At 43.6% G+C, this 288,358-nt stretch overlaps 2 protein-coding genes across 4 annotated transcripts in view; both read right to left on the bottom strand.

Moving 5' to 3' along the window:
- Positions 1–126,705: 126,705 nt before the first annotated feature.
- On the bottom strand, positions 126,706–252,062 carry INSC (INSC spindle orientation adaptor protein). Its single transcript, XM_065882261.1, has 13 exons — positions 251,967–252,062; positions 216,483–216,583; positions 190,428–190,773; positions 189,393–189,445; positions 188,135–188,258; positions 174,988–175,101; positions 169,011–169,136; positions 152,457–152,628; positions 148,290–148,468; positions 139,035–139,101; positions 134,844–134,999; positions 133,293–133,369; positions 126,706–126,834 (listed from the first exon to the last, which is right to left on the bottom strand). The coding sequence occupies exons 1-13, from the start codon at positions 252,060–252,062 to the stop codon at positions 126,706–126,708; spliced, it is 1,740 nt and encodes a 579-aa protein (XP_065738333.1).
- A 31,821-nt stretch (positions 252,063–283,883) lies between these two features.
- The window catches only part of CALCB (calcitonin related polypeptide beta), a 4,823-nt gene continuing 348 nt past the window's right edge, over positions 283,884–288,358 (bottom strand). Inside the window, exons 2-5 of one of the 3 annotated variants that reach the window (XM_065881794.1) lie at positions 287,482–287,574; positions 287,084–287,215; positions 284,945–285,129; positions 283,884–284,344 (exon numbers count right to left, since the gene is read on the bottom strand). In XM_065881794.1, the coding sequence (XP_065737866.1) occupies positions 284,970–285,129; positions 287,084–287,215; positions 287,482–287,567 (378 nt within the window). In that variant the 5' untranslated portion in view covers positions 287,568–287,574 and the 3' untranslated portion in view covers positions 283,884–284,344; positions 284,945–284,969. Of the gene's footprint in view, positions 284,345–284,944; positions 285,133–285,716; positions 286,206–287,083; positions 287,216–287,481; positions 287,575–288,358 lie in introns of those variants that run through there. The other 2 variants (XM_065881793.1, XM_065881792.1) reach the window with 2 other exon arrangements.

Genomic DNA, 288,358 nt, shown 5'->3' with positions numbered 1-288,358 from the left:
AACAAAGCTTTCCTTTGCTTCTGTACCAAACTTGGTCTCATTCTGTTGGCTCAGATGACACCAGTCAGGAGGACCCTGTCAAGGACCGACTCAGAAGGGTCAGTAACACCTCTGATGTGAATAGAAACGTGAACTGGGTGAATTTGATGGTCTGTGAATTTCAGGAAGCAGTGTACCTCAGGAGTCAGGCAGTTTCTGGGTTGCCTCCAGCCATCTCTCATTACCTTGCTGCTAGCAACCTGATGCCAGCCACCATTATATCTAGCCTCAATGTCTTACTGTGACACCACCCAACTGGTCCCCTGCTTCCACCCTGGCCCTCCTACAGCTGATTCTTTAATCAGAGTGGTCCTTTTCAAGATAAATCAGCTGTGTCACTCCTTCACTCAAAATCTTCTTGGAGAAAGCATTCTTTGGTCGTGTATATCCTGGTGGTGGACGTGCTCCCTTGCTAGGATATATCCCCTTTCATGTTGATAGTTTGTGTATAAAAGTCAGATGTTTTCTGAACCTGAGCTGGCAGTCCTCCCCTTTACCTTCCTTCCTGCTCATTACCTGATGTCTAACCAGCCCAAGCTGAGACTGTCCTCAGTGAGTTGAAGGGAGGGGAAAAAAACCTGGGCTCCAGCTTTTATGACTGTATTTAATAGTGTCACACTTGGAGCCTATGGCATCTACACAATTGAAGAGAATGTTTCCAATATCACTAAACCTAGAGATTGTCCTCTTCTGCCTAACAATCCAGGAAAACTTATAAAAGTTCCACTAGCACAGTGCAGAGCATCAAAAAGAGAGACCCAAGTTCAGACTTGGGCTTCAGTCCAGCAGATAAGAGTGAAAGGAAGAGAGAGAAGGACAGAGATGTTCCCACAGTAATAATAAGCAGACATTTTCCAGAAGGTGATCGCTAACAGAGAGCAAATACTTGAAGTTCTAACATTGCATGGATCTGTACAGCAGAAAAATCCAGAATAGGAATGGCCACAGCTACATCTAGAAAGTTTAAGCTGGACATAAGTTGAGGAGTTGGGGGCAGAAAAACTGAGAATTATCTACAGTCAACAGCCATTTCGATTACAATGAAGCCATAATTTCAGCCAATACGGTAGAAGACATAGAACAGGAAGGAGTGCCGAAGAGAATGGAATAAGAGGAAAGCAGGTTGATAAGGTCAGGGTGCACATGGTGACAAACCAGAGATATGTTGCTTTACCCACAATTGGCTAAGGGTTCCCCCAATACCGTAATGAGAAGGGATTGGTGGTAAAACCTCCACCACCTTGAACTTTAGTAGATCCTTCAGGAGTCATGATCCTTCAACTGAGTTGCTTCACTGGAGATGCTTGATGAAATGCAAACTCCTGGGCCTGCCCAGACCAACCAAGTCACATCTACTGGGATCTATTATTGTTCATAAGCAAACCAGGTGTTTCTGAGGCAGCTGGGCTTTGTGTTGGTTGTCGGCGGATCTCACCTTGGAAACCTTTGCTCCTTTGTGTCGGCAGTTTGTTATATAAATAATGTGGCGCCATGTACTCACATGTGCCCTTACACAAATAATTGCTTTGGGGAAAGAATCACTGAATAAACTGTTTACAGTGATTACCTTTGGGGAGATGGAATGAGAGCCAAAGGGGGAAATGGCAGCACTTTCCTTCAATCCTTTTTGTTTAGTTTTACTTTTTTTTTTTCACTTTATATATTACTCATATGGGGACAGTAGTAGTTATCTGGACATGGAGCTTAGGGCCATGGTTTTGTTTGTTTTCCTCTTTATACTTTAAAAATGGTAGCAAATTTTAGATCCACTGTTTCTTTATTCAAAATGTATTGAGTGTAGGGCTTCCCTGGTGGCGCAGTTGTTGAGAATCCACCTGCCAATGCAGGGGACACAGGCTCGATCCCTGGTCCGGGAGGATCCCACATGCTGCAGAGCAACTAAGCCCGTGAGCCACAACTACTGAAGCCTGCGCGCCTAGAGCCCGTGCTCTGCAACAAGAGAAACCACTGCAGTGAGAAGCCCGCTCACCACAACGAAGAGTAGCCCCCACTTACCGCAACTAGAGAAACCCCATGCACAGCAACGAAGACCCAACATAGCCAAAAATAAATAAATTTTATAAATTAAAAAAAATGTATTGAGTGCCCACTATATGCCAGGCACTATTCTAGGTATGTACTTGGGCTACAGTGTTTCCAAGATAAATACACAGTTGAGCCTAAACTATCTGCTTTGTAAAATATTTATAATTCAACATTTGCACATGATCAGCTGTCAGTGTTTTTATTATCTCAGGTTGAAAGGGTTCCTCCAGATTGGTGAGCTGAGCCCTTAGGAGACAGTGAGGCCAGCTGACAAATGTAACCATGACCTAGGAACCAAGGGTGCACATACCAGGTAAGAGACAGCTTTGCCCACCCTGTCTTAAAGAATGGTGTGTGGAAAGGACTCTGCTGCATGTTATTTTCATCCAGCAGAGCAGAGCCTGGAGAATTGGAATTGCAGACCTTTGGCACTGAAACTTATCGAGCAAGTTAAAAGTGGGTATAAAAATGAAACTGAGATGGGATATTGAGCAACTAGCTTGAGAGACAAGGGTCTAAATTTTCCTCTCCTTTTTTTCCTCCAGATTGGTCATTGTTCATTTTATTTTCTTTAGAGAGAAGAACCAGTAATAGGATATGACTGGGAAAGTTCCCATTTGCAAGAGACCCTCTCTTCCTATACCACACCCACCTTCAAAACCGTGTATCAACTTCCCCAAAGCAAGTAGATTTTGTGAAATGTGCATTGCATTAAAAGAAATAACTTATAAAATACTATATGCAGAGTTCTCAGAAATATACATGTTTTAAAACTGAAATATGTTATGAGTTCACTGACCTCCCAGAAATATCATCTTTATTCCATTATCAATGATACCAATAATTACAACTAGTTGCTGTAAAAAGTGTATATATTTCATCTTATTTGACCCTCACAGTCTTATGAGGTAAATATTGTTATCATCCCCACCTTTTAGAGGAGGAAACTGAAACACAGAGAAATCAAGCAACACTCAGGATACTATCAACCCAAGAGCTTGTCTCCACAATCTGCAGTCTTACCTACTCATTCTCTGTCCCTAAGTTTCTCTGCAGTATAATGAACCCAGACCATCCATTAATGTGTGTCCTAGAGCACAAAAGAGGGGTGGACAGGGCTTCCCTGGTGGCGCAGTGGTTGAGAGTTCGCCTGCCGATGCAGGGGACACGGATTCGTGCCCCGGTCCGGGAAGATCCCACATGCCACGGAGCGGCTGGACCCGTGAGCCATGGCTGCTGAGCCTGCGCTTCCGGAGCCTGTGCTCTGCAACGGGAGAGGCCACAGCAGTGACAGGCCCGTGTACCGCAAAAGAAAAACAAAGAGGGGTGGACGGATCCACATGAAAAAAAGGAAAGAACCAACTATCACTGATCCCTGTTCTGCCTGGCCAGAGGCAAACAAGCAGATAAACTTCAAGCAAGCCTTTACAAGATAAAGCCACTCCATGGACAGTTGCCATCATTGGGATGCGTAAGAAGCCTCCAGGTGTCAATTTATCTGTAAGTTCAGTTTTACTCTCACCTACTGATGCCCAGATGGAAAAGAACATCCATAGACACAAGAGATACCCTTGGTCCTGTATTTATGTGGAAGATTCATATGTGCTTATGGGGAAGTGCTATTTCACAGAATTCAAAGAGCTCACAAAAATAAAAGTAAAAATGAAAATGATTTCTTAAAAATAAAAGTTGCCAGATAAGAACTCATTGAAGAAAAGTCTTCAGGTTAAGAACAAAAATCACATTTGTAGCCTTTCTTCATATGTCTCTCCTTATAATGCCTCCACCAGATGTTATGGAGACATCTTATATAAGCCTTTTTCCTAAAAGTATCTCTTGGAGTAAGACATGACTTTCAGTTCTTGCACCATGATTCCTGCAGGCAACCTGGGGCCAATAACATTTCCTAAAAATCCTCAGTGTCTAGGCTGAATGATAGCCTCTCTGCTCTCTGCTACTCTATTCTGATTGGTGAGAATTGGTGAGTCTGGGACTTTGGGCCCGGAGAGATGGATGTATGCGTGAATTGTCTTTAGCAAGCAGGCATAAAGGAGGGTCAACAGCCACAAAGGGAATAGACACAAAGGACCAACAACTGCAGGGCACCAAACACCCTTTCATCCCATCTTATGGTAACTGACGTACAGTCCCCACAGCCCCAGGCTAGGATTCCCCCGCTTATCCAATGAGGGACAAGGGATTATCATAGTTGCATTTACTTTTAAGAAAGAGCCTTCAGCATCTCCTTCAGAAGAGGGACAAAGTGAACCTTAATTAGAGCAGTAGAATGGAAAAAATGTCAGAAGAGAGGCAGGAGGCATTTTAGAAATTTAATTAATGGGCTTGTCCACTAAAGGAAGCTTCCAGAGGCCCCTGCGTTCATGGCATCATTCATTCAGTTTGGAAAGCACACATGTATAACTCTTGACTGTCCAGCAAATATTTCTTTCAGTAAACTCCCTGACACCCAAGTCTCAAACTTGAGGATGAGAGATCTGCTTTTATATCATAGACCCCTGAGTCCTAAATACCTGTTCTAACCTGATTCATTCAGCCTTGGCCAGTTTCTGTGCCAGATTTCCATAACCCACATAGCACCCACTCTTACTTGATCAGCCAGCTGGTACTTTCTCCAAAGTTTAATTAGAATACAAAAAAGAAAAACTACACCAGGGAGAGCACAGCAGATGAAGATGGCAATTTTACGGAGTTTTATGTCCATTAATTCTGTCAGACATTCAAAAATACATACAGTTGACCCTTGAACAATGTGGGAGTTAGGAGCACCAACCCTCCACGCAGTAGAAAATTTGTATATAACTTATAGTTGGCCCTCAATATATGTGGTTCTTCCATATCCACTCAACCAATGTAGATAATGTAGAAAATGTAATAATATAGAAAAAAAATCTGTGTATAAGTGGACCAATGCAGTCAAACCCATGTTGTTCAAAGGTCAACTGTATGGGGCACCTGTCAGTGTCCAGATACTTTGCCAGGTGCTGGGCATGCAGTGGTGGATAAGAGAGATGAGAGTCCTCTCTCACAAAGCTTACATTGAGGGGAGGGCAGACATTAAACACATGAACAAACAAGACAATTTAAGAAAGTAATAAATGCACTGAAGACCACCAAACAAGGAGAAGTGAAGCAGAGTGACTAGATGGGAGTGTTCCTGCTTCAGAAAGGAGGGTGATGTGCAGGCAGCGGGACCAGCAGGTGCACGGACTCTGAGAGGAGCACAGACTCAGCTTGCTTAGAAGTCAGAAAGAAGGTCAGTGAGCCAGAGCACACATGAGGCCGGCTCAAGAGCAGGTTGGAGAGGTGCACAGAGGCCCAATCATGCAGGGCCTTGAAGGCCACGGTGAGGCGCAAGTTCAAATTTTATCCTAAGTGCCGTGGGATTTCATGGGAAGACTTTTAAGGTCTGACAGGATATGGTCTGTCTTATGTTTCAAAAGACCACTCTGACTGCCATGAGGAGGGGAGATAGTAGTACTGTAAGGATGAAGTGTAGGAGAAGTTACAAGTCCATGTTTTTTTATTCCCCCATGACTCTATAACAAGATGAAGGTTGCCCTTAAAGTGCAATTAATTCATTAGTATTAATACTGGTAAAATTTTTAAAACATATACATTCACATACACGTTCAAAAACATAACACAACTTTACCTGTAAAGAGAAATCTGTATTTTCTCCAAAGTGTATTTTCTTATGTATTGGTAGATCTGATAAAAGGCATCATTAGCTACCTTTTGCCCTTGGATCTTTCATGAATACTTCACTGGTAATTGGTTAGGTCCCTTCACAAGGGGAAGAGGATTACCCAGCATGACATCCATTGCTGTCAGGAACACACAGAAATTGCTGATATCGAAGAGATAAATGGGGTGAAAATTGTTCTCACCTCTGAGGGGTGGCTGGGCCTTCCCACGTGTGAGGGTGAAGACAGACTTGGAAAAACAATATGGCCATCATGAGACCCTCAAGAAGTCTAAGGCCACTGTGGGGAGACCAGAGACTCGCACCTTCCAGATATCATTAGTTGTCCTTAATATCAGGTATTGCCACTGTTTTTTACTTCAGGTAAATTGCAATTACAGAGGCCATTAGAATAAACATACTATTATTTCTTCCAAGAATTTAGAGGAACTCCAAACTAGGATAACTAAGGCTTGCCTGGTGTGGGTCCTTTCAAACCCTGCTTGAATGAATAAAGAGCACATTTAATAAGTTCTTTGATTTGATTTGATTATTTCCTCACTCTTTTTCAAACAAGAATTTGAAGTGGCTTCTAGTATTTTGTTTAAATGGAAAAAAATAGTGTTTTGCAAATCACAGGGTTGGATCATTGTAAGGGGGTTCAGCTGTTTCTCCTTGATTCCTTTCATTTTTTTCATATGCTCGGTCATTCTTCAGAAACAATCTAAAAGCAAAATTCATCATTATTGAGGTGTAAGTTGATTCTAATTCTGAACTTTTTGAGTCCAAATTAATGAAGCATGGCATCATTTACATTGGTATGTTTACTTACAGGTCCCATAGATTAGAGGTTTAGAATTGCTGGGAATGTTTACTAAGCATTAACTAAGTATAATGAGGCTGGCACATAATCCGGAAAGAACGACCTGCCCAAATAAGTAAAGGCCCAATCCCCCAGTGAGAAGGACAGCCATGCTCAGAAAGAGAAATGCTCTGAGACTCTACAGCATTCTTGGATACCTTTTTTCCTCTAGGAGGTGAGGGGAAACTTGGAGATAAAATCCAGCCTCCTCATCTCAGGAATGGAGAAACTGAAATCAAGGTAGCAGAAGGCCCTTGCCAAGGGTCACACAGGCTTAGGGATAAGATAGGCCCAGAATCTCCTGACTCCTGGGTGATTTCATTATGCTGCCTTTTCTTCATAATTTCTCAGATTTCACACCCCAGGTCCATTTAGAGCTGGCTCATCTTAGGGAAGGTTGGACCCTCTGAGGATCCTATGAACAGAGGTGACAAGAGACAATTATAGCCCTAGAGCATGCAGGAGACCCAACCAAAGAGCCAGAGATAATAGGAAGTTTCTTACTCTAGTACAGGGCTCCCCAAGCCCCACAGATCCACACAGAACCCTTGAGTTATCACAACTCACCATTACCATTCGTGAAGGTTCCCTGTGAGTGCAATACTGGCCTGAACGCTTTTCATATATGACCTAACTTCAAACTTCACAGAAATCCTACAAGGTCAGACAGGTTAAGAGGTGGGCTCCAGAGACAGGCAAGCTGCATTTGAATCCTATCTGCCCTGCTTAATAGTTCTTTCCTCCCCACATCTCAGTTTCCTCTCCGTAGAATGGGAATACTAATGTTACTATTTCCATAAAGCTGTCATGACAAGTAAATGAGTGAGTTCATGTCAAGTACTTAGCAAAGTGCCTGACACATGGTCATTGCTTGGTCAGCACTGCGATTATTATTATTGTCTGTTTTACAGATGAGGAAATTGGGGCTAACAGAGAGTAACAAGTTGAAAATTGCACGGTAAGTGGAAGAGATGGCATCTGAGCTCCAGGCTGTATAACTTCAAAGCCTGTGTTATTAATCACATTTCTAGACCACTTCCTTCTGGGGAGACTCAGATGTAATTTGTGCTATGGGTCCCATAGGTTGTAAATCCACAGCACACCGGTTCTCTGCAACCAGTGGGGAGTGGATCCCAAGACAACAGAGCTACCTCCTCACCTGACCCAGCCCACGTTTTCAGCCTCTTTCCAGCCCCTCTTTCCCTCACCATTTATGAGTCCTTGATCTAGCTTCATTGGGATCACCTACCTTGGATCAGCAGGTAGGGACACTCCATACAGGTTGACTCAATTGAATTAAACAATCAGCCAGTTCATTCCTTCATCCATAGAACAGCCATTGAGGCCTATAGGAAAGATCATGATTTCACTGGGACTCGTGTTCCTATAAATAATTAGAATAGGCATGCAGTTGTTATTAAAGAATCCCCTGAATCAGTGGTTTTCAAACTTTAGTGGGCATTGGAATCACCTGGAGGGGTTATTAAACCATTGCTGGGCCCCACCCCTAGAGCCTCTGCCGTGATAGGTCTGGAGTGGGGCTTGATAATTTGGATTTCCAACAAGCTCCCAGGTGATATTCATGCTGCTGATATAAAAGATCACCATTAGAACACCACCACCACCATGGTAATAATTGCTGCAGGCAAAGATCACTGAGAAATGCTAAAATTAGTGAGCAAAGCATTAAAGAAAAATAAGCTATTTGTACAGTCTCAAAGTGTCTCCTACAAGTATTTATTTATTACTGGGGTGGTGTTCACAAATTGTTTGATATTTCTCTCTCTGGGAGGTGGGGTTTAATTCCCCTCCCCCTGAGCATGGGCTGGATTTAGTGACTCACTTGTAACAAATAGAGTATAGAGCAGGGAATATAGTAACTTCATACTGTGGAAACCTGGCAGACACCACCCTCACCAAGTGGCCAAGACAAAACCAGAAATAAATCACATTGATAACATGTACCTCCTGATGTGATAAGGGTACTTCATCTTTGTGATATTCTTCCCCCAAATGCATAACCTCAGTCTAATCAAGAGAAAACATCAGGCCAACACAAATTGAGAAACATTCTACAAAATAACTGGCCAACTTTGCAAACGTTTTTACGTCAAAGACAAAGAAAGACCAAGTAAATGTCACAGATTAAACTAGGAGATGTAGTAACTAAATATAATATGGTATTCCAAATTGGATCTTGGAATGGAAAAAGGACATTAGTAAATTAAAAAAAAAAAACTGGTAAAATCCAAATAAAGCCTGTAGTTTAGTTAATACTACATCCATTTCTCAGTTTAGATAAATGTACCACAGTTATGTAAGATGTTGACATTAGGGCAGGACTGGCTACATAATTTGGTGGGCCCAGTGTAAAATGACAATGTGGGGCTACTTGTACAAAATTTAAAAGATTTCAAGACAGCAACAGAGGATAAAACCAAGCATGGGCCCTTCTGAGCATGGGGCCCAGTGAGACCACACAGGTTGTACACCATGCAGCCTGCCCTGCATTTGCGGGGGAAGCAAGGTGAAGCATATGGTCAGGACTTCAGCTGAGCTCGGAGAGAGCACTGAGCTGTCAGGTGTCTGAGTAGCTGATTAAAGCAACAAGCCAAAAATGAAAGAGTTAAACCTTTAATCACTTACTCTGATGATATAAGAGGAGAAAACGACGACTCCCCCTGGAACCATGCATAGGTTGAAGGTCAAGTGAATCAGCGCGGATGGTGGGGTTCATCTCACTGTTGAGGGAGCCCCAAGAACAAAAGGCCCCAGTAGTTTTGTAGACTCTGGAGCAGTAGGAGGTGAGGAAAGTTAGGAGTAAAAAAGAACTGGGGCAGGGTGGGTACAGAGTCAGAGTGGGGCAAATGTCTTCAAGTTTTCCTCTCCTCCCCCTAATAAAGAGCATTTAGCAGAAGTATCTGAAAAAAAAAAAAAACCTCAGCCAAAGCCTCAGATAAAAAGAAACAATGGTGCCTGGGCTAGGAATGTTAAGTATGAGAAAGATCGCGACCAGTGGGAGGGGGGCCTGAGACCCTGACTGCAGCTCCCTTCAGAGACTGCAGTGCATTGTTGGGCATGAAGTCTGCTGGGAGCAGCACTTCCTCATGAGGCCTGCCACGTAACACGTTTGTAATTAGCTATGGGTGGGCCTGAAACATGACACATAGTTTGGTTTTTTTTTTTTTGCCGTACGCGGGCCTCTCACTGCTGTGGCCTTTCCCGCCGCTGAGCACAGGCTCCGGATGCGCAGGCGCAGCGCCAGAGGCCATGGCTCACGGGCCCAGCCGCTCCGCAGCATGTGGGATCCTCCCGGACCGGGGCACGAACCCGCGTCCCCTGCATCAGCAAGCAGACTCCCAACCACTGCGCCACCAGGGAAGCCCAAAACAAAACTTTTTATTTTGAAGTGATTTATAGAAGGCTTGCAAAAATAGTGCAAAGAATGAGGAGTCCAGCACCTGGTTAAAACCTATGTGTTGGGCTTCCCTGGTGGCGCAGGGAATACCCTGCGCCCTCCCAGATTCACCACACCCCTTTCCCTTCTTCCCCTATAAAATCTTGCCCAGCCCTCGCCCAAGCACGACTTCTCTGGCCCCCTTTCTCTCAGACCAGTGAACCTCGCCCAGGAGCGCTCCCTAATAAAGCTCACTTGAAGCTTTCCTCTGTTTCATGGTGCCGTTTGTTAAGATCTGACCTTACACCCATCACTACCCAGGCCAAAAAAAAAAACTACTTTCCTCCTAACATCTGATTTTTAATGACAATTTCATGTTTCTAGTCACCCAGGGCTTAGAACCCCTTAGCTGTACTTTGACCTTGCCCTCTTTCCTACCACACTCAATCAGTTATTTAGTCATTTCCATTACATCAATATCTCTCATCTGCTGAAGGCCCACCTATGTCAAAGTTTTTGATATCTCTTTCCTGGCCTATTACAATAGCTTCATTACTCATTCTATTATCAAAGCTTTATGCTATACCTTTTGCAGACACGCCCTTTCTTGCCTCTGAGCCTTTGTACAGACTGTTCCTATACCTGTCACACTCTTCTCTTCCTCCAGCCGTTAAGCTAGGTAGTTCTCATTCATCATATATATACTTGTTGAACCATCACTTTCTTCCCTGCTCCTTCCAAGGCCTGGATTAGATGACACTCTCAGCCCCTGGGTTTGCCGTAACATGCTATACTGTAGCTACCTGGTTTGTTTGTCCCTTGCTTTAGGCTTGAAACTCTATGACCATGACCCGATTATAGCCTTAGCAACCAGCGTGAAGTGTGCTACATAGTCTTAGTTAAAACTTATTGACTGAAGGAATGAATGAAGACATGAATAATGGAATGAATGCTGGGCACCATCCCAGGATTTGGGGTTATAAAGAAGAATAAAACTTAGTTCTTGTTTTCAAAGATCTCACACTCAAGTGGGAGACAAAAATACAGCATGCAAGTTTAATAACAGCACTTATTGAGTGCTTGTTATATGCTGGGGACTAAACAATTTGCATGTATGAATTCATTTGATCATCATAATAACTTTATAAGCTAGGTACAGTATTATCCCCATTTTACATGGGGAAACAAATGAAAAGTTTAATTGCCTGAGGTTATATAGCTAAAAAGTGGCAGACTGGGAATTTATTATAGCCGAAAGTCAGAAATAACCCAAATGTCCAACAATAGAAACATATCTGAACAAACTGTGGTCATTCATACAACAGAATTCTACTCAGCAACTAAAAGCAATAAAGTACTGATACAACAACACGGGTAAATCTCAAAAACCTCATGCTGGGACTTCCCTGGTGGTCCAGTGGTCTGCCTTCCAATGCAGGGAACAGGGGTTCCATCCCTTGTCAGGGAACTAAGATTCCACATGCCGCGGGGCAATTAAGCCTGTGTGCCACAACTACTGAGCTCATGCACCTCAACTGGAGAGACTGTGTGCCGCAAACTGCAGAGCCCACGTGCTCTGAAGGCTGCACCACAACTAGAGAGAAGCCCACTCGCTGCAATGAAAGATCCCTCACACCTCAGTGAAGATCCCGCATGACACAACTAAGACATGATGCAGCCATATTAATTAATTAATTATTTTTTTTAAAAAAACCTCACGCTGAGCAAAAGGAGCCAGACACAAAAACGTACATGCAATACGATTCCATCTATATAAAACTTCAGAAAAAACACATAAATCTATGGTGGAAGAACACAGATCAGTATTTGCCTGGGGCTAGGGAAAAAGGTAGATACTGACTAGGAAGGGATTCAAGGGAATTTGAGGGTGTTGGTAATGTTCAGTATATAGATTGTGGTAGTAGTTACACAGGTGTATATATTTGTCAAAAATCACCACACTCTACCCTTAAAATTAGTGAATTTTACTGATGTAAATTATATCTACATAGAGTTTTTTTTAACATTTTTTAAAAAGTGAAATTAAAAACTCAGCCTAACTTCAGAGTCCTTGTTTTTAACCACTATGCCACCTAACAAATGTGACATACATACATTCGTAGAGATTGTATCAGGTATTATGAAATATAAAACTTTGGCTTCTGCCAAAATAGTTGACTATTTTCCCCTCCTTCCACCAAAATTAAAGCTGAAAAGAATGTAGAAGCAAGAGGAAAATATAGGTTCCAGGAATTAACAATAATAATAATGACAAAATGTGAGCCCTCTGGGAACAGGTTCTGGAACTGTTGTGTGTCAGGAGGTGAGTGGCTGCAGCTGGAAGCTGACAATACCCAAAGATGGTGCCCCCCAATGTGTGGGAGGAAAGCTCTGAAGTTTTGCTCTCACCTCCCTGCTGTACTGCCTTGGACAAACCATCACCTGTTCCTTCATTATCCAGCCAAGTCCAGACCCAACAGGACAGGAGGAAAGTCCTTGGTGGGGGTGGGGGGGAAGAGTTGATGAATTAAAACAACAATGAGATCCTATCACACATCTATTAGAATGGCCAAAATCCAGAACACTGACAAAACCAAATTCTGTTGAGGATGTGGAGCAACAGCAACTCTCATCCACTCCTTGTAGGAATGCAAAATGGTACAGCCAATCTGGAAGACAGTTTGGTAATTTCTTAACAAACTAAACATACTCTCACCGTGCGATCCAGCAGTCACGCTCCTTGGTATTTAACCAAAGGAGTTGAAAACATGTCCACACAAAAACCTGCACAAATGTTTGTAGCAGTTTTATTCATAACTGCCAAAACTTGGAAGCAAGCAAGATACCTTCGTTAGGTGAATGGATAAATATACTGCGGTACATCCAGATGATGCACTATCATTCAGCACTGAAATGCCATTCCGCACAGAACTTTAAATACATATTACTAAGTGAAAGAAGCCAATCCGAAAAGGCTACATACTGTGCAATTCCAACCATATGACATTCTGGAAAAGGCCAAAGTATGGAGACAATAAAAAGATCAATGGTTGCCAAGGGTGGACGGGAAGGCGAGAAGAATAAATAGGCAGAGCACAGAGTATTTTTAAGGCATTGAGGATATTCTGTATGGTATTATAATGATGGATGTATGTCATTATACATTTGCCTAAAACCCATAAAATGTACGACACCAAGAGTGAACCCTAAGGTGAACTATGGATCTGGGGTCATTATGATGTGTCAGTGTAGGTTCATCCTTGGTAACAAATGTACTACTCTGGTGAATGATGCTGACAATGAGGGAAGCTGTACAGGTGTTGGAGCAGGAGGTATATGGTAAATCTCTGTTTCTTCCTCTCAATTTTGTTGGGAACCTAAAACTGCTCTAAAGAAAAAAATAGTCTTTAAAAAAAAGTTCATGAAAATGGGTTGGGTCTGCTCTGCTGCCCTTAGGCTTTTATACCACAATCCCATCCTCTCCCAAACCCAGACCTGACACAATCTGAAGAAGCCACCTTCTCCCCATGCCAATTCACCTTGCAGGTTTAAAGTGGAACTCCAACTAGGGGACCTGGGGAACCTTGGACTTTCTGCCCTCGAACTCATCTGTTCCCCTCTCCTTAAACCCATGGAGACAGACACCTGAACTTGACCTCTTTCTGCAATATGCATTACCAAAGTGATTGATTGATAGCCTCGGGAAAACATAACTTCTTAAACCAAAAGAACTAGATTTGAGGATATAATTACTATGAAGAAAGGCAACATACAGAGTGATACCTGAAGCAGAATTACTGAAACAAATCTTCCAAAAATGTAAAATAAGTGTGAAGATATGAGGAGAAAATGTTATCCATAGGAAGCAAGAACAAGAAATCAAGAAGATCCCAAGTGGAAATGTTAAGTATAAATAGTATAACTAGCTAAAGTAAATAACACAGTCAATGGGATAAATGGCAAGATGAATTTGAAGAAAAATGAAGTAGTGAATTAGAAGATCAGACTGAGGAAACGATAGAAAATATAAAAGAAAATCTAAAAGATGCTTTTGGATGTGAAAAGATAGACTAGATATTAAAGATAGAATAAGGGGAGTATAGGAGTCCCAGAGAGATGGGCAGAAAAGTGCTGTGAAACCCACAGAAAGATTAAGACAGAGAAGTCTTGAGCTGAGACAGAAAGAAGAGTAGGAGCTTGCCAGGTGAGCATGCAAAGGAGAAACATTTCAGACAGAGGGAAACAGTACGTGCAAATGCATGGAGGTATGAATAAAAATGATCACCCTGACCAGGGACTAGCAGGTAGTCTGGTGTGTCTGGAGCAAAGACTATTTGAAGGAGGGTAATGAAAGCTAACGTTGAAAGGCAAGCAAGAGTCAGATCAGGAAGGGTCTTGGGAGATCTATAGTATAATTATACCCCATCTTAAATATGAAGAAACTAACCTGAGCTCAGACAGCTGAGTGAGTTGCCCCAGGTCAGGCTTCCAACTGCCGGGCTCAGCCACTTCACTGTCTCACACATCCTCCCACTTGATGGTGGCTCTGAGGTTGCTGAGTTTGGATTGTCTCAGTGTTTGGCAAAGTCAGTGAAAATTTTTTAAAAGTAAGTGAAGTTGGGAAGTAGGGGAGCTGTACATCCAGGATCAGGTGGGTTGTTCTGAAGTTTCAGAGTGTCCAGTCGACAATTAGAAGTTTAGGGTTAGAGGACCTTTAAGATGGTGGAGGAGTAAGACGTGGAGATCACTTTCCTTCCCACAAATACAACAGAAATACATCTACACGTGGAACAACTCCTACAGAACACCTACCGAACGCTGGCAGAAGACCTCAGACTTCCCCAAAGGCAAGAAACTCCCCATGTACCTGGGTAGGGCAAAAGAAAAAACAGAGACAAAAGAATAGGGATGGGACCTGCACCAGTGGGAGGGAGCTGTGGAGGAAAGGTTTCCACACACTAGAAGCCCCTTCGCGGGCAGAGACAGGAGGCCGGTGCGGGGGAAGCTTCGGAGCCACGGAGGAGAGCGCAGCAACGGGGTTGCAGAGGGCAAAGCGGAGAGATTCGTACACAGAGGAACGGTACCGACCAGCACGCACCAGCCAAAGAGGCTTGTCTGCTCACCCATCGGGGAGAGCGCAGCCTGGGACCTGAGGCTCGGGCTTTGGTCGGAGCGCAGGGCGAGGACTGGGGTTAGCAGCGTGAACACAGCCTGCAGGGGGTTAGTGCACCACGGCTAGCCGGGAGGGAGTCCAGGAAAAGGTCTGGACCTGCCGAAGAGGCAAGAGACCATTGTTTCGGGGTGCACGAAGAGAGGGGATTCAGAGCACCGCCTAAATGAGATCCAGAGACCGGCACGAGCCGCGGCTTTCAGTGCGGACCCCAGGGAAGCACATGAGAGGCTAAGGCTGCCGCCGCCACCAAGAAGCCTGTGTGCAAGCACAGGTCACTAGCCACACCTCCCCTCCCGGGAGCCTGTGCAGCCCGCCACGACCAGGGTCCCGGGATCCAGGCACAACTCCCCCGGGAGAACGCACGGCGCGCCTCAGGCTGGTGCAATGTCACGCTGGCCTCTGCTGCCGCAGGCTCGCCCCGCACTCCGTGCCCCTCCCTCCCCCCGGCCTGAGTGAGCCAGAGTCCCCGAATCAGCGGCTTCTTTAACCCCATCCTGTCTGAGCGAAGAACAGATGCCTTCAGGCGACCTACACGCAGAGGCAGGGCCAAATCCAAAGCTGAGCCCCTGGGAGCTGTGCGAACAAAGAAGAGAAAGGGAAATCTCTCCCAGCAGCCTCAGGAGCAGCGGATTAAATATTTACAACCAACTTGATGTACCCTGCATCTGTGGAATACCTGAATAGACAGCAAATCGTCTCAAAATTGAGGCAGTGGACTTGGGGAGCAACTGTGGACTGGGGTTTGCAGTACATTACTGACTAGTTTCTGATATATATGTTTATCTTAGTTTAGTCTTTAGTACTTGTGATCATTGGTGGGTTTGTTTATTGCTTTTGTTGCTCTCTTCTCTTTTTCATCGCTTTCTATTTATTTCTTTATTTTAATAATATATTAAAAAAATTTTTAATTTTAATAACTTTATTTTATTTTTTTCTTTCTTTGTTTTTTTTCTCCTTTTTCTTCTGAGCCGTGTGGCTGACAGGGTCTTGGTGCTCTGGCTGGGTATCAGGCCTGAGCCTCTGAGGTGGGAGAGCCGAGTTCTGGACATTGGACCACCAGATACCTCCCAGCCCAACGTAATATCAATTGGTGAGACCTCTCCAGATATCTCTGTCTCAGCGCTAAGACCCAGCTGCACTCAATGACCAGCAAGCTCCAGTGCTGGACAACCTATGCCAAACAACTAGCAAGATAGGAACACAAACCCACCCATCAGCAGAGAAGCTGCCTAAAATCATAATAAGGTCACAGACACCCCAAAACACACCACTGGATGCAGTCTTTCCCACCAGAAAGACAAGATCCAACTCATCCAACAGAACACAGGCACCAGGCCCCTCCACAAGAAAGCCTACACAACCCACTGAACCAAACTTACCCACGGGGGGCAGACACCAAGAACAACAGGAACTACAAACCTGCAGCCTGTGAAAAGGAGACCCCAAACACAGTAAGTTAAGCAAAATGAGAAGACAGAGAAATACACAGCAGATGAAGGAGCAAGGTAAAAACCCACCAGACCAAACAAATGAAGAGGAAATAGGCAGTCTACCTGAAAAAGAATTCAGAGTAATGAGAGTAAAGATGATCCAAAATCTTGGAAATAGAATGGAGAAAATAAAACAAATGCTTAACAAGAACGTAGAAGAGCTAAAGAACAAACAAACAATGATGAACAACACAATAAATGAAATTAAAAATTCTCTAGAAGGAATCAATAGCAGAATAACAGAAGGCACAAGAACAGAGGCAGAAGAACAGATAAGTGACCTGGAAGACAAAATAGTGGAACTAAATACCGCAGAGCAGAATAAAGAAAAATGAATGAAAAGAATTGAGGACAGTCTCAGAGACCTCTGGGACAACATTAAATGCACCAAAGTTCAAATTATAGGGGTCTCAGAAGAAGAAGAGAAAAAGAAAGGGTCTGAGAAAATATTTGAAGAGATTATAGTTGAAAACTCTCCTAATATGGGAAATAGTCAATCAAGTCCAGGAAGTGCAGAGAGTCCCATACAGGATAAATCCAAGGAGAAACACACCAAGACAGATATTAATCAAACTATCAAAAATTAAATTCAAAGAAAAAATATTAAAAGCTGCAAGGGAAAAACAAAAAATAATATACAAGGGAATCCCCATAAGGTTAACAGCTGATCTTTCAGCAGAAACTCTGCAAGCCAGAAGGGAGTGGCAGGACTTATTTAAAATGATGAAAGGGAAACACCTACAACCAAGATTACTGTACCCAAAAGGATCTCATTCAGATTTGACAGAGAAATTAAAACCTTTACAGACAAGCAAACTCTAAGAGAATTCAGCACCACGAAACCAGCTTAACAACAAATGCTAAAGGAACTTCTCTAGGCAGAACACACAAGAGGAGGAAAAGACCTACAATAAGAAACCCAAAACAATTAAGAAAATGGTAATAAGAACATACATATCGATAACTACCTTAAATGTAAATGGATTAATGATCCAAACAAAAGACATAGACTGGCTGAATGGATACAAAACCAAGATCCATATATATGCTGTCTACAAGAGACCCACTTCAGGCCTAGGGACACATACAGACTGAAAGTGAGGGGATGGAAAAAGATATTCCATGCAAATGGAAATCAAAAGAAAGCTGCAGTAACAATTCTCATATCAGACAAAATAGACTTTACAGTAAATACTATTACAAGAGACAAAGAAGGACACTACATAATGATCAAGGGATCAATCCAAGGAGATATAACAATTGTAAATATTTATGCACCCAACATAGGAGCACCTCAATACATAAGGCAAATGCTAACAGCCATAAAAGGGGAAATCAACAGTAACACAATCATAGTAGGGGACTTTAACACCCCCCTTCACCAGTGGACAGATCATACAAAATGAAAATAAATAAGGAAACACAAACTTTAAATGACACATTAAACAAGATGGACTTAATTGGTATTTATAGGACATTCCATCCAAAAACAACAGAATACACTTTCTTCTCAAGTGCTGAGGGAACATTCTCCAGGATAGTTCATATTTTGGGTCACAAATCAAGCCTTGGTAAATTTAAGAAAATTGAAATCGCATCAAGTATATTTTCCAACCACAATGCTATGAAACTAGATATCAATTACAGGGGAAAAAAACTGTAAAAAATACAAAAACTTGGAGGCTAAACAATACGCTATAAAATAACCAAGTGATCACTGAGAAATCAAAGAAGAAATCAAAAAATACCTAGAAACAAATGACAATGAAAACACGATGGCACAAAACCTATGCGATGCACCAAAAGCAGTTCTAAGAGGGAAGTTTATAGCAATAAAATCCTACCTCAAGAAACAAGAAAAATCTCAAATAAACAACCTAACCTTACACCTAAAGCAATTAGAGAAAGAACAACAACAACAACAAAAAAAAACGCAAAGTTGGCAGAAGGAAAGAAATCATAAAGATCAGATCATAAATAAATGAAAAAGAAATGAAGGAAAAATAGCAAAGATCAATAAAACTAAAAGCTGGTTCTTTGAGAAGATAAACCAAATTTATAAACCACTCCCCAGACTAATCAAGAAAAAAAGGAAGAAGACTCAAAACAACAGAATTAGAAATGAAATAGGAGAGGTAACAACTGACATTGCAGAAATACAAAAGATCATGAGAGATTACTACAAGCAACTTTATGCCAATAAAATGGACAACCTGGAAGAAATGGACAAACTCTTAGAAAAGCACAACCTTCCAAGACAGAACCAGGAAGAAATAGAAAATATAAATAGACCAATCACAGGCACTGAAATTGAAACCGTGTTTAAAAATCTTCCAACAAACAAAAGCCCAGGGCCATAGGGCTTCACAGGTGAATCCTACCAAACATTTAGAGAAGAGCTAACACCTATCCTTCTCAAATTCTTCCAAAATATAGCAGAGAGAGGAACACTCCCAAACTCATTCTATGAGACCACCATCACCCTAATACAAAAACCATGCAAAGATGTCACAGAAAAAGAAAAGTACAGGCCAATATCACTGATGAACATAGCTGTTCATCAGTGCAAAAATTCATCAGTTCATCTGATGCAAAAATTAGTTCATCAGATGCAAAAATCCTCAACAGAATACTAGCAAACAGAATACAGCAGCACATTAAAAGGATCATACACCATGATCCAGTGGGGTTTATCCCAGGAATGCAAGGATTCTTTAATATACACAAATCAACGTGATACACCATATTAACAAACTGAAGGATAAAAACCATATGATCATCTCAATAGATGCAGAAAAAGCTTTCAACAAAATTCAACACCCATTTATGATAAAAACCCTCCAGAAAGTAGGCAGAGAGAGAACTTACCTCAACATAATAAAGGCCATATATGACTAACCCACAGCCAACATCATTCTCAATGGTGAAAAACTGAAACCATTTCCTCTAAGATCAGGAACAAGAGAAGGTTTCCCACTCTCACTGCTATTACTCAACATAGTTTTGGAAGTTTTAGCCACAGCAATCAGAGACCAAAAAGAAATAAAAGGAATCCAAATCGGAAAAGAAGAAGTAAAACTGTCACTGTTTGCATTTGCAGATGATATGATACTATACATAGAGAATCCTAAAGATGCTACCAGAACACTACTAGAGCTAATCAATGAATGTGGTAAAGTAGCAGGATACAAAATTAATGCACAGAAATCTCTTGCATTCCTATACACTAATGATGAAAAATCTGAAAGATAAATTAAGGAAACACTCCCATTTACCACTGCAATGAAAAGAATAAAATACCTAGGAATAAACTTACCTAAGGAGGTAAAAGACCTGTATGCAGAGAACTATAAGACACTGATGAAAGAAATTAAGAGAGATATACCATGTTCTTGGGTTGGAAGAATCAACATTGTGAAAATGACTATACTACTCAAAGCAATCTACAGATTCAATGTAATCCCTATCAAAGTACCAATGGCATTTTTCACAGAGCTAGAACAAAAAATTTCACAATTTGTATGGAAACACAAGGGACCCAAAATAGCCAAAGCAATCTTGAGAAAGGAAAACGGAGCTGGAGAAATCAGGCTCCCTGACTTCAGACTATACTACAAAGCTACAGTAATCAAGACAGTATGGTACTTGCACAAAAACAGAAATATAGATCAATGGAACAGGATAGAAAGCCCAGTGATAAACCCACGCACCTATGGTCAACTAACCTATGACAAAGGAGGCAAGGATATACAATGGATAAAAGACAGTCTCTTCAATAAGTGGTGCTGGGAAAACTGGACAGCTACACGAAGGAGAATGAAATTAGAACACTCCCTAACACCATACACCAAAATAAACTCAAAAAGGGTTAAAAACCTAAATGTAAGGCCAGACACTGTAAAACTCTTAGAGGAAAACAGGAAGAACACTCTATGACATGAATCACAGCTAGATCCTTTTGACCCACCTCTTAGAGAAATGGAAATAAAAACAAAAATAAACAAATGGGACCTAATGAAACTTGAAAGATTTTGCACAGCAAAGGAAGCCATAAACAAGACAAAAAGACAACCCTCATAATGGGAGAAAATATTTGCAAACGAAGCAACTGACAAAGGATTAATCTCCAAATTATACAAGCAGCTCACGCAGCTCAATATCAAAAAAAAACCAAACAACCCAATCCAAAAATGGGCAGAACACCTGAATAGACATTTCTCCAAAGAAGATATACACATTGCCAAGAAACACAGGAAAGGATGCTCAACATCACTAATCATTAGCGAAAGGCAAATCAAAACTACAATGAGATATCACCTTACACCAGTCAGAATGGCCATCATCAAAAAATCTACAAACAATAAATTCCAGAGAGGGTGTGGAGAAAAGGGAACCCCCTTGCACTGCTGGTGGGAATGTGAATTGGTTCAGCCACTATGGAGAACAGTATGGAGGTTCCTTAAAAAACTAAAAATAGAACTACCATATGACCCAGCAATCCCACTCCTGGGCGTATACCCTGAGAAAACCATAATTCAAACAGAGTCATGTACCACAGTGTTCATTGCAGCACTACTTACATTAGCCAGGACATGGAAGCAACCTAAATGTCCATCAACAGATGAATGGTTAAAGAAGATGTGGCATGTACATACAATGGAATATTTCTCAGCCATAAAAAGAAACGAAATTAAGTTATTTGTAGTGAGGTGGATGGACATAGAGTCTGTCATACAGAGTGAAGTAAGTCAGAAAGAGAAAAACAAATACTGTGTGCTAACACATATGTATGGAATCTAAAAACAAAAAAAAGTGGTTCTGAAGAACCTAGTGGCAGGACATGAATAAAGACACAGACATACAGAACGGACTTGAGGACACAGGGAGAGGGAAGGGTAAGCTGGGACGACGTGAGAGAGTAGAATTGACATATATACACTACCAAATGTAAAAAGATAGCTAGTGGGAAGCAGCTGCATGGCACAGGGAGATCAGCTCAGTGCTTTGTGTCCACCTAGAGAGGTGGGATAGGGAGGGTGGGCAGGAGGGAGATGCAAGAGGGAGAGGATATGGGGATATATGTATATGTATAGCTGATTCACTTTGTTATACAGCAGAAACTAACACAGAAATGTAAAGCAATTATACTCCAATAAATATGTTTTTAAAAAATGTCTGGGGTTAAAAATAAGAAGATCAAGACTGATAATACAAATTAGGAAATTATCAACATATGGAGGTGGGTGCATTCATGGGAGTGGATGGAATTGCAGCAATAATGCCCCTTGTAAACTTGGCAAATATTTTCTCAGGACAGAAACATTTCACTGCAGAAGTAGGACATCATTGGCCCGGAGAGGAAAACTGAAAGGCCCACAGTCACACTGGCTTGGTGCTTTCACTGTTAGTCAGATCCCAGTTCAGTTGTAACATCTTCTTCCCACCAGACACTGCTAGCACATCAGATAACTCTGAATGGGATCTGAATATGATGTTAAATTGCTTCTGTCAACCACCTGGTGAAGATAACCATCATCAGAAACAAATTGTCAAAAGTCTGACTTCTAAGTAACACCCAGTTCTGGGATCCAGGAATACAGGAGCACTAGTGTTGCTTGAGAAACCCAAATTGGGGAGAGGTATCTCTGGATGCCACGTACCCAGAAAAGTGTCCTTTTATCCAGAAGGAAAGCATTATTACTTCTACCTTGTAGATAAAGAAACTAAATCTTAGAGAGGTTGACTTGCCCAAGGTCATTCAGCTAAGAGGCAAAGCTGGAATTCAAATGGAGAGGAGGTTGGCTCTGGGGCCAAGGAGACGGACACAAAAAAGACAGCGCTGAGTGTACCCATGATTCACTCTCATTCTTGTTTTCTCAAAGCCTAGTACTCAGAGAGGGTCAGGAGGGAAAGGTCTATGTTCTCACTCCTAAGAAGCTTAAGAATTGAGGTCACCATTTGATGGAGAAGAAAGAAAAGCTTTAGGCTGCAAGTCAGAGGAATTGGTCCCAGACTGAGCCATGGCACAACTTGCTGTGTGACCGTGACCAAGTAGCTTCCTCTCTGTGGTCCCCATTCTCTCTGCATAAGGAAGACTCTGGAATCCTAGATGTCTGTGACTGGCAGGGGGTTCCCCTTAGACCCTAAGCCCCACCCAAGCAGGGCTGGCAGTATCTAATTCTCTCCTCCCAATGCCTTTCCCCCTCTCCATTCATACCAGCCATTCCAGCTCGGGGTCCCCAGCTGAGGGCTCGGTGTGGATTGTTTGAGAAGCCATATGGCATCCCAGTGCAGCCGAGAGTCCAATCTCAGGGGGAAACCATTGTTCATTCATCTGGACCGAGTGACATTCTTTATGCAAGAATAACTCTTGATTAAAGGGTGAGTTTTAATGGAAACTAATTAGGCAAACTCTTTAGCCTGGGCATAATGATCAAATGAGCTGTCACACCGTACCTGATACAATGATCTCACTTGCTACAAGATTTTATTCCTTAGCAATTACGCTCCCACATGGCATTGCGTGCCGTTATTGCCTGGAGCACACATGTCAAATTAAAGAGCAACTTATGCACCTGATATTTAATTATTGCCTAGTACTACAGACACCCGGGGAATGTCAAAGTGAGCAGTCCTGCTTGGGAGACACGAAAACTGAAATCTACTTCTGCAAGGGAGTGAAAAAAATAGGGATAAAATATGTATAGTCTACCATAGTTCCTTATTCAGCTGTCTTACAATTCAGTTACAAAACCTGCTCTCCACAACCTTGAATAATTTACCACTTTTTTTCTTCATCCAGAAAGTCAGCAGAGGGAGAGTTGTAGGTAAAGGCACAGGGGTCCTATTGGTATTTGTTTACCTATGTGACTGATGTGGTCGGATCTAGTCAACATTGAGTTCTTCCTGTAAAAGTTATTCTTTGCCTAACAGGCTCTGACAGGGAAGAGGATGCCTCACGTGCCTCTCTAGCCCAAAGGGAAATGTTTGCCCTCAAGGCTGAGCACTCAGGAAGCCCCATCTCACACTTCAGTCACACTAGGCAACAAATTTGAAAAGTTGACCAAAGTTTCTCCTAAAGTTGGGACAGTGAGAGGCCATGAAGATGGAAGGCTCAGTCTCTACTTTGGGTGCATATTAGAATAATCTGGAGAACTTTTCAAACATATTGATGCTCAGAATCCCATCCCAGACTATTTACATTAGGATCTGGAAAGGAGGACTGGGTAATTTTAAGGCTCCTCAGATGATTCTAATATTCAAGTAGGGCTGAGAACCCCTGGTCTGGATTGGAACCAGCCAGACACTAACCAGCGCTTAGTGTTATAGGAGCTGCTTTCTGTCCTCAAAAAGACAGACTTCCAGGCCTCAGTGCCTTTGCACATGCTGTTCTCTCCTCTGGAATGCTCTTTCTCATCCCTTCTTTCTATCTGGAAAAGAAAATTATCCTTCAACATCAAGTGCATATGTTACTTTCCTGTGAAGTCTCCCCTGATTTCCCCAAGAAGAGTGGCTCAGCATCCACCAGGAGCCAGACACAACACTCAAAGGATCATTAAACTAACCTGCTCTTCTCAGCGGGGGTTCAAGAAGAGAATCCCCATGTCCTCAGCAACCGTCTGTGAGTCCCAGCTGAGCAAATTCTGAGAATGTCTTGGTCCCTTTTGCTCCAGATAAAGAAATTCAATTACTCGTTATCAGAATTGCACTGCCTAATACTAAAATGCCTTAAAATGAGAGCTTTTGTATTTAGTAACTGCACAGCTTGTGAAAACCCCCTCCAGACATCTGGCAGGAGGCCCAGCAGAGGTAGGGCTGAAACCTCTAATGATGCTGGCAACATGTAAACAAGTGTTTTGTTTCAACTGATAATCATTAACTTCCAGTGTCAGGCACCAGAGGTCTGGTGCCTCAGCCTTGCAAAGGCCTCTGGGAAACAGCAGCTGGGATGGGGCCTGTGCAGAGCTGATGGGGAGGGAGGGGGCGAGCAAGCCTGTCACTATCAGCCTGGAGAGGCAGGAAGTGACGGGAGCAAATGCCTCTGATGAAAGGGAGTGGAATCAGGAAGTCCTAACCTCCTTTCAGGGACTTTGATACTGGATAAGAGTTGCCTCTCAACTATGCCCTTGGCTAGCCATGCGACCTTGGGAAGGAAGCCTTAGTTTCTCAATCTGTCAAATGGAATTAACAAAAGTCTCTACTTTATAGGGTAGTTGTGAGACGTGTGTGAGAAAACATGTTCCAACCAGGCTTTTGGCACAGCCCTGACTTACAGAAAGCAGTTGATAAAAGAAATTTCTAATTTCTTTCTCCATTCTTCCCTTCAGACATTCCTAACTGGGACCTAGACTAGTCTGAAGACCCCTTTCCTAACTCTCTAAGTAAAGGTTATTTGACCCCAGGATCACTGGGCTGAAGTTTGTGGTGTTTGTATACATAAATATCTAAATAAAAACTCGTAAGAGAACAGCTGGACTTTTATTCTCGTTGACCGTTAACAAATACTCGTGCTGAGTAATCCTTCACACTGTAATTCAAATGCAAATATCAACTCATTCCATAAACATTAACTGAGTAACTACTATGTTCCAGACATTATGTGCACTAAGATGATTTAGAAGTGTGTCCACAGCTCGGGTTCTGGGAAGCAGACACTGAGACAGACAAAAGAGAGAGGAGGTTATTATGGAGTGTGTTTAGGATCCACATCTGTGAAAGGGAGATGTTTTAGGCTGAACTGTGTCCCTCCAAAACTCATATGTTAAAGCTCTAACCCCCAATGTGACTGTATTTGGAGATAGGGCCTTTAAGGAGGTAACTAAGGTTAAATAAAGTCATAAAAGGGTACCCTAATTTGATAGGACTGGTGTTCTTATGAGAAGAAGAAGAAACCAGAGCGTGCTCGCTTGCTCTCTATCTCTCTGCATAAGCACAGAGGAAAGACCATGGGAGGACACGGTGAGTAGGTGGCTATCTATAAGCCATGAAGAGAGGCCTCACCAGAAACCATCCCAGCCAGGAAGTTTATCTTGTACTTCCAGCCTCCAGGGCTGTGAGATAACAAATTTCTGTTGTTTAAGCCACCCATTCTGTGGTACGCTGTTATAGCAGCCTGAGCTGACAAACACAGGAGATGAAGGGAGAAGGAAAGGGCAGAGGTAGACACTGAGCTGTAATGCAGGCCCAATAAAGACCTCAGGTGACCCCATGGGGAGCTCTGGAGCAGGCATTGCACATCAGAGCCATCTCCAGATACAGTGAAGGGCTGGGCCTTTATGACCCCCAGGTCAAGAGTCCTTGGATGCAGGCAGCCCCTGAAAAGAGGCATGACCCTGGAAGAGGCAGTTTCCTTCAGCAGAGCCACTCCCAAAGAAGGCTGGCAGGACTCTGCATCACAGCATCCCATTGCAATGAGTTCCCTGTGGACCTAGCGACTAGTGCCCTTTGACCAGTAGCCACCGTGTACCAGAAGCTTCATAAATGTCATTTTATTTGATCTTCACAGTACTCCTGTGAGATAATACCCATTTCACAGAGAAGGTGAAATAACTTGGCCAAAGCCACAAAACTGATACATAATGAAGGCAGAATTGAAGAAACAGCTTCTCTTTCCCAGTAACCCTACTCTTGCCTTGACGTCATGCTACCTCCCCCTTGGAAACCTTCATCTTCTGCAAGCAGTACTCCCTGTCCTCCTGCAGCAGGTAACTGTTCCCATAACACCTTGTGCATCTCTCTTCAAAGCCTATAGCACTTTGCCTTATCAACAATCATATTAGTAGATACAAAATTAGCATTTACCACGTCCCAGGCACTGTTCTAGCGCTTTTCAAACATTAACTTATTTAATCTTTCCAACAGCCCTATGAGGTATTATTTTCATCATTCTCCTTTACTGATGAGAAAGCTAATAAGATGCAAAGCTATTAAGTAACTTTCCCAGAGACACCCAGCCAGGGTTTGAACCCACATGATCTGGTTCCAGATATCTTACTACTCTGTCTTGGAGTCATGTCTGCCTCCCTTCTGATCCACATATATTTGGAGAATGTGGTCAAGTCCTATTCATCTTTTCCACCCCAGTGCCTTACCTGGGACTGACATATACTAAGCTTTTTGTAAGATTTTCCTGAACAACTGAATGATGGCTTGCACATGAACATTTTGAAAATAATTGGATTTGATTTAGGTGGACAAAGTCTAGAAGAAAAGACAGACAAATAAAATTCATTTGCTCTGTTGAGACATTGAGATCATGGGTGAATTGTAATATCTGGATATTGAGAGAATATTGGTTTCTAAGAGCTCAAAATGGATGATGGCAAACTTTCTCTGCACTTCCTGTTGCTGTCATAAGAGCAGACATCTAGTACACTGCTGATGGCATTCCTGCTGGGATGCAGGCTTCCCCGGTCTATGAGGTTCGGACCCAGAAAACATCTCGGGTATCACAGTAAGGCAATGTCTTTCCAGTGATCCCATAATCAATTCTAAGATGAAAAGATCAAAACTCCCATCATCACAACTCAGAAGTTATTGATACCCAGAAACGATGTAAAGAATATCTCAGTGACCATTTAAGCCTGTTTCTAGGTGAACTCTAATGACTGGGCAGATTCCCCAAGTCTTCAGATCTTCTATCCATTAGGATATTTAGATGAGAGGACCCTCACACAGCTGATAAGAAATCAAAATGAGTCAGTGGCCAGAGAGGTTCTTGGACAGAAATTACATTGAGTTCTCTCATCTCACTCCCAAACTTGCTGTTTACTTTATATTCATTCATTCATTCATACATTCAACAGTTGTGACTGGGGTCCTACTGTATGCCAAGAAATTTTCTAGTCTTAAAGAATACGTAATGAACAGCCAGATGAGTCCCTTTCTTTCATGGAGCTTATAGACTGGTGGGAGGAGATGAACGATAAACAAATGATACAACTTCAACTCATGATGATTTCTATAAAGAAAATAAAACAGGGTGATACCATGGAAAGTGAATGAGGTACAGGGAGAAACTGATTTTGACAGGATGATTAGGGAAGGATTCTCAGAGGTGATATTTAAGTAGAGACTGAATAATAAGTGGCCAGCTTTCAGGAAATCTGGAAAAACAGCATCTCAGGCAGAGAAAAAAGTGAGTGCAAACTCCCTGAGGCTGGACTAGGCTTGCCAGTGTCCCGAGGACAGAAATCAGGCCAGTGAAGGTGGGGCAGATGAGCAGGAGGGAGAATGGTAAGACACAAAGCCTGAGAAACAGTCAAGAAGTTTGGATTTTATTTCTAGCATGATGGGGAACCATTGGAGAGCTTTAAAGAAGACAGAAATGCGATATAGTTTAAGTATTTAAAGGATCACTCTGGCTGCCAAGTGAAGAATGAACCATAGGTAAAAAAATGGAACCTTGGAGACTCAGTACACTGTCTCCTAGATGTCTGGTCTGCTGATTTGGTTCCTATTTCCAATTCTAAAGTTTCTGCAAGCAATTCAAATTGCCTATTTCCTTTCGCCTCCACCCCTGGCTTCCCAGTACTCAATGTTGCTGCTAACTACTTCAGCCACCATCCCATCTGCCCAGCTGGCTCTGCACAAGTGGGGATCAGATGGGTCTTCTAGATCACAAAAGGCAGTGGTTTAGCTCATTAATGTCACTTACAAACCTGAAAAGTGTCAACTGCAAGATCCATGAAAGCAGAGAAAAGAGTTGATACTGTTTATCAAAGTTTCCCCAGTGCTATGTATAGTGGGTGCTCCAAAGATATTGGTTAATAGATGAATCAATGGATATAGATGTGCTGGGTGCTTATTGTCCAGCTGGGATGAAGAGAGCCTCCACTTGGGATCCTGGAGAGAAGCTACAAGGAAGCTACAGCCCAGCAAACATCACCTTATCTTAAAGGCTCCACACTGGCTGGGGTGAAGCAGGTGGGACCTGCTAGGCTGTCAGACTGGTTCATTAGTGGCCTGACGTCACACATCTGCAATTGGGTAATTTCTATGTTAACTACTCCCTCCCGCCATAATGAGAGCTCATAACTATGTTTTATATAAAGCCTATTATGCGTTTGCACAGAGACCATAAAGGGTCAGTGATTATAAACTGTATTGGGAGTCTCTGGGGCACCCATCATACTACCCAGTCCAGACCCACCCTGTGGGATGCATTTGAACGACAAAGGATGGGTGTGTTGGGAGGGAAGGGAGCTGTGAGTGTAGAACTCCTGGCCGACCAGGAAGGGTTTCTGGAATATGGCCCTGTCCTAAAGCAGCCTGGTACCACCTATTAGAATTTAAGACAGACTTAGAGTTTGCTGAAAATATGAGGTCTAGGAGGGGGTCATTTTTTGAAGCTCTTTTTCATTTTAATTTCTCTCTTACTTTTTCATATTTATATATAAATATATAAACATATGCAATATTTGATTCTGCTGTTACTGAAACTTTTTTGGAAAGGAGGCCACTCTTCCGTCTGGACGATAAAGGATTTTTGAGGACTGGCATAAGGTCTGAATCTTCACCCTTAGGTTCTGTTATCATCTCCACACTTGCTAACTGTGTTACCTTGAACCATACACATTACCTTCGTGGGTCTCAGTTTCCTCATTCATAAAATGGGATCACCATACCTCACATTTTTGGCAGGATTGTTTTGAGAATTAAAGCATAACAACATATATATTGAGATTTATGAGTTTCAGGTACTTTCTATGTGTCAATTCATTTAAACCTCTCAGCAACCCTTTGTGGTGGGCCCTGGTGTCATCTCCAATTTTAAAACGTAGAAACTGAGAAGTTAGGAGGTTGGCTCAAGGTCACAGGGCCGATAAGTGACACAGCTAAGATTCAAGCCCAGGCAATCTGACTCTGGAACCAAAGAACCCAGCAACAGTGCCTAGAACAAAGTAAACACTCAAAAAATAAATGAAAGTTTCCATCATCATTCTTACCAGCTTCGAGCCAATTCCATGCACAAATCTTTATGACTATTATCAGACTTTGGGTATGACTCCAGGTCCTATTAAAGGGGATAGAGACATTCTGAGGGGCCATTGCAAAGTAGAGCCAGAGTTGCCTGGTACCCCCAGAGGGTTGAACCCTAGGCTACTGAGGGGATAGAACAGAGCCCTGAGAATGAGACAGAGACAAAGATGGCAGGAAAAGGACACAGGGTACAAGACCAGAAATTTAGCCTCTAGTCCCCACTGTCACCTGACAATCATGGGACCCTGAGCAAAGTCAGCGGCCCTCAAGGTCTGCCCAAGAGGTGGCAGGGGCTGTCTGGACTGGCTCCGGGACTAGATGTGAGGGGTGAAGAATAGGCCAGAGAAGACAGCATGCTCACACGGAAATATGGTTTACACTGAGCAAGGGGTCATGGGCCCCTTGCTGGGTTTCCTTCCTGGAGGTCACCCAGCTTGTTTGGATGGCCTAGCCTCATTGTCCTAAGGTTACCAGAAGCACAACCAACAGAAGACCTTGGTAGAGAGGATCAAGGAGCCAGAGCTCTGGCCTGGCCCACCAAGGATCTGTGGCATACTCGGGCCCAGTTACAGCCCCTTCTGACCTCAGTTTTTCCCATCTGAAAAATATGAGAGGGTGGATGAAACAAATTTTAATGGCTCTAACATTTTGAAAATTCCACATCCCCAAGCCTGACTTTATCCACAGCCTTATACTAATATCCTTGGGGCAGAGCGATTTCATTTAGGTCAAATGATTTCCCTGCACATAAACAGAAGTGAAACAAAGGCCCCCTTTCTCCAAGTCGTTAGCTCTCTCACACACAGGCACACACACACTCACACACATGCACGTAAACCCTCATAATGTTCATACAGGCCACTCCCCTCCCCAGTCGTGCACAAAGGCTCACACACACAGGCACGCAGAGGCACAAACACCTGGACTCTCTAAGCCGCTCCTTCCCCCACCCCACTACTGCTCACTCCCCACCCCCAGCCCTTCCAATTCCCCTGCTGGGAAGCAGAGCGACCCTACCAACCTCCTCAAGTTACCTAACCTGATGGGCTGGTGCCACCCAATGGTCAGGATCAGAAATGCACCCTTGGTTCCAAGAACCAAAAGGATTGGAAAGGGTCCAGGGTCATTGCATCCACCCCTCTCCCTCTAACAAGGCTGTATCCAGAGCTGCCTTAGACGGATGAGGCTTTCTATAATCTTCAAAACCTTTCAAACAAGAATTTCCTTGCATGACGCTCCTAAAAAGGATCTTCTTTTCCGAAGGTCAGGGTATTATCATCAACACTCTGGGCAGGCTTGCAGTAGAGCCTAAAATAATTGTGTGTGAACTCTGTTCAGCACCATTCTAGAAGCTTTAGATGTGAAATCTTTTTAATCCTCACAACAGCTGTCTTGGCAGGGCGTGTATAATGATCTTCATTTCAAAGAGCTACAACCAAGAAGGAGTGGAACTAAGACTGGACTCTAGCTCTAACTCAGCAGCCACTTGGCCATCCTGGACCTCAGTTTCATTATTTGTACCTGACTGTTTCCAGTCATTCATTCAGTCATTCTTTCCTTCACTGAGTATTGACTGAGCACCTATTATGGACCAGGATCTGTGTTGGGGCTGAGAATTCAGCAATCACTGATGGATGGCCTTTGCCCTTAAGGAAGTCTCAGTCCACTAGAATCAGTGACCACTACCATCCTCCTAGGTCCCTGACTCTATGATCTTAGTGTATCTTCTCTGCCAACTTGGACAAAAGCCCTGAGGAGAGCTCAAGGGGAGAAAAGTGAAAAACTGTAGCCCAGGGGGAAGAGGCAGCCAGCCTACAGAGCAGGAGGAAGGCCAGCGTCCTTGCCCAAGAGGCCCCAGATCCACACCCTGCTAGTCTGGGACTGGTCAGTCTGGAGCTGCCTCAAGCCCTTTCAGGGCCCAGATCCTCTCAGAAAGGAAGGGGAGTGAGCTGTGGTTATTTGGCTTCAGAACAGCTGCCGCTTGTGCCATACCAGAGAGTTCGGGGCATACCAGAGAGGTCAGAGCCAGAAGGGCGGAAGCACGTCCGGGAATAGAAGATGAAGTGGGAGAACAAAGCTTTAATGATAGTTGTGATTGTTGCTCTGACAGTCACAGCCCCTGTAACCAGATTCCACCCGGCCTTACTAGGTATCTCTCTCTCCATATATTTCCTCATAGAGTCACACTGCCCCAGATTCACTTCCTATACCCCAAACACCCTACGGTCTACCAGTGCTTAACCTTTGCTCTTTCTCTTACTAATTAATGGACAGAGTAATAAAACAATAGAATCCTATAATGTCAAGCCCTGCAAGAAATCATCCAGTCCAAACTTCGTGGATGAGAAAAATACAACCAGAGAGGGGTTAGGACTTGTCCAAGGTCACACAGACAATGAGTAGCATGGTTGGGCCTAGAATTCAGGCACCCTTTTCCAGTGTAAAGACATTTTTCTACTTTCCCTCTTATTTTCCATTCACATGCAGTTAGACACTGATGAGAGTCTACTTTAATTCTGAAACTTTTTTTTTTTTTTTGCGGTACGCGGGCCTCTCACTGTTGTGGCCTCTCCCATTGCAGAGCCCAGGCTCCAGACGCGCAGGCTCAGCGGCCATGGCTCACAGGCCCGGCCACTCTGCAGCATGTGGGATCTTCCCGGACTGGGGCACGAACCCGTGTCCCCTGTATCGGCAGGCGGACTCTCAACCACTGCGTCACCAGGGAAGCCCCTGAAACATCTTTTTATCTTTCCTCTTGTCTTCACTTCTCCCATTCAACCCTGTGAGATTATATGCCCCTGGAAGATAGAAAATCTCTTTCCTTCTTCCAAAGCCTTAATATTTAGCACAATGATAAACATGTAAATGCTTAAAATTGGATGGGTGGATGGATGGAAGGATGGAGAGAAGCATGGATGAGTAAAGTCTTCTACATGGAATTTTTGCTCTCACCTCTTACCTTGTCCCCCAGTTTCCAATTTCCCCACAACCTGTCCTCCACAGTGGTCTTAGAATGACCTCTTTAAAAATAAAACTGAATCTTTCTCTTCCCTTTGCAAAAGCATTGAAAACTTTCCTATCATCCAATGGATAAATCAAGACCAGCTTGTCTACAATATTCTAAACGGGTCTGTCATCTACCATGCCAGCCTCATGTGCTATTAACAATGTAAACACATCATACACATTCATACCCCAAACTCTAGAAGTACCTGACAACTTGCTATTCCCTGAATGAAGAAACGTGTGGCCTCATCTCCAGGAACTTCTTGTGTCAGATTCCTTTCCTGCCAATACCAGAATCTGTTAACATCCTAACCAACCTTCAAAGCCCAATTCAAATGCCTCCTCCATGAAGTCCTCCCTAACTCCCTTAATGAAATGTCTATGCTCAGAGCACATAGTCCTTCAGACTTTGGTAAGCATGGCGCACCTCATTCTGGCCCTCCTAAAATGACCTTTTGAAACCTTTATGCTGCCTTTCTCCTGGGCATTGTACTTAGTCGTTTTTAATGTCCGTATCTCCCAACAGACTCTTGGCCGCAGATCTGAAGATCTCACACAAAGTAAGTGCTTATTCAGCATTTGTTGAATGGAAGTTCTTCTTACTGCACCATATGCTCCAATTGTCCCTGAGGGTGCAGTTTTATTTTATTCTAAAACCACTTAAGTTACTTTCTAGGCCATTATAAGCAAGAGCCCTGCGGGAGTGGAACAGAGTCTCCAACGAGCCACAGCTCTAGGGTAGGGACAGGGCAGGATTGTAGAGATGAAAATTGCATACAAAAAAGCAGATCTCTTAGGGAGGAAGGAGGGCGAGGGAAAAGAACTAGATCCCATTGGGGGAAGACCCAAGAAGTCAAATTTTGATTCAACATAAAGATCTTGGTCATGATGAAATCTGTACAGCAATGAAACAGGCTGAGCAATACCTCAGGAAGTAGTGAGCCCTCTGGTCCTGCAAGTATGTAAGTAGTGGCTATAGATGACCACTGAGGACAAACCTGAGAATATAAGGTATTGTATAGCAATACCTTATATAGGTCAGACCATAGACTTGTAAGGTCCACTCCAGCACTGAGAATCTGGGATCTCATCAAACCTCACAGGAGTGGCCCAAGCAAAATTACTTAAAGTTAGTTTTTTAGGACTATTACTGCTCTTTCTCTTTCTCCATTTCAGCACTTCCTCTCACCCTGATCCTCCAAGAACTCTGCCATCACAGAGTTGCTGGGAGTAGGAGATGCTCTTAGTGTCCCTCCCATATCCAGCCCACCCTGGAGGTCACCTGTGCCTTGATGGACATTTCTCATATACACCGACCTCTCAGGAGGCCCCAGTGGGACTGAGGCCCAGGTGCCCACAGAAGTAACCAACCCACTAACATATCTTTCCTTGGCTTCTCTCCTTTCCTTGTACCCTCCCACTATCTCACTGCTTCCTGGAACCGCTTTCTAAATAATCTACGTGTACCCAAACCTTTGTCTTGGGGTCTGCACTGGGGGATACAACATGTTCTACATGTTGAGGGGTCAAAACACAAACTTTGTGGTTACTGAACACTGGATAGGAAACCCAGTTTAGTGACCTCGGGAAAGGTAATAAATCTCTCTGAACCACCTTCAATGTATAAAAAGAGTTTAGTAAGACCTACTTCCCAGACTTCATAGCACTGTGTGTGACACAGCTCTGTATAGTTATATTCACTGAGTGCTTACTATGTGCCAGGAACTGTGCTAAGATAAATGCCTTATATATAAATATATATATTTATATATTATCTCTAATCTTCACACCAAAGGAAAAGTAGGAAGAAAACGGTAGTGGACTCATGGTGGCCCCAAATAGATATGCCCACATAATAACCCCCAGAACTTGTGACCTCATTTAGAAAACAGGTCTTTGCAGATATAATTAAGTTAATGATCTCAAGATGAGAACTTCCTGGATCACCTAGGTGGACCCTAAATTCACTGAAGGATGTTCTTATAAGAGACAGAATAGAAGAAGACACTGAGGAGAAGGTCATGTGGAGGTAGATGCAGAGATTACAGTGATGAATCCACAAGTCAAGGGGCACCTGGAGTTACTAGAAGCTGGAAGAGGCAAGGAAGGATTCTCCCCTAGAGGCTTTAGAGGGAGCTCAACCCTGCTGACACCTTGGTTTTGGATTTCTGGCCTCCAGAACGGTAAGGAAATACATTTCTGCTGTTTTAACCACCAAGTTTGTTATAGTTTGTTATAGCAGCCCTGTAAAGCTGATACAAAGGTACTATTGTCCTTGTTATACACCTCAGGAAACCAAGGCTTACAGAAAAGTGCCTTACCCAGAGTCATCCAGCCAGAATATGGCAGAGCTGGGATTTGAACCCAAGTCTCTCTGACTGCATAGTTGCCACTCTTAGCCACTACATCAAGGGAAATAAGTTGTGTGATGTGCCTAGCACTGTACCTAGCATTATAGATGCTCAGAGAGTGTTGATTTGCTCACTCTATCTAAACTTTCTCTTCCCAATGCCCATTTTACCCACTGACCATTAATAGGTAGTCAAGAGTTAATCAGATAACCCTGTTCCTGCTAATCCATGAGATTTTCTACAATGGGTTTCTACCTGGGATACAGTTACATTACATATATCTAAGAGGTTCTTAAGAATCACCTTGTCTGGTAAGCATTTCAGATCCATGGCAGCTGGTGGAAAAGATAGATTGGGGCCCATGCCTTGAGTGAATGTCAGTCTGAATTGAAGATGTGCCAGCATCATCAGGATAGATTCTTTAATTAACCTGCTAATCCTGTCAGGGATCGGGTTCACTGTCTTTCTCCAGAAATGTGTTATGTGTCTCTTCTTTCACCACTTTGTCATTTGCTCTATTTTAGATTCAAGGTGTCCTTAAGCTGTGCTTTAAAAGACTCTCTGTCCTCTAAGTCAACAGCTGTTGGCAAAGTGGACCCTCAGACAGTATCTCATTGCTTAATCATCACAGCGCTTCTCACAATGTCTGCAAGAAGCAAACATTCAGTGATTTTGATGCAATAAATACATTTTGAGCAACTACTGTGTGCTTGGCCCTGATCTATACATTGCAGAAGACAAATAAGACCCAGGTCCTGCCTCTCAGAGGTAAAATAAAGCAGGTAACTGTAGCATTTCCCAGTCTTCTTACTTCACGATGGGCACAGAAAATTATAATAATTTTAAGGGACAATTTACAAGGCTGCTAGAGGTCTGAGGCAATCAGCCCAGGGGTTCCAGCTCCCCAGGCCCCACCAATCACCCCACGGGACTGGGCAACCAGGATTCCCACACACTAGTGAGCCATTCACCCTCTACCTTTTGGGAAGATATGCTGGTAGAAAACCATAGTTCTCATCTTTGCTCTTTGCAGGCATTTGTGTCCCACCAGTTGAATGTGGATTCTCCAGTTAAAATCCAACACTGCTGTACTTTTCCAGTTTGTAATGAGGATCACTTATTTAGCTATGACCTTTTTTTCCCATAATTTTTTTAAACTTCAGTCTACCTCTAAACTGCTAGACTGGGCTCCCAGGAAATGAAATGAATAGGCAAGGAATAAGATATTAACAGGAAAACTCAGAGACAATTGAATTGTTTTGCTTCTTGTTTAGTGTGAGGATACGGGGGTGGTTTTACAGTTTGTTTTCTGGTATATGCATTTACAAAGAGTTTCTTTCAAAGATCTGTAAAGGGGGCCCGGATCTCCAGGCATTTCACAACCTGAACAGGTTTCCAAATCCATCGAAACAAAACAAGAACTAATAAATTTGTCCTCAAAAAAGTACAAATAAGGTGCTCAGAGATTATAAAATTCCTGTGTGTGGTGAATGAATGGATGAAAGAATGAATTTTCCTCTCCAAAGTTATGTTTAGTTATACTCACTGTTACCCTGTTGTCTTTATTTTTCATCGACACAGTAGAGGGTGTTGGGGGAGAGGAAGTCAATGAGAAAAGCCAGCATTGTGGGTGAACATACCAGAACCTCAGTGGTTTCCTACCAGAGATGTACACTTAAATCTAATCAGGAGCAAACATCAGGCAAACCCAGAGTGAGGGACACAGTACAAAACAGATGACTTACACTCTTAAAAATACGTCCATATTTCAGACGAGGGAATTTTTCCAGATAAAAGGAGACTAAAGAATCACAAAATTTAAATACAATGTGTTATCCTGAATTGGATCCTGAGCCAGAAAAAAAAAGTGCTATATAAAAGACGTTATTAAGATAATTGGTGAAATTTGAATAATGTCTGTAGATTAATATCGATCTTAAATTTGATAATTATACCGCAGTTACATAAGGAAATAGCCTCATTCTTGGGAAAAACACACTGAAATACTTAGGAAAAAAGGAATATATATATATATATATATATAATTACATATTTATAATTATATATGGTATATATTAACTATAAAGGACTGTGGCAAAATGAGGCAAATGTTGACAATTGGTGAACCAGATATAAGGTATATAGGAGCTCTTTCACTATTATTGAAACTTTCCTGTAAGATTAAAATTATTAAAAGTTAAAAATTAAAAAGCTAGTACATAACTCATTAAAAATTATAGCTTGAAGTTCTTTGCATTTCTTCCCACTTCCTGTATACTTTGCTCCCTTCTGCACTTGCTTTTAAAACTTTCACAAAAAAAAAAAAAAAAAATCGCTGGAAAAACTAGGGAAAATAAATCTAACATTTCCTACTACTTGGTGATAGGAACAATTCACTGATGTTCTGCAAATATGCTGGTTGAGTAAAAAACAGAACCACAGTAGAAAGAGCTTAGCTCTTTGAAGAAAGGATCACATATGGAGGAGACCAAACAACGTCTTGAAAATAGCCTCTAGTGCTGAGATTCATATTTAATCAAGCCTGGCCAAAAGCATTGACTGTCCTGCCTAACTACAACTGGCCTGGGTACTTGTAGTACCCAAGTTTGGGCCTCAGTTTATCCACTGTATTAGTTTGCCAGGGCTGCCATAACAAAATACCACAGATGGAGTGGCTTAAACCACAGAAATTTCAGAATCCTGGAGGCTACAGGTCCAAAGTAAAGGTGTCAGCAGAGTTGGTTCTTTCTGAAGGCTGTGGGGGAAGGATCTGTCCCAATTCTCTCTCCTTGGCTTGTAGAAAGCCATCTTTTATCTGTGTCTTTTCACATCTTCTACCCTCTGTAAGTGTCACAGGGTCCAAGTTTTTCCTTTTTGTAAGGACATCAATCATATTGGATTAGAGCCTACCCTAATGACCTTATTTTAACTTGATTACCTCTATAAACACTCTATCTCCAAATAAGGTTGCATTCAGAGGTATAAGGGGTTAGGACTTCAATATATGAATTTTAGGGGGGGACACAACTCAACCCATAACACCCATCTGTGAATGGAGTCCTGGACTCTATTATCTCTAAGAGTCCTTGTAGCATTTTACATTTCTAGAAGTCCAAAACCCTCAATATCCAATCAATACATATTAATTGGCCAAAACAGAGCTCCAATCCATTCCAAAGATATGGAATTTCACATTTCCAAGCCTGCAATAAGGAAATAAATCTAACTTTGGAGAAAACACATCGGCAGCCCATCTCTACCATCTTTTGAATTATCAAAGCTGTAAGATGGAGATGTTGAACATGACCACTGGGGCTTGTTCCCCAATGGACTATCCACCATAGTCTTCTAGTATATTTCCTGTGGCTACAGGTTGAAGCATTAGCAAATCGTTTTAATCATTCTTTGCATAAATACTGAATGAGTGCCTACTATGTGTCAAGAAGAGTGATAGTGCTGAAATGACCAACATTCCAGTGGAGCTTACATTCTGGTGGGAGTGAATGAGGGTCACGCTTACTGCCAACTAAATCCTTTTGTTTAGATGGAATAGGGAAGAAAAGAGATGGGGAGATAGGGGTACTGAGCTGTGCGTACTTCAACACGAGGCTATTCCAGTAATGGTTAGGGTGTGTCCTGGAGGGACCCTGAAATGAGAAATTGCTTTGAATCTACTATCCCCTCATTTTCGCTCATTTTCCGTTGGCCTCTCATAATGGAGCTTCTCAAATTTCTTGAGTGTGATTCTATGGGATTTTCAAGGGTAATTTTGACTGAGATTCTTGCCTTAAACTTTGGAGCCATACGCCCACGATCCCTGAGGTAAAACCAGCTGATAAAATCAACTAGTATGCCAGTTTATGGACCTATGATTAATGACCAAGTTTGGTGGATATAAGAGAGAGAAAGAGAGAAACAGAGAGAGAGAGGGAGGGTGGGAGAAAGTGGACAATTTACAAGAAAGAGACAGCAAACTAATAATAAACTATCCTTTCTGTTCCTCAATCCCCCAAACTAGTGTTTCCTTGTTTGCTTATTTTTGTTTAAGGAAGTAAAGACTTGTGCTTAGATTAGAGACTCCAGATACCATGGTTCTGAAGGACTTGGCATCCTCAGGTATAAATTATAAGGTGTATAAAATATAAGGCTAACTGCAAAACTAGACAAAGTTTGGACGAAAATAAACTCTAGACTTTTCTCTCAAAGGCATAAGCGTTCTGTCCCAATTCTGAGTTCACAGTAGGCCTGATTAAAAATCTGTTGGTTAAAAAAATTACCTTTCGTTATAATGCATTTTCTCATTTTTCTTCCATGTTGAGAGTGACTATTTCCATTTGTGATGATCAGCCACAACATAGATGCAAATGTACTAAGTAAAATCAGGTGTATCAGAGCGCCTGTCTTACAAAAGACCTTTTTACAGCCTAACCCAGCAAGCGGAGAATTATTCCTGCTCTATGTACTATATGCAAATATTCAGATTATAGCTAATTATATTGTTGCAAAGCAGAGCCAAGAAACTGCTACAATACTCCTAGTCTCCTCGGGGAACACACCATGAAAAGAACTCTTTTTTTCCTCCTTTGTAAATTACACCATGATATAATTGGGTCTCACTGTTCATGTAACACCCCACTCAGGGACAGAGCAAGAGAAACGAACAATGTCTTACTAAGTCCCTGTTAAGATCATTAAATGTAGATCACAACACACTAGCGGGCGCCCAAATCTTAATGTGTCACAGTAACAAAACCGGGAAAAGAAAAAAGTGACTAGTTGCGTCATATTATTTTTCTCTTACAATGGAGTTTAAGGTAATAAAGTGTTAATGAATTTGGCCCTGTGTAGTTGGCATTGTGAGAGAACTTTTAAAAAATTTTTTACTACATTGTAGGAAAATTGTCGTATTCTTTTAAGCAGCTGTTTAGAGAAAAGATTTGACAGTGTATAATTGACTCTATTTTTACTGCATTTTCATACGGCATTATTAGGCTTATATACTGTACTGAGTTCTGCTTTTCAGTTTTATGCACTAAGAAATTTTCCCCTTAGACAACTTTTCACTAGGGATAAACCAGAGCCCAGCTAGATAGTCAAAAATGCCCATCCCCAGCTTCTCCCACTGGACATCCTGAGAGGAGCTGTTGAATTATTGTCGCAATGCTTTCCGAGGGAAGAGACCTCTAAGATCAAGTCCCTTGGCCTACAGCTGAAGTAATATATAAATATATTTCTAGAATTACACACGCACACCCAGACACACACAGAGCACACCAAAATGGTAACCATAGTTCTCCAGGTTTTCTCCAGGAGCTAAGAATTTGAGAGCGGTGCGTGATTTTTCCTTTATTTATTTATATATTTATTGCATTTCTCATTCTTTTTCAAAAGCAACCTTCTCCTGGGAAAGGGAGGAGTGTTTTTAATAAGCCAGCTCCCCGACTCCTACCACAGTGCCCTTTCCTTCTGCCAGGCTGATTATGTGTTGCAGACACACTTGTTGACCACTTCATTCCTAAGACCTTGTGCATTTTAAGTTTACCTTTATTTCTCTTTGGATTCAAATCAATGTGTCATAGATTCTAAGAAGATATTCCAAATTTGTCTTTTTTTTCCCCCTCCCACTTTTTTTTTTTTTTTTTTTTGCGGTACGCGGGCCTCTCACTGTTGTGTCCTCTCCCGCTGCGGAGCACAGGCTCCGGACGCGCAGGCTCAGCGGCCATGTCTCACGGGCCCAGCCGCTCCGCAGCATGTGGGATCTTCCCAGACTGGGGCACGAACCCGTGTCCCCTGCATCCGCAGACGGACTCTCAACCACTGCGCCACCAGGGAAGCCCCCCCTCCCACTTTTGATTATAACAATGTAATATTGCCTGCTGGTTGAGTAGAGAAGTGATAGAAATATTTGACAGCCAGTAAAACTGGGGGCCAAGGCATCAGAAAGGACAGTGGTTACAAACCTCCTGTGCCATCCTGGCATGTCCTGGCTGGACATCAGCCCTAGTTAAGACCATGACCTTTGGAGTCAGAGAAGCTTGTGTTTTTAACTTGGCTCCATCATATACTGGCCATGTGACCTCAAGACAGCTACTCTCCTAAAGCCCTTTTAATGAGACCGACCATTGAAAACCCAGTAGGGTATTATGACGATTAAATAAGATAATGCATTTATAAAGCACTTAGCAACATGCCCGACACAGAGTGAGTATTCAATAAGCGATGGCTATAGCTGTTACGATCCATGACAGACAAGGATCCAGAGCATTGTTATTTTTTATAAAAGGGAGGCATTAAAACCCTTGTCTTGACAAACTGTTAATTGATTCTCTGACTCCCCCACACCCACCCCTCTTTGTGCACCTTCCCCTTGTCTATTCATATATTTCCGTGAACTTGTGGTTGCTGCCAAATGAATAGAGCGAAATGAGAACTCAGTTTAATTGAAAATGCATGTGTCAGGCTTCCCTGGTGGCGCAGTGGTTGAGAGTCCGCCTGCCGATGCAGGGGACACAGGTTCATGCCCCAGTCCAGGAAGATCCCACATGCCGCGGAGCGGCTGGGCCCGTGAGACATGGCCGCTGAGCCTGCGCGTCCGGAGCCTGTGCTCCGCAGCGGGAGAGGACACAACAGTGAGAGGCTCGCATACCACAAAAAAAAAAAAAAAAAAAAAGAAAATGCATGTGTCATTGTAACAATGTGAGAAAGGTGCCATCGTTCAGGCCATCACTTCCCATCACACACACATATGGGTGCTCGCACGTACACACACACACATTCACACACAGAATAAGGTGCACTGCATGTGTCTGAAATTATTCTGCAGTTCTCCAAGGAAGGAAAGGCCTCTATTTTTCAGTGTAGGGGTGATCATCTGTGGAGGTGAAATGACATTTTTGTAATAGTGATAACAACAGCACAACTTACATAGTACTGTTATGTGCTCTTTATACATATTAATGGATATACCACTCACTGCAATGCTACAAGATAGGCAGTAACATGATACCTGTTTCACAGATGAAGAAACTGAGTCACAGAGAGGTTAACTGATTGGCCCCAAGATCACACAGAAAGTAAGGGGCTGAGGTGGGATTCACACCCAAGAAGTCTGCCTTCAGGCAATATACATTTACTGTTCTCTTACAATCTAACATCTCCCACATGTTGAGAATTTTCTCTGTGCCAGGTACCCTGTGTTTATGATATCTCATTTACTCACCCTACTAGATATTGTAAAGTTGGCAAGGGATAGAACCCAGGTCCAAACTTAGTCCTATCTGACCCTAAAATCACACTGTTAGCCCCCAGAATATACAAGAGAGGGGTGTCTTTTGAGGAAACTCTAGGAGAACCAACTCAAGTGCCACCTACCTCAGAATTGTTTCCATCAACAGCTGCCTATACTTATCTCACCTTGCCAGCAATCCACATAACCCTTAGCACCTGCACCTCAAGAGTTTGTTGTCTTTGGTTTCCACAATTGTGTCACATGAATTCCTGGAAGCTCCCTGAAGAAAAACATGTCATTTGAGAGCCAGGCTCATATCTTTCCCTCTTCTATCCCCACAGCATCTCGCACAGAATTAGGCACATAATGGGAAGTCGCTCATTTTGGTGAAGACTTTATGTGAAATCTAAAAATCTAAAAAAATAGAAGTACCACAGAAAAAGAGGTAACCTATGTGCCCCAAATTCTCATCCTTTGTGCATGCTCCAATTATCACTTCAGTAAGACAGAACCTTGTCACTTTATATCAATAACAGAACTCACAGAGCAGCAGGGACAATGCCCTCCTCAGAATAACTTCTAATGATGAAGTAAGAGTCAAGTCAGGAGACATCCCTGGTGCAAGTTTCATGGTAATTTTACTAAAGGACTCATCAAATCAGTGCATTGTTATGTGACTTTGACTTTTGACTTTCATAATAGTCTTAAACAATTCTCTTCCAACGCCTAGGGCCACTGCTATTACCTTAGTACCAGTTCTCATGAATTCTCCTAAGTGGTCTCCTTGTTTTAGTCCATGACCTCTCCCTTCCATCCTATCTATGGCAAAAACAAAAAGCTGTGCGGTCACCAGATTCACTTCCTTTTCTTTCTGGGCACATAGATGGATAACATTCATCCCCCTTTGCAGTTAGATGGGGCCTACGACTGGGTCCAGACCAATGAAGTGTAGAGCAATGTCATGCATGCCACTTCCAGTGTGGCCCATAAAAATCCCCTACTTGCCATCTTTCACTCCCCTCCCATTTCACAGTGACCACATATTGATGTCAAAAATGGGACAACAAAATGGAAGACTCCAGGTTCCCGAGTCAACATTTGGCAAACAACTGCCTGTTCTTCACTGAACTGTGTGTGAAGACAGAAAAACAGAATTTTTATTGGATTATGTCACTGATCTTTGGGGTTGTTTGTTATAGCAGTCAGTGGTTACTTACTCTAGTACTTGCTCCATGATGGCAGATGAGTCAATCTCTAGTGGAGCGCCAATCGTTTCACTTCCAAAAATTACCAGGAACTTCTATCCCATATAGGAGAGTCTTCTGACCAGGGACCATGTCTCACTCATCTCTGAATCCCCAGTACTTACCACACCACCTGACCCAGAGAAGAGAAGGAAACAAATAAACCTCCTTATTTAGTAAATATGTGAATGTGCCTACTATTGTATACTTGACATCCTCCCAGGTACTGGGAAGACCAGGTGAACCAAAAAAATTCCCTGATTTCCCAGAGCTTATTTTCTAGTAAGGGACACAGACCACAACATACCAACAAAAATATATATATTTTAACATAATTTCAGATATTTGTATTATGTAGGAAATGAAATGTAGCAATGGTATAGTGATTGACTTGAAATGGAAGACTATTGTCCATAACTTGGTTAAGAAAGAGTCTTCTCAAGAGATAACATTTAAGCTAAGACTTCAATTCATTTATCCATATATTCATTTAACAAATAATTCTTGACCCATTTAATCTGTTTTACTCACTGTGCTAGGAACTAGCGGGTGATAGATATTTACTGAGTGTACCAATGAATAAATTTAGCATGAAATTCAGTTCTTTAACTTGGTATCCATGATCTGGCTTCAACTCACTTTCAACAAAGAAAGAGGATCAAGGCAGTAGGAAGGAAGAAAAAGACAATGACAAAAGGTCGGAGTCAGAGAGAGAAAAGGGAAACAGGAGAGGGGACACAGACTGGGAGGTAGTCTGATCCTGTGTCAATCTATTCTCTTTGATCAGCTGCCTCTGCAACCCCAGATAACAAGTGCCTCCTGATAGACTTGGAGGCTTCCATTCTGGACTGTCCCATCTAACTCAGTGGGGGCACCTGGGATCCCCTTCCTAATGACCCCCTTCGTGCTTGACCAGCATCCTCAGAAAAGTGCTCTCTAGGCCCATCCACCTCTTGGACTCCAGATGGGCCCCCTTTATCTGACCACCTTCCTGCACTCCGGGTTTCTTCTAAACACCGGCCACTTCCAGATCCATCTTTAAGCATTCCCTGAAGGCTAAGGCCCATGGCAACTAAACAAGGACAGAAGTTTCCAGCAACCCTTGCTGAGGAGGTGAAATTCAACATTACCCTAGAGAAATTCTCAATATACGATAGCCAGGCTACAGTCTTGGAAAAAGGTATGCCTAGTGCCAAGATGTTCACACCAAAGCTTCCTCTATGCCCTGTAGGGCCCCACTGGCAGTTATGGGTTATAACTCTTGAGGACATGACTTTCAAATATCCCAGTGACAGGATCCTTTCCACAAGCAACAGAAATATCCTTAAAATGCTATTGTGTGAAGAGCCTAAACCACACACTGCAGCCTAATTTTTTACTCTGAGAGCAAAATATTCCTCTCAAACCATATATTACTATTCCTCTGGTCTCCCGTCTTATCCTTCCCTATCTGATGCCACCCCAGTAGTGACAACCAAATATGTCTCCAGACATTGCCAAATGCCCCCTGGCGTGGAGGAGACAAAATCACTCCCAGTTGAGAATCACTGCTCTGGTTGGAGAAGGATGGTCCTTCCCTATATCCCCATAGCATAGGGAGGGGGAAGAGAGGAGTGGAGAGGGGAAGAGGGGAAAGGGAGGAGAGGGGAAGGGGACACGAGCTATCTTGGTTGGGTCTCTCTATGCCCTGCAACCAACGGAGCCTGAGTAGGACAGCTTCCTCTGAGGCTGGTAGGAGCTCAACGTAGTAGCTATTATTATAGTCACTGTCATTACAATTACTATTTATAGAGGGGAGTTGAGCATGGGGGTGGGGTTGGACCAGCTGATCTTTAAAGTTCCTTCAAGCCCCAGGAGCCTCTGGTTTCTCACCCAGAAAGCCCGCAAGTGTGATGTTTCCTTCTTGGTAGCAATCTTACCATCTCGCCTCCCATACCCTTCACTGGTGTCTCTTCAATCTTTCCACCTCACCAACTCAAAATACTTTCCTAACACATGACTATACAGTGCAAATAGCAAAAATCAAGTCCCAAGTTTCTGTCAAATCACCTAATCGTGAAACTAGCAAAGTCAAATGCAGAAAGTCTATAAATTAAAATTCCCTGTTTCAACAATGAACACCTGACCCAGAGCTCCAGCAGATGGCTGGGAGTGACATCAGCCATGCTGACTCTGGACCTAAGTGGTCCTTCCAGGAATGCCTCCTGAAATCCTGGCCTTTCCTGGGCCTCCATGGTGACTGTCCCAGCACCACCAGAGACTGGCAAGTTGGGCCCAGGCTGTTTTTCTTCCTGTCTAGAGATCAAGGAAGGATGAAGCTCAGCCAGGTAGAAGCCCAGGGGGCAACCTGACATGCCAATGTGTAAACCCTTTGGGAGGAATGGAAGTATGAGAGTAGTCCTCACACAGAGTCCAAGTGCAGCTGGGAGATGTCCCAGTAGAACACTGCCATGCATAACCAACCCCTCCTGACATCATTCTTTCTAAGTCACTGTTTGTGCCACATCTGTTGAAATACAGATAAATTATTCTGAAAATATTTATTGAACACTTACTATGTGCCAGGAAAATTCACCCACCTACCATAAATATACCTATATAACTGCACATGATTACCAGGACACAGAGAGACACACGAGGATACACAGACACACATATTCCATAAATGGTAGCACATACATGAATATATACAAATATACACGCAAACACATAGCATTGTAATGTATATGTGTGTAGTCACACAGAATCACACATATTACATTACACAGTTGGTGCAAGTGACAGAAACAACTCACGTTGGCATTAATTAGAAGGTGAATTCATTGTTTACAGAATCAAGATGAGGTGGTACAATGAAGCTGGGTGCAGAGCAAGGATACAGCTGAGCCTCAGGAACAATTGAACTCAGAACTATGGACTTTATCAATTTCATGTCCTGCTTTGGTCTCTATCTGTCTGGTCTCTTTCTATCTGGGCTGACTTTGCGTGAAAGGCATATGTGTAGCCAAACGAGGGAAGTATGACCTTTATTCATGTACGGGAAACGTAACCAGACATTTCCTGATCTCTAGCCACAGATCACAGTAAATAGAAATTACTAAAGTGCTTTCTGGCTCCAAAACCAAAAGTCCAAGGGATGGGAAAATTGATCCCAGTGCCCATTTGTTTAGTCAGCTTAGGATAGGTTATGCTGCAACGTATAGGTAACAACAACAATGAAAACCCCTAAAATCTCCATGGTCTATTCCCACAAGGTTTACTTTACTTGTATCACACGTTTCTCATGGGCTGGCTACGGCTCTGGTCTACAGCATCTCCTGTCTGGGACCCAGGATGACAGAAGAGCCTTTACCTGAATATCACAAGTCTCATGGCAGAGGAAAAGGAGAAGAAGTGGCAAGACAGGCAAGGGCTCTTAGAACTTCTACTCAAGTGTGGCATGTGTCACCTGGGTTCTCATTTCCATTGGCCAAAGGAGGTCATTCAGTCATTCCTAACATCAGTGGGGAAAGGGGAAAAAGAAAGGTTTGAACAGTAATCCAACCTACCACTCCATCTCCTGACCATTGTAACCAGGTGAGTGGGTACTAGAATTGACTCATCCTTAGACAAATTAAATTGGGCCAGGAGGCAGGACCAGGTTGTGCTACTATGGTGACTTCAGTGGTAATACCGTGAATAAGGAGTAACACTGTTATAAGTCGCCCCAAATGGTGATTGCTGGGTAGATAATACCATTGTGTTATAGAGATATCTCAGATGAACTGACGTGCAGATATGTGCTCAGCCCAACAAACCACATGGCGTACACGTGTACACACACTTGATAACTCCCAGGTATGAATACAGGCACACGTACACAGATAGGCACACACACATGCATGTGCACACATGTGAACCTGTAGCGGTGCCTGTTTGTGCACACATACATGCACCATGCACATGTTGGGGTCCAGTCTGCCTTCATTTACATGTGAACCCACACGCACATGCCACCCTCAAGCACACATGCACTCTCCAGCTCAGCGGGGAGTGGCTGCTTCTTCGCTGGAGAGATCAAAGGCAGCTGCTCCCTCTGCATATTTAAGGAGCCCCTGCTGCGAGCCTGTAGCTCTTAGCTGAGCCCCCTGCCTAGGCAAAGCCCCACTCTGGGAAATGCTGCCCACCCCCAACTCCATCCCAGGGGAAAGTCTTTGGAATCTGATCACTTACTTCCCCACGCCTTTTAGGAAGGATCCAGAGAGAAGCCCAGGGTGGGGCCCTGGAGGAGCAGTGCAGCCTGGCCCCCGGGTCCAGGGCCCGGGGCTGCAGTCAGGCCTATCAGGCAGAGGGGATAGTGCCCTTGGGGCAGCCAAGCTCAGTTCAGGGGATGAAGGACTGGCATTGCCCATTTGCCGAGAGCCTGTATTTCCTCCTGAGGGGCACGCCTGCTGCCCAGGAACATCAGATTTGAGGCTTTGTAGAAGGAGGCCCAGACACAGAGCCGAGCCCCCGGACACAGGCCTGACTTTGCCAGAAACTCATTTGGACCAGTCACTTTCCTTTTTGGGCCTCAGTTTCCTAGAAAAGTACACATTCAGAGCTACCTGAAACCGCCCAATCTAGGAATAGCAAACACCTGGCACACCTACCTCTGCTGAAACTCATTCCAGGCACGGGGACACCGCAAACCCAACACAGCGCCCCTTCTGGACAAAACAGAATGAGGCCTCAATCATTTTACACCAAATACTCTAGAGATACTGATTCATCAGAGTAGACTCATGAAAGGAAACCTATCACCAGTCCTGATCTATTCCTAGGACTTCATTGAATCGATGAAGAAAATGAGGCCCAGAAAAGGAAGAACTCTTCTTCTAATCTCTCAGAAGTAAGTTAGGAGGTTGAAATAGATGAACTCTCAACCTTCCCTTCCCCTTCCACCCTCCCCAACCCTGCTCTCATCCAAAAGAGGCAAGTGGGTTTCCTCTTGTTTGCAACCTCTGATCAATTTGCAAGAACTGTAGGAAACTTGGTGTTGAGCAGATTCCCTAAGACTGTGCCTGGGCTCCATAGGAAAGGGCATAGTGATCAATTACCAACAGCTGCTATCAGCACAGGTAGGCAGAGCGGGGCACCAGGCCCCATTCTAGGCTAAGCCATGTTTATTATAGGGGCAAATGACACACTTTCCTACATATGCAAGATAATAATCCCGATCTGCCTGTAAAATAAAATATATTCTTTCCCAGGAGTGGAGATGTTTTGTGTTGAGCCCTGGGAAGGGTGTAGGAGCCTATTTAAAATGATAGGGAGAGTGGGAGGGAGGGAGACACACAAGGGAAGAGATATGGGAACATACGTATATGTATAACTGATTCACTTTGTTATAAAGCAGAAACTAACACACCATTGTAAAGCAATTATACTCCAATAAAGATGTATAAAAAATAAAATAAAATATAATGATACTGCTGGACTTCCCTGGCAGTCCAGTGGTTAAGAATCCGCACTTCCACGTCAAGGGGGCACTGGCTCGATCCCTGGTGGGGAAAATAAGATCCCACATGCCACGTGATGCGGCCAGAAAAACAAACACAAACAAACAGAAATGACACTGCCAAGGAGGAGATAAATCCTGGGCTCAACAGCCAACTGGCATTCCCTTAAAATCTGTTTCTATGCTGATTGAATCTGCCTACCAGAAAAAGTATCCACATAGTATCCACACTCTCTGGTTCCTTTTGCAATAATAACAATACCAAAGCAACAACAATATAATAACAATTATTGAGTACCTACTGTATGTCAGGTACTATGCTTGACTCTATACACACAGTGTGTCTAATTCTCTCAACAGTGCCGCAAGGTAGGTTGTATATTCATACTTTACAGATAAAGAAATGGATGCTCAGAGAAGTTATGTGACTTGCCCAATAACACTCAGGTAGGAAGAGGGTAGGATTTGAGCCCATATCTATGTGCCAAAACCTCTTCTCTTTTCACTAAACAATGGTCAGATCTGTTCTGAATCAAAATTAGAGACAACATGAGCTCTGTAAGAAGCCAGATAGCTTTGGCGTGGGGGTAGACAGAATGGAATGTTGGCACCCAAATCTTAACAGCATTTCTCCCATCCCTCGCTTCTTAAATTCTGCATTCAGTCAAATTTAAAACTAGGGCGTATGAAAATTTTATTTAAACTGCTGAATGCTGTTTATTAGGCTTTTATTCTTTTATCTTTTTACCACAAAAGCATAACACCACCAGTGAAGAAAATGGAAAAAATACAAATACACATGCAGAAGAAAATACAAAATACTCCTAACCTCTTCCTAACCTCTCCACCAGAAATGACCATTGTTCATACTTTAGTACACAACCTTCCAGAATTTTTCTATACACACTTTGTTTACATGAATTCATTCTGCAATACCATTTTTATAATTTGCCTTTTCTTTTCATGATCTCATGTTATTCATCTACTGCATCATTTTAATCCACTGGTTAACAGTACATTGTGTGAATGTATCATATTTTATTTAGCCAACACCTATTATTGGACATTTAGGTTGTTTTCAATGAAATGTCATCAACATAAAAATTATTATAAATAAATCTTTGCACATCTTCACGGTAGGTGATTTCCTTAGAATAAATTTCTAGAATTTGAGGGTCAAATATACGAATATTTTAAGGGCTTGTTACCTAATCCAAATCGCCCTCCAAAAAATTTTGTATCAACTTACAAATTCTGTCAGCTTCTCCTGATCTTTGCCAATACTGGACATTTCAGTTTTAAATCTTTGACTGCTTCTTCACACTTGTGAACATGAAAACAGAGTGAGGCACTTTGGAGAGGTCCCATGGGACACCCTGTGGGTCACAGGCGTTGACGGTGAAAATGGACATGTTGATTGATTTAAGTGGACAGGCGTTAGCATCATTTGAAAAGAAGAGCTGATACATCAGATCATGTGACGACACGCTACCCCACAAGCACACTGCATAGATCCAAGTGTAACATACTGTGGAGCATGACCTCCCCAGAGAGCGAGCTCTCTGACGGTGGGGACTAAGCCATACTTGTCCCTACAACCTGCCAGGGTCTACTGCAGGGTCCTGCACACAGGTAGTGCCTCTGGATCTACTGTCTTCATCTTGGTCAATGATGAAATCATTGGGGGTTACGGCATCCAGCCTGAGGCCCCACAGTAAAAACTGGAAAGTGAGATGGCCTGGCTCAGAGGAACAGTCATGGGGTTTGGATTCAGGAGTTCTGAGTTCAAGTTCTGGCTCCCTTACTTACTTTGGGAAAATTTTTTAACCTCTTTGAATCTATTTGCCTCAACTAGAAAAAGACATCAGTACTGACTCATAAGCCTGGGTTAAATGAATTGATGGATGATGCAATTGTTAAGCACTGTTACCAATACCCTTGTACTAATGATCGTATCAAACACTTGGAGCTGTTGTCTGGATGTTCTCCACCTGGGCAAAAATGCAAACTCAGAATTAATCACTTTGAACTTTTCTTCTCCTTAAAAAAAAAAATCCCAATAAATGATCAGGGTTAGGGTGTCCAGGACGATAGACCGGAGTTTGAATCTTGGCTTTACCGCTTAGTAGCTTTGTGATCTTGGGCAAGTAACCTAAACATTCAAAATCTCAAGTCTCCTTTACTGTAAAATAGGGATAATAATAGCGTTAACTTCAGAAAGGAAAGAGTATATCCATTGTGAGGACCAAAGGAGATAATATACGTTCAAGTGCCTGGCCCAGCCTGGAGGTATAGCAGGAACTCAAGAAATATCCTCTTCTCCCTAACTATAAATAGGACTCCCCTATCAATCAACCTCAGCCTTCTATCTGTCATTTTTTGTTGTGTAAGAAATCACCCCGAACTTATTGGCTTAAAATACCAGCCACGCATTTAGCTCAGAATTCTGTGGATCGGCAATGGCTGGGAACTGCTGGGTGGTTCTTCTGCTGCCTCTGCTGGGCTCATGCACGTGGCTGCAGTCAGCTAGCATGGAATGGCTTCAATCACATGTCTGGCAAATGGCAGAGTATCACTGGGGCAAAGGAGATAACTAGGCCATGGGTCTCATCAGCCCATGCCTTACCAGGCGCTTGTTCACATGACGCTAAGCGCAAATTTCCAAAAGCAGCAAGAGGGCAAGTCACTGTGCACAAGTCCTCCAATGGCTCTCTGGCAAAAGCCAGACACATAGCCAATCCCATATTCAAAAGGTGGAGAGCTAGACTCTACCTCTGGGTGGGAGAAGCTCCAAAATCACATTAAATAGGAATGTAAATACTGGGATGGGAAGAATCCATGGCCATTTTTGCAATTTATCTTAGAGGTGAGTGCTTCTTCCAGGGCTGTCTGCACCCTGTGACCCAGTTATTCACACAGAAAGTATATCTCCTTTATGCACGTCAGAAAAGTCTTCCATAACTTTCCCAGTGTTCCTGCAAACCAGTGCCAACATGGTGCATGATCTCCAGCCTAGAAGCCTGTGAGCAGGAGACAGAGACAAAAGAACAAATGCTTAAATTATCTGATGAATGTCAGATACATTAAACTAATTTATGTAATAATGTAAGCACAGTGATGGGAACGTAATATGAGAGACATAAATTATACATTATTATTGTCAGCTCTAGCACTTATCTTAGTAGTGTGTCAAAATACATCCTGATATGTTAACATTTATAGAAACGAACAAGTGCTTGTGCTCAGGGATCTGGCAGTGAGAAGCTGGATGTCATTTGCATGTGTACACCAAGCCATCATTGTCTTGCCCTGGAATGACCAAGGACACGAGAAGAAGGTGCCTATGTGCTTCACTTCCCTAACGAGCTCTCAGCTCAAATGCCCCTGGCGTGAGTTCCAGAGTGTGGTCAATATGGGAAGCCATGAAATATGGGAAACATGGTCTTGGGGTCAGACTGACAACTTATCAGCTCTCTAATCCAAGTCATCACACCTCTTCAAACCTCAGTTTCCACATCTATGAAATGGGAATAATAAATCTATCCTCAAAAGATTGCCATAAGCATAAAATGAAATTATTTTGTTTGTCTTCTCATGGAGGCATCTCTGGGGTAGTGGTAGGGGATGTATCTGAAGCAATCTTAAACATTGGGAACCTGCAGGAAGGCTTTCCTACTCATCTCAAGCACAGTTAGTGACTGCATGACTATGGTTATGTTTATTTATCTCCATTCCATCCACAAGATACTGTCTGATATTCCCCTTTCTCTGTCGTGTTATGGCCAGACTATAATTTTTATGTCCAGAGTTTAACACTAATAGCAAACTCCTAGGGCTAATCTGCAAGGAACTGTGGGCTGACCTTGAACACATCCAAGGCCTGGCCTCTGAGGCAAGCAAGACACAGAAGTCTCTAGACATTAGAGGAACCTGCAAGTAGGACAGCTCCCATGGAGAAACATGGCCCTGGGGAGGGGAATCTGGCATACAAGGGCAGGTAGATGGGCAACCATCCTCAGGAGGAATGACCCAAGGATGACAGCCCATCCTAAGGAAGGCAAGGGTGGGTCTCTAGCTAAACCAAAGCCAAGTTCTGAGCGCAGGAAACCCCAGGGCAGAAGAATGAAAAGGAGGGGCAGGCAGAAGCTTGGTAGAGAACCCCATGAGAGACTCCGTGTATAGCCCCAGAAGCTCAGTGTCCAGCAAGGGCAGAGGTGAACCAGAGCTGATTCAAACCTGCCTGCCCAGTATACCCACTGGCCTGGACACATGAGCAGGCTGAATCTATAGGGATGGGGGGCAGGGGGAGGGACACAGAAGGTACTGAGTCCAGAAGTGGGAAGTTGGAGAAATAGAATCCAGACCTGGGAGAACAGCAATGGCTCTGAGGCTAGAACATGCACCCCTGGAATCTGTCTCCGCTCCCCTCTCCTTAAGACCCCCACCTTCGGGACTTCCCTGGTGGCACAGTGGTTAAGAATCTGCCTGCCAGTGCTGGGGACACAGGTTCAAGCCCTGGTCCAGGAAGATCCCACATGCCACGGAGCAACTAAGCCCGTGCACCACAATTACTGGGCTTGCACTCTAGAGCCCGCGTTCCACAACTACTGAGTCCACATGCCTAGAGCCTGTGCTCTGCAACAGGGGAAACCACCGCAATGAGAAGCCCGCGCACTGCAACGAGGAATGGCCCCCGCTCGCCGCAACTAGAGAGAGTCCCTGCACGGCAACGAAGACCCAACACAGCCAGAAAAGAAAAAAAAAAAAAAAAAGACACCCCCCACCCCCACCTTCCAGGCCTATTATCCCTTCTGCAGCTGGAACTCAGGAGGATCCAGATCTACTTTTTAGAGCTCAGTTTCTTCATTCTGAATGGGAGCCAAAAGGCCTCGCCACTTAATCCATGCCCCTTCTAGACCAGCCATCTCCCCAGGGCTGGGTCTAGGGAGGGGTAGGCAAGGAGCTTAGAGTGTACATTTAAGGAGGAGCTCCCTCTCGGGTTCATGCAGGTGCAAGCCCAGCACCTAAGAGGGAGTGCCTCCTTCAGTATGACACCTGCTTGCCTCCCTTGCCACACCCTAGTCCTGGCCCTGAGCCCCTAGCCCTCTAGGGCCTGTGTGAGGAGGTCTAGGTTTGAAGCAATGAACGTCCTTGGAGATCCCAGGGAAATCCTCAAGGCCACAGCGTCCTCTGCTCTCACAGGTCACTCTGACATGAGGAGAACGATTCAGCTCTCTGCCGGGAGCAGGACACCTTCTCTTGGCCCCTGACAGTCCCTGGGGAAATAAGCAGAGATCTGAATACTTAAATCCAGTCCTGCCCTCCCCGGCCCAGGAGGCCTACATGGCAACCCCATTACCCGTGGGATAACATCAAACCTTCTTAACTTGGCATTCAAGGCCATTATCTGTTCTGGCTTTTAGCACACTCTGTTGTGACCACTTGCTATGTGACTAACGGGACTGGATGTTGAGCCTCTCCAGGGAAAGCCCCACCCCCCTTCCCGTTCCTGGTGCGTAGATATCTGATGAGTTCCTAAGCACCTATTTTATGCAAATGCTGTGCCAGGTGCTGGCTATACTACAGAACTTATACTCTAGTTGGGAGACACAAACAAAATACAAATTAAATACATCATATACTACATGATACATGTGGTAATAAGAAAATAAACCCCAGCAAAGTGACAGTGAGACAGAATGGGCTTTGCTATTTTAAATATAGTGCTCAGGGAAGGTCTCTGAGGAGTTGCTGTTTGAGGAGAGAGCTATAGGAGTCAAGGGAGCAAGCCATGTGGATATTTGTGAGGAGATCATCTCCCATGTGAGGACAGCAAGGAAGGCCCACACAGGTGTGTGTCAAAGGAGAAATGCATGCCTCCTCTCACACCCCCTGACATGTGCCTTGGTCACATCACAGCAATCTTTCATGACTAGACTGTTGCACATGCTATTCCCTCTGTTTGACGTGCCTTCTACCCCGTCTTCTCTGCTTGGAAAACTCCTACTCATTCTTCAAAACCCATCCTTATCTGTAGGTTTCCCTGACAGGTAGGTACAATGGGCTTCTTCATCCTCTGTGCTCTCACAGCAGTTTGCACATCCTCAATGATAGCAGTTGAATAGGTCTGTCTCCTCTATAGATCATGAGCTCTCCAAGGGCAGAAACCTCCTTATTCCAATACAGAACTCTGTTTATAGGTATTCCTACTAACAGTGATCAAGCTTACTTTCATGACTGTTCCCTTGTTTCTAAGTAAAATATGTCTCTCCCTTTTTCATGATCTGCTTTGTAGGGTGATTACAAAAGCCAGCAAAGATAGTAATAAGAAATGACTTTCTTCCACAGATGCATTTACAGGTTAATCCTAGGCTCAACTTTATTTTTTTTTTAATCTCTGTCATCTAATTCAACAAGTCAAAATAAATTGTTGGGGAGGGGAAAACTCACCCCATCCCCTCTTAGTTCTTTGAGCTGTCGGAACTTAAATGGCATAAAACAAATTAACAGGGGAAAAAGCAAATTTAATTACATACACACAGGGAATCCACATACACATGGGAGATTCCAAAGACAGTCAGGCAAAAGGAGGTATATGTGTCTTTCTGGACTAAGGGGAAGGGGGCAGGGTCTGGGGCTTCAAAGGGAAAGAAGGCAGTCACAGGAAGATGAAAAAAGAGCATATGTTTGGGAAACAAATGTTTGCTGGGCCATGTAGAAACAATGGGACCCCAGAGAGGAATTTTAACAAACAGAGTTTGCTAGGTTCCTTCCTGCCTACCATACCTAGTTCATATTATAGTATAGATATCTCTGGTGATACTTCCCTTCTCAGAACAGCTCCTCTGTCTAAATTCTTTTAGGTAGTTAGGGGAAAGGTCAAAGTTTCTTCCTGAGGTTTTGTTTCTTAAAAACAATCAGCCCAAAATAATCTTCATGCCAAAGAGACACATTTGGGGTGACTCTTTGTAAAAAGCAAATTTTGCTTTCCTACAAAATAAATCCTGGCACTGTAATAGCAGATTCCAAAGAAAGATCTTCACCATTAGAATGGGATATCCTGAAGTCAGGACACTTTTTAAAAAAAAAACTATCCATGCATCATCATTTGCCCAGCAATGCCTAGTACCTTAGATGAAAGTCAGAAAATGTTTGATGAATGAAAAGTTATGGGTCTTCCTTGGGAGAACATGAGTAGAGAAGAGATGCCCTTTTGTTAAATGTATTTTGTCGGCGCAGCCAGCCCAACACAAGACTTTCAACTAGAGCACAGGTCAGCAAACCAGAGCCCCAGGCCAAAGATGGCCCCCAACTCTTGTTTTTGTAAGTAAAGTTTTATCAGAACACAGCCACTCCCATTTGTTTACCTATTATTGTCTGTGGCTGCTTTCACAGGACAATGGCAGAGTTGAGTGGTTATGACATAGATTGTATGGTCTTTTACTGAAAAAGTTTGCTGGCCTCTGAATTAGAGAATCATGGAAGATAATGCATAGTCAAGTATAGATTGCCCTGTGAACAGCCCCTAAATGCTATCTATGGTAAAGACTCTCTCCGTGTCATTTCCTTCCTCTACAGTACAGATAGCCTTCCTCAGCTCAGTTTTCCTAGGCACTGTGTTGGTATAATGACCACAGACCCCTCCCCACCTGAAGGGGCTAGAAGATGGAGGTGCCCCAAAAGCAGGCTTCAGCTGGGAGGGATGCCAACTCTCTTTTCATCTGATCTACAACCCCCCGACACCCAACCGGCAATATCATTTTCCCCATCTTCTTGCAAAGCCAAGCAACTTTGCCCACCCATTTTGCCATTCGACAAAGTCTTTTAAACAGATGACTTTTAATAAGTTAATCCATTCATTGTCTGGAGCTCTGAAAACTGACATAAAAGCACAATGACGCCTAATTAAACTTGTTCTGTGAAAACTAATTTGTCAAACCCAGAAGCACAGTTCATAGATAAATGCTAATATTTGAAAGTCAAATTAAAGTTGAAAAGCTTTGTAATAACAGTTAATTAACTCTTGTTTTGTTTTCCTTCACTGCAAACTGGAACCAACTGCATTGCGGGCGCCTCTTTAACATTTTGGACCACAAAGATAAAATTCAAAGCTTTGAGATACGCCTTTGATGTTGGTATTCTCTGCAGATTTGATATTATTTTAAGTCTCTTTGTTTAAAAATTCATTTTTATTATCCCTGCATGAAATGCATGGCAATTCCCCAAATAACGAGCCATCAGTGCAATTAACATCGTCGATCGACACCAGCGTCCTGATAATTAATACAGACGCGCTGCCTCCCCAGCGAGAACTGTGAGGGCTTGGTTTTTCAGAGCAACTGTTCATTTACAGACTCAGCTTCAACCTAATGAAAATGGATTGTGAAACTTTAATGAACAAGACTTTGCTGTCATAATAATAAAGACTTTGAAACAACGTGGAGACCTCCATAGCAAGCGTCTGGCGCTGTGCTTGTTGCTACAGTACATCAAACCAATTAAGCCATATGATGAATATTTACACCGAGGTTTTTTTCAACTCTATGACATAAGATAAACTCGTAAAAGTGAGCATTAATTCTGCATCAACAGCTTCTGACATTACATCGCAGCAAAGATGCATCTGCCCAGCCAAAAGGCTATGTCTGCCTACCTCTGTTTTGTCTTAATAAATGTCAACGAAGGATTAGAACGTTCTGAAAATCCAATTTGCATGCACAGGTTGTGAGTACAAGTGCAAGGAAAATATCTTCCTTGAGGTGCATGTATATTTGTGAATGTGTGTGTGTTTTGTTTGTGGGTATGTGTATGATAGTACCCAGGGGGCCTGTTTTGTACGTGTGCCTGGGGGAGTGTGTGTCTGCCTTGTGTACACAAATCTGTGGGGATAGGGTGTATAACAGTGCATAAACTCATTTCTCTGTGCATATATCACTTGTGTGTATACATTTCTATCTCTGAGAAGGTGTATATGGGAATGATTTTCTGGGTTTGTTTGGGTTCATATGACTAGTCCTTGTATCTGTTCAACAATATTTACTGAGCACCTATTATGTACTAGATAACGTGAAGTGACAATGGTTATAAAATCTTTGAAAGCATCTCTACTCAGGGCACTATGATCTGGAGGGAGACTCTGTACATCAATTAGTATCTAATCAGAGTACAGTGTGCCAAGTGCTAAAATGGGAAAAGGAAACAGTATTTTGGGTGTGCATAACAGGGACATATAACATAAAGTAAGAGAAATTAGGAAAGACTTCTCAGAAGAACTGGGATGTAAGCTGAGGCCCAAAGATAAGGAGGAGTTAGCCAGGCAAAGAGGGGGAGACAGGTGAAGAAGATGCATCCAGATGCCTTTGTGTACATACATGTGCTGTGAGCATGGCAGGTGGATTACGTCTAGGGTCTGTGTGGTGTTGGTGTGTGTGCTTTGAACAAAACATGCATGCATGCACCTCTGTATATCCAGGCCTTAGTGTCTCAAGAATCATAACACTCCCTGGCTGGAAATATCTCAAGACCAGACACCACTCATCTAGACTATAAATGATGCAAATGGAGAGCAAAGGACCATGACTTTGGAAGGCTCCTGGCAGCAACTCTGGATTAAAAGATCTGTCACCCCATTTCTAATCTAACCCAAGTTTGTAAGTCAAGCTTTCATGTATCTATGATTGCCTGAGGTTCTTATTTACAGAAACATAGAGCTTCCCAGAAGCTAACGGAAGATGAATTTACCCTGTGATTTTGAGCACAAGCTCAGTAGCTTAAGAATTTTCAAGTCAGGGGCTTCCAAACAATCTTCTTCTAGATGTAAGAGTGTCAGATACAGACAAGTCAACCAAACTACCGTAACTTCTGGACATAGCTGTATCTCAGTCATAGACAATTGTGCACACATGCATGGACACAAAAGAACAATTCCTGATCCTATTGTGGCTTAAAAAAATGTCAAGGCATTAGCATTGCTCACAGGCAAGCTATATCAGAGCAGTGTAAGATTGCACAAGGTGGAGGAAGGGTCATAACTGATACTACGTGTGTTCAGAGCACATATAGGTACAAGGGAGGAAACAATTGGGCCAAAAGAGCTGTCACAAACCGTGTACTTTATCCATGGGGAGCTTTTCAGGCATTTGCAAATTCATTTTACTCACAAAATTCTTGGATGTTCTTTTCCTAGCCTATGGAAGAGGAGAGGCACTCACTCAAATTTGTAGAGAAAGCTACTATTTGCAGATGCATCAGCAGAAGTGATGAGGCAGAAGTGTATTCTGGGGCCATTTATCGTGGAGGCACACAGTCCAACCTACTTTCCCAAACGGCCTCTCTGAGCAGCGGTTGGTGTTCATCATGATGACCCTGAGTCACCAAGAGAAGGTTAAATCACTCCGTTTCCTCTGGTAAAGAAAGGTATAAAGATCTGCAGCAAAATCATTATTAAAGTTTAAAGAGTTAGCCCTTGGCTATCCAGAAAGTTCGACTACCTCGGTTCAGATTCACTAGCATAAACTGAGTGCCAACTAAGCATTGGACAAGATATTTCCACCAGTCAACTCATAGAATCCTTATCAAAATTCTGAGAAGTAGAATTTATTACCCTTATTTTAGAGAAGAGGAAATAGAAGCAGAAAGAGGTTGGGTAGTAAAGGGCAGGCACACTTCTTTTGGTTCTCACTCTTTCTACTTTTCGATACTTATTGCAGAACGATGGATTGCCCCAGGGTTCCAGAGACATGAGGTCTTACAACAGATGCTTAAAATTTCCCCACATATCTGTTGGCAGGCAATGCCATCACTATTTGAGAGGTGTCTTCCCCTTGCATTTATCCACATCCTCAGTCAGCATCGTAGTTCTGACTTGGCCTCCCTTCTCAGAATCAGCAGAAATAGGGACTTCTAAAGGCAAAACCTGAAGAAAGACTAGAGTACTCAGAGTGATGCATCAGAGGACACAGACTCTTTGACACACCAAAAAGGGCTGGGGAAAGGAAAGTGACATTTATGCTTTTCTGTGAGTTTTCTTATGTAGTCCGCACAACGGTCTTGTAAATATATATATCTATAATGTGCGTATGTACATAAGTGCACATCATAGAATTCCCCAATGCTGTGCCAGGCACCATGCAAGCATTATCTCTACTCTTAAAGATGTAGCAAGTGGGTAACACAACCCCAAGAAATCTGTGGGGCAGAGAGGTTTAGCAAGTTACCCAAAGTCACAAAACTATGAGTGGTAGTGCTGGGATTTGAACACAGAGTGTGTGACTCTAAGTCTTTAGGTTATATTATTCTGCCTTCTGAGAATAAGCCCTTAGGCAAAAAGCGGCTAAGCCTATCACATCTGCAAAGATCTTTCCAGTCTGGGGTTCATGATACAAAAAGAGGGTTGATTGTCTTTTATCATGGGCTACTGGCACAGCCCAGCTCCCTGGCTGGGGTCTCCCCAGTCTTACAGGGCTTGGAGAGAAGACCTAGTTCTATGTCTTCTGAAAGTAGGAGAGCCTCATCATCCATCCTGGAGATTTAGAACAGAGACTCCAGGGACCTACAGACCTCAAGCATCATCTTATCTAACCTCTTTACAATATCCCAGGGTGCCCTCTTGAAAACCTCTCAGTGCCTACAAATTCATCCCAAATGTGGACCATTCTATCTTTAAAGAGAGTTCTTGTTCTACAGAATTAAACTAGAGTTAAAATCTGTCTCTCTACAGCTTCCACCCACTGGTCCAAACCTGAGCCCTTCCTCCATGGACTCCCTTTCCATTCCAAGTGTAGAAGCAATGAGGGCATGTGCTACTCCTCAGAATGCACACCTGGGGTCTGTTGGTGTCTCCATTTTCCTGATTGAGCTTCCGTGGGTCTCAGACTTGAGGATTGTCTGGCAGTCGGACCAGCACTGAGTCCTGGGAGGATCTGGCCAGCCCCCTCTGCAGTAGGGCTGAGGGAGGGGTGTGTGCTCGGCTCAGGCTTCAGCCTCTACATCCCCTGCTAGTCAGACCTTCCAAGAAAGTCCCATCCCATCAGACAGGGCCTCCTCTCCAGCCTCAACACTGGAGTCTAGGATCCGTGTGAATCATCACCCCCAGGTGTCTAAAGATCTGTTAAGTCCTTAGCAAATTACATGAGTGCCCAATGAATGTATGTTATTATATTATGTTATTATTGTTGTTACCTGACAATAGTATCCAAGGGTAATTAGAAGGGGGTTGGGGGGTCACTAAGACTCACCAAAGACCCTACACTGCCTCTGATTTGATAAGAGAATCTGAGTCCTAATTATAGTTCCACCATTAAAAAATACTGATGAGGAGGAAAAGGACGAGGAATTCGAAGCTAAGGGCTACAAGAGCAATCACCATTTCTACCAGGCACGTGGAATTGAATGCTTACAACAACTTTGTAAAGTGGATACTATTCTTCGCCTCGTTTTACAGATGAGGAAACTGAGGCTTAGAGAAGTAACTTGCCAAGGTCACATAACTGGTAAGTAATGGGATGAGAATTTTGCTGGTCCAAGAATCCCTGGGTCTATACTATTAACCACCATGTGATACTTCCTGTCACTAACCTGCTGTGTGAGTTTGGGCAAGACACTTCCCTCCCTGGGCCTTAATTCTGCATCACCTGGGGTTTTCACAGCTCCAACAGACCAAAGAATTGACTTGAGAAAGGCAGTGGAGGCCCCGGAGAAGCCGAATCTCCCCCACTGGGCAGCCACCCTCCACCTTCCTGCATCTGAATTCCCTCCTGGCTGCCAGGGCAGCTCTCAGGCTCATCTGAACATGCAAATCAGAATTAATTATTCAAGACTGGGCCTACTTTGCATACCAATTCCATTTTCTTCTGTGTGGGAAGGTTCTCACCCCTTTTAACAGTTTCGAATAATGTGCATCAGACCTTCAAAATGAAAACAAAAGTTTAAGAAAAGAAAACTGGAGGAAGAAGGGATAAGCTGGTTTCTTTCTCTGGGTGTTCTTTCTGGCTAGGGCTGGGCCTTGCTGGCTGGAAACCAGGACGGCAGAGGCCTCTGCAGTCTGGATGGTCTCTGCCATTGATGGTGGACAAGGCGTTCTTGAATTTCTGAATCGTGGATATCTCTGAGAATCTGATGAAAGCTGTGGAGTCTCATCTCCAGAAAAGATAAAAACCTACAAAATGTGGCATACAATTATGGAGTGATTCCCTGAGAACCTGAAACTCAGCTCTGGACCCCTGGTTAGAAAGCCAGGAATTGCTCAAATCAGAAATATTATGGGGATGAAGGCCCAGCAGGATTCCTGGGCATGCAGGTGTGTCAATGAGTTAAGAAAAATGCCCAACCTAGTCAAACACAGTTTACCTGAGATGCCTAAAGACCCCTGGTCCTTCACTGAGACAAAGGTGGACCAGGGCCCATCCCAAGGCATGAGAGCCTTGATTGGCTCACTTGAGAGTATGTGCTTCAAGGAAGATATCTTCAACCACATTTCCGCAGAAGATGAAAAATTTGTTATTTATAAATTATACTATTTTATATGATCACAACTGTAAAAATAATCACACGGAAAGAAAGATGAGCAGAAAATAAGTAAAATTTTTGTGGAAGTTATCACTGAGTATGACAATAGGTACTGATTTTCTTTTTGCTGATTTTCTAGATTTTTTTCTAATTTTCTATAATGGAAAGTTTTGCCTCATGATTTAAAACACATGAAGTTTACCTTAGATGTTAAAATGGAAGACCCATGGGTAGCCCTTGATTAGTCTCTAAGAACAGAGACACATGGTGATATTAATATCTATCATGATATTAAAAATAATAATAATAATAAAAGTTGAATTAACATGTAGGTACAGCTATGATGACCTGAATGAGGTAGAGAAAAGAAAACTGGCCTGAGGAGAAACAGAAGAATGAACCACACGCTCAGAGAGAGGCAGAACCTATGTGCCCCTCCCCTCCGCCCCCAGAACAGGAGAGAAAAGTCACACCCTGGACCCCGACTCCCTCAAGAGACCTGGCTGAGTTCTGCGACATAGCTTTAATCTTTCCAATAAATCCTCTTTTTGCCTAAACTGGTTTGAGTGGGCTTGGTCTCATGTAACCAAATAATACCTAAGACAGTGGGGAAGCCGAACAGGACAGTCTATGATTGTATGGCTAGTCTATGATTGGATGTCTGGCTAGTCTATGATTGGATGTCTGTGACATCTGAGTGAGTGTGGGTGACATCTGAGAAATTATGTGTGACATCTGCATGGGTGTGTTTGTGTAACAGGCTGAGTGTGTGTAACATCCAAGCATTTGTGACATCTTGAGAGAGAGTGTGTATGAGATCAAAGTCAATGTATGTAGCACTGGAATAAGTATGCGTAGTTAGCTGGAGTCAATAAATGTTTAAATCTGTGACCTGTCAGTTGTAATTTCTATCAATTTCCCCTCCACAATCTAGTCTTACACTCAGCCCAAGGGTCCCATCTTTGCAAATCTCACCTGGTGCCAGGGAAGACTTTCTCGGGACACTTTTCTGCCCAGCTCCACAGGCCTGGGGAGAGAAGAGCAGCCGTCAAGTTCACCCCCTCCCTGCCCTTCAGGCAATGTCAGCTGATTCTCTGCAACTCCTTTGGAAAACTCAAGCCCAGAGCCAAGAGGCATCTCCCCCTTGATCTTAGCATCAGGCTAGGATCTCATCTGATGCTCAAAGCAACTCTTAAGCATTATCAGTGCAGAGATAACCATTCCCTTGTCACAGATGAGTAAAATTGAGGTCCATAGTGATGAAAAGACTTGTCCAACTCACACGGGATTTGTGACAAGCAGTCAGGGTTTGAACTCAGGTCTCCTGACTCCAGAGCCTGTGTCCTTCCCAGTATGTCACACTCCACCCAACCAGACTCTGCAAATGTCATGAATAGTTTTTCTCAGCCCTACTCAGGTCTCAGTTCTCTTCCAATTTCCCATCAAGAGCTCCCAGATGGGCATCCATGGCAATACTGAGCCCATGGCAGCAGAAGTAACTACAGCCGCTTGCTGGCGTCTCTGAGCCCACTGGCACAGGAGTTGACACAGGGACAAAGGACACTGAGCCTGCAAAATATACAGGCCTACACCTGAGCAGTGTTGAGAAGGCTAATTCATTCTGTGGATTTCTTGGGGTTGTTTTTATTTGGAGAACTGATGACACAGAGATTGCTGCATAAAACCCTGCTAAAAGTGTTTCATCAAGGCTGATGCAGAATCAGAAAGCCCAGGAGATATGACCTGGTTGAGCACTGTAGCAGAAGTACATTTCTAAATCTCTTTTGGGAAAATGGGGAGACTCTAGCCATATCCAATGAGTGTTGGGAAGGCATCATACTTGGCGGAGGTCTAGAAGAATGTATCATTTCATTAAATGCTTAGGTCACTGGTGTGTGTGACCTTGTTTCATCCTGTTTCCTTCCCTGTTGGTTCAATGAGACCTGCCCAGCCCACCTGCTCATTGCCCTGTTGGTTCAACGAGGACCAGCTGCAGTGACCAGTGAAACTATGTGAGTTAACTCCTATTCCATTATCCCAAACTATGTGACTTTCCCAGGCGAATTCCTACAACTACAATAGGCTTGAAACTCCAATGGGATTTTCTCTCTAAAGGGAACCTAATGGTTCCAACCCCATTCCTAGTGCAGGATCATGCAGAACAATATCCTTCCTGGACTCCTCGCTGTGAATAAATCCACCAGAGCCTTTCCTTAGAGTGGGATTTTATGGGAAGGATGTGGGGAGCATATAGGGAAACTGGCTAAAGTGGAGGAAGAGGTGGAAAGTATGGGAACATAAAGATGGCAAGCTGAAAACCCGGAAGACAAACTGTACCAACACCTCAGTTTGCAGGCTTGTCCACTCACTTTCAAAGTGGAGATCCTTGTGGCTGAGCACTGATGAAATTTCTGCATGTTGGGCACAGTTGCAAGCATTTCATGTCCATTAACTCTCTTAATCTCTTTTTCCTCCAGCTCTTGGGCTCACTACCTTGCACAAATAAAGTAACTCATGGGCTAAAAAATTACCAAAATGGCTAAGATGGATAACTGGGATAGTGAGATAGTAGAAGAAGGAAAGAAAATGGCCTCAGGGTAAGTCCTTTGTGTCACTGACATGAGTTTTGAAAACACTTTCCTGCCCAGATTTTTCATAAACTCTTTTCAGTGGATCAATTTTTATCCTAGCTGTCCTTTTCCCACTTGGCTAAGAAACCATCAAATGAAAAATGGTAGATTTCTATTAGAAACAGAAGGTGAAATCACAAGTACCACTATTAATGAGGTGATTTAAAAATATATATATTCAATCAAGAGTAATTGGGGCTGAGCATAGTAAGTCATGGAAAATTATAAGCTCTGCTCACTCTAGGGCATGACTGACTATTAAAATCTTTTTCACACCATTGCCTACAGAAAGCAGCTGGGCACCATGCCACCAGGGAGGTGGAAGCAGAATGGCCCCATTCCCTAAACAAGTTTGCAAAAAAGAGGACAATCAGTTGAATTGCTGAATCAAACTTGACCCTTTTTACGTCACATCCAGTGGATTTTTGACAAAGAATAGTCAAGAGTTAACTCCTCAAGAGCAAGCCATGGGATAACATATTCAGTGGAAAAACATTTATTGAATACATTTATGGAATACCCACTGTGAGTCTTTACATTGGTTATCCCATTTTCTTAAATTCTCAGAACAAATCTATATATATAGCCCATTACATTCACCCTTGTTCATAAAGCCTGAAACTGGAGTTCAGAGAAGCCAAGGTGAACATGGTCTATCCGTGGCAGAGCTGCAGTGGTATATGCTGACTCCACTCCCACAGTTCTTCTCATAAGCCCACAGACAGCTTTTTGCTTGCTCTGCCTTCACCCAGCCATGGTTTGACCTTAGTTAACCAGAACTTGAACCTGGGGATTTTCTTGAATGTTCTTCTTCATTTTACTCAGAGTTAAAGAGAAAGCCCTCCCATTTCAACCTTGGTAGTTGATAAATTTGGAACAATGTCTGGATCTCTTTTCTGTATTGGCCTGTGAAAAGAATGTGGTGAATTAGAGTCTTTCTAGGAAGGAACCACTTGCAAAAATGACCTCTTTGAACACACTTCTCACTGTCCAGGACTACAAGCGGTGGGAATCCCAGAATCTCTGAATGTCTAGGTTCTCTTATCTGGGCCCTTGTCTTCTTGCCACTCCTTCCTTTCCCCCTGCTCCCACCACGTTACAGATTAGGACCCAGAAAAGGGCAGGGACTTGGTTGACTTAGATATGGCCCAATCCTAGTTTGTATCTTTCCTTTCTTACTAATAAATCCTTTATATGAGGCTGCTTCGTTGTGTTTTACATCATATCCCCCCACAAAAAGCAGAGGAAAAATTAAAATTATAGTTTGGTGAAGTGTTCGATTAGCTAGGATCTGTTTTGTCAAGGTTAGAGGCCACGCTGTATGATGGAAAGAAGTCTAAACCAAGAACTAGTTACAAGGGTTCCAGTCTCAAATTTGCCACCTGTTACAGGTGTGACCAGGTGTCAGTTTCTTCAACTTCACGTGGAACTAATGATACTTACCTACTTCACAAGATGGCTGTGAAGATCAGCAAGATAATGAGTATTAAAGTATTTGGAACATATAAAAGGGCCTCCAAAATGGTATGTGACTTGTGCTTGTGACTTAGACCAGCAGCATCCCCATCTCTGATACCTGTAATTTAAGCATTACCAGGACCATAAGTGGAGTAGCATGAAAAGAGCTACTTTAAGGGATCAGATTGGCACTGGTTCAAATGCTGAATCTACTTGTTATTTGAATGCCCTTGAATAAATTAATTATGCTCACTCAGTCTCCATTTTCCACCTATGAGGTGAAAATAGCAAGACTTTTCTCATTGAGTTGTGTAGAAGACTAAACTGGTGTGCCAGTAAATGTTTAACAGTCAGATTTCTGAACTAAAAAAAGCCCTGGTTTGTGGTGTTTGCTGGTTTCTGTGGTGTAAATACTCTCATCACAGCTGACTTCAAGCTACCAACATGGCATCATTGGATGCTGAGTTGGGAAGCTGTGCCCACTTGGCTCTTGCAAGCCAGCCTGAGCCAGCACAAGCCCACCTCACAGGTTAGATGAGTTAGTGAATGTGAAGACCCAGGACAGGTTTCCTGTTTACCAGGAAACTGATAAATGTACATTGACTTTATTTTGCTTGGGCTCTGTCCTCCAGGGCTCAGAATCTGAGGCAAACTGGGAGGCAGGGATTGGGGCTGGGGGTAGGACCTACAGGCAGATTCATTCATGGGGGTAAAGGAAGTAAGAGTGATAACTGGAAGGAAGGGGCATTCTGGCACTGCAGTGAGGACCAGATAACTAGAGGAAGATAATCAGCGGAAGAAGGAGGAATCCTTCCCCCAAGTCCTGGATGCGGCGAAGGACTGGAATTCATACCCAGTCCTGGGGCCATCTGGATCCTCTTCATTCCACCATCACCTAGGTAACTGGGGCAGTGTGGGATTAGTTGCCTGGCAACAATGCCCACTTCTCTACTCCTGTACACACCCACATGCCCTGACCTCTGGTGACATTCCCTTCCATAGGCCACCGCCTGTCCCAGCAACACATCTCCTGCTGCTCCCAGCCCCTGACTAAGCCAGGCCCAGGGCCCGTTTAATCAGAGCACATCAGCCCAGAAATCCACAAGTCAGCCTGCTCACATGGAAGAAAAGCACCAAAGAAAAAGAGCCCAAACCAAGAGAGAGGAACCTTGGAGTCTAGCCTCAGCTTCACACAGGACCTGTTGCTGTGGGACCTTGGACAGGTAGGTTGCTTGACTTCTCTGAGCGTTTGTTTCTTCATCCTCAAACTGGAGGTTTCCCTCTCATCTGTATAATGGGGATTCTCTTTCATCTGCAAAATGGGAATTATAATGCCTGCTGGGCCAACACACAGAATTGTCCTTGGGTCCATCCATGTGTGTGAAGAGTCCCCTGATGTACATCAAGTGCAAGGCGTGTCAAGGTAATTATTACAATTGCCAGCAATCCTGGCATCAAATGGACTTCCAGCCTCTCCAGAGTTCCCTGAAGCTAGGCAGACACCTTGGCACCAGGAAACCAAGGGATGAGTGAAGCCGAATCCCTTCCAGGACAAAGCAGATGACATGCTCTAACGGATTCTGAAGAGGGTTTGTGCTCCTGCCCTTAACCATTGTAGAACCATTCACGTAGACAGCACGGAATCCTGCCCAGCAGCTCTTTCTCCCCGAGAAGAAAATTGGCAGCCCTGGGAAGTGAGCAGCTCTCAGGTTAGACTTGATTAGGGACCAATTTGGGCCTGTTAGCCGAGCCTCCAGTATCATCTCGGCCAATTACTGGCCCAGCCTGGCCTGCAGCTGGCTGCTCCCTTCCAAGCTGGACATTTTTATTTCCAGCAAAGCTCTCCCTGAGCCTGAGGCAAGAGACCAGGGTGACTGTGGCCCATTAAAAAGATGGAGAGAGAAATAACTCACTCAGTAAGGTAATGGTGTGGGTGGGGCTTGAGCTGGAGCTTTAATTAAAAAAAAAAAAAAAAAACCTCAATAAACAGTCTTGTGCCTTAAGTATGGGAATTTATAAACTCTCCCCAGCTATGGGGCTCTGATGACTATTAAACTTCACGTCTGGCAGAGGAATTTTGGCCTTATGGACTAACCGTGCTGCTTTACCTCTGCCAAGCCAAACAGGCTGGCAACCCAGGAGGGAGGCCAGCGAAGCTGTGCTCAGACTGCTCCCACCTTCCCAGAGTTCCTGGGGCCGGGCTATCCCCCAAACAGTGCTGGTCCCTAGGAACCAGGAATTCTGCCAGAAGACTCTCCTTCCGGCTGCTTTCCCTGCCTCTGCAGGAACCTGGCACTCACTCCGGCTCCCTCCAGGCAAAGCATTGCTCCCAGGAACGAACGCGAGAAGGGTCACATCTCAGAATAATGTACTACCTCCTCCCCCGTGGCGGGTGCTGCCTTGTGTATTTAACAGCATGGCACTTCACGTCTCAGCATGGCGGTCAAAGCCCCCCACAATCTGCCCCTTCTTACCTCATTTCTCGCCCTTCTCCGCCTCCCACGTACCCCTCCATGCACTCTTCATACAGTCTCCTGCCTTTGGGTCTCTGCTTATGCTGCCGCCTCTGCCTAGACGCCCACACCCTTATATTGTAATGGTTAAGTATATGGACCCCAGGGCCAACCTGGAGTTTGAATCCCTACTTGCCAGCTATTTCACTTTCGCAAATTTAACCCGTTAATACCTCAGACTCCTCAACTCTAAAATAGAGATTATGATACCTCCATCCTAGGGTTAGTGTGAGGATTAAATGGGCACATGTGTGTGCCTACGTATGCATATGTGTATGCATTGTGTTTGGCACGTAGGACGCATTATATAGCTATTTGTCGTCATTATTATCCTTTAAGATAAATGTCAGCAAACTACAGCCTGCAGACCAAACCCATCTACCTGTTTTCATAAAATAAAGTTTTATTGGAGCATAGCCACAGCCACACGCATTTGCTGACATATTGTTTATGACTGTTTTCCTGCTATAATGGCAGAGTTGTGCAATTGTGACAGAGACACTGTGGTCCCAATTCCTAAACTATTTACTATCTGCCAATTGTGTTGACCCCTACTTTAAGATCTAGTTAAAGAGGATGCTGATGCTAACACCCCCCACCCCATCCCAGGCTGCATTAGGCATCCTTTCTGTCCCCACCCCGCACCTCCATCCTTTCCCTTTCGCACACTGACACGCTGCAGTGATCTGCTGGGGATCTGCTTCCACCATTGGACTGTGAGCCCTTCAAGGGAAGGAACCGTATTTTCTTCATTTGCTTTTCTCCCAGAGGTCACAGCAAATAAGTTATGACTAATGGATGAACTAGGAACGGATCATACCTGGAGCCACAAAGAGACTCAAGCACAAACTTCGTAGGCTGAACAATGCTGCCCAATTTGGAATGGGGCGCCTAGCTCACTGAGTGGAGGCACCTGAGACATTGACAGGAGAAGCCTCAGCTGTGTCTCATTCTTTTCTGTGCCTCCCAAGATAGAGCCATTTCAGATTGAAATAGCTTCACAAACATGAGCTGGTGAGGCAGAAGGAAGAGCAACCTTGATATCCACAAACAAGTTTTTGTTATTATTAGTTTCCAGTGTCTCAAAGGCTCATTTCCTCTTCTCCATCTTTCAGTAACCGAGTGTAGTGCTCAGAGGTGACTCACCTAGTGTAGTGTTCAGATGTGGCTCAGCAAGTTACACACATGAGGTTTGAGGGGATGGATGGTGATGAGTCAGGAACAGGGCTAAGGAGCCAAGAAACACAACAGAAATAACATTCCCAAGTAATAAGGAGGCTGAGAAAATGGAAAGATGGCCAAGTTTGAGGTTTTCTAGAACTTTCTTCCACCTAGCCTTCAGTTAAGAAAAGAAGGACATTTAAGTTGAAGATAAAATTGGTAGGAGAAAGGATGTTATGACCTTGATGAACACCTTATTGTCACAATCATGCAAGCGGGAGCTACTAACTCACAGCCTTGAAAGAAATGATTGCCTTGACATCAGATATGGAACGTACTCTATGAGTCGCAGAGGGAAGGAGGGAATATAGTGATGGTCAGGCAAACAACACACAGATAGAAAAGGAACCTCAGTCCCTGCCTTCAGAGAGTCCATCATCTAATGAGAGGTTAAAACCAGTCGGACTGTAATTGTCCTTGTAAACCTGAGTGAAAACCCAATTGACAATGTGCACAATGAACCCCAGAGACTAAATCAGTTCCTATTACCATGAAATCTCAGTTTAACTAAAGATTCCCAGCCAGTGACGCACTGACTGTAAGAAATATTTAAAACAATAAAACCACCCCCTACCAGGGAAGGAATTCAAAGAAGCCCTTGGGGTCGCTGTAAAAATGTTTGGCCTATATAAACACTTGCTACGTAATAGAGGACCCAAGAATGCTGGGCAAAAGATTAGGTGAGATGTACCTTTGACAGAGTTACCAGTAGAAGTTACCCTTCTGACCAAGGACAGCAGAAATTCCAGAAAGGGAAGGTGCCACAAGCTTAGCATTTTCTGAAGTGTATTCCTTGGGTTGTTTCTAGATATTTTACCTAGAAGTTGTTAAGTGGGCATCTTTATAGTAGAACCTTGACTCTTAGAAAGGGATAAAATATATGGCCTTTCTTAAATTTCTCACATGTATTTGATCAGGAAACATCTTTTATATAGAGTATCACCCAGCTCTCATGCTCGGCAGAGACAATTAGGAAAATGATAAAAGTGTTGGTAAAATTGTGAGCTCTTTGAGGAAAGAGTGATTTATTTCTTTTGGTCTTGCCAGTGCCCAGGACTGCACCTGGCACAAAGTGTTCAGAAAATGGTTAGTGGAGTGGAACCTCCTAAAGTGAGAAGCTGAGGTCCTGAGCTTAAGTCACAGATAAATCATAGCCTCAGGCCTCATGGACTTTCCACAGCACAGAGAAGGTATAGAGAAGTTCCATGAGGATGCTTCTCCAGTCTCCAGAGTCCAACAGAGCTCAATTTAGAATAATTTTTGCCAGAAGAAACTTGGATAGCTTGTCCCATCAGCTCAGGATAAAGGTTACTCTTCCTTGAGAGATGATTGAGTCAGATTCTTCTGAAACAGGGAGGGCCTATGAACCCTCTTTCAGAAACTGAAGTAGCCAACCAGCTCATGACTCCCCCAAAGTAGCCATCACACAGGGAACATGCCATCTGTCACTTTCATCTGAAATTAGCAGGATTTCCTGAAAGATAACATTTTACAGAATGTTTAGCAGAAATACTCGGGCCAGATATAAATAGGTCTCTAATAATCTCATGAACAAAACTGTATTCTATAACATTCTTGCTGTAACCTTATATACACTATTAAAGTACCTAAAAATTATAGAAATTATTTTATCGGCTACATTAATTTCCTCTTGAAACATCTCAACATATCAACTCGAAATTAAGCATCAGAATTCTGCAGTTGCATTTAAATATGTTAATACTCAGGTAAACAAACCCAAGGCTGAAATTGTCTACAAAGAATGGAAGGCAGCTTGTTGGAGGTTCACAAACACAATGTAGGATAATAATACGCTAAAACACTTAACCTTGGGAACACACAGGAAATTTACAAAGATCAATTGCTCATAAAAAGAAAAAAATTTTAATCAAATGAGAGAGTTATCTAGTAAATGGTTAGAAAACTTGATGGGAATTCCTTTGATAATACCATTTTGATTTGATTAGTTGTACTATTTTTATACCTTTAGTAAACAGAGTTTGATTATACTGCTGAGTTTCTTTTCTGCAGAAATATTACAAACCCACTAGTGGCTATGAAGAAAATGTAGAAGGAAGATCCAAAATACATTTTTAAATTACAACCCACCCTTTTCTCCCTCTCCTTGTTTTCTAGTGATGTTAGTTTGTGAGGGCCACGGTAACATAGTATAGTAGCCCCCCCCGTATCCTCAGGGCATCTGATCCAAGACCCCCAGTGAATGCCTAAAACCACAGATAGTACCAAACCCTAAATATACAGTTGGCTCTCCGCATCCATGGGTTGTGCATCCATTGATCCAACCTATCATGGATTGAAAATATTACAGAAAAAAATTCCAGAAAGTTTCAAAAAGCAAAACTTGAATTTGCCATGTGTTGGCAACTATTTACATAGTATTTACATTGTATTAGGTATTGTAAGTAATCTAGAGATGATTTAACGTATAAGGGAGGATGTGTATAGGTTATATGCAAATACTATGACATTTCACATACGGGACTTGAGCATCTGTGGATTTTGGTATCCACAGGGGACCAGTGCCCTGTGGGTACTGAGGGACAGCCGTACTATGTTTTTTCCTATACCTACATATCTATAAAGTTTAGTTTATAAATTAGGACAGTAAGAGATTAATAACAATAACTAATAGGAAATAGAATAATTGTAATAATACACTGTAATAAAAGTTACATGAATGTGGTCTCTCTCTCGCTCTCAAAACACCGTATTGTACAAAATTAATGCCTTTTCCATCTTAAGCACCTATCATGCAATGTGGCCATAACTTTTGCAGTTTGGGGAAGGAGAGTAAAACTAGCACAGATTTCTTTTTCTTTCTTCATAATTTCACGGATAGGTGATTCGTTCTTACCAGAGATCTTAGTAACTTCGGCATATGATTTTTATTTTCTTTCCTTATTAAGAACTTTCACCTTTTCACTTATAGAAAGCACTTTACGGCTTCTCTTTGGCAGATCTGAATTGCCAGCATCACTATTCTTGCACTTTGGAACCTTTATTAAATAAAATAAGGAGGACTTGAACACAAGCACTGCCATACCAGGACAGTCGGATCTGATAAACTAGATGGCTACTAAGTGACCAATGGGCAGGCTGTGCTGGACACAGGGACGGTTCACATCTGAAAGGCATGAAACAGGATGGCATGGGGTGGTGAAAGGTTTCATCATGCTACTCAGAATGGTGAGCAATATAAAACGTATGGATTGTTTATTTCTGGAAGTTTCCATTTAATATTTTCTGACCACAGTTGACTGCAGATAACTGAAACCCGGCAAGCGAAACCATGGATAAGGGGAGACTAGTGTACCACAGACTGGGTGACTTAAACAATAGAAATTTATTTTCTCACAATTTTGGAGGCCAGAAATCAGAAATCAAAGTGCTGGCAGGGCTGGTTCCTTCTGAGACCTCTCTGCTTGGCTTGTGGATGACTGTCTTCTCCCCTTGTCTTCACATGGTCTTCCCTCTGTGTCTACCCTTGTCCAAGTTTCCTCTTTTTATATAGACACCAGTTATATTTGGTTAGGACCCACCCTAGCGACCTCATTTGAACTTCATTACTTCTTTAAAGACCTCATTCCAAATAGTCACATTCTAAAGTATTAGGGATTAGGACTGCAGCATATGAATTTGGAGGGGGGACACAATTAGCCCATAAGACTTCTCTTCCTCCATTTCTTAAAGGAGAGAATATCACTGCCTTAAATTTTTCCACTTGATATTTACATTATGCTCTCTAACTTTGTCATTTATTACAATTATTTCTATCGATTTTTACCTCGATTTTTATCTCCTAAATTTCTCTCTCATTTCCCTTCCTCAAGTCTTCATCATCCCTCACTTAGCTCCTGCAGCAGTTTTTTCCCTGACTTCTCCCGGCATCCAGCAGCCAGAGTGATCTTTCTACATAAAAAATCTTATAGCTGCTTCTCTGTTTAAAACCTTTCCTGAATATTTAAACATCCAAAATTCTAAGGAGCTATAAATTACACTCCCGTGGATTTATCCAAAGGAAAGAATCAGAAAATTATACGGGTATTTACTTGCAAAGAGTTTTGTTACAGAATTGTTTACAATAGAGAAAATTGAAAGTCATCCAAGTCCCTAAGAATAGAAGACTGATTAAATACAAATTATATATGCATCCATGCAATAAAATACCACGCAGCCATAAAAGGGATGAGACCAGGGGACATGTTTGTTGACAATTTTAAAATGTCTGTCCTCTATTAAATAAATTTTAAAAAGCTAAACTGTATATATGGTATGTTCTTATTTAAGATACAGATGGATAAAAGATAGATAGACTGAGAGATAGATCAATAGATAAATAGAATTCTGGAGAGACAAAGATCAAATTTTTGCCAGTAGTTATCTTTGGTAGTATTACAAGTGATTTTATGTTTATCTGCATTATCCAATTCTTCGAAAACAAATATATATTGCTCATATAATAAAGAAATTAAAGTTTAAAAAGAAAAACTCAGCTAATTCCCCTTTCCCCACAGATATAAGTTCAAGCTTCTTAGCATGACATCCAAAGATCTTCACCCTGGATCTAGACTACCTTTCCAGGTGTACCTCCTGTTATCCCTCCTCACCATCCCCCACCCTATCCTCCACCACTCCCTGTTCCCCTATCCTGCTATCTCCTCTCTTGCTGTCTCTTATCTCTGTGTTCTTTCATATGTTTTCCTTGATACTAGTGAATTACCTTTCTCCACAACTTTTGACTGACAAACTCCTATTCATCCTTTAAAACCCATATCAAACATCACCTCCCCTGTAAAGTTTTCACTGTCCTTCAAGATATAGTTGTTCCCTCTTCTGGATTCTTCTTTGGTTATGCTTCAAGCTCAGCATGTAGCTTCTTTTATCTTGATTAATGGTCCTTTCACTACTCTGTGGGCTAAATTAGACTCTTAAGGAGTTAAAGAGCCCATGAAAAATTGGCTCCCACTTCTGATGGGGTGTCTTTGCTGTAGGGCAAAGTGGGAGGATTAAAGGGAGTCTTTAGAATTTGGACCCAGTCCCCCTTCCTTTGGGCAATCTTTTCCTGACCACTCCCACCCCTGCCTCAGGCTAGACTAGATCCCTCCCAGTTATCTTCTTGGCTATTTCCTCCACTGTTTACTGCCAGCCTCCCTCTGAAGACTGTTTTCCCCGTTGGGGCAGGATCCATGCAGGCCCAATGAGCATCTCCAGTGCTCATCACTGTAGGTACTCAGGTCTTTCTTGAATAAGTAAACAAGTGAGTACAATGCCAGCCCCGTGCCTAGCCCACAGCAGCCTCTAGGCAATATGTCCTCTTCCCCACGCCTTTCTCTGGTACTATGAAGTTTGAATGGCCCACACCCTGTTCTGTGCCCAAGAAATCCTTACCCTCTACAGGAGATCCTAGAAGAAATCACATCACTACTCTCTTTCAGAATGATGTGGAAATATTTCCACCAGAGATGTTCTTCTGAGGCTGGAGGAAGCTCTGCCTCGTGCTGCATAATGAACTGTGACATTTCTCTCAGATTTCTTTATGGCTCTTCCAGGAAGGACCCCTTTCAGGACCATTAAGAAGAGTGTGGACAAAGATATATGCATTAAAAAAAAAAACAGAAGGAAATAAAATAAAGTGTTAACCCTGGCTTTCTCAGGGTGGTGGGTCAATGTGAGAGATCCTTCTCCATACTTTTCTATAATTTCTAAGTTTCCTGTATTAAACATGCTTTGTGTTTATAATAATAAAACAGCACCTTTTTTAAGAGAAAGGCTGTCCTGGTATGCCTGCAATGACACATGAGTAAATCTCAGATTGCATTTCATCATTGGCATACACACCCTTATCGGACAGCAGAGCGGAACACAAAATGACCTCAGATCAATCTTCTTCACAGATCATGGGATACCTGCCTGTCTGGGGACAAATCAGAATCAGAAAGCTTGGACCAAACAAGCAGGAGATGGTTCTCCTGCCCTGGAAAGCTCCATGGGCCTCAGGATGAAAGTCACTGAGTCTCTGGGCAAGAAGAGAGGTCTCAAAGTCTCTGCAAATATTAGAGAACTAAACTCCCTCACTTGATTCAATTAGTCTCATATTACCCTATTTTCATCAGTCTGGTTGCCCTTCATCTGCAGCAGCTCCCAATATAACAACCTCTCTTAAAATATGCTTTCAGATCTGTTGTGACCGTGGCAGACTGTTTTAGGGCCACCATGCCCCTTGTTGGGAACACTATACACTCATTAATCATAAGATCCAGCTACAATGGAGAGGTTAAGAGAGCAGAGAGCCTGGAACCAAACTGCCCAGTTCAAATCTCAGCTCTGACACTAAAACTGTATGATGTTGCCCAAACTCTTTGACATCTCTGTGCCTCAACTGAAATGATGATAATGATAGTACCTACCTCAGGGGGTAGCTAGGAGGATTAACGGGGTTCATCCACGTGAAGCATTGAGAGCAGATTCTGGCACAAGGAATTCGAGACAAGTATTAGCTGTTATCATTACTGTGACCAAAACTGCGCTGCTGTTCATTTAGGTTTTTCTGTTTGGCTGTTGTGAGGAGAGAGGAGTTTAGCTGCTAAAACTCCCCATCGACTGATATGAAGATTAAAGTCAAACCCCCTCAGATCTTGGGCTTTCCCCATGTCGGAATTGTGCGATTGATTTTTAAACCTAGAGGCAGCAAAATGGATTTACATATTTTCCAAAGAAATTCCAGAGAGAAAGTGAGAGGCCGAGTAGAGAGGGGCAGAGAAAGAACAGTGACAGAGAGAGACAGAGACAGAGAAACAGTACAGACTGAAACTGCTAGCCTGGCAGCAGGAATGAGGGCCTCGAAAAGCTGTTCATTTCCCAGCTGGGGTGGTTTTTTTTTTTTTCCCCCCCTGGGCCTTTCCTTTTTTCATTTGTGTTCACACTTCCCCCTCTTGTGGCTCTTCAGAAAATCACACGTGTTTCTTGCTTTTCAGCGGATTTCCAAACTGGTGAACACTCAAGGCTGGCGGCCCTGGCGGAGGCAGCTGAGTCAAGCCCGGGGCAGGGAGGCTGGTCCACACAGACCACCTGCTCCTTTTCCAAGTGTCCTGCAAGCAGAAAGAGTCTGCTTCTCTCTCTCATCACTGAAGAAAGAAGAGTTCTAGGAATGAGTGCCACATCCTCATGGGGAGGCTCCCAAAGGGGTTTTTTGGGGGTGTCGGGGGAGGGCGTGGACTCATTTGGGGACAGGCCAGTAGGAGAGAAAATGATCCAAGTTCAAGGAGATCTGTGTCCCTCATGGCTCATATGCACCCCTTCCAAGCCATCTCTGTATCTCTGCTCACACTGTAACCTACACCAAGTGCCCATCCTTCAAGAACTAGGGTAAATGTCACCCCTTTCATGATCTTTTTTACCCCCTCCCCAGACCCTTATTCCCAGTGGAAGTGTTTTTTTCCTCCCCACAGCACCTTATCTAGGACACTAACGTGGCACTAATGTGGCACTGGTCAGGTCTGCTTTCTGTTGCCATTATATGTGCCTTTGTCTTATCATCCCATGAGACAGTGAAGAGTACAGGGAAGGGGCTGGGTTTCATTCATCTCCAAAGACTCAGCCTCCAGCATAAGGCTTGCTATATAAGAAGTGCTTAGAATACACTAGATGAATGTTCTTTGGTTGTGTGCTGGGATGTGTGACTTCATGCAGTGAATGTCTCCATTCTATGACAGAGGGGCCAAGTCAGCCTGGATCTGAGGGTCCAGGAGTCCCCAAGTGCATCCATTCTTTCCTATGAGGACTTCCCAGACAAAGGCAATTATAGTTACCTATGTCTCCATTTCAAATTTAGAGCCCACCTGCATTTGAAAAGTATTTAAATGATCTCTGCAACTTATTTTCAGATGATTCAGAAGAAAATGAAGTTAGTGAAGGAGGCAGAAGAGGAGAGGAGGAAAAGGAGGAGGAGATGTAGACAGTGACAAAGAAGAAGGGGTTGGGGAAGAAGGAGGAGGGGGGAAAAGAAAGAACAGATGTCACATTTGGCGAACCTAGCTGCAGGGTATATGGATGGCCATTGTACTTTTCTTTCCATCTTTCTGTAGTTCTGAAGTTTTTCAGAACAAAAAGTTGGGGGGAAATGCAAAAAAAAAATGGTTTGCAGTTTAAAATTAAGGTAAATGGCAGAGTAAGAAATAAAATCAGGACACAATTAAAATTACTGTCTCTCAATCTAGGGACTATGCATGGGCTTTAGGGGTTACAAACCTCAGGAAATTTCAAGTACAAATGTTATGTTAGTGCATTTTTCTAAGGAGGAAGTTTATATTTTTCATCAGATCCTCAAGGGGTTTGTAACATCCCATTCACCTCAAACATGTTACAACAGTAACCTAAAGGGAACGGAGAGAATGGCTGTTACCAGACACAGGAGAATCAGTAGCCATAAAATGACAGACTAAAGTAATCAAATTTCAGAGACAAGGAATACCTCGGAGATCAAGTAGCCCAGACCTCTACATCCAGATGGGGAAACTTAAGTCCAAAGGAAGGTCAGTGAGTTTGACGCCAACAAATTTAACATGTTTCACTGGCTCATAAATGACAACTGGGTCCACAATGGTCTCCTTATGTCAGGGGGAATATTTCCCCCCAGAAAAGCCATCCTGAAAAACATTACCAGACAATGGCCATTTGTCAGCCCCCCTAGACAAGGACATGCATCTTTGTTCTGAACCAGATGACCACATTCTTACAGGGCTGATTGCAAAGGAAACTTTGTCGAGGGGTTACGGGTGTCTCAGTGGGACCGGGGACACTCTGAGCTGTAGGGTAGAAGAAGCGGGCCACTAACTAAGATTGATGGATGGTGAGAGCCCTGGCAGGACGAACAATGCAGGGACGGCCAAGTGGGGGAGCAAAATTAGTTTGCAAGATTAGAACGTATTAAGACAAGTCAGACAACTGTCATGTCACAGCTCCTCACAGTAATGCTGATTGGCAGGCAAGCATTTCTGATTCTGATGGCCACGGCTGCGAGGCATCTGCAATCTGTCTCGCATGACATCCACCGGCTGGCAAATCCCCCCTGCAGGAGAAGTCAGCTTTTCTTAGAAAACTGTGTCCCCGGGGTCTCGTTGGGCAGGCCTCCCGGGCCAAATGTGCGTGGCAAACTATGACAAGGTAGGGAGGATGTGGCGGCGGTCAAGAATTTCAGCTGAAGTGGAAAGGAAGACTTCCTGAGCTCAATGCAACAAGTACTTCTGGGTCACTCACAGACCGGGAGCCAGATGCGTACAGCAGGGAGATGCAAAAGGCACCATGATCCCTGCCTTAAGGAATGTTCAGCTTCACTGGGGAACCCAGATGTACACAAGTGGCCAAGTTCAACAGGATGCAAAGCAGGCCAGAGGCAGTAAAGGCCATCCCGGGCCAAGCCCCATCCAGCTGATTCTAATGAATGACCACTTATCTCTGCCCCACTCTTCTCTAGACTAGTAGGTCAGCAGTTCAGCCTATCAGTTTTCATTATCATTCAAACTGGAAGAATTTGGAAATCGTTATGACTGATTTATACCCAAGTCTTGGGTAGCACATTTTCTTTACTTGTTTGCATTGTTTGAAATGTTGAATGTGGACCTTCTAAACTGACTATTAAATATTGAGTAAACACAAGAGAACATTTGTAAAAGCATGTGTATTCATCTATGTAGGCCAGGTTATACTGCAGTGACAAGCCTGAAATGCCAGTGGCTTAACATAACAAACATGGATTTCTTACTCTGCAAAAATCCACTGCTGATCCAGATACCACCTTGTGATAACTCTTCAAAATAATGAAATTCAGCGATGTGGGCTGCTTTGCTATTGTGGCCCCTTCATCTCAACATGAAGCCATGGAAGGGAAAGAGTCAGCTGGAAATCACACACCAACTTTTCCATTCTTTGGCCCAGAAATCTCATGTATACACACACACACACACACACACACACACACACACACACACACACACACACACCAGTTCTGCCTACAGGTCATTGGCTTGGAAGAGTCACATGGCCTTGCCTAAGTTCAAGGGGGTAGAGATCTGGGAGGGAACAGATGAAATATCTCTGCTACAACTTGAAGGCATGGAGCACACACTTTTTTACTCATCAACAAATTTTAAAAAAAGAACATTAATAGTGTATGTGCCTGTGTCCCCTTCTCAGATGCCAGCCCCTTTCCATCCCCCTCAGAAGTAACTGTCATCTTGAATTTTGTATTTCCTTATTCTTCTTTAGATTTTCCCACATATTATTGTATCCTTAAACAACATAGTATTCAGTTATGCATTTTTGAACTTCATATAAATGGATGCATGAACTTTGTGACATTCCATTTTTGCTCAACAAGATTTATTCATTTTTCTCCACAGCTGGAGTTCAATCATTTTTCACTATTTTATAGATTTCCAGGGAAAGAAACAAATTGCCCATAATACTGCTGAATGGACATTTGGATTTCCTCCAGTCTGGGATATTGCAGAGGATGCTACTGTACACATCCTTGTGAATGTCTCCAGATAGACTTGGGCAAAAATTTCTCTAAAAAATTTTACTTAAGATGGAATGTCTGAGATATAAGTAGGAATGATGAGCATACAAGTTGGTAATTATATAAATCTAAAAAAACTTAATTATATAAAACAATATAATTATGGGTTAGGAAAAAACAAGGGTAAATAGGCCAAAACCATAACAATTGTCTGGCAAGGATTTGTTGAAGGTAAAATATTCTAAGGTCCTTGTAATGCTTGGGATGGTAGTAAATATATTGTTCAATTTTTTTACTTTGACAAGTTAACCATGCATGATGCTTTTCCAGGATAACCAGTAAAAGAAGAGAAATTAAATGAACATGAAAAATATGAGGGAAAAAATACTCAATTCAAAAAAGGCAAGAAGAAAGAAAAGGTAAGACACATAGAAAACACAAAATAAGGTGGTAAAAACAAAGAGTTATAATAAATATAGATAGATTTGATCTATTTAAAGACAAATATTGAACAGTCAGCTCTACCCACCACTAGTCCCTCCCATCAGAAAACTTACACAGGCCTCTTAGATAGCATCATCCACCAGAGGGCAGAGAGCAGAAGCAAGAAGAAATACAATCCTGCAGCCTGTGGAACAAAAACCACATTCACAGAAAGATAGACAAGATGAAAAGGCAGAGGGCTATGTACCAGATGAAGGAACAAGATAAAACCCCAGAAAAACAACTAAATGAAGTGGAGATAGGCAACTTTCCAGAAAAAGAATTCAGAATAATGATAGTAAAGATGATTCAGGACCTCAGAGAAAGAATGGAGACAAAGATGGAGAAGATGCGAGAAATGTTTAACAAAGACCTAGAAGAATTAAAGAGCAAACAAACAGAGATGAACAATACAATAACTGAAATGAAAACTACACTAGAAGGAATCAATAGTAGAATTACTGAGGCAGAAGAACGGATAAGTGACCTGGAATACAGAATGGTGGAATTCACTGCTGTGGAACGGAATAAAAAAAAAGAATGAAAATAAATGAAGACAGCCTAAGAGACCTCTGGGATAACATTAAATGCAACAACATTTACATTATAGGGGTCCCAGAAGGAGAAGAGGGAAAGAACCAGAGAAAATATTTGAAGAGATTATAGTCAAAAATTTCCCTAACATGGGAAAGGAAATAGCCACCCAAGTCCAGGAAGCACAGCAAGTCCCATACAGGATAAACCCAAGGAGAAACACGCCAAGACACATAGTAATCAAATTGGCAAAAATTAAAGACAAAGAAAAATTATTGAAAGCAGCAAGGGAAAAATGACAAATAACATGCAAGGGAACTCCCATAAGGTTAACAGCTGATTTCTCAGCAGAAACTCTACAAGCCAGAAGGGAGTGGCATGATATACTTAAAGTGGTAAAAGGGAAGAACCTACAACCAAGATTACTCTACCTGGCGAGGATTTCATTCAGATTCGATGGAGAAATCAAAAGCTTTACAGACAAGCAAAAGCTAAGAGAATTCAGAACCACCAAACCAGCTTTACAACAAATGCTAAAGGAACTTCCCTAGGCACGAAACACAAGAGAAGGAAAAGACTACAAGAATAAACCCAAAACAATTAAGAAAATGGTAATAGGAACATACATATCAATAATTGCCTTAAATGTAAATGGTTTAAATGCTCCAACCGAAAGACATAGATTGACTGAATGGATACAAAAACAAGACCCGTATATATGTTGTCTACAAGAGACCCACTTCAGACCTAGGGACGCATACAGACTGAAAGTGAGGGGATGGAAAAAGATATTCCATGCAAATGGAAATCAATAGAAAGCTAGAGTAGCAATACTCAGATAAAATAGACTTTAAAATAAAGAAAGTTACAAGAGACAAGGAAGGACACTACATAATGATCAAGGGATCAATCCAAGAAGAAGATATAACAATTATAAATATATATGCACCCAACATAGGAGCACCTCAATACATAAGGCAACTGCTAACAGCTCTAAAGAGGAAAGCAACAGTAACACAATAATAGTGGGGGACTTTAACACCTCACTTACACCAATGGACAGATCATCCAAAATGAAAATAAATAAGGAAAGAGAAGCTTTAAATGACACAGTCGACCAGAGAGATTTAATTGATATTTATAGGACATTCCATTCAAAAACAGCAGATTACACTTTCTTCTCAAGTGCGCACAGAACATTCCCCAGGATAGATCACATATTGGGTCACAAATAAAGCCTCAGTAAAGTTAAGAAAATTGAACTCATATCAAGCATCTTTTCTGACCACGACGCTATGAGATTAGAAATGAATTACAGGGAAAAAAAACGTACAAAACACAAACACGTGGAGGCTAAACAATATGTTACTAAATAACCAAGAGATCACTGAAGAAATCAAAGAGGAAATAAAAAAATACCTAGAGACAAATGACAATGAAAACACAACGATCCAATACCTATGGGATGCAGCAAAAGCAGTTCTAAGAGGGAAGTTTATAACTATAGAAGCCTACCTCAAGAAACAAGAAAAATCTCAAATAAACAATCTAACCCTACACCTAAAGGAACTAGAGAAAGAAGAACAAACAAAACCCAAACCTAGCAGAAGGAAAGAAATCATAAAGATCAAAGCAGAAATAAATGAAATAGAAACAAAGAAAACAATAGCAAAGATCAATAAAATTAAAGGCTGGTTCTTTGAGAAGATAAATAAAATTGATAAACCATTAGCCAGACTCATCAAGAAAAAGAGAGAGAGGATGCAATTCAATAAAATTAGAAATGAAAAAGGAGAAGTTACAACAGACACCACAGAAATACAAAACATCCTAAGAGACTACTACAAGCAACTCTATGCCAAAAAAATGGACAACCTGGAAGAAATGGACAAATTCTTAGAAAAGTATAACCTTCCAGACTGAACCAGGAAGAAATAGAAAATATGAACAGACCAATCCCAAGTAATGATATTGAAACTGTGATTAAAAACCTTCCAACAAACAAAAGTTCAGGACCAGATGGCTTCACAGGTGAATTCCATCAAACATTTAGAGAAGAGCTAACACCCATCTTTCTCAAACACTTCCAAAAAATTGCAGAGGAAGGAACACTCCCAAACTCATTCTATGAGGCCACCATCACCCTGACACCAAAACCAGACAAAGATACTACAAAAAAAGAAAATTACAGACCAATATCACTGATGAATATAGATGTAAAAATCCTCAACAAAATACTAGCAAACAGAATCCAACAGCACATTAAAAGGTTGTATGAACATATGATGTTCATATGGTGTATGAACACCATGATGAAGTGGGATTTATCCCAGGGATGCCAGGATTCTTCAGTATACGTAAATCAATGTGATACACCATATTAACAAATTGAAGAATAAAAACCATATTATCATCTCAATAGATGCAGAAAAAGCTTTTGACAAAATTCAACATCCATTTATGATTAAAACTCTCCAAAAAGTGGGCGTACAAGGAACCTACCTCAACATAATAAAGGGCATATATGACAAACCCAGAGCAAACATCATTCTCAATGGTGAAAAACTGAAAGCATTTCCTCTAAGATCAGGAACAAGACAAGGAGGTCCACTCTCACCACTATTATTCAACATAGTTTTGGAAGTCCAAGCCATGGCAATCAGAGAAGAAAAAGAAATAAAAGGAATACAAATTGGAAAAGAAGAAGTAAAACTGTCACTGTCTGCAGATGACATGATACTATACATAGAGAATCCTAAAAATGCCACCAGAAAACTACTAGAGCTAATCAATGAATTTGGTAAAGTTGCAGAATACAAAATTAATGCACAGAAATCTCTTGTATTCCTATACACTAATGATGAAAAATCTGAAAGAGAAATTAAGGAAACACTCCCATTTACCATTGCAACAAAAAGAATAAAATACCTAGGAAGAAACATACCTAGGGAGACAAAAGACCTGTATGCAGAAAACTATAAGACACTGATGAAAGAAATTAAAGATGATACCAACAGATGGAGTGATATACCATGTTCTTGGATTGGAAGAATGAATATTGTGAAAATGACTATACTACCCAAAGCAATCTAAAGATTCAATGCAATCCCGATCAAATTACCAATGGCATTTTTTACTGAACTAGAACAAAATATATTAAAATTTGTATGGAGTCACAAAAGACCCCCAATAGCCAAAGCAGTCTTGAGGGAAAAAAATGGAGCTGGAGGAATCAGACTCCATGACTTCAGACTATACTACAAAGCTACAGTAATTAAGACAGTGTGGTACTGGCACAAAAACATAAACATAGATCAATGGAACAGGATGGAAAACCCAGAGATAAACTGACACACCTATGGTCAACTAATCTATGACAAAGGAGGCAAGGATATACAATGGAGAAAAGACAGTCTCTTCAATAAGTGGTGCTAGGAAAACTGGACAGCTACATGTAAAAGAATGAAATTAGAACACTCCCTAACACCATACACAAAAATAAACTCAAAGTGGATTAGAGACCTAAATGTAAGACTGGACACTATAAAACTCTTAGAGGAAAACATAGGAAGAACACTCTTTGACATAAATCACAGCAAGATCTTTTTTGATCCACCTCCTAGAGTAATGGAAATAAAAACAAAAATAAACAGATGGGACCTAATGAAACTTAAAGGCTTTTGCACAGCAAAGCAAACCATAAACAAGACGAAAAGACAGCCCTCAGAATGGGAGAAAATATTTGAAAATAAATCAACAGACAAACGATTAATCTCCAAAGTATATAAACAGCTCATACTGTTCAATATTAAAGAAACAAACAACCCAATCCACAAATGGGCAGAAGACCTAAATAGACATTTCTCTGAAGAAGACATACAGATGGCCAAGAAGCACATGAAAAGCTGCTCAATATCACTAATATTAGAGAAATGCAAATCAAAACTACAATGAGGTATCACCTCACACTAGTTAGAATGGGTATCATCAGAAAATCTAAAAGCAACAAATGCTGGAGAGGGTGTGGAGAAAAGGGAACCCTCTTGCACTGTTGGTGGGAATGTAAACTGATACAGCCACTATGGAGAACAGTATGGAGGTTCCTTAAAAAACTAAAAATAGAATTACCATATTATCCAGCAATCCCACTACTGGGCATATACCCAGAGAAAGCCATAATTCCAAAAGACACATGCACCCCAATGTTCATTGCAGCACTATTTACAATAGCCAGGTCATGGAAGCAACCTAAATGCCCATTGACAGACAAATGGATAAGGAAGTTGTGGTACATATATAGAATGGAGTATTACTCAGCCATAAAAAGGAACGAAATTAAGTCAGTTATTGAGATGTGGATGGATCTAGAGACTGTCATACAGAGAGAAGTAAGTGAGAAAGAGAAAAACAAATATCGTATATTAATGCATGTATGTGGAATCTAGAAAAATGGTACAGATGAACCGGTTTGCAGGGCAGAATTTGAGACACAGATGTAGAGAACAAACGTATGGACACCAAGGGGGGAAAGTTGCGGGGGAGGGTGGGGATGGTTGTCTGCTGAATTTGGTGATTGGGATTGACATGTATACACTGATGTGTATAAAATGGATGACTAATAAGAACCTCGTGTATAAAAAAGTAAATAAAATAAAATTAATAACAAAAGACAAATATTGTCAGACTGATTTAAAAAACAAAAAAGAAAACAGTCATCTCTGACCAGGAGGTACCTCCAACAGTAGAACAGATCTCCACACAACTCCCTTTGGACCTGAGGTATGACCCCACCACATGGGATATCTACCCTCAGGCTGTGGGTTCAAGGCTTCCAGGATAGAATTTGCATTAATGCTACACTAATTTCTTGAAATAAATTGCAAGCCTTCCATGTTTGTCCCTGGACTGGAATAGTTTCAGTACCATTGTCCTTTCTTTTTCTTTAAATGTTAGTTCCAACTCAGCTCTCAATTTTAGATACAATTTATAAAGTTTTCTCATGGGATGTAGTAAAGAAAAAACATGTCCAAAAGAAGTAATACAGATGTTTAAATGGAAGTTGGAGATAAGCTGATGTGCTATTGAACTCAATATGAGTTCTGAGAGAAAGGCAGGATCAAGTACCCGTCAAAGAAGTCTTTCAGCCAGAGCATCTGAAAGGATGACTTGTCACCATCTGAGATGAAGGCGGCTGCAGGAGCACAGGCCACCTGATATAAAGATTTTCATCTCATGAAGTGTATTTATATACAAATATTTAGTGAATAATGAAGAATAATGAAGAAGTTAGCATTATGAAAATCCAAAAGATCATCCCTCTTGAAGAAGACTCAGTTTGATTAACTATACCAAAGAACCGTGGTGATTTGCAAAATTTCATACAAACAGATAGTCAACAATTTGGCCCTGGGGAATTTGAGGAGAACCTGGCTCAAGGATGCAGTGTTGGATAATCTCCCAGGGCACCATTTAACTCTGTTACAATATGAACAGTACACCTTGGGAATTGTGCAATCCAGTGGCCATGGCTTGACCCATCTAATTCTACTAGGAAGAGCTGTGGAGAGAGAAAGGATAGGGAACCTATAATGCCTACAGGAGGCACATATAATGAAAAGCTTCCTTGGTGAAAAGTGAACTGTCATGGATTGAAACTTGCCATGGAATGAAGTCTGGGGTCAGCTTAAAAGCTAACCTGATCATCAATGTAGACAAGTTGCTTTCTTATTTCTAGAAAACCACCAATCTTAGCTATATGGGCAAAACTTTGACTCCCGTGGAGCTAAACAATGAAGACTTTTGGGGGGTCATTTTGAGGACTCTCTGAATGCAGGGGAGAACTGTGGCTGTGCTTTGCAGACCCTGTGAATCTCAGTTCTCAGATTGACAGGTCTTGTAAGACCATGCTGTACACAGCAGCATGATGTGACTGGGCTCAGCTCGTGTCATATCCACACTGATCAAATTATTGTCATTAGTATCATTAACATGTATGCTGTCTCCTTGTTGGTCTCTGGATCTGTTTGGAGTTTTTAAAGGAGCAGAACTACTGGTGAGGCCTCAAACTGATGACCATATCCATTTTTCTTTTTAAAACAAGACTTTTATTAGCAACCGTGCTTGTGACCAAAATGAAGGGGGGAAAAGACATAATAAAGTGATGTGGTTCCAGGCAAAATGAATTTGAGTTTTTGTGTGCAGTTTGGGTTTGTGATATTCTTTATCTCATTTGTTGCAATCTCTTGTTTTAGTATTGCGATAAAGCTGATTATAATGACATGTCTAAACAATGAAGACTTAAACAATAGAAACAGACAAGAGGATGTCATGTGGGATGCTGTTCAAAAGACGACCTATTTTAACTATTGCAAACCATCTTCTTTTCACAGTAGGGTCTTCATTCACCAACTACTATTAAAGAAATTTCCATGAAAGATTTTGAAGAAAAAGAAACAAAATCCAAAAGACACCAAGAATTCCAATTGGCTATGGGTGGAGAAAAGAAGGACTATAACACAGCTGAGGAAGAAAAAAAGGCCTCCAGAGAATGGAGAAGGTGAAAACATTACACTGTAAGTGCCTAAAGATTGTCAAGAGACCTTGGCCATTTGATTACAGATTAGAAAAATAGGCATCAGTGCCTCAAATGAAGGCTCAGAACATGTAGAAAAACCCATGAAGTCTTATAATTGTGGCTAATTGAATATTTAATAGGTTACTTTAATATGTAATAGGCAAAGATTTAATCAAAGTACCCATTCCAAAAGAATAACTGAGTATTCTGAATGAGCACCTGGAAGGGAAAAAGTATTACAGTACTGATAGAATAATAACTGCTAATGAAATATCTATACCTTTGAAGGCAAAATTGTTGACATACTGAGTAGAGTATCATTGTTTCACAAGCAGTGACTACTAGTTAATTAGGATATTTTATCACAAGGAATTCAGATTCAAATGAATGCAGAAATGTAAAAATTACAGATTACCCTGTAGTTCTCGATGAATAACAGATGTTATATTTTTCTGTATCAATTTGAATTTAGTAATGTAGGTATTTAGAGTAATTTTTAATTTCAAACATCATTTTTCTCCCAAGAAACTAAAGCTATAAGAAAAACTACAACAGTGTATATGCTGTCTGTAAAATCATATACATTTTGCCTTCCATGACCACTGTTCAGAAGAGTTAGGCTGAGGTTATAGGACTGTTCTAAAAATGCTGTGACAGAGTGACTGAAATATCACATAGATAGAGCCTGAACAATCAGGTAACTAGTCAATCATGAAATCTTTCTATTCTAACCTTACTTGAAAAATTATATGAAGTAGTTGGAAGAGTAGATCGGATGTTACAAATGGGACTTCTAGAATATATGGAGAAAAACATACCTCTCTTCTGAGACTCTTCCACTCCATGATGAACAGTATTCAGACTGGCCATTCGCTGTGTGTGCTGGAGCATCCCATTGCTCACTAATCTCGGATACAACTGTAAAAGTGCATTCATACCAACAGGATGTGCATATTGAGATAACCTGTAATCAAACATGGGATTTTATAGAGTCTGCAATAGCAACCCAGGTATATGGGGGAAATATTGGCCTTTTTCCTAGCCCCTGGTTCTACCCATTTAAGAGAAGTTCTACTTGTCCTTAACTCATTCCCTGTAAAACTTGGTATTTCATTCCTCGCAGATGAGGGACATCACCAGGAAGTCTCTGTTTATTAAATATATGTAACAATAGGGGAGAGTTTCAAGATGGTGGAAGAGTAAGAAGTGGAGATCACCTTCCTCCCCAAAACTACATCAGAAATACATCTACATGTGGAACAACTCCTACAGAGCACCTACTGAACACTGGCAGAAGACCTCAGACCTCCCAAAAGGCAAAAAACTCCCCACGTACCTAGGTAGGGCAAAAGAAAAAACAGAGACAAAAGAATAGGGATAGGACCTGCACCAGTGGGAGGGAGCTGTGAAGGAGGAAAGGTTTCTACACACTAGAAGCCCCTTCGCGGGCGGAGACTGTGGGTGGCGGAGGCGGGGAGCTTCGGAGCCACAGAGGAGAGCACAGCAACAGGGGCGCGGAGGGCAAAGCGGGGAGATTCCCGCACAGAGGATCACTGCCAACCAGCACTCACGAGCCTGAGAGGCTTGTCTGCTCACCCGCCGGGGCGGGCGGGGCTGGGAGCTGAGGCTTGGGCTTCGCTCGGATCCCAGGGAGAGGACTGGGGTTGGCGGTGTGAACACAGCCTGAAGGGGGCTAGTGCACCACAGCTAGCCGGGAGGGAGTCCGGGAAAAGGTCTGGACCTGCCTAAGAGGCAAGAGACCATTGTTTCAGGGTGCATGAGGAGAGGGGATTCAGAGCACTGCCTAAACGAGATCCAGAGATCGGCGTGAGCTGCGGCTTTCAGTGCAGACCCCAGAGACGAGCATGAGACGCTAAGGCTGCTTTATTTTATTTTATCTTCTTCTTTCTTTCTTTCTTCCCCCCCCCCCTTTTATTCTGAGCTGTGTGGAGGACAGGATTTTGGTGCTGCAGCCAGGCATCAGGGCTGTGCCTCTGAGGTGGGAGAGCCAAGTTCAGGACACTGGTCCACAAGAGACCTCCCAGCTCTGTGTAATATCAAAAGGTGAAAATCTCCCAGAGATCTCCTTCTCAACGCCAAGACCCAGCTCCACTCAACGACCAGCAAGCTCCAGTGCTGGACACCCTATGCCAAACATCTAGCAAGACAGGAACACAGCCCTATCCATTAGCAGAGAGGCTGTGTAAAATCATAATAAGGCCACAGACACCCCAAAACACACCACCAGACACGGTCCTGCCCACCAGAAAGATAAGATCCAGCCTCATCCACCAGAACACAGGCACTAGTCCCCTCCACCAAGAAGTCTACACAACCCACTGAACCAACCTTAGCCACTAGAGGCAGACACCAAAAACAATGGGGACGACAATCCTGCAGCCTGCGAAAAGGAGACCCCAGACACGGTAAGTTAAGCAAAATGAGAAGACAGAGAAACACACAGCAGATGAAAGAGCAAGGTAAAAACCCACCAGACCAAACAAATGAGGAGGAAATAGGCAGTCTACCTGAAAAAGAATTCAGAGTAATGATAGTAAAGATGATCCAAAATCTTGGAATTAATATGGAGAAAATACAAGAAACGTTTAACAAGGACCTAGAAGAACTAAAGAGCAAACAAACAGTGATGAGCAACACAATAAATGAAATTAAAAATTCTCTAGAAGGGATCAACAGCAGAATAACTGAGGCAGAAGAATGGATAAGTGACCTGGAAAACAAAATAGTGGAAATAACTATTGCAGAGCAGAATAAAGAAAAAAGAATGAAAAGAATTGAGGACAGTCTCAGAGGCCTCTGGGACAACATTAAATGCACCAACATTTGAATTATAGGGGTCCCAGAAGAAGAAGAGAAAAAGAAAGGGACTGAGAAAATATTTGAAGAGATTATAGTTGAAAACTTCCCTAATATGGGAAGGGAAATAGTTAATCAAGTCCAGAAAGCACAGAGAATCCCATACAGGATAAATCCAAGGAGAAATATGCCAAGACACATATTAATCAAACTATCAAAACTTAAATACAAAGAACAAATATTAAAAGAAGCAAGGGAAAAACAACAAATAATACATAAGGGAATCCCCATAAGGTAAACAGCTGACCTTTCAGCAGAAACTCTGCAAGCCAGAAGGGACTGGCAAGACACATTTAAAGTGACGAAGGAGAAAAACCTACAACCAAGATTACTCTACCCGGCAAGGATCTCATTCAGATTTGATGGAGAAATTAAAACCTTTACAGACAAGCAAAAGCTAAGAGAATTCAGCACCACCAAACCAGCTTTACAGCAAATGCTAAAGGAACTTCCCTAGGCAGGAAACACAAGAGAAGGAAAAGACTACAAGAATAAACCCAAAACAATTAAGAAAGTGGTAATAGGAACATACATATCGATAATTGCCTTAAATGTAAATGGTTTAAATGCTCCAACAAAAAGACATAGATTGGCTGAATGGATACAAAAACAAGACCTGTATATATGCTGTCTACAATAGACCCATTTCAGGCCTAGGGACACATACAGACTGAAAGTGAGGGGATGGAAAAAGATATCCCATGCAAATGGAAATCACAAGCTGGAGTAGCATTCTCATATCAGATAAAGTAGACTTTAAAACAAAGACTATTCCAAGAGACAAAGAAGAACACTGCATAATGATCAAGGGATCAATCCAAGAAGAAGATATAACAATTGTAAATATTTATGCACCCAACATAGGAGCACCTCAATATATAAGGCAAATACTAACAGCCATAAAATGGGAAATCAACAGTAACACAATCATAGTAGGGGACTTTAACACCCCACTTTCACCAATGGACAGGTCACCCCAAAGGAAAATAAATAAGGAAACACAAGCTTTAAATAACATATTAAACAAGATGGACTTTCTTGATATTTATAGGACATTCCATCCAAAAACAACAGAATACACATTCTTCTCAAGTGCTCATGCAACATACTCCAGTATAGATCATATCGTGGGTCACAAATCAAGCCTTGGTAAATTTAAGAAAATTGAAATAATATCAAGTATCTTTTCTGACCACAAAGCTATGAGACTAGATATCAATTACAGGAAAAAATGTGTAAGAAATGCAAACACATGGAGGCTAAACAACACACTACTTAATAACTGAGGGATCACTGAAGAAATCAAAGAGGAAATCAAAAAATACCTAGAAACAAATGACAATGAAAACACGATGACCCAAAACCTATGGGATGCAGCAAAAGCAGTTCTAAGAGGGAAGTTTATAGCAATACAATCCTACCTTAAGAAACAAGAAACATCTCAAATAAACAACCTAACATTACACCTAAAGCAATTAGAGAAAGAAGAACAAAAAAAAACCCAATGTTAGCAGAAGGAAAGATCAGATCAGAAATAAACGAAAAAGAAGTGAAGGAAATGATAGCAAAGATCAATAAAACTAAAAGCTGGTTCTTTGAGAAGATAAACAAAATTGATAAACTATTAACCAGACATATCAAGAAAAAAAGGGAGAAGACTCAAATCAATAGAATTAGAAATAAAAAAGGAGAAATAACAACTGACACTGCAGAAATACAAAAGATCATGAGAGATTACTACAAGCAACTGTATGCCAATAAAATGGACATCCTGGAAGAAATGGACAAATTCTTAGAAATGCACAACTTCCGAGCCTGAACCAGGAAGAAATAGAACATATAAACAGACCCATCACAAGCACTGAAATTGAAACTGTGATTAAAACTCTTCCAACAAACAAAAGCTCAGGACCAGATGGCTTCACAGGCGAATTCTATAAACATTTAGAGAAAAGCTAACACCTATCCTTCTCAAACTCTTCCAAAATACAACAGAGGGAGAAACACTCCCAAACTCATTTTACGAGGCCACCATCACCCTGATACCAAAAGCAGACAAAGATGTCACAAAGAAAGAAAACTATAGGCCAATATAACTGATGAACATAGATGCAAAAATCCTCAACAAAATACTAGTAAACAGAATCCAACAGCACATTAAAAGGATCATATACTATGATCAAGTGGGGTTTATCCCAGGAATGCAAGGATTCTTCAATATATGCAAATCAATCAACGTGATACACCATATTAACAAATTGAAGGAGAAAAACCATATGATCATCTCAATAGATGCAGAGAAAGCTTTCAACAAAATTCAACACCCATTTATGATAAAAACCCTGCAGAAAGTAGGCATAGAGGGAAATTTCCTCAACATAATAAAGGCCATATATGACAAACCCACAGCCAACATCATCCTCAATGGTGAAAAACTGAAACCATTTCCACTAAGATCAGGAACAAGACAAAGTTGCCCACTCTCACCACTATTATTCAGCATAGTTTTGGAAGTTTTAGCCACAGCAATCAGAGAAGAAAAAGAAATAAAAGGAATCCAAATTGCAAAACAAGAAGTAAAGCTGTCACTGTTTGCAGATGACATGATACTATGCATAGAGATTCCTAAAGATGCTACCAGAAAACTACTAGAGCTAATCAATGAATTTGGTAAAGGAGCAGGATACAAAATTAATGCACAGAAATCTCTTGCATTTCTATACACTAATGATGAAAAATCTGAAAGTGAAATTAAGAAAACACTCCCATTTACCATTGCAACAAAAAGAATAAAATATCTAGGAATAAACCTACCTAAGGAGACAAAAGACCTGTATGCAGAAAATTATAAGACACTGATGAAAGAAATTAAAGATAATACAAATAGATGGAGAGATATACCATGTTCTTGGATCGGAAGAATCAACATTGTGAAAGTGACTCTACTACCCAAAGCAATCTACAGATTTAATGCAATCCCTATCAAATTACCACTGGCATTTTTCACAGAACTAGAACAAACAATTTCACAATTTTTATGGAAACACAAAAGACCCCGAATAGCCAAAGCAACCTTGCAAAAGAAAAACAGAGCTGGAGGAATCAGGCTCCCTGACTTCACACTATACTACAAAGCTACAGTAATCAGGAAAGTATGGTACTGGCACAAAAACAGAAATATAGATCAATGGAACAGGATAGAAAGCCCAGAGATAAACCCACGCACACACGGTCACCTTATCTTTGATGAAGGAGGCAAAAATATACAGTGGATAAAAGACAGCCTCTTCAAAAACTGGTTCTGGGAAAACTGGACAGCTAGATGTAAAAGAATGAAATTAGAACACTCCCTAACTCCATACACAAAAATAAACTGAAAATGGATTAAAGACCTAAATGTAAGGCCAGACACCATCAAACTCTTAGAGGAAAACATAGGCAGAACACTCTAGGACATAAATCACAGCAAGATCCTTTATGACCCACCTAGAGAACTGGAAATAAAAACAAAAATAAACAAATGGGACCTAATGAAACTTAAAAGCTTTTGCACAGCAAAAGAAACCATAAACAAGATGAAAAGACAGCCCTCAGAATGGGAGAAAATATTTGCAAATGAAGCAATTGACAAAAGATTAATCTCCAAAATTTACAAGCAGCTCATGCAGCTCAACATTAAAAAAACAAACAACCCAATCCAAAAATGGGCAGAAGACCTAAATAGACATTTCTCCAAAGAAGATATACAGATTGCCAACAGACACATGAAAGAATGCTCAACATCATTAGTCATTAGAGAAATGCAAATCCAAACTTCAATGAGATATCATCTCACACTGGTCAGAATGGCCATCATCAAAAACTCTACAAACAATAAATGCTGGAGAAGGTGTGGAGAAAAGGGAACCCTCTGACACTGTTGGTGGGAGTGTAAATTTATACAGCCACTATAGAGAACAGTACGGACGTTCCTTAAAAAACTAAAAATAAAACTACCATATGACCCAGCAATCCCACTACTGGGCATATACCCTGAGAAAACCATAATTCAGAAAGAGTCATGTACCAAAATGTTCATTGCAGCTCTATTTACAATAGCCAGGACATGGAAGCAACCTAAGTTTCCATCAACAGATGATTGGATAAAGATGTGGCACATATATACAAGGGAATATTACTCAGCCATAAAAAGTAACGAAATTGAGTTACTTGTAGTGAGGTGGATGGACCTAGAGTCTGTCATACAGAGTGAAGTAAGTCAGAAAGAGAAAGACAAATACCGTATGCTAACACATATAATGGAATCTAAGAAAAAAAAAGGTCATGAAGAACCTAGGGGTAAGACGGGAATAAGGACGCAGACCTGCTCGAGAATGGACTTGAAGATATGGGGAAGGGGTAGGGGAAGCTTTGACAAAGTGAGAGAGTGGCATGTACATATATACACTACCAAATGTAAAATAGGTAGCTAGTGGGAAGCAGCCACATAGCACAGGGAGATCAGCTCGGTGCTTTGTGACCATCTAGAGGGGTGGGATAGGGAGGGTGGGAGGGAGGGAGATACAAGAGGGAAGAGATATGGGGACATATGTACATGTAAAACTAATTCACTTTGTTATAAAGCAGAAACTAACACACCATTGTGAAGCAATTATACTCCAATAAAGATGTTTTAAATAAATAAATAAATAAATAAAATAACCTTGAATTCCACAAAAGAAACCAATAAATGACCTGCAACTTTCTAACAGACTCCTATGAAGTCCACTGCAGTTCCCAAGGCATCTGGAAAAGTGTCTGTTCTGATGTGTCCCTGACATTCAAGTCTTGAATAATGTGCAAAGTGGCTCTTTGAGATCACATTATGTCATCCATCCATTGAATTCCATCTCTGACCAAATATGAACACAATAGTGACATGTTCCTTCAACCTGTAACTTAAAATGTGGGTCAAGAACTGATCTGGAGAATGTGGGATGCCTCTACTACTTCCTAAGGAACATCTGGAGTATATGAATCTACAGCTGCCTTTGTCTATCTCAGTGCTTCCTGGATGACTGTTATCCACCTTTCTTCTTTAGCATACTCCCTATGAATGAATGTGGTATCTTTCACTGAAGGTGATCCAACTCTGTAAGTTATCCTAAAATATGTGTGCCCAAGATTAAATGCTGGACAAAGGCTTTTGTTTATTCCAATGGGGCCTTAGAAAAACAATCTGTCTCTTATCTAGGTCCTATCTAGTCTTATCTGGGTGTAGTCTCATTAATGAGAAATGGTCAATATTCCTTTTTATGGCACTTACCCTAGTGTATTCCAAAATTCCATATCATTGATAAAAAAAAAAGTGACGTCTCACTCTTCTACTCTTAATTGGAAAAGAAAACATTTCCAAGAAATGATCTAGACTCATTATGTGGATCTTCTGCTGGCCCTATGGAGATATCCAAACTACCTCATAAAACATCTTACTTTCATGTGAGCACTGATGATACTTCTTTGATGAACAGTTGGTAAGATGCTGGTTTTGGCCTTAGTTCAGTGTGATATTATACATGATAAAAGTGTGAGGCTTCTCTTTTCTACTCTTAATAGTATAAATGTGCCCAGAAATGCTTGTATATAGCCTTTAAAGTATCAGAGTGGGCCTTGAAGAACATCCAATTATGTTCCATCAAAGAACATTAGTCCTGATACCTCTTTTATCGCTCCTTCTGTTGGTATTGGAGCATTCATCCCTTCACTCATGATGTAGAGATGTGTGACATTTCTCCTTTCCTGTGACTCAAAGGGGCATACCTTATATTCACCATGAGACTATGAATTGGACTCCACCTTTTTATAGACAGATAGCTTTTGAACCTACACAACAAATTGCTCTGCTCTTGGTGTCATTCTAGAAAGATCTTTATTTTAACCTATTTTATTCACTTCTCCAAAAATACAAATAATCTGCCTCTAAGGATAAAATTAACTCTTGGGTGGATTCTCACTTTTTCTCCATATCTAAGAAAAATTTTGAGACCTTACCCTTATATTCTGGTAAACACCTCCGTTTCCTGGAAATCATGTTAGAACTTGAACAAGTACATGTCTGTGGTCTCAGGCCTGATGGACTTTGTTTGTGAGTCCCTTCACATAATTCTAGACTGAGAGAATCACAAGTCTCTTGGAAAATTTCATTTAGACAAAAGATATTATGCACTTCTAAATTTTAGATAAATTTTACTATGGTGACTGAAAGAAAAAAATGTATTGCTATAATATAGGAATACAGATAGATTAAAAGTTGAAGAAAAAAGGAAAAACATATATCTTACAAATACCATACTAAAGGAGTAATAAGATTTTTTCAATGAAATATAAAATAAACATGAAATTAAGAGAATACACAAAACCAAAAATTAGTTCTTTGAACATGCTAATAAAATTTACAAACTTCTGGCAAACTTGCTTGATATAAAAAATAAAAGCTCAAAAATATTAGAAATGAAGCATAGGACATAATTTGAATTTGGTAGAATTTAAAAGATAGTAAGGATATATTCTGAAATTTTTATGCCAATAAATAATTGAAATATGAATTATAAAACCCTTCAAAAATACAGTGTACCAAAAATTGACTCTAACAAAAAGGTGAATAGTCCAATAATCCTTAAATAAAGTGAATTGGTGCTTTAAAAAAAAATCTTCCCACTAAGACCTTACTGATTAGCTTTCCTGATTAGTCAAAATATTTTTTATTTTTTTAATTTTTTTTATTTTTTAAACATCTTTATTGGGGTATAATTGCTTTACAATGGTGTGTTAGTTTCTGCTTTATAACAAAGTGAATCAGCTATACATATACATATGTTCCCATATGTCTTCCCTCTTGCGTCTCCCTCCCTCCCACTCTCCCCATCCCACCCCTCCAGGCTGTCACCAAGCACCGAGCTAATATCCCTGTGCCTTGCGGGCTGCTATGGGGAGGGGGAAGGGTGAGTTTTGACAGGGCGAGAGAGAGTCATGGACATATACACACTAACAAACGTAGTAAGGTAGATAGCTAGGGGAAAGCAGCCGCAAGGCATAGTCAAAATATTCTTACCTTAAAAATTATTCCAGAAAGAAATTTATATAACTTTCATTGAATATACCATGACCTTGATTTCAAAACCTTATATGGATAAAACAAGAAAGAAATTTGGTGACAAAAGACACTACAGAAAGTCTATTTGCATTCAAAGAACACATATAAAGATTTTATAATACACTCATTCCACCCAACTTATACATTATTGTTGACAGATATTTTTAATTTAATTTTAGTTTTCTTAATCCACAAAAAAATCTTACTATTGCTTTATAAAATACTCAGTAAGATGTACCCACACATTTGCCACTTTCTTTGCTGTTCATCCTTCATTCCTCAGACCTTCCTTCTAGAATCACATTTATTGTGCTTAAAACAGTCTTTAGAATTCCCTTTAGTGAGGGCTGTTTGATGACAAATTCTCATAGATATTGTTTATCTCCTTGTATTCTTAAAAAATATTTCCAGGTAGCTATTTTCTCTCAGTGCACAGTAGGAAGAATAACGCTCCCTCCCCAAGGAGACCCACACCCTAATGCCTAGAACCTGTGACTATGTTACATCACACAGCAAAAGGGAGTTTGCAGATGCAATTAAGCTTATTCATCCTAGAAAAGGGAGGGGGAGAGGTTGGTAGCCTGAGATATCCAGGTGAGTCCAATCTAACCACATGCGCCTTTAAAAGCAGAGAACTTACGGGGCTGAAATCAGAGATGTGCAGCAGAAGAGGAAGAGGAGATATGGAAGAGAAGACAGATTGCAAGCATGAGGAGGATTTGAGACTCTGCTGCTGACTCTGAGATAGAGGGACCCATCCACAAGGACCAGAGAGAGCCTCTAGGATCTGAGGGGCCAGCAAGGAAACGCGAACTTCAGTCCTACAGGTAAGGAACTAGCTTATATCAGCAACCTCAATGAGCTTGAAAATGGATTCTTCTCAGGGCTTCCCAATAAGAGGCCAGCTTGCTGACAGCGTGATTTCAGCCTTATAAAACTCAGAGCAGAGACTGGAGGAGTCAACCTGGAATAGGGACCACAGAACCGTGAGGTGATACATTGTGTTATTTTAAACTGCTAAATTAGTGGTCATTTGTTATGACAGCAATAGAAAACTAATATTCAGTCCATTGACAATCTCATTTCACCTATGGCTTTCATTTTTGCTGTTGAAAAACCAGCTGTTCTAACTATCTTTTTTTTTTTTTTTGGTGCGCGGGCCTCTCACTGCTGTGGCCTCTCCCGTTGCGGAGCACAGGCTCAGCGGCCATGGCTCACGGACCCAGCCACTCCGCAGCATGTGGGATCCTCCCGGACCGGGGCACAAACCTGTGTCCCTTGCTTCGGCAGGTGGACTCTCAACCACTGCGCCACCAGGGAAGCCCCAGAGCCCCAACTTCTTGTTGGCAGGCTTCTCTTTAGACTCTGCACTTCAAGCAGGCTCTGGACTTGGTTTTAACTCAGCAATACCACACAAGTCTCTGAAAGCCATAGCTCCTTTTCATCTGGTTTAGCAAATGCCCTCCTGGTAAAATACCCTGCCCCTGGGTTTCTACTTTCACTTGGTTCATAGCTTCTTATTCCCTTGCCAGCGTATTAGAACCTTTAATAAGGTGTCGTCTGTAATGTATTTATTGTTTTCAGTGAGACCCATCAGGGTACCCTGTATCTGGCACATTGCTAGAAATGGAAGTTCCGTGTGCTCTTACTCTTCAAGATGAATTCTCCAAGGGGAGGGCAAGCTACCACCTGCCTCTTGTCTCTCTCTCTTCGGTACCTTCTGAGGCACTAGGACCCAGCAAGATGGGAACCCAAACCTACACTCCAATAATTAGGATAGGATTACTTGTCTGATTCACTCTGCTGTCCCCTCCACTGAAACCCAGTCCCACTGTTCCCACTATGTCTGATGCTCATGCCATCTGGAGTTCTGAACCTTCCTCACCAACCCCAAATCAGTCCAGCCTGATTCCCATACCTGGCACAGAAGTGGGTTACACCTGCGTGCACTTGATCTTTAATTGCCTGTTTCTTTACTGGGAGGTCTGCCCTTTTCCTGCTAACGTTCCCATCTCTCACAATATTCCTTAGAGCAAACACTGCAGAGCCCTAACCTTGCTAGAACCAAGTGCTGACAACAGCAGGCTCCAGAATGTGGCATGCAGTAAGAAAGGAAGAATCACAAACTTTGGAACCAAAAATATCAAAGTTTACAGTTTACCTGTGGTTGAATTACCACTTAAATTCTCTAAGCCTCCTTTTTCTCATTTGTAAATAATCTTTGTCAGATTATTGAAAGTACCAGAGATGAGGTATAAAGTATTAAATGCAAAACAGGTATTTAATTAGGTACCAAATGGCAGAAGAATACAAAGCTGATGGGGTTTCTGTGGTTGAGACTGTGTTACCCTGTACTGTGAAAACTGGATTTGGGGAAGTACAGAAAGAACAAGAAGTCTGCTGTTAGGTATCACTCTGATGTAGGAAAGTAGAATCAACTATCTGAGACCAAAATGGAATGTGTACTAGTGTGGAGGTGTAGAAAGACTGACAACCAAAAAAACTAAAACCAAAACTGAGAATGTAGAAGAAAAGAACTTAGATCAGAGGCAGCAAGCAATGCCCTAGGAGCAAACGGTAAATCCTTGATATTTCTTATACTACTCTTCCCTCCCTCACCACTGGCAGGCATTACTAATTAATGATGATGAAGATAATAATAATAATAGCTATATATGTTACTGTTCTAAGCTCTTTACCAAATTCATTAATTTATTCCTAAGAACAATTCCATGATGCAGGTGTAGTTAGTATTTTATAGCTAAAGACACTAAAGCATGAAGAAGAAGCTTGTCCAAGATTAAGCAAGCACCAGAGCAGCCGGAATGCAAGCCCTTAGCCACTTCGATATGTCGCCTCTCCAAGAGTATACAGTCATGCTCTTATCAGAAGTCCCACTGAAATAGCCATGCAGGAAGCCACTGTCAATTATCTGAGTTGTCTCCTAAACAGAAAAAAAAAAAAATCTGAGAACTGACTTTTATCCAACAATAGAAAAAATTGAGTGAAATTTGCCTAAAAATCTAATTTGAACTCATCATACAACTCTTTCTTATATTGGGAGAGTATGGGATAGAAGAGAGAAAAAATTAGTTATTTATGTCATGATCAATAGTTCCTTTCCAAGAGAAAATAATTTCATGAGTATCTACAGAAGCAGCTTTCAACATTTTTACCACAACGGAATTCTTTTCATTCGCTTGTAAAGATAATCCCACTTTTAAATAAAAATTCCCCTATCAAACAAAGTGCGGTTATTAAGGAATAAGAGACTTTCTTGTCTTTATTAAGCAACAACAAAATCTAATGACTATTAGAGCTTTCAATCAGCATGTATACAGCAAGCCCCAAGTAAAGGAACCTGGTGTCTTAGTGCTCTGAACTACCTCTCCTCAGTTCATGATCTCCATTTACATCTTTACTGACTCACCAAGGGGTCCATAGAACCTAGTCAGATTGGATTTTGATTCTGGAGAGATATTCGGGAAGTGATGTAGAGCCCAGTGAACCAGAACCTGACAGGATTTCCTTTCCTGTTACACAAGGACAGAGCAATTGCTGAGTTGGGCCCAGAAAACAAGGACTTCGTAGTGTATGGTTACCACATGGCCCCTTCATCTCTCTTTGGATTTTGACAAGCAACTTGGCATTTTTGTTGCTGAGACTGTCACAGAATAGTGATTGTTAATTATACCCTAGATGTCCTGCCTAATTCTGCCATGGATGTATTATGCTAAATGTGGGCAGTGAGCAAAAGATCTTAAATTTGATTTCAAGTTGCATATCTCAGCCTGCTGCCAGACCCGCCCAGGGCAGAAAGCATCGAAAGCAAACTGTTGAGAGTTCTGCTCCAGAATTCCTAGTTCCTAGGCTGGGAAGTATTCAAAGTGTTCAGCAAATGTCAGTATTAATTTTTTTTTTAATTTTTATTTTTTGGATTTTATTTTATACAGCAGGTTCTTATTAGTTATCCATTTTATACACATCAGTGTATACATGTCAATCCCAATCTCCCAATTCATCCCACCCCACCCCCCCACCAGTTTACCTCCTTGGTGTCCATACATTTTGAGTTTATTTTTGTATATGGTATTAGAGAGTGTCCTAATTTCATTCTTTTACATGTAGCTGTCCAGTTTTCCCAGCACCACTTATTGAAGAGACTGTCTTTTCTCCATTGTATATCCTTGCCTCCTTTCTCATAGATTAGTTGACCATAGGTGCGTGGGTTTATCTCTGGGCTTTCTATCCTGTTCCATTGATCTATGTTGCTGTTTTTGTGCCAGTACCATAATATCTTGATTACTGTAGTTTTGTAGTATAGTCTGAAGTGAGGGAGTCTGATTCCTCCAGCTCCATTTTTTCCCCTCAAGACTGCTTTGGCTATTGGGGGTCTTTTGTGACTCCATACAAATTTTAATATATTTTGTTCTAGTTCAGTAAAAAATGCCACTGGTAATTTCATAGAGATTGCATTGAATCTGTAGATTGCTTTGTGTAGTATAGTCATTTTCACAATATTCATTCTTCCAATCCAAGAACATGGTATATCTTTCCATCTGTTTGTGTCATCTTTGATTTCTTCCATCATTGTCTTTTAGTTTTCTGAGTACAGGTCTTTTACCTCTGTAGGTAGGTTTATTCCTAGGTATTTTATTCTTTTCGTTGCAATGGTGAATGGGACTGTTTGTTAATTTCTCTTTCTGATCTTTCATTCTTAGTGTATAGGGATGCAAGAGATTTCTGTGCATTAATTTTGTATCCTGCAACTTAACCAAATTCATTGATTAGCTCTAGTAGTTTTCTGGTAGCATCTTTAGGATTCTCTATGTATAGTATCATGTCATCTGTGAACAATGACAGTTTTACCTTTTCTTTTCCAATTTGTATTCATTTTATTTCTTTTTCTTCTCTGATTGCCGTGGCTAGGACTTCCAAAACCATGTTGAATAATAGTGGTGACAGTGGACATCCTTGTCTTCTTCCTGATCTTAGAGGAAATGCTTTCAGATTTTCACCATTGAGAATGATGTTTGCTGTGGGTTTGTCATATATGCCTTTTATTATGTTAAGGTAGGTTCCCTCTATGCCCACTTTCTGGAGAGTTGTTATTATAAATGGGTGTTGGATTTTGTCAAAAGCTTTTTCTGCATCTACTAAGATGATCATATGGTTTTTCTTCTTCAATTTGTTAATATGGTGTATCACATTGATTGATTTGCATATATTGAAGAATCCTTGGGATAAATCCCACTTGATTGTGGTGTATGATCCTTTAATGTGTTGTTGGATTCTGTTTGCTAGTATTTTGTTGAGGATTTTTGAATCTATATTCATCAGTGATATTGGTCTGTAATTTTCTTTTTTTGTAGTATCTTTGTCTGGTTTTGGTATCAGGGTGATGGTGGCCTCATAGAATGAGTTTGGGAAGTATGAATTCTTAAGTCTGTCCAGGTTGAGTATTAACACATCAAATTACATCAGCCACTTCTCTGGTGAGCTGTCTCTAGGCAAGGTATTGTATGAGCGTTAGCTCCAGAGATGATATTTTCCATAAGGATCTACTCCTCTAATTGGTAAAATTCTGGCCTTATATCTCAACCCCAAAGCAGGATGAATGATGCATTCTCAATTATAAAGAACCTTCAAGAGATGAACAGGTAAATAAAATGGCTGTTTCTAAAAATACATAGTCTGTGCCAGCTCTCTGCTTTCCTCTGCACAGCCCATCTGGATGGATCCTCAACATCTTCAGTCTCTTACCCAGCCGCCTCACCCTTTATCACCAAAGATTGTGCAGGGCTTTGGGTTCATCAGAGCTTCAAAATTAGCAACTAGACAACATGCCATGCTTGTCCTAGGTGTGCTGATACATTCCTCTTAATATCTTTTTTTTTTTTTTTTTTTTTTTTGCCGTATGTGGGCCTCTCACTTCTGTGGCCTCTCCCGCCGCGGACCACAGGCTCCGGACGCGCAGGCCCAGTGGCCATGGCTCACGGGCCCAGCCGCTCCGCGGCATGTGTGATCCTCCTGGACCAGGGCACGAACCCATGACCCCTGCATCGGCAGGCAGACTCTCAACCACTGCGCCACCAGTGAAGCCCTCTTAATATCTTATTGATTCATTTTGGGCTACTCTACATATTAAGAAAAGTACAGAGAATAATATACAAGCACCCATATGTTTACTATCCAGATTTAGCAACTAGTAACATTTTACCATATATTCTACAGATCTTTTATTTTATTATTAATGAAATAAACATCTCATATATTAAGTCTTCAATCTCATTTCCTTTCCTCCCTCCCCAGAGATAAGCATTATTCTGAGGTTCATGTGTATCCTTCCCACCTGTATTAGTTTCCCAGGGAAGCCATAATAAAGTACCACAAATTATAGCTTAAACAACAGAAATTTATTGTCTCACAGTTCTGGAGGCTACACATTGGAGATCAAAGTGCGAACAGGGCCTTGCTCCCTCTGAAGGCACTAGGGAAGGATCTATTCCAGGACTCTCTCCTAACTTCTGGTAGTTCCTTGCCTTGTGGCAGCATAACTCCTTCCTTATATTGTTATTTTTCCTGTGTGCATGTCTCTGTGTCCAAATTTCCCCTTTGATAAGGATATCAGTCATATTGGTTTATGGGCCCACATGACTCCACTGTGACCTCATCTTAGCTATTTATATCTGCAATTACTATTTCCAAATATCATTCTGAGAACCTGCGTGCAGGGGGTGGAGGGGTTGTTAGGACTTCAACATATGAATTTGGGGAGGACAAAATTCAATCCATAACACCACCCATGTATTAATACTTTTACTATATATGATTTTTCCACACACATACATAGTATTATGTGTAGATAAACTTTTTAAAATTTTTACTTTATATTGGAGTATAGTTGATTTACAATATTGTGTTAGCTTCAGGTGTACAGCAAAGTGATTCAGTTATACATATATCCTTTTTCAGATTCTTTTCCCATTTAGGTTGTTACAGAATATTGAGTAAAGTTCCCTGTGTTATACAGTAGGTCCTTGTTGATTATCTATTTTATATATAGTAGTGTGTATATATTAATTACAAACTCCTAAATTATCCCTCCCCCCTCACCTTTCCCCTTAGGTAACCATAAGTTTGTTTTCTAAGTCTGTGACTCTCTTTCTCTTTTATAAATAAGTTCATTTGTACCATTTTTTTGATTCCACATATAAGTGATATATATTTTTCTTTCTCTGACTTACTTCACATAGTATGATAATCTCTAGGTCCATCCATGTTGCTGCAAATGACGTTATTTCATTCTTTTTTATGGCTGAGTAATATTCCATTATATATATGTACCACATCTTCTTTATCAATTCATCTGTCAATGAACATTTAGGTGCTTCCATGTCTTGACTATTGTAAATAGTGCTGCTATGAATATTAGGGTACATGTATCTTTTCAACTTATGGTTTTATCCAAATATATGCCCAGGAGTGGGATTGCTGTATCATATGGTAGCTCTTTTTTTAGTTTTTTAAGGAACCTCTGTACTGTTCTCCATAAAGTGGCTATACAAATTACATTCCCACCAACAGTGTAGTAAGGTTCCCTTTTCTCCACACCCTCTCCAACATTTATTGTTTGTAGACATTTCGATGATGGCCATTCTGACCAGTGTGAGGAAATATCACATTGTAGCTTTGATTTGCACTTCTATAATAATTAGCAATGTTCAGCATCTTTTCATGTGCTTCTTGGCCAGCTGTATGTCTTCTTTGGAAAAATGTCTATTTAGATCTTCTGCCCATTTTTGATTGGGTTGTTTGTTTTTCTGATATCAAACTGCATGAGCTGTTTGTATATTTTGGAGATTAATCCCTTGTTGGTCACTTCATTTACAAATATTTTCTCCCATTCTGTGGGCTATCTTTTCATTTTGTGTATGGTTTCCTTTGCGTGCAAAAGCTTTTAGGTTTAATTAGGTCCCATTTTTAAATTTTTGTTTTTATTTTCCTTACTCTAGGAGGTGGATCCAAAAAGATATTGCTGTGATTTATGTCAAAGAGTGTTCTGCCTATGTTTTCCTCTAAAAGTTTTATAGTATCCAGTCTTACATTTAAGTCTTTAATCCACCTTGAATTTATTTTTGGGTATGGTAATACACAATGTTCTTATTTCATTCTTTTACATGTGGCTATCCAGTTTCCCAGCACAACTTATTGAAGTGACTGTCTTTTCTCCATTGAATATTCTTGTCTCCTTTGTTTAATTAATTAATCTACAACAATTAATTAATTGCCCATAAGTGTGTGGGTTTATTTCTGGGCTTTCTATTCTGTTCCATTGATCTATATGTCTGTTTTTGTGCCAGTGTCATACTGTTTTGATTACTGTAAGTTTATAGTATAGTCTGATGTCAGGGATCCTGATTCCTCCAGCTCTGCTTTTCTTTCTCAAAATTGCTTTGCCTATTTGGGATCATCTGTGTTTCAATATAAATTAAAAAATTTTTTGTTCTCCTTCTGTGAAAAGTGCCATTGGTAATTTGGTAGGGATTGCATTGAATCTGTAGATTGCTTTGGGTAGTATAGTCATTTTGACAATATTGATTCTTCCAATCCAAGAACATGGTATATCTTTCCATCTGTTTGTGTCATCTTCAATTTCTTTCATGAGCATCTTAGAGTTTTCAGAGTACAGGTCTTTTGCCTCTTTAGGTAGGTTTATTCCTAGGAAATTTATTCTTTTTGATGCAATGGTAAATGCATCTTTTGTTGTTAGTGTATAAAAATGAAACAGATTTCTGTGTATTAATTTTGTATGCTGCAACTTTATCAAATAATTGATGAGCTCTAGTAGTTTTCTGGTAGCATCTTTAGGATTTTTTATGTATAGTATCATGTCATCTGCAAACAGTGACAGTGTTACTCTTTTTCCAATTTGGATTCCTTTTGTTTCTTTTTTTTTTAATCTCTGAATGACATGGCTAGACTTCCAAAACTATGTTGAATAAAAGTGGCAAGAGTGCACATCCTTGTCTTGTTCCTGATCTTAGAGGAAATGCTTTCAGCTTTTCACTGTTGAGTATGATGTTAGTTATGGTTTTGTCATGTATGGCCTTTATTATGTTGAGGTAGGTTCCCTCTATGCCCACTTTCTGGAGAGTTTGTATCATAAAAGGGCATTGAATTTTGTCAAAAGGTTTTTCTGCATCTTTTGAGATTAATCATATGGTTTTTATTCTTCAATTTGTTAATGTGGTGTATCATACTGATTGATTTGCAAATATTGACAAATTCTTGCATCCCTGGGATAAATTCCACTTGATCATGGTATATGAACTTCTTAATGTATTGCTAGATTCAGTTTGCTAGTATTTTGTTGAGGATTTTTGCGTCTAGGTTCAGCAGTGATATTGGCTTGTTATTGTTTTTGTGAGTGTGGTGTCTTTGTCTGGTTTTGGTAACGGGGGTGATGGTGACCTTATAGAATGAGTGTGGGAGTGCTCCTTCCTCTGAAATTTTTTGGAATAATTTCAGAAGGGTAGGTGTTAAGTCTTCTCAATATTTGATAGAATTTGCCTGTGATGCCATCTGGTCCTGGACTTTTGTCTGTTGAGAGAATTTTAATCAAGTTTCAATTTCAGTTCTTGAGATTGGTCTCTTCATATTTTTCTATTTCTTCCTGGTTCATTCTTGGGAGATTGAACCTTTCTAAGAATTTGTCCATTTCTTCTAGGTTGTCCATTTTATTGACATATAATTGTTTGTAGTAGTGTCTTATGATCTTTTGTATTTCTGTGATGTCAATTGTAACTTCTTTTTCATTTCTAATTTTATTGATTTGAGTCCTCTCCCTCTTTTTCTTGATGAGTCTGGCTAAAGGTTTATCAGTTTTGATTATCTTTTCAAGCAACCAGTTTCACTGATTTTTGCTATTGTTTTCCATCTCTATTTCATTTATTTCTGCTCTGATCTTTATGATGTATTTCCTTCTACTAACTTTGGGTTTTGTTTGTTCTTCTTTCTCTAGTTACTTTAGGTATAAGGTTAGTTTGTTTATTTGAGATTTTTCTTGTTTCCTGAGATACGATTGTATTGCTATAAACTTCCCTCTTAGAACTGCTTTTACTGCATCCCATAGGTTTTGAATCATTGTGTTTTCTTATTCATGTCTCTAGGTATATTTTGATGTCCTCTTAGATTTCTTCAGTGATCAATTAGTGTGCTGTTTGTTTTGTTTTGTTTTGTAGCATACTATTTACCCTCTACGTGGTTGTGTTTTTTGCAGTTTTTTTTTCTTGTAGTTGATTTCTAATCTCATAGCACCTTGGTCAGAAAAGATGCTTGATACAATTTCAATTTTCTTAAATTTACTGAGGCTTGCTTTGTGGCTCAGCATGTGATCTATCTTGGAGAATGTTCCATGTGCACTTGAGAAGAATGTGTGTTCTGCTGCTTTCAAATGGAATGTTCTATAAATATCAATTAAGTCCCTCTGATCTAATGTGTCATTTAAGGTCTGTGCTTCATTATTGATTTTCTGTCTGCATGATCTGTCCATTGATGTAAGTGTGGTGTTAAAGTCCCCCGCTATTATTGTGTTACTGTCAATTTCTCATTTTATGGCTGTTAGCATTTGCCTCATACAATAAGGTGTGCCTATGTTGGGTGCATATATATTTACAATTGCTATATCTCCTTCTTGGATTGATCCCTTGATCATTATGTAGTGTCCTTCTTTGTTGCTTGTAACGATCTTTATTTTAAAGTCTATTTTGTCTGATATGCATATTGCTACTCCAGCTTTCTTTTGATTTCCATTTGTATGGAATACCTTTTCCATCTTTTCACTTTCAGTCTGTATGTGTCCCAAGATCTGAAGTGGGTCTCTGGTGGACAGCATATATAGGGGTGTTGTTTTTCCATCCATTCAGCCAGTGAATGTCTTTCGGTTGGAACATTTAATCCATTTACATTTAAGGTAATTATCGATATGTATGTTCTTAATGACATTTTGTTAACTGTTTTGGATTTGCTTTTGTAGGTCTTTTTTCCCCCTTCTTCCTTTGTTCTTTTCTCTTGTGATTTGATGACTAACTTTAGTGGCGTGTTTGGATTCCTTTTCTTTTTTGTGTGTGTATGTATTACAGAGTTTTGGTTTGTGGTTATCATGAGGTTTTGATATAGCAGTCTGTATATATGCAAGATTCTTTTATGTTGCTGGTCTTTTAATTTCAAATGCATTCCAATATCCTGAATTTGTACTCTCCTCACAATTGCTGCTTTTGATATCATATTTTTGTGTTGATAATTTGCTATTTTACTGTATGTTTGCCTTTACTAGTAAGATTTCTCATTCATAATTTTCTTGTTTCTAGTTGTGGTCTTTTCCACCTACAGAAGTTCCTTTAGCATTTGTTGTAAAGCTGATTTGGTGGCACTGAATTCTCTTAGCTTTTGATTGTCTGTAAAGCTTTTGATTTCTCCATCAAATATGAATTAGAGGCTTACTGGGTAGAGCATTATTTGTTGTAGATTTTCCCCTTTCATCACTTTAAATATTTCATGACATTTCGTTCTGACCTGCAGAGTTTCTACTGAAAAATCAGCTGATAACCTTATGGGGATTCCCTTATGTTATTTGTTGTTTTCCCTTGTTGCTTTTAATATTTTCCCTTTGTCTTTAATTTTTGTCAGTTTGATTACTATGTGTCTCGGCACATTCCTCCTTGGGTCACTCCTGCCTCGGACTCTTTGTGCTTCGTGGACGTGGGTGACTATTTCCTTTTCCATGTTAGGGAAGTTTTCAGCTATTATATCTTCAAATATTTTCTCAGGTCCTCTCTCTCTCTCTCTCTCTCTCTCTCTCTCTCTCTCTCTTCTCCTTCTGGGACCCCTATAATGTGAATGTTGGTGTGCTTAATGTTGTCCCAGAGATCCTTTATACTGTCCTCATTTTTTTTTCATTCCTTCTTCTTTATTCTGTTCTGCAGCAGTGATTTCCACCATTTTGTCTTCCAGCTCACTTATCTATTCTTCTGTCTCATTTTTTCTGCTATTGATTTCTTGTAGTGTATTTTTCATTTCAGTTATTGTATTGTTCATCTGTTTGTTCTTTATATCTTCTAGCTCTTTGTTAAACATTTCTTGTATCTTCTCGGTCAGTGTCTCCATTCTTTTTCCAAAATCTTGGATCATCTTTACTATCATTACATTTAATTATTTTTTGGTAGATTGCCTATCTCCACTTCACTTAGTTGTTCTTATGGAGTTTTATCTTGTTCCTTTATCTAGAACATATTCCTTTGCCATCTCATTTTGTCTAACTTTCTGTGATTGTGGTTTCCATTCCATAGGCTGCAGGGTTGTAGTTTCTCTTGCTTCTCATGTCTTCCCCCTGGTAAATGAGGCTGGTCTAAGAAGTTTGTGCAGGCTTCCTGGTGGGAGGGACTTCTGCCAGCCCACTGGTGAGTGGAGCTGGGTCTTGTCCCTCTGGTGGGCAGGGCCATGTCAAGTGTTGTATTTAGAGATGGCTGTGGGCTCAGGAAAATTTTGGGCAGCCTGTCTGCTGCTGGGTGGTGCTGTGTTCTCACCCTGTTGGTTGGCCTGAGGCATCCCAGCACTGGAGCCTACAGGCTGTTGGCTGGGGCCAGGTCTTGTGACAAAATGGTGGCCTCCAGGAGAGCTCACACCAGTGAGTGAGACCTTGTGTGCACACTCCAAGAGTGCCATTTCTGTTTCCCTCAGTCCTGTGGAGTTCCTGTGATCAAGTCCCACTGACTTTCAAAGCCAAATGTTTTGGGGTCTCCTCCTCCCAATGCCAGACCCCCAGGCTGGGGAACTTGATGTGGGGCTCAGAATTCTCACTCCTGTGGGAAAACCTCTGGAATATAATTATTTTCCGGTCTGTGGGTAGCCCACCAGTCAGGTATGGGATTTGATTTTATCACAAATGTGCCCCTCCTACCACCATATTGTGGCTTCTTCTTTGTCTTTGGATGTAGAATATCTTTTTTGGTATGTTCCAGACTTTTTTGTTGATCTTTGTTCAGCAGTTAGTTGTGATTTTGGTATTTTCATAAGAGGAGTTAAGCTCAAGTCCTTCTACTCTGCCATCTTGTCTCCTAGTCTGTATAAACTTCTATATAAATGTTATTGAACTGTATGTATCTTTCATAACTCTTTTTTCTAGTCCAAAATATGGATTGTTGTTTTGAAATGTATGACAAATTTCCAGTACTTCATTTATAGTACTTCACTGTACAAATGTAACACTATCCTCTCTATACAAAAATTCAAAATATCTACAAGGTTCAAGATGTCATATGATCAGTAAATAATAACACGTACATGAGTCTTGGGCTTGGACTACATGAGCTCTCTGGTTCCAGTCTTTGAAAAGATTATGTGGATTTTTAATTATATTTTGTGATCCTGCAATTTTATGATTTCAGGGCTTAGCTAGTTCCATTGTTAAGGAAGTTTCAGGCAGTAAAATGAGAGCCGCTTAACTGTTAGGGAATATCACTAAACAACAAAGATGAGAGGAAAGATATTTTAATTGATGAATAAGTATTAAAAGTTCAAGTTTGGTTTGAGAGAATTCTAGGGAGTTCCATCCCACTCCATGGGATGTGCCTGTAGAAGGAAGGCAGAGGTTGGAGATGAGGTATATGCCCTGCTCCCTGACTCTCCTGGACTGGTCTTTGGGGCAGGAAGTTGATCCCACTGTCCTTTGATCAGAAGTCACAGTGAGCAGCCAACCCTACAAAAACGAGTTAAATAGTAACTTGAAAACTACAGAAAGGCTCCCAGATATTCTTGCAATTGAACAGCCTGGAACCTCATCTGCTCTGTGGTCTCCCCTGTCCAGGGTTTGAGCCATGGCTCACACAAGATTCAGCAAAGTGAAGGATGTCTTGATCTTAAAGGCAGAATATACAGTACAGCTGAGGTGGGCTCACATGGTTAGCTGCAGGGAGGAGAAAGCCCACCAGCACATGCAATTACTCCACAAGGCCATCGAACACAGGTGCCAAGAGATAGACAAGGAGATGGACACCTTGGGCAAGTTCTTAGAGAAAGTGAAAACGTCTACTGGTCATTTGACTCAGAGCTGCCAGCATGAATGGAGTGATAGGAGCCTTCCCAAGGAGCAATCTCAGAGAAAGAGACATTGACTGCCTTTGCCAAGGGCCACTTTCTTCCTGTTTGATGGTGTGACATCTGGCATCCATGAGCACCTTCTACTTTTGTGGTTCTCCATGTTTATTACCTTCTGAAGAACCCCATGGGAAAGCTCCAAATACCAGGCCCTTGAGGAAAATGCTGGAAAACCAGATGGGATTTGTTTTCTGGGGCTGGGAAATGAGATTAGATGTGAATTTTAAGGAAAGACCTCCACTTTCCTTGCCCGCTACACGGGTCTTTGAAATGTCTTGTTCAAAATTTGGAAATTGTGTGCATGGACCTCCACAGGGAAAGTGCCAACTTGGTATGAGGCAGTGAATTCCTCAGATGGTCATATGGTACTTTTCTCAAGACAAACCATCTAAACAGAACTTCCTAAATGAACTTTTAACTTGAGAGGCACTGTAGAAGTATAAGTAAGCTTACTATTAAATTTTAACATGTTTGAGATGTGAAGAATAAATTTTTCAAAGACCTCAAAAATTAGCATACCCCTCTCCCCACCTTGCACTTCAAGGTATGCATGGGTCGAAGTGAAAGCATAGCACAGCTGGAGCAGTGGAAGAAGTGGCCTGAAAAACAAAGCTGAAAAATACTCTGAAAGCTTCTCTTTCTCTTTCCTGGCCTTCCCTGAGGGCAGAAATCCAAGGAGCCTCACTCACATGCAGTGTCACCCCCATATCCTGGCTGTCATCCATGGTCACCATGGCCTGCACCAAAGTGAGATATGTCTCGGTATGAAAGGTTGATATGCCTGAAGTGAGACCAATTTAGTCTCAGGGTGGAGGAGAGAGACCATGGACTTTAAAGAAAATGCCATGTAAATGATGTAAGTAAAATGATAAGGATCTCATTTTTATGTGCTGCCAAAATGTGAAAAATATGCAAATAGCCCGTTACGGATTTCCATTTGGACTACACGGTTTCCTTGGAGGGCCTCAAGTCTGAGACTCACAAACACACACATATAAATATTCCCTAATTTTTGCTTTTATCAGTATGGATAGCCCCAAACTGTATAAAGAATCACAGATAAAAATCACAGGGGAGGAGACAGAAGATAGTGGACATAAATAGAATCTCTACAAAGGGACTATCAGAGATCTCTAACAAAAAAGGAATTTTAAAACAATTGTTCCCAAAAGCTGGCATGGCTTTAAAATTGGAACTGATAACATACAGCATCACTTTGATTTGTCTTTGATGCTTTACTCTGAAACTAGGCTAAGGAGAAGCTATTTTAGAGATTTTCCTGGTATTGATCAGAAACTGCACAGGATTTTTACTTTGGTTATTTAAGTTATATTTCATTGTCTCATTCCCATTCACTTTCTCTCTGAAATAATCTTCATATCTATTACTGTAATTTTAACAAATGAATAACTAAAGTTTATCAGTGCTTAAAAATTATTTAAATAAAAATGCAAACTAACAATAAGGTACTACTGTAAAGCACAAAGAACTATATTCAATATCATGTGATAAACCATAATGGAAAAGAATATGAAAAATAATATATATATGTATAACTGAGTTACTTTGCTGTACAGCAGAAATTAAACACAACATTGTAAATCAACTATACTTCAATAATTTTTTTTTTAAATTGCAAACTATATTTTTTCAAATAAAGAGAAAGCTCAGAATTTGACAAAGTGCTATACTTCTCTTTTTAAGATCGACCATGGTGTTTGGGTTTATGTGTAAAACATTTGTGCACCAAAGTAGAATGATGATGGGTTTAGTATCAGACAGCCTTTGCTCAAATCCTGTCTACCAGTTATGTGATGTTAGGCACAACATAGAGTCTCTCTGAATCTCAGTTTACTTATTTGTAAGGCACTAATAATAACTACTTAGCACAATCATTTAAAAAATTTAGTAAAGTCGTGGACGTTACAGTGCCTGGCACAGAGCAGGTGCTCAAAAAATGGCAGCTGTGGTGATAGTAGTTGTAATTTTCTGGGACCCAAGTTCCAGCTCTTTCATTAATTTGCTGTGTAATTTTAGGCTAGCCTCTCTACTCCTAAGTATGGGATGTAGAGATGGGACTAGATAGTCCGTACATCCTTTTCAGGATAAAGTCTCTGTTTCTAACAAGCTATGGGTCTAATATTTGAGGCACTGTAAGAAGGGTCAGGGAACCTGCATAGATGCAAATGTAGGATTTGGTTAACTTTAACTGTAGCCACATTTACTGTGCACTTGTCATTAGGCACTAGTCTAAGCCTTTTCCATGTATGAACACATTTAATTCTCACAACTCCATGATTAAAGCACTATCATTACCCTGTCTTACAGATGAGAACACAGAAGCACAGAGAGGTTATGTATCTTGCCCAAGGTCTCACAGGTAGTAAGGAGCAGAGCCAGGATTCAAACTGAGGTGGCCTACAGAGCTCATATTTGTTTTAACCAGTGTGCTTTACAGGCTTTCTAAGGAGATTGGTTTACTGACAACTAACCCACCACCCTCCAGTCTAAATTCACAGGTAATACCAACATTTATTCCTATTTATTTTTCTTTCATGGGCCCAGAGCAGACCTTCATAATGTTTGGTAGAGGATGATTGTTCTACATGGATCCAGGGCCATGTTTACCTTCTTGTAAGTATCTGGTGCTAACGTCCTGCTACCTTCTAATTAGCCTCTGAAGTCAGAGAAATGTGGTTTCAATCCCCACATTAGTAATAACTATTTGAATTTAGCAACATACTTAACCTCATCAAGTCTCAGTTTCCCTATCTGTAATGGAGGGTATATATGCGAATCTTTTATTTTTATTTATTTTTTATTGGAGTATAGTTGATTTACAATGTTGTGCTAGTTTCAGGTGTACAGCAAAGTGATTCAGTTATAGATATACATATATATTCTTTTTCATATTATTTTCCCTTATAGGTTATTACAAGATATTGAGTATAGTTCCCTGTGCTATATAGTAGATCCTATTTTATACACAGTACTCTGTATATGTTAGTCACAACCTCCTAATTTATCCCTCCCCCCCTTTCCCCTTTGGTAACCATAAATTTGTTTTCTATGTCTGTGAGTCTCTTTCTGTTTTGTGAATGAGTTCATTTGTATCATTTTTTTGATTCCACATACAAGCAATATCACATGATATTTTTCTTTCTCTGTCTGACTTATTTCACATAGTATGATAATTCCTAGGTCCATCCATGCTGCTGCAGATGGCAATATTTCCATCTTTTTTATGGCTGAGTAATATTCCTTTGTGTATATATACCACATCTTCTTTATCCATTCATTTGTTGTTGGACATTTAGGTTGCTTCTATGTCTTGCCTATTGTGAATAGTGCTGCTATGAACATAGGGGTACATGTATCTTTTCAAATTATAGTTTTGTCCAGATGTATGCCCAGGAGTGGGATTGCTGGATCATAATATAACTCTATATTTAACTTTTTAGGGAAACTCCATACTGCTCTCCAAAGTCACTGCACCAATTTAAATTCCCACCAATAGCATAGCAGGGTTCCCTTTTCTCACACCCTCTCCAGCATTTCTTATTTGTAGACTTTTTGTTGATGGCCATTCTGACTGGTGTGAGGTGATAACTCATTATAGTTTTGATTTGCATTTCTCTAATAATTAGCAATGTTGAGCATTTTTATGTGCCTATTAGCCATCTGTATGCATTCTTTGGATAAATGTCTATTTATGTCTTCTGCCCATTTTTTGATTAGGTTGTTTGGTTTTTGGTTATTGAGTTGTATGTGTTGTTTGAGTATTTTGGAAATTAAGCCCCTGTTGGTTACATCGTTTGCAAATACTTTCTTCCAGTCCGTGGGTTGTCTTTTCATTTTGTTTATGGTTTCCTTTGCTGTGCAAATCTTGTAAGTTTGATTAGATCCCATTTGTTTATTTTTCTTTTATTTCTATTGCCTTGGGAGACTGACCTAAGAAAGCATTGGTACAAATCGAAATTGGTTCAAGATGGCAGAGTAGAAGGACGTGTGTTCACTCCCTCTTGCGAGAGCACCAGAATCACAACTAACTGCTGAACAATCATCGACAGGAAGACACTGGAACTCACCAAAAACTATACCCCACATCCAAAGATAAAGGAGAAGTCACAATGAGATGGTCAGGGGGCAAAATCACAATAAAATCAAATCCCATAATCACTGGGTGACTCACAAACTGGAGAACAATTATACCACAGAAGTCCACACACTGGAGTGAAGGCTCTGAACCCCGTGTCAGGTTTCCGAACCTGGGGGTCTGGCAATGGGAGAGGAGTTCCCAGAGAATCAGACTTTGAAGGCCAGTGGGATTTGATTGCAGGACTTTGACAGGACTTGGGGAAACAGAGACTCCACTCTTGGAGGGCACACACAAAGTAGTGTGCACATCAGAACACAGGGGAAGCAGCAGTGACCCCACAGGAGACTGAACCAGAGCTACCTGCTAGTGTTAGAGGGTCTAATGCAGAGGCGGGGGGTGGGGGGGTTGGCTGTGCCTCACCATGGGGACAAGGACAGTGGCAGAAGAAGTTCTGGGAAGTACTCCTTGGCATGAGCCCTCCCAGAGTCTGCCATTAGCCCCAACAAAGAGCCTGTAGCCACCAGTGCTGGATTGCCTCAGGCCAAACAATCAACAGGGAGGGAACTCAGCCCCACCCATCAGCAGACAAGTGTATTAAAGTTTTACTGAGTTCTGCCCACCAGAGAAACACCTAGCTCTACCCACCACCAGTCCCTCCCATAAGAAAGCTTGTAACAAGCCTCTTAGATAGCCTCATCCATCAGAGGGCAGACAGCAGAAGCAAGAAGAATTACAGTCCTGCAGCCTGTAGAATGAAAAGCACATTCACAGATAGACAAAATGAAAAGGCAGAGGGTTATGTACCACATAAAGGAACAAGATAAAATGCCAGAAAAAGAATTAAATGAAGTGGAGATAGGCAAACTTCCAGAAAAAGCATTCAGACTAATGATAGTAGAGATGATCCAGGACCTTGGAAAAAGAATGGAAGCAAAGATCGAGAAGATGCAAGAAATGTTTAACAAAGATTAGAAGAATTAAAGAACAAACAGAGATGAACAATACAATAACTGAAATGAAAACTACACTAGAAGGAATCAATAGCAGAATAACTGAGGCAGAAGAATGGATAAGTGACCTGGAAGACAGAATGGTAGAAATCACTGCTGCAGGACAGAATAAAGAAAAAAGAATGAAAAGAAATGAAGACAGACTAAGAGACCTCTGGGACAACATTAAACTACCAACATTCACATTGTAGGGGTCCCAGAAGGAGAAGAGAGAGAAAAGGACCTGGGAAAATATTTGAAGAGATTATAGTCGAAAATTTCCCTAACACAGGAAATGAAATAGCCACCCAAGTCCAGGAAGCACAGCAAGTCCCATACAGGATAAACCCAAGGAGAAACATGCTGAGACACACAGTAATCGAACTGACAAAAATTAAAGACAAAGAAAAATTATTGAAAGCAGCAAGGGAAAAATGACAAATAACATACAAGGGAACTCCCATAAGGTTAACAGCTGATTTCTCAGCAGAAATTCTACAAGCCAGAAGGGAGTGGCACGATATAGTTAAAGTGATGAAAGGGAAGAAGCTACAGCCAAGATTACTCTACCGGGCAAGGATCTCATTCAGATTCAATGGAGAAATCAAAAGCTTTACAGTCAAGCAAAAGGTAAGAGAATTCAGCACCACCAAACCAGCTCTACAGCAAGTGCTAAAGGAACTTCTCTAAGTTGGAAAAACAAGAGAAGAAAAGGACCTACGAAAACAAACCCAAAACAATTAAGAAAATGGTAATAGGAACATACATATCGATAATCACCTTAAATGTGAATGGATTAAGTGCTCCAAGCAAAAGACACAGGCTCACTGGATGGATACAAAAACAAGACCCATATATATGATGTCTACAAGAGACCCACTTCAGACCTAGGGACACATACAGACCGAAAATGAGGTGATGGAAAAAGGTATTCAATGCAAATGGGAATCAAAATAAAGCTGGAGTAGCAATACTCATATCAGATAAAATAGACTTTAAAATAAAGAATGTTACAAGAGACAAGCAAAGCCACTACATAATGATCAAGGGATCAATCCAAGAAGAAGATATAACAATTATAAATATATATGCATCCAACATAGGATCACCTCAATGCATAAAGCAAATGCTAACAGCTATAAAAGAGGAAATTGACAGGAACACAATAATAGTGGGGGATTTTAACACCTCACTTACACCAATGGACAGATCATCAGACAGAAAATTAATAAGGAAACACAAGCTTTAAATGACACAATAGACCAGATACACTTAATTGATATTTATAGGACATTCCATCCAAAAACAGCACATTACACTTTCTTCAAGTGCACATGGAACACTTTCCAGGATAAATCACATCTTGGGTCACAAATCAAGCCTTGGTAAATTTAAGAAAATTGAAATCATGTCAAGCATCTTTTCCAACCACAACACTATGAGGTTAGAATTCAATTACAGGGAAAAAAAGGTAAAAAACACAAACACATGGAGGCTAAACAATACATTGCTAAGTAACCAAGATATCACTGAAGAAATCAAAGAGGAAATCAAAAAATACCTAGAGATAAATGACAATGAAACATGATGATCCAAAACCTATGGATTGCAGCAAAAGCAGTTCTAAGGGGGAAGTTTATAGCAATACGATCCTACCACAAGAAACAAGAAAAACCTCAAATAAATAATCTAACATTACACTTAAAGGAACTAGAGAAAGAAGAACAAACAAACCCCAAAGTTAGTTGAAGGAAAGGAATCATAAAGATCATAGTAGAAATAAATGAAATAGACACAATGAAAACAATAGCAAATATCAATAAAACTAAAAACTGATTCATTGGGAAGATAAACAAAATTGATAAAACTTTAGCAGGACTCATCAAGAAAAAGAGGGAGAGGACACAAATCAATAAAATTAGAAATGAAAAAGAACTAACAATGGACACCACAGAAGTACAAAGCATCATAAGAGATTACTACAAGCAACTCTATGCCAATAAAATGGACAACATGGAAGAAATGGACAAGTTCTTAGAAAGTTATAACCTTCCAAGACTGAACCAGGAAGAAATAGAAAACATGAACAGATAAGTTACAAGTAATGAAATTGAAACTGTGATTTAAAATCTTCCAACAAACAAAAGTCCAGGACCAGATGGCTTCACGGGTGAATTCTAACAAATATTGACAGAAGAGCTAACACCCATCCTTCTCAAACTCTTCCAAAAAATTGCAGAGGAAGGAACACTCCCCAACTCATTCTATGAGGCCACCATCACCCTGATACCAAAACTAAAGATACTACAAAAAAAGAAAATTACAGACCAATATCACTGATGAATATAGATGCAAAAATCCTCAACAAAATACTAGCAAACAGAATCCAACAGCACATTAAAAGGATCATACACCATGATCAAGTGCGATTTATCCCAGGGATGCAAGGATTCTTCACTATATGCAAGTCAATCAATGTGATACACCATATTAACAAATTGAAGAATAAAAACCATATGATCATCTCAATAGATGCAGAAAAATCTTCTGACAAAATTCAACACCCATTTATGATAACTCTTCAGAAAGTGGGCATAAAAGGGACCTACCTCAACATAATAAAGGGCATATATGACAAACCCACAGCAAACATCATTCTCAATGGTGAAAAACTGAAAGCATTTCCTCTAAGATCAGGAACAAGACAAGGAGGTCGACTCTCACCACTATTATTCAACATAGTTTTGGAAGTCCTAGCCATGGCAATCAGAGAAGAAAAAGAAATAAAAGGAATACAAATTGGAAAAGAAGTAAAACTGTCACTGTTTGCAGATGACATGATACTATACATAGAGAATCCTAAAAATGCCACCAGAAAACTACTAGAGCTAATCAATGAATTTGGTTAAGCTGCAGGATACAAAATTAATGCACAGAAATCTCTTGCATTCCTATACACTAATGATGGAAAATCTGAAATAGAAATTAAGGAAACACTCCCATTTACCATTGCAAAAAAAAAAGAATAAAATACCTAGGAAGAAACCTACCTAGGGAGACAAAAGAACTGTATGCAGAAAACTATAAGACACCGATGAAAGAAATCAAAGATGATACAAACACATGGAGAGATATACCATGTTCTTGGATTGGAAGAATCAATATTGTGAAAATGATTATACTACCCAAAGCAATCTATGGATTGAATGCAATCCCTACCAAATTACCAGTGGCATTTTTTACTGAACTAGAACAAAAAGTTTTAAAATTTGTATAGAGACACAAAAGACCCCGAATAGCCAAAGCAGTCTTGAGGGGAAAAAACGGAGCTTGAAGAATCAGACTCCCTGACTTCAGACTATACTACAAAGCTACATTGATCAAGAAAATATGGTACTGGCATGAAAACAGAAATATAGATCAATGGAACAGGATAGATGGCCCAGAGATAAACCTACGCACCTATGGTCAACTAATCAATGACAAAGGAGGCAAGGATATACAATGGAGAAAAGACAGTCTCTTCAGTAAGTGGTGCTGGGAAAGCTGGACAGCCACATGTAAAAGAATGAAATTAGAACACCCCCTAACACCATACAGAAAAATAAACTCAAAATGGATTAGAGACCTAAATGTAAGACTCTTAGAGGAAAAAAGAGGAAGAACACTCTTTGACATAAATCACAGCAAGATCTTTTTTGACCTACCTCATAGAGTAATGGAAATAAAAACAAAAATAAACAAATGGGACCTAATGAAACTTAGGAGCTTTTGCACAGCAAAGGAAACTATAAAAAAGATGAAAAGACTACCCTCAGAATGGGAGAAAATATTTGCAAATGAATCAATGGACAAAGGATTAATCTCCAAAATATATATACAGCTCATGCAGCTCAATATTAAAAAAACAAACAACCCAATAAAAAAATGGACAGAAGACCTAAATAGAAATTTCTTCGAAGAAGACATACAGATGGCCAAGAGGCACATGAAAAGCTGCTCAACATCACTCATTATTAAAGAAATGCAAATCAAAACTACAATGAGGTATCACCTCACACTGGTTAGAATTGGCATCATCAGAAAATCTACAAACAGCAAATGCCAGAGAGTGTGTGCAGAAAAAGGAACCCTCTTGCACTGTTGGTGGGAATGTAAACTGATACAACCACTGTGGAGAACTGTATGGAGGTTCCTTAAAAAACTAACAACAGAACTATCATATGACCCAGCAATATCACTACTGGGCATATACCCAGAGAAAACCATAATTCAAAAAGACCCATGCACCCCAGTGTTCATTGTAGCACTATTTACAATAGCCAGGTCATGGAAGGAACCTAAATGCCCATGAACAGATGAATGGATAAAGAAGATGTGGTACATATATACAATGAAATGAATGAAATTGGGTCATTTGTAGAGATGTGGATGGATCTAGAGACTGTCATGCAGAGTGAAGTAAGTCAAAAAGAGAAAATCAAATATCATATATTAATACATATATGTGGAATCTAGAAAAATGGTATAGGTGAACCAGTTTGCAAGGCAGAAATAGAGACAGATGTAGAGAACAAACGTATGGACACCAAGGGGGGAAAGCGGGGTTGGGGGGGATGAATTGGGAAGTTTGGATTGACATATATACACTAATATGTATAAAATAGATAACTAATAAGAACCTGCTGTATAAAAGAATAAAATTCAAAAAAATAATAGAATAGAAAAAGAAAGCATTGGTACAATTTATGTCGGAGAATATTTTGCCTATGGCCCCTTCTAGGAGTTTTGTGGTGTCATATCTTATATTGTATTTAAGCCATTTTGAGTTTATTTTTGTGTATGGTCTGAGGGTGTATTCTAACTTCACTGATTTTCATGCAGCAGTCCAACTTGCCCAGCACTACTTGCTGAAGTGACTCTTTCCTCCATTGTATATTCTTGCCACCTTTGTCAAACATTAACTGATTGCAGGTGTGTGGGTTTATTTCTGGGCTCTCTTTTCTGCTCCAGTGACCTGTATGCCTGTTTTCGTGCGAGTACAACACTCTTTTGATTACCATGGCTTTGTAGTATTGTCTGAAGTCTGGGAGGGTTATGCCTCCAGCTTTATTCTTTTTACTTTGGATTGCTTTGGCAATTCTGGGTCATTTATGGTTCCATATAAATTTTAGGATTTTTTGTTCTAGTTCTGTGAAAAAATGTCATGGGTAATTTGATAGGGATCACATTAAATCTGTAGATTGCTTTAGGTAGTATGGCCATTTTAACAATATTAATTTTTCCAATCCAAGAGCATGGGATATCTTTCCATTTCTTTGAATTATCCTCAGTTTCTTTTATCAGTGTTTTATAGTTCTCAGCATATAAGTCTTTCTCCTCCTTGGTCAGGTTTATTCCTAAATATTTTATTATATTAAAAAAATTTGTTTTTGCAGTACGCGGTCCTTTCACCACTGTGGCCTCTCCTGTTGTGGAGCACAGGCTCTGGATGCGGAGGCTCAGTGGCCATGGCTCACGGGCCCAGCCACTCCATGGCATGTGCGATCTTCCTGGACCGGGGCACAAACCCGTGTCCTCTGCATCGGCAGGTGGACTCTCAACCACTGAGCCACCAGTGAAGCCCTATTTTATTTTTTGTTATGATTTTAAAAGGGATTGTGTTTTTACTTTCCCTTTTTGATATTTTATTGTTAGTGTAAAGAAATGCAAATATTTTCTGTATGTCAATCTTGTGTCCTGCTACCTTGCTGAATTCATTTATCAATTCTAATAGGTTTTATGTGGCATCTTTAGGGTTTGCTATATATAGTATCATGTCATCTGCATATAATGACAATTTTACCTCTTCCTTTCCAATTTAGATACATTTTATTTCTTTTTCTTGTCTGATTGCTGTGACTAGGACTTCCAATACTATGTTAAACAGAAGTGGTGAGAGTGAACATCCTTGTCTTGTTCCTGATTTTAGTGGGAAGGTTTTCAGCTTTTCACTGTTGAGTGTTATGTTGACTGTAGGTTTGTCATAAATAGCCTTTATTATGTTGAGATATGTTCCCTCTATACCCACTTTGGTAAGCATTTTTATCATGAAAGGATGTTGAATTTTATCAAATGCTTTCTTCTGCAGCTATTGAGATGATCATGGGTTTTTTTGGGGTTTTTTAAAATAAATTTATTTATTTATTTTTGGCTGTGTTGGGTCTTTGTTTCTGTGCGAGGGCTTTCTCTAGTTGTGGAGAGCGGGGGCCACTCTTCATCGCGGTGTGTGGGCCACTCACTGTTGCGGCCTCTCGTTGCGGAGCACAGGCTCCAGACGTGCAGGCTCAGTAGTTGTGGCTCATGGGCCTAGTTGCTCCATGGCACGTGGGATCTTCCCAGACCAGGGCTCGAACCTGTGTCCCATACATTGGCAGGCAGATTCTCAACCACTGTGCCACCAGGGAAGCCCAATCATGTGTTTTTGTCTTTTCTTTTGTTGATGTGATGTATCACATTGATTGATTTGCATATGTTCAACCATCCTTGTGACCCTAGGATGAATCTAACTTCATCATGGTGTATGATCTTTTTTTATGTGTTGTTGGATTCAGTTTGCTGATAGTTTGTTGAGAAACTTTGCATCTATGTTCATCAAAGATATTGTCCTGTAATTTTCTTTTTTGATAGGTTTAGTCTCCATGTAATCCTTTTTTCCTGTTTCTTTTCCTGTGGTTGTTTTCTAGGTTCATGCCTTTGTGGTCAGAAAAGATGCTTGAAATAATTTCTATACTCTTAAATTTGTTGAGGTCTGTTCTGTGCCCTAGTTTGTGGTCCTAGAGCATGTTCCATGTGTACTTGAAAGGAATGTATATTCTGGTTTTCTGGGTACTATGTCCTGAACGTATCAGTTAAGTCTTACTGTGCTATTATATCACTTAGGATCTCTGTTGACTTATTTATTTTCTATCTCTAAAATCGTTCCATTGATATGAGTGGTCTGTTAAAGTCTCCTACTATTATTGTATTCCCATCAATTTCTCCTTTTATGTCTGTTAATATTTCTTTTATGTATTTAAGTGCTCCTATATTGGGTGTATATATGTTAGCAAGTGTAATATCCTCTTCTTGTATTGATCCTTTTATCATTATATACTGTCCTTCTTTATCTTTCTTTATGTTCTTTGTTTTAAAATCTATTTTATCTGAATGTTTCTACCCCCACTTTCTTGTCATTTCTGTTTGCATGAAGTGTTTTCCATCCCCTCACTTTTGATCCATATGTGTCCTTTGCCCTCAAATGGGTCTCTTGTAGGCAGTATATCGTAGGCTCTTGGTTTATGTTTTTTTTTAATCAAATCTACCACTCTGCCTTTTGATTGGCGCATTTAGTCCATTGAGATTTCAGACAGCTATTGTATATATTTATTGCCACTTTAAACCTTGTTTTCCAGTTGATTTTGTATTTCTTCTTTGTTCCTTTTTTTTTCTTTTTGGTTTTTCTTTTGTGGTTGATGGTTTTCTTTTGTATTATGCTTTGTGTTTTCTTCTTTTTGTTTTCTTGTGAGTCTCTTATATGTTTTTGATTTGTGGTTATCCTGTTTTTCAAGTATGCTAACCCATCACCATACCTACTTGGTTTTTTTCCTTATCTTATAGCATTAGCTAGAATGTCCAGTATGATGTTGAAAAGGAGTGATGAGAGACAATATCCTTGCCTTGTACCTGATCTTTTGTGAAATCTTTGAGTTTCTTAGCTTCATAGATGATGTTAGCTGTAGGTTTTTTGTAGATAATCTTGATCAAGTTGAGAAAATTTCCCTGTATTCCTAGTTTATTGAAAGTTTTTTTTAAATCATGAAAGGATATTGTATTTTATCAAGTGCTTTTTCTGCATATATTGATGTGATCATGTAATTCTTTTAGCCTCTTATGTAATGGATTTCAAAACTTTCTTGAATTGCATAAAATCATATCACAATAGTAATAAATCTTTCAGAAATAGTCATAGATTTTTGTAATACTTTCAAACAACGATATTGGTAAACCAGCTCTGTGGGAAAAAAAACAAAACACCAAGCCTCTGATTTGTAGCATCTTCCAATTTATGTGGTATAAATACTCTCAGTATTTCCAGTTACAAGGTACCAAATGAGCTCACTGAATGTGGAGTTGGGAGGAATTCCTTACAACTGTCCCTTGTGAGCTGGTATAAGCCAACTCCAGCACACCACTAGTTTCAAGTATACTTTTGAAGAGGTATTTTTCAGTAAAACCTCATCTGAAGATACTGTTTACCATGAGGTTAAAGAAAAGCAAGCCAAGGGAAACTGAGTTCCTGGGACTTTGGAAACCTTTTGATTTCTCACTAAATCACTTAGAAATTAACCCATTTATGCAGCTATGAAAACAATATACTTTCTATGCAGTTTTAATAGTTGAGAAAGTTTTTGTGGCATGAAAACTTGGGAAGCAAGAAGTTAGCCTAAGACATAATTTAATCAGAAAATTCAAGACACATTTCATGTGATTTCATTTATTAAAGAATAAAACTAGAACTTCCAGTATATTCTGTCCAACTATGAAATGCATTTAAAATATTTTAGAAAGAGCAATTCCAACTTTAAAAAAAAGAAAAACTGCTGGACAGCTAAAATACTCTTGTTATCAGATTTTGTTTTAAAAAAAAAATGAAGCAAGGTTATATAGTGAGAGTAGAGAAAGCAAAAGGATGTGAAATCACCCATGACAATCTGTCATATTAGCCATTATGCATTTCAACATCTGCAACTGAAAAGTCACAGAAGTCAAAAAATAAAAACAAAAAAGACTCCCAAAGACCACAAACTGCCTGATGATGTTGCTATAATGTTTAGCCCTCTGTTAATTTCACATAAAAAATAAATTAAGTATAAATAAAGAGGTGAGGGGGCTGGTGTGTGGTCAGGTGCGTTAACAGGTATGTACTCAGAGGGGGCTTGAGAATGAGGCCAAATGCCTTTTGTCTCCCATACTTGCTACACAAAACTCTCCTCCATGTTGCTGCAGAGTAAGAAAGAGTCCACAAGCCGGGGCTGGACCAGCTGCTGGAAGTCAGAGTCCTGGAGGCCTTCAGGACAGACCCCAGCCAATCTACGCAGAGCAGCCTGAGGAGAAAACAGAAGAGATCAGACTGGGCCTTCAAATTCCTGGAGAGATGCATTTCAGTAAGTGGCTCATTTACCAGCCAATTTGAGCTGATCATCACCTTGACACCTTAGTGATATGGTCTTTTATGTCACTTGGTCACCATAGCAACTTTATTACATAGTCACCTGATTTCAATGATACCTTGATCACTAAAGGGGATGTCATCTGAAAGTTTTCATGATCTTAATTAGTCTTGCCATCTTGGTTTTTCAGTCATCTTAGGAAACTGATTGTTTTGAAGACCTGTCATTTTAAGGATTTGGTCAATTTAGTGACATATTTAAGTTCAAGATTTATCTTAGAGACTGGAACTACCAGAAGCATCAGTGGAATTATATTCTCACTTCCAGGTCTCTATAGGAACCTTAGAACAGCAAGGGCTATTCATTTATCTATAAATTCAGCAAGGTTCTGAGCAAAGCATTTTGGGATGGGAAGGAGGGGAGAGGGAGAGAAGAAGGAGGGTCATAAAGTTGAAGGAAATGGAATTTCTGCCACCAAGATGGGGATGAACAGGAAAGAGAAGTGCAGGCAGAATGAAACTACTGCCCAGGTCCCCACACACTGAGTGTTGCACTCTTCCCTGAGTACACCATCTTGTTTTACATCCATGTGCCCTTGCTCAGATCTTTCCCATGATGTGAAACCCCTCCCCAACTATTTTTTAGGTGTTTATTCCCACACCAGACTCTAAGCTCCTTAAGGATAGAGACTGTTTTATTTTTCTCTGTATCTACAAAGGTATGCTGAAAAAAAACCCGAACAAATGTTGAGTTCTACTGCTAGAGTAACCTGAAACTATAAACGTGAGCTGTGTACCTACCTAGACCTCTTTGCCAGTTAGCTGAGGCCATGCATACTAAGTGCCCAATGAATATTAATTCCTTCCATCTTTCTCAAGCCTGAACAGAGTAAGGAACAAGGTGGGAGCTTAAGGATGCCCTTCCCTTGGGAAACAAAGAGAGAGGGGACTATCTTGAGTGGCAGAAGAAGCAAAGAAGAAGGAATGCCCACTTTTACTGAGTGTCTACATAGTATCTCATTTAATCCCCACAGGATACAGCAAGGTAAGTATCATGATATCCAATTTAGAAATAAGGAGACAGACTCAGAGAGCAAAAGTGGCCTTCCCAAGATCACACAGCAGCCCAATTCCAGGGCCTTCATACCTACACACACAGAGACAGGATGCTGCAAGCCCAGGACACTAGGTTATAATGAGTACAAGGCAAACATATAGCTCATTACCTAGACATGAGAAGTAATCTATTGCTGAGAAATCGCCAAGTTGGTGAAAAGAGAGGATGGCTTAAGTTGACTGTTGGACTAACAGACACTGCCATGTCCAAGCTGGTTCAAGGAGAAGGGATATGCATCTCTGTTCACATGAACAGGGTCTTAGACGCTGGTGGCAGGAAGGAGAATCCAGGAGACTGTCTCTAACTAGTGTGTCCTGCCTCTCCTGGAGTATGACTTCCCCAGGGGCTAAAAGGCTGAACTCCATTGCACTTTCTGATTCCTCTGGGCTCCAACTGGGAGAAATAACCTTACTGCCTTTGAGTTGTTACAGTAAAAATGGAACCAGGGATCTTCCACAGATATGAGAATATAAAACCATCAATGTATTTTACATCATCAAGCATAAAAATAATGCAAAAGAGGGAAGAAAAAAAGAGAGACAAAGAAATAGATAGAAAATAAACCCATGAAAAGAGAAAATGTAGAAGAAGAAAATAATAGAGAGACAGAAAAAAAGAGACAGCATCAGAAAAACAGAACAAGAAGGAACTATTAAAAGGGGGGGGGGCTTCCCTGGTGGTGCAGTGGTTGAGAGTCTGCCTGCCGATGCAGGGGACACGGGTTCATGCCCCGGTCCGGGAAGATCCCACGTGCCGCGGAGCGCCGGACCCGTGAGCCATGGCCGCTGAGCCTGCGCGTCCTGAGCCTGTGCTCCGCAACGGGAGAGGCCACAACAGTGAGAGGCCCGCGTACCGCAAAAAAAAAAGAAAAAAAGAGGGCTTCCCTGGTGGTGCAGTGCTTAAGACTCTGCCTGCCAATGCAGGGGACATGGGTTCGAGCCCTGGTCCGGGAAGATCCCACATGCCACGGAGCAACTAAGTCCATGTGCCACAACTACTGAGCCTGCACTCTAGAGCCCGCAAGCCACAACTACTGAGCCTGTGAGCCACAACTATTGAAGCCCATGTGCCTAGAGCCCATGCTCTGCAACAAGAGAAGCCACCACTCTGAGAAGCCCATTCACCAAAATGAAAAGTAGCTCCCGCTCGCTGCAACTAGAGAAAGCCCATGCACAGCAATGAAGACCCAATGCAGCCAAAAATTAATTAATTAATTAATTTTTAAAAAAAGAGAGAGAGAGATGAACTTGTGAAAGAGAAGAGACCAAGCATAACAGGGAGATCAAGAGAGAAAGAGATGGTATCAGAGAAAAAGAGAGCACACCCTGGGGGTGGGAGGATAATAGGAGAGAGATAGGAGGAGGTGAAGAGATAGTAGAGATGGGGGAGAGGACTAAAGGGATAAAAAGAATGGGGGAGGAGAAAGAAGGAGAGAGAAACATCCCTAAGGGAGGAGGCAACCTCTAGACAGAGAGAAAAGCAAAAGCAAAACACAAGAGAGAGAGAACTAGAAACAGACCCAAAAAACCACGAAGGCAAATAGATACCCTCCTCTCCCCAGGGTCCTCAGAAAGTGTGCAGGGTTCATCATGAACCCAAATGGTCTCAGAGCACCCCCTCCTCAGCATCCAGGAGCTTAAAGGATCCTTCACCCTTCTGAAGCCTTTTACTTGGCTTCTGCTTTCCTCAGAAGGTTAACAACCTTCCCAGCATCTCATTCCCAGACAGTCTGAAAACACACAAGAATTAAACAAGCCCCGTACCCCACTGACAGCTGCTTCATTAAGGAAAAATCAATTCTGTTTGCAAGAGGCAATCCATGCTGCCACTTTTCCAGATGTGGGAGATGATAACTGAAATGTCCTCCCTTCACCTGAATAGAGTCTTTGAAACTGGGAAGAAGGCTTGGGGAGGGGCAGGAGAAGTAGCCTCCAGCTCCATCCGCCAGGCCAGGCTCCAAGCAGCCCCCATCTCACCAGCCAGGGGGCTGCACTCAAGTATGGAGCCCCTTCTGGGAGACAAATCACGAACACCCACCAACATTGGGGGCTGGGGGATGAGCAGACAAGTCCATCAGTCCCTCAGCCAGGCAAGAAACAGTCACCAAACCCAAGGTCCCATGGAGATACAAGAGCTGGAAAAGGGACCCAGCCAGGAGAAGGTTCCAGGGTAGAGGGGGATAAATACAGATCCCCTCCCATGAGCCAAGGTAGCATGACTAGGGCCACAAGCCATAAGGGGAGAAAGCATGGCTGGAAACAAGATGGTCAGGGCAAAAAGTCAAGACATTCAGCATCAGGCAGGCCTGTGTTTGAATTCCAAGAGCCTCCCCTTATAACACCTAAAACACAGGATAACACAACATGCTTCCTTCTGGGGAAAACAAAATCTGAGCAGGCAGGTCCAAGCCGCAGAGAACTCCCAGGAAGCCTCAAGGAGGAGGATTGTGATATGAGCCTTGAAGGCGGTGTTGGCAGAGCTATAGAGAGGACATCTGCTTGGGACAAGGGCTAAAGCACAGTGTCAGGGTGGTTCAGGGCATTCTGACGCTGGACAGGGCCTGGAGGCAGTGGAAGGCCTTCAGACCTGAGGTGGGTCAGAGCCAGGCTGTGAAGGGCTAAGTATGTGGACAGTAGGCCATAGGTAACAGGGAACCAGGGAAGGGGTGCTCATGGAAAGGTCATGATTGTAAACTGTCATGAGGAAGATGAGGCCAGCAGCCACATGAAGGATGGATTCAGAAGGAAGGGGCTCTATTCAGCATCCAACAACCTGTCCACAAGGAGAAATGTGATCCCTTTACCACCAGAAAGTCCTTCAAGTGATTGAAAATAGAGGCCAAGCCCTTCTGTGTGCTCTCCTTCAAACTAATGATAAAAATGGAAAAGGAATCAGAGCGAGCCCACGTGTCTGAAAGGAGCTTTATAGTTTCTCAACATTTTCTCAGGCCTATTCAGAGTCAGGCAGTTGCTGGCTGCCCAAGTTGTGAAGATAAGGTAGTTGGGGCCAATGATTATGTGTTTGCCAGGTATTAACTGTCTCCGTTTACTCACTAGACCAGACAAAATTAAGGTCTGTGAACTTGCATGAAAAAAATTACACCTTTACATTCACTGGCCTCTCACTGAAACAGCCTTTCCTTCAGCTGTGTGTGAATGTAGCAACAGATGGAGATGTCTCAGCGGTGCCTGTTACTTGTTCACCAATAGAAATCACAGACACTTTTGTAACTGAGCAGGACCCTATGGGGCCTTCCTGGAACAGCATTCCCCTCCATATCCTCTACCTGTCTCTTGTCTGTATAAAAACTTTAGTCTCCTAGGCTTCCCCGAGTTCCAAAGAGTACATTTAATCAGAGAAGTGAGAAAATGCAGAAAGAAAGGAAAACAGTCAAGCAAGACAAACTAATAAGAGTTTAGCCTTTAAACAAAGTCAAGGAGCTTTAGTTCCTCCTCAGGGGATATAGATAATATTCTGAGCCACGTCCTTTGAGCTCTTTTACAGATACTGAAACCTCCACCAGGTGGAAGAAGTTAACTGCATGCTGCCCACATAGACCCCAGACCTGTTGGAACCAGAAGGTTGATGATGCTGACTCCTGATTTACCTCATCACCAACCAATCAGAAGGATGTCCATGAGCTGATCACACACCACACAACCCCCCTCCCTCACCCTGTCTTTAAAAAAACTTTCCCTGAAAGCCTTCAGAGAGTTTGGGCCTTTGAAGCCCTATCTACCTGGACTCCTCACTTGGCAACCTGCAGTACCCACTGCACTTTCCTTCACCACAAGCCGGTGTCAGTCGATTGGCTTTACTGTGCATGGGCAAGCAGACCCAAGTTTGGTTCAGTAAATTACAGTTTTTGGAGGTACCTTCAATATTATTTATGCTCATTGCTAGTGAAGACTTGAGGCTAGCTTTTATTTAAGGAGCTAATTTAAAAGTATATATATATATATATATATATATATATATATTAACATATCACCTGCTTTGATAGTCTAATAATTATTTTAATATGATGGTTTTCCTTTTAATTCTATATATTTTACTTTATGCATTTAAAACCTAATACTGAGAAGGGGTCCATAAGCTTCTCCAGATCACCCAAGGCACAAAAAGGGTGAAGGTTGTTCTGCATGTACCAGAATAAAAGGCCCAACAGAGCTGAAATTTTTGTCCTTTTTTCCCCCCACATCTGTATCCCCAAAGCCCAGAAGAGTGCATGGCTCATAGAATCACTTAGCAAATATTTACCGAATAAAATTTACAGCACTTAGTGACCTACCCAATGTCACGCAGCTCATTAATGGTAAAACCAAGACAGGTGTGTCTGACTGTAATGCCTGCTGCTCCTACCACCATACAATGCCTGTCAGGAGCTCCCAGAAATGGGATGAGCTCAGTTTAAAAAAAAAAAAAAAAAGGACGGGGTGAGAAGGGGCTTTATTGTGAAACAACTTGAAAGACCTCTAGATCCATCCCTTCTGCACGGTCAAAGATCTGCACAAAGAGGACAAATCAAAGATCTGGCACCCCCTTCTGGAAGTTAAAGGGCTTTTACAGTGGGCTTCCCTGCTCCTGGATGCTTCCAGCTGCTCTGCTCTAGGATTTAATACAGCCCAGCAGGGAGGATATAGAGACAGGTTGGGTGTTCCCCATCTGGTGCTGCTGGTACTTTCATGGTGGACCCAAGCATCAAGAAGTTGGGTGGAGACCTCCCAGGATGTGCTAGCTTGGTTGGGGGTGAAGATCCTGGGGACTGGCTGAATAATCCTCTGTCCTGTCCTGTCCTGTCCTACTCCACAAAGGAGGAGGGAGTTACGAAGCTGGAAGAGAACCAATAGAGCGGCTCTATCTGAGGAGGACAGGAGGCTTTCTCACAGTGTCCACTTTGGAACAGGCAGAAGACATCTTACCCTAGCTACCACATGCTACAAGCACCATAGCATCACCACCATCACCCAGCATCCTGCCAGCTGGGCCCCGCTGGTCTAGACCTGCTGTCAGATCCCCCAGGACCTCAAAGGTACTAAACGTGTGGTAATGGGGGTTCCCCAGGCCTCTGCCTTTCACGTATATGACCTCATATAATTTTCATCACAATCTTATGAATTAAGTGAAACAAGTATTACTCTTTTAAAGAGAAAAATGGAAATCCAGAACGAATTGTCTGGCTTACCCAAGCCTGGCATGGCACAGCCTGTTCCCCTGGTCCCTGGTCTGCAACCCCAAAGCCCAGGAAGAAAGCTGGGGGAGGATTGGGAACTCACCAGGCAGGCCACCAGCACGGCGTCACTGCTGTTCCTCTTGGAGGGTGAGCGACAGAGTTCAATGAGGCGGGACATACCTGCGTGAGACACGGGGAGACCCTCACACCCAGGTTGGGGTGGCCTGGCCAGGCCTGACCCAGAGGTGCTCCCATCTCTCACACACAGTCCTCTGCACGGGGTCCTGTGGAGGGAGGCGGCTGCCAATCGGCAGGGAAGACTTTCTGCTCCCTCAGGTGTAAATGGACCCTGGTCAGGGCCAGGATGAGCTGGAGCATCAAAACCAAACCCCTGAGCGCCAGAACACTGGCCAGGATGGAGTTCACCCACAGTGTGGAGGACTGAGCCACAGAAGACTGCAGGTCTTCCTGAGAAGGAACTTCCCATGCAGGTTCTTCTGATCTTCCCAGCTATAGTTAACATTTACATCTTTCTCAGAGGAACTTCCTAGTACCTCTCCACCCCCAGCTGCCCATTTGAGTCAGAAAATATATTGTGGCTAAGATTATAGAAGACTACACTTGAGTACACTAATATTTCCTAAGCCTTTACGGAGGAAAGTCAAATAAATGACTTTGCTTTTCAACGCAAATTGACTTTTTCAAACTCTAACAATGGAAAAAAAAAAACTCATTATAAGATAGTAATGAAAGGTATGCAGACAGATTCTGTATGTATGTATTTATCCTCCATAAAGTCATTTTGGAGCCAGAACTCCCTGCTGCCCCAAGGCCACCTCTTGCTGTCCTCCAAGTGCCCGGATGGTCGGCAACACTGCCATCTCCTGCCTCTACCTGGGTGCCCTTTCCTAGCCCTCACAGCCGAATAACTCCCGGAGCCACAGCTGAAGAGTCACCTTCTTGTTACATTATTTGAACCACCTGGATAAGTGTGGGCTACTTCCTCTGTGTGCCAATTGTGCCACTGACATCCTTTGAGCATCGCTCTGTGATACTCAAGTGTAAATTTTTCTTTCCATATCCTCCACCTCCATTAGGCTATAGGCCGCTGTGGTTAGGACGCGGTTATAATCAGTGTTATATGCCCAGCACTCAGAACAGAGCCTACCATAGAGTGAGTGCTCTGGAAACATTTGTTGGGTAAATAAGTGACTGACTGAATGAACGAATGAGTGATTTAATGAAAGAGTTAATGGTGGATAAATGAAGTAATGAATGAGTTAATGAATGAATGAACAAAAGGATGAATTCATGAGTGAATGAATGTGTGGATAAGTAAACAAATGAGTAAGCAAATAACTGAGTAAATGAATGAATGAGAAAATGAATGAGTGAATGGGGTCCTTGTTAACAGGAAGCCTACAAGTGAGTCATTCTTCTGGCCAACTTAAACCTCTGTAGACTCCTCCTCTCTCTTGCTTCAGCCCCAGGGGAAAGGAGGCTAAGTTGGGGCTGCACCCTGGGCCCCCATGCCAGCATCTCCCAGCACAGTCGGCCTTACTCTGAGTCCTCTGTCACCACTGCCACCATGAAATCAGGACCGCTCCCAGCCCCGGCGCCCCTCTCCGCCCCTGACACAGCCAGCACCACTTACAACTCAGCCGCACGGCCTCCCGTGCCACATCTGGGTCTCGGCTGAGACGGGCCAGGGTCACTGCAGCCTTCTGCTGGACTCGCTCGCAGGCCGCCACCTCGGCGGGGGTCCCAGACCTTGGCTTCTCAGACAGCAGGCCCATGATAAGCTGGACCCCTGGGTGGAAAGCGATGAACAGTTGGTAGCTGCCCAAGCAGGGAGACTTCCTCTAGCTGCAGGCTCAAGCAAAGGCTGTCGGGATGACTCGGGGCTCTCAACCACAGGAGGCACTTGGACAAGGCCTCCTCTTCTTCTCCTTCTGCCCTGGGGGAGTCTCTGATTCCACATACTAAGTCACTACACCCCTGGAAGGGACATCTGGAGGATATCCTTTTAATTTCCTTTAAATGCTATAACTGAGCTTTTACTACATCCCTGATGCTGTGCTAAATACACAGTAAATGCACGAACCCTAAAACCTCCCAATAGCCTCATAAACTAAGCACTATATGATAATTCACTTTGAGGCACAGAGAGAGGTGGAGTATCTTGCCCAGGGTCACACAGTAAGTAGCTGTAGAGCTGGCATCAGAACTCAGATAATCTGGTTACCCTCCATCACCTCTTCACCTCTGATGCTGGTTGCATCTGAGACAGGTCCAGAGGTAATGGGTCCCTCTGGTGGGAGGTGACCCAAACCTAGACTGGATAATCACTAGATCAAATGTTTTAGAGGGGTATCATGTACTGGAAGGGAGTGGAGTAGTTGGACGGAGACATTTAGGCTTGAATTTGGTCAGCTGAGAACCTCTCCACCCTTCCCTGAAGCCAGATCTGTCCTCCGATTGGCCTACAAAACCACACCCACATCCACTCCCACGTCATGCCTTTGCCCATCTAATTCTTTCTGCAGGGGATGTCCTTTTGCCTCTCACTCTCCATCTAAATCATTCCCATCCTGCAGGTTGTAGTAAAAGTCCATCTTCTGTGGGAGGTACTCCTCAGCTGCCCCAGCCCACACCTTCTTTCCTGCACAGAGTGGCACTTGCCAGCTTAGAAATTCAACCAAATATGGCCCACAGGTGTATTTTTTGCTTTTTCTCTTGCTTCACACAGTGTCTAATTTTTTAAGAAGTTTTTGCTAATATGCAAATTGGGAGATTTCCATAAAACTCCAGATTTCTGGCATCTGAAAAATTACTTCCTGATCTGAGAACACTGGGCCCACATTTCTGCATAACAGCAATTTGCTGAAGCTTATTATAAGCTTTGACTCTTTGAAATGAGATTGATCCAGTCCATGCTGAGCACACGCCATCCATTTATATCACCTGTGTGGGTCCTGCAGGCATCTAAGTTTGCAACCTGTAACTTAGACCATAGAATCCGAAGGGTCCTTAGGGTTCTTCTAGCCCAGCCCCTGCCTCTCTCCCCCATTTCACAGACGAGTACCTGAGGTGTGGAGAGATGAAGTGACTTCTCAAGTTCACATAGGAGTCACTTCCAGGCCAGTACCTCAGTCATGTGCCTCTCCAAATCTTACTTGAACCAGATGCAACTTCTAAGCCTCCTAGATCCCAGTTCAGGGGGCAGTGAGTAACTTAGTTGTGGACCCTGAGGTTATTCAGTCCTGAGGAGGGGCCATTTCTCTCTCTGGTGAGCTGTGTAAGTGCCCCATTTCTCCCTCCTACAGCCTCAGGGAATGCTGCAGGCCCTGCCTTTCTTAGCCCCTATTGGCTCTGCCACCACAAACTCTGATCCTGGGGCAAGGGGCTTCTCTCCAAACCCCCTCCCTGGCCACTGAATGGAACACGGTCTTCTGGCTTCTTATGCCCACAATGTCCCTAAGACAAAGTCATAGTTATTAATGTCCTGAGTATATATGGCATGGCCTATGGGGACATAAACAGGGGGCACCAACATGACAACTTCAGGAAGTGCCACAAGATTAAGAAATTTTACTAGTTCCTCCAGGTCAAGGTTCCCATAAAGAAGCCATTTTCCAAATCCCAGCTTCGTACCTAGAGTCTGACAAAAAATAGTTTCTCATATACGACCAGGTGAGCACCATGGGGGCAAGGATTTTTGTTCACTTCCTGAATGGGTATAAAAAACAAAGTTTCCTTTAAATGTATACCTTGTAAGTCTTATCTAGAAAAAGATAAGATGCAATGAAACTGGGGCTGCCTACAAAATCCAGAATGTGTTTCCTAAGTTCTGGCCAGGCTCAGTGCCACAAAAGTTGCCTGAGAGTTGTGGGCAGTTACAGCTTACAGACCACATCCCAAGGCCATCTTCCCTCCTCAACATTCTATCCAGCTCAGCCCCAGCCCCTGAGGGAGAAGCAAAACTAGCTGAAAGGGCAATACTGATGCCACTGGATTGACAAATAAGGGTTTGGACTGCCCTGGCCTGCCTCCCAGTGTAAGGGTGACCAGTGGTCAGAGTTTCTGACCTTCCAGTGTGGCCCATTCATCCAGCTCCCCACCACCAACACTCACACACAGTTTAGGGCAGGACAGAGACAAAATCACCAGGCTTCAGGACAAAGCATGTCAGAGTCTCAAGCATCCTGGTGGGAGGACTTCCTTTCAAAGCATAATGAGGCTTGCCCTGTCCAGACCAAGGAGTCCTACTGTCTTCCAGTGATCCCTGGCTGAATCACCTCCACTGCTGGTCCCTCAAATCCTGACCCACTTTGCTAAATAGTTTCTTCATCAAACTCTCTTCATTTAAACCCTACAAGACGGCCACTGTTTCCTGAAAGAGCAGATACACATAGCACAGAGCTCATTCTGTGCCTGACACTCTTCTAACATGCTTTATATTAATCCCCACATCATCCCTGTGAGGTAGATATTACTATTGTTCCCATTTTGCAGATGGAAAAATGGAGGTCACAAAACTAGTAAATAACAGAGCCAGGATTCAAGCCCAGGCAATCGTTTCCAGTCTTCACAGTCTCAACCACTATGCCCTCCTTCCTCTGCTGCATTACTTTACTGCAGATGTCACGCTTTTGTCATGTTATCACTTTTGTCCAGGTGGGGTCTCCTTCTAGACTGTGTGAGATACTCTAGAACAAAGGCAAGGACTTAACTTATCTCTGTGTCCTCACTGTCCAGCACAATGCCAAGAACCTAGTAGGTCTCAATAACTTTACTGAATGAGCCCGTCAATAGCACTTTGTAAACCATAAAATCCTCCACAGACGCCAGATACTCCAATCCCAAATCCATTGGCCTATGGAGACCCACTCCCACTGACCACTTGAACTACAGGCTCTGGGTGCTGAAGGAACAGGCCACAAAAGACACCCCTTCAGCCTCTCAGCCTCAGCCAGCTCAACAAAGTTTCTCATTATTAGCCCAATCACATAAAATTAACACAAAATGATGCCCTTCCATTAGTAATAGAGCAATGGGGGATGGGGAATGTGTACATGTGTTAAAACAGCGGGGCAACCAGGGAGAAGGGGCTTAACAGGCGCAGAGGCAGCTGCCCAGGCTCCCAGCACACTCCTCGTTAGCATCTCTTGGTTTCCAACTGGTTGCTAATTGCTCTCCTATTTCTCAGTCACAGGAAGCCCTCACCACTTTGTTCCCGGCTGCAAGGCAGCCAGCTGACCTGCCTTCCAGCGGAGACCTCTTAGATCAGCTTCCGGGCACCTCACCCGAACCTTGGTGACACCCTCCGCATGAGGTGGGAGGAGGGGAGCAAGAGGAAAAAGATGCTCTCAGGTGAGGCATCAAGGGATGCAGCTGCCCTGACCTGATCCCCGACCCTTCGGCTTTCCACTGTGGCCAAACCCAATATGAAGAGAATGATTTAAAGTTGGAATGCATCCTTTGTAGGAATAGATTTTTACTTCTGGATCATAGTGAAATCTGTCTTCCCTTCACCACCCTGACTGAAATAGCCAACTGCCACCCTCCTACATGGGGTTTACCTTATCTTCTTCCCTGCTTTACTTTCTGCATCTGATGTTCTCTTCTTTTGTTCCGTGTCTGCCTCCCACTAGATTGAAGCCCCGTGGAAGCAAGAAAACACTTACATATTGGCCCACTTGCCCACATAAGCACGCATTCATGTGCTCCTGCAAGTGTGGAGACCCACATGCACAAATACATAGGCCTTCACACAAACACAAAGGCACAGGGTCCCACAGAGCCACATAACCTGTACGGCATGCACACCACTGAAAAGACATACCGTTCTCCTGAATGATGTCAGAGGCACACTGCTCTAGGACAGACATGTTTGCCAAGATGGTCACAATCTGGAAAAGAGGATTGAGAAGCTAAGAAAATGGGAACACCCGTACTGACAGGTGAGTCAGGAGCTACAAAGCTTTCCCTTAGCCCGTGACTTCTTATGGTCCACCTGGCCCATCCTTCCGTGGTACTTTCTTCCATCCTCATGGGCTTCTGTCACTCAGATGTGTTTCCCCAGTGACTGATGCCCATTCTTCAGCATGTGGCTCTGGGATGGCCCCCAGGGGCCCCAGGACACTGCAGGTGAGAACAGGGTCACCTGCGTGAAGATGGAGCCTCATCATCTTTCTGCAGGTCCCTTGGCACCAGGCCCTGAAATGCATACAGAACTGGCAGATTTTTGACTAACCCCTGCCCTGGATTGGGTTCCCTCCAATCCCAGCTTTTTGCCCTGATACGGAACCCCACCTACTTTCAACCCGAAATGAATGGAGACTAAGGTTAAGACAGAGATCATGACTAGGAAACTGAAGGCAGCATTACACCATAAGCTTCAGGTATTGTATGGAATCTGGTGAGAGTTCATGCTCAGCTACACTTTATAAGCCTGTGGGCTGCAAGCCTTGCTTGTCAGGCATGGCTGAAGGGCTCTGCCTGTAGGAAAGGGATGCTGACACCAGGTAAACACAGACCCTTGGTTACAACCTCGTGGGCTGAGCAGCCAACAGCCCACCCGAACCCCGTCCCCTGGCACAGTCAAGTTTGCACAGAGAACTCACAGCACAAAACTGGATTAAGGATGGGCCAGCAAGGGACCTCCTACAGACCCCAAACTGTAGAGGGTACCAAACACCACTGGAATATGTTGGAAACGTGGCACCTGTTAACTCAGATGCCACCCATGACACTGCTCCTGACATTAAATTTAGCAAAATGAAAATCCACCCACTTCCATGGAAGTGAACAGCACTCTCAAGTGCTAATTAAAATCAATAATAAAATAAAATCATGTTTTTTCCTTGGTGCAGGCCTATCTCTCTTGAAAGGTTTCTTCAAAGCCTGTCACATGGTATAACTGGAGGCTGTGCCAGTTAACAGTCTCCTGACACAGTTCAGGCAGCTTAGTTCTGAAACTGAATAATGAGTAGTAATGTGATGTTGACCAACAAAGCGTACTATCTAGATTTTAATTGGTTCAACATTGGCATATTACTCTGGGTAATAACGCAGGTAACAAATCTCTATAGGAAGGGAAAAGTTTGCCACATTTATAGAATATCTATCTCCTCCGTTCCCCACTAAATACGTGCTGGAAAGGGATACGCCTCCTTAGGCTGCTGTGGCATCCATATGTGTCAGCCCTTCCAGCTCGGACCTGGTAAGGGGCCTGGGTGGGCAAGTATGATGGGGTGGGTGGCCAGGGGAGGGACAGGACTTAACACCAAAAGCTTCATCCTGAAGGCCACTCTGCACCACCAGATATTTTATGAGGGGAGCGACAAACTCCTATTTGCATTTTAGAAAGCTAATAGGACTGAAGGAGGGTTAGTCCTTGGAAGCTCTTTTTTCCTACCCTTTCAGGATTGTGAGTGTCTGTGGGCTGAGTGAAAGGAGTTAGAAGAAAAATACAGGTAGCAGATGCAGTCAAAAAATAGAAGCTTCCCAAGGGATTTCCCTGGTGGCCCACTGGTTAAGAATCCACCTGCCAATGCAGGCGACGCAAGCGACACGGGTTCGAGCCCTGATCCGGGAAGATCCCACGTGCCGCGGAGCAACTAAGCCCGTGCGCCGCAACTACTGAGCCTGCGCTGTAGAGCCGGCGAGCCACAACTACTGAGCCCGTGTGCCACAGCTATTGAAGCCTGCACGCCTATGGAGCCCGTGCTCCACAACGAGAGGCTACCTCATTGAGAAGCCCGAGCACCACAACGAAGAGTAGCCCCTGCTCGACACAACTAGAGAAAGCCCGCGCACAGCAGCAAAGACCCAATGCAGGCAAAAATAAATAAATAAATTTATTTTAAAAAAGAAAAAGCATCAAATATTCAATAGCATTTTGTTTAAAAAATAAAAAATAGAAGTTTCCCAAGAGGCATAAAGTGTGCAGTCTTATGAGGAAGGAGACACAAGGCCAAGCCTGTACCAAACTGAGGTTCACTTGGCCTTCTCTGGGCTGTGAGCAGTAGCAGGGGGCACAGGCTCTGTTCTCACCACTAAGGGACAGCTCCACTCCAACCATCATCAGCCTGGCCACTGAATAAAGATGGTTGCTTGACATACAGAACCAAAAGAGAAGGAAGGTAGGGAGGGAGGGAGGAAGGAAAGAAGGAAAAAAAGGGCGACATAAAAAAGGAAAAGGAGGGCTTTTCTGGTGGCTCAGTGGTTGAGAGTCCGCCTGCCAATGCAGGGGACACAGATTCGTGCCCCTGTCTGGGAAGATCCCACATGCCGCGGAGCGGCTGGGCCCGTGAGCCATGGCCGCTGAGCCTGCGCGTCCGGAGCCTGTGCACCGCAACGAGACAGGCCACAACAGTGAGAGGCCCGCGTACCGGAAAAAAAAAAAAAAAGGAAACGGAAACCTTTGTCTGCAGCATCAGGTTCATTACACTGCAATTATTAGCTGTGTCACAGGCACAGGTAGGTCTTTGTGTCAGACTAATTTAGATCCTGTTAATGAAAATTACTTCCTCTTTACAGAACCTGTACCCCATGTGGTTTTCTGAGGTGCAGATGAAGTATTCAATTAAGCACAATTTGAATAACTGTCAATTATGCCCTGCTTTGAGTCCCCCCTTTGAAACATCCTTGTATGTGCCCTGGTATAGACAGGAAGGCAGATCAACAATGTTTCTCTTCACAGTCAAGTCCAGGGATGAGATTTTAGGGACAACTGGTTTACCTTGTTGGCTACAAGATAGCAATGCTGTCAGTGGAGAGAGTACAGGAGCCAGACAAACAGTTTTCCCCTGGCCCAGGCTAAGTCATTCCTGTCTGATGGTTTTTAATTAAGTCCTATTCCTCCAGAGTGAGAGGCTACTGATCCCTCTGTAGTTATTTGGGGAAATCAGAGGGTATCAGCCTCAAGAGAGGTTCTAGGTAAGAGGCAGTATAGCATAGTGGCTACGTGCATGGACCAACCTGTTCCAAATCTTGGCTCTGTCATTATTATCCATCTGATCTTGACCATGTTACTTAACCTTTCTGTGCCTTGGTTAATGAGGTATGTTCGTTTTCTATTGCTGCTAAAATAAATTACCACAAACTTAGTGGCTTAAAACAACACAATTTTATCTTGCAGTTCTGGGGGTCAGAAGTCCTAATTGGGTCTTATGGAGCTAAAATCAAGGTGTTGACGGAGCTGCATTCCTCCTGGTGGGTTTAGGGGAGAATCTATGTTCTTACCTTTCCCAGTTTCTAGAAGCTACTCACACTGCTTGGCTCCCGGCACCCCATTGCTCTGACCTCTGCTTCCTCAGTCACATCTTATTCTCTCTGACTCTGACCCTTCTGCCTTCTTCTTATAAGAATCCCAGTGGCTACACTGGGCCCACATGGATAATCCAGGATAATGTTCCTACACTAAGACCCTTAATCATATCTGAAAATATCCCTTTCACCATGTAAGGTAGCCTACTCACAGGTTTGGGGAGGGGGCATTATTTGGCCTACTACAAAAGATAAAAATAAGATAATAAGACTGTGATAAGTATTAAGGGACAATGTTTTGTCAAGCACCCAGATCATTTGTTAAATAAAATGAATACTATTTGGCCCCGGGGAACAGAGTCTGAAAGGACCCAGGCCTTGAAAGATTGTATCAAGTACCACCCAGTACAACACCCAGTGTTGCCAAGATGTGAGGCTGATGTGAGATCCCTCCCAAAGGGAGGCAAGGTGCCAGAACAGGAGAAGCCCTTCCCAGCAGAGAACCCAACAAACTTTGTGCTCATTACTTTCTGTGGCATTTTAAAATCGTTTTTCCTCTGGCCTCCCAGAGACCTTAGGAACATTGAGGCAAATAGCAAATTGAGCCAGAGTAACAGGGGCAATCCCATGTCACTGATTCAAGAAGAAATGCCCCCATGTGGTAAGAAGGAGGATGGCAAAGCCTTTGACGATAGCAGACGTGCGGAGGAAAAGGTTTACTCTGTGCTTGTTCCGGGAACACCTGTCCACATACCAATCTCAGGCTCATCTCACATCCTTAACAATGGCTCAGCAGTCAGCCCTGATCACACCTGGACTCTACCTCTGTGCCTTTCCTTTGCTCTGTCATAAACTAATACTGAGGACCATACCACTTAAAAGACAAGTGAGGAATACCCAGGATACCCAAATAGAGACAGGTGCTCTGATCTGCTAGAGCTTATAATGCAGGAAATCTGACATATATTTAATGAAAAGTTATGATTGCTTTTATGCTGTGCAGTAATTAGGACAAAAAGGCCAAGAGTTCATAGAACTGAAATTAGAATTACTCTTTAACTACTGATGGAATATTGAGATTTCTACTCTCACTGTGTTAACCCTCTAAAGCTCTGGCAACCATGTCAACTGCAGCTCTGAGACCAGCCAGCAGAGGAAGTCCCACTGCTTCTCTGTCCTGCCCTCTTTCCTCCACACCACTTCCTCCATCAAAGAGCAGGAAGAATCAAGACAAGAGCAGTGGTCTGAAGGATGAAGGGCTCAGAGAGAGGGAGGGTGTGGTCTCCTTGAACACACTTTCTCCCTCAAGGCCAGCGAGGCAAGGGGGTCTGGGAGAAGGCCCAGCCCACTCCCTCCCTCTGATAGGTGTGATCGGGGCCCCAGGAGCTGAGAGGGCTGGACAAGTGTGGAAACCAGGAGGGCACCTGCCTAGGCCCCGAGACAGACACTGCTCCCACCCTCTCTGGTCCCTGGTCTTCTCACAGGCCTGGCTTTCCCTCCTCATTACCAAAGGCGCGAGACTGGAGGGCTGAGCTCTGGGTTTAGGAGAGAGAACCACAAAGGCCATAAAAATGCCTTAGATGTAGGTCCCAGGCCGTTGGTAAACTAAACCAAAACTCTCTCCCTGGGAATTGCATCGAGTTTGAGGTGTCAGTCTCACAGTATTAGAGAGTATGTAAACACCAGACCATGTTCTCTGGGCTTAGTTTTCCCTTGGCTTTATAGGGAGAGGTTCCTGGGGCAAATCAGGACGGGGTGTTGTGATCCTGGGTTCCTCCAAGCCTCTCTGGATCGGTAGATATGCATATATAGTCATATGCAAACGAACTCCACTGCTTTAAGTGGCTTATAGTCTCTCTCTCTCTCTCTCTCTCACACACACACACACACACACACACGCACACACGCACACACACGCATGCACACATACACAGTACAACCTGCAGAAACTGACACACGGATTGAAACAACACACACCATGCATTGACTCATGCCACATTACACTCACCACCACATTAACCACATTTCCTGACCCTACCTTCCTGTCCCAGTCAGATTCCTGACAGTCTCTGTCTGGACCCATCCCAATCTCTGGTTCTATCAGAGACCCCTGGTCTGTTCATTACTGAGTATCTCTTTGGTTCTAACTACTTTACGAGCATTATGCCATCTAATCATCATAATGACACAAGGAGGGAGAAAATATTAGTATCCCTATTTCACAGATGAGGGAATTGTGGCTCAGAGAGGTTAAGCAATTTGTCTAAGGTCACACAGCTAGGAAATGGCGTCAGGATTTGAACTTAGGTCTGCCTGAACCCAAAGCCTGTACTGTTTCTACCATGTCATATATGTATGTGATAGGGCTGTATAAACTATAGAGGGCTTTTGCAATGTAAGTCAAAATTGCAATCCCTGGTAACTGACATTTCTGATAAATGGACTCCTGATAATGGTATTCACAGCGAGGGCCCAGAAATGCTACAAAATCTGGACATTCTAAAATGCCAAGCAGACCATGTGTCTTCATGGGAAGTGAATATACCAGCGCCGTTCACCTCTGTGAAAGCAATTAATTTCTAAAGGCCATAAAGTCATGTTCAGTGAAAGTCTCTGCTGTGGCTTAGACAGGATAACCGCATCCCTTTCACCCTAGGTTGTCACAGCTCGACAGACAGGGCAGAGATGAGCCAGCCCTTTCCCCCCATCCTATTATCACACCTGTAGCTGGATGCCCTGGGCAGCATGACCCCTAGAAAATACCTCCTGGGGATGAAAACACAGGCCACAAAGGGCTTGTTAGGCAGGAAGTGCTTCTGGATGCCTGACCACATCCAGCTCCCCTAGATTAGCAGAGGGGCGTGGAAGAGCCCCTCTGCTTAATTTGTTGGACAGATTAAGTAGACTCAGTTTGCTGGGTTGATAGAGGGGTTCTCGCTGAGATGTTCAAAGGGAGGCGGACAAATATAGATCCAAGACCCAGAGGCTCTGCACAGCACTGGCGTCATTGGCAGATGCATTACCGGAAGCCTCAGGGGCATTTAATCTCCTAAGTGTTTCAGGAGGCGGTAAGCACTTCAGAGTCTAATTCATCTTCTTTGTCTTCATTACTGGGAGCCCTCTGATCACCTTAATCCTCCCTCTGCCAAAGGAAAGAGCCATTTGTTTCTTTAATGGGTCTTCTCTCACTAGCTAAGTGGTTGCTCTGAGCCAGGGCTGAAGGTGAGGCCATCCTGAGGACAGAGGAGAAGAGCCTGGCTCAGCCGTGGGGTGGTGGGAAGGGGGGTGGGCGGAGATGGGGGGATGACGGAGACAGGGCAGTGGGAGAGTGTGGCAGGAAAACGCCTGACTCCATTTGCATAGAGCTTGACTACATTCTCCATTCTCTCCCCACCCTGAGCCCCTCCTTCCTAGGAATCGGTGAGGTTCCAAGAGGGGGCCAGTCACTCCTCAGGGTGAGAAAGGGTCTGTACATATAGAGCCATGAGATGTCTAAGCTGGAGGAGACCATCCCACTTTACAGATAAGGACACTCCCCTCTGAAGGTTCCCCATTCAGGGCTGAGTACCGCCAAAGGTCAATAATAATAACAGACAGTGGCTTCCATTTGTTTCTGTGTTCCAGGAACTGTACCAGAAGTTTGTATTAGTTTATTCAATTCTTATTTTATCTCTGTGAAGTATGTATTCAATTATTTCTCACAGATGAGAAAAGTGAGGCTTGGAGTGAATTGCCCAGAGTTACATGATTATATGGAAGAGAAGCTTTAACCACATGTCATCTGATCCCCTAACCCCTGTTCTTACTGCCTCACTACTGGATTTTGTATGAAATGACCAGAGTTGGCTACAGGAGAGGTACTTGAAAGGAAAGGGACCTAAAATCGTGTCAGGTAGGTGAGAGACCCAGCAACTGGAGGCGTCTAGCTGAAGAAGAGAAGAGGGGGAACAAGGTAGATGATGCAGAGTGAGCCCTCCAGTCCCATGCCCCACAGCCAAGGACAGTGACTGCAAAGGGCCAGCCCCCCGCCCCAGGCGCCAAGCAGCCAACAGCCAGCCCAGTGAGCCACCACTCCTGATCTGTTTGTACTGCCATACCTTGTCTTTATGGGGCTTGTCCAACTAAGAAGTGAGAGATTGAACAGGAAAGGAAGTCTGGAACTCCATCAAGCAAGGCTTGGGAGACCAAACTGAAGATTTTGGATAATTCGCTGTCTGTGCTCTTTCTTGCAGCATCAAGTTTGAAAAATAATGATAGTCGTCACTTACTGAGGACTTAGCGGGGACAAAGCATTGTATCAGGTCCTTTACGTGTATTATCTCACTCGCCCTCACAAGGACCCTGCAAGGTAGATGATAAAACCAACACCCAGGAGGCTGTGACTTCCCAAAGTCACCCAATTAATAAATGGCTCCAGACAAGGTTGACATTCAGTCTCTCTGACTCCATAGCTCCACCACCCCCTCTTCATTTTCAGAGATGGCAGCAGATAAGAGTCAAAGACCAAGGTCTATGTCAGGCCAGGATTCAGTGCTGACTAGCTACTTGTCAACCATATGATTTGGGGGATACTCTCTTGAGCCTCAATACTCTTATCTGTAAAATGCAGCAGATATTATCAGCCTCACAATATTAGTAGAACCCTCATATGCAAATGCTTATATACTAGAAATTCTCTCTGAATGGGAGTTTCTATGGTTGGCTGCCTTTCCGCAGGTGATTCTAAAGACAAGAAAGAACAGATGAAGTGCCACCCTACTCCTTCCCTTTCACGTCCTAAACAAGCATTTATAGAATTTCGCCAAGGGTGCCAGCTCTGGGCTAGAGGCCTGAAGAAATCCTGGGGAAGTATAAAACACAGACCATGCCCTCAGGGGGATAAACATGAAATAACTGGGAAGGAATAAATATCATTGGAAAAGTCAACACTGCATTGTGAGGTGTGGCCTCCAAGAAAAGGATGATCCCGCGGAGCTGGGGCCGTCTGGGAAGGCTTTCCCGGAGTTGCTGGGGTAGGAGCTGGCACGTGAAGCTGGGGCAGCTTTGACTGGATGATGAGGCTGGAAGAAAGGTGGAGCTGGGGAGCTGGGTTACAGACAGGGATGAGCTGGGTTGGAGGCTGGAGGATCATCTAACACAGAGTTCAGGCACCTGGTTGAATTTACAGAGAACTAAAACCCACCAATCCACTGCCCCCACCTCTGGAAGAGAAATGGGAGGCTGAGTACAGCAGAGGTGGGACAGGATGGAAATCCATAACCTCAGAGCTCAAAGGCCATTGAAAACACCCTCATTCAATGTTTTCAAACACATTTAGTAGTAAAATCCTTTTTCCCCAAACAAGACTTTACATGGAGCTCAAATATACAGAAAAAAAAAAAAATTGAGACTGATATAGGGGTTGAGGCCCAGAAGCAAGGCTCTGCTCCAAGACCCTGTTTCACAGAGGCAGAGAAAGGAAGAAACTCGCTGCAGGTATAATGTCAGACAGGCAGGTGCCCACACGGCTGGATACAGACCTTTGGAGGAGGTCCAGGGATCTTCCCATGGCACCTCTCTGCGTCTTAGGATGGACAGGTCTGCATGGAGATGGAGGAAGTCTCTCTAGTGGTTGGGATGGGAGAAGAGGGTGGGAATGGGCTTGTGGAGGTGCTCCAAGGGCAACAAGGCATGTTGAAAACATATTCCTTTACCTTCCCCCAGATTGCTACTAACAGGACCGACAGTGAGCTGCAGCCATGGTGCCCCCCAGAACCTAAGCCCTGGCCTCCTGCCCTCTGACTTCACGCTTACAGGTTCTGGGCCTGGTTCCCCATGAGCTGCTCACCTGGTCCCGGGTGTAAGGCGTGTCTACTCTCTGCTTGTCGCTGCAGGCCTCCAGGAGGACGCGGATGGCCTTCAGTTGCAGGAGCATCTCACAGGCCATCGTGTCAAAGAAGGTGATGTTGGCAAGGGCCGCAGAGGCCAGCAGGAAGACTTCCCCAGACGAGGCCTCTTGGCACAGTTCTGGATGGTGAAGAGAAAGAAAACAGCTTCACTGCCGAGCGCTTTCATATCAGTTACCTCATTTGGTTTCCACTATAGCTCTGGGAGAAAATGTGGGCAGGTGTCATAATTCCCATTTTACAGATGAAGAAAGTAGTTACTGGAGAGGGAGATGTATCTTCCTACATAAGTAGCAGGGGTGGCATTGGAAACCTTATGCGTGCTTCCTAATCACTCCATCCAACAGGTATTTACTGAGTGAACACTATGTACCCGGCACCCTGGTGTTTTGGGATGGGCTGGCGAACAAAACAAAAGGTCAGGTCTTTGCTCCTGTTAAGCTTACATCCTACTAGTGGGCAAGACAAAATGAATTTTTAAAACGCTAATATAAAGAACTGCAAACTAATAAATGTGAAGGAGGAAATAAACAAGTGCTAAGACGGAGAATAACTAGAGGCCCGTTGGGTGCGTAAGGAAGGTCTCCCTAAGAAAGTGACTTTACTGCTGAGACCTGAGGGGAAAAAAATGAAGCAGTCATGAGAATATTGTGAGGAACAGCATGCTCCAAGCCAAAGGAACAGAACGTACAAAGGCCCTGAGGCAGGAAAGAGCTCCTAGTCTATGTGTGTGTCTCCAGTAGCATACACTAGACCTGCTGAATTTGCCTTGAAGAGGCTGAAGTTAAAACATAAAAACACTACCTCTCCAGCTGCCATCAGCAAGGTTTCAGGATTTCCTTTTGGTCCCAGGAACAGGGTCACCTGGCTGCAGAAAAGTCCTACACCAAGCCTCTGAATGTCAGGCTCTTTCTCTCTGATCCTAGTAGCCATAACCCAATCCTAACCATATCCCCCCACTTACCATCTGTAATTGTACTGAGGGTCTTTAAGGAGGAGAGGACCACCCCCAAACCCTGCATCCCTTCCCCACCTAACACATTCCCCCATGGGCTCCACATGACCTAGAATGGACTCCTGCCTTGGAGAAGGCATAAAAGGATCCATGGTGCTGCCCACCCAACACAATGGACCTGACTTCTGACCCTCAGCTCCAACTTGACCGCTAATCAAGGTGCTTCCTGGGTCCAGGCCCCTCCTACTGACAGCACCTCTATGAAAATATAGGAAGAGAAGCCATACTTCAAGAAAACAGCCACAAGAGAGAAAGAAAGCTTTAGGGGCAGAGTTGAGCTGTGTTCTATCCTGATCTCTAGTTCTTGCTTCCAAAGAGTCTACTTCTAGGTTCTGGCATTAATCCTGGCACCTCTTGGCACCTTCAAGTACATGCAGTTTCTGATTCCTGCCTTTAAAGGGACAGAAAATAGCATTAGTTGAACCCCTGTAGTGTGTCTTTGGCACACAGTGCCATTAATTTCTAAGCACCCTTAGAGCAGAAAGTGGTCGCCTTCATTTAGATGTAGAAGCTGAGACTCAGAGAAGCTGGTAGTAGCAGAAGCAGAAGCTATACATTCTTTACCTCACTAACTCATTCCATCCTCACAACAACTCAATTTTTTATCACAATTTTATTGATGAATAAACAGAGGATTCAAATGATAAATGATTTTCCCAAAATTGTGGAACTGAGGAATGATGGTAATTTGGGAGGGAGGGGGCTGGAATCAAACTGCTTGACCCCAAAGTCCCCACTCTTCCTACATTCCAGGCTGCCCCCTATCTCTAGGCCTCTTTGCCTCATTCCCAGGGATGCTTCTGTAGATCTAGTTTCATTTCTATCAGGAGGTCAATGCCTGCTTCTGGGCAATGCTGCTCCCCACAGCCCAGGTATGACTATTAAAATATTCAGTATCTTGATCTAGCCACCCTGGGCTGGGGCAGCACATTAGCCAAGGAATGAAGAACTCTGATTTCCCCTTTCCAATGACTGCTTTATCCTCTGATTTGGGGGGAACCACTAGGGTCAGCCCTTCCACACCATCTCCCTACGTCCAGGGTTTGGGGTAAGACCATACAACTCACTCACTCAGCCCACTTTGTTGCAAGATTTCTTCTAGGTCCGAACACCCACCCTCATTCTTATGAGTCACCATTGCTGCCAACACAGCAATTATTAACACAACCACCTAAGTGCCTTTTAATTTTAATGCACATTTATTTGAACTACAGGCTGAATCACCTGGGATGTGTTAGGAAGATTAAATTGAGGATTCCAGTGACTCATTTATAAATGTTTCCAGGGAATGGCAAGAAATTGGAGGACTATTTCCCACCAAAGAACAGAGCCCTGGCTACCTGCCCAGAAGATAAATCCCATCTGCTGAGTCTCAGAGCAGACTCCACCACGCATCTTCATCAGGGTGAAATAAATAGGGAGACTCCTCTTCTCCGGGGAGAAATCCAGCCCGGGCAAAGTAGAAATGGACATATGGCAATAATGAAAGGTTGTTTGGAATATATATGTTTTGATTTAGTATTTGCTATCATTTATAAACTGGAAGGTTTTCCATAAAACTTAGGATTTTTGTCTTTTTTTTTAATTGGCCTTTCCCACATGGCAACAATGAACTGGAATTTATCAGTGATTGCCCCTCTTTAGTCACTGCACGTGCTTTTAAATTCAATACAGGACTCAAATCTCCTTATTTTCGTCTTCCATCTGGCCTCTTCACCTCATTTATGTTTCCTGCCTGGCTCTGGCACATGACTGAGTACAACACCGCTGGCGTAAGTGAATCCTAACACTGCTACGTGGCCTTGAGAAAGTTCCTCAACCCCTCTGGGCCTAGGTTTCTTCTCTTATAGGGCGGGCATTAAACTTGATGGCCTCTTGCGTTCCTTCCAGCCAAGACTTTGAAAAATTGGCTTCTGTGTTTTCTCAAATTTGAATCAATGTAGATGTTGACAAGTTGATTTCTCCCAGCCTGGCCTGTGGATGCCACGACCACGGTAACTAGAGTCAGCCATGAAAAATCAATTTAACTGATGCTTCCTGCGTGCCAAGTACTTCCAGATCTGAAAATTCTAGAGCTAGAAGGAACCTTGAGAGAAACAGGTCCTGACCCCTTGTTTCATATAATAGGAAAATTGTAAAGTGAGCTCTGCAATGTGACATGGCAAAATCTCACACAGCCTGCACAGGGCTGCCAGTCGAGAGCTTTTTGTTGGCTAGATTTATCAAAGACAAAAATCCAAGTCCCAGTGTTCTGACTCCAAGTCCACTGCTCTGTGCTGCTCCTAAATTTGTGCTATTCCAGATACTCCCAACCCTGCTTTGGTAACTCTAAGCACCAACCCTAAATTTTCTGATGAGATCAATTTTCATTCAGTTTCAATGAGATAAAGATAGAGAGACAAGTGACAGAGAAAGGGATCGAAGTAGAAACCCAGAGCATTACCAGAACTTATCAAAGAAAGGACGTAGTTTGCAAAACAAGTTTCCTGAAGATTGTGATCCAGGGGAGTCCTCCTAGCTCCTGCGTGTTTGCAGGAAGATTGCATTCTAGATACGGCGCTCTGATTCTCCCGCCAGGAGCACACACGTCTGAACAGGGGACCCTAAAAGAGTCAAAGTTCTCAGGGCCCCAGGAAAGGAGGCCAGTGGGAACAGCTGCTCTCTGAGAAGCCGCTCGCCCCCAGTCATTGCTGCCACATTCGCTGGGTACCGGGTACCATAGACTGAGATTTCAGGAGCAAAGCCCATCAGAATCTCTCTGGATAAGGATCTGAACCTCAACATTTGAGGCCCCACTCTTCCCTGGGGCTTGTCCTGTTCTCCTATTTGAAAGGCCAATTAATCTCAATCTGAACTCAATTCAAGGAGCTTCTTGGGGGGCTGCAAACATTTTACTAGAAGACTTGACAACAGAGCTCTTTAAGGCCTGACTCTGATACTTCAATGGTGGGATTTCAGCTAGTGGGATCTCTGTGCAGGAGATGTGTGGGTGCGGTGAGGCGGGGTGGACAGGGAGACCTTCCTGTCCTTCCTAAAGACAACTGTGACAAGGCCCTCCTCACCCGACAGTACCCTCCAGCCCCGGATGACTCACTAACGAGAGCTGTCACGATCTCCTCCATGCTCTCCAGGAAGCTGCTGAGGTGCTGGGTGAAGGGCAGGTGTGGGGAGGTGACTTGGGCGACCACAGCCGCAGCCTCAGCCCGCGTGGCTTCTGAGTGGCTGTCGTCAGTCAGGATGTCGGCCAAGCACAGAACGCCATCCACCTGCCGATGGAGAGAGGGCACAGCCCTGTGCATCCTGGGAGAGCACATGCTCAAGATAATAATGAGACAGACTCACAGTCCAGCCTGGACCCCAGCGACTCTGGGGGCTTATCCTTTGGCTCCAAAGAGATCATTGACTTCCCACGGCATCTTAGATAGTGGACATCAGCAGGCGTCTGGGGGCTAGGCCAGGGCATCCACCACAGCGAATTGTAGTAGAAAGAACGATCTCTTAGAAATCTCACATCCCTGAGTTCACATCCTAGCTCCCTCTCGCTTGGCCACTCAGCCTCTCTGAGATTGTTTTCTCATCCACCAACAAGGTGTGAAGCGTTAAAGAGCTGAAGCAGGTGATGCTGGATCCAGAAGCGATGCTTAACAATGTTGGCCCCCTCCTCCCCTCCTTGGGTCGGCAGCATCTTTCCTCTGGCATCTTGTCCTCCACCACCTTCCCCCCACAGAGAGGGGGCTGCTCCCCTGGAGGCCTTGTTCTCTCTGCCCCACCAGAGAGAAACAGACCTGGGCAGAGTGGAACCTGAATGCCAGATAAGGACTTCAGCTTCCACTTCTGCCCCAGTCGGACCTGCTCTTGGCATAGTAACTTCTGCTAACTGAGTGCTTGATATAGGCCAGCTATACTGGGCATGTGTTACTACACCATTAGTCCTCATAACAGCCTTCTGAGGGCAGTGCTGTTACAGACAGCGTATGTGTTATTATACCATTCATCCTTTTAATAACCTGCTGAGGTCAGTGTTACTATTATCTTCAATTTACAGATGAAGAAACTGAGACACAGAAAGGTTCATTGACTTACACACGATGGCAGACTTTAAAAGCAGTTGGTTTGGAATTTGAACCACAATGGTCTAGCCTCAAAGCCCATGGTTTTGAAGAGGCATCACACTGCCTTCTAAGACGTGACACCTGAAATCAGACCCCAGCCTCCAGCAAAGGTCAGCAGGTGAGATTTGTTTAGAGAAAAGGCAATAACTTGCCAAGGTTAGCTCAGCAGTGTCCCTGCAGCCCTCTGACGCCCCAGGACACCTGCCTGGGGGACCCTGCCACCAAGGGCCAAGGAGACCTTCCCTTGTGAGGGGTCGGAGGGGGGAGGGGCGAGGCAGGGAAAGAGCCGGGCTGAGGTGAGGTGGGGAGGGGCCTGCGCTGCTGCCCTACACCTGCCGAGGGCCCAGGCTCCTGTCCCTGCTCCTGTCCCTGCTCCCTTACTTCCTGCCACTCAGCTTCGGCTGCTCTCCAGAGGCTGCATTTTGTTTGACTAATTACCCCCACCATGTTCTGGGCCTCCCTTAAATGCTCTTGGGAGTCTTAGGTCCATTAATTGTGAAAGCGTTTGGCAATCTCAGACTCAAAAGAGACAAATGTGGAAACAGGAGGCCGGGGGACTGTCTGCAATGAAACTCACCTGGATGCGCTTAATAAAAGAGCAAACAGGAGCCAGCAGCCCCCGCAGGACTGGGCTCGCGCCAGGTGTTTGACTAACAGGCCTCACCTGGGCCCAGGGAAGGACATGGGGGCTACTCTGGGCCTAGAAACAGGGAGCACCCCTCTTACTGCCAACCTAAGATGCCTCTTAGGCTTATCTGGTTCGTCCCCTTCCTCCTTCCAGCACCATCCAAGGCAGTAGCTAGGGAGCAACAGGGTCTCTAGTGGGGGAATGTCTCAGCCAATCCTATTCCCTAATCTCATCTTGGATGCAGACGGAGTTGCATCTCAGACCCAGTCTGGAACGGTGGTCAGACCCAAACCTAATCCCCAACGTCTGCTGGGAGATGGGCCAATCTGAACACACCAGAGAGGCCAAGAGGTTGATGGTCCCGGAAGGTCTGTGCCCCCCAGGCCCTGCACACTAGGCATGCTTCCCAGCCCAGACTGCCACTCAGCAAACTCACTGAGCACCATCTTCCTGAGCACATGCCGAGCGCCAGGCTTTGCACTGGAGCAGTGGGGCAGGGACAAGTGGCCCGTCCTCAAATGACTATTGCACCATGTGACTTCTGGTGAGGATGCTCCGTGGGAGACCTCCTGGGAGCCACTCTGACTTACTGCCCACACCCCAGCTCGGGGAGGGTGGCCCTCCTCGGAGCTCACGTCCAGGCACATCTACTGTCATAACAGAATTTATCACACTGGATGGCCATGTTTCTCCAAGGGGCATCTGTGGATGACACCAAATTCACTAAGAGTTTCTTCAAAACACATTCCTGGGCCTCACCCAGACCTATTCAACCAGGCTTTCTGGCGAGGCCTGGAATCTGCTTTTTAACAAGGTCTGAAGCCGACTTTATACACCAGCAATTTGGAGAAGCACCCTGGGATGTGATTCTCCACTTCCTTTTCTGTCTGGCTGTCTCTGACATCTTCCTGGAAGCTCTGCAAGCCTGGGGACCACAACTTGTGTACCCGTGACTTCTCCAGGGCTTGCACATAGTAGGCTTTCAATAAAGGGGAAAAAAGGCAAGAGAGAAAATGGGACCTAGGTGTGTCCTAAGTGAGGACACACTTTAGACAAGTGAAGGTAAAGAAATGGCATTGCAGGTAGAGGGGATATCGTAAGCAAAGCCCACTATAGGAGGGGGCAGCTTTGGAGAACAGCTGGCTTGGGAACATGGATTCCACAGATTCCTGACCCCAGAAAAGTGACCCTGGATTGTCATGTGGACCAACTGTCCAGGCCTCTGGCTCTGATGCCACTGACTGGCCACTTGGCCTCCTGCTAGCAAGCTGCCACCAGCCCAGATTGATCTCCGTATCCATCACCATCTCAGCAACTCCAACCCAGTCCAGATAATCAAGCAGAAGCCCCTGAGGGGCCCTCCACCACAGGGCTCTGGGTCTCCCAGTGCCTGAACCAATTCCTGTAGTGTCAGAATATGCACAGGCTCTGGAGTCACACCTACCTGGGTCTGAATCCTGCTGCCATATCTTACTAGCCAGACAATTTTTGGTACCTACTTTGAGCCTTTATATATAACGGGAATAAAAATACCAACCCCAGAGAATGCTGAAATCTGGAATTAACTAAGAGAATGCATGTACAGTGCTTGCCACATGGTGGTGCCATCACTCCACCTTATCCCCACCTGGCGGTTGCAGTCATCTCTCCCAGACTTGGGGCCCTGAATCCTAGCTCGCCTCACTTTGCCTGCCCCAGCTCAGGTCTCCCAACTGGGCTTCTCTCCAGGGCTCCTTTCTGCAGGCTCCTCTGGGCCTGAGACCCCATGGAGAACCTCAGCCCTGTAGGTTGGGGCCCACAAGTTTACCCGCTTGCTTGGACAACTTTGGGTCATGCAGCCCAGAACTAGAACTTCTAAAAGGTCAGTGACTCCTCTTTTAATACCTGACCAGGAACAATAAGATTACTAATTACAATTCCTGAGAAGGGAACAGAGAGAAAAAGTACCACCCGTGCATCTCTAATGTTCAACAAACAGTAACTGAGCCCCTTATGGTAAGAGATGCTAAACTAGGCAGACTGATACAGAGATGAATCAGGAATAAAATAAGAGACAGAGAAAGACAGACACATAGAGAAACCAAAGGTGGGGGGTGGAGGGAGAGATCATATGCTTAAAAGGATTGGGGAACTTGACTGGTACAAAACCCAGCCTGTCCATTCCTCTCTTATTTGGCCTTTCTGAATCATCTCCCCCTGCTGAGAACTCTATCTAGGCCTCTCTCCTTCCTGGGCCTCCGCAATACCCACTTTTGGGCTCACCTCTCCTAGCTAACTGCTTCTTTTTTTTTTTTTTTTTTTTTTTGTGGTACGTGGCCCTCTCACTGTGTGGCCTCTGCCGTTGTGAAGCACAGGCTCCGGATTCGCAGGCTCAGTGGCCATGGCTCACGGGCTCAGCCGCTCTGTGGCATGCGGGATCTTCCCGGACCGGGGCACGAACCCGTGTCCCCTGCATCGGCAGGCGGACTCTCAACCACTGCGCCACCAGGGAAGCCCCGCTGTTTCTTAGCCACAGGTTTTGCCATCAGCCCACTTTGTACCACCTCAGTCAATAGCACCCAAACCCAAGTGGCCTCAATGACTCACTATGATGACCCCCTAGCCCTCCAGCCCTGACCTCCTTTCCCAAGATCCACATCTACATTTCCAGCCTGCTACTGGGTCTCTTGATGTTCAGTTCTAAAACGAATTTTCTGGGACATTTCATAGGCATCTCAAGCCCAGTTCACTTTCGGCTGAACTGCTCATCTTCCCTGCCTTCCCTCCTCGCTCCCTCTCAGACCCAGGTGAGGAGTCACCTCCTCTGTGAACATGCACCTTCCTCCCCCAGACAGAGGGTCTCTGTTCTCCCAGCTGCCACACCACTCCGGTGTGCCCACAACTAGAGCACTTATCGTGCTGGATCATCCTCCCCAGCTTACATGCCCATCCCTGCACTAGATCTGAGCTGCTCAGAGCAGCTCCTGTACTGAATCGTCTCTGGTCTCTAGTATCCAGCTGAGGCCTGACACACAGTGGTTAACTTGTGAAGTGTGGGCTGAATGATGAGGAAACAGAGGCACGGGGTGGGGAAGAGACTGCCCAGGCCACAAAACAAGGTAACGCCAGGGCCGGGACTCCCATCCTGGTCTCCCCGCTCCTGGCCCTGTGGCCCCTCTGTGGGGCCTTTGGTGGGGCAACGTAGGTGAGAAGCTGGTGAGAGGGCCAGGTCAGTGAGGGCCGCTCAGCTCAGCTCCAGGGAGGGCCTGGGAGCAGCCCAGCCTGGGCCAGCTTCCTCCAACCCTGATCCCGCTTCCTCCAACCCTGATCCCATTTCTGGAAAGTCTCCATCCCCAAACGCCCACTTCCCATCCTCAGTCATAAACTTGATGATGCCAAGAGAACAATCTAATCAAAGCACTTTCACATCCCTAAAGAAATTGCTGCTGGAAGCACTTAGAGGTAATTCGCTTTTACCTAGCGTGGAATGGGCCTGGGCAGAGGACAAGCTTTCCTCATGGGAGGGTGCTCACGTGTTGGTGAGGATGGTCTGGCCTGGTCACTACCTGGGCCGTAGGATTGATGCAACAGGAATCTGCTACAGAGGGAATGGGTGGGCTCGGAGAGTCTTACTGGGCAGTGGGAGAAGGAGTGTGGAAACCACGCAGTTGAGGAATCCAAGTGTACTGTAAATATCACGTCCAATTTATGAGCAATGTCCTCCTGCTGGTTTTTGGAAAAGCATCAGTGGTGGCTTTAATCTGAATATCAAAGGGACACTGGCTAGTATACAAAGGCCCATCATATATCAGTGGTGCTGGTCGGCTCCTTCCTAATTCCTTTTTGCATGTTTACTTTTTAGGGAAAGGCAGAGGAGTTGATTGTTGTAACAGATAAACAGATTCATGCAAATGCAGTGATAACTCAGCCTCAGTGGGGGAGCATGAGCTAAAGACCCCCTACATTTCCTCCTTCACCTTTCTGTCCACTTGGACACCAAAAGCCTGCAGAAAAAAAAAATAGAAGACAAGTGGGAACCACAAAGCAGTTGCAATCCTGCTCATGGATGGATCTGTCTGCCCAAAGTACAGCCAAAGGGAAAATTCAGGCACAGTCAGAGAGTGAAACAGGGTCATGCCCAGGGAAGCAAAGACAAATGCGGGCCAAGCGACAGGGCAAAACATTCGGTGGAATAAAGGAACCTACGAACCAGAAACAGGATCTGATGAGGGCAAGGTTCAGGACAAATTCTGTGAACAATGTAAGGGGTTAAAGGCTCACTTTATACAATGACGTATTTGTTCTAAGGAGTGGTGGTAGAGCTGGGAGCCCAGCAGAAAGCCACAGAAAGTGAAACGGGCCTTCAGGAGGATAACACTATCTTCCTCCCAAATGAACACATCCAGACCCCACTCAACTTCTTTTGCTTTTTCAAACAAGAATCTTTGATTAAAAGCCAAATGTCAAAATAGACAAAAACAAATATGAATATGTAATAGGGAATGGAACAATGGATGGAAAGGATTATATAACCAGCTTGGCAGCAAAGTCAGTGAGGTGAGTTATTGAGGTGGAAAGAAATCAAGAATTAAATCACTTAAGAATATAAATGGAAAATAATTTCCCTGTCAAGCAAGTGATTCTCCTTAAAGCAGATTGTCGAAAAGATGCTCTGGAGGCATTGGGTAGTGGAAGGAGTGGAGTTTGTGAGAAGGTATCAAAAGGTCACTATGAAAAAGTTCATTTCCCTTTGGGCGAGGGTCACTAGGCATCTGCTGATGTGAAAGTACCAAGTTTTCAGCAAAGCGCTACTGGCACAGCTGGGGATCTGAACTGTGCCAATGGGCTTCTAGACCAGTGGTTATTTGCCTGGTTCTCAGATGATTAGAATCATATGGGGAAGTTTGAAAATACTAATGCCTGGGCTTCACCACCAGAAATTCTGATGTAATTGGTCTTGGGTGGAGTCTTGGCATCAGTATTTTTAAAGACTCCTCAAGTGACTCTAATGGAGATCCTGGGTTAAGCGCCTCTCTTCTAGAGGTAGCTGTGGTACAGTGGGAGTTGCACAAGCCTAGGAGTAAGAAAAAGCCGGGTTCATAACTTAACTGTGCTACTTGCTGACTTGGTGAAACGAGCAAGTTACTCATCTTCTCTAAGCCTCAGTATTCTAATCCTTAAAATGATAATATCCACTTAACGTAACAGTGAATAAAATATCAAAAGCATTCCCCCTGAAATCAGTAACAAGACAGAGGTAGCCATTATGGCCACTCCTACTTAACATTTTACAGTGGCCCTAGCCAATGCAACAAGACAACAGAAAGAAATAAAAAGGTATAATGATTGCAAAAGAGAAAGTGAAACTGTCATAATTTATAGATCACATGATTGTGTACATGTGTACATAATCCAAACCTGTATAAAATCCAAAAGAATCTACACACCATTAAAATTAATAAGTGGGGCTTCCCTGGTGGCGCAGTGGTTGAGAGTCCACCTGCCGATCCAGGGGACACGGGTTCGTGCCCCGGTCTGGGAAGATCCCACATGCCGCGGAGCAGCTGGGCCCATGAGCCATGGCGGCTGAGCCTGCGCGTCCGGAGCCTGTGCTCCGCAACGGGAGAGGCCACAACAGTGAGAGGCCCGCGAACCACACACACAAAAAAATTAATAAGTGAATTTAGCAAGATAATTAGACACAATATTCAAAATTGTATTTTCTATGTATTAAAAACAATTCGAAAATTAAAAATTTTAAATAACACTTACATTAGCATAAAAACATACCTAGAAATAAGTCTTAAAAAAGACATGCAAGATGTCGACACTAAAAACTTAAAACATCGCTGAAATTAAATACAGTCTATATAACTAGACAGGTACGCTGCATTTATTGACTGGAATACCCTATACTGTTTAAGAAGTCAATTATCCCAAAATTTATTTACAAATTTAAAGAAATGCCAGTCAAAATCTTAAATTATATATAGAAATGTAAAGAACTTAGAATTACCAGGATAATCTTAAACAAGAACAAAATTGGAGGATCTATACAACCAAATATTAAAATTTATTATAGACTGCAGGGACTCAGCCAGTGCCATGTTGGTACAAGGATGGGAAGAAAGATTAACTGAACAGGAAAATAGGCCAGAAACAGACTCATACCTGTGTCATCACTTTACCTACAACAAAGGCACCACTTTAATTCAGTGGTGAAAAGATGGTCTTTTTGATAAATGGTGCTGGCTCAATGGGATATCATATGGAAAAACACTGAATCTTGAACACCAAAAAAATTTAATTTGAAATAGACCATTGACCTAAATGTGAAAAGTAAAATAATAAAGCTCCTAGAAGAAAATATAGGAGACTCTCTTCATGATTTGGGGGAACACAAACCTTTCTTAAACGGAGACAAGAAGCACTAACTACAAAAGAAAAGATGAATAAATTGGACTTTATCAAAGTTAATTTCTATCCATCAGAAGACACCATTAAGAGAATGAAAAAGCAAACCACGGACTGAGAATATGTACTCTCAATACATGTATCTGACAAAGGGTTTGTATGTAGAATATGTATTTTTGAAGCTTATAGATTGATAAGAAAAACAACTCATTTTTTTTTTAATGGGCAAAAGTGTCAAACAGACATTTCACAGAAGATAACCGAATGGTCAATAAGGACATAGAAAAATTGCTCAAAATTATTACTTGTCAGGGAGATGAAAATTAAAACCATCATGAGAGATCACTATATGTCCAAGCAGGCCACGAGCAGGGCACTGCATGTCCAGCTATCACAAGGCTTCAAACTAATTATCTGTACTTTCTCTTTTTTTGGCCGTGCTGGGCGCGGTACATGGGATCCCCTGCACCCCTGCAGTGGAAGCACAGAGTCTTAAACACTGGACTGCCAGGGAAGACCCAAACTAATTATTTGTACTTTTATTTATTTACTTATTTATTTTGCGATACATGGGCCTCTCACTGCTGTGGCCTCTCCCGTTTCGGAGCACAGGCTCCGGACGCGCAGGCTCAGTGGCCATGGCTCACGGGCCCAGCCGCTCCGCGGCATGCGGGATCTTCCCAGACCGGGGCACGAACCCGTGTCCCCTGCGTTGGCAAGCGGACTCTCAACCACTGCGCCACCAGGGAAGCCCATATTTGTACTTTTAAAGTAGCCCAAGGGAGAATGAAACACTTCTTTGGAAACTGTGTGTTCATTATCGGTGTGGGTCTTTTCATTGCCCTTCTTTCTCTTGTCCTATAAGTCTCTTCCTCTTTCTCATCATTCTTTGCTCTCCTCGTCTCTGTCTCTGTGTGTGTGACCAAAGGACCCACCACCTGCTGTCAAGGGATGGCGGATGCCGGGTCCTGCTGCCTCTGTGCTCTGAGCGCTGGCCTGCTCTGTGCTGTTGGTGCCAGGCTGTTCCCAGGAAATGGGCCCTCCCTCATTAAATTCTGCCCCGAAACCTGCACATTCTATCTTCCCTCAATCTCCTCACTGTCTCCCCTCCCTGCTATAGCAACTTCCTTTCCCCTGCTGGCCTCCGAGCTGGCACTGGCCCTACTCCAGAAGCCACGGGGAAGCCAGTGCTGATGGTGCAGGCCCCACCTCTGCACCCCGTCCAGTGCCCTGAGCAGCCCTGGCTTCCTTCCCTGCGGCACAGCGTCCCTTCTCCCCAACACAAGAGGCGTGGCCGGGCTGCAGCTGTTGCTCTTTTCCACCAGGTGGCGCTGTTGCACAGCGCATGGGGACCGGAGGCCCGGCTGAGCTGAGCCTTCGCCCGCTGCTGCATTTAGGACTGAGGCTGCCCTCTCCAAACTCAGGTTTGGAGTGCAACACAGCCCCGGAGCCAGCAGGGCCTTCCTTCAGTCTGGACGATACTGGCCCCTAATCTCTAAGTGAATCTCACAGGGAGAGGCGGGGGGAGGGGGGCAGAGTGCCTAATTCTGTTCTCTCCTCTTCACATCCTGGCCTCCCTCAAGTCCCCCCACCCATACCCTCAAGGCAGATGGAAGGCATTGGGAGACTTGGCAGGTGGGGAAGGGAATGAGCCACACCCCCTCTAGAAAGCCCCTTTGCAGGTCTGAGGAAGGTGACAGTGTCAGTCCCCACTTCTGTCTGCCTGTCCACAGTCACAGCACAGACAGCTGACCTGGCACCCTCGGGTTCTCTGCACAGTCCGCCATCCAGGGCAGTTGAAGGCCCACACCTGGGGGCATGAGAGCTGGCGGAAGCTGATAAGGGTAGGTGGGTTGAGCCCCAAAGAAGGGTGAGGAGACATCTGGATCTCATTCTGAGGCATTTTCTCTCTCCCTCTCTCTAGGAGCTACTACAAGGTAAAGAAGGCGCTTCAAGTCAAATTAGGCAGAGTTCTTGCCTGGCATCCATAGGTCCTCTCTCCCCACCCAGCCTCACTTACTTATTTAGAACTGACTCCATGAAGATAAAGTAGCTGCCTCGCTCTGGAGTCTGCACAAGATGGTCCTTTTCGGCTAATGGGGTGGGGGGCATAGCAAACTGAACCTAGAAGCAAAAATGGGGTTCTCAGCCCCAGGCTCTGCCTCCGCCAGTGTCTCTATGCCTTCCAGCCTCAACTTCCCCTTCTGTAAAATGGGCATGACCATCTCTCCCTACCTTCCTTGCAAAATGATCGTTTGAACCAAATGAGCAAAAGGATGAGAAAAACCGGTTTACTTTTTTTGCAGATTTGACTTATTTCTGACCATCTGCAGCCCTACAAGGAGCAAGCAGTGGAGAGAAAGTCCTGTAAAGCAGCAGCTAGAGAGACAGAGCCTCCCCACCATCCCCCAGAACCCGCTCCCTCCCGCCCAGGGTCTCTGGGTCCAGGCCTCCCTGTCTGCAGCCTGGCCCTTCAGATGTCAGGGCATCTCAGTCCCAAGAAGCTGCCCCAGGAAACGGGGATGAGGTGAGAGAGCTGCCTGGAGACACGCAGCAATTTCTCCATCCCTCGCCACTGACGCTTTTCTTCTCAGACTTGAAGTTGAGCCCTCCTCCCCTCCCCGCTGCTCATCATTAATTTCTCCATCGATTTTCATTAAACTCTCCTCTTGGCTCCAACACAGCATGAACTCCTTATTTGAAAAAATGAAATAAGAGGGAGGGGGTGAGGATAAAAAAAATCTCTTTTGAAAGCAAGATTGTCTCTGGTCTCAAGTCTGGAAGAGGCAATTACTAGAACCATCTTGGAGGTTGTCTGAGGCTGTCTGAGCATTGGGTTTGGAATGCCCTCCACCCCTTACGGCCCTAGATTCTAGGTTCCTGCCCAGCCCCTCCCTGGACCCCAGTCCCCAGTCCAGCTCTAGTCCCCAGCCCCCGCCCCCCATCCTGGCCCCTGGCTCTGTCCAACCCTGACTGCTGCACCAACAGTGCCCTGATGGTCCCGTTACCCACTCAGAACAACCTGGAACTCTGCCAGGGCCATGGCAAAATCCCAGGACTCAGGCTTTCTGGGAGCATTGCAGGATTTTCCCCAGACCAACCCGAAAAGGCGAAGACAAACAGGCCAGGAAAGAGGGAAGGGAAACAGACACAGGCGATTTCTTCCTCCAAGCAGGCCCCACCCGCATTGCTGCATCACATCATCATGGCAGCCCCACGGAGGAGGTGTCGTCCCGTTTTATAAAGAGGAAACCGAGGTTCAGAGAGGACTCACTTTCTAGCCCCTTCTCAGCCTCCCCCAAAACCAGCAGTTCTCACCCTTGGTAATGCCAGTCCACATTCACAGCTCTACACCGCCCCAAGGCTGCCGTGACCAGTCCAGGTGGGCTAGGTCACCTGGCCACCAGACAGAGTTGGGTCCATCTGCTCTCACTGGGCTGTGTGGCTCTGAAGCCCTCACTCCCTCTTTGGTCCTGATTTTCTTCATCCCATCTTCTCCAAAGTGGGTCTCAGAGAACACTGCCTCCCATTCTGGGCTCCCCCAACTCACTGAGCACGGAGTTCCTAAAAGACTTAGAGCCCCACTGGCCTACCAGCCAGCTGTGGAGTCCCTCTGCCGAGGCCACTTTCCCCTGGCCCGCCTGGGAGCTCCACCTTGGTCCTCGGGGCCCAGCTCCACTGCTTCCTTGCTGCTGCCTTCACCAGCACCCCAGGCACAGGAGGTACCACCAGCCTGTGGCTTCTGATAGCCATGGGGCTACCACTTGGCCAGCCCATGTGGGAGACAGGGAACACAGCTGCCTGTCTCTCCTCCCAGAGCCCAGCACAGGGGCTGGGGAATGAGGGGTGACTGTCTGCTGAGGACACAGGTTAGACTTCCTGAAACTCGCTGCCCCGGCAGGAGCACGATGGTGAGAGGCTGTGGGCAGGATGAACCAGACCTCTGAAAAGAAAGCGTGGAGACTTGAAAGACCCTTCAGGCACCTCTGCAGAGGCCTTTGCTATGTCTTGACATCTCGCTGCTCCAAACCTGCTCGGGGAATATCCACGTCTGCCCTCTTCCCGGACCAATACCCAGAGCCTGGTTCCCTGGGAGCCATTGCCCTGCAGTCCCCACCTCAGAAGGGCCAGCTCTTCCCAGGGTTGCAGAGTATAAAGAACATGGGCTTTAGAAACCAGCCAGACGTGGGTTTGAATCCAAACTTCACATTCATGAGCTGAGGGAACACAATCTCTGAGTCTCAGTTTCCTCACCTGTAAAATGGAAAGGTTGTAGGGACTTGTGCTCCAGCCCCACTGACTTCTCCACACTGTGCCCTGGGCAGCATCTTTGGCCACGCTATCCCCTCCTGCTGGCATGCCAGAGCTCTCTTCTCCACCAGACCATCATCTTCTTCAGGCCACTCATATTCAAAACCCCGGCAACTGGCATCACACCCGCCAAAATCAGAATAGCTACCATTTATTCAGTGCCTAGTGGGCGCCAGGCGCCAGGTTACTGCAATCTATTTATCTCTGACAGCACTGGGAGGTAGATTTCATCATGCGCATTTGATTGATGAAGAAACCACACCTCTGAGAAGTTAAGTAACTTGCCCAGGGAAACGTGTCCAAGTTCGTAGGTGGGAAAGTCTGGATTCCCATCCAGAAGAGCCTGACTCTCAAAGGCCACAGTTTTCCCGGAGCTGGGCTGCTTCACAACAAATGTGTGATGACGGAATGAATTAGTAGCGTGATGAGATGGGGAGGGACTGAGTGAGCAGGCAAGGAAACGAGTGAGTTGAAAGTAAGTGAACGACTGGATGACAGAGAAAGAAGAAACAGGTGACTGGGTGAATCTATGGCCACTCGAATGCTCCAAGCCCAACAGAGCTCGGGCATCACACAGCAGGGCCAAGGACAGATGGGCTGTCTGGTGACCTGACTAGACTCATACTCCGCAGGGGTCTGTGGGTGATTTAATGAACCACTTTAAGGTTGGAGGGAAGCGGTGGTGGGTAGCCGCATGACAGAAATGGATTTTAACCAAATCCAGCACATTTCTTTCTGCCAATTAATTACGGGAGCCTCAGGGAGGAGGCTAGGCCAGTAAATCAGGGGGAGGCTGGGACTTTGACATTATCTAAAGAGGGCATGAACTGTGCCGGGGGAGTGGGCAACAGGCGAAAGCCCCAGGGCACCTGCTTCCCACCTCGCCTCTGCCTTGCCTGTCGTGCTGTGGCTTCTGTAAAATCAGCCTGTCCCCGGATTTCTTCACCTTCCGTCCGAAACGTGGACAACGGCTGACCTCACCAGAGCATCCGAGGCCAGCGCTCAGCAGCCGGATCACAGAGCCCATGTGGGCAGGACCTGGGGGAGGGACAGGTGATCCAGGCCCTCCTGGGTGTCTCTAGAACATCTCACAGCTTTGGAAGCAACATGATGTGGAGGAAAAGAGCATGGACCTTAGCCTCACGTATTGGAGTTGAGTCCTGGGTTGGCATAATGGTTCACAGCCCAGGCTGACTCTGGCTCAGCAGAGCTGGGATTAAATGATCGCCAGGCCGTCTATTAGCTGTGTGTGCTTGAGCAAGTTGCTTCACTTCTCTGAGTCTCCCTTCCTTCTACAAACCACATGGATGATAACAGCACCAATGGATTAATGATTAAGTGACACCATGAAAGATGGGGTTTAACAAAGTGCTTGTCCAAAGCAAGTATTCGATAAATGTTATTATCCTTTTAGTCATTGTCATGATGTCCTTATTACCTGATAGAATAGGGGTCGATAAACATTCTCTGTAGAAGACCAGACAGTAAATGTTTTTGACTTTGTGGACCTCATGGTCTCTTGCAATTATCTAATCATGCTGTCGTAGAGAAAAAGCAGACATAGAGAACACCTAAACAAAGGAGCCTGGCAGTGATCCATTAAAACTTTATGGATCAAAACTTTGAATTTCACATAATTTTCATGTGACACAAAATGTTCTTCTGATATTTTTACAGCCATTTAAAAATGAAAAAAAATTTCTTAACTCGTGGGCTGTACGTGCCAAAAACAAGACAGCAGGATGACTTCGGCCCACAGGCTGTAACTTGCCACCCCCTGAGCTAAAACGTAAGCTCTAAGAGGACCAGGGATTTTGTCTGTTACGTCACTTCACATCTCTGGGCCTCGGTTTCTTCGTCTGTATAATGGGGATGCTTGTACACTCAAGGCAGATATCAAATGGAATCAGGCTGCCTGTGAAGACACTTGGCAAGCTCTGTGACTGCAGAGCTGTAGTAGCTGTTTCCGACCACACGGGGGCTCCTTTCTGACAAGACTCCCTCCTGCTCTCTGCCGGGCACAGAGTTATTTCAGAAGTATCTGTGTATGGAAAGTAATCTGACCTGGAGGAGGGGAAAGCCCAGAGACGGTGACCTTCTCCTTTGCGAGTTGGGGGCGGGAGAATTAGGACTTTGGCCAGAAACAGCAAGGTGGTCCGGGTTTAGCGGCAGGGATTTTTTTTGGCAGTCTGAGAGTATCCATTAAACCAGTGAGTCAGTGAGGTCGACTGGGCATTAGACAAGCAGACGGGGTCCAAATCCTGGCTCCAAAACTTACTCTGTGATTTTAGGTGAGTCACTTACACTGGCTGAGACTCAATTCCCCGTCTTCAAGGTGAAGATATGAATCGTGCTCACCTCACGAGGCTCTGGTGGGTTAATGGAGGGAATGCGTGTAAGGGGCTAGCTCAGCACGGGGCGCTTAGTAAGCCCTCAGGCGCTGAGTGTCCCCCCCACCCCGTCCTCTTGCTCGGTGGGTAGGGGCTGGCTCCCAGGCCGGTGGCCCATCTGGCCTGGGAAAGACGCATTGGCGCCCTCTGGCGTTGGAGCCCCGCGGAAGAAATTGCCTCCACAGCCTTCCCAGCTGCACAGGTTTTCACTCTGAGCAAAAAAAGTCCTGCTGTCTTTCTTCCCTGGATTGAGGTTTTCCTGCTGCTCTGCAAACTCTCTAAAGCCAAGAAATGTACTGCTTTTGGAGAACTGGTGATTCTAGTCCCTTCTGCCTTTTCCTCCCCTTCTTCCTGCCAACCAGCATGAAAGAAGATGAGAAACGAACGCATATGGCCATTTCCCACTGTCTAAGGAAGAAGATTTTATGGGAGAAGAGAGGATTATTCAGCACATGAAGCTGGAAATGCTCGATGCATTTATTCATGGAGTCTGTCTGTCTCGCCACTGCCTCTCTCCTCCCTTTTACCACCTAAGCAAGCACACACATACAAAGGCTTCTGACCCCATGGGAAGGGGGCACTCTGTCCAGAGGGCTGGCAGTAGCTCCTTCACCACTTTGCTGTGTGACCTCAGACAAATTACTTCCCCATTCTGAGCCATAGCCTTCTCATCTGTAAACTGAGCAGATTTCCCATGCACCCTCCATCCTCAGCTAAAAGCACCTCAGAGCCTGTGATCCTGGGACTCTGTCCCATAACCTGAGCAGATTTAGAAAGAGGCAGGGTAGAACGTAAGATGACCATCTGTCTAGGAGTCCAGACCAAGGTAAAGAAACTGAGGGGAGGGTGGAGGTTTTCTGGGCAGCCAGGACCAGACTGTGGGAAATGGATGCAGAGGAAGGGGAGAAGTTTGCTGTCCCATCCCCATTTAGACCAGTCACGAGAACAGACTCAAGGTACCTACCCCTCACCCTGCAGGCGCCACAATTGTCACCAGGCCTTTCTATCTCTCTTCCATTAAAAAAATTCAGCATCTTTCCTTGAAATGTGGTTGAGAAATCCTCAAGTGTCAGCACTAGCCTCCCAACCCTCCTGCTAACATCCCTGAGGACCCAGCTGCAGGCTCAGACCCACTCAGGCAGAAGTGTTGAAGCAGCCGCAGCCCTACAACCTGGGGTAATTGGGAGGTGGTAGCTGGAATCGGTCACGTTGCCCTAGGTTGGCCTGGAGCTAGGCACCTGAGACTGTCAAGTCACCACCTTTCCTCCAATCCTGGCCACCCCCAGTGGTGTTGACCCATCATGTGCTTGGACTCCAGTTTCCCTTTCCCTTACCCAAGCCCTCTTTGGGTGGAGCCCACCTGCTTGCCCAGGCACCCATGCCCACCCTGCTCATGCCTATCCTGTCCCCGGAGGAGCTGGAGCCTCTTCCTTCTGCTGGGGTCCTGCCACGAGAGAAGGACCAACCGCCCTTAACCTCAACACCCCTCCCCACCTGACTTGCCTGTCTCCTGCTGTGTTCCCCCCCACCTCCCACCCTGCCCCGCCACCCAGGCTCTGTTGGCCACTCCACCCAGGAAGTCCTGAGTGTCTCTCTGGACCCTGCCTTTCCCGCTGAGCTCCTCAGTCTCGGCCCCCTTCATGTCTTCATCAACCACAGTCAAGATCCCAGCAGCCCCACATGAATGATGCCTGGGAATAGGAGGGACTCAGGGAACTTGCTCTTGCCAGACGTCCACCAGGAGGTTGCTCTCCCCATTCACCCACCCGCTTAGGGACCTCAGGCCCCGCCCAGCCAGCCAGCTGCACCCTTACCTTCTCCAGCTGGTGGACACCCTCCTCCACGCAGCAGATGGAGGCCAGCGTGCGGAGCGCCTGGGGGTACAAGCACCGGAAACTGTCCTGCCGGCAGACCTTGAAGAGCGCCACGACCCCACCCTCCTGCCAAGAAAAAGAAAATGTCACATGAACTCACCGTGTGACCTCTCCAGGGGCTGACTCAAGAATTACTGATACCCCTCACTCAGCAGGTGTGTTTTGGGGTCTGTAGGGAGGCAGAATAGCCACCCCAAAATATGCTGCTTTAGTGTAAAGATTATTTTGAGCTGAAGGCAATTAAGAAGAAGCAGATACAAAACAAGATCTCTGTCCTCTCCCTATTTGACTAAGCGCAGGACATAAATTTCAAAAGATTATACCCCCTCCCCTCTCTACTAGGAAGAACAAGAGTTAATCGCTGGAGACAATATTAGACCCTTATCGGCCTGGATTTGGTACCAGAGGAATCCACATAGCACACTTCAGTCTTTATCTACTATTAGTTTCCCATCTATGTGTCTTCCCACAATTTGCCACCCCTAGAGAGTCAAGGTTCTCTTCCTTTGTCTTACCACTTCTCTAAAAATGTGCTGTCCCTTTGCTAAGATGCTGCGTTAGCCCAAGTTCTCACCAACCCTTTGAGTTACTCATCTCTGACCGTTCCCATGCGTCAGTACAATGCAAGTGCTAATAAACCTGTTTTTTATTTTTCTTTTGTTAATCTGGCTTTTGTCAGCCCCATTTACAGGCCCCAGCCAGAGAACCCAGGAAGGCAGTAGTAAAAGAGAATGTCTCCTCCCCTCTGGTTTCTACACACACACACACACACACACACACACACACACACACTCCCAAGCTCCCACATGTGTTACAGTGAAATGCCACCTTCAGAAATAATGTCACTCTTGGTAATCTAAACTGGAGGCGAGGGGCCAGGGCAGGCACACGTGCTGGGGCCAGGCTCAACCCCAGGTAACACCGCTCCCAGACTCCTGGCAACACCCCTCAGCAGCCGCCATGGGATAAGCCTAGAGTTGTCAGAAACAGGTTCTAGAAACAAGTCTGAGGCAGATGGAGGGAACTGAAAGCTAGATGCCCCGTGCTGGTTCTCACTATGCCGGTGACCACCTGTTCCTTCTCGGATGCTCCCACCACCGTGGCAGGCACAGAAAAGGGAGCTTTATTTACCTCAATACTATAATTTATTTCCATTTGGGGGGTGGGAAAAACTCAAGTCCAGATGGGTGAAATAATCACCCCAAATCCACACTGGTCTTCTTTTCACTCCTTCACTCCAATTTGTAAAAGGAAAAAAGAAAAAAACCTTTAGGATTGATCAGCTGAGCTCTTGAACGTGAACCTGTACTCTTCCTTTATGAGACCTCGTGGTGACCTCCCAGGAGAAGTCTGAGAGGATTTCTGAGAAGAGTCTGGGAGTGAGGCGCTCATCCTAACTGGACATATTTATTCTGTAGAAAAATCACTGAAGCCACCTTGGCTCCCGGAACAAAGTGAGAGAGACCAACAGATCACAAAGGCGACTCACCACACGTCCACCAAACTGGTGGCAACCCCACCGTGGACATCCACGTCCAAAGCAGGGGAAGCTGGCTATCCCACATCTGGCTTTGCCCTGTTTCCTCCCTCTCCCCTTCCCTGAGGGCTGGAGGGGTGCCTAGGAGTGGCAGCATGAATAAGTGGTCTGAACTTGGTCCTGAGGGGCACTTGCCTTTAACCGCGCCACTCCTGGCTCTATCTATGCCCACTGCCCTCGGTTCCCCAAACTGAGAAAGACGTTACAGGAAGAAGGAGGTCGGTTCAGCAAAATTACCATCCCCAGTCAGACTTTTCAGAACTCTCACAACAAAAAATGTACTATGCACGAAACAGGCACTGTTCCGTGTCCCCAGGGACGCAGCAGTGAATGACTGAAAGGATCACGTATGAGTAACCAGAAGCAGCAGCAATGACCACTACGGCCCAGCACAGCCTCACTGAAATGTCACCCCAGATCTCCCCTTCCCCGCACCCCACAATGATAAGCCCCGGGGCCCTTTGCAGTCTAAGGGTTTGGCTGCTCACCACTGCAGGGACCAAGATGAAAGTATCCGATTCTGGGGGAGTTCAGAATTTCTGACATTTTATTATATTCCTCCTTCCTTTTAGGGTAGTTTATTTGGTGGGAAAGGACTGGTAAATTTGTTCAAGCAGCACAGAAATATTAACGGTTTATAATATGCCAGACCCTCTGCTGGGCACTGCCTCAGCCCCTGCCCGTGCCGAGCCCCTTGTCTGGCAGAAAACGTTAAGAGCAGGAAGAAATCTGGGTAGCTGTGCCTTGAAATGGGGAGGGGTTGCAGGGTTAAAAGAGCACAGAGTAGGAACTCCTGACATAATCTGAAGGGGGACGGTTATAGAAGGGTCAAAGGGTCACTTAAAATGATGTGATTTTAAATGCACATCATTATTCTGATAAAAAAATATGCTCTGGTATGGGGACAAGACACTTACCCCTCTGAATTCTTGCTCCACAGTCTTTTATCCCTGCCTGCCTACTTTCCCACGGTTCCTGGGACATAAGGGTTGCACATAAAGACCTTACCCAGAGAGTCACTGACATAAGATCAAATTACTCTTTAAAGTAAGAAGAAAGAACAGGAGTCCTAAAGTCTCCCTGGCCAGCCTTGTTGGCTATTAATGACCTCCCACCAGATGTAAATATATATATATGTTTATATATGTATGCATGGTTATATGTGTGTGTATTTAATCATATATAGTACAAATCTTATTTATATATGTACAATGATAGATAGATAGATATTTACGTCTGGAGCAGACAATGAAGAAATGACGCAAAAGAATGGGAGGCAGAGAGCCAGGATCAGTGTGGCAGCCTTCCTTTGGCTCAGGAGACGCCAAGTCTAGCATAACTATATTTAAGCCTCTGCATCCATTTGCACTGCATTCTCATTACATCCTTTCCCAAGCCTGTGAAAAATGGTCTTCTTAGCATTTTTAGCTACTAGGAGAAGAAGGGGGAATCCTGAACCCGGACTGAGGGGATTCTGGTTCAAATCCTGGCTCTGCCACTGGCAACCTTTGGTTAACAATGGGGTCGTGACAGCTACGTGACTCAGCTGTTGAAGGAGCAGTGAGTTAATGTTGTGAAAGGGCCGAGCACCCAGTGAGGGTGGACCTGGACAGCCAGGTTGGGATCAGGTCACAGAAGGCATCCTGGTTAGAAGGGTGTCTCATACCCTCATGAAAGGTGTCCCAAGGGCTGGAATATGTGGGAGGGAGAGGAGATAGAAAGTAAGATGGAATGTGAAGCCCCCATCGAGGACCGAAAAGAAGCACTCAGCTTAGAGTGGGATCAGGGGCTGCCTGAGCTTGTGGAATCGCACTGCCGGCTGGAGCTTGTTTAATTTTATAGAAAGCTCTGGGCTCAGAGCCCAGCTGTATAATGGTATGCATTATTCAGACAGGCTCAGGGTAAGCTGTCATAAAGCTGGAGGAGGCCACTTGAGGGGTGTGTAGGCTAGTGGTGGGGGGAGGATAATAGAGGAGCTGGACTGGCGAGGAGGGGGTAATTTCAACAACGCACAGGGGAGTTTTCAGTGCTCTGCACTCAGGAAGGAATGGGATTATTTGCCACCACTGTCATAGGGAGGACTGGGTTTATTTCTTGGCCATCAGAGGAACCCAAGTGGATGAGAGGATAGACCTCGGACAGGTTGCCCAAATCATCTCATGGGGGTAGCTCAGATGGATGAAGGACCCAAGGACAGACCACACCGGGCTCCAAGGAGGTGAATGAGGAAGGCCACTGGGGGAAGCTGCCCCACATCTGTCACCATATTGGGCATATTTCCTGAACATCGGAGGTGAGGATGCTGTGCAGGGCATACCAGGAACTCCCAGCCCCTTTGTCACTGTCAGGACTGGAAACCCAAACATCGATTTTGCTGGAGGACCTAGTCTCTCCATCTTCCAGGCTGGGAAGATGGGAGTCATCATGGAATCATCTCTCTGCATCAACCCTCCGTCTACTCTCCCCCAAGGACTGGAGACAGAAGAAGGTTGATGTTCAAATTCTGGAGTCAGCAGATCTAGTTAAAATCCCATCTGCATTTAATGTGCATGAACTTCTCTCTGAGCCTCTGTTCCCTATTCTTAAAAATGGGAATTATAATTATAACACATCATTAGATTATCGGGAGGATCAGATGAGATGATGAAGGGAAAGCTTAGTGCAGTGTTTGACATATAGAGAGGATGCAGTAGATAATAAAGGTTGTGGAGAGGGGAAGAGGGCAAGGGAGGATGGGGATGAGGAGAAGGCAGACAGGAGGAAGAGGAGGGAGCCGGGCTGCTGAGAGGCAGTTCAGGACAGCAAACAAGAGCATAGCCTTTGCTGTCAAACAGCCAGGTTCAAATTCACCTTGGCCACTTACTAGTGGAGATTTTTTTTTTTTTTTTTTTTTTTGCGGTACACAGGCCTCTCACTGTTGTGGCCTCTCCCATTGCGGAGCACAGGCCCCGGACACGCAGGCTCAGTGGCCATGGCTCACGGACCCAGCCGCTCCGCGGCATGTGACATCTTCCCTGACCAGGGCACGAACCCGTGTCCCCTGCATCGGCAGGCGGACTCTCAACCACTGCATCACCAGGGAAGCCCACTAGTGGATATTTTTAAAGCTCCCTAGTGATGCTGATATGCCTACAGGGTTGAGAACTTTTGAGTCACACTTTGGCCCAAGAAGCTGAAAGGCCAAGGATCGAACCAGAAATCACCACTGTGGGCTTTAGGATCATGAACTCTGAATTAAAGAGACTTGGGTTCTAATTCTGACTCCACTCTTTATCAGTTGTGTGACCTTGAGTCAGCCTCTCAAACCACTTCCTCAACTATAGATGGGAAAAACACGATATCTACTTGTTTGGATGGTTTTATGATTTAGAAGAAATACCGTTTGCAAGGCATTAAGCACAGTGGAGAGCACCCTTAAACGTTAGCTATTGCTGTTGCATACAATTTACTTCTCCCTTGACCAGAGTTGACAAGCATTTACCCTCCTGTTCCAGATTTCCTTAAAGGCTTAGATCAGTGATTCTGAGAGTGGCCATGCCTCAGAATCCCCTGTAGAGCTTATTAAAATGTGGATTCCCAGGTCTTACCCCAGGACCTCGGTAAATCTTGGAGGGCGACAAACCATTTATGTTGTGTTTTCCAAAAACTCCCTGAGGGATTGTGATGCAGGGTTAGGCCTGGGAACCACAGAGCTGGAGCATCTTCTTGTGACTGACATCTTAAGTCTATTGAAGGATATAACTTTGATTCCAGTTAGATCATTATTCTATCCCCAATGGTAATGTCATTTCTCAAGTTTAAAAAAAAAAAAAAAAGAGGCAAAAATAAAACAGAAGGCCTTAGCAGGCCCCCTAGGGAGCTACCAATTGCCTATATTTGTTCTAAGTGTCTGGATCCAACACTTAGAATGAGTGCAGGGGCAAATTGACCATGAAGTTAATGAATTACAACTCCCATGTAATTAATGAAAACCACCGCCCTCAATATTGTCTTTCCTTCATGTCGTAGTGCAGTGACAGCAGGCATTTTTAAGATTCAGCCAAGAACCTAAGTTGGAAGGTACGTTTGGTTTGGGTTTGGTGGGATATGTGAAGATGAGGGAGAAGTGTTGATATTTATAACAGACACCTCGTGAAGAAAGATGATAGAGGCTCCAGGGGCACCATCTTCTTGTCTCAAGTGGGAAATGAAATCAGAGGAGTTAGCCACTATTAAAGATGGAGACACCAAGGCCCAGAGAGGGGAGGTAACTCTTCCAAGGTTACATAACAAGCAAATGCTAGAGCCAGGACAGGCTTCCTAAGCCAGCTGTCCCCACCAAACTAGCTTCCTCACACTCTCCCCAGGCCCATCACCTTGGCCCCCATCCATGAAGCTCACCTTCGCTATGATGCGGCACAAGGGAGCCCCCTCTTGGGTCAGGCTGAACAGGTTCCCTGTGGTGGATTCTGTGGTGTAGATGTTGTCCGAGGCATCGATTTTTCTCACCAGTGCCTAAGAAAAGAGAGCAAAGTCTGATGGTTACTCACTCATCTACCTTCTGCTCACCTTCCTTAATGGAATACCCAAGAGTGCCCTGAAATCTGTAATCCTGCCCCATCTCCACTACCCCATGGTGGGGGTGATGAGGTTCTAACTTAGGGCAAGACATGAGTCAGGATGAGGTCTGGGCTACATTTCAGAAATATGGGATAATTTCATACCCCTGGGGCATGGACAACCAATGCGCCCCACTCTAGTCAATCAGAAAATCAACTCTCATCACTGATGGGCTCAGCAAGCACCTTTTTGCTATTCTACTGGCTCCTGATGAGAACAGAAACCATCGGTGAAATAAACAAACCATCAAGTTGAAAACCCAGTGAGTTGCTACAGATATGACCAAAGAATTTGCTCATTTTGGATGGCCGTTAGCTAATGGCAAAGTCCAGCTGGGTGAGGGGTTCAGGAGATGAGTCGAGAGAAACATTCTACTCTGTAGTAGCTTCCTGTTCAGAGGACATTTGCCTTAGGTGGACAGCCAGGCCAACACAGCAACCTGGAATCCTGTCAAAGACTGGGTAGCTCAGTGAGGAATGCCACTAACTACAGCTGAAGGCTCTCAGGCTGGTGGTAAGAGGGCCAGGAATGGCCAAGCACAGCACCCCGGGAGGCTCAGGAAGAAGAGCAAGTGGAAAATTCATCAACAAATGGGATATGAAGATCATCCCTAGAAGAGTTTAGCTGATTGCACGGAACTTGAAACCACTTCATAATCAGCCATTTGTTTTGAAGGTTGTGATTCATCAATTATAGATGGCTCCTACCTGCTAATTAATGTTCATTGCTTGAGTTTCTCCTGGGAGGTTGTGGAGATGGAGACTGGGGAGACTTGCCTTTGGGGGCCTCGTGCGAGACAGTAGGACCTCTGGGAAGCCACTTGTGCAATTTCAGTTGCCGTGTTTATTTTAAAATATGAAAATGGATTTGTTTCAGATTCATACTGGTGTTATGGAAAAGACACAAGGAAACTAGGAGATCTCAGTTCCAGTGCCAGCCTGCCTTTTTTAGCACACTATATTGATGAGCAAGTATGTATATGGTTAAAAGTATGGACTCCAGAGCTAAACTGCCTGGGTTCAAATTCTGGCTCTGCCACTTCTAAGCTCCCTAGAGCAAGTAACTCAGCCCTTCTGCACCTTAGTTTCCTCATCTGTAAGACGGCAGAAATAACAGTGTCTATCTCTTATGGTTGTTGTACCCATCTTTTAAAGTTGCTAATATGTATAAAGAACTTCTAAAGGTATCTGGCACATGGAAGCAAAATAAAATTCTTAACAGTTTTTATCTTGAGATCTTGGGCAATTGAGATAAACTCCCTCGGCCTCAGTTTCCCCATTTGTAAAATGATTTAAATTAAAGGGGTTTGAGTCTCCAGGTAAATAGCTCTTCCATTTTTCTTTTTCATTCAAACTCAGAATTCTTCTCACATAGCAATATGCCAGTCTTCTACATATAGCAGTCTAAGATTGTGTGTAATTAATCAAACTACATTAAATATAAAAATTATTTCCTAAGATTGGATAGATGCCGCTTGTAAGATATTTAACAAAAGGTAAAATTAATAACCAAGATTTTTCACTGCAAATCTGTATAATGAATGTACTTAGAATCATTCCCTATCTTTGCTGTAAGCAGTTATATAAGTGATATCAGTGCTAACATGAAAATGCAGATTTCATATCCTGGGGTCCTGTACCTAAATGATAATTACCTAATGTTCCTGATTAGTGTTTGTACTTGAAGCAAATTAGCATTATGTTAAACTATTCAAACCCACTGTCTTTTGCAATCATTTTCTGCTATTAGACCATTTATGTCTGAGGATAATTTCTTGTTAACGTCTATACTCACATATACCATAATTACACTTCAGATTTGTCTCAGTGAGTCAGCTCTCTGACAATGAAAAGTTGTAAACATCCTTTTCACAAGGATAAATTTGGAAAGAGAAGAGATCAAAGGCTCCACGGAAATCATCAAGGCTCTAAGTATCACAATGCGTCAGAGCTGGAAGGCGTCAGAGCTAGAAGGGCTCTCAAAAGTTTGTTCAAGATTTCCTTCCGAGTTGAGAAAACAGACACAGAAATCTGCCCAAGGTTACACATATGGTACGTGGTGGAGTTAGACCTTAACCCCTGTGAATCTGACTCCCTATTTACCAAAGTCAGTGAATCCATGTCCCTCAGTGCCGGCAGGACCTCCCAGGGGCTAGTGGAGATGGAAGTCTCAAAACAAGGAGGAAATCCAGCCTCATGAGCAGCTCTCACCAAACTGGAGCACAGTTCGCCACCCGGGCTTCCATGACTGCAGGCAGGGGCCTCCTCTCACAGGTGACTTTGGCCTGAAAATTCCATCTCTTCCTACTCAAGTCTTCCTCCCCCTTTTCTCTCTCAGTTATCAGCCCTGCAACATGGTTTTCCACTGCCTTCTCCTGCTTCCTTCCCTCTATCCTTCATAGATGTTTCTTATCAAATCCTATCTTGGTATTAGTTTCAAATGAACACAGTCTCTAAAATCAAGTTTTTTCAGGTAATCGAGGAGGAATTGGTGAATTTTCAAAAATATGCTTCACCCTCTATCATGAGAAGACTGGTGAAAGAATGGAAACAAAATGAAGGAAGATAGACCGATTAAACTGAATGACAGAATTTTTTTATGACAGACCAGGCAGATACGCAACAAAAAAATATAGGATCTTGAAGAAGTGGAGAAAGGGATTTAAAAAGAAAAGGGGGGTGGGGTGGTGGTTAAGGAGATGCACACAATCTAACTACTCTAAATAAAGAATTTGAAAAGGGGGATATATTTTTGTTTCTCCATCAGAAAGAGTGACTGCAGCCCAGTGAAATTTATCAGCAGGGGTAAACTCTCAAACATCAGCCTGGAATAAGTTCCTCAGAAGGAGGCAAGAAAATACTGTGAAGCCTCTTTCTAAAGCTTCAGATAGAGACTCCATAGTTAGATATAGTTAGGGCAGCCCAGCCATGCAAAGGGATTACATATACATGGGTTGATTAAAGATGGCCACAGATTCTTCGCTACTCCTCCCACAGAGTGGTGGGTTCTAATTCCCCCCCTTTTGAATCTGGGCTGGCCTCAGTGACTTCCTTGATGAACAGAAGCCAGCACTCGGTAGAAGTAACGTTTCAGGACTTCCAAGGCTAGGTCATAAGAAACCTTGAAGCTGCCACTCAGGCTTCTTGGAACATTCTTTTCAGAGTCCTAAGCTACCAGATAAGAAGTTTGATAACTCTGAGACTGTCATGCTGGAGATGCCGTGTGCCGTGTGTAGGACCCCTGATCAATTACTCTCAACTGAGACCAGCTTTCCAGCCATCCCGTCCAAAGCACCGTACATGTGATGAAGCTTTCTAAGACTCTCTAAACCATCTGCCAGATGAATACCTCCAAGTGACCTCTGCTGATACCATAGGGAGCAGAAGAATTACTCAGCCAAGCCCTACTGAAATTCTCTACCCTTAACATTGTGAGATATAATATTAAAAATTGTTGTTAGAGTTGTCTGTTGTGTTAATAGAGTTCTAGATACAGGACAAAATTATAGAGATCAGCATGAAATAGTCAAAGGATTACTAGATAAATTTCAAGTGAAAAGGTTTTAACATAAGGATATAGTATCGCCTGTGTCCCAGGAGAACGTTTTGGAGAAATGCATGAATTAGGACTTGGAGAAAGGCTCAGAAAGACTAGACATAATAAAGAGGAGACAGACAAAATAATAACTGAATCCAGGCTTGGATTAGCTACTGGTCTGATGGGAAAATATCTCCCGGGTGGGAATATCCAATTTAGAGAGGCAAAAATGGATAAGGTCACTTAGAACTAAAGGTTTAGGGCAGATCCAGACCTTAACTGATTTTATTTCTCCCAATAAGGGAAATCCTAAAATCTAAAAGATTACTTTTGGAAAACAAAAGAATGTGTCAGAAAGGAAAGAGGAGTCAAAGTGCGAATGCTGCTCAGATGAGTAAATAGTGCTCGTTCTGTGAGTTAGATAAGAAAAGAGACCCACGTGAGAAGCAGGGCAAAAGGTGAGAAACTCAGCTAAGTCTCCCTGAAGGGAGTGGGAGATTAATAGGGAGAGAGAAAACTGCAGACATAATTCATTACTGGAAAAAAAAAAAAAGATATAGCAGAAAAATGTTATTCAAGACTGAAATAGTCAAAAGGTATGGGAAGACGGTGTTCTGAGAAGCATGTGGCAGAGGGACGGGTTCTCGGTAGGTGCATGACGCAACAGACTTCAGGAGCATAACAAGAAAACCCTGGGGCTTCCCTGATGGCGCAGTGGTTGAGAGTCCGCCTGCCGATGCAGGGGACATGGGTTCGTGCCCCGGTCCGGGAAGATCCCACATGCCGCGGAGCGGCTAGGCCCGTGAGCCATGGCCGCTGGGCCTGCGCGTCCGGAGCCCGTGCTCCGCAACGCGAGAGGTCACAGCAGTGAGAGGCCCGCGTACCGCAAAAAAAAAAAAAACCCTTCCTAGAAGACAGGGTCTTAAGGCCTAAGCAATCCTCAGCGAGAGGCAGAGACAGCAGCCATATTATAGAACTAGAGTGCCTGTGTATCCTATGTCAATTTTTTTTCTCATTTAACCCTAAGAGAATTTTTTAAAATATATGACCCCTTTCACATTTTTAATTTGACAGGTAAAATTTTGCATCATAAGTTTAAAGAACAAAGTTGGAAAGCATGTAATTTCCAGCAGACTATAAATATTGACTAAAATAAAATGATTACATCACTCTTTTAGATGTATCCCATGAAATCTAAATGCCAAAACAACTTGATACCATCATCATCCATTTAAAATTACATGAACAATCTCTTTAACATTTGAACATTTTGCATCTTTTCTTTTCATCTTTAAACTTACATTCCCATCCCCATTCTCCCTCAGAATTTTATCTTAATGTAATACATTTAAGTTTCAAAGTATATTACTGATCACACTTAATCATGCTTATCATTGAAATTTTCTTTTAATTCCTGTGACTATAAGGCTCTAAGTGTTTAAAAATAATCTCTCCTTGCTTGAATTAGTATTACAATTATCATCAGTACAATTGGTCAATACAACATAGATGATAAATTTTGATAAATAATTATAAATCATAAAAATTAAAATTTTATCATAAATATATCTTCTAATGAGATGAATGAGGCTTTGTAGGTTTTCTAATTCATTTATCCATGATTGAATATTGGTTTAATGCTATATTTTTAGATGTAAATCCTGAAAAATCTTGTTCCCATAAATCCCGTGAAGAGAGGAATGGGAAGAGTATGTATAGCCAAGTTGCTCACCCTTTGAGCACATTCTGAGCTATGTAATCATATAGTGATTTATCATCAAACACTATTTTTAATGATCATCCAGCTGATAACACCTATAAATTGGTAGAAGCAAAGAACTGGAAACCATTTGACTTGCAAAACATTTGTCACCCAATCATTAGAGTCATTCATTCACTTGTCTCAATTTCTGGGAAGAATTCCAGAAGTACTTTACCAAGACATATTAAGTAACTCTTAATTATACCCACTACTCTTTCACTTAGAGCACCTTGGATTATCCAAATTATTCAGAAAGGATTAAGAAAATCAAAATACTATTAATTTCATTAACAATACAATTTTAATAAAATATTTTTGTGTGTTTCAAATAAAAAACTTGAAGCTACAGCTTTTGCTTATTTAATTTATGGAAAATACCCACCCTATAACCTAATTGGCAAAGACTTCTTTAAGCCAAGCCAATCAGCCAATCAACTTAGCTTTTTCTCAATATAGACCTGACTTCATTTTTAATTTAAAAAATTTTAATATGTATTCCAAGAATTGCTAAAAAATGCTGACAAATAATTTTGGAAATCATTCTGTAAGGAGAAATGCTAAAAACTGTCAATATTAAAATAATATAGACTTAAAATAAAATTTGATTTACTTGTGTATATTCTAAAGCCAAGATAAAACAATTTATTAAACTTTTCATAAGGCAAAGTAATATATAGCTAACATTGTAAAGTAATTATAAATCTGGAAATATGATAAAAGTCACTGCATTCCTTCAGTAAATAGATGTGTATATGTATTGAACTTTGGTGTTTATTTCAGGAAATAATTAAATAAGGTCTGAGAATAAAAATATCTGAAATCATTCGACTGTTTTTTGTAGCTCTTTTTTTTTTTGAGGTATTTTTTTTTTGATGTGGACCATTTTTTTTAATTAATTAGTTTATTTATTTATTTATGTTTGGCTGCGTTGGGTCTTCGTTGCTGTGCGCAGGCTTTCTCTAGCTGCGGCGAGTGGGGGCTACTCTTCACTGCGGTGCGCGGGCTTCTCATTGCAGTGGCTTCTCTTATTTGGAACACAGGCTCTAGGCATGCAGGCTTCAGTAGCTGTGGCACACAGGCTCAGTAGTTGTGGCGCATGGGCTTAGTTGCTCCACGGCATGTGGGATCTTCCCGGACCAGTGATCGAACCCATGTCCCCTACCTTGACAGGTGGATTCTTAACCACTGCGCCACCAGGGAAGTCCTTTTGCAGCTCTTATGATCGAACTTCTCTACGTATTTAAAGGAGAAAAGTATTTATACTTAAATCTAATTAGTCCAGCTGCCAGCAATTAACTATATCTTTTGCTAACAGAAAGTAGAAATTAGTGTAAATATTTCATAAAATGTTTTGACAAAATAGTCTTTAACTGCTGCCTTAAATAATGTGCATCAAATCTGAAAAGAAAAATCATGCAAAACTTGTATCTGTGAATTTTACCCAGTATATCTTGAAAAATGTGGTCTTTCTCAAAAATATTCGTTACATTTAAAAGAATCATTATCATTAACCTTTAGACATCACTTAGAGTTGAGCATAAGATACAGCTGAAAGGAATTGCTTGCGTTTAAAAAGTGCCCCCCAGGGCTTCCCTGGTGGCGCAGTGGTTGAGAGTCCGCCTGCCGATGCAGGGAACATGGGTTCGTGCCCCGGTCTGGGAAGATCCCACATGCCGCGGAGCGGCTGGGCCCGTGAGCCATGGCCGCTGAGCCTGTGCGTTCGGAGGCTGTGCTCCGCAGCGGGAGAGGCCACAACAGTGAGAGGCCCGCGTACCGCAAAAAAAAAAAAAAAAAGTGCTCCCCAAAAGCCATTTTGAGTGTTTGATTTGTCCTACCTGTGCTCTCTTTGCTTTGTCTAAGGAGAATGTCCCTCAAGAGGTATGCACGATTTGAGAATAAATGGAAATAGAAGGGATAAGATAAATTGGAAACTTTCACAACCAACCCTCCAATACACACATACACACACACCACACTACCATTCTACCACATTTCTAGATTCAGAAAATCTGCACACTGGACAAAATACACAACTTCTAATGCTTTTCTCAACAGAAATATTAAAAACATGGAAATACATGGAGGCCTAAAGGTTTATGGTTCATGAATGTAGGCTTCTTTTTTGTTTTATCTCCCCATTTGCACTCCAAGGTTTTTGCAAAAAGGGGCAATGCACTATGAGATTTGGGATGGGTGAGGAATATGCCTTTCTTTTGGAAAAGAATAGAAGGGATAGTAAGAACTGTGTATTATTAGGAGGATTGTTTCTAGGAAAGAAAACAAATGAAAACTGAAGATCTGGAAATTGATTTCCTTAAAAGTATACGTGCTTGCATTTCTCCTAGGAAATCTTTGGGAACCCAGAGAATGCAATGCATCTGAAGCAGTAGACCACTGGCCCGAGTCACTTCAAGCTGCCGAAATCAGTGTAGCCTGGGGTGGCAGAAATGCAAAGTTTGGAGGGACTCTTGAAATTAAGAAATGTTGAAAACGCTGGATGGCAAAGAGTGCAAATCAAACAAGTCCTTGTGAAGGAATTACAAATGCCTGACTTTGCAGGAAGAAGATAAACGTATCACGTGCCCTTCTATGAAAAAGGAGACATTTTTCTCCCATATATGGTAACCATCGTACCACAATGAACCTGTGGTAGATGCTTTCCCCCCGTGAATGTATGTTCACAAATCCTTGTGGACCGTGGACAACTGAAATAAACTGACATCCTGTTGCAGATGCAACCAAGACAGTATCTGTCACCCACCCTCTTTCTCTCAGTTGCAGATGAGTATCTGTTAAGGTCTTCAGCAACCCTAAAGACAGAGTCTTAGGAAGACATGTTGACTGGAATTCCTGCCCTAAGGATTGAAGATTGGCCTGTTTTAACTCTCTGTGAGTGTAGGAGTAGTGCTGTGATAATATTGTGTATCCAAGGTACTAACTCTTTGGACCCTTTCAAGTATCGTGGGGAAAGACCAGTACAAATTGAAAAGCCCTGAAAAAATCCCTCCCATTGCTGGAGAGACAGCCTGGGCTGTAGCTGCCCAAAGAAACATGACTCCACCACACACACACACTGGGATGAGACCCTCCTGGCTAAGAGGAGAATAAGAAAATTAAAGAGAATTCTATTAGCCTAAGAATTGAGGGCTTTGAATTATTCCTAAGAGTAGAAGGATTCAGATTTGGCTGTTTTTTTTTTTTCTTTCTTTCTTTCACTTTATTTTCTCCCAGGGAACTTTAAAATGAGATAGAAGACCATTTAAAAATTTTGAACATCTTTATATGTCTCATCCTGACAAGTATGTTTGGATTATCTTTATCTTACTGTTTAATCCCATTGCAGCCTCTGATTACCTATACTGGACAACATAGCTGAGCAAAATCTGAGAATGAGAAAAAGAACAGGAAAGCAAATTTTGAGCTTTAGTTACAAAATCTCCTTAGAGTCAATTTAATGAATGTAATATTTTAAGTCATTTCCAAGCCTTCTGGGAGCAAAGTCTAATTAGCCCACTGGGATTCCAGAAGGATCCACAAAGGAGTAGAGTTTGTTATTTGGGGGGATGGCTTCCTGAAGGTGTGAAAAGTCTGCCTCACAGGCAGGTGACCTCCTCCTCCAAAGGGCCCAGCCACACTCCTGCCTGACCACAGACAGATAGTTGGGGCCAATAAGATAATAGGACAAGAACTGTGAACACTGAGGGGTAATACTTGGTCCCCACTCCTTCTGTTCCACCAGGGAGAGATTTCAGCCACACCACCTCTGCTGGCCTCAGTCCCCACCCTTCCATGTCACCTTGCCGAGAGGGCAAGGATGAGTTAGTGAGTTTGGAAGAAGGAACTGAGTATGTTTAGCTTAGCGGCTGCCTCTTTCCTCTTAGGATGTGTCCCTCTGGTCTGACCTCTGTCACCGGATAGGTGCTTGTGCCTCAGGTGAGGCCTGAGGTTGACCAGCTCTGTCTGGGACAGGAAGGGGAAGTTTAGGGGTGAGATGAAGTTTTAACAAGTTCACTTCAGCCACACAGCCAGAGATACAGTCCCTAAACAGTTTTATTAGAATAAAGGTGATATTTTAAATGAAAGTAAACATTGATTGATGGAATGAAAGGATGAATGCATATACAGTCTATCCACATGAAGCGGAATCGAGGATTCAGAGGTACAGGTGAGAGTTGATTTATTCAATAGAGAGTCCCCTAGAAGTCGTCTTCAAGTAAATCATCTTTTCTAAATCAAGCTTTTTCCTCTTACCCCCCACATGGCTAATCCTTTAATCCGAGAAAGTTTAATCCTTAATGTTCATGAATTTCCCATTGGTGGCTCCTAACAGTTAAGCCTTAAATTTCCAAGCCCACCAAGTAGTTAAATTATCTCAATAAATAATTAGTAATTAAGTGATCAGGAGGCCCTTTTTAGCAAAGCTTGTTGTCAGCTTCTCTTAAGGTAGCTCAGGTCTGTAGTGAATAAAGCCACTGATGCAATCAGAAAAGTGCCAATTACTCCTGTGTTGTCTTATTTACTGCTAACAACAACCCAAGGTAGAGGTGAGGGAACTGAGGAAATTAAGTAACTTGCCCAAGTTTGTAGATGCTGTAAGTAGCACGTTCAGGGTTTGAACCCTGATATGCCTCCAAATGCCATGCTCAATCCACTACCCCACAAGGCTCACATTCATAGAATTACACACTATCAAGATTGGGAGAAACTTTGCAAGTCACTCAGTCCAACCTCCATCTACTGCCGATATCCTCCCAGGCATGACTTTCCCACCTCAGTGATGGGAAGTTCCTAAGGCAGCCCCTTCTACTGCGGGGCAGTCCTATTGCTTTGCCAACCCCTTTTTCCATGGAATGTCCTATAGATTCACTTCACTGGCCCAAGGTCCTTCTTCCCTTTGGAGGTAGCAGAGTTTCCATTCTTAAACATCCCTGCTCCTCCAGCTATTCCCCACATCCCTTAATCTTCGGCCCTTCCCCGTCCTCCTAGGAAGCTCCTCTGAGCACAATCACTGTCTCAATAACACATCTGGGGTCTGGAGCTGGACATAACATTCCAGGATGGAGCAGACCAGTGCAGAGTAGTGCTATATTATCACTGCCCTTCTTGTAAGCACCATTCCACCATGCGTTGTGTTTTTGTGGTGGGCATGGAGGGGGGATGGAAAGAGTACTGTTCCTCTGCTCAAAAACCTACATGGCTCCCTAGTGCAAAAAAGGCATTTCCCCAATTGCATTTCCTGAAACACCAGCATCCCAGAATAAATGAATGGGTGTTTTAAGAATAAAAAATATCTGTGACTAGGTAAGTTTGGAACACACTGCTTAACATTCATTCATGAATAAATCTTTATTAGATGCCCGCCGTATGCCAGGTACTGTTCTAGTCACTAGATATATATTCATGGAGAAAAGAAAGCAAAATCCCTGTTTATGGAAACTATAGGTCAGACAAGAAATACTATGAATGTGTGAGGACCTTTTAGAAGACTTGCAACACACAATAACCCATCATAAGAGAAATGCTGATGCAAAAAAATGAGCTTAATTTCATTTATGTCAAGATACCACAAGTGTAGGATCCTTGTATAATTACTAATATACTGGGGAAGAGGATTTGAGTTACCTGTTTAGGGAACACATGCTCACAACACTGAACAGATTACCCTGCCTTCAGCCAGTGTATCTCTTTATGCCACCACTGTTTTGTATGGAAACTTTCTAATGTAAAAGGATGCTAAAGGTCAGCCAAGAAATATTAAGAGCACAGCAAGCTCAGCCCAAAGGAGGGCTTAGAGGACACCACTGGGCATGTGGGAGGGAAGGGGGGTTGTCAAGAAACTAACAAATATGCAGAGGAATGGAGGACAGACACTGCTTCCCCCACCAGGGGAGGGAGACCAATGGGGGACTCAATCCTAAGAGAAAAGCAGCTGATCCAACAGCTCCCAAGCTGAGCATCAATGAGGCAGGTGGCCAGACTGGAAATGGGGCAGGATTTAGCCAGGGAAGTAGAAGCACCGGGTCAGGAATTCCACACCAAACAAGGTCAGGATGAGGAAAAAGCAGAATGGACGCAGTGCCCCAGGAAATCAGATACATAGTCCACAAAGCCCAAGTAGGCTCCTGACAGCCCAAGGAGCTTTTCCCAGGAATCGGCGACCTGGAGCATCAAAAAGACAAGCTACCCTTTGCCCCTGGTAGAAAGAGCTAAGGACTACTTCCAACCCCAGCTGGCTTCCATTTATAATCCAACAGAACTCTTTTAAGCCCTTTTAAGTGAACCTGGTGCTGCCAGGCAAGAGGGCACCAAAATGGCATAAAAAGCATCAGCGGGCACCTGAGCTCCTGCTCAACAACTCCTCCAGGCTCCTCTCCTCCCCACCGCTAACTTCAATACCCTCGCTCACCACTCCTTCAATTTCTTCACCCACTTCGGCCCCATGTTCCACTGGGTCCCTCTAGACTTCCATTTGGGACACTGGCCTTAGCTTGAACCACCACCTGCCGGTACGCGTGACTGTCGACATTTGCTCTTCGTGCCAGCTCCAGGGCCCCAGCCCTGGCCCTTCCCTTCCCTTGTCCCAGACTCTCGGGGCAGGGAGAGTGAACTCCGCAGACCCTTCCGGGTTGGGAGGGTGAGGCTGCACAGGGCCAGCTACCCTGACCAGCAAGTGAACCAGGTCAGAAGGGCCTGTGCTGTGTACAAGACGAGCCAGACACATTGGGAAGAGAGAAAGGAAACTCTGCGATAGGTAGAAAGGCCAAGTTTGGAGAGAGGCCGATATGGGAAGGGATTTGTTATTTGTGGAAAGCTCTTATTTGGTGGTGGGAAAAGAATGGCAAATATGTAACACAATGTTTCTGTAACTATAAATAACACGCAAATACCTTTCCTAATGCAAATCATATGGAATCAGCTTTTCTGGGAGGCTTTTAAAAATAGGAAAAGGCAAGAGAAGGAAATAATATGTATTTAATCCATACTATGTGCTAAGCACTTTTCATACGTTGTTTGCTTAGTCCTCTCCTCTTCTGGGGAAGGTCTTCACTTTATATATGGGGAAAATGAGGCTATGGAGTAAGGAATTTGACCAAGGTCCCATGATAAACCACAATTGGAAAGTAGATCTATCAGGTTCCAAAGCCCTCGTTCTTTCTGAAATCAAGTACCACCTTCCCTAGAGGCAGGGGCTAGACTAGCTGACCTTTCTAGATTCTTCTCTATTGCCAGGATATCCAGAATTGACTTGTTCCCAGCAGGTGCCCTAAGTCTTTCAGGAATATAAGGATCTATCGTGTGCACTGTGAACAATAACTCAACAGAGAAGATTTAAGGTGGTGGTAGCAACACTGAAAGTGCAACTGGGAGACGCTGGGCTCTGCCACTGCCTTGCTGTGTGACCTTAGGTCAGTATCTGCCCTCTCTGGGCTCTAGTTTTCGCATCTTGAAAATGCAGAATTGGGCTAGATGGTCAGGAAGGCTCCGTTCAGCTCTGACAGTCCTGTCTCTCAGGTGGTGGAGTTCACTTTGGTGGTCTGAGGAGGATGTCCCCCAAGAAAGCCCACTTTAGAGCTTCCCCGAGCCAGGCCCAGTCCCTCTGCCCACCTCCACTGCCCAGCCCACACTGACCTGCACCTCCCGGGTCAGGGCCAGCTCCAGCAGCTGGCCAAAGTGCTGGCCCAGCGTGCTCAGGGTCTCACTCACACAGGCCTTCATCGACTTCAGGATGTGCTCGTTCTCCACCTGCAGGCACCTGGAGAAAGAAACCCTGGGTGGGCCACTGTAAGGGGCAGGCACTCAGCCCAGAGCCATTTTAGGGGACAGATCCGGGCCTGCAACAGGCCTGTTGGCGATGCAAGTGGCCTGGGAAGATGACATCAGCTCCTGGGGAGTCAGAGATGGAATATTCCAAGGCTGGCTCGTCCCCTGGCTTCCTAGTGTTCAAAGAAGTGCTGGCCTGAAATAGGAGCTAACAGTCCATGTTGCCAGGAAGAAAGGCCATCAGAAAGCAGTCAAATCCATACCTCTGGGCTTCTCCCTGGGAGAATCTGCCATCATTGCGGCCAGGGTCTAGGGATGGTGGATGGGAGTCATAGAGGAGGGTTGCTGGTGTGCCAGGTATGCCTTGCTCACTCTAAAGGTATATGGCAATGCCTGTGACCCTTTAAGAAGTAGCTGCCTAAAGCGTGCAGACAGGAGCCTTTGAGGATTTTCCACTCACACAGGAGGATCAAGATCAAATCCACCCCTATGACCTGAGAATGTTTCACAACGGAAGGCCAAAGACCCCATGGCAGTCCTAGGAATGTCAAGTTCCAGGTTTTTCTTCTAGGGCCTGGGGGCTGGAAGGGGTGAGGGAGGGTGGCAACACACACCCAGGTGTGCATACAGACAAGGTTGAGTGTGTGTACATTTCTGAGTGTAGACACATGCGTGTTTATGTATGTGAGATACGAAGAGATTGTGAGTGTATTTCTGTGATTGTGTGAGTGTATGTTTATATATCTGTGCATGTCTGTGAAATCCTTGTCAATGTGTATGTGAGTGTAAAGGTGTGTCTGCTTTCACCTTGTCTTGACTTTGGAGATCAAGGGGCTTCCCAAAGCTGGGGTAAACTTTTTCCTTGTTACCAACCCTCAAGAATCCTCTTTCTTCCTATGCCCAGGCCTCTCCTCTGCCTTTTGCATTCTCCCAGGCCTGAAAATCGAGCAGAAAATCCCAAGGGAGTCTTTTAAGGTTGCTGATAAAAGTCAGCAAAAGGAAACTCCCAGACCACCACCAGGCCTCCCCACTCCCACTGTCCCTGTGGGAGAAGATGCCACCCCCTTTCCCTGCCTGAGGACTGGCTGGCAGACCCTGTCTAGATTCACCCAGAGGCCAGATTTACCTCTCCGTGACCGCTGACAGCTCTGAGCACTTCTCCATTAGCAGCTTTTCAATCTGCAGAAAAATAGATCAATTTTATTCAATTAAGTAAGCACTGGTCGAGGACCAACTGCTGAGCTGGACCCTCTGGGGCAGAAAGATGAAGAATCAAATCAGCCAATTTGGAAAACAGGCACATAGACTATAACACAGTGTGATATGGATGGCAAAAGAGATCATCATCAGTTGCTTTGGGGGCTCAGAAAAAGAAAACTGAGCAATTAGTTATGCTGGGGGATCTGGGAAGCTTCAGAGAGGAAGGGACATTTGAGCTGGGTTTTAAAGAATGAATAGAAGTTTACTGTCTGCAAAGTGGAGCAAGGAAAAGGGTAGAGCACTAAGGTGCAAAGAGATGCCAGAAGAAAGAGAAATAAAGGGGGATTTTCAGTGGTTTGCTTTGGACTTGGAGGAGATTCAAAACCATGGGCTTTGGAATTACACAGCCTTAGGTTGAATCCGGCTTATACCATTCACTGCATAACTTTGGGCAAGTTACTTAGGCTTTCTGAGTTTCTGTTTCCTCATCTATAAAGTGAGGACAACAACACTAGCTAATATTTTTAATTAATTTAATTTAATTAGGACTCAGCCCTCACAACACATCTATGAAATAAATGCTATTATTATACTCATTAGGATGATGGAACTGGGGCACAGAGAAGTTAAGTAACTTGGCAAGGTCACACAGCAGACAGAGCTGACACTTGAGCAGGCAGGCATTAAAGAGGGTGTATTTAACCACTGCACGGTGTCTCTCAGTGGTTATGTTGGCCTCAGAGGTTGTTCAAGGTAAATGATGTGTATGTAAAAACATCTAGCACAATTCCTAGAACAGAGCAGATACTCAGTAAAGGTCCTTACTGTCTTCCCTGCTTCATTGGAAGTGGAGAGAGGTCCCTGAGACAAGAAGAGTTAGGACTCTATACAATTCAGACCCACTCTTCTAAAAGGCAACCCCATTCTGAGTGCCCACCCATGCCCATGCCAGGCAACCCACCTGGCCCATCTCCTGCGAGGAGCTCCTGCTAACAGCGCTGTACTCGCTGACCATGGAGCGGGCGTGGCAGGTCAGTCGCACGCTCATGCTATGGACACGCGCCCAGCGGTCCTGGGCCAGCTTCTGCCCGATCCTACGCAGCTCAGTGCTGATGACCCAGCCCCGCTTGAGCAGCAGCTGCAGGGGGTCTCCGGGGCCAGAACCACCTGCCAGGATGAGGTCGCCCTGTGCATCCTCCTCCAGGTTGATGGGCTTTGCCTGCAGGACACACATGCACTCACACTCCGTCATGAGCTTCAGGTCCTCCATCCAGCGCTGGACCGAATCCACCTGCATCAGGTGCAGCCTGCAGCCGGGGAACAGTGCCATGAAGGCTATTAACACTCCACAATTTCCAAAGGTTTCAATTCCAAGCCATCTGGTGTTTACTAAACACCTACTATATGCTCATCACTGTTTCTTGCATTCACTTACCTTAATCCTCTTATTTCTCATTATGTCCATCTTACAGATAGTAAGATGTTTTGAGGGCAGATGACCAGACAAATCAGGCAATGAAATCTGACAGAGTAGCAGATTATCTTTACAATAAGAGGAAAATAGAAATAGCTTAAATATCAAATATTAGCTATGTCAAGTAAGCTATGGTACAGCTACATGGTTAAATAATGTGCACTTATTTAAAATAATGCTTTCCAAAAGTTTATAGCAAAGAAAAATGTGTGCACTAATAAAATAAACCCACAGTATGCAAAGCAGTATGCAGAAATGTAAACACAATTATTATAACTATGTTTAAAAGCTATCTCTAGAAAAAATATTTAAAAGAAATATTAAAATGCTAGTGGTTCTTTATGGGTGGTGAAACGAAAAGATTTTTCATTTGTTTTCAACCTTTCTCTAATTTCCAAATTTACTTTCATAAGCATATATACTAATTTTGTAATGGAACAAAATTGACTCTATTTAGTACAACAGCATGAGAATATCCATTAGATCTTAAGATCTTTGTCAAATAAAATTCACTCTAAAATTCACTTAATCAAATAATAGTAATATCAGATCATTAACAAAGCTTTGAACGTTGCTTGAATGAATTATATTTAATATCACATAAGTGCCAGACACTGTGGGAAAAGTGGAGATCAACATGCCACACCTCCCCTCTCATGGAGCTTTTGATCTACCTAAAGAATCAAGACATAGTAATGAGAAGTTAAAAAACAATAGATTTCAACATCATTTGAAGATTATGACAGAAGAAGACATACACACTTAACCTTTAAGGCTGGGCTCAAGTCCCTTTGCCTTGGTTTGTAACAGTGTTCTAACTAGTCTTTCTGTTGCTAATCTTACCTGCCTCCAGCCATTCTCCACCTGCCACTAGTCATTCACTCATTCCACAGAACAGTATTCAGTGCCTACTATGTACCAAGTACTGTTCTAAGCTGGGCTATAAGAGCAAGCAAGTAGATAAAAGTCATTTCCCTTGTAAAGGTTACATACAAGTGAGAGGACAGTCAACTTCCAAAGTAATTTCCAGAATAAATAAGCAATGCGTACAATACGTTGGAGGTGGTCAGTGCTCTGAAGGAAAAGAACAGGAAAAAAGAACAGTACAATACGTTGGAGGTGGTCAGTGCTCTGAAGGAAAAGAACAGGAAAAAAGGATAGAGAGTTGTGGGGGTGAAAGGGGGAGTAGGCATTGCAATGTAAAATAAGTGGTTCAGAGAAGGCTCACTGAGGAAAGGACCTTTGAGCCAAGACATGAAGGACATGAGGGAGTGAGCCATGTAGATATCTGGGGGGAAATTGTTTCAGAGAGAGAGAACAGCAAGTGCAAAGGCCCTGAGGCATAAGTGTCCTTGAGATGTGTGAGAAAGACAAGAGTTAACCTGGCAGAGAGTGGGATGGAGGACTTGAGGTGAAAGCAGTGGAGGGTGGAGGTGAGCAGACCCTATGGAGCTGTGTGGGACAAGGTGAGGATTTGGCTTTTATTCTGAGTCAATACAGCCAGCACCCAGAAGGCATTGATGAGGCCTGGTAAGTAGAGCCAAGGTACCAAGTAGGACTGAAATGATAGCGGAATGCTCCAATTATCATGGTTAAAACCACGCCTTCATATTTACTGTTATTTAATGAGGAGTAGGACTTTCTGAACGATGCAGCTGTTTGTCTATGAAGCTTTAAATGTAATTTTTAACCACAAAGCTTATACTGTTTATGCAAATTGTGCATGTGGTTTCTTATAGCTTTTTAAATTGTTAAAAATAAAAGCTTATCAATAACCTTTCTTTTTCCCTCTCCCTTCATGAAAAATAGCTATTATATTTTGTAAAGAATTTGAATAGATGATAGATAGATGAAAAATCACTTTGTGGATATACCACAATTTATTAAACCATTTTCCCATTGCTGGGAACTCACCTTGTTTCCAGTTCTTGGCCACTATAAACACACTTACACATATGCCCTTACATAACCAGTATCTTCATTCTATGCCATAGACCCCCAGGAGTAGGAGTGAAATTCTATAGATGCTGCCATATTGGCTCCCCAAGGCAGCAATGCATCCCATTCCCCGAACAATGCAGGAGAAGTTTCTATACATATATCTTGTTACTCCCCTGCGTGAGTCCTCAGTGTGCCCCCACTGACCACTCCCCCATAAGTTAAAATTCCTGAGGCTCAGATGGGGAGTTTCCAAGATCTGGCCCTAGCCTCCCTTACCACACATCTCCCTTTTCCATCTTCCCTCATATTTTAGCACCCTCACCATAAACACACTACACTCCAGGCACATTCAACCTTCCTGTTTCCCAAGCGTGGCTCTCTTTTACCGTCTCCCCCATGGCCTTGCACAGACAATTCCTCTCAGATCAGAATCCCCTTTCCTTCTTCTCTACCTGGCGAGCTCCTATTAACCCTGCAATACCCGGCTCTCGTGTTACTTTCTCTGAAGAGCCTAAGTCAGAGCTCATCAGCTGCCCCCCAGGACCCCCACCTCTCTGTGCATCCTCCATTGGAGCACTAATAACATTCTGCTGCAATTTGTATGTTTGTCTGAACTCTCCAAGTCCTGTGAGGGACATCCCTCGTGTCTGGTTTATTTCCAGCGCCTGACATATACCAGCTACACATCTAAAAAGAGCGGCAGGCATTTACTGCCATACCTCTGCAGAAGACTCCACATATGCCTCCACCATTCCACCTCCCCAGGGAGTGCCCCACGAACAATGTCAACTAAAAAGAATGCACAACCTAAAAATTGAGAATTATGTTTTATTTGGCGGACAAAACTGAGGACTTCCAGTCTGGGAGGCAGCCTCTCAGAACAGCTCTGAGAGACTGCTCCAAAAAGGTAAAGGAGGAACCAGGATATAGAGGAGTTTTTGCATCAAAGACCAAATAGTCAGAACATCACAACATTACTGTTAAATAAAGAAAATCAGACATCTCAAGTTAACGAATTGAGCACTTTACTGTGCATGGGAAGATGCAAGAGCCTGGGCGCACTGAAATCACGCCTTTGATGTGTACCTTAGCTATCTAGGGCCAGTATCCCGTGCTTTCCCATCCTGCATCCCCTCAGGGTGGCTGCAGAGACTGAGGGCTTGACTGCGGGCAGCCCGTTTGTCTCCATCCTGAGTTCCCTCGGGGCTCACCTTTGCGGGCAGCTGTAGTGGCTTGATGGCTGTAACATCCTTTGTTTACTGATATGGCAGGCAGCATTTTTCATTCACGACAACATGATTGGAAAGGTGATATAGAGGATGGAAAAGTCTATGACCCTCATGTTCTAGAGATACAGAACTGGGAAGCCAACTGACCTAGGGGCTTTTAGGGGGCAACAAATGAACTAGTCACTCACTCACTGACTCATTCTCTCCATAAACACTTTGCTGTGGACATCTGTTGTTTTTGTCTTCCCAGCATTCTCCCTCCTTCTGCCATCAGTAGCAAAGACGAGTTCTATTAGCTGCCTCTTGGGGCAACCTAGGCTTCAGCGTTTCTCTCCTCTTTGGGGAAGGCCCCTCCTCCCAAACACAGAGTGGTCCCCCAGGGGAGATATCTGCGCTGTGTGAAGACACCCTTGGCCATAGCTGGTGGTTAATCCATGAGTGGGCTCCTGAACCAAGCTGCATGAATCCAATTCCCTCTCCCCAAACTGAGAAACTTAGAACCAAGAGTTACACAGACTGGAGTTGTTGGACGCAGGTCACGTTCGTGACGGCAAATTCAGTTGTTCCACCAGGAACTCCAGCATCATTTGGGGACTGGGAAATAAGGCCAAGAGTTAACTTCTATTGCTTGCAACCAAAGGAAACTTTTCTAAAGCACAAGTTCACAAATAACTAAGCAGAGTTGAGTCGGTGCCATCCCTTAGAGAAAAGGTTTTCTGGGAATTCAAAGAAGGGAGCTACTCCTTTCAGTTGGTGATCAGGGGACGGTTCACGTAGAAAGTGGCATTAGAGCTGGGTAGGGTTCAGACACACGAAGACAGTGGGAGAATCCTCCAGGGTGCGGCAGACAACAGGACAATGAGTAGGTTAGTTGGGCTAGAGTTATATATTCTGGAAAAGAGGGAGCTGTGAAGGGTAAATCTGGAGAAGGGGGAAAGCCCTGATCTTGAAAAACTTTGAAGCCAGAGTAGGGGTTGGGCATTTATGCTGAAAGCCACAAGAAGCTATCCAAGGGTGGCAGGCAGGGCAACAGGGGTAGAGACCAGTGGAGTTGAAAGACTCCTACCTAAATCACAGCAGCTGGAGCCAGCACCCAGCACAAAGGGAACCCATGGTGCTGGGGTGGGCTCTTAGCATGTCTCCCTGTGGAAGAGCTCTGGGGTCCTCACGGGGGAGTTACTCACACCCCCTTACTTCTGGCCTGGGTGAGAAAGGGCCGTGGAAGAACCAGGTAGAGAGAAAAAGGGAGTCAGAGCCACCACATGCCTCTGGTGTAAGCCCATCCCAGGAGGCCTGATTAGACCCCAAACCCATATTTTCATCACCCGCCCTCACCCCCAACTCACACGCAGGCATTACTCAGTTCTTGCTCTTTAAGATCTTTAAAAATTAGAAAGAAAGTGGGATTTTAGAAGCTGTGTTGATTAAAATCCTAGCTGATTTATCACTCTGCTGGTAAGAGAAATGGAATGACGAAACTATTGATTTCCCCAATGTTTGTGCATTTGTGCCCATGCGTGTCCGTGTTTGCGGATATGAACTCATTCGGGTGTCTGTCTATATTGTCTGTACGCCGGTGTCTGGGTGTCTGGGTGAGAGTTTGTGTATCTCTACCTGCGTAAATACTCAGATGAGTTTGTGTGTTTACTGGTTTTGTGCCAGAGAAACTCGATGATTAAAAACGGATGGAGTGGGATGGGGCTTGAGCATGGGCTGTGCTTACTCACTCAATTCCAAAGAGTCTATTAAGTGGAGAAAAGAAGTAGCTTTGCAGTGGAGAAACCTGGTAAATACCACCTTAACCAAGAGATCAAAGTGAATCTCACTGCTGATAAGCCACGTTGATAGCATGTACCCCTGATACTACGTGATGAAGACACTTCGCCGCTGCAGCATTTTCCCTGAAACCCATAACTCAGTCTCATCATAGGAAAAACACTGGGGACCCAAACCAAGGGACGTTGTACAAAAGACCTGACCAGTACTCATCAAAACGGTCAGGGTCATCAAAAGCAAGGGGAGACCGAGAAACTGTCACAGGCCAGAGGAGACTAAGGAGACGTGACGATGACGACATGTAACAGGATGTCCTGGATGGAATACTGAAACAAAAGAAGACATTCATGGAAAAACTAGTGAAATCCGAATAAAGTCTGGAAATTAGTTAATAGTAAAGCACCAATGCTGCTTCCTTAGTTGTGGCCAATGTACCAAGCTGCTATTAGACACTAATCAGAGGAACTGGGTATGGGGTATATAGAAACACCGTGCACTATCTTTGCAACTTTCTGTAAACCAAAATCTACATAAAAAATTTTTTTAAGTTTCTTTTAAAAAGATGAGGTTCGGCAGGAAGGTGGAGTCCAGAAGACAAGCCTGAGGGTTTTCTACCCCAACTCGCCAGAAAGAATCTCACATCACTTGCTTCTTCCCCAACCAGAAGCATGGGCTGAGACGGTCTGTCTCTCTGACTTTGTCGTGAGCCCGCAGAAAGAAGCCTTAGAGCAGCGGTCCCCAAGCTTTTAGCCACCAGGGACCGGTTTTGTGGAAGACAATTGCTCTAGGGACCGGTGGCGGGGGTCGGTGTGTGGGGTCTGGTTCGGGTGGTAACGCGAGCGATGGCGAGCGGCAGATGAAGTTTCACTCGCTCGCCGCTCACCTGCTGCTCTGCGGCCCGGTTCCTAACAGGCCGCGGACCAGTACCGGTCCACAGTCCAGGGCTTGGGGACCTCTGCCTTAGAGCATCAAATTTCCAGTGGACGGGAGGGAGAAACCTGGCTAAGGAACCCGAAGCGGAAGGACAGAGGGTCCGCAGTTGGGCTAGGGGATGGAATTTGTCCTCTCGGGGGAAGAAACAGTGCAAGCCTAGCTGGCTTTGCCTTCAGTTGACCCCATCAGCCGCCCTAGAGCCCAGCAAGGGCTGAATCCCAGGCCAGCCTCTTGGACTTGTGCCTTCTATGCTTAGCTATCTCAGGGAGGCCTCCCTCTGGCGTTCAGGCCCTCCGACTGGCTCAGGAAGATGCCGCTCCCTCCTTAATTGCCTGAACAGGCCTGGAACCAGAGCTTCCTCAGGACAGAACCGCTTATCAGGTAAAGGCCTTGAGCGTAAGAGGAGCTTCCGCAGGCCCAGGCCAACAAGGCTTGCACACCTGCACGCAGGGGTAGAAAGAGCTGGCTCTGCTGTTCGTCATCTGTGTAATTGAAGGCAGGCTGCCACTGCTGCTGCCTTTATTTTTTTTCCTTTTTCTGATATTTTTATTGAAATAACACATGTATATAAAAGTGAACAAATTATAATATCAAGCTGCAGTTCCATGAATTTTCATAAGGTCAACACACCCTTGTACCCAGGAACCAGATAAAGAAATAGAATATTAGCAGCATCCCAGAAGCCTCCCTTGCACCCCCTTCTGGACACTCCCCAACCAGAATAACCAGTATCCTGACTCTCACAACATACATTAGTCTTTTGAGTAAGTTTCTTAACCTCTCTGAGCTTCCATTTCTTCACCTGTAAAACAGAGATAATGATAGAACCTTCCACAGTGAGTTGATGGAAGGATTAAATTAAATGGTGAACGTAAAGGGCCTAGGACAGTGCATAGCACAAAGGAGATGCTCAAAAATGTTCATTCTCTTTGCTGCCTTTCCCCGTATGCAACACTTTAGCACCTCTAATAATTATAATAGAGGCTAGAATTTAGTGAGCACATTCCATGTGCTGAGCACTATGCTAAGTGCTTTACATGAATTATTTGATCTACTCCTCAGGACAACTATCTGAGTTGGGTCTTATTATCATTCCCATTTTACAGATGAGGAAACTGAGATGCAGAGAAGTAAAATCACCCAGGGAAAAAGCAGTAGCACTGAGATTGAAACCCTAGTCTCTCTGGTTCCAGAGTCTACTCTTAACTGCTATGCTTCACTGCTTCCTATTCTGCCTGAAGAAGAACAGAGAGCAAGATAAGATGCCTTAACACAGGGAGATATGCAGGGCCATTTTCCCAAGAAAGAACTTCAGGGGCTGCTTATCAGCAATAGGAAGATGAAGGAAAGCTATGAGCCCTGGCTCTGCCTAAAGCTCTGGGTAGCGGGAGGACCAGAATCACGGGCCCCAGAATTGTAATTGCTGCTTTCAGGCCAAACCCACTCCCGGCCGTGCAGTTCCAGGAGCTGCCTTCCAGGGTGACAGCCTCAGAGATGAGGACAGACAAGGGGCGCCTGTGGGGAAAGCAGAATCTGGTTTTCTTTTAAGAATGAGCTTAAAATAACTTCTATTTCCAGAGATTGTTTAAACAGATACCTCCTCTTTCTCCCCCAGCAGCAACCAAACATACAGAGAAGAATAAATGAGCAGAGTAGTAAAGCCCATGGGCCCCTGCCTCCTCCTGACCCCGCTCAGTGGCTCATCCCACTTAGGTCCAAGGCCAGCTCTGACCAGGGAAGAGAGGATGTCGGAGGTTCTGGCCCACCGGCAGGTGGAGGGCAAAATGGGCTGATGCCCAAGGCATGTATATACCTATGAAGCCTGACTTTGCCCAGCTTGCTTTGCACCCAAGCTGCCCTAGTTACAACTAAACCAACGGGATAATAATATAATTGTGTTTAGCTAAAAAACAAATAAGTAAGGCTTCCTTGATGGCTCAGTGGTTGAGAGTCCGCCTGCCGATGCAGGGGACACGGGTTCATGCCCTGGTCCGGGAAGATCCCACATGCTGCGGAGCGGCTGGGCCCGTGAGCCATGGCCGCTGAGCCTGCGTGTCCGGAGCCTGTGCTCCGCAACGGGAGAGGCCACAGCACTGAGGGGCCCACATACCGCAAAAAAAAAAAAAACACAAAAAAATAAGTAATAGAGGATTGATGAAAAGCAGCTCTGAAGTCACAGGGAAAGGGAAAATAGACAAAATCCACCAGTAATAACAACTAATGTTTATTGGACCCTAGGACTGTACAATTATCATGTAGTATTTTATTCTCACAGTAACCTGATTAAGTGAACACTCTTATTGTCTCCACTTTACGGATGAGAATACAGAGGTGCAGAAGACTTACATGACTTAAGAGAGCCAGAACTCCATGTAGGCAGCCTGATTTCATAGACTATGTGCATATTGGCCGTACTAAGTGGTTTCTCCACCTGTCTCTCTCGTCCACCAGACTTTGAGATCTCCTCAAAGTCAGGCACTGCCTGATTTATCTCAGCATCACCAGCACTCAGCACAGGGCCTGACATATAGCAGGTGTCATTATATACTTAATTGAATCAAGTAAACCAGAGACCACCTGGGAAACGGATTGTGAGCCTTGCCATGCCAGATGAAAACATTTCCAGAACTAGCAGAGTGTCATGCAAGATGAGCATGAGTGCCCTGACCTGGCACATGGATTGGAATCCCTGAACTCACCCCTTCCTCCGTTCTGGGGCTCTACTTCAGAAGATGTGGACTCTGTCTTTGGCTTGGATGTCAGAAAAAGCATAGGTCAACTCATTGCGATACTTTTTTCCCTGTGGTTAAAATTTGAGGTTGGGTAAGTAACTAGATACCACAAAAGACATGATAATAAACTTATTTTGTTTTAAATAGAAATACTTAAAGCAGGTGTCAGCAGAATTAGAGAGACCTTTGTAAAAGGCATTGTTCAAACATTCCTATATTCCACCAAGCAATGCTCTGGTTGGGTAGAGCTTGGACCCTTAGCAACCATTATCCCAATTCTCAGAAATTTCAGGCAAATCGTTTTCCAGTTAGGTGTGGAGATATATAGCTAAGCCCTGGAGGAGTAGCTGAAGGGAGGTCTGAGCTCCCATAGGAAGTGCCTGTCCCCACACGATGCCTGTAACATAAAATATTCTCAACTAGTTTAATAAGGTTTAAAACAATACCTGGTCAATTCAATGAAACACTACAGATGCTGATCACGTGCCAGGCTTTGTGCTGGTGACCCTTGCCCTTAGGAAGCTCACACTGTCTAAGAGATAAACAGACATAAACAAATATAGCCCAACCTCATTCTCATCCTAACATGATGTACCGTAGTGTCAAGTATTTCCAGGAGTTCCTAGAGTTCGTCTCATATATATATTCCCCACCCCCCCAAAAAAAGACTGGTTCAGTCAACCACAAGGCAGCATTGGATAATTCTGTCATCTCTTCTTCCTTTAGCAGCCTTACACTAGGTATAATTCTAGTTGCCAGGTCCTGCCGGGTCCACCCAGCATGGCTGCCTTTCCTTCTGGGTAATATCATGCTGTCTGATCTCTACTGGACATCTCTGACTGTCATAGTCGCTGCTTCTTCTCTTACTGCTGTATCTTCTAGGTACCACTGTGCGGGCATCAGAGCCAGGCAGGACACTGGGTCTTCTGGGCATCATGTGTTTTCTGTTGGGTACCAGTGCTCCCCTCAGGGCATGAACTCTGGAGCTAGATTGCCTGGATTAAAGCCTAGTCTGCCACTTGCTAACTACAACTTTGGGAAAGCCTCTTTGTATTTCAGTTTCCTCTTCCTCAATGGCAAAAGGGAATGATAATAGTACCTAACTCCTAGGCTTTTTGTGATTATTAAATGAAGTGAATATATGAATATATATATTCACACACATACATATGTATACAAACGTATGTAAATATTTGCTTAGAATAATGCCTGATAGACAATATTGTATGTGTTAGTTATTTCTGGAGTGATTTGAATGAAAGCAGCTGGTAACATCAGAACTTAGTTACTTAAACGTGAGAGAAATAAGGAAGAATTCTGGAAAGATGACAGTAGTGGTAGCATAGTTTATCAATCACTCCAATTCCCCATATAAAAACTGACAGAGCAACTAGATAACAAGGCCAAAAGCCCATGGATAATGTTTACAGCAAAGCTAGATGGTAAAGCATTCCTACAAACCTCAAAATACAAGCGGGGGGTGGGGGGGCAAACCACCTGCAGCTACAAGACTGCTCGGTATCATCTGTATGAGAGGAAGAAGAAGGAAAGAATAAGGTGGCATCTGGAGAACATGGGAAAGGAGAACCCCAATGTAACCACTGGGTATTTACTAGAAAGCACAGTGTGACGATTTGAGAATAATAACTGAAATTAGAAGGGGTTTGCCTCTCCAATGAGGTGGGTGCAAAGCACATACTCTGAACTCTCAAAACTGACCCAACAGGAATCTCTTCTACAACAAAGCACCACATTAAGAAGAAACTTTTGGGAGTAAAATCGAAATTGAGAAGGACAGAGATAATAGAGACAGAAGGAAGAGAGTTCAGACCAATATGAGGGGCAGAACAGAGCTAGGAACCTTAGAAAGCAGATCACTATATTTTTGAACCCTACACAAAAACAAAAGAAGATGGAGCTCTATGAAGTTAGAACAGACTTCCTGAACCCTACTTCCCTCTAAAAGTTTATGAAAACTAATTTCACGTACAAATGAGCAATAAAAATTTATTAAAGTATCATCCCATGCATAGTTATTTTAGAAAGAGAATAAAGAGCAGAATAATATTGCTACGATGAGAAAATGCCAAGAGAATGTACTCAAAAACAGAAGGAAACTATAAATTACTGTTTCAATATTTCAATAACCATTATCAATTGAGCTTAAATTTTTAAGAAAAATGATATATACCGAGTATACTACCTATATGGAAACAAGCATACAAGGTGTATTCTAGTAAGATTATTGGACTTTTAAAAGAAAAACAGAGGGCTTCCCTGGTGGTGCAGTGGTTGGGAGTCCGCCTGCCGGTGCAGGGGGCGCGAGTTCGTGCCCCGGTCCGGGAGGGTCCCGCGTGCCGGGGGGCGGCTGGGCCCGTGAGCCGTGGCCGCTGAGCCTGCGAGTCCGGAGCCTGTGCTCCGCAACAGGAGAGGCCACGGCGGTGGGAGGCCCACGTACCGCAAAAAAAAAAAAAAAAAAGTGCACGTTATTTATAAGGGACAGGAAATTATGCTCTGATAACTTTCTTAGAGCAATCCTTTATACCAGAAAAAAAGTACAGTAACATATTTAAAATATTCTATATGAAAAGAAACCAAGGATATTATATTTAGCCAAATGACGTTCAAGAATAAGATGAGGAGTCCTGATTTCTGTGGCAGCAGTGGTGTTGGAAGACAATCACTCAAGAATAATTAAGATAAAATCGATAGGACTTGAATACCAATTCAGATGGAAGATGAACAACAGGGACTAGTCAAAGATGTGACCCAAATTTTTGACTCAAGCAGATGAATGGACAGGAGAAACCAGTTCAGAAAACAGGAAGGTGGGTTCAGCTTGAGACTTGTTGAGTCTGATGGGACGACTGTCTCTTCTTTTGAAGAAGGCCCATCCCTCTCACTGGACTGCCCTGCCATCGAACTTCATTCCCCAAACTTCCAGGCCCTCCCAGACTGCACGCAGAGTGCGTGACCCACATACCCTCACACATTCCACCCTGAATATTCATTCAGTCAGTATTTCCTTAGTGCCTACTTTGTGCCAGGAACTGTTCCAGCTGCTTGGGATACAGAGTGAACAAAGCCAACAAACAGCCCTGCCCCATGAAAGGTACATTACAGCAGGGAAAACAGACAATAGTAATAAACATAATAGATTTAACAGTGCCTAGTATGTTAAAACCAGATAATTTCCATTCAAAAGAAGAGTTAGAATAAGTGGGGACAAGACTGTTCATGTGAGAGGCAGGGAGGGAAGAGCCACTTCAAATAATGGGTCAGGGTAGGACTCATTGAGAAGGTAAGCTGAGAGGGAATGCTTCAGAGAAAACCAACCATGCTGATGTACGGGTACTGAGCTTTCGGGGCAGAGGGAAAAGATGGGGCAAAGGCCTTCTGTGGGAGTAAGCCTGGGCACTGGAGAAACAGTACAGAGGTAAGCGCGGCCAGAATGGAGTGGAGCAAGGGAAAGATCAGTAGGAGTGAGAAGGGACTCAGGCTAGATCCTAGAGGGCCCTGAAAGCCACTGCAGGCCCTCTGGGGTTTCACTCTGAGTAAACAGCAGGATTCCTCCCGAGGACATCTGAGGAACCTTGTCATCAGCTGGGTCCACCTGGCCCCTACGCCATTCTACAACCCAACCTGGAAGGCTCTCTCACTAAGGGCTTTATAAAAACCACACATAGATGAATTTAGAATGACTTAACCTCTGCTATGGGGTGAACTATAAACTGTTTATTGAACAGTTAATGTAAGCATAATTATTTATGCAACAAGCTGTAAATAATTTACAGTATGGTTAGGAAATTAACTTCCCATCTCTCTTCACTAAGGCACTGGTGAACTGGTGAAACCCAGCCAGCTGAGACCAAAGAAAATGCTTCTCTGATCACGTTCAAATCTTCCAGTGTTTTCATTGCCCTGCTTCTGAGCCACGCTGAGCTGCATTACAGGCCTTCTTTGTGTTGAGGCTTTTGTGAAAGGGGCAGACAATTCTCCATCTCTGTCCCTAACCACTCCTAGCTCACATTTTAAGGGTAGAGCCTTCCCCAGCATATGGTGTTGGACAGCTCACAGCAGCCTTGCTCCTAACTTGTGGCTGACCCATGCATGCAATGCCAGAACCAGGAAGGAAGTAATCTCTCCTTCGATGAATCTGCACGATGTTTTCTGCATCACCTATTGTGCTGGGGATGGCCTCCGTCTCTCCGTGTTCCCTGCAGTGACCCTCTGCTCCAAGCTGCAGCACTGGAAAGAGTTTTCAGATCACTCCCCAGAAATCCCCATTTTCGTTATTCATCCTAGCCCTTTTGACATATGTGTTCCATAACATTTTCGGTTAATTGAACTGTCCTGTATAACACGGTAAGAGAGTTGATCCTGCTTTTCAGATATTCCCAGGAGTGCTGGCCCACTAATACACCTCGAAGCTAATACCTGGGAGTAATTTGTGAAGGGGATATGGATACTGGCATCATAGTCACTTTGTCCTGTCCATTTCTCCAGGTTTTGGCTTCCAGCAATCTACAGAAGGACTTGAGGGTAGGGAAGAGATTTGGAGACTCTAACAAATCAATATTTTAAAAACCTAGCATAGTTCCAAGCATGCTATAAAGGAAATATTTTTTGAGTACCTTCTGCATGCCAGACACATATCAAGTGCTTGCCCATACAGTATCTGTCTTGCAGTTACAGAATGCTATTTATTATCCCCCGTCTTACAGGAAAAAGTGAGGCTCAGAAAGCTTCCGGCAGGTCATCAATGACTGGGTCTAGATCTCAATCCAGGTCAGCCTGCCTCCAGGGTCTGTGCCTTTACTACCTCCCCAGACTGTCCAGCACCCATGAGTGTGCTGTCGTTTCTGTTTCAGGACAGGGAACATGAATTTGGCTCTAGGTGACTGTTTCCAGACCAGGAAGCCAATTTCATGTGCACATTTCACAGCTGCCTCCTCTTTGATGACTCAGGAGCAACCCGTCTTGTTAACTTTATCAAACTCTGGCATTTTGAAGACACTATTAGTACTCCCTGGCCTTCCCTTAACTCAGGAAAAACTTACTTTTGAAACTCTAAAAAGGATACATGTGTGTACGTGCATTGTCAGTATACGTATGAGAGCTGGCATGATGTTACTCACAGTAAGAACACCTGATGAGGATCCATCACTCTGGCCTCATCCCACTTTCACCTCTTAATAGCTGTGTGCCCTTGCATGTGACGCTTGCCCTCTCTGAGCCTCAGTTCCCTGACCTCCTCATTCCCAAACCATTGTCTCAGCCTCACCAAGTTCTTTCAAGTACCTCTGCTGAGACTTCCAGCCTCCCAGCCTTTGCACACGCTGATCCCTCTCTCCCCATCTCCTCTTCACCTTGCTGATGCCTACGTATCCTTGGAATCTCGGACTAAATGTCTCTCCTGAAGTAGGTGTCTCTGACTCCTAGATGAGCTTACGTCCCATGTGTCCCATGTGTCTGGAGCACCCTGTCTTTCCCCCATCATGACACAGGTCTCAATTATTTAACTACCTGTTTATCTGCTAGACCATAAGCACGGCAGGGCTTCTCTCTACCAGGCCTACCCTGCATCCTTCCCCTTGCACTGGGCCCGATACAGTGAAAATGCTCAGTGTCTATTTATGGAACTGAATTAAGTTTAAAAATCTATCAAACGGGAATAACAATGACCTGTACCGCCGTACCGTCTCATCGGGTTATTGTGATAAGCTCCATAATCATTACTGCTAACATTTATTGAGGCTGAGCCCTGTGCCAACTATCAAGGAGATGGCTTCATGCAGTTCTCACAGTGACCCTGAGAGCAGGGCACTATCATCATCTTATCTTTACAAATGAGGAAACTGAAGCTTAGAGAGGCTTACATGAACTCTCTGATATCACCCAGCTTGTAAGTGGCAAAGTTTGGCTCGGAACCCAGCCCATTAGACTCTAAACCCCATGTCCTTAAATGCCACTCTAAACTGCATTATGAAAGGCCGTGCTCTGTCCAGATGGCATGTTTAATACTGTCAGCTCACATGCCTGAGCTGAGTCGTTGCTTGTCTTCAAGTTTCACGGCTGTAACACAGGACCTGATGTGTAGACTAAAGAGGGTTTAGCTTTGTCTTTCCTCTTTACTTCAAGGAGAGTATTTTCATTTGCCAAAGTGGAACATTTAGGAGAATTCACATATCCTACCTGTCAGCTGCCATCCTGGTACCTCTGCGGGATTCTGGAAAAGGCAGGTGAGAGTCCAGAAGTAACCACTAGAGGGTTTCCAAGAGCAGGTCTACACCGTTGCCATAGACTCCATCAGCCTCCAGCCCCCAGCACTTGGACCCCCTTCCTCTACCACACTCTCGCTCTATCCCCAGCCTCAGCCTCTGACCAAGAGTCCTCTATCCCCAGTTGTGGGCGGACCCCAGGCATCCTTAGGATTTGGCTTCAAAAGAGCCCCAGATGCAGAAGCCAGAAGCAGCTGCCTGTCCCACCAGGTCCTGCAGCCAAGTACATGCATCCTGCTGTCCTGGTGTTTTCTGTGTGCATTCTCAGCGCCAGCCTGTTCTAGAAGCTGAGGAAAAACCTGAACAGGAGAAAATCCCAGTGCTCACACAGCTCAGGCAAGACCCCGAACAGGCAAGAAAGCACCAAGAATCCAATCTGGTCACAGTTATAACAGTAGCTGATGTGTTGAGTTCCAGCAATGATCCAGGCAGTGTTCTAAGCCCTCTCAATATATTACTCCTTAATCCTCCCCACAGCCCTGGGAGAGAAGACTGTTATTGTCCCCATTTACAGACAAGAAGACTTCTGTTGGGAGAGGTCACATGGTGGGTAAGTGGTGGAGCCATCACTCAGACCCATGCTCTAGAGCCCAGAGCCTCTCCTCGTATCAACTAAACACCACACTGCCAGCAAGAAGCTGTGAGCAGGAGAGTCTGGGATCACCGGAGACAGAGGGCCTGACTTCGCCTGGGAATATGTACACAAAGGAAATGACATTTGCCCTGCTTCTTAGAGGAGAGGAGTTGGCCAGGACGACAAGGACAGAAGGACTTCCACATAAATGCAAAACTGCCTAGAGACATAAAAATAGTAATACGACCAGAAGTTTCACTGGAATCAAGCATCAGGGGCCTATGAGGGGTGGCCAGGAAGGGGCCTAAGGAGAGAGACAGGGACCAGTTGATCAAAGACCTTGGATACCATGATTAGGGATTTGGATTTAATCCTGAAGGCAATTTAGAGACACTCAAAACATTTTAGAGCAGGGCAGTGACACACCTGTGCTGAGACTCAGTAGAAAATGGACTGGAGTGAGTTAAATACCATACAGGAGGGTGACCTGTCAGGGAATGATGGTTATACAGCAGAGAGAGGACAGAAGGCTGAACGAAGGCAGTGACCTGGGAAAGGAAGAAGTGAATGGTCTGGGAGGGAGATGAGAAGATACGAGGGTGAAGGAGGGAAAGGGGCAGGTCTGCCTCCTCAGCCTCTGGTCTGTGTGACTGGTGCTGCCCTGACTGAGATAGGAAACCCATCCAGGTAGGAGTTAGTTTTCATTTTGCTTGGTTTCATGGTGTTGCACGACGACAAGTGGGATACACGAGGCCACGACAGAAGTGGGGTCTAGGCCCTACAGAGGGGCCCCTCAAAGAGGCCCCACACCTTCCCAGAGAGGAGAGCAGGCCTGGTGAAGCCGGCACAGCCCTGCCACAGCCGGTCCACTCCCAGCCGCCGTCACTGTGCCGCCACATAATGAGATGTTCTTCTCAATTTTGGAGCCCGGGGACTGTGGCTCCTTACGGTTTGGACTGCGTTAGTGCAGAGCATCCCATAATTGCATAGCTCATCAGATTCTCTGTCATTAGCTCTCTGGTTCTCAGGGCTCCACCTTTCCTACTGCATTTGCTGGTTGACCCCAACATAAAAAAGCTGCTTAAACAGGGCAGTCCTTGCTGTGCAGCAGGCTCTGCCTGCTGTCCCTTCACCTCGCAACTCCCAGTGGTTCAACCATCCTCAGCCGTGAACTTGGAGCTGCCATCTCACTATACACGAAATCTTTCCATTGCAAGTACAGATGATCTGATTTCTCATACAAAGGAAGGAATTGAAAACTGAGGTCAAAGCAGATGGACTGGCAATGAGTCACACACCCTTCATGGTGGAAACCACCACAGTGAGGAGACTGTAGGGTCTCCAGCCAAGGAGCTGGAGGGGCCAGGGGCCAGGACCAGGGTTGGATTTCCTCCGTTTCCACAGTGAGCTGGAATCTGAGCCTGATGCTGGGAAGATGCCCCCTTGCCTGTGGGGCAGGGAGGGCATCCCAAACAGTGAATGGGGCTCACAGGAGCCCTGTCCAGTATCTGGAAGAGCCCCTGAGAGAAGTAGATGTCTACTCCCCAAGTCACCCTGCTCCTTGCTCCCTGATGGTGGCTTTCCTGGACATCTGGAAGGAGGTGAATAAGCCCCCAAATCTGGGTTTTCTGGAGCTGGCAGATTCCCAACACAAAGCCAGATGTAACCACAATCATCTTCACGTACCAGGATACTGGTTGGATAAATTATTTTAAGCTGGAATTATCCAGGGTGGAGTTGGGGTGGGGGAAGGGAGGAGCATAGTCTTATACTAAGGCATTACAGTATGGAAAAAATGGGCTCCCTAAAATATGTCTAAAATCAGAAGGAATTAACTACCCACACAGCAAGCAGTGTGTACCCACATCTACAAACAATAGAGCACCTCTGGGCACCAAGAACTCTCTCCTTCAGCCCTCACAGTGGTTTGATGGTTGGCGATTACCAACCCATTTTATAGATGTAGAAACTGAGGCTTAGAGGCATTACTTAACTTGTCTAAGACCTCATTGTTAATAGTCATAATAAAGTTAAAATTGATTGAGTGCTTATTACTTTCTGGACACTGTGCTAAATGCTAGAACCAATCTTAATGCTTACTTAACCCTCAAAACAATCCCATGAGGGTCACATAACTGAGATTTGGGAGGTGAAGTGACCTGGCCAAGGTCTCGTGGTAGATAAGTGAAAACAAGAATCTATGCAGTCTGAGACCAGAACCTTGGTCTTACCTAAATGCCACGTTCTTTAATGGTCTTCAGCAATTTAGCTGATACTCATACCCTCAAATCCACAGCTGGGGCTCTTTCTCCTATGCTGGACTTCCCTTATGTGATTATCAATGCCTCTTTAAAGATGGTGATCATTTAAAGACTACAGCATGTCTAGTCAATTTTCAAACTCTTGCCTTATTTCTTTGGGGGAGAGAACAGGGTGTGTGTTATTTAAATTCAGGACAGAACTACTGGCCCACTGGCCCCATCATCACAGATCTCTGACGAGTTTGCACCAGAAGTACTGCCAGAACGGGAAGCCAGGGAGACCGTGCAGAGTGGGGAGGGACCCTCTCAGGACTCTGGCTGCGAAGGGTCTCCCCACCCCCTTCACTGTCCCTGCCTCAGCTCTTGCCACTTCGATTGCCCTCCTCATTCTTCAAAGCCCATCACTGGGGGAAGGTAACTGTGTCTGACCCTTCAGATGCCAAAGGGAACAATTCTTCCCAGTTCAGCAGACACATGTCCTGGTCCCCAGTTGCTGATACCTGTTCCTCATTGCCAGATAAGCCTGCTGGCCTGGCATCCAGAGTTCCCCAAAACATTGGGAGTCATTAGTTTATGGAAATCTCTGCCTACATTCTTGTTGGTTCACTTTAACTTCTTTTCACTCAGAATGAAACTTTAATTATTCCTTCAAAATCTGGAATTTGGATTTCTCTGCCTTACTCTATTCCACCTGCTGTGTGAAGTGGAGAGCCTTCTGTAAGAATACATTTCTATGCCAAGAACACTTGGTAATGGCCTCCATACTTTACCGAGTACCCCAGTGGGCCAAGGTATTGGGCTAGGTGTTGGGATTATAAAGGAGAGATGGTAAGAATATGATCTCCAAGAGGGCAGGACCTTCTATTACAGTGGGACATAATCTCTCCACCTAGCACAGCACCTGGCACATCATAGGCACTCAATAAACATTTACTGAATGAATAAATGAATGATTGTAAATAAGCAGTTATGGTTCAGTATGTTCCCTATGGCATTTTGAAGTAAGGAGAAAGAATTTTGAGAGCACAGAAAGGATGTTCATCTCAAACTAGGGTATCTGAGAAAGCTTCCCACGCCGGGGCTTGGAAGGACGCCTTCAAGTTCACCAGGAGAAGAAGCAGAGTTGGAAGATGGTAGGATTTCAGACAGAAGAAACAATATGTGCAAAACAGTGGAGGCGAGGAACCACATGTTGGGAAGATGGCAAGTTGCTAAGAGTAGTCAGAGGGGTGGAATGAATTCAGTCAAAAAATAAGAACTTCAAATCAAGAAGCATGTTGGAGTGCTAGGTTTCATGGATTTATCTATATTATAACCTAGCAAAGCAGGGTGCACTATCCCCTCCCCTGGAGAAGAGCACTTCTCCAGGCTGTACCACGGGGCTTCCATAAAACCTGAACAGGGCACACCCTCAAATGCTGGAAGGGGCTCCCAAACTAAAATGTCTTACGGTTTCCATCCCAGCTACAAGGCCAACACTAAACCTCTTCATGAGTTTGGAAGAAATAAGACCCTGTTTGTTTTGGTCAATGAGATTCTTTCATAGCCCTGAGGCACTAAAGTGGGCTACTTTTGTCCAGAAAAGGGAAGACTATCCAATACTCACTCACAGACTTCTAGAAGTTAGAGCTAAAAGGGTCCCTGGGGAAACTTTTGCCTACCTCCTCATTCTCAGATTAAGAAACTGAGGTTCAGAAAGGGAAAAGGATTGTCTGAGAACACACAGCAGGTTAGCATAGAGCCAGGGCTGGGAAGGAAGGAAGAGAGGAAGGAAGACAGGATGGAAGGAAGGCCAGCCTCCGGTCCCTGGTTGCTGCTCCCACTACAGTGTGCTCTCCTGTAAGACATTTAATGATGAAATTGCAGTGACATTTTTTTCCAATGAATTAAAACCAAAGATTAAAAATATTTCTGAATCGTTATTCTTTTTTTTTTTTGCGGTACGCGGGCCTCTCACTGCTGTGGCCTCTCCCGTTGCAGAGCACAGGCTCTGGACGCACAGACTCAGCGGCCATGGCTCACGGGCCCAGCCGCTCCGCGGCGTGTGGGATCTTCCCGGACCGGGGCATGAACCCGTGTCCCCTACATCGGCAGGCGGACTCTCAACCACTGCGCCACCAGGGAAGCCCTAAATCGCTATTCTTTAGAAGAAAAAAATGTCTCTCCAACTGTCTGACTCCTTCAACCAGTTAAATCTTTGACTTCCATTCAGAAACAGTATTTAAATTAATCAAGGTAAAACTCTAGCTTATCCTTTCCCTCCAAGCAGCACTTTTCCACCATAAAGAATGAAGATAGCTTGCTGGAGACAGACAGGGGAGTGTCTTGGAGAAAGGAACAAAATCCAAGCTATGGAATTAAATTTCTCACAGTCACCTGAAACTCCTCAGCTGTTAGTCATTTTTCAAACATTTATTAAACATTTATTCATTCAACAACCAGTTTTTGAGTTTATTCTGTGTGCATTTTAACCAAAGGTTAAATTCATATTTAACCAAAATATGAATCAGAAATGACTTTGGCCCTCAGGACATTTATTACTGAGTAGGAAGGATGACATTTACATAACTCATTATAGTACTACTCAAGGCCTGGCCCAGAGTAAGTTCTTAGCCTCAAGTAAATTTCATTCAAATGAATGAGTGAATGAATGAAATTGATATCTATTACAGATCATTGCTAATGAGACGATTCCACTGGGGCTAGGACACAGAGCTGCCAGAATTTACTGGAGGCTAGGAGGGAGAATAAACTTAAGAAACAGAGCCCAGGAAAGGCAGGACTCCCCAAAGGGCGGGGGTGGGGGGGACTGAAGAGTATTATGGCAGCTCCATTTCCCTCTCTGGGCCTCAATTTCCCTATCTTATAATGCAGGGAGCTCTGAGGAAACTTCCAGCAACAACATTGAATACCTCTATGATCCCAGTTCCCGGCACCATAAGGGAATTTAAATCCAACCTCTCCTCTTAAAAATATCTACTGAATCATCGTCCCTCTGCCTTTACAAGGTCACGCCCTGTGTTTCTGTGGATTTCTCTTGGGAGATGGGAGAAGGAAGGGAATATGATTCTAGCTTTGATTAGCCTTCCTTTTGGTTTAAACAACAGACAAATATCCAATTATCCCATTGACATTACAGTCTGCACATTTCACCGCAGGCGCAGAAAGCAGCCCAGCAGCAGAAAACCAGCCACAGACCAAGGGTGTACACATGCAAGCCATTATCTACTTGGAGACAGGCTGGGCTGCAATGGCCCCACTGGCTCAGGGAAGCTGGGCGGGTCCTCGCCAGCAGGCCAGCGGCAACCCAGGAGGCCGCCTGCCACTAGTTGCAGCTGCATCCAGCCCTGGCTCGTTTCAGATTCCAGGCTGAACAGAAACATTGTGAGAAAGCGATTCCCTCACAGTGAGACACCCCAAATAAAAGCCCCAGGTTGTATACTTGCTACAAAACCAGGCCTGATCAAGTCAAGAGATAAATCAGTGAGTTGCACAAGGGAAGGGACCACGCCGTATCTGGTCACAATCATGTCCTTAAGCACACAAGCCCCATACAAAGCACCTGATCTGCACTCGATACATATTTTGAGAAATTATGTGGAAGGCTAGTAAATAAACGGCTACTTGAATGAGTGAATGATTTGCTTGTGCAATGCCCTCAAGAACATCGTGGAAAAGACAGCCAGGATAGAATGCTGGCCGGCAATCATGTTCAAGTACCATCTGGGAACATGTATCTCTGCTCTGGTCCTTGTCAGCCTGTCCTGGACAAGTAGGTGACTTAACTCCTCAAGCCTCATTTCCTCATGGGATGGACGTTGTATGTGCCTCTCAGATTCCCCCTCAGGGGAGGACTTGTTGTCCCCAGCTGGCGGACCCCCCAGATACTGCCTCAGAGGCACCTCACCTGAGTTCATGCCTGCCCACACACTCCAACGACAGATCAAGGTGGGATATGAAGGTTCTGGCCACTCTGGCCAATGAACAACTCTGATCCCAAAGGTCCCTGTGAGGTCAGCTGAGTCGTCATCAAGCAGGCATCACAGCTCCCCAGCTCCCCCTGCCCAGGCCTGCTTCCTTCCTCTCCCTTCCACAGGTGTTGATTCCAAAGGCACTCCCTAATAACCATCTTGAAATCTCAACTCCATCTCAATGGCTGCTTCCCAGTGGACCTAAACTATGGCTCCCTCATTAGCAAAATAGAGATAATAATAAGTATACACGAGGGCTATCATGAGGACTGAGTTGTTATGTGTAAAAGCATCCAGCTTTTAGCAAATGCTGGAAAACAGTGAGCCAACTTTGTTATGGGGTTAGTGAAGCCCAGTCCTTTCATCAGTATTCCCACCCTCACTGGGAGGAAACCAGAGAGAAAATGTCAGTGTCTCAGCTTGATCTGTGGGTAAGAGAAGTAGTGGAAGAAAGGAGAGAAGGAAGGAAGGAAGGAAGGAAGGAAGGAAGGAAGGAAGGAAGGGAGGGAGGGAGGGAGGGAGGGAGGACATGTCTGGATGTGGCCCTGTGTGCATCCCTCAGACTGGCCTCCAACCCACCCTGTAGGAACCTCTCCATAGAGAGGGTCAAATCAAAGGACTGGGCCATCAGGATCCCTGCAGAAGATGAGGGCTACGCTGCGATGGTAGGAAGCACAACCCTGGGAGCAGGCAGACAGGTGGCAACACCCGGACCACCATGTCTGGGTCCCAGCACCACTACCACCCAGCCCAGAGCCAATGGAGGGAATCACTGTACCAGACACAAAGATGGGAGCCCAGAGACGCAAGAAGAAAGCAAAGATCAGCTAGAGACACAGCAGCCACAGTCTCCTGCTACCCAGAGTGCTGAGGCCCTGTCCCCTGCAATCCCACCAATAAGTCCCTGAACCTCCAGGGAAGTATTTGAACCTGAGCTTGCGAGGGTTTCCACTGCGGAGGGAGGGAGGGAGGAGGGGTGTGTTAGTGTTACAGGGATGGCCTGGTGACGTGTGGGTTGGCACCCTGAGGCCTAGAGAGACCTTCCTTCCTGGACCCCAGCACTTACACGACCTTTAAAAGCACTTACGACTGACACCCTGTTACAGGCAATAAAGCTGGTGCTCGGATAGGTTAGGCGGCAGCCAAAGTCACACGGCTGATAGGAAGCGGAGCTGGGATTTGAGCCCAAGTCTGATTCCAAGGCCTATATGCTTTCAACCACTTAGAGTTCCCGCATTACAGTTTCCAAGAGTAGGGTTTTGTTCTTTGGCTTGTCTGTTTTATTATTTTTAAATACGAAGACCTCCCAGGAGATTCAGATACAGTCAGTGTGGAGAGAACTATCACACACCCTCCTGTCGCCCACACCAGTTCAGCTCAGGATCCCAACCCCTGGCCTCAGACTCAGTTGCTCCCTGCCCTCTGTTCTCTTCCAGGAGCCTGCACCTAGAAAAGCTCTATTTGATGCTATTTACCTGTAAGGATCTCAAATACCAAAGGCCTAACGCACATGATTCACCCAGGCTGTGAGATGATCCCACACAACTTGACCATATTTATTTATTTTGTACATTGAGGTGAACAATGGCACTCCAGAGTGAAATTCAGCCTCACTGGAACACAACAAAAAGAAGTCAATTATCCAGCATTAATTATTTATCTGGAGACAATAACCACGGTGCTATTCCCCACGAGAGAGGCCTCTACAGCTTGGAGCAAAAGGAAAGTAGAGGTGGCTGCTATTGTCTGCCCATAATGTGGCATCAGATCAGACAAATGGACCCCTCTGACGTCCTGTAAATACACATGAGCCTCCGCTGTGAATGTAGCTCATGCACATGCCTCTAGAACACAGACGATTAATAGGGTGAGGGGATTAATAGGATTCTATTCCCCCAATATCCTGGGGAGGTCTGCCCTGGCAATGCCAAGCTATGACTATATGAAAGGAAATACCACCTTCTCTCTGCAGCCTGCCCTGCTCTAACAGAACTGTAAGGTTGAAGACATTCTAAACAAACATTTTTGCAGGTTGCAGTGTTTGTGGAACCATATTAGTCTGGTGTTTTCCTCCCAAGGTATTTACTGTACAATATAAGTTAGAAAACCTGTCCTGACTGACTCAAAAAGAATAGTGATCTGATTCCTAAATCATTTTTATGTAATTTAACTTCCTTTTATCTTTAAAAATTCTGAGGAGCTTGGAAGAGAGAGATCAGTGGTTCCCAGGGGCTGAAAGAGTGCCAGGATGTGATCTACCTTGGCCCCGTATTCTCTAGTCCGGGGACATACTCTTTATTTAAAGATGTTAACGTTGATTGAGCAGTACTTACTCTTTATTTAAAGAAGAAGTTAACGTTGATTGAGCAGTTTCTATGTTTCAGGCAGGTGATTTATATATCTTTATACATCTTTATAAAGTCTCATCACAACCCGATAAGGTAAGTATAAATATCTCGATTTCATAGATCAATAAACTGAAGCCCGAGGTCACAGCTAATAAGTAGCAGAACCAAGAATCAAGTTTGGGTGGAGTGGGTCCCAACTCCTAACCACTGTCCTAAACAGCCCTGTGATGACAGCTTCCCCACCCCCCAGCACAGCCTCTGGTCTGACCATCCTAACACCCATGAGTTCTGTGGAGGTGTCCCAAAGTCCTATTGCCACAGCTGCTGCCGCCCATCTGGATACACAGTCTCCAACCTACTACCTGGGCAGGACAGGTGATGGAAAGACTAAGATTCCTCTTCATCTAGAACGGTTCCACTCTTTTCTGATTATAAAATAGTACTCAGAAATCAAACAAACGATATAGAAATGCATGATGTAAATAAGTTGAAAACCCCTGCAATTCAGGTGAGGGGTTAGTAGAGATTAGATGGTAGTGGTACCATAATATATTTAAAGCAAAATACTACAGAACAGAACAACGATTTAACGGCCTTGCAAGTGCTACTTGGATTCTGCTGCCTCAAAACATCCCCGTCAAAATGTCTGAGCAAGGAATGAAGGGCTAAGTTTGAGCCTTAAGCACTCAAACTGCAAAGTTCCTCCATAGATCAAACCTGCATTAGAGTGACCAACCATCCCAGTTTGCCCAGGACCGAGGAGTTTCCAGGCACACAGGAATCTCAGAGCCAAAATCAGGACAGTCCCAGGCAAACCGGGACAGTTGGTCATCACAGATTTGCTGCCCTGGTGCCTCCACCTTGGCTTCTGTCTCAGGCCTCCAGGACCAGTCATGTCAGATCTACACCTGCTTCCCCATCCCTTTCACCTGTGTGAAGGCAGCTCTAGAGCCTCAGGTCTTTCCTTCCCAGCTCATCATCCGGGCCTCACCTGCTGCTCAGTGTACTCCTCCCCCACCCTCCCCACACTGCCGCTCAGGGCAACAAGTGCTTCCCAAGGATGAGCTCTGTGCCCCCTCCTCTCCCTGGTGCTCTGAGAGAAAGCCACCTAATGGTAGGCTGACCTCTTCCAAGAGGCTCAGAGAGGCCACTTCCCCCAGTGGCTCCAGCCTCCTGGCCCTGGCGGGATCCACAGCTGCCTCTGGGGTCCCCTATCTTAGCAGCGCACTCCACTTGACTCTTTTCTTCATTGTCTGCCTGGATCTTAAACTAGCTCCTTGGGGCAGGATGTGGCTGACTCCTCTGTGCCCCAGGGCCCAGTTCCATTTGTATTTGCTGAGTGACTGTGGCATCCCCGATACCTTGTCCTAAGCCTCCTCCCCAGCACAGTGCACAGACAGAAGGGGCCACCTGCAAACCTCAGGATCCTGGGGCCAGGCCTCAGCCAGAGTCCAGGTGGGGCAGGCCTGGCCCTGAGACACAGCAGTGGGACTTACCGCTGACCCGGCAGGGGGATGGAGTCCAGGTGGCGGCCTCCAGGCAGCGCCATCATGTTGACGCCAATCTGCAGCAAAGCCTGCCCACAGCGGTCGGGGCCCTGGAAAGAGGAGGCAGGATGGGGTCAACGCGGGCCGCCCGTGTGAGGAGGCGCAATCATTTTCTCTCCCAAATCCCGGCCACAGGGATTCATCTCAGGTGTGGAGGGAAGGCCCCCTGGCCCTCCTCTGCTGTTTCAACCAGTTTATACTCCACTATCCTCACACAAGCAATGCAGTACTCAGGTCTGATCTTGATTCTCAGCCCCTAGCCCACTATGAACCCCTAGAATCTTTTCTTATGTCTCATGGCCCAAAACGTACCTAACCCATTTTGCTTTGCACCAAATATTGGGACACATAGACTAGCAAATATTGCATAGGACATACTTATACTTGAAAAGTTTAGGGTTTACCTGAAATTCACATTTTCCTGGGCATCCTGTATTATTAGCTACATCTGGCAACTCTCTATGCTAATTCCCTAACTATCAATATATACTGTGACAGTACTAGGTTCTTCACTTTGCTTATGCCTGAGAAATGTGACCCTGTAATAGGCATGGTGGTTGCGTCCCCAAATCCATTCCACTTTAGATGATGTAATTTCACGCAAACTGCCAGGAACTGGTTTAGGAGTAGGCATGTGACTCAGTTAAAGCCAATGAGCCATGACAGAATTGCTTCTAGGAAAAGCTAACTTTGTCCTTAACTGCAAGCCAGCCACAAGATGAGGTAGTATCTCTCCCATTGGACCTGAACAAGGAAGCACGTCGCTCCACTGCTGCTAGAGACCATCTTGCAATCAAGAGGGGACCCAGCTGGAGAAGAAAGCAGGCACACAGAGGAAAAAAACCAGCATTCTTGATCACTGAGCCACTGAATCAACCAGTGCTGAGTCTGGCCCACCTCTGGGCTTCCTAGTATGTAAAATAATAAAGTTCTTGTCTAAGGGAGGATTTTGGTTTAGTATACCCAAAAGCAGCCTAACTGATAAAGGCGATCCAGGTTCCAGGGCCTCCAATCCCAGCACTGAGCACCCACGTGGCTTGCCAGTGCCTCATAGGTTAGACCAAGACAACAGTGTTCTTCTTCCTCCATAAAATCAGCTGCCCACCTGTTTGTCTCCTGCCTCGCCAGCCCATCTCCATTCTTCCCTCTCTGCCACCTCTTTCTCCAAGCCAATGAAGAAGCCCTCCTTGAGGAAAATGGAGATTCTGTCACCTTTGCCCGGGTAAAGCAATAGTCAAGAGACGGTTGTCTGTCACTTGTCATATCCTGAGCTTGAGGACAGCAGATTTCAAGACATTCAGAGAAAACACAAGTGTGAACTTGTGGGAGGATACAGCTGAGGAGGGCAGCAATTCAAGCCCAGAAAAATTAAACTCTTACATTATGATTAAAAGTGACCCTTACGAGAAAAGAACGGAGGAGGACTCTAATTAATAGTGATGTGGCTGGACATAAAGTACCCCTTGTGATGCTTGGAATAAAAGACAAAAAATGTGAATCTGAAAAGTATAGGGAGGAAGAAGCCCAGAATAAACTAGGGCTTTAGATCATTCCAGAGACTCATTGTCACTGCCTGTTCCCTGCTCTGCAGACGCCACTAGACTGTGAGACCCTGGATGGCAGGGACCACTTGGTTCCAAGGGCTGGGCACTTAGCAAACACGAGATATGTCTACAGAAATAATGAGTGGAATGAATTTTTAATACATTTATGTTGAGCCCTAATTCTTCATCTGCAACTGAGAATAATAGTATCTGTTTTACAGGGCTATTATAACAATGACATAAAAGCAGGAATGCAGAAGTGTCAGGCCAGATTGAGAGCTAAATAGATAGTTATTATTATGTCCTGAGAGTCTGTGCTGTGTTCAGCCCTGTGGTCAGCTTTGCCAGGAGAGATGCAGAAAATTAAGTACAGCATATAAAGCACCTAGCACAATAACAGTGCTCCACGAGGCCTCTTTATCATCAGGAGTATAATTAGTTTTATTACTTTCATTATTTTCATTATTGAGAAGGTATATTTTTGGAACCCAGTGAATCAGCAGCCTGAAGAGAATGGCACAAAAGGAAAAAGCTAGAAACAACAGGATGAGGTATTTGTTCCGTTTTCAATGAGTCTGATGAAAGAACCAAAAAGGGAACTACCACCATCTCAGAGTGAATGCTTTGATGTGATCAGAGTTCAGTGAGCAAGCAGATCTTATTTTAGCTCCATCTTCATCATGCAGAAGAAAGAGGGCAGAGCAAAAAGTTTGAGGCAAGTGACAGTAAGGAAAGTTTAAGGACACAGGAAGTTCCAAGGTCCTTTAAAGTGTGAACAAGTTAGGATTCTGTGAGCACACCCTAGAATACTGGAGGACCTCCTGGATCTGATCAAGTCGTATCTGAGGGACGCTGAGAAAGGGTCCCTGAATGCAGGAGAATGTTCTGATTTTCCAGGAGGTAGATTCCAGAAACACATCTTGGTGACCACGAAATTCTAGAACAGATTCCTAATCACTGGCCTGTGAGCCCATCAGGGAGAAGCTGGCTAGAACCCAGAGGGAACAAATCACGCTCAAACAATTTCTTCCTTTTCATTAGCAACCGCTGGGCTCTCAGCTGAGGGGGATGCAATAAACCTAATATATCTTGATTTTGTTAAAACATCCGGCTGAGATGTCCTCATTCCTCCACGTCATCCACAGCTTCCCAGCAGTTAGGCCAGTGGAGGCTGCCTGCTAACAAAACCTTGGGTCATGTGATGGCACGTGTTCCCAGAGGCTGGAGAGCCCTCCTGGGGACATCTGGGCCGCACGTGTATCACCGCCCTATGCACAGACTGTGTTATTTATGCCTCTTTCCCTCAGTGGGACAAACTCCCGGATGTCTGAAACCCCATCTTGCTCAGTGTGGGACTGGGCACCTACATGGTTGAAGCTGGGATTGTGAATCAGATTAGCTCTCAGAGGAGCCACAGCTCGTATTTACTGGGTATGGGGAACAGGTAAGAGAGAAAATCTGGAAGGTGAGATAGGGACTATCAAGAGCTAATCTGGCTGATGTTATAAAAGTGCAAAGAATAATAATTGCTAATATTTTTTGAGTGTGTACTATGTGCCAGGCACTGTTCTAAATGCTTCATATAGTATTAACTCATTTAATACTATCATCATCCCCTTGTTGCAGATGAGACCTCTGAAATTCAGGGGAACTACGTGCACTGCCCCAGATCACACAGCTATTAGGTGACAGAGGGCTGGTATCCAGGTTTTATGATCAGAGGGGAGATGAGGTGCTGGAGCAGGTGAAGGTGATAAGAGCAACAAAAGTGACACAGGTCCAACATTTGCTAACTGGAAGCCTGACTCCATTCCATGGGGGCAACACCCAGCCCCTACCCTTCACACACAGCTGAGCCCTCTTGCCTCTCACCAGCGCCTCCCACTGCTCCCACCTCCGAAACCATGAGTCCTCCAGCTACATTAAGTGTCGGACCTCAGTGACACAGCCAGAGGACAGAACAGTGCTCAAAAAATGAAGCATCCAAACACTGCACCCAAATGGTGGGAGGAAGAGGGGCACAGACAGTGGGGGCATCTCTCCAGTTGCTCACTGGTTTGGTTCCTTTGGTGAGTCGTAAGGACAGAGTTATGGGTCCTAAAGGGATCAGGGGATGGGAAGCCACAGTCCCAGCTTAAGCCTAAAGTGTCACCAGCTTTCGAAGTCAGAGAGTGGCATGGACATATATACACTACACAATGGAAAATAGATAGCTAGTGGGAAGCAGCCTCATAGCACAGGGAGATCAGCTCGGTGCTTTGTGACCACCTAGAGGGGTGGGATAGGGATGGTGGGAGGGAGATGCAAGAAGGAGGAGATATGGGGATATATGTATATGTAGAGCTGATGCTGATTTACTTTATTATAAAGCGGAAACTAACACACCATTGTAAAGCAATTATACTCCAATAAAGATGTTAAACATAAATAAATAAATAAAGTGTCACTAGCTTTGTAGAGAGACCTGTTTCAAGTGTGCTGGGTGGCTGCCCCCTCCCACTGCCCTAAGCCAGACTCATCCCACTGAGCAGAGAGAGTGGAAGCCCTCCAAAGCTGCTCAGCATGTCAGGAGACCAAGAATGAATTCAAGGTAACCTCTCCGCCCCATGCCATCTGTCCTCACTGGTATTGCAGAATGAACTTGAATTTGGGAGTCTGGTAGATCTGGATTCAAATCCTGATTCTGTACCTGATAAGTACATGACCTTGGGAAAAGCATCAACCCTCATGAATGTGGTTTCTCTGATTATATCGGCCTCCTAGGAGCCTCATGAGCATTAAATGAGATCACTCATAAAACTCCCTTATAGATTAATATAATAAATATAATATAATATAATTCAATGTAATATATCATGCATTTGGCACGTGCTAGCCTCAAAGTGGGAGTATACTTCCTCATGGAAGGAAGAGCTGAGAAATATATCTCAGGCAGAGATGCTACCTTGCCCACGAGAGAGGTGAAAAGGACACCTGCAGGAGTGAGCAGGAAAGAGGAAACTCCATCACCTCCACCTCCAGCCCAAGGGCCTTCCTAATTCATTGGAAATCCTACCCTGGAGTTGGCAGCCTGGGTTCTGCAGGGCTCTTGGCTGTCTCTCCCCACCAGGAGTGGCTCATTTTCAAGAAGGACTTGAAACCTTAAGTGTCTCTGATTTAATTCAATGCCTGCTGGGACAACTGCTCATTTCTGCTCCTGCATCCCATTAGAGGCAGCCCTTGCTCACCTCCGTTTGGCTAAGGAGCCAGCTTGGGCTCTGGAGGAAATGAAGGCTATTTACAGTAAATTATTCAATTAGAACCAGGAGCAAGGGTGGCTTCTGCCGTTGTCTAATGGGCCAAGCCGAGTACAGCTCAAGGCAGGGCTGGGATTGTTTAATCTGCAGAATCCATTAGGGCTGTCAACGGGAGCAGAACAGCAAATATTGTGGAAAGCAGTTAAGCTCCAGCAGCAGCAATAGAGAGAGGAATGGGAACTGGGGAAGGGGGGTGGGGGAGAGGGTAGGAGAGGCACTGACCCAGGGATTCAGTCAAGTCCCTCATCATACAATACCCTACCCCCTCATTATTTCTCCTCCATGGAATTTATCACAATTATAATTAAACAATTCACTGTGAAATTAGTGCTTAACGTCTTTCTCCCTTGAGGATCATCCCAGGGGTGGGCACTAGGTCTGACCTGCTCTCCCGCTGTATCTCCTCCCCACTCCCACCACCCCACCCCCTTCCTGACAGTGCCTGGTACATAACAATCAGATCAATTAACACTTGTTGATTGACTAGGTGAGTTTTTTTTTTTACATCTTTATTGGAGTATAATTGCTTTACAATGGTGTGTTAGTTCCTGCTTTATAACAAAGTGAATCAGTTATACATATACATATGTTCCCACACGTCTTCCCTCTTGCGTCTCCCTCCCATCCTCCCCATCCCCCCCCCAGGTGGTCACAAAGCACCGAGCTGATCTCCCTGTGCTTATGCGGCTGCTTCCCACTAGCTATCTATTTTACGTTTGGTAGTGTATATATATGTCCATGCCACTCTCTCGCTTTGTCACAGCTTACCCTTCCCCCTCCCCATATCCTCAAGTCCATTCTCTAGTAGGTCTGTGTCTTTATTCCTGTCTTACCCCTAGGTTCTTCATGACATTTTTTTCTTAAATTCCATATATATGTGTTAGCATACGGTATTTGTCTTTCTCTTTCCGACTTACTTCACTCTGTATGACAGACTCTAGGTCCATCCACCTCATTACAAATAGCTCAATTTCGTTTCTTTTTATGGCTGAGTAATATCCTTTTGTATATATGTGCCACATCTTCTTTATCCATTCATCCGATGATGGACACTTAGGTTGTTTCCATGTCCTGGCTATTGTAAATAGAGCTGCAATGAACATTTTGGTACATGACTCTTTTTGAATTATGGTTTTCTCAGGGTATATGCCCAGTAGTGGGATTGCTGGGTCATATGGTAGTTCTATTTGTAGATTTTTAAGGAACCTCCATACTGTTCTCCATAGTGGCTGTATCAATTCACATTCCCACCAGCAGTGCAAGAGTGTTCCCTTTTCTCCACACCCTCTCCAGCATTTATTGTTTCTAGATTTTTTGGTGATGGCCATTCTGACTGGTGTGAGATGATATCTCATTGTAGCTTTGATTTGCATTTCTCTAACGATTAATGATGAAGGAACTTCAGCTTCCGCACTGGTAAATGAGAGACTAAGGTACCTATTTCCACCACACTGTTGAGAGAATTCAGTGAGACAAAGGTCGGAGGGCCTTTTGCAACCATACACACTGCGTGGAAAGGGCTCTGCTTCCTACATCCATGAGACAAAGCCACCTGCCTCTCCTGAGTTTTTGCAATCCTCCCTGTCTGTTGGTACCCCTGGGCAGCCTCCCTCCCCACCCCCAGCTCCATGCTCATCAGGTTCTCCAGACAGACAGGCATACCAACAGACAGTCCCAAAGCTGCATGAAAACTACAACAACAGGTAACCAAGAGGATGCTAAGGGAGGTCCATTGGGCCTCCAAGCAGTAGTAGATGAGAATGGAAGGTGGTGGGAGGGGTCACGGAAGGTTTCTCAGGACATGCTCCCAAAGCTGAGAGAAGAATGTGGGAATAATGGAAGGAGAAGGGGTGGGAAGGAAGTATGTGCGGGCAGAGGGAAGGGCATGTGAAAGGCACAGAATCCTGAACATGGTAAGTTTAGGGAACTGCAAGTGTTTCTAGAAGGCTGGAGCCCTCTGGGCTGGTGGTAGAGTTCAGAGAAAGCTATCCCAGTGGCATGGAAATACAGAAAAAGTAGTGGTCACTTGCAGCTGGGGAATAGGCCAGACTTCTTAGAGGAGCTGAGTCTTAAATGCAGGGCGGGATTTTGCCAGGTGAAGATGGGACAAGGACATTCAGTGTCAGGAGAGCAGTGTGAGCCATAGCAAGGAGACCAGAAAATGGAGCAGGTATTAGGGACTCTCCCAGGGGCTGGAGGGAAGGTGCCTCTATAGTCCTATATACGAAAGGAACTGATTCTTTAGATTCTATCCTGTGGATGATGGGAGCCACTGAAGGTGTTTGAGCAGGAGAGTGAAATAATCAGAGTGGAATTTCAGTTCCCATGGTGAACAGTGGAGTGGATGGGCCTCAGGGAATGAGACCAGCAGCCGGAATTCATTTACAATCTCCCAGCGGACCCCGAAGGCCCTAGGGCTGGAGAGGTGGGGTCCTGGGGGTGGAAAGGAGGGATGCAATGAGCTTTGTGAAGTAACAACAACGGGCCTCCTTCCTCACTCCCTCTCCAGGCCTCTGTGTGACCTGTCTCCCATGGGTGGCAATAGTCATCAGAGATACTTCAATACTGATAGCTGCGGCGGCCAGCCTCCTGCAGCGATCAGATACTTTAAAAACGTTTATTCCCAGGGGAGATGCAAGAAACCAAGCAAGCTGCCACCCAGCCTTGCTGAATGGACCGAGCCTCATGAAATATAGAAAGCGCTGGCTCCCTGGAGGAGGCCCCAAGGGCCCCTCACAGCTGTCAGACGAAGGAGCCCAGCAAGTAGGCAGAACAGACCTCAGGGCTCACAGAGCCAGCCTTGTCCCCTCAGGCCCTGAAAAGCCTGGATGGACAGCCCAGAAGGACTGTGCATCAGGTAGAGGGGGCCCACCCCGACCTCAGCCCTGCTCCTCAATTCTGGGGCCAGAATAGTTTCCGTAAAGCACAGACAAGATCCCAAGCCTCCACTTGATTAACTGGATACATCTACTTTCCAGCCCTTACATGGAAAGTAATAGGAATCCCGTATGCACAAATATGTCCATGAACTTGATAGGGGTAAGACCATAGCCGCCAGCCAAAATCCAGGCAGCCTTCCTGGAGGAGCTCACATCATAATCTTAGAGTATTAGAACTAATAGGAAGCATTAGTGATTACCCCCTTGTAATAATAATGATAATAATAATACAAAAATGAGGAGGAGTAGAGGGAGAAACACTTATTAGGTGCTGTGTGTCAAGCACTGTTCTAAATGCTTTACAGTTAATCCTCAAAATAACTCTATGAAGTAAGTTACTATTATTGTCCCCAGTTTTCAGATGAGGAAACTGAAGCACAGAGAGGTCAACATGAACAGATAGAGGGGAAGAAATCTGCTTGAGGTCACACAGTAAGCTGAGCTACACCTGGGACCTGCACCCAGGTCTCCTCACTCCCATAAACGCCTCCCATGGGAAATCCAAAGAAGACTTTGCCTGTTAAGAGTCTGAAGAGACCCATCCAGGTTCAGAGCGATTTACCCTAGGAAATCAATGGCGCCACAGTTCCCCATCTGTAAAACAGGGATAATTACACCTGCTCTCTCTCCTTTGCTATGATTACCAAGCAAAGGGGAATGGACAGTGGACAGGGAAGTTCCAGGGATTCCTAGTCTGATTCAGCTCAGCCTTGGAATGGGACAGGCAGGTTGACTCAGAGGTGCCCATGAGTCCCCAAAAGTTGGAGGAAAAAGAGCCCCATCAAGCTTTCCTGGCTGAGGCCCATGTGTCCCAGTCCCTGATTAACATGACCACCCATCCCCCAAATGGTTCCAACTTGTCAAAGCCAACCCCCAGCAGCTTCCCCTGAAGGAGCGTGAGAGACAATCCTGTAGGGAGATCCAGGCTCCTGGATCCAGGAAAGCCATGGATGCCCACATGCCCATGAGAGGAGCACCAAGCCCTGAGCCACACAAGGAAACTGCAGTTACTGGCATCTGTGAGCTGGCCCTGAGCTGCTGATTTTCTAAGGGTCATTAGTGAGAAAATGGTGCCCCAGACCTCCAAGACCTTAGGTGGTATGCAGCCCCTGAGGGACTTGGTTGGGCCTTTGGGCCACCACCATCCAGAGCTCTGCTGGTTAAGAATGCAGACTGCCAAGGTTCAAATCCCAACTCCGTCAGTTATTAGCTGTGTGACCTTGGGTAGTAGGTTTCCTTATCTGTAAAGTGGGGTTCCTATATCATAAGGTTGAAATGGAAGTGATGGTTCCTTCCTCATGGCACTGCTGTGCAGATCAGTAAGATCACATATGTGAAGTACCTGGCACCCAGGGGTGCTTGATATAAAGATTGGTTCCACTTCTCTTCTGGTGAAAACAGTACGTGTAGAGAGGCAGCCAAACGGAGGCCATTCTGCTACCTCCTGAACTACGTCCAGCTAGTCAACTGCTCTTTACTCATTAACTTTTTAACTATCCCTTCTTTCTAACTTTTCCTGATGTAAATGTCAGCCAACTGCTCGAATGTTCTTTAGCTTCAATTCGCAAAAGCAAGAGTCCTCTCTCACTGGGCCCAGGGCCCAGGATGCTAAAATTAACAATCAGTATACTTTAAGCTAATGACTTACTGGTCGTGGCTGCCATGAATAGACATAACTCTCAGATAAAGGCCATTAGAGAAAATTGAATAGCTCCAATGTGGTGAAAATTTGGATACATCCTGTTTCATAAATCACGCTCAGAGGTCACACTGGGCAAGCTATTTCCCTCTCTGAGTCATGATGAGGACCCAGCTTGAGGGGGGTCTATATACCCTTGGGAAAGAGGACAGAAGAGAGAAAACAGTACACTCTTTTGCAGTTTCACAAATGTCATTTTCTCTTACTTCTAAAGCCATGAGCAGACCATAGTGCTACATCAACAACCATGATAGTCCGACCTTCTCTGATTTTATTTCCTTCTCAAATCCTCCAAACTGGAGGTTACTCAATAACATCTGGAAAGTAGCATGATGAGGTTATGGAAATCCAAAATCTCGGGATTGGGATCCCAATCCCAGTTTTGTCTCTTACTAGGGCTCTCTGACATTCAGCCTCTTCATCTGGAAAATGGGAATTGAATCTATTTTCAGGGTTGTTGTAAGAATCACATAAGATCATGTACCCTGCATGATGCTTATAAGAGCAAGTGAAATAACAATACCATAACTACTTTGAGCCAGGGAGACAAGTTAAAGGTGTCACACAGGAAGTCTCATGATATCTATCTTTGTGCCTAAGTAAAGATCCATTTCCTACCCAGACCTCGGGCCCAGAGAGCTGCTTCACACTAAAGGGGATTAAAAAGCAGGATATATTACATATATTGAGAAGAAGGAAAGCTTCTCATGGAGGAGGTTTGATAAACACCTCATACATAGAGACCATGCTTTGAATAAGCACAAACAACGACACTAAGACATTTTCTATAATCAGTAACATTGGCCATGAAGAAACAATTAACATCCCAGTTCATACCCTATGTGACCCAAGTAGTGTGGGGCATTTGAAGGAGAGTCCAGACTGAACCAGAACTTTGGCTCAGCCACAATGGCAAAGGGTTCTCAGCAGCTCACTAATGAAAAGGAACAAAAGACAGGGAACCAGAACACATTCTAGTGCCATTGACTATAAATAGAATAAACCAGAGTGAGAGCACGACACAGTCATTCTCAACAAATCCTACTGTCATTATCATAAAGTCCTCAGATAAAGAATCCTCTATGTGAGGGTGCAGTGTCAGGTACTTGGACCACATGTTCCAAATATGATTATCTGAGTTAATTAATTGGGGCACAGAGTGGGTCAAACATGAAAAACAGCCCATTCGTAGAATACTGTCTTACTGGGGCTCAATTATGTTTAGGAAGCCATATATCACAGTAGCACCTGAGCAGTACTTTACACAGTGTCTGGCACAGAGTAGGAGCTCAGTAAATGTTAGTCATTCCCCAAGAGATTGTTTCATGGTTCTCCAAAAACATCTTACTCTTCCGTAATTCTTCACATTGGTCATGCCACTCCAGCACATCCAGACTGAAATCTCCTCAACTCTCTTTTTCTGTCTCTAAGTAATATCAATGTTTCAGGACTCAGCTTTAATCCTACTTCATCTGGGAGGCCTCCAACCACCCTAACCTATAGTAATTTCTTCCTCCAACAAGTTACTAGGAATAAATCAAACTCTGATGTCTTAAAGTTTTTTTAATTATATTGTAATGAAAGGTATGCTTTCTTCCTGGCCCTCTCTCTTCCCCTTTCTGTCTCCTGAGTGATGCCAGAGCATCTGGAAAGGCCAATATGGCAAAGCCAAAAGAAGGAAGAAGATGAGTCCTGAATCACAGTTTGAAGTAGAGTCACCCAACCCATATCAGTCTGTGTAGTAAGCAAGAAACAAAGATAGTGTGCTAAGTCACTAATATCTGGGGGGTCGTTTGTTGCACCAACTAATCTTAATTAACCTAATTGTGAAAATTAAAGTAAATATGATATTTAAGTCACTCATAAGTGTGCTAGGCACAGAGGTCTCTCAATAAATATGTTTTTCCCCTTCCTCCTCAGTCTTGGAGAAGATAGTAGAATATTGTGTTTGTCTACTGACAATTAGCCTTCTGGACACAGACTCTAATTCATGCACAATACAGCCAGAGTCCAGGAGTTGATGAGGTAATGGTAGAATGGAATAAATACCTACAAACATTTAAAGTCCTATCAATTGAGACTAAGGTTCCATTTCTCAATCACTGTAGTCTTTGCTCATATGTATCCATTCATATTAATAGCCAAAATTTAGTATTGTCAGATGGTTCTAAGATGCATTTTTTTCATATTTTAACATATGAAATTGGGATGTAATTTCAGTCAATGGCATCTTTGCATTGTGTCATAGTTTAATTGAAAGCATGTTCTCTTTTTTATGAAGTTACAGGGCATCTTACAATCTGTGGCATCTTAAATTTAATGAAATATGGTATTGGGCACTTAACTGTATGTCAAGTACACTTCTAGGTTCTTTTTATAAGTTAATTTATTTCTCAAAAAAAATTCAAAATAATTAATACTACTATTATCCCCATTTTGAAGACATGGAAATGAAGATCCAGAGATTCAATAATTTGCTACGGTACATAGCTAGTAAGTTGAGTGAGGGTAATGACTGTACCCTCTCTTTAAGGAAATCCATACTATGTCACTATGTTTTAGCATCTTATTTTTACTTGATAATTGATTTCTCTTCTTATAGACAAAGTTCACACAGTAATTTTATGTACAGCAATATGGTATAACATATATCCTAAAATACTTCTTCATAAGAAGAATTTTAAAGGATTGATAAAGATGTTTTAATGTTTTTAAAATGTATCACTTAGCTGGCAAAAATGTAGGAAATCTGGAGAAACCAAAAGGAAAGCAAAAGCAGGAACCAAGAATAACAAGCAAGAGTTGAAGGTAGTTTTTGCCCTGAGAATATCTGCTGGATGCTGTATTCCCTAAGCTTCTGTTCCATGTAGGTATGGGGTAGGGCAGACAAGGGACAAAGCCTAGGGGCTAGGGAAACAATAAAATAGTGGTCTAGAAGGTCAGAAACCCAATGCAAAGGTGAATGAGAAATAAATCTCCTATTCAAAAGGTGCAAGAAAAGTTGTCTTTCCCAACTTTGATGCTGGGTTAAAGGGAAGTAAAGTCTCTCCTGAGAATTAATGATCACAATATGACCTTCAGAAAGGTTTGTAGCCTGAATTCACATTGTCTATGAAGGGAAAAAACTCCATTAGAGAATTCAGCTTCAAGAAATAAAAGACAGCCTTGGAAACATTTTCAAGGAACAGAGCCTATAAAATATGATCAAGCAGATTGCAGAAAGAACCAGATAGAACTTATATAAATTTAAAATATAATAATTAAAATGAAAAACTCACTGGACAGATTAATCACAGCTAAAGATTGGATTGGTGTATTAAAAAAACAAATCAAATGAAATAATCTGAAATGCAGCCCAGAGAGAGAAAGAGACCAAAAACAGGAGAGAACTAAAGCTAAGGAATAGAAAGTAAATTAGCCTCACAAGTATTTACTCAGATTTCTAAAGGGAGATAAGAGGGAGAACAGGGGGAAAAGTGATATCCCGAAAATAGTGGCTGAAACATTTCTCAAAATTTTTGAAAGACAAAACAACTTTCAAATCCAGAAATCGCAATGACTCCCAAGCAGGAAAAATGCAAAAGATATACACATCTTAGATAACTTGTAAGACTAAAGAGCACAGAAGACAGAGAAGTTTTAAAAGCATCCAAAGGTAAAAAGAGAAACAGAGACAGACAGAGAAAGAGAGAAATTAGATTTACAGGTGACCATTAAATAACAATGATGAAAATCAGGAGAGAGTGGAAAAATATCTGATTACAGAAAATAAGTAACCTAAAATTCTACCCCCAAAGAAACTCTCTTTCAAGAATAAGAAGGAAATAAGTACATTTTCAAACAAGTAAAAATCCCACACCAAAGGAAATTCTAAAGGAATTATTTCAGGCAGAAAGAATGTAATGTCAGAAGGAAGGTTTGAAATATAAGAATGAATGATGAGCAAACTTACGTGTACTATGTGAGTAAATACAAACAAAACTTGACTGTAAGAAACAATAATAATACCTCATTTGTGGGATAAGGAAAGAAAGAGAAATTTCAAATATGTATATGTAAATTCAGAAGGGGATGACTAAAATAAGATAAAGTGTTCTAATTTTCTTTTATTTGGGAGGAGGAAAATAGAAATGTAAATTAACTTTATCCTTATTAGGTTATTATTTATGCTATAATATTTAGGGTAACCAACCAAAAGAATACACATAGAGGTATAGATAGATATTACCCTTCAAATATGTAGATGGGGAAAAAAACAAGTAATAAAAAATTCCAAAAGAGGAAAGAAGTGTGGGGTGGGGGGTGTATCAGTGAATAATAGTAATGACAGTAAGGAGAGAGAAACTAAACTAGCCACTTGTAAGCAAAGATTATAAAGCACGCATTACAGACAGAGAGAGAGAAAGAGAAAAAAAGAGAAAGAGAGGGAGGGAGAGAGAGAGAGAGAGAGAAGGAAAGAGAGAAAGTGTGTTATGTGCTGGCTACAAGAAATATCCCTAAAACAAAGCACCCAAAACAGCTTGAAGTTAAAGACAACAAATGATACACCATAGAAATATTTACCTAAAGAATTCTGGTGCCAATGTATTCATATGATACAAAACAAAGTTTAAGATAATAAGCATTATAGAGGTAAAGAGATGCACTACATAAAAATAAAAAGTTCAGCCCATTAAGAAGATATAATAATGATGTACATAATCACAATAATACAGATATACAAAGTAAAAACTGATAAAATTTCAAGGAGAAGTGAACGAGTTCAGAGTCACAAATGGAGATTCCAACACAATTCTGTAATTGATTGACAGCTCAAGCCAAAAAATATCAGTAAAGATACAGAAGATTTGAATGTCACAATTAAGTTAGAGTTAATGTTTATGAATAGAACACTGCATTCAACTTATCAGGAATACACATTCTTTTCAAGGATTCATGAGTCATGATTTTTTTGTAATGACTAATGACTGGATCTTAAAGCAAGTTTCAGCAATTTTCAAATGACTGGTATCCTACAGATTGTAATCTCTGCCCCAATATGAAGACCTCCATATGTTTGGATATTTTAAACACACAAATCATAGGTCAAAGGAGAAATTATAACAGAAATTAGAAAATAAACATGAATGCTTATGAAAACACACATATAAAATTCATATAGTATAGGGGCTTCCCTGGTGGTGCAGTGGTTAAGAATCCGCCTGCCAATGCAGGGGATATGGGTTCAACCCCTGGTACAGGAAGATCCCACGTGCCATGGAGCAACTAAGCCCATGCACCACAACTACTGAGCCTGCACTCTAGAGCCTGCAAGCCACAACTACTGAGCCCACATGGCACAACTACTGAAGCCCATGCACCTAGAGCTCATGCTCCGCAACAACAGAAGCCAACGCGATGAGAAGCCAATGCACAGCAACGAAGAGTAGCCCCCACTCAACCACAACTAGAGAAAGTCAATGCAGCCAAAAATAAATAAATTTTTTAAAGTACTAAAAAATTAAAAAAAACAAATCATATAGTATACTGATAAGTAAAATTAAGAGCAAAAATTCCATGCTTAAATTAGAAAATATGAAAATTGGAAGAATTCTAACTTCTAACAACATGAGAGATTTTTAAAAGAAGAGAATAATTTCAAAGAAAGTAGCAAGAGAAAAATAGTTAAGATAGAAGCAAACATTCAACAAAACACAACAAAAACATAAAACAAAACATAAACACAAATGAAATGACCAATAGAGTTAGTTTTCAAAAACAAATAAAATAGATGAACTACTGGTAAGATCAGAAAAAAATCAGAAAAAAGAAAGGAAACACAAATAATCAATATTAGCAATAAAAGCGAGTCTATTACTACAAATGCAGCAGAAATAAAAGAATATGATGGATAATATTATATGGACAAGAATATTCTGCAATCTCACTGAAATCATAAATAAACTAGATAAATTCCTACAAAAATACAATTTACCAAAAATGACTCAAGAAGAAATAGATCTATAACTACTGAATAAATTAATCAATAGTTAAAACCCTTCCCTTAAGGAAACCACCAGGCACAGAGAAGTTCACAGATGAGTTTCTATCATTCAAAGGAAAGATAACTCTTCCTTTGTCAAGATCTTCCAGAGAATAAGAATAAAAGAAAACATACTTCATTTTATAAGACTGACATAATTTTGATACTGAAACTAAAGAAAACAAGATAGGTAATCTTTAGGACAACCTCATGTATAGACATAGACAAAAATATAATAAATAAAATATTAGTAAACAGAGTCCAGCTATATATATAAAAAGAATAATAAATCATGGCCAAGTTGGGTTTAGCCTAAAAATACATGGCTGCTTTAACATTAGAAAATGATTAATGAAACTCACTACATTAATAAGTAAAAGAAGAAAAACCTTATGACTATCTCAATAGACGGAGAAGAATAATTTTATAAAATTCAACAGCCGTTCATAACAAAACCTTTAGAAAACCAGGAGTAAAAGAGACCTTCTTTAAACTAATTAAAGGGCATCTATTGAGAAAAAAATATACAGGAACAACATATTTAATGTTGAAAGCATTTCCTGTGAGATCAGAAACAAAATTAAAATACCACCTCCCACCAACTTCTATTCATTATTGTATTAAAATCTTAGCTAGTGTAGAAAAAAAGAAAATGTATAAGAATGGAAAGAAACAAAACTGTCATTATTCACAGTTGATATGATTTTTCACAGGGCTTCCGCAACAGCACACAGCCAAGGGGGTGAGTGGAGGCTGAAGTTGGCCTCTGCTGTGACCACTCAGCCACACAGCATACACAGGGCTGGGTCCACCGGACACAGACCTGCAGTTCACATGGCAAACCAAGTCTCCATGGGTCTATGTCTTCCCAGACATGGTATCTTTCCCAAATTCCTATAAAAATGTACCATGAACTAGCAAGTTACCCTCATTACCAATGTGGAAAGACCAAAAGTATCTACAAAGAAATTATTTTAATTCATGAAAAGGCTTAGAAATGTGGCTAAAAATATATATACAAAAGTCAAGTATAGTCCTAGACACCAGCACAAAACTAAAATGAAATTTAGAAGAGAGGGCATTAACAAAAGCAACAAAGATATATAAGGTATACAAAAATTAATCTTAAAATGTGCAAGTCCCTTATTGAGAAGATGATAAAATAGTGTTAAAAGATATTAAAGAAGGCCAAAATAAATGAAGAGGTATTTCATGTATACAGACAGGAAAATGTCAATTCGCCATAAATTGACCTATAGATTCCATGCAATCCCAATCAAATCCCCACAAGATTCTTTCCTAGCACTTGATGAGTAAACCCAAGATTACTCCTGAAAAAATAAAGAAATTGGGAGGATTTTCCTGCCAGATAGTAAGATTTATTTTCAAACAGTAAATACAATGTGATATTGACCCTGGAATAAACTTAGAGAATTGAATAGCAAGCCCCAAAATAGACCAAAGCAAGTGTGGAAACTTGATTAATGAGAGAGGAGGAGGAAACAGGAGAGACAGAGTGAAAGCATGTATGTACATCCCAAAGCATAAGCAGAAAGTGAATTGGGAGGGGTTGGGGGTGATTCCCACTGTTGCTCCTGCCTGGTATATGAATGAGGGGAGAGCTCCTTCTTGCCCACACTTATTGCCCCTGAGCCTCCCTATTGCCCCAGAGCAAAGACTGAGCTGGTTTGGGCAAGAGAGAAACAGCTACGAGGGTTGCTCTCAGAACCCCCTTCTACAGACAGAAAAGCCCAGCCCATCTTCAGGACAAGCATATGAGAAAGCTTCTGAAAATGAGAAATGGAAGGTTAATTAAGAAGACCCGGTATATGATCCTTTTAATATGCTGTTAAATTCAGTTTGAATAATCAAGTGGGATTTATCCTGAGATGCAAGGAGGGTTCAACATACACATATCAATAAATATAATATACCACATTAATAGGAAAAAGGATAAAAACCATATGTTCCTCTCAATAGATGCAGAAGAAGCATTTGACAAAATCTGACACCCTTTCATGAGAAAAGCTCTCAACAAATTGAGTACAGAAGGTACATACATCAACATAATAAAGGCCAGATACGACAAACTCACAGTTAACATCATATTCAATGGTGAAAGTTTGAAAGTTTTTCTTCTAAGATCAAGAACAAGACAAGGGTGCCCACTGTCACCACTCCTATTCAACGTGGTACTAAAAGTCCTAGCCAGAACAATTAAGCATAACAATTAACAATAAAAGACATTCAAATCAGAAAGGAGAAGTGAAACTGTCTCTGTTTGCAGATGACATAATCTTACATATAGAAAACCCTGAAGACTCCACCAAAAAGCTGTTAGAACTAATAAATGAATTCAGTAATTTTTTTTTCTTTCAGGATACAAAATCAATATGCAAAAATCAGTTGCATTTTTATACACTAACTACAGACTATTTGAAAAATAAAGAAAACTATCCCATTTACAATAGCATCAAAAAGAATAAATTACTTAGGAATAAATTTAGCCAAAGAAGTGAAATATCTGTACACTGACAACTATAAGACATGGATGAAAGAAACTAAAGAAGACACAAATAAATGGAAGGATAACCCATGTTCATGGAGGAGAAGAATTAATATTGTTAAAATGTTCATACTACCCAAAGCTGTCTACAGACTCAGTGTAATCCCCATCAAAAATCTAATGGCAAAAAAAAAAAAAAAAATCTAATGGCATTTCTAACAGAAATTTTAAAAAAATCCTAACATTCATATAACACTTCAAAAGACCCCAAATAGCCAAAGCAATATTGAGAAAGAAGAACAAAGCTGGAAGCATCACCTTTCAGATTTCCAACTATACTACAAAGCTATAGCATCAAAACCATATGGGACTAGCATAAAAACAGACACATAGATCAATGGAAAAGCATCAAGAACCCAGAAATAACCCCTGCATATATGGTCAACTAATATTTGACAAGGAAGCCAAGAATACTCAAAGGGGAAAAGAGAGTTTCTTCAATAAATGGTACTGGGAAAACTGGATGTTCATATGCAAGAGAATGAAATTGGACCCCTACCTTTTACCACTCACAAAAATTAACTCAAAATGAATTAAAAATTTAAATGTCAGTCCTAAAACTCTAAACCTCCTAGGATTAAAGTTCCTTGACGCTGGTCTTGGCAATGACTTTTTGGATCTGACACCAAAAGCAACAGAAGTAAAACTAAACAAGTGGGACTATATCAAACAAAAAATTTCTGAATAGCAAAAGAAACAATCAACAAAGTGAAAGGCAACCTACAGGAAACTGGGAAAACTATTTGCAAACCATTTAACTGCTAAGGGGTTAATATCCAAAATATATAAGAAGCTCATACAACTCAATAACAAAACAAAACAAAAAACTAATTGAAAAAATGGTCAGAGGGCTTGAATAGACATTTTTCAAAAGAAGACATACAAATGACCAACAAGTACATGAAAGGTATATAACGCCAATCATCAGGAAATGCAAATCAAAATCACAATGAGATATCACCTCATACCTGTTAGAATGGTTATTATCAAAAAGACAAGATACAAGCACTGGTGAGGATGTGGAGAAAAGGGAACCACTGTGCATTATTAGTGGAAATGTAAATTGGTGCAGCCACTATGGAAAACAGTATGAAGTTTTCTCAAAAAAATTCAAAATAGAACTACCATGTGATCCAGCAATTCCACTTCTAGGTATGTCTGAAGGAGATGGAATCACTATCTCCAAGAGATATCTGCACCCCTATATTCCTTGCAGCGTTATTCGCCATAGCTAAGACACGGAAACAACCTAAGTGTCCTTCAATGAATGAATGGATAAAGAAAGAAAGAAAAAGAAAAGAAAAAATATATATATATACACATATATATCACAATGTGATACTATTCAGCCATAAAAAAAGAAGGAAATCCTGCCACTTGTGACAACATAGATAGCCCCTGAAAGCATTATGCAAAGTGTCATATAGAGAAAGACAAACACTGTATAACCTCATTTATATGTAGAGTCTAAAAAAGCTGAACTATAGAAACAGAAAGTAGATTGGTGGTTGCCCGGGGCTGAGGGTTAGGGCATATGGGGAGATACTGATTGAAGGGTACAAATTTTCAGTTATAAGATGAATAATTTCTGGAGAGTTAATGTATGCATGGTGACTATAGTTTACAATACTGTATTGTATATTTGAAAGTTGCTAAGAAAGTATTGAATAGATCTTCAAAGTTTTCACCACATGAATAAAAAGGTAAACGTGTGGTGATAGATGCATAACTAACCCTATTGTGGTAATCACTTCACAATAAATATGTATATCAACTGATCACATTATACACCTTAAACTTATACAATGCTATATGTCAATTACAGCTCAATAAAGCTGGGAGAAAAAGAAAAAAAAAAGAAAAAGAAAGACCTGGGCTTTGCCGGATACCCACCACCCTGCTAAAATAGTCTATGGCAGACAAGAACACAGGATCATCAGTGAGAAAGTTGCTGCAGAGGGCCTGCTTTTTGCCCTGACCTGCGTTTGCATAAGCAGGCAGAGCGGCCAGCACAGCCCCTCACTAGTGTGCCTGGGTTGGGTGGGCTGCCCCAGGCTAAGAACACTTCAGCCTACGTGGTACAGATATGCGGGGGCAGATGCTGTCATCCTGATACTTGTGCCACCTGATGAACACTACAACCCCCATCCCATGCAGTCTTTAGAACTCTCCCTTTCCAAACCCAAAGTGTAGCACAAAAGAACATAAGCCAACAGCCAAGAGACCTGCAGCCTCATCTTAGCTCTGCCAGCAACTAACTTTGTGAACTTCATCAAACTACTTAACCTCTCTGGGCCTCTTTTTTCAAATGCAAACTGGAAATAATATATCTTTGATTACCTGGCACAGTTGTTATAAAGGCTGAAATACAACTAGAAGATTACACTGCCTTGTATCCCTATACAAGCTCATAAAAATAAGAGGGATTTTGTTAGGCAATATGGAAATAAGAGCCTCTTAAAAGAACCAAAGGTGGAATTTCAGGCAAAGTAAAAGAGACCTGGGCGAGGATAGAAATCTCAAAGTTAGGGTCTTAACCAAAATTCCTGTTAGTATTATGTAAGCAAGAAACCTGGAATATTACAGGACAGGTCCTCAGAAACCCTCTTTTCCAACCCTGTGGTTCATGAAAAGGAAACTGAGGTTCAGAGAGGGCAAAAGACTTGCCCAAGTCACAGAGTAAATTTGTAGCTGAACCCAGACTAGAATCCAAGTTCCTTCTTCCCTTCCTCTCAGGTTCTGTCCAAAACCTGGCCTAGTCCACGATGCTACCTTCGAGAGGGTGATGACCCCACACCTGAAGAAAACCCCACTGCCTCCCCCAGGACATTCACTGAGGGATGCCAAACTCAGGACGCTTATTTTCCTGGGTCTACAGGTTCAGTGTGCTGATGCATATAACTCACTCCGCTCTGGAAATCCCTCTGCCAGCGCCATAGTGCAAGACAAAGAGAATGTGTTGACCAAGAGCTTAAGAACCAGTTACTCATCCAGCACAGATGCAGGGGTCTGGGCTGGCAGGAGCTATAGCTTGAATCCCTCTGACTTTTCAGGAAACTGTCTCTAGCTCAGCCGCCCCCCACCCCCCGTAGGATCCTGAATGTGAGGATGGAAGCACATCAAAGGACAATTCCGTCTGAAATCCTGCTGTTAAGTCATAGACTTCTGCATGCTGTGGGGAAAGAACAGGACCTCTTCTTAAAACTGTGGCCTTCAGCTCCTTGGGACAGCAGAGTTGGGCTGAAAAAAAGTGGGTTTGGTGAAATCCCTGGGGGCCCAGCCACAGGCCAGACCAAGCACTGCACTTTCACCCCAAACATGCATCCCAGGTGCCCAGCTAGCGGCTGTGAAACCCCCTGTGGGCTGCTCTCTCAAGCTGGGCAGGGCTCCTCTCTCTTGCAGTGGCCTCAGGCCCAGGACACCCAGCCCTTCTCCACACCTGTCACCTCTCCCTCTTGGCAGGCACCCTTGTGACAGCAGCCCCCACACTCTCTCACATCCATGGTCCCTTTGCCAAGGGCTGTGAGTATAACTGAGGTAGAGATGGTCGCAGGCCAGGCCACATGAGTGTGTGAGGGAGATCCAGAGCCAGGCTCTCCCCTACTCAGAGGCAGCTCCTATCCCACATCTGAGACCAGGCTAACATCAGTCTTGGTCCAGGTCAAGAGAGCATCTGCTCTGTATCAGGCTGATAGAGAAGTTCAGGCTCTGTATCAGATGATAGAGAAGTTGATGAATAAAACAATTTCCTTTTTCTTAGAATTTCCTCTTCCACTGAAAGATATATATATATATAAATGTGTAATTAAATAAGACATAGTAATTCCTCCAAGATGAGTTCAAATAAGATGCTTGACCTTTCTCTGCCACACGTGCTCTATATGGCCTTGGACAATTTATGCCCCTTTTCTGGGCTTCCAATTTCCCATCTGTGAGAGGAGAGGGCTGGATTAGATAAGCTCTCCTCTGAACCTAATGTTCCTACAATCCAAGGACCCCCTTCCCAGAAGCTTCTAAAATAGCCATTTGTGGCCAGAGATGAGACCCAAACTCTTTTCTCCAGCTTGCTCTGCCCTAGAACCCAGGCTGCTCTGTGTTCTTTGCTCAAAGACAGCTTTGAGTTACAGGAGACATCTGGGGTTTGTCCCAGTGATGACCACTCACATTACCTGCTGCTTCTGTCGGCCATTATAGCCCCTACATCACTGTATCCCTGCCCGCTGTGCATCTGGGGCCATCCAGCGTTCCCCCCAACCTCAGGGTCCTTGGTGGTCATAAGGCCAAGCACGCTCATGTAAGGCAATTGTCTTCTTGCTGGCTGCCCAGCCCCCAGCCTATTCTAATATTAGTTTTAGCCGCTTAAAACACAGCTCTCTTTGTGACATGTCGCTGAAAATCTATTATGTCTCCCCAGTGTCCCTCAACTCAGGTCTGAAATCCGTAGCCTGGCACTCATGACTCTCCAGACCTTGTTTCCAGCCTACCCTGCCTCTTTAGGCCTTACTAAACTGTCCTCCCCGACATGTCCCTTATGTTCACGTTTCAAGGCAAGTTCCCTGTTATTCTTCAGGACTGACTTGCTGTCCCCACACATCAAGATTCAGCTTAAACGTGGCCTCCCCCTAGAAGCTTACTCCGAACCCCCAGACCACAGGGCGCCCAGAATCCTGAAGTGCTGACTGCTCTCCCCCCACCCCCGTCTTCACATAGCTTGCCCTTTCACTGCCTCCTGGCCTCTGTTTAAATATCTGCATATCAGAGAGAACCTCTTGACCTGGTATAAATGTACAAGTCCCCTCCTACCCTTGGAACCCCTTTACCGTACTTTATATTTCTCCACAGCACTCATCACCACTTTGCATATATCAACCTGTTTACTATCTTCCCACATCAGAAAGCAATTCTACTCGGGCGTGTGTTTTGCTCACTGCTATATCTTCAGTGCCTAGAACAATGCCTGGCACAGAGTAGGTGCTAAGTAGATCGTTGCTGAATGAATGAGTGAGAGAGGGAATGAGTGAATGAGTCTGTAACTTAGATCCTGGGCAACTTCGGGCACTTTTCCAAGATGCTCTTATCTGATGTGGCTGCCATTGTCCTATGTCTGCTCAGCCCCAACCCTGTCTGATGTCACAGCAGATGGACAGCGCACATTCTGTGGGGCTCTTTGTAAATGACAAACCTCAGAGAACTGAAAGAGCAGTTTCTGGAGGGGCGGGGTCAGGGTTAGTCTACTGCCTGGTTTCTAAATGCCACATTTTAAATCCCACTGTCCTGCCCTCCCCCCAGCCTCTCTGCAAATTCCACAGGGTTAAAAGGGCAATCCTGGTAGAAAACGAAGAAAAAAAAAGTGTCCTCTTCTCCATGGTGGGGCTCATGGGGAGCTGTTGTCTCTCTTTCCCTTCCAAGCCTGAGCCCCAAGTATCTCTGCAGAGCCCAGCTATCTGATCAAGGAGCTTAATTCCTAAGCTCTCATCACCATTGAAAGAGGCGAAGGGACACTAGAAAAGCAGGAGGTGAAATAAGAGGAGCAGTTGGTGTGGTGGCATCTCCCTCTCTTCCTGATAACACCCTGCAAGCACACATGGCCTTCAACCAGTAAAGTGACACCTCCCCACCCTGATGTCTCCTCATCTGGGCTCCTGGGCTGTGAGGACCATATGAAAGAGGGATGAAGGAGAGGGCAGGGAGGGTGACGCATCAGCCTTGAGTCCTGCTACAGATCCAACATAAACTCTTGTTTGTGGATGGATACATGTGGTTGGGAGGGTAAGTGACTGAGTGAAGGTGAAATAGATATTGAACGAATGAGTGAGGAATGCAGGAGTGAGTGAGCTGGAGTGACTACTGGCATCTTTGTAAGGAGAGCTCACTGGGCTTAGTAAGACCCTCTCTGAATTCTCTTTTAGGCCTATATCTAGTGCAGTCTCAGGGGTGGGGAGGAGGTTGGCAATTCCTGACCCATGTGAATCATGCAAGTAACTCTCAAGTTCCAAGGAGCCTTCATAAATGTTTGTTAAATCCTTCGTAGCAGCTAGGGAGCCAGGTCAAACCACCTGGAGGCCCCTCAGATCTCCTGTATCCTCTACAAACCAGAAAGGGGGGTACAGCTCAGGGATGCCATGTGATTTAGCTATCTTCTCCAGGAGCTCCTTAGAATTGCCCAGGAATTAGCTGTCACCTATCACCAGTCCCCTCAAAGCTCTTGAATGACAGTCTAATTTGTTTGCCCAGAAGACGGTAAGATGTTTGGGGGGGCAGACGTGGTTGAGAGGTACCTCAAATGTAACATGTCCTAAAGTGAATTATCTTTCTCCCCAGATCTACTTCTCCCCTAGAATTTTTATTCTACTGAATGGTACCACCAGCTGGTTGCTCAGCTGATAAAACTTCATTCATTCATTCAACAAATATTTGTGACATGTGTCAGTAACATGCTAACTACTAGGATAAAGTAATGAGCAAAACTCATCATCAAATAGGAAAAGTAAACATTAATTATCATGAAAAATTGTAAATAGATGTAAAATCACAACTATGATAAAGCCTTGAAGGGGGACATGGTGTTGTAAAGCCCTGTAAAATGAGATTTGACCTAATCATGGAAGCGACAGCTGAGCTGAGAGCTGAGCTATAAGTAGGAATTCAGTAGGTGAAGACACGAAGGAAGAGTGTTCTAAGCAGAAGAACAGCAAATGCAAAGGCCTGTGGCCTTGCCAACTGACAAGCCCAAGGGACTGAGACAAGGCCAGGAGAGAGGGTGAAGAAAGAAGCTGGGTGAGACGGTGTAGGAGTGGAGGCAGGGGTCAGACAAATTAGACTTTGTAGGCTCATTAAAGAGGTTGATCTTTAGCTTAAGATCAATAGGAAGCAACTGAAGTATTGTTAAGGAGGGAAATGACATGAGTTGTGTTTTTGTTTTTTTTTTTAATAAAAGCTTTTTTTAGGGCTTCCCTGTTGGCGCAGTGGTTGAGAGTCCACCTGCCGATGCAGGGGACATGGGTTCGTGCCCTGTTCCGGGAAGATCCCACACATGCCGCGGAGCGGCTGGGCCCGTGAGCCATGGCCGCTGAGCCACGTCTGGAGCCTGTGCTCCGCAGCGGGAGAGGCCACAGCAGTGAGAGGCCCGCATACCGCAAAAAATAATAATAAATAAATAAATAATAAATTAAAAAAAGAGCTTCTTTTAAAAAATTAATTTATTATATTTTATTTATTTTTGGCTGTGTTGGGTCTTTGTTGCTGCACTTAGGCTTTCTCTAGCTGTGGCGAGCGGGGGCTACTCTTCGTTGAGGTGCACAGGTTTCTCATTGTGGTGGCCTCTCTTGTTGCAGAGCCCGGGCTCTAGGTGAACAGGCTTCAGTAGTTGTGGCACACAGGTTCAGTAGTTGTGGCTCGCGGGCTCTAGAGTGCAGACTCAGTAGTTGTGGCACACGGGATTAGCTGCTCCGTGGCATGTGGGATCTTCCCAGACCGGGGCTCAAACCCATGTCCCCTGCATTGGCAGGTGGATTCTTAACCACTACACCACCAGGGAAGCCCCTGAGTTGTGTTTTAAAATACATTTGGCTGCTGTGTGACAACAAATTGGAGGGAGTATAAGTAGACCAGTTAGGAAGTTCTCACAGTAGTCCGATAAGATGAAAATGGTTCCTTGAACTAGAGTGAGACTGGTGGAGACAGAGAGAAGTGACGGACTAGGGAGAGATTTTCAAGACAACACCAACAGACTTGGTGGGGAATTATATATGAGCTTTGAGAGAGAAAGGTGTTGAAGATGATTGCCAGCTCTCTCTGACTTGTGCAGCTGTATAGATGAAGGAGCCATTCAATGAGATCTGAAATACCTGGAGAGGACCACATATGAATAGGACACTGCCAAGCAAGAATGCAGAAATTCCGTTTTGGACACACTCAGCTTGACAGGCCTTGGAGATGTCTATCTCCCTCCTTCGTCTCCCTCACCTTCTGCATTCAACCAGCTACCTGATTCTACTTCCTCTCTTGCCTGTCTTATTTCAGGTCCTTGTAATTATTTCCTAGATAATTGAAAGAATCTCCAGGCTCTCTCTCCTTCCAATCCATCCATTCCACACTGTAGGTCTTTCTAAATATCGCCTCCTCAAACAGTCCCTCCCTCACCACCCATCTAAGCCACCTTATCCCCTCACTCTCTGTCTCAATCACTTGAGTTTTTCTTTCTAAAAACCTGTAATAATTTGTTTTATTTTTTATTGTAGAAATGAATATGGACATATAAGTATATACCCTAGCTCTGTTTGCTAAGAGGGCATAAATGCAATGACACACCAGTAACAGGGAGCACATGTAGCCCCAGGTCTTGGTTTCTAATACCATTCTCCACTAAAAGGATCCAGGTCTCCTTGGAGAAATGACTAATTCCAGGGCTGGGGCAAGGAAAGAACAAAATGAGCCTGGAACATCTTGCTAAAGCAACAGTAACCAAATGCTCAGAGAATCATGGGGAAAAGTCAAAAGAAACAAGAGCCAGACTGAGAACCTCCCACTGATCAAATCTTGTACATTTCGAACATCAAAATAAAATATACAAATTGATTAAACCCATTGAATAAATTAATTAAGAATTTATGAGTTCATAGTAATGAAGGAAGGGGAGAAGGGAGGGAGGGAGGAAGGGAGGAGAGAGATAAAGAGAAAGACAGAAAGAAAGGGAGAAGGGAGAGATCTTTCCTACAGAAAAATGCCAACTAATAAATATAGAAGCAATGATGGATTCAAAAGTATCAATGATGATAAAATTAGTGATTAAACGTTTGATGAGGAATAGGATGTTTACAAAACCTCGAAGTATCTCTCCACAAATTACTTATTGATTACTAAGGGAAAAACAGTAATTTCACAGGAGAAACTGGTGAACATCACCTCAAGCAAGTGACAAAAGCTTCCATCACCAGCACTGGGACAATCCCCACAGCCTGTGCTCGCTGGTATGCTAACCTCACTTCATGCTACTACTGCCCAACATGCATAGCTTGGATCCAGTCATGTAGAACCATCAGATAAACCCAAATGGAGGGGGATATTCAACATAATAACTGGCCTATACCATTCAAAACACAAAGGTCAAGAAAGATAAAGCAGAGGAATTGCTCTGGATTAAAGAAGACCCAGGAGACATGATAACAAAATGCCATCTGTGGGTTGGACCCTGAATGGGGCAAGGGAGACAGGAGAGCTATAGAGACATTATTGGGACAGAATTGTATTGTAGTAAGAGTATATCATTTTTTTAAGGAAATACACACTTAAGTATTTACGGGCAAAGAGGCACCATGTCTCCAATTTACTCTTAAATTGATCAGAAATATGAATATTTTATATATATTCATATACATGTATGTATTCATATATACATATGCATGATAAAACCATAAATATATAATTATAATAAAGTATAAATTATACAGATAATTGAAGTATACATAAATAAAAAATAATGTATTTTTTATATTGTTGGAGAGAGAAAGAATGAATAAAAATGAAGTAAATGCAGTGTCTTGTAATCAATTAAGGGATACAGATAAAGAAGGATTTCTTTTATCAGTCTTGCAAATTTTCATTAATTTGAAAATTAAAGGTGACATAAAATTGTTTGTTTTTATGTTTGCTGAATGAATAAGTGAGCCCGTATCCAACCATGACCCTCCCCTGCTTAAAATACCTCAGGGGCTGCCCACAACTGTCATGATAAAAATCAAAACACCTTAGCACAGCCATCAAGGCCTGACACCTGTCGACAACACTTTGTAAAGTCTCCCATCTCTCTCTCATCACTACTGACCAGTACCCTCGCTGCCTCAAGTCCCCCAAGCTTACCCATGAGGCAACATTTCTGTGCCTTAGCATGTGCTGGTCTCTCAGCCTAGAAAGCCCTCCTCTTATCCTCCAGGAATCTTCCTGTTATCTTTCCAGATCCAGACCAGGAATTTTCACCTCTGGTAAGGCCTCCCTGATTGCCCCAGTTGGGGGTGACCCTTCCTCTTCTGATACACTAATACCTGCCATGATCATGTCCCACAGACAGGCTTGTCATTGTTTGCTCACAATCCTGTCTTGCCTTGAGGACTGGGATATTCCCGACACCTGTATGCCCAGTGCTCTGCACGGGCCCTAGCACATGACAGGATCTCGGTTAATACTGCAACATGGATACATGAATAATAGTGACTAAACTTTCTGCATCCTCCAAGAGAGCTCCCTGACTTCAGTCTCTTTCACGATCCTCAAAAAATACAGAAGAATAAGGGAAATTAGTTCTTCTAATTTTATGCATGAGGAAAGTGAGGCCCAGAGAGGGTAAGAGAAAACAATGTACCCAGAGGCTGAGCTAGAGCTGGAATCCAGATCTCTTGCCATCAGCCCAGTGTTCTTTCCCAGAAGGTAGGTGGGACAAGAAGGAAGAATATGTCATTTACAGTTGACCTGTTCTGTGCTGGACACTACACTTCAATAAACTTTCCAGTTCTAGCATCACCACTGCATCATAAGGAACCCCTTTTTACAGACGTGGAAACAGGCTCCGAGCCAGATCTGTCTGATGGCAAAGGCCGTGCTCTTTTCTCTGCATATGGACAGTATATGCAGCCCACCTCTGACCCTCTATCAGAGGCAACAATATGGCCTGAGTCAATCGTTCTGTCCCTCGACCATGTCTTTTAAACCAGCACCACACACAGACCCACAAGGCAGCCCACACGCCCAGACGACAGGCTGCATTTCACATGGTTTCCAAACCCAGGATATTTGGTTTGTAAGACAAAACCTCCATTTCTCCAGCAGAAAGTGAACACTATACACAATTACCCAGCCAAACTGCTGACGCTTAGACACTGCCTCACGCCGAACAGGGTCTGGTCTGCCCAGAGACATCCTCAGAGGATCCAGGACTCCCCCAGAGCTTGGCACTGAGGGCACCATGTAGCAGGAAGAGGGGGGACTGGGCTGGCTGGATCACAGTGTCTGGGTGTAGGCTCGGTCCCCAGAGATTGCTCCAAGGAAGAAGTGAAGTCACAGAAGCGCACCCCAAGGGAGTGGTTGGCAGGGAGGGGGCGGGGTTGGCAGGGGTATCCCTGCCCGGCCTGGGAGGCCTTCCCCACCCCACCCCTGCTTCCCACAGAGCAGCCGTCTCCATCTGAGGCTGGAAAGACCAGTGATATTCAGGTCCTAGAGCCAGAGAAGGCAAAGCCCTCAGCTCTTCCCCAGCTGGCCCAAAGGCCTGGACTTCCCTGCTTTCAGGGCCTTTGAACTGGGGAGTGGTCAGTGGACCACAGACCACAGTCTTCACCACAGACTCCAGCGTCAGACAGACCTGGGGTGAAATTGTTGCTGGCTCTGACCTTGGGCTAATCATTTAACCTTACTGTGCTTCAGTTTCCCTATCTTTAAAATAGCAGCGCCTGTCTCCCAGCGTTGTTCCAGAGGTTTCCTGAAACAAAAGATGCAAAGAGCCTAACAAGGGGGTTGGCCCTTAGCAGACACTAAAAACTGTGAGTAAGCGTGAGTACGCCTTCCCCCACAGAAGTTCTGACTGCCTCACCCAGTGCTCTCTTGTTGGATTTTAAACCTGTTTTCACCTGGTTGAGCTTAAAGTCCAGGGAACACCCAGAATCCTCAGCAGAGATGCAATCAAGTCTTAGTCTTACCTTTTTCTTGAGGTGGCATTTGCCTGGGAAGGTACAAACCCGTCACCCGCACCGACCCACCAGCACACCGCCCAGTGCCAGGCATCTCCTGCGGCCTCAGGCCAACGCTTCCTCCTCCCCTTTGTAACCAAGTGCTTCTGGGAGGATTAATCTTGAACATGGGAAACACCTGCCAGCATCGGGTGACTTAATGCATACTGAGAAGCAAGATCTCAACACAATGCCTGAAAGCCCACCACGAGAGTCCTTGTAAGTAATCTTTAGCGCTAAGCGTTGTCCCCCACTCCTCCCCTTTCCAAATACTAATAGCCTTGGGCAGGTTAAAAGAATCAGTCTTAGAGTAAATTAGTTAGGGGTCTCGCCAACTTTGCAGTGTGGCTAGAGCCCTGTCCTGCATTCAGATGACCCTGGTGACACACATCTCTTGCAGATAAGAAGTGACAAATGACTTTCTGACCACATGGCAGACTTGAGAGCCCCTCATGGGGACAAGGAAAAACTGAGCACTAGCCTATGGCCTCACAGATCCAGGGGAGGGGGCAGAAGGGCCCTTCACGTGTGCCCATGCTCTTCATCCTGAGCTCCGGCTTCAAAGGGCCATCCCTGATCACAGACCATGTGGTCCACATGGTCTGCTCTGAGAGAGGCAGAGCTTAGGTCCAAGACACACAGACCTCTCAGCAGAGCCCTGAGCCTAGGCGGGGTCACATGAGGAAGGGGTGGCCATAGGGCCAGGGCCAGGCATAGGGCAGGGGTCAAACTCCTTCGGGCACCCAGACACTCATGCTTTTGAGACAGGGAGAAGCTGGCAGCTGAAGCAGTCAGAGGAGGGGACATTTATCAATGCCCCAATTCATTCACAACAATCCCCATTGTCTGAGCCAGCACAGAGATGGGCATTTTCTCCCAGAGCTGCGGGGAAGAAAAGCCCCAAGACATGGTCACAAATCAGAGCCCCAAAATACAGAAGCCAAAATTGAGACATATGGTTTGAAAACCAGATGAAATATTTGAAATTGGAGATGTGCCCCCAAAAATCCATGCAACATGGTTCTCATCCTCAGAGACCAATAGAATGCTTAATTGCTCCTTGTTCATTTATTTATTCTGATCTCTCTCTATGAAGGATGTAGGAGTTTACAGCTAAAGATGGGTATAATATAAAGTTATTAAAGCAGAAATTAAAATTCAAAGCCATGGTTCCAATGAACACGTTTACTAGGATGAAGCAATATGATGAACTAAGTAAGAGCTTCCTGGCAGCCAGAGTAAGAAGGTAAACACACAGGTGATGTCATGAGCTCAGCAGTCACACAGACCTGTAGAAATCCCTTGAGCACTCTAAGCTTCAATTTCCTTGTCAGAGGGGAAAAACTGGAACTATTAACCTAATAAGGTTGCTGTGAAAAGTAAATGAAATAAAGCATGTATTATAGATTCAATACATAGTGGTTGTTATTATTACCATTTTGGGGGTTGTCTGATTTCTCTTCTTTAAATTGGAACTATGTGACCCTAATAGGGTTGTCTTGATGCTCTATGAGTCCTAATTGTTGCTCTGAAATTCCGATTGGTAGGTGTATGTATTTGATGAACTAAAACTGTGGAACCAGCCTGGGATTCACAGTGGGTACCTCATTTTCCAGAGTCTTTTCCTGAGTCTTAAGACGGCTGGGGGCCTCCACAAATAAGAAGGCTAGGGAAGGCACAGAGACTTCCTTCCCTACCACCTTCACTCTGTAAAAGGCTGCCCAGCTGACCACAGCCTGCCCTTATTTAACCATCCTCCCCAAGGGTCAGGTGGAGGACCAGGCCAGGGAAAGGTAGGTTCCAGCAGCCCCTCAGGAAATGCATGAAGCCCATCTGCTCCCCTGCATACTGGAGGAGTTGGTGGGGTGAGAACTCAGACACTCCTTAGACCAAACCATAAACATTTAGAAAGAGAAAGTCAGTGTCATCTTTCTAACTTCCCAACTGAGGAAGCACATTTAGTAAGGGCACCTCATTGAGACCTGTCCACAGGAGAATGGTCAGGATGGGAGAGGCCTAGAAGCCGTAACAGCAGCAGCCAGCTAATATTTGGGGACCTACTCTTCCGGGCACTGTTTCATGTGTCCCCAGTCCCCAAGGGGAGGAGGTCAGGGAGAACAAGATTCTGTCAAAAAAGAGATAACCACTGGAAAGGAGCAAAGCAAAGGCTCTCCCTTTCAGCCTCACCTGCAGATGGGAGACTCAAAACAGGGTTGACTAAAACCAAAAAAGAGAAGAAACCAGCCCAGCTCAACTCACTTCTCCTGCCTGTCAGATGACTGTCTGGGCCCAGCCCACAGAAGGCTCACTGCTTTTCTGCTGCAGGGAGAATCCAGAGAATAAACCAGAGCGTGGAGCAAATTACAGGTGCTGAGCTCTGCCTCAGATCCCAGACTGGCCCTGCTTGCCTTGCCAGACGGTCCTTTTCACTTCTAAAATGGCAAGACTACTCCAAGAGCAGCCTCAGCTCCAGATCAAATGGGACACTCTGAAGGCACTGTATCAACATCTGCCCTGACCCCCCAGCCAAAGCCCCCCGCTTACGGTATTTCCTACTAAAGCCAGTTTCTTAGACTTGTCCAAGGTGCCGCATGTAGGCTAAAGGGGACCGAAAAGGGGGCCTAAAAGGCTGAGAGTGGGTCAAGCCAGGGGTGTTTGTGCATATGCGTTTTGCACACGGAGATACCTGTTGGATATGTGTCACTGTCCTCAGATGTACATACTGAAAGCAGGTGAGTGTTTACACGGCCCTCCTGAGATACAACATGTGCAAGACTGGTGTGGGTGGCGGGAAGGTGTGCACACATGAGCAGCTGTGAGTGTGTGGCTGTAGGTGCCCTGTGTTTGTGGGTGGGCATGGCTGAGTGGTCCTCCCACCTCCTCCTGCAGTGACAGTGGGGCTGTCTCCCCAACCCTGGCCAGTCAGCCAGGCTGGCTCAGACCCCCATTCAGTCCAGTGTTGGCGCTGAACTCCTGCCCCGATCAGAGTCCTGAGAAACCAAAGCCGAGTGACCCACAGAGAAGACATCCCAGCTGGGGACAAGTCGGGTCACCCTAGAAAGTCTGAGTTCAGATAACACTCCTTATCCCCAGCTTCTGTCTTCATCTGCTCACTCACACACATGCAGCCATCGACACACGACCCGCTCAGCCCCATGGAGCCTGCCTACCACACTCACCAATGCATACCCAGCGTACAGACACGGGGCAGCAAGGGCCACACAGACACACGTGCCACCTATGGGCGCACTCCAGGCCCACCTACACAGAAGTTCCCACACACACTGACACACTCACACCCTGGGACATATGCTAGAAAGTTCCCTATGCTCACATACCAGCCCAGACACACGTCCTCCCACTGGCGCTCGCTCCCACTCACAAGCACTCACACTGATACACTTATACCTACTATCTAAATAGTCACAAGCATGCTCTGTCCCGGACCGGGCTGGGCACCGAATCCAGCCTGAGGAGCGCCGCCTACTTACTCCGAGCGAGTGAGAGCGCCTGTGCGCGGCTGCATGCAGCGGCCAGGCCAGCGGCGGCAGGCACAGCTGGGGCTGCAGAGGCTGCGAGCAAGTGACCTGCTCGGTGGCCCAGCCCGAGGGCCGCCGGCTGCCCGCGCCCCACCCCGCTCTGCCCCCGCCCGCCGCTCCCGCCCGCCGCCGCAGGACCTCCGGCAACAGTCCGCTCGCTGCCAAACCTCTGCCCCGCGTCAGCCACCGCTGCCTGCAGTCTCAGCCGGGCTGCGAGGCTCTTTTGGTGCCCCTGGCAGTGCAAACTTTGTGCTCTCGGCTGTGGGGAGCCCTGGAATGGGGACGCGGTCAGGTCTAATTAGAGACCTGGCTCGCACGGGGCCGGGCGGGAGTCACGGCGGGTAAGCACCCCGGACCCTCGGAGCCGTCCCGACCCTGGTGCCCACATGTGCCTCACATGCCAACATCTGGAGAGTAAAGGGAGTGCGTTGGAACTGAAACAAAACAAGGAGGGGTTTGGGTGCGGTTCACACGCTCTGCGGAGGGAGCGCTGAACTTTGAGCAGCCCCCAAACGCCTGGAATGCCACTTGGTTTATTGACCCTCAGGTGCTTCCCTTTGGAACCTAAGTCGCTCACATAAGATCGCTAACCTACCAGAAAGGACAGAGGATGGTTGCAGACACTCGTTTTAACTTGGGGCACATCAAACTTCCGCTCTGCACTTAGTGTCAGATGGCTAAGTCTAGAGAAGAAGGCTGATTCCTACCCCAAAGCTCAGGAACGTCGCATTCCATCCAACCCCCTCCACCCTGCCATGAATCATTCCCCCCCAGGGGCCTGGAGTTCCTCTACCTACTCTGGGGCCACCAAGGAAGGGCAGACCCTAGCCTCCCTTGGGCACTGTTTCCAAATTTGAACCTGCTCATTGGCAGGAAGTTCTCCTTGGCATCTAACCTAAATTCCTCGTGTGCAACTACTGTATGTCAATATGCTCACACTTTGTGTTCAGGGACAGAAAAACCGGTTCTGTCTCCAAGACACAATGATCACTCCAAGGTCCCATCTCAGCCTCTCTTCCTTGACGCTAATACCCGTGTTCCCTTTTTCAGACCCTGGCTAAAAATGATGATTGCTCCCTGGCCCTGGACACATTGCAGCTCCTGACATTAACTCAACTGCCTCAGCTCTCTGGGGACCCCAGACTCTGTAGATGCCCAAGTCATCCTCCTCAGACAAGCCAGCTTTGACTGCAGCCTCCATCCATTGGAGACACCCTGATTCTACTCCCCAGATCCTTGAGAGGGGCTTCAGTTCCTATCTCAGCAAAGGCTGTCTCAGGCCCCGGGGACAGAGCTTGAAGGCCCAGCCATTCACCTGGCTATGCATTAACACTGAAGCCACAGCCTTCCTCAAATGGGCAGTTTCCTGAATCTTTGAGTCCATTTCTGGTAGATCAGGTAGTGTAAAAAAAAAGAAAAAAAAAAGGGGGGGGCTTCCCTGGTGGTGCAGTGGTTGAGAGTCCGCGTGCCAATGCAGGGGACACGGGTTCGTGCCCCGGTCCAGGAAGATCCCACATGCCGTGGAGCGGCTGGGCCCGTGAGCCATGGCAGCTGAGCCTGTGGAGCCTGTGCTCTGCAACGGGAGAGGCCACAACAGTGAGAGGCCCGCGTACCGCAAAAAAAAAAAAAAAAAAAAGAGCCTGGACTTTATCCTCAAAGAAACCTAACCTTGCACACTGCCTCTACTACATTCTAGTTATGCGTCCTTGGACAAGTCGCTTAAACTCTCTGAGGCTCAGTTTTCCCATATTTACAATGGGGATCATAATAATCTCTGCCTAGCTCATATGTTGTTGAAAGTATGAGATGAGCTCAGGAATGTAAAAGCACCTGAACAGCTAAGATAGTTTTTAGTATGCTAGAAATGGAATGAGGCTTAGATCATGAACAGGATAAATATTAGCAAAAAACCTCAGAAATATTTCATTCCCAGGTACAAACTCTGGGTCCAAGTTTCAGGTAAGAGAGGAACAGACTTGGTTTTTTAGATGTTCCCTTTGGGACACTTGGTATGTATGTCCCCCACCTGCATTCCCAAACACACACACACACACACACACACACACACACACACACACACACACACACACACATCCACGTTCCCAGATACATACAGCACAGCACAGCCTCCTGGGCTCATGTCGGCCCCATAGGCCCCAGCCTCTTATACCCTCGCTGGCCGTCTCTCCATTCCCAGGGGGCCTTCTCATGGCTCCAGTCTTCGCTGCAGCAACTCCAAGTCTCCTTACAGGGGCCCTGGCAGGCAACTCCTCTCTCCTTGCCCATCCTTCTGGGCCATGGCCCCCGCAGGCCTGAGACTCCAGGCAAAGGTGGCAGAGCCCTTCTCCAAGGCAGCTCAGAACTGAGGCTGCGGGGGGAGCTCAGAATTGGAGCATCATCCCCCTCAGCCTCCTCCCCTCCACCAGCCTGGCTTCCCAGTGCTGTCCTGCTTAATTCTTAATGGAAATTCCATCCCCGGCGCCGGCCCTGGCTGCCTCAGGGAGTCCAGGCATGGGCCAACTGCAAACTCCACCCAGAGACAGGAGGCCTGCTTGGCCATATAAACACATACATACATACACACTCAGCAGACAGACATGCCCAGAGTCATTCACAAACTCAGAGAGTCTCACCCAGACACATACCCAGAAGGATAATAAGTATTATAATCACTAGCATTTATTGCATGGTGCTAAGCTTTTCGTAGTTATCAACTTCCCTAATCCTCACGATTACACTAGGTTCGTGGACGTTAGCTATTATCCCTAATTTACACATGGGGAAACTGAGGCACAGGGAGTAATAACTTGCATTAGTAATAATAGCCTAACACGTGAGCACCAGGAACCATGCTCAGGGCCTTATGTGCATTGTTTCATTTTGCCACCATGGTAACATTTTGTAGAAGTTATTTTTATTCCCATTATACAGACAAGGAGAATGGAGGCCAGATGGTTTAAATCATATGCCTGTGGCCTCACAGCTTGTGAGATGAAAGGAGACTCTATATAGATATGTGTGGGAGCCCTCATGAGTGAAAAGGGAGACATACAGGTAAACAGATACATGCAGACTCTCAGGGGCACAACCACAAATAGGTCCTTCTACCAAAGGAGAAGCCACAGAAATGGTTCAGAGCTGCAACAGGCAAAGGTCCCCTCTAGCCTGACGCCGTGTTCTTCTTCCCTCCCTTTTGGCCCATCCCAGCTCCACCAACTTCAGGAGTCACTTCAGGAAGGACAAGTTAGACCTAAATGTAGGGCAGATTTCAGGTTTACAGTTCAGTCAGCCAGCCTGAACTACAGTCAACCCACAGCCTCAGCTCCAAATCTAGTTTGCCCAGCACACCGCACATGGTCACCGGAAGAAGTCTCAGGTGCTCTCTTCTGAAGGGATCATAAATGAACCTCATGCAGGTAGCACCTCAAAGACTCTGGCACTGTCAGGAGCTGGCCAAGGAGGGCTCCTGGTCCCCAGCCCAGATGAGGCTGCACAGGACCCACAGGACAAGGCATGGCACCAGAGCCCAGGCCTCGGGCAGAACAGAGCATGGGCTGCCCGAGGGAGCTGGTGCCAGCTCCAGTCTTGCAGAGAAGTGGCAAGACTTTGGTGGGAGGAGGGTGGGCACAGGAGGGGCAGGGCTATGATATAGGACAAGTCGCAAAGTCCAGAGCCCTGGGAGTTGGGAGAGCAGGACGGCAAAAGAAGAGAAGAGAAGAATTTAGCAGTCCAGGAACTTGTCCACTGCTGGAAATTTCCATGCTAAGTTCGACATCTCCAAGCAGAGGCTGTGCTGGCACTGGTGCTCATTCCCAGCAGCCCCAGTAGAGTGCTCAAGAAGGCCTGCCATGGCCAGTGTGATCCCCATTGTCTCCCGTCATTTCCTACCCCGTTCCCCTCCCAGAACTCCTCAACGGCTCCTGCTCACAAGCCCATCCATTCTGTGGTCTCAGAACAGCTCAGCATGGCAACCTTGTGGGGCATCTACTTTGGAAAGGGGTTTTTCCAGAGAGGCGTGCACAATTTAACCTGGAATCATGCAGCCAGGCAATGGCTCTAAGGGGAGGAGGCGTTCAGAGCCCAAGAATCTGCATTTCTAAAAGGTTCCCAGCTCATGTGGATGGTACTGGTCTGTGGGCGTCACGCTCTGAGAACCACTGCTTTATAGAATAAGAGAAAGTCAGAGGTCGTTCCAGCTCAAAACTAAGGTGCCGCCTAACTTTAGAGGGCAAATGATTTCTTCTGAAAGGCCCCTAAAGAAAGAATTTCCATTCCTGTCAGTAGTCTGTACTTTCCTTTCCCCAGCTGCCATCTCCCCAGCTTCTGCGCTGGCCCTGCCCTCTGTTGGTCCGTCTCCCTTGGGCTTTGTGATGGCTCTCTCTGCCTCAGTCCATCTCAAGTAAGACACAGCATCCTCCACTCTGTCCTCCACCTACTCAGAGAAGGTTATCAAGATGAGGAACCTGCACAAAAATAGCTGATGACCAGACAGGCTCTCATTTCCGAGGACTGAGATATCAGATCAGAAGGTCCTGACGATCGCAGCTGAAATGCCAGCCCACCCAGAGATATGAGCGATGGGCAAGGATCCAGTACCCATGGCTGTGACCTTAAGTCCTGCAGTCCCCTCCTGCAGCCTTGAGACATGCCCATGGAGATGCTGTCTTGCCTCCAGGGGTGATGGTGGGATAGGCCACTCAAGAAGGACTGGGAGAGGGGAATCTGGCCATAGGCCGGTGTGGACACCCCATTGACTCACTCGGGCCATCTATCTCTCTCCAGGCCTTCCTCTACAATGCTCTCAAAAGCGGAAATTTCCCTCAACTCCCAGAACCAGTGTGAAAACCTGTAATGTAACTAGGATGAAGGATGCAAGGACCAGAAAGGCCCTCAGCGATCTCTGGGAGCAGGGGTTCTGAAATTTTGTTACCCACCAGAATCACTGGGTCGGGGAGGGGAGTGAAATGCAGGTTCCAAGGCCTCCCTCAGAGGTTCTGATTCAGTGGGTTGGTGGTGAGCTGAAGCCTGGGTACCTCTCTCTTCCCAATCCATGTTCAGTGACTTCATGCTGGTAACTTGAAATTGGCCATAATGGAAGTATTTATTTACACCACAGAAATTGGGCAAATACTACAAATCAGGGCATTTTGTTTTGTTTCACTTTGGTTTGCTTTGGAAAGCCTGTTGTGGACAACTTCCCAGCCCACTGTGGGGCATGTGCATCTCTATTTTCAAGCATCCCAAGCAATTATGATGCAGGGCTTTTTGAGAAAAAATTGATCTAGTAATTAGGTTCTAACTCAAACCCTTCATTTGACAGGGAAACTAAGGCCCAGGGAGGGAAAGAATCTTGGTCGAGGTCACCGTAGTAGGCCCCTTGTGGGATCACGCCTGCTCAGTTCAGGACAGTGGGGGCTGGCAGGCAGCCCTGTATTTTTCTTGACCCTCTCCTGCAGCCTCTCCACCACACACCAGCTGTGGCTCATTGGCTAAGAGAGGCACGGCAGGAAGGTCTCGTCCCTTGTGAGCCAATCAGATTGACTTTCATCAGCATTTCGAATTTTAATAAGTTCGACTAGAGGTTATTAGTGGCCAGATCACCTGACTGGAGTGCCCTGGCCAGCAGTGCCCTCAGCACATGAACTCCAGCTGCTGATGGCCCTAGGACTACCCTGCCCATCCCAAGCCTTCACTGTTCAACTCTTCATTAAATTCAGAGAAGAGTTGACTTTCCTCCCAGCAAATTCCCTTACTTAAAGTAACAAGTTATTTCCCATTACTTACAAGCAAAATCATCTTGAGAAACATAGCCACAGAGTAAGTTAGTGAAAATAAGAGCCCGAGATTCCTGCCCCTTTGTCTTTCCCCTATTTCCCACCCTCAGACAGGATGCAAAAGGAGAGTGTGCAAATATGCAGTTCTCCAGGGTGGTGGTTTTCCAAGAGTGGTCCTAGACCAGCAGCGTCAGCAATTCCTGGCATCGTATAGGAAAGGCAAAGTCTCAGACCTCCTCCAACAACTACTGAATCAGAAGCTCTGGGGCTAGGGTCCAGCAAGCTGTGTTTTAACAAGCCTTCCAGGTGATTAGTATACCCGTTACACTCTGAGGACCACCATCCTAGCAGGAGGGGCTGTAGCTTCTGCCTCTCTAACAATGAATTCAAACGCTGTTGAGTCGAGGGAGGAAAAGCGATCAGGGTGCCAACTGTGTGGCCAGCCACACTCCTCCCTGGCTAGCATCCTTGTCCCCACACTCCTGGGCAATCTCAGGCATCCAAGCTGTGGCCCTGCATCCCAAGCTAAGCCAGAGGCCCTCTTTCCAAAGTCTAAGGGGTAACCCCTTTCCAAAAACAGCAGGACAGTCTCAGCAGAGACACGGCAGAAAAATGCTACTTCTGTCACTGTTTTGGTGCCTAATTAAGGGAGTGACTTAGTGGACATTCCTTGGCCCTTTGGATCTCAGGGGATTGTTCTGGACAGCCTGAGGACAGCATCAGGTGTCCTTCTGGAAGGAAGCCTGCTAAGGGCCTGTCTCTAGAAACCACTTTGGCTTCTCCAGCATGAATCTACTGTTTCCTCTGCTTCTTGTGCTCCCCGGGTTCAGGGAGAAAGATGAGCTTCAAGGGTAACTGAAGAAGTGAGGTCTTGGGAAAAGGAGCAAAATAATAATAATAAAAAACATACTATGGGCTTCCCTGGTGGCACAGTGGTTAAGAATCCGCCTGCCAGTGTAGAGGACATGGGTTCGAGCCCTGGTCCGGGAAGATCCCACATGCTGCGGAGCAACTAAGCCCGTGCGCCACAACTACTGAAGCCTGCGCACCTAGAGCCCATGCTCCACAACAAGGGAAGCCACCATAATGAGAAGCCCGCGCACCACAACCAAGAGTAGCCCCTGCTCGCAGCAACTAGAGAAAGCCCGCGTGCAGCAACGAAAACCCAACGCAGCCATAAATAAATTTTAAAAAAACTACTATTATTACATAAGAAGTCAGTCACTGACTTCTTCCCATATACAGACCTGCTGTACTAAGCACTTTCTATGATTTACCTTGTTTGTGTCTCACCACGATCCAGTGATGTAGTTATTACTATCCCCTCTTTAGAGGTGAGGAACGAGGGCAAGAGAGGTTAAGTAGCTCTCCTGAGATCACACAGCCAGTGAGTGGAAGATCAAAGATTCAGACCCACGTCTGTCTGAGCGTAGGTCCACGAGTTTCCCAGCGTGCAGTGCAAGAACACAAGTGCAGAGGTGCACCTGCTGCTGAGAGGGAAGGCCAGGTGCTAGCTCAGATAGGCTGGGGGAGGGGCAGGGCAGGGGCCTTTTCTGCCGTGGGAGGCCAGGTGACTTGTGGCAAATAAAGGGGCAGAAATGGGGGTAGGGGCTTGAGGAGTCAAAGAAGGAACAGCCCGGCTCCCCTGGGAAATAGAAGGAGCAGATTAGGAATGACAATCGTAGCCAGACTAGAGTTGAAAAACACACATTTTACAAGGAGTCCGTGAGAGCAATCACACAAGCCAGACTTAGTGACTCCAGATCAGAGTCTGGGGACACGGGCTGACCCCGCGTCTAGGAAGTGTTCCAAGGCAGGGATTGCAGGGAGCTTACCATCTATCGTGAGAGGGGAAACAGCTGGGACATCACCTCACTCCGCGGGGTGCTGCCCTGAAGGACTTCCCTCCCAGCCCCGGTAGAACCTGGCCCAGATTCCTGAACGCAATGGGGCTTGTGGACAGAGGCGGCCGGGGCGGGCACTGGGAGTCATTGCGGAAGCTGTGAGCCTGGTAAAGAAAGACCTTTCCCCACCTGGAGAACGGGAGGCTCTGGAGCTGGCGGTGGGTTGAAATCAAGGCATGTCATTAAACGGCACCACTTCTTCCCAGCTGATCAAAACAAAGACCTGAGGCAATTTTTATTCCTCTTACCTCACCAGCCCCCTGCCCCCAACATCCAACCAGTCAGTCTGTCCTGTCTGCTCTGCCTCCATGTAGAAACCCTGACCATCTAAAACCCCTTAACCACAAAGTTGCCAGACTCATCCTTTAGCAATGTGAGTGAGATCACATCCTCCTCCAACCTAAAACTCTTCAACCGCTTTTTTTTTTCTTTAGTTTATTTTTGGTTGCACTGGGTCTTCATTGCTGCGCACGGGCTTTCTCTAGTTGCGGTGAGTGGGGGCTACTCTTCATTGCAGTGCGCAGGCTCCTCACTGCGGTGGCTTCTCTTGTTGTGGAGCACGGGCTCTAGGCGCGCGGGCTTCAGTAGCTGTGGTGCACGGGCTCTAGAGCGCAGGCTCAGTAGTTGTGGCACACGGGCTTAGTTACTCCACCGCGTGTGCGATCTACCCAGACCAGGGCTCCAACCCGTGTCCCCTGCATTGGCAGGCGGATTCTTTTTTTTTTTTTTTAACATCTTTATTGGAGTATAATTGCTTTACGATGGTGTTAGTTTCTGCTTTAAAACAAAGTGAATCAGCTATACATATACATATATCCCCATATCTCTTCCCTCTTGCGTCTCCCTCCCTCCCTCCCCCCCTCCCTATCCCACCCCTCTAGGTGGTCACAAAGCACCGAGCTGATCTCCCCGTGCTATGCAGCTGCATCCCACTAGCTATCGGTTTTACATTTGGTAGTGCATATATGTACCTGGCAGGAGGATTCTTAACAACTGTGCCACCAGGGAAGCCCAACAGCTTCTTATTATTGCACTTAGAATAAAAGTTCTAGACCCTTTCTCTGGCTCACAAAATTCTACCTGATTCTTCTCGCCACCAGGGTCTCAGGTCACATCATATTCCTAAGAGAGCTCTTCCCTGACCACTCAAATTAAAAAAGCCCCTCCCCTGTCATTCCCCTGTTAATACTACTATCACTCTCTGAAATTTCCTTGTTTATTTATTTGTTTGACTATTATCTGTCTCCCCAGTGCCCCACTCCACAACAACGGAGGACCTACCTTCCAGTGCAGTGCCTGGCACATAGTAGATATTCAGCAAACTTCTGTGGAATGGTCTGAGCACGGTGGTGGAAGTAGCTGTCACTTGTGGCAGAGCACAGAAGTGGCCAAGACCATCCAGGAACCAGAGGCCAAGAAGATAAAGGGAGCCAGACAGAAAACCCAGCCACTGAAAGGAAAAGGACTTGGGTTTCTAAGAATCTTCCCTATGAAGGGTGTTTGCACCCCTGGTTCGTGAGGCCCAACAGCTTCCCTGTCCTGGAGGTTTCACAAGACACCCCTACACTCTAACAACATTTTTCTCACTTCTCTTAAACTGGCTTGAGGTTTTTTTTCTTTTGCTTACAATTCTAAAAGTCCTAATGTATTCCCCCCTCCCCATGTCTCCTTGGTGAAGGCAGCACCGAGAGAAGCCCAGCTATTAGTGGGAAGAGCACAGCACGGGGGATAAGAATCAGAGGCTTCTCTCTTACCTCTGTGACCCTAAGGAAGTGTCTTTCCTTTTCTGAGTCACAGAGAGTCACCTGAGACCTAGTGCAAGAGTCCTCTCAGGTGTATCTGACAAGGACTCTGAGCCCATAAAGAAAGGAGCCATCTTCCAGGCAGAATGCATATTCTGTATATTTTTGTTTCCCAGTCATGTCCCAGCAGGAAAAGAAGTCCACTTAGGTGGGGCTTGGAGACCTGAAAGGCTATTTATGGTCAAGGATAAGAGAATAACAACTGGTTTGAGGCACCCAGGTACTGACAACTGTGGGAAGATGCTACCACCTCTAAGTCTAGGGGCAAGGGGGGAAGTGGCTTACGGGTGCTCTGGTGGAACCATGGAAGAGGTCGTCTCAGAACCATGGCACCAAAGTGGGAAAGAACTTCTCTAACCTCTCTCTGCTCCTCCATTTGACCTCCAGCCAGTACCTCCACTGGCAAAACCCAACCAGATAACCCGGGGGATGTGATCCGAGGACCAGCTCCTCTGGATACAGAGCAGAGCAGAGAAGGCTGGAGAAGCTATGGGGGAGGGTGTACAGTACAAATGGATAGTAACTGGAACCCAGAGAAAAGCCAAGACCTACAAACTCTTTCAATTCCCACAGTCTCCCACGCATTTAAATCTCTATAAAAGTGCTACAACTCTCAAGAAAGTCAGTGAATTGTTATAATGATCTCGATGGGCTCAGATTTACAGCCCTGGCCTAAGGGCCTGCCAAAGACAAAGGCAAGAGCTTTAGCTTTGCCCCTGAGCACACTGCAACAGCGGCCATGAGAGCTTCCAGAAGTTTCACCAGGAGATAAAAATTCTGACAATCTGAATAACTGAAAAGCCTTAATGCCAACTCCCAGATACATTACTGAGGATGGATGGGTAATTGCCCAGGAAGGAGTCTTCTAATAGAAACCATGCCCAGCCAGGACTGTAGGAAAGAAAAAAATGATCTATTTTAAATTCCTTGCAATTAATACCCACCTATGGTTTAAAAGATCTGGTCTCAGACACACCCATTCCTGGAGGGAAATCCTCCAAAACCCATACATGCCTAACCATATTAGGAAAGCTGGGAGAGTGGAGAGGACAGGTTTTAATCCAGACGACTAAGACCCTTCTAAGAGTGAGAGCACTGGGAATGCTCTCACAGAAAGAATGTGCTACTTCAGAAGACAGTAACCTCACCAATGCTGAAGGAAGTTTAGTCCAGTAAAAAATGAATAAAGGCCAGTCCTGTGCACATCGCTCAGAATATAAATGATCAAGGCAATCTGTGACCTTGGGATGCTCACAGTCTACTAAAGAGATACAAATAGACTATCTCATGCTAGGAGATAGTTAATAAGAGAGGTGTGTTAAAATGTCCCACCAGAATTGTGGATTTAGGCTTTATATTACTTTGAGGCTGTTATTAGGTGCATATACATTTAGAATTATTACATCCTGTTGGAAATTTTAAAATTTTGCTACTATAAGGTGACCTTCCTTATCTCAGTGATGCTTTTTGCCTTAAAGTCAGTTTTATTCAAAATTAATATAGCTACACTACCATTATTTTGGCTACTGTTTGCATGGAAAATTGTTCATTCTTTTACTTTGGCCCTTTCTGTATTCTTATGTTTTAGATACCTCTTGTAAAGAGCCTGTAGTTAGACTGGTCTTTTAATTCAGTCCATGTAAATAGAGGTAAAGTAGTTAGGTGTTATGCAGATGGTTATCTGTGAGAAGAGCTTTCCGAAAAAGGAAACAGTCAAAGCAAAGGCTCTAAGGCAAGAGTGTGCCTGGTGTTTTGGAATAAAAGTAAGGAGACTAGTGACAGTGGAGGGGTGAGAAGAAGGGAGGGGAAGTAGGAGGAGATGAGGGTGGGGATAGTAGAGAAGAGTTGGAGCAATGCCCTGAGTAGTGAAAAGGGGATGGGGCCCAGTGCATACGTGGAAGAAATGGCTCTAGCTTGGAGCACGGAAAGTTCACCTGTGGAGTCTAGCGGGAGACGAGGGCCTGGGAGCAGAGACCAGTGGTGTACAGGTGTTCTGGTGGAGTCTGGGGAGGCTCTCTTCTGATCGATGTCATTTGATCAGGAAAGTAAGAAGCACAGTCAGGGGCTGAGAATAAGGACAGTGGAGGAAGTGTCAAGGTTTTGAGGAGAAGGTGTGAATAATGATCTAGAAGTAAATGGGAGAGTGAATGGGCTAAGGACATACAATTTTCTGGCAGCAATAAAGGCTTAATTAAAGCTCATGGATTTAAATTGAGGCAATCAATCAATATAGTTGTGTGATTTTTCTCCAGGCGTTAAAGGTCCTTGATCCAGATGCCAAGTTGCTGAAGCCTCCTGTACCACATTCTGCTGAATGGCCATCTGGTCTCTCCTTAAACACTTGCAGTGATAGGGAGCCCATCACTTCCCGAGAAGCCCCTGCTATCATTAGACAGCTCCCACTGTCAGAAAGTGTCTCCCCATATTAAGCTGGCATTTCTCTTCCCATTTGTTCCTCCTATGTGTGAGCCTCTGGGTCTGTTTCTGTTTTCTGTTGTTTATGTTGCTCTGTGTCCCCCTGTGTCTAGTCATCCAGAAATTTGATAACATAGCCAGCTGGTAAGGCTCCGAGAAACAAGAACTCTTACACATGGCTGGGGGGGATGAAAAATGGTAGATTACTTATACTTAGCAAAATTACATATGCATTTACTCTCTGACTCTACAATCCCACTGCCAGAAAGAATAAAAAATGGTATCCCATTAGATTAAAATTAGATTAACATGATCCTAGATTGTGCTCATGCCCATTCCCCCTAAGGAAATAAATATGAATATTTTATGAAATTTAGCTCCAAAGTTGATTGTTACAGCATTTTTACAAGAATAAAAATCTGGAAATAATTTACATGCATATAAGGGATTGATTAAATAAACTCTGGCACATTTATTCAATGGAATGTGAAATGGACATGAAGAATGATACAGTAGAAGAACACGGAGTGGCATGGAAAGATGGACCCTGCAAAAGGCAGGTTTCAAAGAAGTTTGGTGGGATACAATTTTATAAATATGCACATAAGATATAAAAAAAAATAACACATACCAACCTACTAACGGTGGATTTCTCTGGATGATGAGATATCTAAGAAACATACTATTCTCCCCACCTTTTGTTGTTGTTGTTGTCTTTCCTGTAGTTGCTAGATTTTCCATATTGAGTATTTTAATTTTATAATTAGGAAAAAGTTATTTAATTTTTAATTAAAAAACAAACCCTACCAGCCTTTTGTCATTGAGTCCAAGACGCAGCCTTCCATAAAAACCTCCCTTATTTTGTCTTCACTCAACCCCCACAGGAGCAGTCCCGTGTCAAAATGCAGAGATCTCTGTTCATTCCCTTAATGCCCCTCCCACTCCCGCCACTCCTCCATCTCTGCCCCAGCCTTTGTCCTTTGAGGGAAGTCAAGAAGGCAACAAAATGGGTCTCACTACGGCTGCTCTTTTCGGAAGGTCCCTCAGACAAGAGGAAACGTCCAGCCTCCCTCCTCCCTAAGGACTACCATCTGCCCCTGGAATCCTTAGTACCTTTGGTAGGACGTTGCCTCACACCTGCGTGGGAGGCGTCATTATTCCAAATATAGGGGCCAGAAAACCAAGGCTATGAGAGCAGGGAGAGGTGAATCTGGGAGACCAGCTTGGGACCAAACTGGGAAGACGGGATCCTGGCAGAGCTAGCTTAAGTGCCTGCTTGGTGCGCCCTCTGGTGTAGAAGGGGCTGCTTTGCACCCAGAGGGAGGGACTGGTGGGAGACTGGGTATTTTAAGATGCTGCCAGCCCCTCTGCTTTTATTTTTCACATCCTCACCCCACATCATGTTAAGAAGCACCTGCATCCCACATTAAACACTATTTCTATACAACTACATAAGAGTTGAGTGGGAGTGGACCAATGGACATGTAGATACTTAAATAAACATACAAATAAACAATTTTGTAAGACCCACACGACCTGATTACCATGCTTACTTTAACACCACAGTGTGTCTAAGTATATCAAGACAATGTGGTATTCAAGGGGGAAAGGGGGAGAGGGATAAATTGGGAGATTGGGATTAACATATACGCACAAATATATATAAAATAGATAACTAATAAGAACCTACTGTAGGGCTTCCCTGGTGGCGCAGTGGTTGAGAGTCCGCCTGCTGATGCAGGGGACACGGGTTCATACCCTGGTCCGGGAATATCCCACATGCCGCAGAGAGGCTGGGCCCGTGAGCCATGGCCGCTGAGCCTGCGCATCCGGAGCCTGTGCTCCGCAACGGGAGAGGCCACAACAGCGAAAGGCCTGTGTACTGCAAAAAAAAAAAAAAGAACCTACCGTATAGCACAGGGAACTCTACTCGATACCCTGTAACGACCTATCTGGGAATAGAATCTAAGAAAGAGTGGATATATGTATATGTATAACCGATTCACTTTGCTGTACAGCAGAAGCTAACACAATATTGTAAATCAACTATACTCCAATAAAAATTAATTTTAAAAAAAGACTGCGGTATTGGCAAAAGAATAACTACATTGATCAATGAGACAGAATTGGGAGTCCAGAAATCACATGCACAAATATGATCAATTGATTTTCAACTAAGGTGCAAAGGCAATTAAATGGTTAAATAATAGTCTTTTCAACAACTGGAACAACTGGGCATCTATAGGCAAAGAAATTAGTCTCGACCTATACCTCTCACTTTATACAGAAATTAACTCAAAATGGATCCTAGACCTAAATGTAAAACATAAAACTAAAAATCTTTTAGGAAAAAGTATAGGACAAAGCCACTGTGACCTTGGGATCTGGGGTTGGGCAAAGAGTTCTTAGACAAGACACGACACCAAAGCACAACCCATTTAAAAAATGATAAATTAGACTTCAGCAAAATTTAAAACTTTTGCTAAGAAAATGAAAATGCAATCCACAGATTGGGGAAAACATTATCAGATATTATATATCTGATAATAATTTTGCATCCACAATATATAAAAAACTCTCAAAATTCAACAATAATAAAACAGCCAATCCACTACAAAATAAGGAAAAGATTTGGACAAACACTTCAACAAAAGGGAAAAACGATAGAAAATAAGCACAGGAAAAGATCCTCAGTGTCATAGTCATTAGGGAAATTTAAGTTAAAACCACAATTATTTACTACTATGTACACATTAGTGGAGTTACTAGAACACTCATACATGCCTGGTGGAAATGCAAAATGGTACAGCCACTTCAGGAAATATATTTTGGCAGTTTCTTTTTTTTTTTTTTTTTTTTTTTTTTTTTTTTTTTTTTTCTTTTTGTACTATGCGGGCCTCTCACTGTTGTGGCCTCTCCCGTTGCGGAGCACAGGCTCCGGACGCGCAGGCTCAGCGGCCATGGCTCACGGGCCCAGCCGCTCTGCGGCATATGGGATCTTCCCGGACCGGGGCACGAACCCGCGTCCCCTGCATCGGCAGGCGGACTCTCAAACCACTGCGCCACCAGGGAAGCCCTTGGCAGTTTCTTATAAAGTTAAATATATACTAGCCATAGTGAATATGGTAGATATTAATCCAGCTATATTAATAATCACTTTGATGTCAAGTCTAAAAGTACCAGTTAAAAAACATGGATTGTCAGAGTGGAACAAGAACAAAACCCAACTATATGTTTTCTATAAGCAACCCACTTTAAATATAAAGATGCATACAAATTAAAAGTAAACAAATGGTTGTAATGTATAGCATGGCAACTATCATTAATAGTACTGTACTGCATATTTGAAAGTTGTGACGATCGGGAAGATGGCGGAAGAGTAAGACGCAGAGATCACCTTCCTCCCCACAGATACACCAGAAATACATCTACACGTGGAACAACTCCTACAGAACACCTACTGAATGCTGGCAGAAGACCTCAGACCTCCTAAAAGGCGAGAAAGTCCCCACGTACCTGGGTAGGGCAAAAGAAAAGAGAATAAACAGAGACAAAAGGATAGGGATGGGACCTGCACCAGTGGGAGGGAGCTGTGAAGGAGGAAAGGTTTCCATACACTAGAAGCCCCTTCGCGGGCGGAGACTGCGGATGGCGGAGGGGGAAAGCTTCGGAGGCGCGGAGGAGAGTGCAGCCACAGGGGTGCGGAGGGCAAAGCGGCGAGATTCCCGCACAGAGGATCGGTGACGACCGGCACTCACCAGCCCGAGAGGCTTGTCTGCTCACCCGCCGGGGCGGGCGGGGCCTGGAGTTGAGGCTCAGGCTTCGGTCAGAGAGCAGGGAGAGGACTGGGGTTGGCGGCTTGAACATAGCCTGAAGGGGTTAGTGCACCACGACTAGCCAGGAGGGAGTTCGGGGGAAAGCCTGCACCTGCCGAAGAGGCAAGAGACTTCTTCTTCCCTCTTTGTTTCCTGGTGCGCGAGGAGAGGGGTTTAAGAGCGCTGCTTAAAGGAGCTTCAGAGACGGGCGTGAGCCGCGGCTAAAAGCGCGGACCCCAGAGACGGGCATGAGACGCTAAGGCTGCTGCTGCCGCCACCAAGAATCCTGTGTGCGAGCACAGGTCACTATCCACACCGCCCTTCTGGAGAGCCTGTGCAGCCCGCCACTGCCAGGGTCCCGGGATCCAGGGACAACTTCCCCGGAAGAACGCACGGCGCGCCTCAGGCTGGTGCAACGTCACGCCGGCCTCTGACGCCGCAGGCCCTCCCCACATGCAGTGCTCCTCCTTCCCCCCCCCCACCCCCACCCCCAGCCTGAGTGAGCCAGAGCTCCAGAATCAGCGGCTCCTTTAACCCCGTCCTGTCTGAGCCAAAAACAGACGACCTCCAGCGACCTACACGCAGAGGCAGGGCCAAATCCAAAGCTGAGCTCCTGTGAGCTGTGAGAACAAAGAAGAGAAAGGGAAATCTCTCCCAGAAGCCTCAGAAGCAGCGGATTAAAGCTCCACAATCAACTTGATATACCCTGCATCTGTGGAAAACCTGAATAGACAAGGAATGATCCCAAATTAAAGAGGTGGAATTTAGGAGCGAGATCTATGATTTTTTTCCCTTTTCCTCTTTTTGTGAATGTGTACGTGTATGCTTCTGTGTGAGATCTTGTCTGTATACTCTTGCTTCCACCATTTGTCCTAGGGCTCTATCCGTCCATGGTTTAAAAAAAATTTTTTTTTCTTAGTAATTAATTTTAATTGTAATAACTTTATTATACTTTACCTTCGTTCTTTCTTTCCTTCCTTCCTTCCCTCCTTTAGACAACGAATCACCCCAAATTAAGGAGGTGGTCTCTGAGAGCAAGATTTATGATTTTTCCCCCTTTACCTCTTTTTGTGAAGGTGTATGTGTATGCTTCTGTGTAAGATTTTCTCTGTATAGCTTTGCTTCCAACATTTGTCCTAAGGTTCTATCCGTCCCTTTTTTTTTTCTAAATATTTTTTAATTCAATAACTATATTATACTTTCTTTTATTTTTACTGTATCTTCTTTCTTTCTGTCCTTTTTCCTTCTTTCCCTCCTTCCTTCCTTCCTTCCTCCCTCCCTCCCTCTCTCCCTCCTTTCTTTCCTTCTTTGCTTCTTTCTTCCTTCCTTCCTTTCCTCCTTTCCTTCTTTCTTTCCTCATACTTCTACTAATTCTCTCTACTTTTTCTCCCTTTTATTCCGAGCCGTGTGGATGAAAGGCTCTTGGTACTCCAGCCAGGAGTCAGGGCTCTGCCTCTGAGGTAGGAGAGCCAACTTCAGGACACTGGTCAACAAGAGACCTCCCAGCTCCACATAATATTAAACGGCGGAAATCTCCCAGAGACCTCCATCTTAACACCAGCACCCAGCTTCACTCAACGACCAGCAAGCCACAGTGCTGGACAACCTATGCCAAACAACTAGCAAAACAGGAACACAACCCCACCCATTAGCAGAGAGGTTGCCTAAAATCAGAATAAGGCCACAGACACCCCAAAACACACCACCAGATGTGAACCTGCCCACTAGAGAGACAAGATCCAGCCTCATCCACCACAACACAGGCACTAGTCCCCTCCACCAGGAAGCCTACACAACCCACTGAAACAACCTTAGCCACTGGAGACAGACATCAAAAACAACGGGAACTGCGAACGTGCAGCCTGCAAAAAGGAGACCCCAAACACAGTAAGATAAGCAAAATGAGAAGACAGAAAAACACACAGCAGATGAAGGAGCAAGATAAAAATGCACCAGACCTAACAAATGAAGAGGAAATAGGCAGTCTACCTGAAAAAGAATTCAGAATAATGATAGTAAGGATGATCCGAAATCTTGGAAGTAGAATGGACAAAATGCAAGAAACAGTTAACAAGGACCTAGAAGAAATAAAGATGAAACAAGCAACGATGAACAATGCAATAAATGAAATTAAAAGTACCCTAGATGGGATCAATAGCAGAATAACTGAGGTAGGAGAACGGATAAGTGACCTGGAAGATAAAATAGTGGAAATAACTACTGCAGAGCAGAATAAAGAAAAAAGAATGAAAAGAATTGAGGACAGTCTCAGAGACCTCTGGGACAACATTAAATGCACCAACATTCGAATTATAGGGTTTCCAGAAGAAGAAGAGAAAAAGAAAGGGACTGAGAAAATATTTGAAGAGATTATAGTTGAAAACTTCCCTAATATGGGAAAGGGAATAGTTAATCAAGTCCAGGAAGCACAGAGAGTCCCATACAGGATAAATACAAGGAGAAATACGCCAAGACACATATTGATCAAACTGTCAAAAATTAAATACAAAGAAAGCTTATTAAAAGCAGCAAGGGAAAAACAACAAATAACACACAACGGAATCCCCATAAGGTTAACAGCTGATCTCTCAGCAGAAACCCTACAAGCCAGAAGGGAGTGGCAGGACATACTGAAAGTGATGAAGGAGAAAAACCTGCAACCAAGACTACTCTACCCAGCAAGGTTCTCATTCAGATTTGATGGAGAAATTAAAACCTTTACAGACAAGCAAAAGCTGAGAGAGTTCAGCACCACCAAACCAGCATTACAACAAATGCTAAAGGAACTTCTCTAGACAAGAAACACAAGAGGAGGAAAAGACCTATAATAACGAACCCAAAACAATATAGAAAATGGAAATAGGAACATACATATCGATAATTACCTTAAATGTAAATGGACTAAATGCTCCCACCAAAAGACACAGATTGGCTGAATGGATACAAAAACAAGACCCTTATATATGCTGTCTACAAGAGACCCACTTCAGACCTAGACACACATACAGACTGAAAGTAAGGGGATGGAAAAAGATATTCCATGAAAATGGAAACCAAAAGAAAGCTGGAGTAGCAATTCTCATATCAGACAAGATAGACTTTAAAATAAGGACTATTAAAAGAGACAAAGAAGGACACTACATAATGATCAAGGGATCGATCCAAGAAGAAGATATAACAATTGTAAATATTTATGCACCCAACATAGGAGCACCTCAATACATAAGGCAAATACTATCAGCCATAAAAGGGGAGATCGACAGTAACATATTCATAGTAGGGTACTTTAACACCCCACTTTCACCCATGGACAGATCATCCAAAATGAAAATAAATAAGGAAACACAAGCTTTAAACGATACATTAAACAAGATGGACTTAATTGATATTTATAGGACACTCCATCCAAAAACAACAGAATACACATTTTTCTCAAGTGCCCATGGAACATTCTCCAAGATAGATCATATCTTGGGTCACAAATCAAGCCTTGGTAAATTTAAGAAAATTGAAATTGTATCAAGTATCTTTTCTGACCACAACGCCATGAGACTAGATATCAATTACAGGAAAAGATCTGTAAAAAAAAAAAAAAAAAATGGAGGCTAAACAATACACTACTTAATAATGAAGTGACCACTGAAGAAATCAAAGAGGAAATTAAAAAATACCTAGAAACAAATGACAATGGAGACACAACGACCCAAAACCTATGGGATGCAGCAAAAGCAGTTCTAAGGGGGAAGTTTATAGCAATACAATCGTACCTTAAGAAGCAGGAAACATCTCGAATAAACAACCTAACCTTGCACCTCAAGCAATTAGAGAAAGAAGAACAAAAAAACCCCAAAGCTAGCAGAAGGAAAGAAATCATAAAAATCAGATCAGAAATAAATGAAAAAGAAATGAAGGAAACGATAGCAAAGATTAATAAAACTAAAAGCTGGTTCTTTGAGAAGATAAACAAAATAAACCACTAGCCAGACTCATCAAGAAAAAAAGGGAGAAGACTCAAATCAATAGAATTAGAAATGAAAAAGGAGAAGTAACAACTGACACTGCAGAAATAAAAAAAATCATTAGTTTACTACAAGCAACTCTATGCCAATAAAATGGACAATCTGGAAGAAATGGACAAATTCTTAGAAATGCACAACCTGCCAAGACTGAATCAGGAAGAAATAGAAAATATGAACAGACCAATCACAAGCACTGAAATTGAAACTGTGATTAAAAATCTTCCAACAAACAAAAGCCCAGGACCAGATGGCTTCACAGGTGAATTCTATCAAACGTTTAGAGAAGAGCTAACACCTATCCTTGTCAAACTCTTCCAAAATATAGCAGAGGGAGGAACACTCCCAAATTCCTTCTACGAGGCCACCATCACCTTGATACCAAAACCAGACAAGGATGTCACAAAGAAAGAAAACTACAGGCTAATATCACTGATGAACATAGATGCAAAAATCCTCAATGAAATACTAGCAAACAGAATCCAACAGCACATTAAAAGGATCATACACCATGATCAAGTGGGGTTTATTCCAGGAATGCAAGGATTCTTCAATATACGCAAATCTATTAATGTGATAAACCATATTAACAAATTGAAGGAGAAAAACCATATGATCATCTCAATAGATGCAGAGAAAGCTTTCGACAAAATTAAACACCCATTTATGATAAAAACCCTGCAGAAAGTAGGCATAGAGGGAACTTTCCTCAACATAATAAAGGCCATATATGACAAGCCCACAGCCAACATCGTCCTCAATGGTGAAAAAATGAAAGCATTTCCACTAAGATCAGGAACAAGACAAGGTTGCCCACTCTCACCACTCTTATTCAACATAGTTTTGGAAGTTTTAGCCACAGCAATCAGAGAAGAAAAGGAAATAAAAGGAATCCAAATCAGAAAAGAAGAAGTAAAGCTGTCACTGTTTGCAGATGACATGATACTATACATAGAGAATCCTAAAGATGCTACCAGAAAACTACTAGAGCTAATCAATGAATTTGGTAAAGTAGCAGGATACAAAATTAATGCACAGAAATCTCTGGCATTCCTATATACTAATGATGAAAAATCTGAAAGTGAAATCAAGAAAACACTCCCATTTACCATTGCAACAAAAAGAATAAAATATCTAGGAATAAACCTACCTAAGGAGACAATGGACCTGTATGCAGAAAATTATAAGACACTGATGAAAGAAATTAAAGATGATACAAATAGATGGAGAGATATACCATGTTCTTGGATGGGAAGAATCAACATTGTGAAAATGACTCTACTACCCAAAGCAATCTACAGATTCAATGCAATCCCTATCAAACTACCACTGGCATTTTTCACAGAACTAGAACAAAAAATTTCGCAATTTGTATGGAAACACAAAAGACCCCGAATAGCCAAAGCAATCTTGAGAACGAAAAAAGGAGCTGGAGGAATCAGGCTCCCTGACTTCAGATTATACTACAAAGCTACAGTAATCAAGACAGTATGGTACTGGCACAAAAACAGAAAGATAGATCAATGGAACAGGATAGAAAGCCCAGAGATAAACCCACGCACATATGGACACCTTATCTTTGATAAAGGTGGCAGGACTGTACAGTGGAGAAAGGACAGCCTCTTCATTAAATGGTGCTGGGAAAACTGGACAGGTACATGTAAAAGTATGATTAGATCATTCCCTAACACCATACACAAAAATAAGCTCAAAATGGATTAAAGACCTAAATATAAGGCCAGAAACTATCAAACTCTTAGAGGAAAACATAGGAAGAACACTCTATGACATAAATCACAGCAAGATCCTTTCTGACCCACCTCCTAGAGGAATGGAAATAAAAACAAATATAAACAAATGGGACCTAATGAAACTTAAAAGCTTTTGCACAGCAAAGGAAACCATAATCAAGACCAAAAGAAAACCCTCAGAATGGGAGAAAATATTTGCAAATGAAGCAACTGACAAAGGATTAATCTCCAAAATTTACAAGCAGCTCAGTAACAAAAAAACAAACAACCCAATCCAAAAATGGGCAGAAGATCTAAATAGACATTTCTCCAAAGAAGGTATACAGAATGCCAACAAACACATGAAAGAATGCTCAACATCACTAATCATTAGAGAAATGCAAATCAAAACTACAATGAGATATCATCTCACACCAATCAGAATGGCCATCATCAAAAAATCTAGAAACAATAAATACTGGAGAGGGTGTGGAGAAAAGGGAACACTCTTGCACTGCTGGTGGGAATGTGAATTGGTTCAGCCACTATGGAGAACAGTATGGAGGTTCCTTAAAAAACTACAAATAGAATTACCATATGACCCAGCAATCCCACTACTGGGCATATACCCTGAGAAAACCAAAATTCAAAAAGAGTCATGTACCAAAATGTTCATTGCAGCTCTATTTACAATAGCCTGGAGATGGAAACAACCTAGGTGCCCATCATCGGATGAATGGATAAAGAAGATGTGGCACATATATACAATGGAATATTACTCAGCCTTAAAAAGAAATGAAATTGAGCTATTTGTAATGAGATGGATAGACCTAGAGTCTGTCATACAGAGTGAAGTAAGTCAGAAAGAAAAAGACAAATACCGTATGCTAACACATATATACGGAATTTAAGGGGAAAAAAATGTCATGAAGAACCTCAGGGTAAGACAGGAATAAAGACGCAGACCTACTGGAGAACGGACTTGAGGATATGGGGAGGGGGAAGGGTGAGCTTTGACAGGGCGAGAGAGAGTCATGGACATATACACACTAACAAACATAGTAAGGTAGATAGCTAGGGGGAAGCAGCCGCAAGGCACAGGGATATTAGCTCGGTGCTTTGTGACAGCCTGGAGGGGTGGGATAGGGAGAGTGGGAGGGAGGGAGACGCAAGAGGGAAGACATATGGGAACACACATGTATGTATAACTGATTCACTTTGTTATAAAGCAGAAACTAACACACCATTGTAAAGCAATTATACCCCAATAAAGATGTTTAAAAAAATTAAAAAAAAATAAAGGAGTTGAAAACATGAAAAAAAAAATAAATACAAAGAAAACATATTAAAAGCAACTAGGGAAAAACAACAAATAACACAAGGGAATCCCCACAAGGTTAACAGCTGACCTTTCAGCAGAAACTCTGCAAGCCAGGAAGGACTGGCAGGACATATTTAAAGTGATGAAGGAGAAAAACCTACAACCAAGATTACTCTACCCAGCAAGGATCTCATTCAGATTTGATGGAGAAATTAAAACCTTTACAGACAAGCAAAAGCTGAGAGAGTGCAGCACGACCAAACCAGCTTTACAACAAATGCTAAAGGAACTTCTCTAGGCAAGAAACACAAGAGAAGGAAAAGACCTACAATAACAAACCCAAAATAATTAAGAAAATGGGAATAGGAACATACATATCGATAATTACCTTAAATGTAAATGGACTAAATGCTCCCACCAAAAGACACAGACTGACTGAATGGATGCAAAAACAAGACCCATATATATGCTGCCTACAAGAGACCCACTTCAGACCTAGGGACACATACAGACTGAAAGTAAGGGGATGGAAAAAGATATTCCATGAAAATGGACACCAAAAGAAAGCTGGAGTAGCAATTTTCATATCAGACAAAATAGACTTTAAAATAAAGATTATTAGAAGAGACAAAGGACATTACATGATGATCAAGGGATCGATCCAAGAAGAAGATATAACAATTGTAAATATTTACACACCCAACATAGGAGCACCTCAACACATAAGGCAAATACTAACAGCCATAAAAGGGGAAATCGACAGTAACACATTCATAGTAGGGGACTTTAACACCCCAGTTTCACCAATGGACAGATCATCCAAAATGAAAATAAATAAGGAAACACAAGCTTTAAATGATACATTAAACAACATGGACTTGATTGATATTTATAGGACATTCCATCCAAAAACAACAGAATACACATTCTTCTCAAGTGCTCATGGAACATTCTCCAGGATAGATCATATCTTGGGTCACAAATCAAGCCTTGGTAAATTTAAGAAAATTGAAATTATATCAAGTATCTTTTCCGACCACAACGCTATGAGACTAGATATCAATTACAAGAAAAGATCTGTAAAAAATATAAACACATGGAGGCTAAACAATACACTACTTAATAATGAAGTGATCACTGAAGAAATCAAAGAGGAAATCAAAAAATACCTAGAAACAAATTACAATGGAGACACAACAACCCAAAACCTATGGGATACTGCAAAAGCTTTTCTAAGGGGGAAGTTTATAGCAATACAATCGTACCTTAAGAAGCAGGAAACATCTCGAATAAACAACCTAAACTAGCACCTAAAGCAATTAGAGAAACAAGAACAAAAAAACCCTAAAGTTAGCAGAAGGAAAGAAATCATAAAGATCAGGTCAGAAATAAATGAAAAAGAAATGAAGGAAATGATAGCAAAGATCAATAAAACTAAAAGCTGATTCTTTGAGAAGATAAACAAAATTGATAAACCATTAGCCAGACGTATCAAGAAAAAGAGAGAGAGGATGCAAATCAATAAAATTAGAAATGAAAAAGGAGAAGTTACAACAGACACCAAAGAAATACAAAACATCCTAAGAGACTACTACAAGCAACTCTATGCCAACAAAATGGACAACCTGAAAGAAATGGACAAATACTTAGAAAGGTATAACCTTTCAAGACTGAATCAGGAAGAAATAGACAATATGAACAGACCAATCACAAACACTGAAATTGAAACAGTGATGAAAAATCTTCCAACAAACAAAAGCGCAGGACCAGATGGCTTCACAGGCACATTTTAGCAAACATTTAGAGAAGAGCTAACACCTATCCTTCTCAAACTCTTCCAAAATATAGCAGAGGGAGGAACACTCCCAAACTCATTCTACGAGGCCACCATCACCCTGAGACCAAAACCAGACAAGGATGTCACAAAGAAAGAAAACTACAGGCCAATATCACTGATGAACATAGACGCAAAAATCCTCAACAAAATACTAGCAAAAAGAATCCAACAGCACATTAAAAGGATCATACACCATGATCAAGTGGGGTTTATTCCAGGAATGCAAGGATTCTTCAATATACGCAAATCAATCAACGTGATACACCATATTAACAAATTGAAGGAGAAAAACCATATGATCACCTCAATAGATGCAGAGAAAACTTTCGACAAAATTCAACACCCAGCTATGATAAAAACTCTCCAGAAAGTAAGCATAGAGGGAAGTTTCCTCAACATAATAAAGGCCATATATGAAAAACCCACAGCCAACATCGTCCTCAATGGTGAAAAACTGAAAGCATTTCCACTAAGATCAGGAACAAGACAAGGTTGCCCACTCTCACCACTCTTATTCAACATAGTTTTGGAAGTTTTAGCCACAGCAATCAGAGAAGAAAAGGAAATAAAAGGAATCCAAATCGGAAAAGAAGAAATAAAGCTGTCACTGTTTGCAGATGACATGATACTATACATAGAGAATCCTAAAGATGCTACCAGAAAACTACTAGAGCTAATCAATGAATTTGGTCAAGTAGCAGGATACAAAATTAATGCACAGAAATCTCTGGCATTCCTATACACTAATGATGAAAAATCTGAAAGTGAAATCAAGAAAACACTCCCATTTACCATTGCAACAAAAAAAATAAAATATCTAGGAATAAACCTACCTAAGGAGACAAAAGACGTGTATGCAGAAAATTATAAGACACTGATGAAAGAAAGTAAAGATGATACAAATAGATGGAGAGGTATATCATGTTCTTGGATGGGAAGAATCGACATTGTGAAAATGACTCTGCTACCCAAAGCAATCTACAGATTCAATGCAATCTCATCAAACTACCACTGGCATTTTTCACAGAACTACAACAAAAAATTTCACAATTTGTATGGAAATACAAAAGACCCCGAATAGCCAAAGCAATCTTGAGTACGAAAAATGGAGCTGGAGGAATCAGGCTCTCAGACTTCAGACTATACTACAAAGCTACAGTAATCAAGACAGTATGGTACTGGCACAAAAACAGAAATATAGATCAATGGAACAGGATACAAAGCCCAGAGATAAACCCACGCACATATGGTCACCTTATCTTTGATAAAGGAGGCAGGAATGCACAGTGGAGAAAGGACAGCCTCTTCAATAAGTGGTGCTGGGAAAACTGGACTGGTACATGTAAAAGTATGAGATTAGATCACTCCCTAACACCATACACAAAAATAAGCTCAAAATGGATTAAAGACCTAAATATAAAGCCAGAAACTATCAAACTCTTAGAAGAAAACATAGGCAGAACACTCTATCACATAAATCACAGCATGACCCACCTCGTAGACAAACAGAAATAAAAACAAAAATAAACAAATGGGACCTAATGAAACTTCAAAACTTTTGCACAGGAATGGAAACCATAAACAAGACCAAAAGACAACCCTCAGAACGGGAGAAAATATTTGCAAATGAAGCAACTGACAAAGGATTAATCTCCAAAATTTACAAGCAGCTCATGCAGCTCAATAACAAAAAAAACATGACCCAATCCAAAAATGGGCGGAAGACCTAAATAGACATTTCTCCAAAGAAATACAGACTGCCAACAAACACATGAAAGAATGCTCAACACCATTAATCATTAGAGAAATGCAAATCAAAACTACAATGAGATATCATCTCACACCAATCAGAATGGCCATAATCAAAAAATCTAGAAACAATAAATACTGGAGAGGGTGTGGAGAAAAGGGAACACTTTGCACTGCTGGTGGGAATGTGAATTGGTACAGCCACTATGGAGAACAGTATGGAGGTTCCTTAAAAATCTACAAATAGAACTACCATATGACCCAGCAATCCCACTACTGGGCATATACCCTGAGAAAACCAAAATTCAAAAAGAGTCATGTACCAAAATGTTCATTGCAGCTCTATTTACAATAGCCAGGAGATGGAAACAACCTAAGTGTCCATCATCAGATGAATGGATAAAGAAGATGTGGCACATATATACAATGGAATATTACTCAGCCATAAAAAGAAACGAAATTGAGCTATTTGTAATGAGGTGGATGGACCTAGAGTCTGTCATACAGAGTGAAGAAAGTCAGAAAGAGAAAGACAAATACTGTATGCTAACACATATATATATGGAATTTAAGAAAAAAATGTCATGAAGAACCTCGGGGTAAGACAGGAATAAAGACACAGACCTACTAGAGAATGGACTTGAGGATATGGGGAGGGGGAAGGGTAAGCTGTGACAAAGCGAGAGAGTGGCATGGACATATATACACTACCAAACATAAAATGGATAGCTAGTGGGAAGCAGCTGCATAGCACAGGGAGATCAGCTCGGTGCTCTGTGACCACCCAGAGTGGTGGGATAGGGAGGGAAGAGATATGGGAACATATGTATATGTATAACTGATTCACTTTGTTATAAAGCAGAAACTAACACACCCATGTAAAACAATTATACTCCAATAAAGATGTAAAAAAAAGTTGTTAAGAGAGTAAATCTTTAAATTTCTCATTACAAGAAAAAATTCTGTGACTATGTATGGTGACAGATGTTAACTAGAAGTAAGTAATCATTTTCTAATATATACAAATATCAAATCATTATGTTGTACACCTGAAACTAATAATTTTGTATGTCAGTTATACCACAATTTTAAAAGTAAATGCTAACACTCCTCAAAAGAAAGCAGGGCTAGGGCTTCCCTGGTGGCGCGGTGGTTGGAGGTCCGCCTGCCGATGCATAGGACACGGGTTCATGCCCCGGTCTGGGAAGATCCCACATGCCATGGAGTGGTTGAGCCTGTGGGCCATGGCCACTGGGCCTGCGCGTCCGGAGCCTGTGCTCCGCGGCGGGAGAGGCCGCAGCAGTGAGAGGCCCGCGTACCACAAAAAAAAAAAAAAAAAAAAAGAAAGCAGGGCTAGATATATTAATTTCAGACAGAGCAGACTTCAAAGATAGGAAAAATATCAGAGATAAAGATGAGCTAAATAAATGGAGAGATGTTCCATATTCGTGACTCAGTATTAATACGCCAGTTCTTCCCGGTTTTATCTATAGATTCAGTGCAATCCCAATAAAAATCCTAGCAAGATATTTTATGGATGTTGACAAACTGATTCTAAAGTTCATATGGAGAGGCAAAAGACTCAAAACAGCCACCAATCTTGAAGGAGAAGAAATTGGAGGACTGACACTACTCAATTTCAAGACTTACTATAAATCTACAGCAATCAAGATAGTGAGGAATTGTTGAAAGAATAGACAAATAGATCAATGGAACAGAACAGAGAGCCCAGAAATAGACCCTCACAAAAACAGTCAACTGATCTTTGACAAAAGGCAGTACAATGGAGTAAAGATAGTTTCTTCAACAAATGGTGTTGGAACAACCGGATATCCACATGCTGAAAAATTATTCTAGACACAGACCTTTCACAAAAATTAGCTCAAAATGGATCATAGGCCAAAATGTAACATGCAAAACTATAAAACTCCTAAAAGATTATATAGGCGGAAACCTACATGACCTTGGGTAAGGTGATGTTGTTTTAGGTACAACACCAAAGACATGATCCATGAAAGAAGTAATTGATTAAGTTGGACTTCATTAAATTGAAATCTTTGCCCTGCAAAACACAGTGTCAAGAGAATTAGAAGACAAGTCACCGACTGGGAGATGATATTTGGAAAAGGCACATCTGATAAAGGCCTATTCTCCAAAATATACAAAGAACTCTTAAAACTTTGAAAATGGGCCAAAGACCCTGACAGAAACCTCACCAAAGAAGATATACAGATGACAAGTAAGCATATGAAAGGATGATCCAAGTCATATGTCATCAGGAAAATGTATATTAAAACAGCAGTGAGACACCACTACACATCTATTAGAATGGACAAAATCCAGAACACTGACAACACCAAATACTTGGCGAGAATGTGAAGTAGCAGAACATTCATCATTGCTGATGGGAATGCAAATGCTACCAGCCACTTTGGAAGGCTCTCTAGTAGTTTCTTACAAAACTAAACATACATTTAGCATATGATCCAGCAGTAGCGGTCCTTGGTATTTACCCAAACTAGTTGAAAACATATGTCCACATAAAAACCTGCACACAGATATTTATAGAAGCTTGATTTATAATTGCCAAAACTTGGAAGCAAACAACATGTCCTTCAGTAGATGAATGGATAAACTGTGGTACATTCAGACAATGGAATACTATTCAGTGCTAAAAAGAAATGCGCTACCAAGCCATGAAAAGACATGGTGGAAACGTAAGTTCATGTTACGAGGGGAAAGAAGCCAATCTCAAAAGGCCGCATGTTGTATGATTCCAACTATGCGACACTCTGGAAAAGGCAAAACCAGTGTTTGCCAGGGGAGTCATGGGGAATATTGAACAGGCACAGCACAAAAGATTTTTAGAGCAGTGAACTACTCTACATGCTATTATAATGATGGATATATATCATTATACTTTTGTCCAAATCCATAGTATGTACAATACCAAGAGTGAACTCTAAGGTATACTGTGGACTTTGGGTGACTATCATGTGTCAGTGTAGGTTCATCCTTGGTTAAAAAAAAAAAAAAAAAAAAAATATATATATATATATATATATATATATATATATTGTTCTGGTGAGTGATGTTGATAATGCGGGAAGCTGTGCATGTGTGAGGGCGGAGGGTATAGGAAAATCTCTGTCCCTTCCTCTCAATTTTTTGCAAACCTAAAACTGCTCTTATAAAAAGTTTTTATTTAAAAATATAACATAATATATAGTTTAGAACTATGTAAAATATGCATATAAAAGGAAGACAATAAAAACAAATCACAGTGGTTGAATTAAACTTATTGAAATCTTCTTTCATATATTGATTTTTCAAAGTTTCTGAAATTTGTTTTTCTGGGCTTCCCTGGTGGTGCAGTGGTTGAGAGTCCGCCTGCCGATGCAGGGGACACGGGTTCGTGCCCCGGTCCGGGAAGATCCCACATGCCGCGGAGCGGCTGGGCCCGTGAGCCATGGCCGCTGAGCCTGCGAATCCGGAGCCTGTGCTCCGCAACGGGAGAGGCCACAGCAGTGAGAGGCCCGCGTACAGCAAAAAAAAAAAAAAAAAAATTAGTTTTTCTTACTTAAGCAATACAATTATGTTTATCACACTGAATGCAGTAACAAGCAAAATACACAATACCATGTGTAAACTATTTGGTAGTAATTTTCAAGAATGTAAACGTATATGGACAAAGATTAGAAGGTAATTGTAAAAATAAAAGACTTCTTAAGGAAAAAAATATAGACACTTGCCAAATGACTCACCAATCCCACTCCAAGGTATTTACCCAAAAGAAATGGAATGTATTGTATTAGTTTCCTATGGATGCCATAACAAATTACCACAAACTCAGTGGCTTCAAACAACAGAAATTTATTCTCTCATTCCAAAATCTAGGTGACAGAGAGCTGCACTCCCTCCAGAGACCCTGGGGGAGAATCCACTCCATGCCTCTTCTAGCTTCTGAGAGCTGCTGGCTGATTTGGCTTCCTCGGTTTATGACTCTCCCTACCTCTGTCTTCACATCATCTTCTCTTCTGTGTATCTTCTTCTTTGTGTATCTCTTATAAGAACACATCATTGGATTTAAGACCGACATGGATAATCCAGGATGAGCTCATTTTAAGACCCTAATTTAATTACATCAGCAAAGATCCTTTTTCCAGATAAGGTAACATTCACAGTTTCCAGGGACAAAGACATGGGCATATCTTCTTGGGGGCCCCAGTTTGGCCCACTACACTTATCTTCACACAAATATCTATACACAAAAGTTTATAACAGCTCTATTCATAAATGCCCAAAACTGGAAGCAACCCAGGTGTCCTTCAGTGGATAAATGGATTAACAAACTATAGTACATCCCTGTAATGTAATAGTGCCCAACAATAAAAAGAAACAAACTATATACATGCAACAATATGGATAAATCTCAAATGCATTAGGTTAAGTAAAAGAAAATTCAGACAAAGTTACATATTGATTCCATGTATATGACATTCTGGAAAAGGCAGAAGAATCTGATTAGATATTTTCCAAAGAAGACATACAAATGGCCAACAGGTATATGAAAAGGTGTTCAACATCACTAATCATCAAGGAAATGTAAATCAAAACCACGATGACGTATCACCTCACACCTGTTAGAATGGTTATTATGAAAAAGACAAGAAATAACAAACGTCAGCAAGGATGTGGAAAAAAACGCAACACTTGTGCACTGTTGGTGGGAATGTAAATTGGTGCAGCCACTATGGAAAATAGTGTAGAGTTTCCTCAAAAAATTAAAAATCAAACTACTATATGATCTAGCAATTCCATTCCTGGGTATTTATCTGAAGGAAACGAAATCGTTGTCTTGGAAAGATATCTGCACCCTCATGTTCATAGCAGCACATGGAAACAACCTAAGTGTGCATGACAGATGACTAGATAAAGAAAATGTGATATATGGGTAGATATAGATATGGATATATAGACATTGGTGTATATAGAGAGTTTTATATATAATGGAATGTTATTCACTGTTAAAAAGTGGAAATCCTGCCATTTGTTACAACATGAATGGACCTTGAGGGCATTATGCTAAGTGAAATAAGTCAGATAGAGAAAGACAAATACTGTATGATATCACTTATGTATGAAAAAAAAACCAAAAACTGAACTCATAGAAACAGAGAACAGATTTGTGGTTGCCAGAGGTGAGGGTAGGGAGCTGCAAATGGGTGAAGGCAGTCAAGAAGTACAAACTTCCAGTTATAAGATAAAGAAGTCCTGGAGATGTAATGCACAGCATGGTGACTATAGTTAATACTACTCTATTATCTATCTGAAAGTTGCCAAGAGAATAAATCTTAAAGTTCTCATCGCAAGAAAAAACATTGTAACTGTGTGTAGTGATGGACGAACTTACTGTGGTGATCATTTCACAATATACGCATATATCAAATCATTACACTGGACAACTAAAACTGATACAATGTCATATGTTAATTATGTATCAATTTTAAAAGATAAATAGTTTTAAAAACTATAGAGAGAGAACATAACAGTTGTTATCAGGGTTTAAAGACTAAGGGGGCAACTGACTGCAAAGGAGAAATGGGGGACTTCTGAGGAGTGATGAAACAGTTTTGTGCCTTTATTGTGATGGTGATTACATGACTCAAATGCACTGTCAAAACCCATTGAACTGTATGCCAAAAAAAATGGCTTTTCTCTATAAAAATGTGAATATATATGCTTATAAAGAGATACTGGGGCTGGAACTCTACAAACCACATTTTTCTTTGTCAGGTGGATCCCTGCCAATTGGAGGTCCTCAAAGGAGACAAGAAGGCATGAAGAAGAAACTTGCTCCTTCTTATTTTGATTTCTGTCTCTGTCAGCATCACCCCCAGTTTCTCTACTCTGCCAGGGAAGTTGGTTCCTGTTTGCAATTTTGTGTTCTTTCCTACACTCCTAGAACAGTCTTGTTGCACCCCTTCAATGCATAGTGCTTCAATACCAGCATCAGATGACCTTCCTTCTCAATGGTCTGAGAATTCTTCTTTAAGTTCCTAGATTCTAATTCCCTCACCACTTCCCCTCATTTTCCCAGCCCTGTGGATGGTAGCTGCTTCCTTTGGTTTTTACCTCTGCACTATTTCTTGTTTTCTTTTGCCTTTTCAGTACTCTATTGCCTACTTAGTCAATGTCTTAGAGTATACTTTCTGTTAAAATCATTGACGTGGTTTCTGTTCTATGGACTAGAAATTGACTGATAGAAAGCCAGGGTATTTCCTGTGCCCTATGAAGTCCTACATGATCTGTCTTCCTCATTACATCTCTGACCTCATCTTCCACTTTTCTTTCCCCTTTCCCACTCTCACTCACAAGATATACAATTGATAAAGGAGCATGTTAAACCTCACCACAAGGGTGCAGCCATCAAAATTCAGAATATGAGAAACTCCATTAGACAAATAACTTAGTCTCTCCAACAAATAAATTGCAGGAGGGAAAAAAAAGAGGTGAAACCTCTAGATGGGAAGTGCCTTAAAACGTATCAACCAGCAGCAAAGTGAAGACGTAATTTAAGCCCTGATCTATATTTATATACATAATATATATAATTTATATAAGATTAATATATATGATATCATATATCTAATATATAAGGTAATTGAGGGATTTGAACTATTTAATTGTTAAATGGAATTTTGGTTATATTTAAAAGTCCTTCCCATTTGGAGATACAAGGGGAAATATTTATGGATATATTGGGTGGTAGGGGAGGTCTGGGGGAAGAAGATGGCTCATAGATGTAATAACATTGGCCGCAAATTGGTCCTTGTTGAAGCCAAATGTCTTAGTCCATTCAGGCTACTGTAACAAAATACCGCAAACTGGGTGGCTTATAAACAACAAATATTTAGTTCTTACAGTTCTGGAGGCTGGGAAGTTCAAGACCAGGGTACCTACAGATTCAATATCTGGTGGGGTACCACTTCCTCATTCACAGCAAATTTCTCACTGTAAATTTATATGCAGAAGGAGCAAGGGAGTTCTCTCAGGCCTCCTTTATAAGGGCACTAATCCCATTCATGAGGGGACTAACCTTGTGACCTAATCACCTCCCCAAGGCCCCACCTCCTAACTTTGGGGGTTAGGTTTCAACATATAAATTTGGGGAGGGACACAAACATGCAGCCTATAGCACCAAGTAATGGGTAGAAGGGATTCATTTTATTATATAAAGACTAGGTTGTTTGTATGTTTTAAATTTTCCATTTGTCTTCAAAAATCTGAGGGTCTACCATGTGAGGCAGCTAGGTCAAAGAATGGCTCACAGGTCTCTGGAAAACAACAGGAGCCATTGTTGAAAAGCATACACTGCAGTGGTTTCAACGGTAAGCTCTGGAAATCAGCACCTGTGTTTGCCACTGTCTATTTGTGTGACCTTGGACTTCACTTCTCCATGCCTCTGTTTCCCTACATGTAAAGTGGAAATGATAATGGGGTCTAGCCCTGTGGAGTTGTCCTGAAGAGTAACTGAATTAATAGGTATAAAGCACTACCTTGGAACGTCATCTGGCCCATAGTCATCCCTCAAAATATGTCTATTATTATTATTATTGTTATCAAATAGGAAGACAATTTGAAATGAGCCAACCAGGTCTTGAAACAAGTCTATCCAAAATATGTCTTTAATCTTAATGAAGTTCACAAATGGCACAATATTGACATTTCTTTAAACAAATTATACAACCATGTTCTTAGACAATAAAGCATAGCATCACCATTACCATGTGTCCCCAGAGGCCATAGAGGCAGTGATTTAATGTCCCCCTAAGATTTGGCAGAGCTGCCATGGTCAACAGGACAGCTTTCAAAGAACCAATTTGCTACCAGATAAGCTAATGAGAGATGCCATCACATTTACTGCACAAAGAATCAAATATAAAAAAGATGCACAAGAAATATGGAATTAGCTTATTTTGCATTCAGTTTCATTCCTTTCAAGTGACAAAGGTGCTTTTTTTTTGATATCTATTAGGATGCAAACATGTATATCTTCCTTGGGGCCTCCTCACCAAGTTGTTGTCAACAGAAGTTAATAGAAGTGGTGAGTTCAGCTTCCTGGTAACCTGAGATGAAAAAGAAATAAAATAAAAAAGAAGAAGAGGAGAAGGAAGAGGAAAAGAAGAAGAAAGAGAATTAGGAGAATCAGAAGGACAAGAAGAAAATAATCACAATTCTTACTGAAAGAACACAAATTTATAGAAGTGCTTCTTCAACTGAACACTATTTATAAATTATGCATATGAGTGTAAGCAAGCTTTGAAGGCAAATATAAGCAAACAATTCAATGGTAACTATTAATATTAGCAGTAGTATTAGGATTATAGCCCTCTGGTCTGAATCTGTGAATACTGATCAAGAGTTGAGTGCTTTCTGAAACTGGGTTCATTAATGACAAGTGGCCCAGGCTAAGATTTGCAAGGCCCTACCTTTCTAAATACAGCAAGTTTTTTTTTTTTCTCTCTCTTCTCAGAAAGATGACACTGCATCTCTGCAGCCTGTCCTAGTGCTCTGATTTCAAGCTGAGTTGTAGAAGGAACTCACTAACTCAAGAAGAATAACGTAAGTGGAGAGAAGGGATCTGCAGCCAGGTCCAGTGGGTTTCAAAATGTGGGTCCTAACCTCCAAATCCCTTCCCCTCCCATCTGACAGTACAAGGCAATCACCTTCTTCCCAGAGTCATTGCACTGCTCAGGCCTGAAGGTCCCTGCGGCGCCGGCCAAAGGCTTCAGACCCCACATCGGTGGGCACGAAGTTGCTCTTCACCACACCCCCAGATCTGCTCAGCAAGCCTGCCAGCCGATGGGTCACACAGGTGGCGGTGTTGCAGGACCTCTTCTGGGCAGTAATGCTGCTTTGCAGGATGGAGAAAAAGAGAAGGCCTGTCAGTAAGAGGCTGGGGCAGGAGCCTACCCCATAAGGCCTTCATAAAGAGAATTGTAGCTCTTTGACACACCACTTAAGAATAGGTGTTTCTCCTAAATGCAGTTATCAAAGCTGTTAGGGCAAATGGCCTGGCGGCCTTTGCTAGAAGCCCTGCCCAAAGATTTTCACAAAAAATCCAGTTCTAAGCCATGTGGCAAGTGCTAAAACCCTATACTTATCACTCCTTACATACACCCACCCCAACATGTAAGGAGCATATAGACGCCATACCCTAGCCACGAGCACCAACAAAAGCACTTTCCATAGAAAAATGAAAATTCCCTGAAGTCTTACCTGGAAGAGGCTCAGAGCACAGGGTTTGCAGCATCATCCCCCAGAAATGCTTACCTGCTCCTCAGCACACCTGTTCTCATTGCTGGAGCTGGTTCACAGGGACCCTCACCAAGCCCTGCATCCTACTACCCTAAGGCTAAGGCTACTTTCAAGCATAGGCCCTGGGCACTCTCAGGCCTGGGACAGGGACCAGAATAATGACCACCAAAGTGCAAATCCTTTTAGAAAATAGGTTTATTCATCAATGATGAGGCATGAGGGATGAAGCAGGAATTGGACGGCTCTGCCCATGACATTCTCTGGTATCTCAGAAGCTTCCCTCACTCTCTTATCTCTAACCTTGTCTGTGAGTCCTGCTCTCTTTCTTTCCATCCTGTGGTCCCCAGCATTCTCTGTCATAAGCAAAGCTACCAATACCAGCTTGAAGAGCAATCCAGGCAAAATCTGCATGCATTAACTTCATCCATGGGAGCAAGAAAGGAAATCAGGAAGGAGTGAGTGGAAGGAGTTCACTTGGCATCTTGGGGCACCCCAAAATGGGAGGAGCGGTCCCTCTCCAAGCTGCTGGCTATGTCACTTTTCTTGCCAGGTGTTTCAGGCCCGAAGCCCACGCCAGAGAATCTATGAAAGTTGTTCAGGTCCTTCCAGTACGCGCTCAGCACACAGGTACTCAGATTACTGCACCGCTTAGCTCTGGAGCCATCCAGGCTGCAGGGAAAAGACATGCCAGACAAAACCATGCACCAGGGCTGCCCCTGAGGGCAGTCATGCAGAAGGTTAGACCCAGGAGGGGGTGCCTGGAGCAGAGAGACGAGAGGGGCAGGCAGGAGGGTGGCTCACGCACCCTCCATTACGAGAACTCAGAGGTTCGCTGAGCCAGGGCAGTGCGGGGAAGGGCTGTGGGTGGAAGGGGTGACCTTTTCTGGCATTCCACATGCTGCTCAGTCCTTCATGCTCTGCAGAGAAGTTCTCAGGGTGAATGCAGGTGCAACATGTGACTCTGCTGGTGTGAGCTCCAAGCTCGGGGTGCACAGGGAGGTGTGACTGGGGAGGGGTGTCTGGCCCCATGAGAACATGCACATCTCCACAGATTCTACACATCTAAAGGCCCCGGACCTACCTCAGACACTGCTCTACCTGACCCCACCCTCTGCAAGGCCTTTGGCTTCACCTTGCAAATGTGCAATGAAGGTGCCTTGCAGGTATGAAAGAACAACATACACAGGTTAAATTTCTAAGACATCCAGAGCTATAACAGCCCATCCCCTGGCTTCACACTTACCAGTCCTAACTCATCCAGTGCTGGGTGTTCTCCTCAGTCCGGCAAGACCAATTCCCAGAGTAAGTGATTCCACACCTCCCCATTTCATTTCCTAACACCTTTCAGGAATGGATCTTTTTAATGTGTCTAACCACAGTCCCTCCAGTTGCATGTGGACCTCTGTCTTCCACGTAGGCTGAGAATGACTGAGTCCCAGGTCCTGGCGAACAGGGACAATCTGCTGAACTCTTGGCCCAATGCGGTCTTTCCTACCTCTCTGGGATATGTCCTCGTGAATATGCCAGGGCTGGGTGCTGAGCCTTACCTGGAGTCCTCCATCTCCTGCTCCAGCTCATTGGTCTTGCTCTGCACATAGGCCTTCACCAGTGCAGCCAGCAGGAGGCGCCCTTCCTTCTCACTGAGTGCCCCGGGATCTGGGAGGGTCTCCAAAGCAGACCTGGAGAGAGGAAGCAAACCCAACGCAGACTCTAAGTCCCTGCCTGCCTCCTTCCCAGGATAAGCAGCCAGCCTTCCTGGTCTCTGTGGCTTATCCCTGAGGATGTGCCACATCCTGACTCCCAGCCCACAGGGCTCAAGCCCAGTGTACACCTGAGGGTGTTGATTCACTGGGAGCCTCCCACTGCTGTGACTTCAGAGGCACAGAACTGCCTGATCCCAGGGGCAGTGGAAGGGGAATGCTCTCGTGGCTTCAGGCTGTCTCACCTGAGTGGTGTTGCCTCGAGACTGCCTGCCTGGCACAGGACCAAGATGCTGAAAGCCAGGAAGGGGGAGGACTTCCCGAAGCCCATGATGCCTCTCTGTAAAGGGAGAATGACGTTACCACTGCACCAAGACCAAGCACCGCCTGGAGCCCACAGACCCAAGTTCCAGTCCGGCCCGGCCTCTGCCACAACTGCCTTGCGAATTCAGGCAGGTTACCCCGCCTCCCCACGGCTCAGTTCGGTTCATTTGCCAGATGGGCTGCTTTGAATCTCAAAATACACATTATACTGAATCGCATGGTACAGCAGAAACAGGTGTCCTGGGGTGAGGGTGGGGGATTCCGGTTTTGTCCCGTGGAAAGCCAGGAAGAAGCCATGCACATGCACATAAACCCACACCTTCTGCCCTATGCAGAAACCAAGCGAGAACCCACCCTTGCTGTAGACTGTGCCTGTCTTCATAGGGACTGAGAAATCTAGGACCACCCTCACGTCCTCTGGACTTTGCCACCAACAGTTGGGAAAGGAAGGCAGTAAGGGTAAACTGGAAAGGAGCGCTAATCTCTCAGTCTGTGGGTTTGGGTTGGGGATCATTTGACGTGCCGGTTACTGGCGTCTCTCGGCTCTGCCCGAACAGCCAGCCTCTGCTGAAGTGCAGTTTTGCAGCAGGTGCTGGGCGCCAGCTCAATGTTCTGGCCGGCTGACTGCACTGCCCCAAGCCCGCGCCAATGCCCAGGGACGCTTGCAGGCTGGAGGTGCCTCAGAGGAAGTTTCAGGGCTCAACCGTTCTGAGAACCAAACGTGATCCCTCGGGACACAGACTGCTCAGGGCACTCCCAGACCAAACTCGGGAAGAATCCTGCACGCAAAGGACCAGC

This window comes from Phocoena phocoena, chromosome 8 (assembly GCF_963924675.1).
Source record: "Phocoena phocoena chromosome 8, mPhoPho1.1, whole genome shotgun sequence".
NCBI classification, from domain to species: Eukaryota; Metazoa; Chordata; class Mammalia; order Artiodactyla; family Phocoenidae; genus Phocoena; species Phocoena phocoena.
Note: the sequence above shows the minus strand (reverse complement) of the source record. Positions and strands in the feature narration are given on the sequence as shown.

What these genes read in the sequence shown, in the direction of transcription:
- INSC (XM_065882261.1), bottom strand. Translation starts at nt 252,062, where the DNA reads ATGAGAAGGCCCCCTGGGAATGGAGAGACGGCCAGCGAGGGTATAAGA. An exon ending in TGTGCCGCATCATAGCGAAG is followed by an intron (nt 169,137 to 174,987) that starts GTGAGCTTCATG and finishes TTTTCTTGGCAG; the next exon opens with GAGGGTGGGGTCGTGGCGCT. An exon ending in GGAGGCCGTGCGGCTGAGTT is followed by an intron (nt 133,370 to 134,843) that starts GTAAGTGGTGCT and finishes TGTCTCACGCAG; the next exon opens with GTATGTCCCGCCTCATTGAA.